The sequence below is a fragment of the Simochromis diagramma genome, unplaced genomic scaffold, assembly GCF_900408965.1.
Source record: "Simochromis diagramma unplaced genomic scaffold, fSimDia1.1 OVJJ01000483.1, whole genome shotgun sequence".
Lineage (NCBI taxonomy): Eukaryota > Metazoa > Chordata > Actinopteri > Cichliformes > Cichlidae > Simochromis > Simochromis diagramma.
In genome coordinates this window covers 4,387,538-4,640,400 of record NW_024386835.1, presented here as the reverse complement: position 1 = coordinate 4,640,400, position 252,863 = coordinate 4,387,538, and the positions used below count along the sequence as shown (strand labels likewise).

Sequence of the window (252,863 nt, the reverse complement as noted above, 5' to 3'; positions counted from 1 at the left end):
GGTCGCCCCACGGAACAAGTGTGCAATCTAGGTGTTGAGAGAGTGCACTAAAAAATCTGTGGAAGAATGAGGGGTCATCAACATTTGAACCATATACACTTACAATACATAGCTTTTGATTAAATATAGATAGTTTAAGGATTAGGAATCTGCCCTCGGGATCTATAACTGTATCAAATGTTGTGAAATTAATATTTTTCTGTATTAAAATGGCTACTCCTTTTTGTCTAGAATTATAACAGGCTGAAAACACATTAGGAAACTCAGGTGTTTTAAGTTCATTCAAACCTGTGACAGGCCAGTGAGTCTCTTGTAATAAAACAATGTCTGCCTGTAGGTTTTTAAGTTGGTTAAATATTTTTAACCTTTTTTCTTGGAAACATTCAAATTAAGGCATTGACGGAGAGTGACGGTGATGTTATACTGAAGTAGCAAACTGATATTACATAGTTAAGCAAAAGTTAATACATGAGAGTGTGAGCGAAGAGAATAGTGTATCGGATTCTTATCTGGTGTGCGGTCAATACAGCCATGGAGTGATGCCGGGGTCGCGGTAGAGCTGTCCCTCCACGTAGAGCTACGGCGGATTGGGAACAGGACCTTGCGTCGTTCCAGGATCTCTCTGGGGAACTGGTCATTCACGCTGAAATCCGTTCCTTTCAGCTCTCTGCCGCGACGCTTCACCTTCTCCTTCTGCTTGAAGTGGCCGAATTTGGCCACAATAGGCCGTGGTCTCCCACTTCCTGTCTTCGGAGCCCCGATGCGATGCACCCTTTCAAACCCTATGTTTTTCACCGTGTCCTCCGGCAGCTTCAGGTGGGTTTTAATGAAGCTTCTCACGGTGGTTTCCGGGTCCTCTCTGGCAGACTCTGGAATACCAGAAAACACAAGATCATCTCTCATGCTACAGGCTTGTAGATTGATAACGGTCTCTTTTATTATTTTTTTTATTTTCTATGTTTTTTAAACTGGAAGGAAATACAGGGTCTTTGCCTGGTGGTGTTTTCCACAGCAAGTGTTTCCACCTGCTGCTGGCTGAACTCCAGGGATTCTTTCAGATATTTAAATTCCCGGTGTAAGATCTCCACCAGGGACAGCCTCGCATCAAAACTGGACAATCGCTAATCGATTGACTCCAGAATGTCCACACTGTCTTTGCCGGCAGGTGATGTTGTGCCAGGGCAGTCTGCCAGGTGACATCTTTTAGATGACGGCATCTCAACTTGGGCCGGGGAAGACTGGCTCTGGGCCTTCTTCATTACTACACTCAGAAAAATAAAGGTGCCAACTGGAACCAAAAGTGGTTCTTTAGACTGATGCCATAGAAGAACCTTTTTTGGTGCCACAAAGAACCTTTCAAACAATGGTTCTTTAAAGAACTATTTCTTTCAGTGGTTCATTGAAGAACCATTAAAGGTGCCCCATAGAACCATCAAGAAATGGGTCCTTCAAATGGCTCTTTAAAAAACCATTTTAAAGAACCTTTTTTTTAAATGGTTCTTTAAAAGAAAAAGAGTCAATTATAAAGAAGAGAGAAAAGTGAAACCCTCCTCAGAAGGTCTGACTCGCATACCTGCAGTCGACCTGTGATGGACGTCATCCCAGCGGCGGCCGCACTCCTTCGCTGTTGCCAGCAGCTGAGTCTGCAGGGTGCCCTGGAAGAGCAGAGTTAATGTTCGACTCCTCCTGGTCAGGTTCTCCAGCTGGATGAGCCGAGGTTTCCCCTCTCGCCGCCGCCTCTGAACACACAAACACAAATTGCATGTGAAGCAGGAGGTGCAGATTTTTTTGCTATTCTTTTCTAAATCCAGGCTTGATCACGTGGAGGTATTTGGAAAACTTATTTGGTCAGCGGACGACTGTTGTCTCGCAGAAAGTCAAATCAAACATATGCAATACACAATCATTTCACAAGAACACATTATAAAAAACAAGTCCAGTTCTTGCCTGATTTCAACTGAATTCTGTATCAAAACAGGGTAAAACGAGTGTTTGCAGCAAATGTGAGCACAAAGCCTCACTTTGTACAAGCCTGCTATTACAGTTTTCCTCTATGCAGACGACTTTCCTGTTTTCAAGGCACAACTTGGATCTGCTGTACAAATCTTACGGATACACGCTAAATGAAACAGTAGTGTGCACGACTCCAGATTCTGATCCCTCATCCTAATATGGTCCCAAAAGGCTCACAAAACATAGCAATAGCAATAAAGCAAATGTTGAGGCTTCAAAATACAAAGTCCATAAACCAATGGCTGATATGGGTTTTATCATAAGGGTGATAAATATACAACACATGTTCTTAAGAATAAAAGTATAATACAGATTTTAGTCTGAGATTTGATGTTCATTTACCTGCAGATGCCCTATACGTGCCGTGTGGAAAATGTTGTGGTTTTCCACAACATTTTGCACATCACTATTTAATACAGGAAGTAGGTGAACTAAAACAAGTCATCTTTCTTTGTGAGAGGACCATATTAATGAAACAAACCTCAATGACATCACAGAGATCTCTAAAGATGCTCCTGCTGTTTTTCTTCCTCCTCATCCTAAGCTTCCTTCTCCTTGTCCTCGACTTCCACCCAATTGTAATTCAATCTAATTGTTTTTCTCCCTCCTCTTCCTCATTTTGTTGGAGCTGTGAAATGAATTAATGTGAATCTGAATTAATTTGTGCAAACAAGAAAAATCTACAGCTTTTCGGTCAGAGGTGGTCTTGTGATTTAAGCCGGGTAGATTTATGTGTTGATGCTACCTGCTTCAGCCCTACGACTGGCTGCTGAGTGATATTTACACCCTGGCTGGATTACAAACTTTAACCACGTGCCCAGCGTTGACACGACTTGTTAATATAATGACCTCTTCTTGGCTTAATGTATGATGGTGGATAAATGTAATGTATAAAGAAAATTTACTATATTACAAAGAACATCTATCTTGGTAACATCAAATGACCGGAGCATAATTTGTCAACTAGTGTGAAAATAAGTTATACAGGAACAGTCAAAGACACGCTTTCTCATGTGTCACATTTCTATTCATTCAAAACACCATGAAGACATCATCATTTTTCTGAGAGTAGGTCGTGGAAGCACCGGTCGATGAAATCTTGGAGAGCGTCTAAACTCTCCTCGTTGTCCTCCAGGGTGTTGGAGATAGTTGGACAAATGTGGTTAGTTAAATGACAATAGATTAGTGTATTTGGATTACTTGAAGTTTTAAAGCATTTTTTAAATTCTATGCTACCATTTACTTTTTTCCGCCAAATCTCCGGCGTCTGACGTCACCTACAGCATAATTCGCTTACCTTCTCCCGTCACTTACCTGTCACTTACCTGTCACTCGCCTTCTCTTCCGTCACTCGCCTTCTTTTTAAAATATTAAGAGTACTTAATTATTGCTAGAATTAGGTTGGGATCAGGGAGATTTATATGCCACCTGTGCGTACAACACATTGAATATAAAATGTTATCTGCTTGGGATCAAGAACAGGATCCAGCAGCACATTTCTCCCAAAAAATAAAAACTAAACAAAAAAAACCCTCACAGCAGCAGCTCAGGATCACTTCCTCAACAGTCTCTACTGTGTGTGGGATTCATTCACAATTTCTTTTTATAACTTTACTCACTGAAAACACTTTTATGGAGCCACACGTGTGTGAGGTCAAGGCAACAGAACAAGACAGGACACTGTTTTCAATAGTGTCTACAACAGTGTACAAAATAGCATGTTTCCCCTCCTCTTCCCCCTGTTTTTATCTTAGCTCATCTCTGTCCTGACATCATCCCTCCTCCAACAGACTGATCAGAAACTGTCTGACTGAAACTTATCCATCCAACCAACCAACCAAATAAATAAACTGGGTGGTTAGGAGCTGTCCCTGTATAGATGGATGTTAAGCAGCATCGCACACAGTTCAACTTCATACATACTTAAATGATTGTATTCCCTTTTGCCTTTCTCTGTCTGATGCTTGGGTATAAATAAAGTTGCTATCACCATGTTTTGGGGTGTTTGTATGTCATGATGTTAATTTACATAATCATTTAAATGATTTAATTAACATTACATTACAATTTTTTATTTCTTACACACATTCTTGTCAAAAAAGCCATATTATACTCACAGTAACTCCATTCATAAAAATGATAAAAGAGCAAAACAAATTTACCATGAAATCAGGTTATAAATAAAGTAGATGTAAGATATCAAATAAGTCTATTTAATTACAATAGTTTATAAATTACTGCAACTAAAAACAAACAAATCAATCAGCTAACCAAGTGTGTTCATATTATTGTACAAACACCGCGTGTTACCCATGATCACTGCTGGAACATCTCCAGCTCCTAAACTCTGTTTCCTTCATAGCTCCTCTGGGATCACAGGCCTCGCTCCAGGCAGTAGATCTGTCAGAGTGAAAGTGTAAAGTATGGAAGGTGCAAGTAAATTACAGTATTACATTATAAACTGCTTTTCCCATAAATATTAAATAAATACATAATAGATAAATACATAAATAATATGTATTTTATTTTTAAATGCACATTCATTTATGTGTTAATGTTTCACAGCAAGACTGTGACTGAAGGGGACTCCAATAAAAAATGAAACAAATAAATAAATAAAAACTCTAGAAAGAATCAGCTGTGCTGCACATTAGCTGCAAGGCAGAGTCTGCTGTTGTTATCAGACACAAATATAAATGTGCCAAACTCTAAATGTTGCACACAGGAAATATTTCTAAACCCACAGGACATTAGGAAAGAAAATGGGGGCACTCAACATGTTGGCTGGACTAAATAAGTAAAGTTGAAGTCTTTAGAAGTCCAAGGAGCTTGGAAAGAAAAGCAACTGGAATTTTCTTAGGACATCTCACGTCTCATCCGAGAAACTTCTTCAGTTCTAGACCAAATTGTCATGATCTGAGTGAGTGGTGGGTGTGCCTTCAAGGCTGGCTGTGTTTTCCCAGGATGCACCTGGAGGCAGATCCCAGGAGAATCTGTTTCACCTGTGTCTCATCAGCTGCAATCAGTAGGCTGCATTTAAACCCAGGTGTTGTCTTCTCTCCTTTGACAGTCTGTCAGCTACTAATGGTGGTATCAGGCCACATGCCTCAGGTGTTTTCTTTGGGTTCATGTGCATTTGTCTTAACTCATCTCCTTGTGTTCACAGTCCTGGTTTTACCACTCGCCCCGACAGTAGTCTGCTGCCTCCAGCACAACACCACATCAACCGTCTAACCTCGCTGTCTGAATTTAGGATTCTCTTCACCTCAGCTGCCTGCCCTCCTGCTCTCCAGTCAGCTCTGGAAGTTCTCAGCCTCAGGACAGACAAACTCACTGCACAGCCAGCTACTCACTCTGTTTGCGATTCCCTCCTCTAGCCGGAGAACATCCTCCACTGCAAATAAGCAACCTCTTACTCTCAAACATTTCCCAGACTCTGGGACTCCACCACTAATCCTGTTTTCCCTGCTTTCTAGTCATTCTGTGCTCCAGCTCCGTGACAAGTCAGTTACTTCTCTTCAGTCCCAGTGTTCAGTCTACCTCACCCCATTCATTTCCCACACATTCTTAGTGTTGTAAATAGTGTGTTCAGTAAAGATTTGTGAATCTGATCGCTGTTCCTGCATTGGTGTTGGTGTCTGCACTTCTCAAGGTGGCCTTCGGGCCGTAGTGACACAAATGGTGGAGAGTCCCAGATTTTAAGATGTGAAAAAGGCTGTGGTTCATTATCAGCAGAGAGGTTTTGGGTGAAACCATTATGAGACCTTGCCTCACCCTATCATGTGACTTGCTGAGGTCAACTGAGACAAGATGTGAGTGGGTGTTAAGGTGCCTGGGTAAGGATCTCAAAACTGGATTATAAGTGGCAGACAGCTGGTGTTTTAGGCCACCCCCTCTGTTCAAAGATGGTCATTCACAGTGGACAAAAATGGCTTGTTTCACTCCTTTTTTCAAACCATCTGCCTTCTCTGTCCAAAATGTGAACACTGGCACCCTTGAAAGAGTGACCTTCCTTCCGACACATCCTCACTCTAACATGGGCACACATTCAGTCGATTAGAAAAACTTTTTTTTTCCCCTCAGGAAACATGCACACCACCAAAAATTCTTGAAATACTCCTAAAATTGATGGATTTTGTGATATTGAAATATTGTGTTGCTGAAACTTTCCTGAAACATAGATGAGTTTAGACCTTTTGTGATATACAAAAACAAGATTTATGGTGTGCACATAGCTAATAATTATACCAGCTGCTTCTGTAAATGTGTCACATGGTGAGAGGAGGACGACCCAAATGCAGACACTGAGGTGTGAGTGAGTTCAATCAGAAGGTGAGCCGTTTTTTTGGGCTGATAAAGAGTGATAAAGGTGTGGATACGAGGAAACCTGGAGACATGGCGTGAACATAAGAGATGACCTGACAATCACTGAATGATAGCTACACACAATACACATGAGGGTGATGAGGAAGGAAGGAAACACAGCTGGGATAAATGAGCGTAATGGGAAGGAGGAGGAAGCAAACTGGACACACTGAATATGGGACACAAGACTGTCAAAATAAAACAGTAGACAATGGAACGCAAGACCGACACACGAGCTTGACACAGGAGTGGAGGAGAGGCAGACGAGAGAGGGAGCGAGGGGACACGAGAGAGAGAGAGGATGAAAGAGACAGGACGAGCTGGAGAAACATGGATGAAACCCACTGAGGGGAACATGGGAACAGAAGATGGAAAGCAAGACACAAGGAAATCCACAAGAACACACATAAAGACGAACACACAGAGAGGGACGTAGAGGACAGAGACACAAGCAAACCCAATAAACAGGGAACTAAACAGAGAATAGAAACTCAGAAAGCTGAGTGAAAATGACCCAGAACCATGGCAAAATGTGTGTTCTTACATTGTTTGGATAAATAAAGAAATTAGCAAGTAAATGAAAAAATAAACATTCATAATAAACAATCAGTTTACAGAAACAACAAGTGTGATATGTCCTGTTTAATGATCAACCAGGCACATTAGCCATTATATTGGGTTTGCAACCTCTGGCTTAGTGCGTCTTTTCTTTTAATTAAAAGTAACAGTGGAACAAACGAGTTCTGTACGAGAGCTCTGCTGCTGACAAACACCATGTGCACTAGCTGCATGTAGCTGCATGTAGCTGCATGCTGTGTGCTTTTGGTGCCCAATAACAACAACTGTGGTTTTCTTGTTGTCCCTGCTAGCATATGTTGGAGCTTAAACTAATAACGCTCAATCAGTCATTTCGTTTTATGTTGACACACAGCTGGACTTCAAATGGAACAGTCTCTGAAAAACGTTGCTGCCTCACATTGGTGAACCGTCGTCCTCTCAAAGTTCTCATAGTTGGTTTCATGGGAGGCTAAGTCAGCCTCTGATTGTTGCTGTTTGGTTTTACTGAAAACAAGAGGCTGCGGAATAGCAAAAGATTGGGAACACGTTCCTACAGCTCACCGTCATTTTAACAAACTCCTTAACAAATTTCCTGATGTATTTATTCTCCTCTGGATATCTTCAGACATCAGCTCCTCTTTACTCTGTTCTGACATTCTTTTAGTGGTAAACTAGACATCTGTCCATTTTATGTAAATGACCTCTGAATAACTGCAGAATATTTCCTCTTTCTAAAAACGTCTTCTTATTTCTGTGTAATGTGTCTGTACTTTAGTTCTTGGTATTCTTCCTCCCCTGATATCACCTTCTTCAATCTGCAAGTCAAACAGCACATGTTCTCAAGCTCGCTGTAAACAAAATGGCCCAGGGCAGATTCAATACCAAGCTTCTGCGATAGCAATAGCTTTACAGCATACGGATCACATGCTGAACCAGGTGATCTATACTAGTGTCCACTCTGGTTTAGTTATAACATGGCAGTGGAAGTTATCAATACAATTGGTGAACTTACTGACAACCTTTTATTGCATTTCTCATTATTTGTTGGCATGTGTAAATATTTGAGTACATTGGGTGATGACTCAGCAAAACCTTCTGCAATGAGAACAAACATCTGCTCAATGCCAACTTCTTCTGTGAGAGTGACTCTTTGTTCTTCTTTTTCTTCATGTGAAATCTGTTTGTTCGATCTGCAAGTCAGGATGAAGAGTCAAAACAGCACATTCTCTGTAAATCATCTTCATTGAAATAAAACAAAGGTTATTGTGATTCACTGTGACACACAAATACCTTGTTACTCATTAGGAGCAGCGGCAAAAAACAGAGTGAACGACCATTTAGCTAACAGTAACAGTGCTTGCTAACTAGCTAGTGATTCACTGTAGAAAACTATAGATTTATTTTTCATTTTTTGGAAGAAATTTTCTATATAACTTCAAGATGACTGCAGGTACATGAAAAATGAAACTGGATCTTTAAGTTAAAGGATGCTCTTAATGAGATGATGACGTTAGCAGTAAATCCTGCTGTTTTGAGAAACTCTTGGTTTCAGTAATTCAGTGTGGATTCTCATCATTCAGTAAATCTGTTTATTGATTAAAGCTGTTACTATTTTGTTGTGCCTTCCTGTATTTAATAAGCACAACAATGAGTCATTGAAGGTTAAAGGGTGGTTTTGTCTGCTGCTACCTTCCTGTTACAGTCCTGCCCGTCTAGTCTTTTAGGTGAGGGATTTCAACAGAGCTGAAAAAATCAAAATGTCTGCTGTGTGAAATGTTTACGACTCTGAGTGATTTGGTGAAGATGCCAAGCTAATACAGGTGTTGCTATTCTTATCACGGTTAATGAATCACTTGTATCAGCCTGACATCATTGCCTCTTAACCTCTGCCATATGAGGTGATGTTTTTGGTTAGCCTAGCATCTGTGTCATTCTGCCTATAAACACGAAGCTTGGTCGACCAGTTTTGATTAATTATGCAAAACCCTTTCTAGCGGAGTCGAGTGGGCTGTAATGTTTACAAGCATCCAAAAAATTTGCTGTCCACGGTTGGGCTTGCAGACCGTGGAGTTGCTAGAGAAAGTAGGGCCCAAACGCGAGACTCAGTGAACGGACAGTGGATGTATTTATGGCGCGTGGACCGAAACGACAACTATTACAATTCTAGCCATGTGACTCCTGTGGCGCTTTCCTCTAAGAATCCCACACAGTGCACGGCAATATGCCATGTGAAAAGGGGATGACAATCCAAAAACCTCGATTCCACTCCGTGATTTCCCTCGTGACGACGTTCCTGACTCCCGACTTACCTTGTGACACCAAAAAACACACACCGCTCCAGCAGTGATGCCTTTTAGTAGCGAAGCCCCGATCACAACCACAACTATATCTACGGAGGTACTTAACAGGTTCGACTTAGTATAATCAGCGCCGACGTTGGGCCCGTCCCCTTCTTTAACTTAATGCGTCCCCTCATGAAGCCATCAGCTGCCAGCTGGTTGAGGGCTAAGTGCGGCAGGTCGGCAGTCCCCAGTCGCGGGAACACCTTCCGGGTGCCGTCCTCCGCGACCCCAAAACATCCGGGAGACCCAGGAGAAAGGACAAAAAGGAGAGAAACCCACCAAACATATGGAAAAACATCTACAAGAAATACATGAGCTCTGGGTCATCAGACCCAGACCATGCATTTGCTTTGCTTCCACTGACGATTGTCAAGAATCTACATGATGATTTATTGGTCACACCTGCGACAAAAAGCATCAGTAACTAAAAAAAACATGATCTTAAACAGGTTGGTGCGTATTGTCAACATGTCACAAAGGTCATACAAGTTTACCATGTCATGTCATCCTAAACAAACTCCACTTGGCATTTTTTATGAGTGATTTCTTTCTGCTCTGGATCTCTTCTAGACATCAGCCTCCTCTTACCTCTGTTCTGACATTCTTTTAGTGGGTAAACTACACATTCTGTTCATTTCTGTAAATTGACGCGATAACTGCAACTGCAGAATATTTCCTCTTTCTAAAAAACACGTCTTCTTACCTCTGCATACTGTGTCTTTATTTAGTTATTGCGTATTCTTCCTCCCCTTATATCACCTTTCTTCAATCTGCAAGTCAAACAGCACCTGTTCTCAAGCTCGCTGTAAACAAAATGCGCCCCACTCTTTTTCCTGCTGGCCCATCTTTGACACCTGAGAGTCAGCAGGAAACTACTGAGGACTGTTTACATCATACTAAGACCACCATGGTACCGGAACAGCTTCTTTCCCCCACAGCTGTCAGACTCCTGAACTCTGCCTCCTGACATCTGACCCACGTTAACACATGGCCTTGACACACTACACACACCTCACAATGGACAACCGTTACCCGCCAAACACATCAATAATAAACATGGACTGCACCACCACTCACAACCACCAGCACTTTATATAGCCTCTGTAGGAATTATATCTCACTTATCTTAACTGCACTACTGTATAGCTCATGTGAAATACTCATTCTGTACATCGATTTTTACTCTTTAATCCTACACCTCCCCTCAACACTGCAGTCATTTCTGTTAGGTATATATCAGATTTATGTGGAAGTTATTTAATATGGGTTACGTGTAATCTGTGTTTATGCACATGCATGTGTGTCTGACTAAAAGAGGGGTCTGTAGGAGTTATTTTACCCTGTTGATTTATTTATTTGGCATTTTTCTTCTTTCTCTTATGATTCTTTCCTATGCCCTCCAGAGAAAAACAAATTGGGGCAGATTTATTTACAGTGAGGGCTCAAGATTGCCTAACACCCATGTACATCAAGAAACAGATTGCAAAAAATGTATATTATGTTTGTTTTGAGTAGGTGGTGGACATTATGCGTGTTAATGTGGACAAAGTGCTGGAACGTGATCAGAAGCTGTCTGAACTGGATGACCGAGCCGATGCACTCCAGGCTGGAGCCTCCCAGTTTGAGACCAGTGCAGCTAAGCTGAAAAGGAAGTACTGGTGGAAGAACTGCAAGGTGCTTAAACAAAGTTTGGTTCAAAAGTCACACACTTTCCACCACTTTAAATAACAATTACTCTAACTGATATGATGCACTCTATTTTTAAAGTCTTCAAAGACTGAGGTTTACTAAATTAATTGTTTTTAACTACACAACTTACAGTATATATTTGCATGACTTATGGTGAAGACTTCCTGTTTTTATTCAACAAAATGAGGAGGTATTACAGATATAGTTCTTGTGTAATAGTGTAGAAATTATCTTTAATTGTTTCAGATGTGGGCGATCCTGATAGCTGTCATTGTGATCATCATCGTCATCATTATTAGTGAGTATTAAGGATGTGCTCATCAACAGTGTTGTTACAGTTTGTGTTATTTCAAACATAAAACCAAGCATTAAGAACTCTCTACAGTGTTGTAGTTTCGCAAACTGTGTTAGGTGTACTGCTACATTGGTGCTCTTTTAAGAGGCAAACACACATCAACTGTTCAAGATCATGTGATGTGTCATTTGATGACTTATCTGATAGAAAAGAGTTATAAAGTTTACGGACTTTGCCCCCAAACATTCAAAAAGCTTTACTTAAAGTTTTACATCTACTATCCATACTATTCCCCCATCATTATTCATGTTAGTTCATGTTATGGATGCAGTAAGCCAAGAAGAAGTACACCCAATTACATAATGCAGCCTGCCTTTTGCCTTTATGGAATTCCCCCACAGTTCCTTTAGTGTCATATCTCTCTTTTATAATGTCTTATATAAAACATTTGTTTTAAACAAACTTGTTAATTCATTCACAGTCTGGAATTACTCGTAAGTAAGCAACAGGAGGAGGAGGGGTAGAAGACACGATAAAGAAGAGAAGTGGAGCTATGTGACTCGTGTCTCAGAGTAGCTCCACATTTTCCACCTCTACAGGGGTCTTCATTCTTTGTTCTGGATTGCCCTGTGTGTGCGTGTGTGATTGCTTATGTGCATAGTCACAGTTTTAACCTATAACATTACAAAATTTCAGACATTACTAGGATATACACATACCAAAGAAAACAAACATATGTACAGAAATGTGTTTATAACTTGACTAAAGCCCAGTTATAAATATGAGTCTAAACAGACTTTGGCAGAACACACACACACACATACTCAAACCTTAAGACTAGAATTGAAGAACATTGTAAACTCTCCTCAACTTGTATTTTTATATTTTATTAACAATTGTTTGATTCCGTGTGCCAGGCTAAGAGAAGTGCCTTTAAGGATTAGCTGTTCAGTGGTATAGTTTAGATTGTAACAGTAATCCTGCATATGGTGGAAGAGATGCCCCTTCCCAGATTTAAAATATTTCTGCTCTTGATAGTGTAACACCAGTATTTTTTTCCTCTCTCATGCTTTTTCTTACTTAATTGGTCAGCTTTGCAAATATTAGTGAAATCTAATTACTCATTTTATTTCTGCACATGGTTAAGTGCTGATCAGGTCCAATGTTGCAGGTGTTAATGTTAGATCTGAATGAAGAGGAAAGTCATTCTGACAACACAAAGCTTACTGGTAATGGGTAACGTACTGTTGAACCACCTCACTGTGTCCATTCCTGTTCATGTCATTTTCAGGCAGTAATTGGGATGCAGTAAAAGTTTGCATGAGCTTGTGTTTAGATTAAGTGCTGGTCATGTTTACTATAAGTAGCATCCACATTGCCTGACAGATTTGCCATAAAATGTAAAAGGAAAAAAAAATACACAGAAGTGCCATCATGAGGTATCAAGAGATTAATTATCTCAATTAGTTGCTCTTAAGTGTGGCAGAAAAATGGCCTTTATGTAATAATAATGATCAACAATTAAGAGGAAAGAAAATCTGTGGTTTAGCTTTAGACTTTGATAGGTGTCTCCAATGGAGAACAGCCAAAAATGCAGCCATACCTTCTGAACACATGTACCAGCCAGCCAGAGAACGAGTAGTGCCTTGTGAGCTCCCTGTCCAGCAGATACTGTGCAGCTAGCCTGTGCTATCAGTTGAATTTAACCTTTAATAAAGACCTTTGGATCAACGCCAGTGTGAAGAAACATTCTTGTTGATGCACAATGCTTCTAACACAAAACAATTAAAAATTCTAACATGCCATATTTGTCATACAGTTATTTGCATTCTGTTAAATGTAGAGTTGATCATAGTTAGGCTATAGTATGTTTTTTGTGATGTTTAGGTCAGTACTGCTGAGCATCATGGGTGATATAGAGTGGAAATATTTTGTTGGTCCATGGCATTGTGATACATGTGACACTAACACTGGATTTGGGATTGCTTTGTATATTATTTTCACTCTGTTTGGTATTTAAAGCTCCTGTTTTAGGTTACAGTTTCAGGATTTTTTTTTTCTTGACTTCTAGCAATCATTAGCTCCCCCCCTCATACTTCTTGCGTGTTTCTGATAGAGAAATAAACACTAACACAAATATGTACTCACCCGCACCCCCTTTTTTTTTTTTTTTTTTTTTTTTGTTAAGCATGTAGATTTAATCAGACTGCAGCCACAACTAAAATTTGTAGGCATGGAAATGCTGTTATGGGCCAACTTTTTATTAACCATACATGGAATTGTCAACCTCATCCTTTTTTCTTTTTCTTTTTTTTTTTTTTCCACAGAATTTAAGATCTTATAACTTCCAAGCCTTGCTTCACTTTTGGGAATGTACGTGGAAATATGTGCAATTCTGCTCTGTGGGCCCTAAATTTATTTTTGCTTGAATAAAACTGATGTTAAATCAAAGTGTCCTCTGATTTTTCTCATCTGTGACGTAACAAACGCCAGCTATTGCTTTTTCCAAAAGGAGCCATGATGGCAAAATCATTTTTATTGGAGTCATTTAAAGATAAATTCCTTCAGTGTGACATACAATGGTGTACAGTCCAGCAGATTTTACACAAGTACTGTTGAGGGGGGTTTTTTTTGTTTTTGTTTTTGTTTTTTTTCCCCATGTTTCCTTCCTCTTTTTTTCCATCTCAGTTCCACTCACTTGTAGGTCTTTAGGATAACCCCATCAGTTCTAACGATTATATATTTTATTATTATTTTGTTTTGGTTTTACAGAATTGGGAAATTTTCAGTTCAGGTTTAATTTAAATGCAGATTTAACTGAAAAAGTCAAATTGCAATAAAGATGTGGTAAAAGAATATATAACAGCTGCTCAAGTGTTGTTTGTGCTTTCAAACAAATGTCATTGTATCATAAAGAAAATCAACATGACAACTGAGGATAATTAGATTGCATATTATTGTTGCAAAATTTTAAAATATAATGTAAAATAATATTATTTAAAATTAATGAATAAAGATATACAAGTATGTGGCATTCTTTGCCTTTCTTTTCATTTGCTTAATGACAAAATCTATTAAAATTACTGATAGCTCCCATTTTCTTGTAATTTTTATGTTTTATTTTTTTACTTAAGAGACTTGACTAAGATGATGTTCAATAACTGACAACAATTTAACCAAACAAAAAGAAGTCAAATGTCCAAACTCCCTGCTACGTGCACTGCAGCAGCTGGACCATGCAACGACTCTGTTCATTCATTTAGCGGTAGGGGCGGGGACGCAGCGGGCTGGTAGTGTCAGTGCTCGCGCAGTGTGCTTCAGGCTTGTTGTTTCTCGGTTGTGTAACATGGGAATCCACGTGAATCGCCAGCAAGCCACCCAACAGACATGCCGCGGCAGACACGCCTACATCTGGTTTGCTATCCAATCTAATAATACATGTAAAACCCACCTGTCCAATCATCACTTAATGGGCGTGGTTATGCTATGCCGGGCTCACGTTGCACAAATGTGTCCACCGCTCTGGGATGGATGACGACGTAGCTACGTGACTGAGATATAACTGAAACAAAATACTTTCTGATGCGGTCCGGTGATCAATTAAGGAGACTCGTAACTTTTTAATCTTGAGCCAAGACACGCGTGGAGCGGGAAAGGTAAATATTCCACCAAAAGACGAAAAATTGGGGGCGTAATTGGTGAGTTAGCTTTCTCGATAAACTAGCTAACCACCTGACGCACGGCTTCAAACTAGAGACAACAGTGGATGTAAACATGTGAAATTGAATCATTGCCTTTTTTGTGTGCTATGAAGTCGTTGCGAATGTGTATTATTGTGGTTTGGGCTTTTTGCTTCTCCAAGGAGTGAATGCTGACTTGACTGTAAGCAGTGTGTGTTGCTCATGTTAGCTGTATAACGTCTGCCGTAAGTCAGGGGGCTGGAGCTCACGGGTTGCGCTGTGTTGGCTGGCAAGTTGGTAACAAACTAAAGCTTTTGTTGCTCAGATTTGCATACGGTGCATTACTTAAAAAGCAACCTATTATACTTGCTAATACAGTAGCTAACAGGCTATCAGTTTATTGCGTTATTGCGACCTTCGTATCCAGTTACTGTAGGGGGCGCTGTTTTCACCAAGCAACCCGAACTCTCACGGCGGTTAAAAGGTCTTAACACTAAACTACATTAAGTTTTAGCTTTTTCGCTTTGTCCAGATGTGCTTACACAGCAGGCATGATGAGGCATGGGTGCATATGATTATTGAGATTGGCATGATTACATGAGTGGGAGTTAATTGCCCTCACTAAATGCTGTGTTTGTATTTTACTGTCTGAACCTTTCTGATACTTCCATAGACAGTGCAGGTTTTATACACACTGCGGATATTGCCCCTGATAAATACCCAGTATATTACAGCAACCCAGCTAAACCTGGCACACAAAAAACCCAAACAAACTGAAAATAAACTAATGGGAATTAATTGAAAAAGAACTAAATAAAAATAAAATAGAAATTTTAAAAATGTATATGAGAGGTCTTGATAGATAAAGCGCTATGTAATAACTCTGGGTAGGGGACTTCACTGAAACTAGAAGCTGCCCAGTGGCAAGTCAGGTGTGGTGCTATAGCTTCCACCGGAGTGGAGTTGCTGTCACTCCTTCAAGCATTGTGAGGTGGCCTCTGGACTTACTTGGGTCACTGGGTTCATATGGTGAGGGGGAGTAAGTTGTAGGCTTCTGCTGAACGTTAACAATAAATTAAAAAAAAAAAAAAAGCCTGTAAAACGGGTAATAATGTTGACTTTCAGTTTTGCTTGTGCAATAGCTTATCTTAGCTTTTTAGGTGACTTCTGGAAGCAGTCTGTGATGGTGTTGAGCTGTGTTGCAGTGTGCATGCAGGTTCAAGTACAGAGCAACAGCCTAGGTCAAGTGTGTTGTTGTGCTGCATAAGTGAGGACCACAGCATCCTATGTATGCAACAACAATCACGCGTTGTGTGTTGTGCACGTCAGTACATGTATAATATCTCAATAGCATAATGTTTTATGCATTCTGAATTGAGCAAATCAGTTATGTAATCCTCCTATGAAGACCTGATGAATGATGCAGGGTATTTTCACTCCCTCCTGCTTTTGCTTCTCAGTTTCTGTCCCTCTGTCTTTATTCTCAGTGTCTGGTCTCAGTGCCATATGGATGTGGTGGCAGTTGGAGTTTGTTTAATTATACCAATACCATAGAGATTGCAGGGATTGCAAAAAATGTAAATCCATAATTAGTAACAGCTGTTATGTAACCCAGTATCACATTATTATATCTGGCAGAGCCTTACCTGGTCTTGGCAGTATTGATGGATGAGATGTGCATAAATCGCGGATGCTGGGAGAGAGTCAGAAAGCAGTGAGTCAGTTTTATGGCCAGACAGCTGAGTAGTATTAAATAACATGGCAGATTGTGTTTGTTCACATTTGCACAGAACATTTTTTACTTGTTTATGTTTGGCAATAACATGCTCGTACTTTCAAAAGAAGACAAGTGTTTGCTTCCAATTTTAAAGCCTTTGGCACATCACCCATGCCCCAAGTTTAAAGTGGACATGTGAATATATTTCTAGCTCTATATTTTTATTCGGCTTATTAGGCTTGTAGTAGCTTTCTAAAATTTGTAATTCACCATAATCCTCAGGCCCTCAGTTTATTCTCCTTGACTCATGCTGTTTTACCTCTCATTGGAGGAAACCCTCCCTTTAAAGCAACTTGCTTATGATTGGATGATCCTACAAGCAGAGGAATTGAATGTGAGGTGGATGGGGATTCCAACTGGGGATGATTCTCTGCATATACTGTTAATATCTTTGGAAATACATTTTGCCACTTATTTGAGAAAAAGTTCACTGGCAAGATTCCCAACTTTCATGATTGCCAACCGTGAATTTTGCCATGCTGAAGATTATCTGTTTCCAGGTCGCATTGGCCTTTAAGGTGTCATGCATGATCTGTCTGTAGGAGTATGAGCAGTTGCTTATTAGGTAGGTTGACTTAATGATGACCTACAGAAGTGTTAAAGTTTTTCCAAAAAGTCACACTTTAACAAGAAGTGCTGTTGAAAAATGTAAGAGAAAAGATCTGTCACTGCACAACACTTTATTAAAAAATATGTTTTCAATGGCTAAATCTGAAATGTGTTTGTGGGAGTAATGCAAGAACAGGATCCTCAGTGTCATTGGTGGTCAGAGACCAAGCCAGCTGAGATCTGCAACAATAACGCTTTAGTTTCGCTATTTAAACATGAATGTTTTCAATTTGTAAGGTGTAAAATACAGTTTTAGAGTTGGCTCCTCATAAATGAGATTAAGTAAACTGTAGTAAACTTAAACTAAGCTACAAACTGAAACTAGATGTGGAAAAAAACATGTACCAAAAAGAAAATAACAACAAGACTTTTGAAAATAAAAAACTAAGTGAACTTGGAATATATATATATATATATATATATATATGGCGTTTATTTTAGTTTGGTAAAAATGTTATCACGTCTTGCCTGATGAGACATCGATGGATGTGTTTATTGAGAGTCTACACGACTGAGAGTAGAGCTTTAAGTGCATTAAAGTTATATAAAAAATTAACAGTGCAAATGCAAATTCCTTGCTGACAGTTTAACCAAAAGGCATTTCCAGGGGAAATTGGCTGACATATCCTGAGCATAACCATGTATAATATCCACAAAACTTAAAAAGAGGTTATACACACACAGTACGGTAATATTATGTTGAAGCACAGTACGTATCACTCCGCGAGGCGTCTGCCTACGATAGCCGTAATGCTCCGACAATCCATCAAGCAGTGCGGGTTCGTAGCTTAGCAAAGTCATACTGAAACATTTGACAGATTTTCGAGCGCCGTGTACCACATAAAATCAATTAGAGGTCAGTAAACACAACCAGAATTCATACATAAGGCACACGGGATTATAAAGGGCACTGTCGATTTCCAGAAAAATCAAAGGATTGGTTTTAAGTGTGCCGTGTTTTCCAAAAAACACGGTAATAACGACGGCCCGCTAGCATGCGCTACCAAAAATAGTGCTTTGTTGTGTATCTGACGGATGAAAGCCAAACCAGTTCCACACCACTGAAGTTCCAGCATTTTTACAAACCAATTCTGGTTCATCCGTTTCAGTTAACGATCCGCTTTCACTCTTCTCATTCTGCGTCACCGCCATGTGCGTATGTAAACGAAGGCACTGCGCATGCGCGTTTTACCCATATTCTATCACGATATTTCATTTTCTTATCGTTGCTCAACATTACACTGGTATTACCGTGAACGGTATGATATAGCCCAGTCCTAACTGAGAGACAGCTGCTTTCATAAATTTCAGTGTTTCTGTTGTACTACCTGTTAGGGCTGTTCGATATAACAATATATATCGGATGACAATATAAAAAGTCTAGTTTCATTTTACGCTATCGTTTGTTTCGTGGTGTCGCAAAATAAACTGTTTACGGCAATATTTTTTTTTCATCGTTTTGATGGTCACTGTAGTGGCTATATTAATTTCGTAAAGTTCTCTCTTTCTCTTATATTTTATATAACCACACTACGGACGGACAAGAGCCTGTTTTTATGCGTTGTGGTTAACAACAATGACGGTAACAGCAGATTATTTACTGATGAGAAGTAAAAAAAGAGTATAATTTCATGCATCGGTTAAAACACTCGACTCCAGCTACATGACGCGCAGCTGGAAACACTTCCCGCAAGTCGAGCTGCCCGAGATTCACAGAATTTACAGAAAATGTTACATTTTTGTGATTTATATCATTATCGGAACAATAGAATTCTTATATCGGGATATGAGATTTTGGTCATATCGCAGAGCCCTACTACCTGTACTGATTTTCCTAAATCTTGCCTCTGGCATAACATAAAACTTGATTAGTCCCACACGTGGGAAATTTGTTCCATATGCCTTCTATGCAATAATAACTAAACTCAGGCTTTTTGCTTATTTTCTTCTGTTTGCAGTGGAAAAAACAGACCACTTCATCCAACATTCAGCACTGACTGAATGAAAGTCAATTCATTGTTACCACATGGAACCCATTCCCTTTGGTTGAACATATGAAGACCCTTACCGACTATTGTAACTGGAAAGAAAAATAATTGATGTGTGACCAAAGTGTGGTGATGCCAGGAGGTGACAGCGGACTACATGGGGAGGAGCCTGCATTGCCGTCAGCCACAGCGAACGGTGGAGAGGTGGAGCAGGAGTTGTCCGGGAAGCAGAACGGCAGGGAAACGTCCAAGCACCTCGGGGGTGAAGAAAGTGGAGTTTCAGGTGGAGAGGTGGGACAGGAAGATGAAGAAATGGCGAGTGGTTCACACGACCTGTGTTCATCAACCAATCGCAGCTTTGGGAGTGCTTCGGGATCCACCTCAGTTTCAGCTAAGAGGTATTTAACTCCATGTGCTCTCACCATTTAGCCTTTTTTGGGGACTTTCTATGGTGCCTTTCTGACCCTAATTTCTGCAAAGATCCACAACACCACGTGAGAGCTTTTTATCTATTACTATTCTGTTAGCATGTGGCTCTGACAAGTGGAGTACAGCACACTGTGACAACAGCCAGGGTTTTAACTTTCTTGCAGCATTGCAAGAATTTTGGCATAGTAGAAAACAAGCCAGTTTCCCAAAATAAACTGGAAAGATGCTTTTTACCAGCTGATCCTGAAGTTCTGCGTCTGTGCTATGATCTATTCATGGTATAATGGTGACAAAAATGCTAACTATATCCGACAGAGTGAATCTTAACTACTTAAGTAACTGTGAGAAATACTTAGCTTTTTATGCTGTTTCTGTGCATATGTAGCAGCGAGCATGCAGAGGCTGGCAAAGGGCAGGACCACAGAGAGGTGATGAATGCAGTGGCTGAGATGAAAAAGAGGCTTCCATCAGACAAACGCAGCCGCAGCAAAGCCAGCACTGTGGAGGCCTTACATTACGCGCTCAACTGTGTCAAACAAGTGCAAGGTAACCTGACTAAATACAGAAGAGTCCATGTAGAATCTTAAGAAAACACTATTTATTTTTCTCCAAATACTGATACTGTTTGTGTGCCTTGGTTTGTCACCTGTAGCTAATAGTGAATACTATAAACTGCTCATGCAAAATGGGCAGGACGAGCGGAGAAATGCCACTGTTTGCACCCTGGAAGAGCTGGAGAGAGTCACCTCAGAACACACCCTTAAAAATACGGTATGCGCATCAAACTTAGATGCACAGGTTCTGATGTTATTGTCCCTTTTTTAATGCATCACTGAAGATGTCATAGGACCCACTAAGCATTTGTTTAGAGCTGTTCTGAAATCCTGTTTTGAGGCAGTCTTAAAGATGCAAATACACATGCATATGTACATTTATTTTGCCTCACTCCTGAGCGGGTGTGTGAGTGTATGTGTGTTTATTGCTTTTGTGTGTGTCTGTGACTTTGCTTGCTTGTGCATGTGTTTCTGGGTGCGTACATCTCTTTACCTGTTTGTAGGATTCCTTCGTGGTGGTTTTCTCCCTGGCCAGCGGCCGCGTCCTCTACGCGTCTGAGCAGGCTCCCAGCATCCTGTGCTGCAAGAGGAAGTTTCTGGAGTCCGCCAAATTTGTGGAGCTGCTCTTCCACCAAGATGTCAACGTCTTCTATTCACACACTGCGCAACCCCATTTGCCACCTTGGAGCAACTCGCACACAGGTGCTGTATTTTATTTATTTATTTAGATTAAATAAATAAAATACGGCACAGGGACAGCACAGTTTTGTTTTTGTTTTTTAAGTTAGTTTGCACATGCTAGTGTCTCAGTGGGTATCTAACAGAAATAATGAAAGAGAATATGGCTAACTGACTTCTCTCGCTTCTTTTTCTCTGTAGCTGGCGTTTTGTTTGATTGTGCCCAGGTCAAGTCCTTCTTCTGCCGAATCAGGTCAGTACTTTTTTTTTTCTTCATATCCCTTAATTCTTTAAACAATAATTATTTTTTTTAAATGCACATTTAATAAAATATATGAGCTAAATTCCATTAAACCCTACATCTGATGTTGCCCTTGTGTATCCAGACTATAAACTGCAGTAATTTCAGGGTTTTTAAATTATGATTGTTGTTTTTTTATTATTAGAATTGTGTAACTTCTACAAGCTTATGCAACTGTTACAAAATTTCCTGTAGGGTGTAATGAAGTTTCGTTCTGATTGTCAACTCTTCCTCTATAAGGAATTCCATCAATACATGCTTTTTAATGAATGTGTCTGTAGAAACTGTGCTCGGTCCATGGTGTAGTGGTTAACACATTCATTTTATGTGCAAAAGATTCCCAGTCTGAGACCAGGAGGAGACACGCCTGGATAAATATGAGGGTTGTGTTAGGAGGGGCTTCTGGTGTAAAATGTGTGCCAAATCAAACATGATTATCCATCAGCTCTTGTGACTGAAAGTACCTCCATAGCCATAGAAAATATTCATTTCACACATTCTTACAAGAATTAAATTAGCTGTCATCAACTTGTACCAATAGATATCATTGAAGTTTGAAGTAATTGTTTTCATTTTTCATTAGATCTTTATTTTAGGGTTTGAAACTGGTGCAGGTAACGTTTCCTGTTTTCATCTTTGATCACAATAAATTCAGATATGATTTGTGTGTTTTAGGGGTGGGAAGGATCGTGAGGGTGAGATGCGTTACAACCCATTTCGGATAACACCCTACCAGCTGAAGGTGCAGGGATCTGGGAGCAGTGGGGAGGAGGAGGAGCCGTGCTGCCTGGCACTGGCTGAACGCATCATCTCTGGATATGAAGGTATGATACCGTGTTTGTCTTTTAACATGCAGCTTTGATGCTCTGATAGGTCAATGCAATTTTATCTATAATAACCCCAAACACTTTCTGAGAAACTCTTCTGGTATTTCTGATGAACTTATAACCACTGTTTATTCATGTTTTGCACTGGTGTTTATATGATTTGTGTATGCAGCACCTCGGATTCCCATGGACAAGCGCATCTTTACCACGACACACTCCCCTGGTTGTGTGTTTCTGGAAGTTGATGACAGGTCAATACACACAAATTTCCAGTCCCAAGTTTTGAAAATTGATGGCAGTGTATGAAAAGAGCTGATTTTTATGGTGACTGTTCACAGGGCCGTGCCTTTGCTTGGATACCTTCCTCAGGATCTGATAGGCACGTCGTTGCTGACTTGCATTCACCCAGAGGACCGCCCCCTCATGCTAGCCATGCACCGGAAAGGTGAGTTTGTGGGGAGGATGAGTGCAAAAGTTTAGTCTGCTGATAAGAAAACTCTGCATTTCAATGAGCTGACTCAAATTGTATATTTAAATAGATAGATATTCTCTTTTTCATTATACTGTACAAAATGCCAGACAAATAATAAAATGGCTAGTAGTAGTAGTAGTAGTAAATTAATCAACCAAAGCAAGGTGTTTATCCTAAGCATTTACACACGCTTTGAAATGATAAGATTTTACCTTTCATCACATAATAAAAATTAATTAATTAATTAGACAAAGATCAACCTGAGGTGATCAACAGCAAGTTAAATAATACACTATGTCATAATTAACAAAAATTAGGGAAAAATGCAAAAGCAGTGTTTGAAAAACTAAGTGCTCTTACTTCTTCCATAGTACTGTAGGTGAGAGAATAAGTAGAAACCAGGGTGCTGCTCTTGATCAAGTGATCATCAGCAAATGTGAGCACCTCTATGAAAGCAGACATTTGGGCAGTTTGGTGATCTGGAGTGTTAACATATCTGTTAACATGATGCAGAGGAGAAATGACATCAGCAGTGATCTTAAAGAAGGATAATTAGCCTTTTTCCAAGCAATTGGAATTCCATCATTCGGCAGTGTGAAATACTATTCACATTCAAGTGGAAAACATTCCAAACATTTGCCAGTCTTTCCAGGAGTGAACTTTCCAGACTCCACAGGCCTCAGTTAGCATCTTAAATGTTAAAGTTCATGACAGGACAATTGGAAAAAGACTGAACAAGTATGGCTTGTTTAGTTGGGTTGCCAGGAGAATGCTTCTTCCCTCTAAAAAGAACAACGTAGCACAGTTTAGGTTTGAAGAATAGAACAAACCACAGGACTTCTTGGGACAAATGAGACCAAAAATTGAGGTGTTTGGCCATAATGCACAACGCCATGTTTGGATGGCATGAACAGAGCATATCAGCACAAATGCCTCATACAAACTGTAAAGCACGGTAATGGGGCCGGGTGGGGGTGATCACTTAAGCTTGTGTTGCAGCCACAGGACCTGGACACTTCGGTATGCAGAGGAGTTAATGGACTGCAATGTATTCTACAGTCATTTGTGAGGGCACGTGTAAGCAGAATAACTACAACAGCCTGTCTGAAAAAGAAAAGAATCAGTGTGTTGCAATTGTCCAGACCTCAACCTGACTGAAATGCTTTCCCTTGGTTAAGAGTTATACATAAACAAATACCACAAACCTCAATGAAGTGAAGCAACACTGGAAAGAGGAGTGGGTCAGAATTCCTCCACAATGATTTGAGAGACTGATAAAGTTTCTCACATCATACAGAAAATTATTACTTCAAGTTATTGCTGCTAAAGGTGGCTCTAAAAGCTATTGAATCATGGGATATATTTAGTTTTTAACACACTGCTTCAGCGTTTTGGCTTATTTTAGTACTAAATAAATAGTGAAACAGTTTAAATATCATAATGTTTTTATTATTATGTCCTAATACAAATCTTTAGAATTGACAGTAATTTATTTTTACCGTGACTGTATTTTTGTCATACATTTTATTTATTTATTTATTTATTTATTTATTCTTTCTTCGTGCCTTGCTTAGTCTTGAAGCATGCGGGCCAGCCTCCATTTGAACATTCTCCCGTGCGTCTGCACTGTCAGAATGGAGACTACATCACCTTGGACACCAGCTGGTCCAGCTTCATCAACCCATGGAGCCGGAAGGTGGCCTTCATCATCGGGCGCCACAAAGTCAGGACGTAAGTTCCATAAGCATAAAATCTAAACCCCAAGACAACAAAAATGTGTGCTGAGGTGTAGAGTTTGGTGTCTGTTGTGTAATCCCCCTGGGTTTCTGTGAAAACGGTGTGCGATTACATGAATGACGCAGTAACAAAGATAACATCACTCTGTTTACTGCCTTTACCTACAGGAGTCCTCTGAATGAGGATGTGTTTGCTGCTAAAGCAAAGGAGTTTGTTCCAGTAACTCACGAGGAAATAAAAGATCTTCAGGCAAAGATCTATAAGCTTTTCCTACAGGTGAATATGTCATTGCTGAATAAATGAATTCCAGAAAGCACTCACTTTAAATCCTTTGTTGCTGTAATGCAACAAAGGTGCTGGTATCATGCTGGTATCAGCGTAATAACATATAAAGCTGATCATGTTTCAGTCCTATCAGAAAAAGGAAAAATAAAAAATGATTCATACTAAATGGGTTGGAGTTGTAGTATGTGTGGTTTTTGCTTTTTGGTTGCTGTACACAGGCTGAAAAAAGAAGCATTAATATCTGTTAAACAGCAGCATTAATCTGTTCTTCCTTGTGTTTCTTCTTTACAGCCCGTTCACAACAATGGCTCCAGTGGTTACGGTAGTTTAGGCAGCAACGGCTCTCACGAGCACTACATCAGCATTGCATCTTCAAGTGACAGCAATGGCAACGTATGGGAGGACTCACACCGGGAACCGGTAAGACATCACAGTGAGGTCATCATCCAGGAATTCACATGTCACCTAGTTGCCTAACTATCTATTGCCATGGTTACTCATGCACTTTTTTGGGGGGTGCTGTGTTCGTCTGTTTGTGTTTTCCAGATGACTTTACAGCAGATCTGTGCTGATGTAAACAGAGTGAAGAGTTGGGGCCAGCAGGCTTATCTGGATTCCAACCACAAAATTGCTTTCCTTGGAAAACGTGTCACAGGTATCGCAGTTTCACATCCACTGAGTACAAAACAGTTAAAATGTGTTTTTTAAAATTGGCAGATATTTTAAATGTTGGCTGTTTATTTTGCCAGCTCCTCTACCCCCTGCAGCCTCCAATGCTGAGGTCAGAGAGCACAAAGCGAGCAGGAAGCAAACACACATTCCCTCCTATCAGCAAATCAACTGTGTGGATAACATCATCAGGTGTGTGGCAACAAACATGACTTTTTTTTTTTTTTTTTTCTGCAGCACTCAGTCCTTATCATAATATTGACTCCTGCTTTCCCTGTTGGTTTGCGCACGTTTCTTGTGTGTAACCAGATATTTAGAGAGCTGTACAGGTCCAGCCCTCAAGCGGAAGAGTGAATCTCGTTCCTTGCTTACCTCTTCTTCCTCATCCTCTACCTCAGAAGATGACAAGCCTGCAGGAGCCACTGACACAGCTCAGGAGAGTTCAGATGGTATAAACCCACACACAGCACATGGCTTAGCATTCTGTTACTTTTAGGGTGAAAGTCTGCAATGTTTCTGTCATATAAACTCGTTTTGCTCCTGGCGTTTGTTTTTTCTCACTTTTCAGCAGTCGTGGTGGAGACTGAGGTGTCAGTGAGCCCTCCAACTCCAGCTGTAGTCGGGGCACCTCTTACAGACATCACCATGTCTACTAAAGCCATGAGTGTTGTCTCGGTCACCAGCCAGTGTTCATACAGCAGTACCATAGTGCACGTGCCACAGCCTGAGTCAGGTATATAAACATAGTCTTATATCATGAGTGAGACCTGCTCAGATGCTTCCTTTTTTTTTTTCCTTTTTTTTTTTTTTCCTTCCTCTCCCTTAATGGTAAAAGTTCAAAATTCTCTCAGGAGTTTTGCACACAGAGAAACATTTAGTGCTTTCTTTTGACACTGCCCCCCCCCCCCCCCCCCCCATGTTTTTCTGTTAGAAGCCACAGCACTGGAGGATGCCCCGATGGGCAGTGAGCCTGCTGATCCTGCCCCAACCCCTGTCCGTCCAGCTCCAAGCCCTGCCGCAGAGGAAAGAAGGTTTGTTGGTCTCACCAAGGAGGTGCTGTCAGCTCACACCCAGAAGGAGGAGCAAGAATATGTGGATCGATTCCGCCATCGCATCCTTCAGAGCCCTTACAGCTCATATCTGCAGCTGGACAACAGCTCTTTGGCTCACTCCCACCACCCAGGTTTGTTGAATATTTCTTTAGCAACGCAGCTGATGTTTTGAAATCTAAGTGTTGGTGCAAATTTTTGTGCAACTTTAATTAGATTCTATGATCTCTATACATTCACTGCAGGAGACTACCTGCGTCCACTGAGTGCCGGAGGTTGGAATCGTTCTCGAAAAGGGAAGCCAAGACACAAGCGTCCCAAACCCCAGGGTTCGTCAGACAGCTATTCCTCCCCTCCTGAACCCGCTCGCCATGTCCCTGACTCCTCATGGCCCTCCTCAGAGTCCTCCCAGCCCCAGGTGGGAGCACACTACAGCCAAACATCTCCAGTCCAGGTGCCATTCTTTCCTGTAATGGGGAAGCCCGGCCCGGAGCAATCACCCAGGACACAACAGCTGCCTGGAGCAGCTCCTACGGGGCTCCAGCCTCCTGACCAGCTCAGCTACAACTTCAACATAATGCAACCTACTCAGAGCCTGCCAGGCATGCAGCAAATCCAAATGGAGACCATTCAGAATGTTCAGAATACCCAAAACTTTCACAACCTGCAACCCATAGCTCCAACACAGACCTTCAACCCTTCTTTCATGGCTCCAGTCATGGCTGTCATCCTGCCCAACTACCCCACTTTTACCCCAGGTTACCCATCCATTTATCCACAGTCAGCTCAGTCTATACTTCCCCAAATACCCATCACTATGACAGGGTATGCCCCTGTCAGTGCACCTTTCCCTCAGCCTCAGTTCCAGGCCCAGCCTGGTCCCCATTCTCAAACATCCCCAGGCCTTTTACTTTGCTCACCCAGAGCAAGTTCATCTGTCGGCGAAGAAGAGGAAGCGGCTGGGCCTACAGCTTTGTTCTCTAGTTCTCGCTCAAGTTCTCCACTGCAGCTCAATCTGCTGCAGGAAGAACTGCCCAAACCGAGTGAAGGGCAGAGCAGCACCGGGCACAACCACGCCGAGAGCCTCCATGAACAACATGCCAATGAGGTGAGTCAATCTACCACCTTTTATAACAGGTATGGGTTGAGTATAGGTCTGATAGTTTTCTCACTCTAAAATGCCGACTGATTTCTGACCATCTTTTTTATGATTAGCGTGATGTCGCAGGAGAGTCTGGCAACCATGATGCCCAGTCAACATCCAGCGAGCTTCTTGACTTACTGCTTCAGGAGGACGCCAGGTCAGGAACTGGCTCCAATGCCTCAGGGTCTGGATCAGGGGAGTCTGGAGGCTCACTGGGGTCTGGATCTGGCTCCAATGGAACCTCTACTTCACACACTGGTAAGAAAGGCAATATGCATGCATGCAATTCATGCAAAAACTGCCTTTTTTGCACCATATTTGTAAAGCATAAGTCTAGTTGTTATAGTTTTGACTTTCAGTTTCCAATGTCCGTGTACACCAAGTTTCTAAATGTTGCTGCATGATGCAAACAAGTAAAAGAATGCCATGCAAATGCAAAACAGAGGAACAACATTTTCAGTTAAGAGTAGGAAGGAAGGATGTGAATGAATTTTTCCCTGGGTTACAGGCAGCAGCAACAGCAGTAAATACTTTGCCAGCAACGATTCATCGGACACGTCACGCAAAGCTCGTAAGAGTCAGGAGACCCTGGCAGAGCACAAACACACCTTTGAGAATCAGTCGGAAAACTCCCTGTGGAGCATGATCCAGCACACCCCCGAGCGTGTCATGATGACATACCAGATCCACACCAGGTACACCAATACACTTAATTAATAATGGATAAAAGGGAAACGCATTTTTGAGAAAAGCTATTTTGGCATTACAGATTTGTGTGTGGAATTACTTTTGTGTCTTTCTTGTCATTTTCAGAGCGAACTCTGAACACCGCGCTCAGTTTTTTTGTTTTTTTTGTTGTTGTTTTTTAAACAATTTTTAATGCAAGATGACTTTCTGATGAAAATGTAAATCCAGTTCCAGTTAAAGATTAACAGAAACGTGTATTTGTTTAACCCATCACCCATCTCGTTTATAAACTGTAGATATTTCCAAGCTGTCCCTCCAATCGAGTCTGGCCAACAGAGAGAGAGTACATCTTTCAGCGTGGGTCCCGCCTACTTTTCAAACAAGTTTCTAAGCTTTAGGATTCACAAATCACATTTTAGAGCCACATTTGAAGTCAGTGTAATCCATTTGCGATCGAGCTCTCAAGTTTGATTTACAATTGCAAATGCGTTCTGTTTTATAGTAACAGAGGCACAAAAGTAACTAATGCAAGCATGAACAGAAATAATGTCAGCCTGTTCAGTGTATATCAGCATTGCTTTCCCCCTCCCCCTGTGACACTTTCACAGTGGCCTTTGAAACCTGGTGCTTTGTACTAGAAATCATTTATCTTCAATATAAAGTGAGGATTATACTCACTAGTTGACTGAGTAAGCGCAGTAAGGTTAAAGGTGAGGCTTTTATGAGGCTCATAAAGTCAAAACATGTGCAAGTGTTGTTTCTTTTGTTCTGTCATCTTATCTAAATGTCTCACCTTGTTTAATGTGGCAAGGTATTTAGTCTTTTTGTCTGATGGCTTCGCTTATTCAAAGCCAAATGGTACAGCAAAAGGGCTACCTGCTGATTTGATTATGTAATGATATTATCTAATCGGGGAGTACAATAAACACCAAAGCCGTCTTCACAGTACTGTGCTTATTTATATTTATACCAGTTAGATGGACTTCTTATGCCTTATACATGTTTTCTTTTTTATTATTTAACTTTTTTACAAAAGCACAAACAAGAAGACAAGCAATGGGTGAAAAGATGTAAACCAAAAGCATACCACAGAGCAGCATGAATCAGCCTCAGAGACTATGAACCGCCTTTTCTACACTGAATCCCTTCAGTTTAGCAGGAAGTGGTATCTCTTTAATCCACCTTTAAAAGCAGAAAGATCATGTTGGTTTCCATTCTGATAAACTTAGGTCACTTCTTTGCATTCCCTCAAAGCCCATTTTGATTGGACAGGAGCGGCCAAATTATGTCCAGGGGTCCGTTCTTCGTACCTCGCTAAGTAAGTTAGCTGGATTTGATTGTTGACGATTTCGCGTGATCTTGGATCGTTCGGTTCTCTGAAGCTCATCCGGGACTTGCTGTCATAGCAACAGATCCGTAAGCGTAAACCTGCTCCCGAGCAGGTTTACTTTATGTAAACTGGATTAGATCGCGGCCACTCAGGTATGTCCGCTTCATTTATACGAAAGCAACAGCGATATTTTCCCACTGTTTTTCCATAAATAAATATTATCAACGTAACTAAAGATAATGCAGTACGTGATCCTTTCATTGATTTCATACAGATACATACAGGTCATTTCCTAAAAAAAGGGAAATGTACTATTAATCATTCTATTTCATGTATTTGATTATTTCAGATGTAATTCATATGTTAGAGTTGTAATAGTAAATTACTTTGTGTAATCAAGATGAGAGACCACGGCTATAAAAGCGAAGGTGGATTTGGGAAGTCTGTCGCAGCCATGTCCTGTCCGTATACGCGAGCAGCCCATTGCGGAAGGTGCAAGATTGATAAGGAGAGTCCTCAGAATTCAGCGTATATTGCAGGATAGACAGGATCCTTTAGCTCAGCGCGACAGTGTGCTCATAGAGAGATATCGATTTTCCCGTGAGGGTATTATTTATTTAACCAACTTGTTGACGAGGGGGTGCAGGACCACCACCTGTCTTTTTTTGCTCTGCCCTTTTCTTGGTTGCTGTTATAAACAAACAGATTATTTCAGGGTCTCTTTTCAAGAGACTAAAAGCAATATAAGTGATAAATATTACCATTCTGTAGAATATTCTTATATTTCACTTTTACTTGTTCCCATGTTCTAGTGGGTCCTGTTGTGGCTCTAATGTGAAAGAGGATATAATGTAATATAATAAATTTACCCTACTGCCTACTGGTGTTGGCCAGAGGGGCCGATGGCGCGATATGGCAGCCTCGCTTCTGTCAGTCTGCCCCAGGGCAGCTGTGGCTGCAACCGTAGCTGCCTCCACCAATGTGTGAATGTGAGAGTGAATGAATAGTGGCATTGTAAAGCGCTTTGGGTGCCTTGAAAAGCGCTATATAAATCCATTATTATTATTATTATTATTATTATTATTATTATTATTATTATTATTATTATTATTAAATTACTTACGAGTTTAATTTGTCAGCAACTTTCTGCCAGCCCTCTCTCCTTGCTTTTGCAGCCTTTGCAGTGTTCCCTTGCGTTTTAATTAAACTCTGAAACTCCTGAAATCCCTCAATCAAGAGTTCTTGCTCTGCTACCGAAAAATACTGAGCGCGCTCCTTCGACATTTTCACCAACCAATCAAAGGGTTGCCGATCAATGTTTCTACTATCGATGCGTAGCCCCTGTTAAGCCACCCAGTGATCTCACATTACTTCATCTAGCTATACTAATGGTCAACAACAGGTGTGTTCGGAGAACCGGAATAGCGAGCTCAAAGTTAGCGCGATGATTTGATCTTGGATGTAGTAAGCAAGGTACGAAGAACGGACCCCTGGTTACATTTCAGGTGTGTCGACGTGCCATACTGTTTAGAAACCCAAACAAATATGCCCCTCACAGGTGTGAGAATCACCCCTGTGCAATACCACTTTTGTCACACATGGGGGAGACAGTTCATCTTCATGCCCTTTACCTTTTCTTCATCATCCTTTATCATCTCATGCTTTCTCTCCCCGCAGGGACCAGAACAAGGTTTTGGCGGAGGACAGGGAGAAGCTTCGAGTGCTTCAGCCCCTCCAGCCCTGGTTCAGCCAAGAGCAGAGAGAGGAGCTGGCTGAAGTCCATCCATGGATCAAACAGCATGCCATCCCACAGGAAATAGACACACAGGTATCGCCACGAATCACTCACTGTGAACATTTTTGTTTTCGTTTCCTGTGACCGTGTGTTTAATGCGTTGCTGTCTCTCTCAGGGTTGTGTGAGCTGCAGCTCAGGTGCAGGCATGTCCCACCCCACTCACCCGGCTGCACCTGACAGTTCCTCACCTCTGGAGAGCCCTCAGCACGACCCGATCGGACTCGTGGTTGACACTTGAGAACTCTGACCAGAAATCACCCACCATCAGGTTTACAGTGTGCCAGCCCTGTCAGGAACCTCAACAACTCTCACCGTGCATCTCTTTTGACCAGTCTGAAGGAGTGGATCCCTGTGCTTTAGTGTAAAATCTAATATGTTTAATAAAGGTAGCAGAGGCTGGACCAGGCCCTAAGGAACAGAGGAGGCGAGAGATGGGCATTTTCTTTCACTCTGCTTAATGTGGCTGTTCTTATTGGACCATGAATATTACATTTTTCCTTTTATGTGTTAATATTGGGTTCTCAGCGTTAGCCCTACATTGCCATCAAGCAATCAAGCATGTATGATGTCCTGGGAATAAGAATGGGCCGTTTTCCGCATTTTGATCATTTCAAATTGAACTTGGTGCTAGAAGACTCATCTAGCCCGTTACTCAAAACTTCCTGTAGCAAGTCCTTTCTCCACCGACCTATCCTGCCCGGTCATCGCCCTGTAATACCTGTAGCTTACCTCTTAATTGTAAACAAACACAGTGTGGCCCCAAATTTCCGCTCATCTTGTGTTTACTAAGTAAATGAATTTCCTTCTATACCCTGCAGCTGTCTGCCTGATTGGATGTATGTTTGTATGAAAGGGAGACCGGGAAGAACTAACTAGCCTGTTGTAGTTCTGTGAATGTTTCTTTTCTTCTTCCTGTACTGAATTTAAATCACAGGTGAGCTTGTGGATGTGTAAAAGTGTGCGTGCCGGCCGACTGCGAGCTGCTTCTTTCGATACACTTGTCCAACAGTGCAAGACAGAACGTGGTTTTCTACCGTTTTTAGATTGAAAGTATATAACAGTATCATGTATTTTATAGGAAATGTACACAAAATGAACTTCACAAAGTGTATAAAAAGCCATTTGTCTTGAATTCAGGGACTGTTTGTGACACAAAGGAATGAATAAATGAGATAAAACCTAAATTGCAGTTCGACATGAGTGTCAGTCAAGTTTTTACGTAACATTAAACTCATGCTTCTGGATTTTATTTTATTTTATTTTTTGACTAAAGAAGACCTTCCTCCTAAATTTCATGTTTGAATTTTTAAAGTTGAATTTGATATTTTGTCATTTGAGGAGACTCCTGGGCAGAGCAGGAAATGCTGGAGAGATCATATCTGCTGGCTTAGAAATGCCGCCTTACACCCCCCCCCCCCCCCCCCCCACTGGACCTGGAAATTATGTTATAGGTAAAACAAACTAATGAAACTACACAGCAACACACAGTCTGTCTTTTGTTTTTCATTTTTACTGGATTAGCAGTACAGTACAACACAACAATAGGTAGTTAAATTAGTATCAAGCATGGCAAACTGAGTAACTGAGAAAAGCAAAAGCCACAGCAGATGTAACAGCAATCTTTTTTTTCTTTAAGAGTGGAGTGTTATTCACACAGAGTACTGCAAGTAGGATCGTGTCCTCCTTTATGTCTTAGACACTGTAATGCTGGGATTTTGCTTTGTAGTAGTTAATGCAGACTAAGCTAGGGGGCGCACAACACACGAGAGAAATCAAGTTGATGCCGTCAAATACAAATACAGCAAGCAACATCAGAATATTACAATAATAATAATAAAACCGGGGTACAAGATCTGCTCAGACGAGTGAAAGCAGAAACCCAGGAGTTTTTAAATGGCTAAGAACTTCTGCTCTCTAACTTCCTTTTCCATAATGGGCACTACTTGTGGGATGAACGAAGATGAAGCCCAAAAATAGAAAGTGAGGTAAACATCTATTCTCACACAGAGTGGAAACAATAAAATTTCACCTTCCAGATTTTTTTGTGGTTTTAACTGTAATAAAAACGCCTGCCTGTAAGTACCAGGAGCCACTTGGCTGAATGCAATATTTTGATTTCACACAGTAACAGCAGCAGTGACAGCATAGAATTTACAACAGCGTTGTTTAACCAGCTGGTTTGTATTTTGATTTAACTGCGTTGTTTGAAGTTGTGTGAGACGGTTGCTATACTGGTTATAACATGACTAAATCTTCATTAACTAGTCCAACAAAGGGTAAGAGAAACTGCTGTGAAACACGCCTCCTACATTCACAGAGGAAAAAAGAAGCAGGGTGATGTCCACTAAGCAAGTGTACAATAAAAAATATCTGCATCAGAGCGTGGATACAAAACAGAACGTTTCACATATTCTGCTTGGTGGTGAGTGAGCATACAGTTAGTCAGCAGCTACTGGACGCAGTGCAGAGTTATGGTAACACTTCAGTGGCGCTTTTGGGAGGAAAAGAAAAAGAGCAAAATCAGCATAAAAACTTTCTAACTAAAGGAATAATGATTCAGGCTGGAACTTTATCTTCACCAACTCAGAAGTGAGTCAGTTCTGTGCGATCCGTGCACACATTTCTCCTTCCTTTCGCAGTCAGGTCAATCTTAGTGCAGTGAAAAAGAATTTGCCCTCTTCCTCATTTCTTAGGGTTTTTTTGCATATTTGTCACAGCTATATGTTTCAGATCATCAAACAAAGATAACCTGAATTTTTAAATGATGATTTTATTTATTAAGGGGAAAAAAGTGATCCAAACCAAGCCGGCCCTGTGTGAAAAAGTATTCACCCTCATTTTGGCACAACCAGTTATTAGGCAATCAAGTTTCACAATCAAGTGTTTGTGATCATTGTCGATGAGTCTTTGACACCAGTGTGGAGGAATTTTGGCCCACGCATCTCAATCCGATTCAATAATTTTTAGGTAGAGAGCAGAATTAATGGTTCCATCGATTAGCCAACACTGCCACCACCATGTTCTCTTTATGAAATGCTGTTTTAGATTTACACAACATGTAACAGGACTGAAACCTTCCAAAAAGTTCAGCCTTTGTCCACAGAATATTTTCCAAATGTGAGATGAGACTTTGTGTTGTGTTCAGTCAGCTGTGGTTTTCTCCTTGGAGCTCTCCCATGGATGCCATTTTTGCTCAGTCTTATTATTTTTTTCCCAACTGTTGAATCATGAACTCTGACCTTAAGTAAGAAAAGTGAGGTCTACAGCTCTTTAAATGTTGTTCTGGGTTCTTTTGTGAACTCCTGGAGTTGCCCTGAGTTGTCGATGCGCTCTTGGAGCAATTTTAGTGGGCCAGCCACTCCTAGTAAGGTTCAGCACTGGTCCAAGTTTTCTCCGTTTGTGGATAATGGCTCTCACTCTGGCTCACTGGAATCCCAGAGCATTTTTGGATATTTCTTTTTTAAACCAATTAATAAATGAAATCACCATGTGAAAACTGGATTTTGTATTTACTCTGATTATCTTTGTCTAATAGTAAAATTTGTTTGATGATCTAAAACATGTAAATGTGACAAATACACAAACAAACTAAGAAATGAGGAAAGGGGCATATACTTTTTCACAGTCCTGTTTGTATCTAATATCTACAATTTGGCAACACAAAACCTCAGTGTTCTTTTTCTGAATGTCACAACACAGATTTTTGCAACACTGCGTTTCTCTCTGCGGCATCTCTCCTGACAGGACAGAAGACGGTATGGAGGTGTTTAGCTTGGAGCGCAGCCTCTGGACCAGCCAGTGACTCCAGTTCCACTTCTGTTATTTCACTTAGAGAACTTCTGCATCTCTGCAAGAAAGAAAGATGGATTGAGTTTGAGGAAGAGAGTGTCAAGTGATTCATGATAGATGTTCGCATGTGTCTGCGTACCTTTGTCGAGATCAATGAATTTTGGCTGAGTTTTCACGTGGGCTTTTTCTTTCAGCAGGTTGTTCTTGTAGTCTAAACACAGAAAGACCATATATAATCCCATCTGAGAGATGAACCAATATTTTTTTACACTCCACTCTTTTCTTTCTCTTAACTCACCGAATCGTCTTTCCTCCGGGCTGCACACATTCACCTCAGTAACGTCCATCTCAAACTCATCTGAGCAGCTCTGACTTCTGCTGGACCTATCACAGTGAGGAGGACACACGTGGGTGAAGAAAGCGGTTATATGTGTGTGTGTCTGTGTGTATTGTCAGTACTCACCCCATATACGACTGAGGATACATTTCTGCAAACACAAGAACATTTAATGAGATTCAAAAGAAGGGGGAAAAAAATTCTGAGTGATTTATCTGAAATCAGCCGTCAGCTTCACACCTTTGGTCGTGCGTCGTCGTACGATGACGATGATGATGAGGACAACAAATGCCAGGAGCAGGAAGGAGGTGAGGACGTAGCCCAGAGGCAGGAGAAAGTGGTGCCTTTGCTCAGGCAGGATGACGGTGATGACTCGCGGTGATTCAGCCTTAGCTGTCTCTGAGCAATAGAAGAGTGACAGCAGTCAGCATTTCTTTTTCATCTGTTCTTCATCTTTTCCCTCACAAACAAACCGGTGTGTCATTACGTGGTTTACAGATGTAGTAAACAAGACCGGAGCTTCCATTTGAACAGACATTACTCCTGTCGTGAGTGTCACATTGTTTTTTGTTTTGGACAGTGTACCGGCTAAAGACTTGGTGGGAAAAGAAAAAAACCCCCACAGATTTCTCTTGTTGTTAGTATTTTGTGTTTACACCATAAAGACACGCTCTCCTTGCTGGTACATCTGGTGGCATGGCTCACATGAGACGACCTTCTTTTTTTTTTTTCTTCCTACACATGTTGTACTAGATTTCCTGCTGTACGACATGCAAAACACGTTATGGAAGTGAGAAATAATTAGTCGTCTTTTTTCTATCTCAGCACGGTTCTGCTGAGTATTCACAAAGAGAGGATCAAGGCGAGTCTGGTTTCATTTAGCTTCATAAGGAAAAAAAAAAAAAAAAAGAGTTAAAAAAGTGCAAGGCAGGAGGCAGCTGCGGACCTCAGACTCAACATATTAAAGCCAAAATGAGATCCAGACTGTCATGCTCTGATTTACTTTTCCTGGCAGTAAAACACAGAAAAGCGACAAGCGCGAGAGAAGTGAAGGAAGCAGTGAGAGCCGAGGGAGAGGAAGGAGACGATGAGATGTTTCTCCAGAGGTATGCCTCACAGAATAAAGCTAGAAAAGATTTCTAGCAGACATCCCAAACACAGCACATGGCCACAAAAAAGAAAACATAAAAACAAAACACATCGACGTTATAAATCCTCTGATTGTTTTATAAAGACTTTTTTCCTCCCCTGACATGAGAACATGTGTGTTTTTATTCTAACTGGCCGCAATGACGGTGCTAAAACTCCACGGATAAATAACTCTAATGGGAGGGAGGGAGGGAAAGGGTGACCTACATCTCATCGACCCCATTTCATCAACAAATTCCTCGCTCCCTTCTTGTTCTTCTTTCCTCTCTTTCTCCCTCTGTCTACCTTTCAGTTTGACTTTCTTCTTGTGTGACCAGCTGTTTTGCAGATGAGGCACGCTTCCTGTTCTTGTCCAAAAGCTGCAGAAAATGGCTCCTTTCTTTATATGTGAAGGGAAAAAGTCAGGCGAGCTCATCAAAGCAGAAAAATAAGAAGGACCCGGCAGAAGGCAAACAAAATTGGGGTAATGAATGAGACAAATTCTTGCTGAATGCGTGGAGAGAGCCAAAGTCAACACGGCAGCAGACAGCCAGAGGGGGCGAAACGAGAGAGATAAGAAGACATAATACTGCAGTAGACTACTGTAATGTCTGAGAGTGCAGAGGAGCAGGCAACAAAACAGATAAACCAGCACCATTCCCGTGGATAAAATCCTACTTTATTATTACAGCTCTGGGAGCGAAGGATTAATCGAGTGGGCAGATCTGGACTTCAGTCCTGTGACTGTATGCAAGAGATTCCACTGAAATGAGATCGGTCTTCTTGGCATGAACTTTAGGCACACACACATATTTACACACACAGATGGACTCAGCCACAGGCATTTCTAAAGCCGTCTCAATGATTTTCCCACATTGATACATGTGCCATTAGCAACTTTGCTTCAGTTACCTTCTGGAAAAACAAACCCATGCACCAGAAACTCTCTCATTATCGAAGAATTTGAGGTAGGCTGCTGGCAAGCCATCATGCCAAACACCCCTCCTCCTCCTCTCCACTGTGTCTTTTCTCTTTTACTGATGTCCACCCAACGAAAGAACTTTTCAGACCAGGCAAAGAGTTGAGAAATTTGTGTGGACAAAGCAATCCCTACAAACCTTAAATGTGCAACTACACACATACGTGAAATTTAGACAAAGGTGAAAAGTGGCGAGGGTGAGGCTTAGAGGGTTTTGGCGGAGGTTAAAAGGCCTGGCATCAAAGAAGCTGACAGTGCAAGAAAGAAGAGGGTCTCTTCACCCACACCCTTTCTTTTTTTCTTCCTCTGCTGCTACTTCTTTTGTAGAGTGTGAGTCAGTGAATGAGGACAAAACAAGACGGGATGAGTGAAGGAAAGAGCAGATGTGTATGTTTCCCCTTCTCCTAATCGTACACATGATAGTTCAAATCCACCAGGTCATAAAACATTCTCTCTGCTAAGATACTCATGCTTACAAGAGCAGGAAGAAAGAGACTATGTGTTTGTGCGTTACCCTTGTCTTCGCTGGGCAGTGATTTAGCCGGCATTGTTGGCTTAACCAGCGAAGGCTCCACTGTGACCTGAAATACTCTTCTCTCGTGGAGACCGCAGTAATGATGGTGGAGGTGGCAGGAATACAGCCCCTGATCTGCTGGCTGTCAGAACACAAATACACATTAAACTATATGTATATAAAGTCAAAACCCTAAAATGGATTGTTGTTAGCAGACAGACAAATGGAAGAAAATATCAAAGAAGAGTGAAAAATAGGACCGAGATTGTACAAAGGGCAGCAGTACAAACTGCATTAATATTAACAATATGAACTATACAAATATAATGAATTTAATAGAAATTAAATCCAAGTTTATTAAAAGATTGAATTCTCTTTAAAGATTTTTTTCACATCAATATTTTATTTTCACTGTGTAATGAATCGTGGCTAGAAAATAAGCCCGTAATCAAATGTTGCTAGATTGTTTTATATCAGCCACCCCACCTAAGCCCATCCCAGTGGCTGATCTGATCTAAAAAAAAAGATTTTGGTCTTAGATTGTGAGATTAAATGTGTTTTATCTATCCTCTGTACTCAACAAGGGATCGATACAGGCTCAAAAATGCTGGAAAAAAATATTACATGACTTACAAGCTGCAAATCCTCAATCTGGCAGTAAAATTTTGCGTCGCATCATTAACACTAGTAAAATTACAGTAGAAAAGAAATCAGCTCGTTCTGAGAAGATTAGATAGGAGGTCCTCACTCATTTTTCATGGAATGACCCTTTAGATTTTTTTTACAACAAGACTTTCTTGAATAAGAGTAAAGCTCTGTGATTATACAGTACTGTGCAAAAGTCTTAAGCAATTCCTCATTTCTTCATATTTTGCTAGGAAAATGTGAAATAGGTCCATAGGTTATTATAAATGGAGATAGAGTATATTAGGGGCGATCGTGGCTCAAGAGTTGGGAGTTCGCCTTGTTGCCGGTTCGAGCCCCGGCTTGGACAGTCTTGGTCGTTGTGTCCTTGGGCAAGACACTTCACCCGTTGCCTACTGGTGGTGGCCAGAGGGCCCAGTGGCCTTTGTCAGTGCGCCCCAGGGAGGCTGTGGCTACAATGTAGCTTGCCATCACTAGTGTGTGAATGTGTGGGTGGATGACTGGTTGTGTAAAGTGCTTTGGGGTCCTTAGGGACTAGTAAAGCGCTATACAAATACAGGCCATTTACCATAAGACAAAAACAGTTTGTACATAATAATAAGCTTGAAAGTTAATATTTAGTATGACCACCATTATTCTTCAACACAGCCTGAACTCTCTAAAGAAAGCTTTTTTTTGGGTCATTTTTTAAAGTAGTTCTCAGGAATAGCTCTCCAGAATTTTGTTCTATTCTCGGCCACAATGATCCAACACTGCTTCAATAATGTTGAGGTCTGGGCCATGACTGATAGTGTTGCATTGGGCGTTTTTCTATCCAGGTATGTTTTTACTGCATCGTCAGTGTGTTTAGAATAATTGTCATGCTTTCCAGATGTATTGCATCATGGATCCGTCCAATAACATCTGTGGGTCTTTGACAAGATTCCCAACACCACTGGCTGAAATGCAGCAGGAAACCATGACAGAGGCTGTACCATGTTTTACAGATGGCTGTAGATACTCACTGTTGTGCCCCTCTCCTAACCCTGTTCTTTTATAATTTGGCATACCTTAGCCTTTTCTCCCTGCGCCACCTCCTTAAAAATTGTTTCCTGACACAAATTTGGCCATGAATTAAAAGCGTTACTTGACAATGATCATGATGGTCATTACATCAGATCCAAAGTGCAATCGAAACACTGGGGTAGTCAGCTAAGGATCTTTGGGCTTTATAATGGTGAGAATAACAGCTGAACAATGCTACTAACTACAAATCACCAGAAAGGGAAAAAAATGTATGACATAATCATAACTTATTATCAATTCCTTGGGTCCTACATGTGCAAGACTAAAAAAACCAATATTGCTCAATAAACTAACAGGCAAACCTGTTTACTTTCACCACAGAGTTGAACAGCAGAATTTAGCAACATCTGGGATTTGTCAAAAATACATTTGTGCAAGAGTCAGCAGTGAATTGTTGATACTAATTTTTTCAAACACCCCCTCAGTTCATGCTCTGTATGAAACAAGCTGTTTTAGCTCCTTTAAGGGCACTCTGTGAATTCAAGAAAATCCGAAATAAATTTAAACTGTGCATCAAAATCTTATTTTTTTAAAAGTTATTGAAGATTTTACATGTTGTACAGTCATTAAGCGCTGGAAACACAGGACAGTTTAAAGAAAGCATTAAAAGCATTCATGAGTGCATGTAAACGCCTGACCACAGCTGTATGTAAGACAGAGAAAAGAAAGAAATTAGGCCCATGTTAAACACATCTGTTTTCATGCATCAGAGAAGTTGTGCCGTTACACACAACTGATATCTGAGAAAAAAAATTGTGTTAATTTTGAAAATATCTGAATTGTTTTTTGTAGCTGACCAGAAAACGGCTCCCTAAAGTTTCCCGAGCCTGTATATAAATGAAATGTTATGATTTATGAGATCTGCTTGCTATTATAACAAATGGCAATAACTGTTGCTGTTAGGTTTTTTTAAAACTGCATTGGTTGCCCAACATATTGTGGTTTAAAACCTCATTTTCCCCAATGGAGCAATAAAGTTTGACTTGAAAAGAGATGCATTACTAATGAAAGTTTCATCTGTTCTGGAAACACTGTTTACATGTATACACACAAATACACGCTTTTGCAGACGCTTTTATGCCAAGAGCATTGGACCACAGATTTGTTAAAGCACAGATGAACCTCATGAGAAGTGAGCCTATACCACTTTTGTTTAAGTAGCTCTCTTTTAAAAAGCTCACACATACGCACCTGCAGGTCAGATATGGTGAGTGAGAAGTCTCCTTCGGAGAAGGCGTGATTGCTGATATTCATCTTCCTCTGAAGGAACAGAGGTCCATAGCTCCGCTGCTCCCCAGAGGCGTACAGGTCCACAAGCCGGTCAGCTCGGTCATGGGAAATTCCTGGAGCCTGACGGTCCCAGTGAACCACCTAAAGAGCCAGATATATCAGTTAATGTACAGTTGTAGTCAAACATTTACACATATTAATTATGAGCATGAATGCAATCATAATTTTGGACTTTTAATGATTTCTTTTCCAGGGTGGAATGATTGTACAGCATACATCTTTAATGATTAAAACAAAAAACAAAAAACAAAACAACAAGAACAGGGTGCACAAGTTCTGAATTTATTTAGGATTTTCTCAAATCCTCGAGTCAACACACACTTAATTCAATCTTTTAATAAGTAGTGCTGAAAGTTCTACAATGTCTTTTAACAATGCCAAGGCCTATTAACCCCTTGTTTAACTTTTTGTTTGTGATCATGATTGATGACAACTGATAGTTTATCTTTGGCAACATAAAAAGGATTTGTTTGGCAGCATCCATTGGACTGACCAATACTCAGAACAACAGGAAACTCCAAGGAACTCAGTGAAAATCTAACAAGGAGAACTGTAGATTCACACAAGTAAGGTCTCTTGAAGCCATTTCTAAAACAACTGCTTAATACAAAATCATCACTTAAAACAACTTTATGTATGTACAAGTTATTTGGATGCATTATTAATTTGCCAAGATGTGGGCAAAGACCCAAACTGTCTTGGCAAAGGCAATTTGGGTCAGTTTGGGCAAAGACAGTTTCCCTCTGATCAGAGGAAATTGGTGAGGATGTTCTGGAACAACACAGGAATCACCAAGCATCAAGCCTGACATTAACTGGAAACTGCTGGAAGACCAGCATCACTGTCCATGGTGAAGTGAGTTTTAAATCACCATGTACAGAGAGGGTGCCGACCAAGAAGGAAGCTCCTGCTCCAAAATAAACTCTTTTTTGCAGCTGTCCATATGGACCAGTCAAATGCCTTCTGGAGAAAAATAAGATGGTCAGATGAGACAAACATTAAACTCTTTGGATATAATGAGAAGCGGGATGGTTGAAGAGTTAAAGGTAAGGCTTTCAAACCTAAGAACATTGTACCAACTGTCAAGCACGGTGGTGGCCATCATGCTCTGGGGCTGTGTTGCTGCTAGTGGTACTGGTACATTGTACAAAGTAGATGGAATAAGAAAGAAGGAGGATTGCCTCCAAATTCTTCAAATTCACCTCAAATCATCAGCTAAATGGTTGAAACTTGGACACAGTTCGGTGTTTCAACAGGAAAATGATCCCAAACACGTCAAAACTGGTTTTGGAATAAATAAAGTAGATTAACATTAAGCAACTGGAATGGCCTTCCCAAATTCCCGAACTCACCTCATTGAAATTTGAGGACTATGCTTAAAAGATGTCTCAATCAACCAATTAAATAACCTCTACCATTTCTGCCAAAAAGAGTGATTTGCACTCAGTTCTTGTTTTGTTTTTTGTTTTTTAAAAAGTCATTAAACATGTATGCTGTACAATTGTTACACCCTGGAAAAACAGTTCAAAGAAATAATCCAAAGCAGATTAACCAGGACATGTACACGCCAATTGTAATGTTAAAAACAAATGTTAGCTCTTGATCTGTCTCGGGAAACAAGTAGAAACACCTGCTGATCCTCCTCCTCGTCGCTCCAGTCTGTCCACACACTACGTCGGATGATGCACGGCAGCACCGCAGTGCTCCCAAGCAGCACCACGTACACGGCCTTATGCCCATCCCAGTATCGCTGTTCTTTACGGCCTTTGTGGCAAAAACAAGTCAAAGGGGTTTGTGGATTAATACTAATGTACTTCAGCTCACATGCTGATAGCTGATAGAGTGTGATACATACGTGATTTAGTGACATTGAGCTGGACTCTGACTGTCTCGTAGAGGTTGCAGTAGAGATGGTGGAGGTTGCAGGAGTACAGACCTCGGTCATTCATCGTCACATCTGTCATCACATGTAGAAGTACAGCAAATCAAGCATGGCCACTTAGGAAACAGAAGTGCAAACTTCATATTAAAGCAAACCTTTTTCCAAAACCTTTTAGATTTAATGGCATTTTTTTTCATTATCAAGTAATGTAGTTTATAGAGGCTTCATATTTATTCCTTTGTGTGGCATTTAGGTATCTGTGAAACCCTTGTTGACTCTGTGTTTGAGATTTGGTGTTGGATGGTAATCTATGTAAACTGGGCATTTTAGTTTTTGGTAATGGGGTGGCAATGGGGACCAGTTGCGCACTGACGGGAAATCAGAGACAAATACCGAACTAAATCACTTGAAAAAATTCCACACAGAGCTTTAATGATTTTAATCATAGCCAGACCGACGCCTCTATTAGAAGACATGGTTGCCCTGTAACAGTATAGTGGTCACACTGATGCAATTTAGCCATACCTCTGCATGGAAGAGAGGTGATAAGGGGATGATATCTGATTGTGAGGGGAGTGTGTCAGGATGCATTTGGCTTTCTACCCTAACAAATATCTAGATGGTCTTTGATTTTAACTGCATTTCAGTGGCAATGATTCACCTTTCTTTTAAAATATTTGTCTACATACTTAATAAGTCATCTGAAATATTTGTTATAAGAACATAACAAGCAAAGCCACAGTGAGACACACCAACAAAGTAATGTTGGCCAGTTACAGTTACACATGAAAGACAAAAACAGAATGTGTCTGTATGTGTGTGTGACCTTTGATAACCAGGGAGAAGTTTCCATCTTTGAAGGCTGTCGGGTTGAGACCAACCCTGCCCAGATTGTAGGAGTTGTACATCCTTTGTTCTCCTGCCGAGAACATGTCCACTACCCTTTCCATGGCGTAGTCCGGATAAGCCCGGTACATATCCCAGTGGATCACCCTCTGCCTGTCTCTCACCCTGTCCCTGGTCCACACCATCCGGCTGCTCACACACTGCAGCACCAGCTTTGAACCAGCGCGGGAGCTCACATTATAACCTGCCACAACCACGCTGCTGCTCTCAGCCTGACATGACACTGACAAAGGACAGACAGGGTGTAACATTTTTAGTACTCATGGACACATAGATCACATGTGCACACACAAAAGGAGAAACCTACCTGCAGTGAAGAAGCAGGCCACAGGGACTGAAAAAACAAAACAAACAAACAAACAAACAAACAAAAAACAGTAGAAATAAGCAAATGTGTTAATCACTTAAACAGGTATTCAGACCAAATCTGTAGGTCCCTGCATCTGAAAATGCATGTATGTGTGTGCGTGTGTGTGTAGGCAATTTACTGCCGGTGTAAACTAATATATATTGCTATCTGGAAACCCTTTTGGGCTTTGTTTTTGTACTGTGCAGTTAGGCCTGATTGAAATTAACCCTCCCTCAGTGTTTCTCATCTCCGAAGAATGTATCTGCGTTGTAAGTGTGGACCGAAGTCTGGTTTTAAAATCAGACCAGAAAGGTCAAATACATCAATCTACCTTAACGACACTAGAAACAAACAAACAAATCTTTAACAAATCTTTCAAACGTTCTTTCACCTCAGGAAAAAAAGGAAAAACGAGGAAAAGTTACTTAGTAAAATATATTTTTAATTTCTTTAGAGGGTTCTCCACTGCTGAGTCCAACTTCTAAAATACTTTAACTCACGAATGCAAAGTCTATCTACGCTTGCAACAAAAGCAAAACAGTGCTTCACTCCAGCCTACTTACTGTGGATCAAGAGGAGAGTCTGAAAAACGATGTCGTCCCTCTTGGTTTTCATCTTTTCAGTTTTAAGCCGATAAGTCAGTGTTCTGCACCTGGCAGTCCGCCCTGAGCATGAGAAAATATGTCCAGCCTGTCTGTTCGCAACAACAACCCGTCAAGGTTAGTCACATTTCAGAGTTTGGAGAGACCTTCGCTGCCACAGCATTAAGTTAGAGCTTCACCACAGAACCAAAACAGAACCGAGCGGAACTGAAATCAGCCGGGAAATGAAACCCGACACCGCCAAGTAAACCTCCTCTCACAAACCCCCCGACTAATTAGCCTACAATAAAAAATCTCAAGAGAGACATTTGTTTTTACACTTAAAGATTTCATTCTCTTACTTTTCCACTAAGTTGTGTTAATAGCTGTACATCAATACTTTTGCAGTTGTGGCATATTGGTATTAGAGCACATTTCAAAAGCCACACTATTTTTCCAGTAGCACTCAGCATAGTAAGCCAAACAATCATTTCCAAGAGCATAGCAGATAACTTAACGACGACTAATCTCGATAGGCGCAAAATATTTTATATTTTGGGGTATTTAACCTGATGAAGAAATCAGAATCATCAACAGGTCATCGTCTCTTCTAATTCAGCTCAATGACGACACCCAGCGGTTGGTTCCGCTCTCAAGTGACCACAATAATTTGGTAAATTATACCGTGCTTTGGAGCCCATTGTGCCTTTTTGTCACTACGAAGGCCAAGTTCGACATTCACGTGAAAGACATTAAAATCCCATCGTCACAAAAGAGCCGTTCCCATACCGGGAGTCGAACCCGGGCCGCCTGGGTGAAAACCAGGAATCCTAACCGCTAGACCATATGGGACACTGTACACACCAGCCGTGTAATGTTGCATAATACATGTACGTAAACGCATGGCACCCAACGATCGTTACCTTTGTCTGTTTTTGTTAAGTTGTATTCTTGTTATTCTGATTTGCACGAATTGGATCAATTATTTGTCTTCAGTAAATTTCATTAACAATTTGTCTTCACACAAAAAGAAAAATTATGATTGTAGGAAACAACATCGTGTTTTCAGGCAATATTACCCAGCTTTATTTTTCCTAATTTTTCACAAATACCAGTATTATAATGTGCTTTCTTGTTTTTGAATTTTACAAGTAAAAACACATAATAACAACCACAAAATCAAAAGCTTTTAAATTCAGAGTACATAAATAAAGTTAATTTAATGAAGTATATTTTGACTGGGAGACGCGGAACGTTAGTTAGGGAATTGCTAACAACCGGCGCGTTTGGATGTAACACACCAAACGCTTCCTCTGAAACAAGCGAACTCATTGAAGGGTTTTTGGCTGAAGGTAAACGAGCCGAGCAAGTGAAGTTATTTTGAATAATACTGGGAAATTGTACACATATATTTCCCCGGACATTGTTAAACTGATGGAATTTTGATGTTTGATGTATATTTGTGTCTAATATGCAGTTAATTGTGTAATTGGTTGCGCTGTTAGCTAGCACGCCTGCTCGGTATCACCGCTAACTGCAGCTAGCAGATAACCCGGTGTCACAGCAAACTTGAAACCAAAAACTAGAATCAGCTCTCAATATTTGCTTTAACTTGTTGGTACTGTACAGAAATCTTACACAAATAACGCATCTATCTTTTTCTAGATCCTGCGTTTAACGTTAAAAGATGTTTTTGACCAGATCGGAATATGACAGGTAGGTGCAGCACAAACTGCTTTGTCATTTATTGAGCGCTTAACAGAGGGAAATGAACAAACGAACGAGAGCACACAGGTGTTTTATTGTCTACCCGAGAAAGAAAGCCCGGTTAAACGCCGAAAGAAAATACAGAAAATACTGATTTCGTTAAACCCTTATTGCAACAGTGTCTCTACAGCTTGTATCAGCTAGCAGCTAATAATCAATGTTAGGAAAAAGTTGGTTTGCTTTCACTTTCGGTATGCCATCTTTTTCAAGCTGAGCGTTTATTTACTTTACTGTTATGAGGGAATAGACGTGCAAATAATAATAGTGAAAAATAACGTTTACAGCTATCTTTAATATATTAATCGTTGTTAAAATTTCTAAACATTAATTTCTGTTTTCCAGAGGTGTGAACACATTTTCTCCTGAGGGAAGATTGTTCCAGGTTGAATATGCCATAGAGGCAATAAAAGTGAGTACTTCACAGGAATCTTTAACCATTTCTGCACGGTTATTAAACCAAGTGATTATATTCAAGCTCATCTATTTTCTTTGGCCTGGCTTTGCTCTTCTAGTTGGGCTCCACAGCCATCGGTATCCAGACATCAGAAGGGGTATGTCTGGCTGTGGAGAAGAGGATCACCTCTCCCCTGATGGAGCCCAACAGCATTGAGAAGATCGTGGAGATTGATAGTCACATTGGTAAGTGGAAATGGACCATGACAAAGGATTAAGGCTTTTGTTGACATAATATTACTGGCTGTTTTTTGTAATGAGAAAAGATATCCAGTCAGCTAAACCAGTTAATTGATTCTTTGATTAAAATTGGACTTGAAATGCATGTTATTGTTTTTGATTTTTACACAGAAATCCAGTGCAATATTTTTAAAGAAAAAGAAAAGCAAAAATATTTATTATTTTCTTTTTAGCCCAGAAAATATTATTATTAATTGAACGTACACTTCAATTTTCAAAAAACTTTTATTCCCTTACAAAAAGAGAAATGTGGACAAAAGCAACTGAAACCGTCTAGATCAATAGATTGAAACAACCTAAAGAGTCATTCCATGTGAATTCATTAAATCTTAAAAAAGATTCCAGCCAGACCCTCTCTGATTTACTTCAGAGCACTGATTTTAAATATTTTTGCAATTAAATCAGAGCCATTTAAACCAAGCATTGCTTAAACCAAATATTATTAGATTTAGTTTTTTGGCTGATATAGTTTGTGTGACAATATAGACCAAATTAAAGCTGTTAATGAAATTATTTTTGAAAGCATCATCTCATTATTATTTGGTCCCTTTGCAAGACTGTAAAGCAGAAAACAGATAAATAAACATTTTAAGTAAACAAAGTGCCATTAATAGTACTTTAAACCAGAGAATATCACTGGGCTACTCCATGTAAAGATTGGTGAAAATATCTTAGTTCTCTTTTCTTTTTTCCCCCCAAATATTTTGTGATTGTCAGTGTGTTGTTTTTTTTGTTTTGTTTTGGGTTTTTTTTTTTTTTTTGCAGCCCTCTGTTTAAGGGAGAGTATTCATCTAAAAAAAAAAAAACACCTTGAGAAATGATTCTTTTTCCTTTGCTTCAGCAAAAACTCTTTGGTATAAGTGGCTTAAATTAGTCAGAACATTGTTTCGCAAAGCTAAGCAAATCAAGTCCTCAACTTTAATTTTCACACTGTTGTTGTAGCTGTTTCAGACAAATTTTAATCAGTGCATTGGTCACATCCACATTCTTGCACAGTAAAGCTTTCCTTCAGATTACATGAAATTTCATCTCGTTTGTCTCACTTTGATGGTGAAGAGTCTTGCTTTAGGCCACAGCTTGTGAAAGATAAATGCAGGCTTTTAGTTTTCTTTCTTTTCACGTCTTAGGCTGTGCCATGAGCGGCTTGATAGCTGATGCCAAGACTCTTATCGACAAAGCAAGAGTGGAAACACAGGTATGATTTCAGAGCACAGCGCTGTATAAGGCATATTTAGAGTGCTGTGTTTATCTGCGGTTAACCTGTATGTGCTCTGTTTCAGAACCACTGGTTCACTTACAATGAGACGATGACAGTGGAGAGTGTGACTCAGGCTGTGTCCAACCTGGCGCTGCAGTTTGGTGAGGAAGATGCAGACCCTGGTGCCATGGTGAGTCACTCAGCCAGTGTTTGTGTTTTTTATTTTGAGATGCAGACCTAAAAAGTTTGATGTTTAACTTCTATTTGTGTCTTTGCTTTGTTTTAAACAGAGTCGACCTTTCGGTGTAGCGCTTCTGTTTGGGGGAGTTGATGAAAAAGGACCTCAGCTGTATGTCAAGATAATTGTTTATTATTTTAAAATTTAAGGGATATTTGCTTGCTTTGCTTAAACACATGTATCGTTTTTTGTGTGTGTGTGTAATACAGGTATCACATGGACCCATCAGGAACTTTTGTGCAGTGTGATGCTCGGGCAATCGGTTCTGCATCTGAGGGAGCACAGAGCTCTCTGCAAGAGGTCTACCACAAGGTAATAACAGCCATGATACCATAGCATTGTACCAACTGCATTACACGCTGTGTAATTCACTCATGTTATCCAGTTAAGTACGGTACTCCTGTGCTTTCCTCACACTCCCATGTCATGCTGGAACACAGCCTGCTTCAGCGGTCAGATTGAGTCTACTTAGCTGGTACAAGACAAGTTACAGCTGATGAGGATATTTCAATATCAGTGTCTCAACTTCCATCACTCTGTTGCTACAAACATACAAATAGTTTTCTTGGACATTTGTCCAAGATGGGAAACCAGAAGTTCTTAAAAAAAAAAAAAAGAAAAGGTAAAAAAAGCACACTCTTAAGCTACTTTGGCCACAGCACCCAACAAATGTAGAAAAAAACCCTGTCTCAGCTTCCCAAAGCTTCAGCTGAAATATTTAAAACAAAGTTTCTGGAGATGCCACATCTGTCTGTCTGCGCTCGTCCACTAAACAGTGATGCAGTTCCTGGTTTGTGGAATAACCATAAACTTGTGGCTGGGATGAATGATCGCTGTGCTGACTAATTTAGGTTTTGGTTAAGCGACGTTTAAGGAACATGAAATAAATCAGTCAGCACAGAGAAATATTGAAAAACGTTGACAGACATATTTTAGACATTTATGTCTGGTATTAAATGGTCATAAATGGCGAGAACATACATTTTGTGTGTTCTACTTTTGTATACTACACTCACAGGCATTTATAATTTAATATATGGCTTAGCTGGCAAGGGACAATTTAAAATATGTCCCACGCCTTAAAGAGTTACAGGGAAGGTTTGACTCAGATCATTTAACATTTTGAATATAGTAGGGCTGCCACGATTAGTCGACTAGTCACGATTACGTCGACTATCAAAATTGTCGACGACTGATTTAATAGTCGACGCGTCGTTTGAAGCTTTGTAAGATCACAAAAGACGCAGGAATAAGTAGTAGGATTTAAGCGTGTAATAACTGAAACAGAAGATGGCAGCACTGCATGTACAAGGATGCCAGCTGCCGTTAAACCCCGAAGAAGGAGAAGTAGCTCTGTCCCAGAATTCATAGCGCAGTTTCCAACAGTTTCCAACAATAGACCCTGTGCACAAGAAAATGCTAACTTCCTGGTTTGAGACCGGATGTGGGGTTGTACATTTCCGGTAGCTTTACTTTGCGGTCAATCGCTACTGCGCAGATATACTCCAAAATCATGTCCAAAACTCGAAAACGGAAAGATCGCGTTAAGTTACAAAGAGCAGAAGGTGGGAACACTCACCATTACTGTGTCATAAAAAATCGAATGATCAATTTTGACGTTTAAAGAGTTTAGATCGATCAATTGTTTACATCACTCAACACAAGCAGAACTGCATTACTGCATGCAGAAGACACATCGTCCACATTCAGAAGCACATCTCTGTATAGTGACAGTTCTTATGATTTAAACAGGCAAATGTTCAGCATTCAAACTACAGGTGAAGAATAGTCAAGCCAGATGTTTCCCGTTATGTCAATATCAGCTAGTCAAGTACACACCTACAAAGCATTTTAACAAACTGTGAAAAAAAGCAAAAAATGAAAAATTGCTGAACGATTGCTGGTAACGGTTTCTATACATTAGTATTTACGAAGGGTATGTTGTGACTTACCTTCAAAATTACAGCGGTCCCTCGCTATAACGTGGTTCACCTTTCACCTCGCTGTTTCGTGGATTTTTTAGTGCAAGTTTGCATGCTTATTGTTTTTTTAACATCACATTGTGTCCTGCGTCCTGATCGCTGCAGACGATCTCCTCCATGACGTCTCTCCTGTACAGTACAGAATCGCTGCATCGATCGCTAGCAGTGTGACTCTGAGGTGCAGTACTATATGTCCACGATGTCCACGAAACGTTTTGCACCGTCAAAAAATAAAATTGGCTACTTGATTTCACCTATTGCTGGTTATTTTTAGAACATAACACCCGCGATAAACGAGGGACAGCTGAGAAATATAACATTTGAATCCATTTTCTCTTTTGCCCTGAGGTGTGGGGAAAAAATATTGACAAGTCGATGAACATCATTTACAGATATATTGGGTAAATGCCCAAGACATCTATAGAAATGTAAATCGCCGCTTGATTCATTCATTTGCTTAACTTGTTTTGGACCGTAAACAAGGCGCGAATAGGACACCGGAAACAAAACTCCCCACAGGAGTTTCCGCACTGGAAGTAGCATATGCTAATGTGCACGTAGTCTATGGCGGCAGCTAGTTAGTTTTAATACTACTCTTATTATTCTTTCTGGGTCACAAAATTAAACGTTTACACAGTTACATTCTCGCCTGAAAATATGTTAAACCTCAAATATCTGCTCAGTTTATCAAGACACCACATATTTTCAAAAGCGCTCCGACGTTTTCGGAGACGTCTGTTACCCACTAGCTCGATAGCTAGCCGGGGCAAGGCTCACTAGAGCCCGTGAGAGCACCGGACTCCCGGCAAATCGTTTTCAAACCCACCGCCGTCTTTCACTACTCAGGTTAAATATGATATGTAAGTCACTTAGATAACTTAAAAATGTTATTGTTTGGCTTTTTTCAGTATTTTATTTGTTCCTGAGTAAATCGGTTTGGCTGAGATTAAAGTTATAGTTTTTACACAGCTGAATAAACGTCAAGCAGACAGCTGATTATCAGAAGTGTGAGATGCTCGAGAATATACTCCAGTATCCCGTTATATTTTAGATAGCAAGGAGCAGTTTATTAAACTTCACCGAAACAATCTGCAAATTTCATTAAAATTTAATAAACTATCATCTTGTCTTTATTTTTAGTTAGCACATACCTTAAACACTTAAAGCTGTAAGCTAATGATAGTTATATAAGAGCACATGCATGCTGGTGCAATAAGCTGGACGTTTTACGTCCAATGGATGCATGATCTGATTAGTCGACTAATCGCAAAAATAATCGGTGACTAGTCGACTATCAAAATAATCGTTTGTGGCAGCCCTAGAATATAGTCAGAATTTCTCCATGATGGACGGGTGTATGTTGTCAAAACTATGGACACGCAAATTTGCAGATTTGAATAGTTTTGTCTTTTTGTCTTTCCCTGTCTCTGGAAATCTGACAGTCCATGACATTAAAAGAAGCCATCAAGTCATCTCTCACCATTCTGAAGCAGGTGATGGAGGAGAAGCTCAACGCCACCAACATTGAGGTTTGTCCCACTCTGATACTTGATGCCAGAAGGTTGTATCTGTCCATTTCCAACCAAATCAGCTGTGTTATTTGGACTTAAGTTGCAAAGACCTTCTGGTGTCTAAATGGTTGTTTTTCACACATACTTTCTTAATCTGTCTCCTCTACAGCTGGCAACAGTAGAGCCTGGTAAGACCTTCCACATGTATTCCAAAGAGGAGCTGGAGGAGGTAATCAAGGACATCTAGAGCAGGAAAGACTTGGTCTCGGTTTCAGTTCTGGGCACGAGGGAGGAGGGTGTGAAAGCGCACCTGGGCCGAATGTCACAAAGCAGCCACAACTTTCTATCCGTACATTCTCATTATTTGCTGCATTCAAAATTGCAGTGCAGAAGCAGTTTCTATATACGATCCAATAATTTTTCTTTACGTCTCTCAGTATCTGTACGTGTCTGTACAGGAGTCTGACCGGGATTTATAACTGAGTGGCAAGGGGGAAAAATGTGGGGGAGGAGTGGGAGGGGTATTTTTGTTACGAATCAGTACAATTAAACTGTTGTATTCAGGAAGTTGCCGACTCTTTGCAGTTTTTGTTTTTCTTGTCTTTCAACTATGGTATTTCAATAATATCTAATTAGTATTAGTAAACCGTATTGCAAACGCAGCGTAACTGGTTTAGTTTTGTGCTCATGATACCATACACATGTTAGCAAAAACTAAATTGAAGGCGTCATCCTTTGTCAAAAAGGCCTGTTTATATACACAGTCTCCCATTTTCAGAGGCTCAGAATTAACTAAACAATTGACAAGTGCTTTCATGACCAGGTTAGGCCTGCTCCCTTATTTGATGAGAAGTAATGCAGATGTAATGTCTTAAATTTATTCAAAGTATTGAATTTGTGTTTCATAACTTTTTACTAATATAAGTGAGGGATTCCATGACTAGGCTGAAAATCTAAAATAAACTGATCAGAGAGAGCAAAAACCCTTCGGAGCAGCCAAATTGGCAATCTGTTTCATTATTTAGAAGAAGGAATCCACTGATCAGTTCAGCAGGAACAGAAGGATTGAAAGACCACAGGAGACGGCTAAAGTGGATAATTATAGAATTATTTCCATTGTTTAAGAAAAATAACTTTACCAGTCAAGGACAGGCGCATCACTGTCAAGATCTGCAATCATGTCTTTATGATTGGAGAAGGAGTTTACAACAAGATGCAAAATGCTGATTATAAAAACAGGAAGGCTGGAGAAGACTTTTCTAGAAAGAGCCTGCACAGTTCTGGAAGAAAGTCTTTGGACAGGTGACTTTACCAGAATAATGGAAAGAGAAAAGTATGGAGGACAGAAACGGGTCATTATTTGAAGCATACTACATTATCTGCCAAACATGGTGGAGGCAGTATTATGGCTTGGGTATGTGTGGCTGCTGATGGAAGCAGCAGGATGAATTCTCAAGTATACAGGCCTATACACTCTGCTTATACTCCACCAAATGTTGAAAAACTGGACGGTGCTTCACAACTGAATCGAAGAATAATGCGAAAGAAAGGTGGCTGATGTAAAAGCCTGCAGAGCATCTCGACCAGGAAGATACATGATGTCCATGGTTTCAAGACTTTACACCACGGGTGTCGAACTCCAGGCCTTGAGGGCCGGTGTCCTGCAGGTTTTAGATCTCACCCTGGGTCAACACACCTGAATCAAATGATTAGTTCATTACCAGGCCTGTGAAGAACTTCAAGACATGTTGAGGAGGTCATTTAGACATTTAAATCAGCTGTGTTGGTTCAAGGACACATCTAAAACCTGCCGGACACTAGCCCTTGAGGCCTGGAGTTCGACACCTGTGCTTTACACAGTCACTGACTGCAAAAGATTTCATTCAAAACATTGAAAACAATCCTTGTATATTGTAATTATCTTAGTTTGGCTAATTAATTTTAAACCTCAGAAACAGGGTCTAAGTATAAAATGGCTGTAATTCCTCAACTGTTGATGCATTTTTTTTTGTCAACTAATACAAAAAAGAAACAAAACAAATTTAAAGTATATTTTTTGTATTAAAAAACATACGTTTTATTTTCAGGGATCTGTATGTAAGAACCTTGACTAGCTGTTTCACAATAAAAAGTGAAACTACCGCTGCTGTGCAAAAAAAAAAAAGAGAGGGAGAGAGAAGGAAGCCGTGCTGTAGATTATTTGTTCTACTTTTCTATTTGCTTCTTGGAATCCCAAACAAATTCAGAGAAAATAATTCAACAACACTCAAAAGCGCTAGTAAGTTTTGCGCGGTCCTTCCACCAGAGGGCAGTTCAACCCCAGAAAAGATGTGACATTCAGTCGAGAAAGATCGACGCCGTCCAATTATATCACAGGTTATTCTGGTCCCGACCAATCCGGTGCCGCGGTGGATGGGCCGCTGTGGAAGATGCTTTGGGTGATGAGGGGGGCATGTGCGGCCAACTGGTGGTGGGACAGTGAAGTTTCTCGCAGGAGTCTCGAGTTGGACACCGCTGGTTTCATAATGATCTCCGCATCTTGCATTTTGGCGCTCGGGCTGTTTTCGTCTGCGCTGGGCAAACATCAGTACGAAGGGGGAAAGTTTTCACATTGGAGGAGGCTGCAGGGGGAGTTGGGTGGTGATGAGGAGCGACTTATTCCAGAGAGGAAGGAGCTGCCGAAGCGCAGCGCAGGACTGAATGAACAGACATGTACAGCTTTGCCCGGAGTAGAGTCAGCCCTGCTGAACGACACCAGCACTGTAAGTGACTTCACACCCACAGTGACAGAATTACACGTGAGCTTATTCCTCACATGATGGAGTTGCTCGTAACATTTCCAAACATTTTCCTAACGGATGCACACAAGGAAAGATGTGAATCCTGCATATTAAACTGCCTCTAATTACTGAAGGGGTTTGAAGATTAGTCGATCAACCGATGGAAAGAAATTTTGATAGTCATTCAATCAAATAAAATTAACTCAATACGTTTAACTAACTTAAATGCTCATTAATTAATGTTGAGTATGTGAGTTCAGGACAGTTTGGGATAAAAAGAAAAAAAAGACTAATACGATTATGTCAAAGATTTATTTAATAGAAAAACAAATAAAAATAGAGGACTATTAAAATTTTCTGTTATTAGTAAATCTGATATTGTTTAATCAATTATTATTTGATTTATAAATGTTTTTACAGGGATCTCCAGTTTGTTTGCTTTGAGCACCTGTATAAAACTTTAAGATGTACTTTTTACTGGCACACGGGACAATCAGTCCTTAAAAAGATTTCAAAGACTTACTGAATATCAAAATATTTGATATTTTGTATAATATTTATTTGTAACTAGTCAATAAACAAACAAAGAAAACGTGGAGAAGGTGAAAGTGGTTTAGTTAAGTAATCTGCCAGTTTCAGCCAGTTCTCCTATTTTTCTAGTTCTTTCTGTTGCAACCTTTTTTAATTGATCTGGATTAATGTAGGTCAGCGCTCCACATGTGTGGTGCTTGCTGACTCTGTGTCTTCATGCTCTGATGGACTAATGGTGCTGGGTGAATGGAGAATGTAACAGCACACAGTCATACGCATTTGACTGTGTTCCTCGTGTCTGGAGGGATCTTGGAAGAGCCGGCTGATAACATACCTTTACTACCTCTTTGGGATCGCCATGAGATAGTGGAATGGTGGTAGGCATGAAGTACAGGTTTTTTCTTTTTTTTTATTCTCAGACAAACAACAACTGAGCATCCAACCAGAAGCACAATAACAACAAACTCATAAGAAGTTACAACAAAGCTCCACAGGATCATTTTCATGTTGTGTGTGTGTGTGTCTTAGTTGTGCATGTATTACTAATGCTGTGGGGTCTTGAATCTCTTTATACATTGCGGGGACTTATCTTCCTTATGGGGACAAAAACACATCCATAATGTCAGCCACATGTTTTAAAGTTAGGGGTAGATTGTAAACCAGTGTATTGTCCTCTGAAATCATGGATACACCACTTTGGTGTGTGTGAAGGTAATAGGTGGTGTTACATCATTTCACTGAATGAAACACCTGGTCTTCTATCGACCGTGAAAATAATTCAGTGTGTTTTCAGAGAGCAGACTCCTCCCTTCTCCTCCGGGCCTTTCTCCCTGACAAACATTCCCCACGTTCTTCTGCTAAACTTCATCTGATCTCCACTGTGGGCTGATGTCTGAGTTATCAGACCTGCATGCTAGATCAGGAGGGGGAAAAGGATTTAGATCCGTATTATGCGCTCCTTATTTTCCAGATGGCTGTGTAAATTATCAGATCAGACACAGCTGACCTCCTTCTCTCTGTGCTCCTTTTTGTGGTTTTTGTAGACCTGGTAGACTACACAGGATGTGTTCTGTCAGCCAGCCCAAGCCTTAACGTATTTTCCCCGTCTGTGCGAGGTTCATTTAGCTGACTCAGGTTAACAAACTAGCTTGTTTTGTTTTTCTTTTCTTTTTTCCCCCCCTTCTTCAGACTCTGTCCTGTCTCCCGTTCCCTCAGGCCAAAAAGAACAAAACAAACAGGAAAAAAGTGCTCTGTCCTCAGGGTAGCTGGGGTGCAGCCAGCTGCTGGAGCACCAAGGAAAGCAGCAGAGCTGGTGTACCACATGGTGTGTGTCAGAAAGAAATCTGGCCTTGTTGATACACAGGGAGCATACAAGAACGACAAAGTATAAATGAAGGAGGCACTGGTAGAACCCATGATCAACTTGCACTACTTCAGTTCAATTAGCCTGCTGCATCTAATAGCATCAATCAGACATGCTGAATATGTATTTAACATAGCAGATATGTAGCATTACATATGAAAACTTTCCTTACAGAGGGTGGTGCAGGCAAAGATGCTTGATTCCCGTGTTTACCATCCTCTCTGCACAGCCTGCAGCACATGTGGCAGAGTCCAGCTGTGTCTTCCCATTAATCCGTTATTCAGTGAACTACGTTGTTAATGTAACAATGAAATTGATGCTACTTTATGTATATACTATATACGGTAAGCCCTTATTTAAAGACAGATATGTCAGTATCTTATAGTTTTTACTTCCTTTGTTTCTACCAGCAAAAATGTGAAGGTTTAGCTGGATTTGGGCAGTTGATTAGTTTTTCATTATTCAGTTTATTATGGATACATAAATTATCAGAAGATCTAACAGTCTAGTCCACTGCTATCTATTTCATAGATCAGGCTGCCGTATACATTTAAAGCCCAAATGATGAAATAATTGCCAGAAAATTGTAATTTCTTTTGAAAAAACAAAAGACTCTTTGAAGCTTTTGACAGAAAAAAAAAAAACATTAATTTGACTATATGAACTTCAGTTTGCATTTTATTTGCCACATCCAGCATTTTTTATTTTATTTTTATTTTGTTTTAATTCTGCAGTTTAGGTTTTTTGGTGAGGAAAACAAAGACTGGTGATGCAGAAGTCTCAAAAACTCAAGTATCAAATATGATATGATAGGTCTTCCATTTTTTTTTAGCATGCTAACATTTAGTGTTGGAGCCAACAGATGACAGATTGGCATTGCCATCTGATGAGCCATGCTGCTAGCCTGGAAAGAAAAACATGAAAAAGACCAAACAAAAAGATTTTGCTGTGCTGCCCAAGCAGCTAATTTTTTGAGAGATTAAAATTTCGCTCATAGACTTAAAATGGGCAATAATCATGATTTTTTTTAATCACTTTGTAAATGTATTAGTTAAAATTAATTAGCATTAATTTTTTCTTCTTTTCTGGTATTCCTGGAGAATAAGAATCTAGCAAACAGCTTAGAACTCAAATCGTAGTCAACCAACAGAGGCTTGCATTGCTGCTTCATGTGTGAGATCAGAGCCTCAGCATTTGACCTCCTTCTGAAGTTTTATGCGTGTAAACATTGCTGAAGCAGAGAGAATAAGGAGCTCATTGTGTTGCCTTTTCTGTGAGAGGACTTTACTGTGCTCCCACCCACAGACTGTGTGTTATTGAGTCTGCTTGTATAGATGTTTGTATGTGTCTATTTGTGATGCACACTCCAGAAGTTTTGTTGTTTATGACTGAACTAAATGCCAGATTCGGGAGGTTAGAGAAGCCTTTACAGAGCAGCTCTGGACCCTTAAATCCAACATGAGACACAGCATGAGGTCATGTCTGGTATGTGAGGCCATGTCCAACTGGTTCAGGCATATCTTCATTTTTACATACATGATGTTAATTTACATTCCTACATTTAGATGTCTATCTTGGCCCGTGATAATCTTATAGAGAAGATTATAAATCTGAGGAGTTTTCACTTCCTGGTTAAATACTAGGTAAAAAACAAAAAAAGACAACCTATGATATAAATGCAATGTTTGATCGTTTAGGTGTGTGTCCTGCAGCTGGGCAAGTCAGCTTTAGTCCATATAGAGTTTCAGAGAAACCGATGTGGAAAGTGTCCCACTGGTTTAAATTTAACACAGGTGTGATAGCAACTGGCAGAAACATTTGCAAAGACTTAGTATTAGGACAAGACATGACTTAAATTTCATATTGTTTAGTTTGAAATTATCATAATATTTTACATTTTATGATATGACTACTCTGCTTACCTTGTATTCTCATGCTCTGCTGTGATTGTACTTGTACAGTCATTTATGTCCTCAGGATGAATTATATTAACTTTGTTGATTTTAGCATTGGTAGTCATCCCGCATTTCAGTTTCTACGATTATGTTGATTTTGAGCAAGATACCAGCACAGCTAATGACATTCCCATCAGCCTCAGCTCTACTTGTATTTGCATGGTTTGAAAACTCTGCTTGTTATTAGTGGCATTGCTGGCATTTTTAGCATGTTCACACAAGCATTTATCTCAAAGCATTACTTTGCTATAAGCTCCTGTAGCCTCTTCAGTAGTTTTTACATGCACTGATGCACAGCTCTCTTAAGGACTTTGACTGGACCATTGCAACACCTTGATTCTTTTCTTTTTCAGCCATTTGGTTGTACATTGTACATTGTACGTGCAGTGATAAGTCCAACCTTACTGCTTCCACAGGAATTAAGAGGGTAAGTAGCAGTAGCCAGCTGCTGCTAATCCAATGCCCTTGATTAGATGATCATCAGCAAGTGTGAACACTTCGATAAAAACACAAGTTTTTGCAGCTTATTGGTTTGGAGCATGCAAGGGTGTATTAAAGCAACCCCACAGTCTTCACAGGAGTGGACTTCCAAGTAAATTTAGACTCTCCATGTTATGATCCATGAACTACTCTTTATACCAGAGTATTCTAGAGTGAAACGTGAGGCCATCTGTCCAACAGCTTGGCCGAAACTGGGTCATGCAACAGGACAATTATCCAAGGCACAGGGGCGAATGTACAACCAAATGGCTGAAAAAGAAAAGAATCAAGGTGTTGCAATGGTCCAGTCAAAGTCCTTAAGAGAGCTGTGCATCAGTTCAAACCTCAATAAACTGAAGCAACACTATAACGAAGACTGGGAAGTGGGAGGAGTACTTTTCATAGAGTCCTCTGAAAAGTTTGCCTTGGTTGTCTGGGAAAATTTAAGTATGTGTGTGTACTCTATATGTACATATTTATATTCATATCTGCTTATTTAATCCTTATTCACATTATCTAATAGTATCATAAATTGTGTTAAGGTGATTAAAAAAACTAAAGATATACTTAGACAGACAGACACTATCTCTACTTTTAAGATTAGGCTTAAAACTTTCCTTTTTGCTAAAGCATATAGTTAGGGCTGGACCAGGTGACCCTGAATCCTCCCTTAGTTATGCTGCAATAGACGTAGGCTGCCGGGGGATTCCCATGATGCATTGAGTTTTTCCTTTCCAGTCACCTTTCTCACTCACTATGTGTTAATAGACCTCTCTGCATTGAATCATATCTGTTATTAACTTCTGTCTCTCTTCCACAGCATGTCTTTATCCTGTCTTCCTTCTCTCACCCCAACCGGTCGCAGCAGATGGCCGCCCCTCCCTGAGCCTGGTTCTGCCGGAGGTTTCTTCCTGTTAAAAGGGAGTTTTTCCTTCCCACTGTCGCCAAAGTGCTTGCTCATAGGGGGTCATATGATTGTTGGGTTTTTCTCTGTATCTATGAAGCGCCTTGAGGCGACTTTTGTTGTGATTTGGCGCTATATAAATAAAATGGAATTGAATTGAATTGAACTTAGAATGCTAATACTTGTAGCTGTGTAGTCTCATTAAAACATGTCTAGTGGAGCATATGCTAATAGTTTTGCTTTCTTATATCTTGTAAAAATCGTTAAAGTCTTGACATTTAACCTGTATGTTCAAGCTAGAGAGTGAGTTTTGGGGAGGACAGCACATATGACTTTTTAAAAAAACTGACCAATAGGATGAAAAGAGGATTGCAAACGGGGTTGAAGTTGTAAAATAGTTATACGATCAAAATAGGAACAGATGGATGCAGGAGGCATACGGCAGACGTGACCATCTTCTGTGGCTTTATGGACACAGACGCTTTTGGGCTGTACTCACCTTGAAAACATCTTTGTCCCTCCAGCTAAAGAGAGGAGGGGAGTAACCTGCTCCCTCAGACTCCAAACATTGTGGGCTGTGGCTAGAGACCAAACACTTGAGCTTCAGTCGGGATGAATGAAGAGGAATGTTGTTTTTCTGTCAGAGTTGGGAAATAGTAGTTCTGCTCCCTCCGTGCCTCTAATATTATGTCACACCTGTTCCTTTTATTTTGAACTTTGAGTCTTTCGGGGCTTGAGGAATGTATTAGTAAGTGTCTGTTAAGGTAAACACCGGAAAAATTGGCTACATTCAGCCTTAATGTCTGTCATGTGTTTGAGAGAGTGTTCTTGCTGCGTTCGAGACATTAGCAAAGTGTGTTGTTCTCTGGCTTCGTCTTTGTGATTTACACAGGAATGTAGGTCACACAGGCAGAGTGCATCCAAATGACCGAGCTGCTTTGGACAGTATGGAAAATTCAAGCTGTCCTCTCCGTTCATGTGTCTAGTTTTTAGTAAACAGCAGTGTTTTCTGTATTTTCACTAAAATGTCTTCTTTTTTTCCCTCCCTTTCAGTTCACGTTCAAGGTGCAGACATTGGGTTCACTGTCTTTAGCCTGGGTGGGCGATGGATCAGGGGTGAGTTCATGTGTATGACAATATATAACTCCAAGATGATGCTTGATTTCTGTGTAACTCCATTCATCTCTCACCCCAGGTGCTGCTGGTGTTGACAACCTTTCAGGTGCCTTTGTTCATGATCCGCTTCGGCCAGTCTAACCTCTACAGGAGGTGAGAAGTGCCTCGCTGCTGGTTTGGTTTAGTGGCTTTATTAAACTTTTACTAATTACAGTGGTCTGAGGGTCTAAATGCAACCTTGTCTGTGTGTCAGTGAAGACTATGGGAAGACGTTCAAAGACGTGACTCATCTGATTAACCACACCTTCATCCAGACAGAGTTCGGCATCGCTATCAGTCCAGACCACTCAGGGAAGGTGAGTGATTCAGTACATGCAGTGCAATACGATGAAATATCCTCAAAGGTTTTTGCAGTTGTGGATCATTTCTCATCTACTTGTGTTTTCAGTAAAACAGCACAATTTCCTCAGTTCTTCTGTTGTTTACATCTAAAGAAAACAGTAAATAAATGTCAGTTGTAATCCTCTGATTCACAGGTGGCATCTCCAAAATGTTTATTTGATCTGATAATCCACTGACATAAAACTAAGAAAAGCAACGAATCCCCACCTGAATAATGTTCAGTGTTTTGGTTTGATTTAAATGTGTTTTCTCTCTCATCAGCTACGTGACCGATTGATTTAACTCTGGCTCTTTTGTTTGGCTTCAGGTGATCCTGAGCGGTGATGTGTCCGACGTCGGGGGTTTTCGGCTGTTTCGCTCGCAGGACTTTGGACTGACCTTTGTTTCCACCGACCTGCCATTTGAGCCCCTCATTCAGATCCTGTACAACCCCGGGGACGGCAACAAACTTCTGACACTCAGTATCATGGTATATAGTCAGGGATTTAGAGTTTCAATAAAAGAAAACCTCTCTTCTCCTGAAGTGAACCATTTCCTAATTTCTCAATTAGGAATGGGTAAATACTAAAAATAAACATGTACTCCCTTTTTACTGACAAAGCTTTTTTCTTTTAAGATGGACCTGTGGTTGTCTGAGGACTTTGGTGCCACCTGGAGGAAGATCCACGACAGTGTGTGTTTGGTCAGATGGTAAGAACTGACCTCCCCATCAGATTGATGTTAAAGTATAATTAAGGACAGGGGAGACAATCAGGACAGGTGAGGGGTGTGAACCTTACCTTTGGCCTTTTTTTTTTCTTAGAGACTTTCCCTCAACTTTAATGAAAGTGACATATAAACATAAAGCAGTGCGCGCTTCCTTTAGACAGGATTCCTGCTCTCTGTTTCTGAGCCAAGAGTGAATTTCGGGCCCAGGTTAAAGGCCACTGGTGCTTACACATAAAATAAATGTTTCTCATGAAACACAAGTTTCCATCACTGACAGGCACATTTGTCCGTGTGGGTTTACAAACAGTCAACATGTACGTCTTTGCTTTTGGTAAAAATAGGAGTGTGTGTGTTCTTTGTCCATTGTTGTTTTTCCAGCTGCTTTCCTCACCACAGTCTGTATCCCCCATCCTGACTCTGGTTTTATTTGAACACCAGAGTTCACATGAGGTTGCGGTGTCAGCCTGCGGTTGTTAGCGCTGCATTGTGGGAACATTGTGATAGCTCTGTGCGACCACAGCTGTCATTTAGGCCTCAACCCAAATTGACTGCAGAGCCAGGGAGCTGAGGTTGCTGTCAGACTGAATCATGAGTCAGCAGTGGCATTCTTATTCAGCCCGCAGTCCTTGAACCAGAATCTATGCAGTGTGAAAACCTTCATCTTGTTTGGCAGCGAACAAAACCCGACAGAACTTGTGGGGGGTGTCTGTGTGTCTGTGTAGGGGGGGTAACCAAGGTAACCAGGGTTGATGTCTGCCTTGCTCACACCAGCACTTTAAAACCATAACCATAATCTGCAATTTATATAAATTCCAAAAGTGGATCTACATTTGATTTACAGATGTTAAACAATGTTAGCGCAATTAGATCTTTCCCTCCGCCGTCTGATTCTACCCGATTATGGTTTGTTTTTCTCACACACAGGGGTCCAAAGAATAGCATCTACTTTACCACAAACAACAACGGATCATGCAGTAAGTGAAGATAACACCATCCCTCCACAGAAGCCCTTTCAGACATGCACTCCTTTTATGAATCCACACCACCTGAATGTGTCGTATCCGAACGCGGACCCAGGTTTATCGTTCCTTAAAAGTTGTGCCTTGTTGTTGACAGTCATGAGTTACTTTCAACTTGGCAGTCTAAACCAAATGGATTCTTACACACGAATAGATCCACACAGTATTAAAAGTTTCTCGTATTTCAGTATTTATTTCATGATTTATTTCCAATCAAGAAATTCCATCTATGTGCAACTCAATCCATTCCTTTAACAGACTTATTAAAGCAGCAGAGATATGTATCCCCACTTTATGTGGGTAAAGCGCTATATTAACACGTTCAATGATACTTCCACTAACTTCACCTTTTTTTTTCTGTCAGATGACAAAGGCATGTTACATCTACGAAAGACATTCGACTACGGTAAAAGTTTCCACACCATTGCAATGAGAGTTTACTCATTTGTACTTGGAGGAAGATTTGTTTTCGCCTCCATCATGACTGGCACGGTACGTCTGTGTGTGTGTGCGCGCGCCTTTGTACCTTTATTCTTTAAGAGCAGAGTGTGTTTGTTTTGTGAACAGACATTGCATTTTTGCAGTCTGTGTATTTAGTGGCATTGGGTGTAGTTGTTTATTTGTACACCCATTTTCTTCTTCTTCTTCTTCTTTCTATGCTTTCTTTACTCAGTTTGCAAAACAAAAATACATCTTCTCACTTAAAGCGTTCAAATAGTTTGTGACATCTGGCATTAATGTTCAGTCTGTATCTGGATATCCTATCTGGGTAACTAAACACAGATACAGGAAATCTTTCATACCTCATGCAATAACTATTTGTTATACAATACATCTGTCTGGCAAAGAGTCATCTGCTCTTTAATTTTATAGCATAGCATAGCATCTTTATTTATAATGCACTTTACATTATGACTTTATTGTCTTTTAAAACTATCTTTTTCCTGCATGGATATTAAAATATTTGATTTTACTTGCTATATATTATTATTAGTTGTCTTATAAATATTATTTATAGCTTGTCTCTACTCAAAATCGCATGCTTGTAGTGTAAATGCTTGGATTGTGACTGGAATGCAGTTTGTTTAGTGTGACTGTATCTGGAGTTGGCCTGGCCCACATTCATAAGATGATGATCTGCTCACACAAAGTTGAAAGGCCATCTACATCTTCCTCTTGGCTTAGCTTTCAAGATAAAAGCACAGTTTTATAAACGTATTACCAGCGATGCTTTGCTTGACTAGGAATACAGTATAAGCCATGCATGCAGAGGAATTTACTCACACTCCTTGAACTCACATATTTCATGTAGAATTTAATGTTTTAATGTCTGGTGTAAAGGCAAATAAAAGAGACAGACTGGGTGTCTTTAATAATACGGGGTGTAGGCGATGAGCATATACTGTATAACCAACAGTGTCATACAGGTGCCTGGATTTTGGTGTAATGATTCCCACTAAAAGTAGCATAAATACACCTTCTGTGCAGTAATTGTGTCTGTGAATGGGTTTGTGACAGAGTACAGAGCGTATGATCCACGTCTCAGTAGATGGCGGCGAGACGTGGAACATGGCTCAGCTTCCTACAGTCACCCACGAGCAGTTTTATTCCATCCTGGCAGCCAATCAGGACGTGATCTTCATGCACGTGGATGACCCCGGTGGTAAGAACTGGTGCTGATGATGATTTCTCTTCTGCTATCAGTTAACATATCCAAGTGTATAATCCAGACGTGTGTTCTGTGCGGGGCAGACTCTGGTGTTGGAACCATCTATGTGTCAGATGACAGAGGAACTGTGTTCTCCAAGTCTCTGGAGCGCCACCTCTACACAACCACAGGAAGTGACACTGACTTCACTGTCATCCATTCACTCAGGGGCGTCTACATGACCAGTGTGCTCGCAGACGGTCCGTTAACACACTAGTTAAATGTAGAAAATGTGAAAATTATCTTCTGCTAGGAATTTAAGTGAATTTTGAATCCGTCATGTTTGTTTTGCAGATGGCACAGTGGAGACTGTAACCACCTATAACCAAGGAGCAAAGTGGCAGAGGCTGCGCAGACCAGAGAACAGCCACTGTAACACTGACACCTCTACCAACAGACCTAACAGAGTGAGACACACAGACACAAGTATTGGAGTATATTTGTATTAGGATGTGGTCGCATGTGACCTCTTGTAACGCCCCAAAATGAACTCTTTCAAACGGATTTAATTTCTCAGTACGAGCCAGTGTGTAAACATTGTTTTCATCACTGTGTCTTTACAGTGCAGGCTACACATCCACGCCTCCTACAGCACCACCATGAAGATGAACGTCCCCATGCTTCCTCTCTCACAGCCCAGTGCAGTGGGCCTCATTCTGGCCCACGGTAAGACACACCAAGCCACCAAATTCTTTCAGTGCAATCAGTTTTACTGAATGTTTCTTGATAGTCTCCCTCCCTTTTCTCCAGGCAGTGTTGAAGATGCAGAGTCAGTTCTTTTCCCTGATGTGTATGTGTCTGATGATGGGGGCTACTCATGGATGTTGGCCCTCAAGGGACCCCATCATTACGCTATACTGGACTCAGGAGGCCTGCTGGTGGCTGTGGAGCACACTAACTTACCTGTCAGCCAGATAAAGTGTGAACAACTGTTAAACACTGTCTAGCATTTTGTGACATATATGTAAGTGTTTGTGTGTGTCACTTTTGCAGCTAATGTTTTTTTTAACCACCCGTCAGGTTTTCCACAGATGAAGGACAGTGCTGGCATACATATAACTTCACCAATGACCCACTTCACTTCAGTGGCATGGACAGTGAGCCTGGCTCTCGCTCCATGAACGTCAGCCTGTGGGGCTACAGGAAGGACTTCAGTAAATGGGTGGTGATCACTATAGACTTCAGGAAGCTCCTCATCAGAGACTGTGAGTAAGGCACAGAGGATGGCGATGTTTGTGCAGCATTACAGCAAGTGTGTTTTCACTATGATAATGTGCGTGTTTGCTTTTGCAGGCACAGAAGGAGACTACGTGCAGTGGCTGGCTCACTCTTCAGACACCACTGGTTCTAATGATGGCTGTTTGCTGGGCTATAAAGAGACCTTCTTACGCCTGAGGAAAGGCTCTGTTTGCTGGAACGGGAGGGACTATGCAGTCACCAAGAGGCTGTCCCCCTGTCCATGTAGACTGGATGATTATCACTGGTATCTCCTTGTTCACTTCATCTCCTTTTGTGCAAGTGATTGGTGTAATAGATGAACTTGTGACTTTATTATGGTATTCTTGAAACTGGATTTTGATTTTTACATAAGAAGATTGTGGGGTATACATTATATTTGTAGAAATGCTCTTTATGCATGACTTTTTCTTTCAACATATTATTTATTCTGCTATTCCGTCTCTCTACTAGTTCAAAATACACTATGTGGACAGAAGTATTGGAACACGTACACATCAAACCCACAGGAACCTTTATGACATCCATTTCTAATTCCAAAGGCATTAATATGAAGTTGGACTATAGCTATAACAGCTTCCACTCTTCTGGGAAGGCTTTCTACAGCATTTTTGGAATGTGTGTGGGAATTTTTGCCCATTCATCCAGAATGGCATTTATAAGCTCAGATGTTGGTAAAGAGGACCTGGCTTTTAATCTCTTTTCTAGTTCAACCCAAAGGTAGTGTTCAATGGGTTTGAGGTCAGGGCTCTGTCTGGACCAGTCAAATTCTTCCACACCAAACTCATCCAGCCATGTCTTTATGGACCTTGCTTTGTGCACAGGCGCGCAGTCATCCTGGAAAGAAGGGGGTTTTCCATAACTGTTCCCACAAAGCTGTAAGGAGAGAATATTCAAAAATATCTTGGTAAGCTGAAGCATTTAGATTTATCTTCACTGAACATGTTTCTACTGATCCAGAGTCCAGTGACAACGTGCTCCATCCAATGCTTTGGATTGCTCCTGGGGATGTAAAGCTTGCATGTAGCTGCTGATCAGCTGCCATGAAGCTCCCAGTGCACAGCTTTTGTGCTGATGTTAATGACAGAAGAGGTTTGGACCTGTGCAGTTATTTAGTCAGTAGAACACTGGTGACTTTTACACCTCAACATCCAGTCTGTAACTGTACCTGTCGCTTACTGTGGTTCCTAATTGCTTCCACTTTGCAATAATATCACTTACATGTGATCGTGGAATGTCTAGAAGGGAAGAAATTTTATGAACTGACTATTACAGTACCACTCTCAAATACAGTGAGATCACTCTTCCACAAATGTGTAAATGTAGACTGCATGGCTAGGTGTTTGATTTTCTACACCAGTGGGACTGAATAAAATACTGGAATACAGTGATAAACAAGTGTGACCCAATATTTTTGTCCATATAGTCTAAATTTGATCTATCTTATCTTATTTGCATATTTGACAGTTCAATGAATCTTCAGCTTTTTGCATTCAACAGTGCATTAGTGTAGAAATGACACAGCTTTGTGTTGCAGTGATTTTGGGTATTACCGACCAGAGAACAGCTCAGAGTGTGTGGAGCAGGAAGAGTTGAAGGACCGTCCTTTGGAGTTCTGTTTAAATGGGACCACTGAACAGCTGCAGACCAGTGGGTGAGGACATTTTTACCAAACCCCCCCAAAAAAACAAAACCTCTTACTAACCAAGATACATTATGCATTATAATTATAATACACATTTTGCATATTACACATACTATCCCTGTGCCTGAGATGCACAAACCATTTTTACACATCCACAACACCCCTGAACTCTTCTTGGACTCACCTGGCATGTGTGAAATGCAATGTCCAAGGCAATCAGATCATTTTTGGGGGGGTTAGGCTATGTACTGATATTTTTGTTTTTGTGGTACAGCTTGTGATCTTTGCTCAATCCAGCATGAAAGTTAAAAGAAAATAGCATTTTCTTCATTTCTGTGATTATGAATTTAACGTTAAAAAGTATTGTGTTTTATTTTAGCAATGGGGAGGAATATAATTATATACCGTATTTACTAATCAGAAACACACACTCTCTATTATATACCCCCTTGGTTCTGCTTGTTTGTCTGTCTGTGAGCAGTCTAGCATCCACTTTTCAAGATATCATGTTTTTTGTGATCCTAGATAGAAATAAGAGCTTGAGCTTATTTAATTTAAATAATTTAACATTTAAAATTAAAATAAAAGTCAAAGCTTAACTGGTGAGAAAAATGTCAGGAAACCATATCAAGTGATATATCAGATGAAAGGGCATGGAGAGAGCTGTACAACACACTTGTTGTAATAAAAACATCATAAAACATCAGTTTTTAGAATAGCCAACTGTCTCTGATTTCAGTCTGCTAGAAAGATGGCATGAAAGTGGGTCAATGGGCCTGCAAATCTTAGATGGAGAAGCAGAAAATATTCTAAAAATTTGATGATTTGAGTTGTTGAAAACACATATTTAACTAAATTATTTTCTGAGTTATTAGTTGTGTTTTTTTAGACAGGACAATCTATCTATCTAATATCTTAAAGCAGCATGAAAACTGAATGAAAACGCAATTTTCTTCATTTCTGTGTTCAGATATCGTCACTAGGTGTCATTTGCACCTTGAAGTTTTTTTATTAATGTGTCAGAAAGGACAACTAAGAAAAAAATCCAGACCTCGTTCTTCCAGAATTGTAACAAAGTTCTTGTGCAAAAGCAGGTCCATTTACAAACAGACACTTCAGGAACTGTTGGAGTCCATGCTTCAAGACAGGATTTTCTAAATGGCCATTCTTTTTCCCACTTTTTTTCTGTTTGTTAATCTCCCTCCACTGTTGTCAGGAATAATATTTTGAGTTGTTCTGCTGTAACTGATGTCCTTTTCTTTGAATTTTGTCTCGCCTTACATATATCTCTCCCTCCTTTTCAAGCTACCGGAAGATTCCCAGCAGCCAGTGCGAGGGAGGTTTCCAACCAGTTAGGAAGGAGACGGACTTGAGGAGGATGTGCACCAGCAACGCTCTTCTTCCTTATTCCCTAGTGAGTTCTGCTTATTCTGAAATACAGGCTGTGCAGGTTAGTATATAGGCTTATTGGGACAAAATGAAAGTTAAGGAAGGGTCTGATCTTCAGCATGGTCAGCACTGGAGGTGTGAAATGGCTAATCACGTAGCAGCTTGAGTCGAGCTTTTGATCAAATGTAGTAAAACTGTGAAAATTTTAACATCCGTTAACAGAAAGTGTAAATCGATGTTTCTCTTCACTATTGAAACACACATATTTAGAGTTTAGAGGTAAATGGAGATACAGACTGATGAAGAGCAGAACATTTTTTGATGAGACGTAACAGCCATAAACTTTACCACTTCCCCCAAAAGTCTGTTTAATCTTTTATTAGTACATGTAAGCATTCTAAAGTGATTCCTCTGCCAGTTTGACCTACAAGAGTCACTTTTTCATGCTTTCTTTTGGTGACTCTTATCGAATGAATGGCATTAAACTGCAGGCTTGTTAACTAACTGAAAAGGAAAGAAGGGGAAAAACAGCACAGGGGAAAAAAGTTAAGTCTTGTGGTGTCACAGAATCATTTTTTGCAAACAGTGCAGCATGATGGCATTGTAAAATGACTTACTCAGTGATTTCAGACTCCAGTGTTGGTGTCATTTCCAAAGCAAGATGTCATCAAGCCAGTGTAACAGAAAATGAGGCGGTGCAGTGGGCAAAATCATTTGTGTTTGCTTTTTGAATGAGTTTAAGGAGCATTATTGCTCATCATTGTTCTACACAGATCTAATTGAGTTTCATGCTTTGTGAATGTTTTGAATCTATAAAACGGATGTGTGTATTTTCCTTTTTTGTTTTGATCCTTTACCTTTTCCTTACTAAAAAGTTTGTTTTTGTTTACTTTTTAAAAGACACTTCGGAAGCCCAAATAACATATAAACTGTAGGCCGAGGAACCTAGTGCACTGCGTTGCATATTTAAACTTTTCCCGTCTCTTGAACAGATTGAAAACAGTTCAACGAATACTGCTCTCATAGTCATGGTCGTCATAGCGATCCTCCTGACAAGCGCTGTCGCAGGTGTTTGGCTGGTTAAGAAATATGTCTGTGGAGGACGGTGGGTTACTTTCTTTTCTTTTTTCACCCTTTGCAGCCGCAGTAATAAATGATGCACTCATATCTCTTCGGTTTCTTCCTAATATGGACTTTTGTCCTCATCAGGTTCCTCGTGCACCGTTACTCTGTTATGAGGGAACATGCTGAAGCTAACAAAATAGAAGGAGTGGATGACGTGGACCCCCACTACATGGAGACAGGAAAAGCACAGTACAATGAGGACTCGGATCAGGTAGATGTTGTGTAAAGGGCCCCTTATATTTATTAGTTTTACCTAAAACGCTGTGATTATCTATAAACACTGTTATACTGTTTGTGTCTCCCCATAGGACCTTTTAGAATAAGATTTCTTCCCACTCAAAGGCTCTTCAGACTAAATCTAAAGCAGTCTTTCATGATGCCTGGGCATTCCTGTTGCTCCCACATGCTGATTAACATCTGCTTCTCACTTCTCGCTATCCCCTGGAGGCCGGAGGACTCAGCAGCAGCGGGGCGACTTCCTATATTGCTTCCTTGTACCGGCTGAGACTCCCAGCAAATAGGCGCACTGGTGATTTTGGGAGGGGACAGAAGAAAGCCTCTGGGATCCCCGGAGAGCTTTTGTTCTCTCTGTCACAGAAAATTCTGTAAAGACCTTTGAGTGTGAAAATGTGCTCCATTGTGCTCTGTATGTTTCCTTTCATGATGACCTGAGAAAAGACCGTGTTGCACTGCACAAGCACCATGCAGCTGCTACAGCTTGGACATGTGGGTGCACAGAATGTTTTATTAAGAGCTGGGAAACATGGGAGAAACAGGACACAGAAAATAATCAGTATTTTAGCTCAGAGTTTTCATCTGCTGTCAGTTAAGTAGTTTTTGTACTCTGTACATTTAAAACTTTAGGATCCAGTCCTTGTGTTCATGGTGGCCACTTTATATGTTTCGCTAATCGCTAAAATGAAGCAATAACATAATTTTTTGTTCCTCATTTTGTCACAGGTTTTGGGAAATTGGGGTTATGTATTTGATACTAACTCCTGTGAACAGTGGTACCTATTTTTAATAGTCTTTTTCTTTCAACCATACTGTCTGGATCTTTGAAGGTAAAAACTGGCCAGAATCGCTTAATGCACTAGAAATTGTAAGACTCAAATTGGTGATTGGAATTGGCTTTTTTTAAGGAGAACCTTTCATCTTTTGTTAGGTACCAGATAATGTGTCGAAGTTAATGTAGTTCTTGCTTTCAAAACATGTTCTCCTAGTTCAGTGTGCAAATAATGGATATTAAAAATCAGAAGCTGCTGTGCTACTGGGATTTTCCTGCACAACCATCCCTTCACAGAGAATGGTCTGAAAAAGAGAAAATATGTAGTTAGTAAGTTTTCTGGGTGGAGATTTCTTGTTGATGTCAGAGGAGCTTTGAGCTGACAGGATTCCAACAGTAACTCAAATAACCATTCGTTACAACCAAGGTATGCGGAAGAGCATCTCTGAATGTACCACCCACCACACAGCAGATGAGCTACAGCAGCGGAAGACTAGACTGCTGTCAGCTAAGAACAGGAAGTGGAGGGTATATCTGCATAGGATCACAGGTATTAGACAACAGCAGATTGTTGCAGACCAGGCATTAACAATCTGCTGTTGCCTGGACTGATGAGTCTCAGTTTCTGTTGTGACAATCAGATAGGGTCAGAAACAACAGGAAACCATGGATCCATCCTGCCTTTTATCATCAGTTTGGGATGGTGGTGGTGTAATGGTGTGGTGGATATTTTTCTTGGCACACTTGTAGACCACACCACAGTGCATTCTTCCCATGGCTGCTTCCAGCTCGATAACATCATGTTACAAAGCTCAAATCTTCCCAAACTGGTTTCTTGAACAAGAGAAAGAGTCCACTGTACTCAAATGGCCTCCACAGACACTAGATTACAATACAGCACCTCTTACACAATTTAAACAATCTATTACGTATATAAACTGTAGTAAACAAGAGTAAACGATTTTAGTCCTTCATTTTTAGTGCCTAGTGAAACCCAGCCCAACACAGTCATTATTTTTCACTCTCCTGCGAGTGTGGTGAAAATGAAAGACTTGAATTATTGCCAAAGCACTTTTAATGGATATTTTTCAAACGTTAGCCCAGCATTATAAAAACTTATGCTCATCCAAACCCTTTACTTGAACTTCTATGATATTTTTGTTTAACAGGATGCGCCAGTACATTGCTGTTTGTTTGTTTTTCACTGACATTTCAGCCAGGCATAATCAGCAAATAAATAACGATAGTGGTTTTAAAAAGAAGTGCAAACATTTCTATAATCATCTGATATCAGCGCAACACAAAACATAACCTCACTTTTTGTTCACAATAACAGTGTATTAAGATTAATGGTGCCTGGTGACCATAAAGAGCGCTTGCTTTATAAAATTAACTACACCTGTGTCCCAGTACGCATGTCTGTGTAATATCAAGTGTTTTAGCTGGTATGTTGGCTGGCTGCCATTTTTATTATCTGCGGTGTAAGAAGTATAACGTTTGACACACATGTAGGGCTTATGGCTAATGCTTGTATTCTCCAGCAGATGCAATACCACCCCAGCAAATAAGCTGGCCTAATACTGAGGCATAACTCAAGGATCGTTAGGCGGACTTTGTCAGATATGAAAGCAGGTTTTTAATGCTTGATCCTTCTTGATTTACTTAACTGTCAGTAAGAACAAGCCCAGCTGTCTCCTGTATTTAATGATTTATTATTGCACTACGTCTACAGATGTGTGATGTTGCGTGTGTTCTAGTCCTTGTGTGTTTTGTAAAATATCAGGGGCCAAGATGGGTGACATTCTTTCCATCTCGTTTTCTCCGCTGTCTGTTTGCTGGGATGAGTAACTCTGGATTCAATATTCTGTCGAGCAGATGTTTTTATAACAATGTTTGCATTTATAGACTGAAATAATACTCTCTTTTACATCTGTGCTCTAGTGCTGGAGTTTTCTTCAACACAACACAAAGTACATAGAAAAAATTACAGTACTTTAGCAGCAATTATTTTAATAGTATTTTTGTGTCAAAATACACCCTAAAAGGAACATAAAGTCAGTTTTTTTCCTTTTTGAGGAGATTAGTTTTTACTGTTATCTATATCAGTTTACTTTACTGCTCAGTACACAACAAAATATATTGTAATATTGAAGGGGACATATCAACGACCTCTATCAACTGTTCTTGTAAGTTACTGAAAGCACTTAAAATAAGGTGCTGTTTTATAAGTGGTTCATTCATAAAGTTAATATTTTATGAATAGGTAACGCCATATAGAAACAAACCAGTTAAAGTGGTGTTTTTAATGCAAAGTGGTCTAAACTGAGTTTCATGATATGACATGTAGCATTACTCACGCAGACAGATATTTAAAATAAAAACTATAGGAGAAAAGGTAATATCTCCACTGGAGTTTATTAAGAAGAAATGCTGGATTTTGTAATGTGTAGGTAAATGAAAGCTACACTTACTTAGCTGTGCTTTTTGTTGAGTGCCAGCTGCCTGCTACCTGTGAAAGAAGGACAGCGCTCAAAAAGAATTAAGGGGTTGCTCAGTCATCACAGCATAACACAAAGTCCTTTTAACTTCAGAGCTATGAGCCTGTGCAGTTAGGAAGCAGAAAACACTCTGTGTCCAATTCATCTGTGTTGGTGCAAATGAAAGTAACAACAGACGCACTAGAGAGGCAACAACAAGACAATTCTCATGAAGTGAATGGCTTTGCAGGTGCTGACTCCTTGTTAGTCACTGCTTGTAGCACGGGATGATTCCTGTAGTCCAGGATTGTCCAGCTCCAGGCCTCAAGGGCCGGTGTCCTGCAGGTTTTAGCTATCACCCTGGGTCAGCACACCTGAATCAAATGAATAGTTCATTACCAGAAGACCACAAATGTATGTGCCATCACCATGGAGCTGGACTACCTGTGCAGGCTGAATGGGCTACAGCAAGGGTGTCCAACTTCAGGCCTCAAGGGCTGGTGTCCTAGATCCAACACAGCTGATTTAAGTAGCTAAATGGCTCGATATACCTTGAAGTTCTCCAGAGGCCTGGTATTGAACTAATTGTTTGATTCACCACTCCTGCACTACAGCCTCCTACCTGAGGGGAGTGCAATAAATGTGTGCAGGGTGAGTAGCGTCTTTCAAGCATCTGCTGGTGTAGTGCAGTGATGATGCTTCCAACAGTCGTCTTTGCAGATTTCAATACACTCAACAGAGCCTTCTTCTTCTACGGCAGGGGTGAGGGGGAACTCCAGGCCTCAAGGGCCAGTGTCATGCAGGTTTTTTTTGTCCTTTATCTAACACAGCTGATTTAAATGGCTAAATGACCTCCTCAATAGTTAGCTATATGGCTCCATATGTCTTGAAGTTCTCCAGAGGTCTAATAATGAATTAATCATTTGATTCAGGTGTGTTGACCTAGGGTGATATTTAAAACCTGCGGCCTGGAGAGGTCTGTGGCCACAACCAGCAAAACCATTCCTTTCTTGGATGTCGTGTTGTCACCGTTCGAAGTGGACTCCGTGATTTATGCTTCATAAACGCTTCCTAAACTGAACAGGGTATTTTCGCTGAAGGTTTTTTTTAAATCATTGTATTTTATAACATGCTTTTAATCTGAAAAGACTGTTTTAAAAAGGGCAAAATGCCTCTGTAAGTAATATTTTTAAAAAGTAGGGGGAGCCATATTCTGGCTTCTCATGCGGAAGTTGAGTAGCCACAGTCATCATTTTGAATCTGTAGTTCAGCTAACTGTCTCCTGGTTGCTAGCGTTAGCTAGTGTTAAAAAGCCAGCATTTCAGTTTTCCATACGTCTTTACGATGCGGACCAGCTGTTAAGCCAATACTGCGCCCGGAGCAATGTACTGGCTGTGAAGTAATGTCAGCTCCTCACGGTGAGTTAATATTAGGAGCGAATTGTTGAGTAACTGGCTAGCTTCCAAAGTTAGCCATCGTTGGCGCTGCTGCTATGTTAGCTAACACGTTTGCCTGTAGCGATAGCAGCCTTGCCACCTGCTAGATGTCTAGAGAGGCTGCAGCTCACATGTGTGTGTGCAGAGCAATACCTATACTTTTACATTTTTGTGCCATATGTTCGGCGTTGGCTCGCCTGGTTTAGTTTTGCTGTGTGAGGGCGCCAAAGGGAAAGTAATAGTGTGAGAAGTGACAGGCCATGACGGTTTCAGATTGGGAAGTTAACTCGGCCTAGTTGGCACTGACTATAAACGTTGTCAGAATTTTTCAGTCTGTCAATAACTTGACATTGTTAAGCTGCGTTTGGCGCCGTAGGCGCTGGTGTTGCGTGGGATGTGCAAAGTCAGTGACTATAGCAAGCTGTGGAATGCTGCTGAATGGGTGAGTGTTGAGTCGTTTATAATGCGTGTTGTAATTCTTGCTTTGCAGCTTTCGTTCGTTTACTATGAGCTCCCTACCAGCCCAGACTCCGGCATCAAGCTCGTCATGCAGGACGCTACCGGGAGAAGGGAATCAGGTGCAGTTAAGACGCAACTACAAGCATTCAGTTACCTCATATATAACATGTGATGCTAAGCGGCGGTGCTGTTGTCCATTTAGGTGCAACCAAAAGCCCCTCTCCTGCAAATACTGCGTGTGGCTGGAGCCCAGGAGGATATCTTCACGCTCAAAGAGGTGAGCTGTCTAGTGTGACTTTGAAAAAGAGCTATCGGTCACGTGGTCATTCCAAAGGTACAAATGTAGCCTGTACTTATGAAATCTTCTGCTTTGTGTAGGTGATGCACTACTTGGGCCAATACATCATGGGGAAGCAACTGTATGACAAACAGAGGCAGCACATAGTCCACTGCCAGGATGATCCTTTGGGAGAGCTGCTGGAAGTGGAGAGCTTCTCTGTTAAAAACCCGAGGTAATTACCTTAACCAAAACCTGTGCTCACTGTTGGTTCTGCTTTGTGTATCTGGACTTTATACATTTTTAAAAAAGAAGAAAAATCTTAATTTTAAATGCTTGTATTCCCATTTTACAGCCCAGTGTATGAAATGCTGAAGAAGTATTTGGTTGTTATTGACTGTGCTGGTAAGTGATTCTTTCATTTATTGATTTAAGTCCTTTGCACATTTTTTTTTTTTCTGGTGAAATTATATTTTTGTTAGGTGGAATCAACAAAAAACAAAACAATCCGTGGATTCATTTGTGGGTGTCTGAAGTCAAAGTATGTCTCTTCCTGTGCTCCTTATTGAATTCACTGTTATTTGCATCATATTGTGGCTTTTTTAAATTACATGAGAAGATCTGTGGGTATACCAACATTACATGTATATTCAAAGACCATCTTGTTGACTATATTATGAGTGATTGTGAAAGGCTGTCCATCGCTTGGAGGATGTGGGGATCCTGCACAGTCCCAGATGGACCCCTTTCCCCTGCTTAAACTTCATATCTGAAGGGCCTTAGTGAGAGTGTGCAATGCTATAATTAAAGGGGGGGGATGTCCTTTTTCTGTTACTGTGTCTCATTTGAAATGCAGACGCTGCAGAGAATCTTTCTGTGGGCCGTGAATGTGTAGATGGCGGAGTGGAGGATCGTGGTCAGGTAAAGCTGAAGCATGGTGCTCAGAAGAAACAGAGACCCTTACCTGCTTTCACTTCACTACACACAACTTTTTGTAACAGTGTCACAATAAGTGCACAGCCACTCAGATAATGCCTTTAAATGGAGCCCGACTGATATCAGACAATTTTAGCTACTTATACGTATATTGATATTGGCATTTATAACTGCAGATGAATTAAAAAGTAAAGAGGAGACGGAGAAGTGTGCTTCAACCATGTCATGAGTGTTGATGTTCCATAGTTTGTCCACCAGAGGGCACTCTGCAACTTCCCTGCTGGCAGCAAACATACCTAGATGGTCAGAGCAGTTATGCAGAGCATGAACTGCTACTTCATGACTTATTGTCATAATAAAACAAGATCATTTTTCAACAGTTTGCTTTTTCACAAATAACTACACATAACAAGTTGTCTTTTTTTCCTGACAATAACTTATTTAGAGGTTAAATCCCCAAGTATCAGTCTTAAAAATCTTATTTTGGCTGGGCTCTGTTTTAAAGTGCTTTGCCTAAAGTATAAGTTTAGTTTCTACTGGGTTGTGTGTTCTGGGGAAGGTGGTGTAAGGGCTGCTGTCTTCGTTGGTGTGCAGTTGTACAGAGTGGCACCGTCTCTGTACAACCCCATTCTTGGTTTGGTCTGGTGGCTTTTCATCACTGTTTTATGACCCACCAGTTCCACCCATTGGATGGGGGGCAGAGTCACTGTCTCTGTCTGTATCAGAGTTCTCTTCTCTGCTCCGAACTGGAGGATCACAGCTCCTGATCACCCACAGGTCTGACTGCCCTAAACCTTTTCACCTAATCCCACGTTCCTGCACCCTTCTTTCCAATCCCTCCCCAAATCCTCTTTGATCTTACTTCGTGGCTTGTATATAATTTGGTTTGCCGCAACATTGAGCTATAGTAAGATATTTGTCCTTTTTATGAAATTAAAGGTTGCTGCATGTGCCACAACCATCTCAGAATGCTATTGAATCAAATTTCAGATGATAATTTAAGTGTTGAATTTGCATATTTCCTAGTTACATTTTAGTGATTAAAATAGTAGCTCTGTCTGGTAGGGGTGCAACGATACATAAAATTCACGGTTCGGTTCGATACTTTTTCGATACAAAAAATGTTCATGCCTTTTTTAATTTGTCATTTTTTTATTAAAATTATAAATATATATTTTAACTCAAAAGTACAGTTTTTAAATTTAATGTTGCTGAAACAAAGTAATAAAAAAAATAAATCTATCTGATCGAGAAATGGCTCATCTTTGGAAAAGAGTTTATTACAGAGAAATGGCTCTTTCCAAAATAAAAGCTATACTATAAGCTTCTTCTGGGCTATATTCTCAGCAGCATATTAAACATATCAGGTCCCCATAAGGAGAATCATGTGCTAACGGCTGTCTAAATGACTCCGGTAAAGTTTGTAGCATGCGTGCTTGTTGTTTTTGTCTGCTTCCACTTGTCTTTGCACTAGGATGATGTCAGCGTAAATGTGCAGTCATATTTATTGTTCCCACTAGTGCTGACAGCACTAATCTCGTTGAAATGATGTTGACGCCACAACACGGCAAATCTCCGTAACGAGCTACCGCGGATCGCCCCGTGCGTCGGGCTGGACGGCCAACACGTTAACGAGCTAACTGCGCTAACGCAGTAGTTCCCACCAATTGAGCATTGCGTGGCACATCCGGCATACTGTTTTACTTTTGTCCATGACGCGCTTACCTTCAGGGTCATACGTCACATGAAAACCAAAATAGTTCCAAAGGCCAGATCTGAGGGTGGGGGAGGTTCAATTTGCCATGTTGCAAGGAGAGCTTAACTTCTGTCTCGCTTGCTTGCCCTGCGGTCAGTGAATCTGCGTTCGACTACTCCGCCTAGGCTGCACTGAGCGCTCAACACAGACAGCATCGTCAGAAGGAAAGTTGATAAAATAAATTAAAACATTTGTATTGTTCGATACATATGCGTACCGAACCAAAAGCACTGTATCGAATGGTTCAATATCGATAAGAGTATTGTTGCACCCCTACTGTCTGGTAGATGTTACTTTAGACTTCTGTGTGCGTCTGTTTCTTTGCTTTGACAAATGTGCCAAATTGTTCATTTAAGAAAAAAAATGAGACAACAGTACATACCTTGGAATAAATGTATTAAATCCAACGAATTTAGAGTTGCGGTGGATTGTGTGATCATGCTCTTGTTTATTCACCTGTCTGTTAGTATACTGGCTTTCCTTGCCTTTGCTTTCTGCTTTGTTTACCCAGCACTCAACATTTCAGTTTGCATTTATATCCTAAATTATTTTGAACTCCCTCCCTACTGGTCCTTACCCAAATTGCCCAGCCCTTTGTCCCTTGTGCCATCCCACCCCACCTGTAAACAGAGGCCATGTTGAAAAGGAGCTGCGAGTCCTCCAAGTGCCCAGTCACGGCTCTGTGTTCTAATTTCTTGCATTTGCATTTTCTTCTTTTACAGATGTGTGGAGGTGTGGTCAAAGCAGGTTTGGAGGCTGGTAGTGATGGGCCTCTCCTGCAGACCCCCTCCCAGAGACGACCTCGGGAACCAGATGATGGTAATCAAATAGTCCATTGCACACTTAACAGCCTCGTTACAAGACACTGTTTAAATGTTCAAAACCTCCTTAGACTCTCTTGAAGGTTTGCAACGCTCAGCCTGCAAGCGACCCAAGCTGGATGTTACTCTGGATGAGTGGGACCTCTCTGGCTTGCCCTGGTGGTTTCTGGGTAATCTCCGTAATAACTACAGCCGCAGGAGCAATGGCTCCACTGACATCCACACAAACCAAGTAAGACACCTCACGTGCTGCTAGAAAGTCCACCCAGTATCATTAAAAATGGTTAAAATGGGCAATAAGGTTCATTTTAGAGGTTTCAAGCTTAGGAAAACTAACAGACATTACTTGTTGACAAATGGCAAAAATCAGATCATAACAGTGGTGGTCTGACTGATGTGTCAGCTGTCTCTTGCACAGGAAGAGGATACGGCCATTGTGTCGGACACCACTGACGACCTCTGGTTCCTCACCGAGGGCGAGAGTGAACAGGTGAGTGTGGAGATGAAAGAGGCTGCTCTGGAAGAAGGCAGCAGAGAAGGAGAGCCTCCACTGGAGGATGATGATGGGGGAATGAAGGAGGACAAAGCAGACAGAGAAGTATGTCTTTTTCTTTCTTTTTTTAATTTTGTAATATATTTCTTTCCTGCCAATAAAATGTTTTTCACTAAGAAATGTGGAGAGGTGATGTGATCTGATGTGTATTTATTAGATGCAGGAGGAGCCAGATGAAGACTCTCAGTGTCTGAGTGATGATACTGATACAGAGATCTCCACACAGGTCAGTATCTCTGAGCCTCCGTTTATTTATTTACAGCCATTGTTTAAAACTATATCAGCCTTGTGAATGCTGTGTTTATATCTTAGGATGCATGGCAGTGCACAGAGTGCCGAAAATACAACATACCTCTCCAGAGGTACTGTGTTCGGTGCTGGGCTCTAAGGAAGAACTGGTATAAAGATGTCCCTCGGCTTGCGCATTCCCTTTCTGTTCCTGACATCCCAGCATGCAGCTCACTCATTACCCACGATGAGGAAGATGACAGCGACACGGGCATTGATGTCCCAGATTGCAGCAGGACGGTTTCTGATCCTGTCATTCTCCCTTCACATTCCACCGCCGATCGACCGTTGCCAACAATGGTAATGGGAAAAGGCAAAGGTCCGAGGCCCTCTGTCTTCCACAAAGATGAGCAGCTCTCTGAAGGAGACAGTCAAGAGAATCTGGGCATGGAGGTTGAGGACGTTAGGCCTGAGGCGCTGCTAGAGCCTTGCAAGCTCTGTCGAGTGCGGCCACGTAATGGAAATATTATACACGGACGCACTGCTCACCTGCTTACCTGTTTTCCATGTGCAAGGAGGCTACATAAGTTCCAGGCTCCTTGTCCAGGATGTGGGAAGATAATCCAGAAGGTTATTAAAATATTCATCCTGTGAAGGGCACACAACCCATCTGTAAAGTCCTGGGGACCTGACCAAAAAAATCACAATACAAACTTTTCAACAACATTCAACCATACAGCTGCATAGCTCCTAGTACCAGTCTTTGCTTGTGGACTCATAAAATCTCTGCACCTTAATGTCAAATTTATAAAGAGACAAAATATAGCACTTGGTGAATCTTGCTCTGTTGCATGGTTTATTTGAGTCACACTGCCTCTGAAGTATTGTTAGACGAAACCTCAGTCTTAACAGTTCACTATACGAAATGCTTGTTTTGGTGCCACATTTAAATAAGGGACATACAAATCCAGAAGTATTTATTTATTTATTAAAACTATCACATAGGCACACACAGTTTGAGTTATTTTATGTTATGAAGGGTTTGTTTGTTTTTTGTTTGTTTTTCCTCTAAAAGTTTATGGCTTTTTTTCTTTTCTTATAATTCATAGTGCAGTTTTTGGGTGCTGATTTTTATTTCTGGAAATTTTAGGATGTGCTTCCTTAAGTTTTTCATTAATTTACTTTGTCCATCTGGACAGAAACCAAACAGAATAATAAATGCAGGTATGCAAGTACAGGTCTCTTTGAGCTGTCCCTTTATTTGTGGGTTTTGTTTTTTGTCTTAAGCCCTCCTGCATCTCTTTACATAACACAGCTCTAAAATGTAAGTTTTAAAGCAGCTGAACGAAGAAACAAAGTCTAAATCTGTTTTTAGATGTTTCAGGCTTGAAAGTTTCCTCCCAAAATCAATGTACTCTCAGCACATGTGAATGTATTGTGAAATACAATGGTGACTTAAGTCTAGTTTCTTGCAGCCAGAAATGTAAACGTAGACCATAATGCACAGCTGAAGTATTAACCGTAATTGTTGAACCTTGGTAATTTGTTAATGTGTTCAGTATGTACAATTGTCAAACCTCTGACAGCTATGCCTGCAGTAAGTTATGTCATAATGTTGTTGGTTCGTGTTTAAATATTATAATTCGGAGTACTTTAGATTATTTCTGGAACCTGTTGAAAATGTAGGTATTTATTTATTGTTTTACTTGTGGTCAGCTCCTAGCAAACAGAAAATGGTGCACTTGTTTAAAAAAAAAAAAAAAAAAAAAAATCTAATTTGCATTTGTAATTTAAGAATAGAGAAGAAACCGGCTGAGTTACCAGGTGTACCCTCAGTGGAAATGGCTGCACAGGGGTTATTTTAAGCGTTACACTGCCATGTAATGACTTTATACAGAAATGTGTATTATAGATTTTATTTGGATTGTTCAGCTTTATTTGAAGATTGTGGACCACATAGATGCTACTTTTTGAGTGTGTGTGAACGGTCTTGAATAAATACATTGTTCCTTATTATTCAGTGACTTTTAGGCATTTAACTTTGGCTCTGCGTAACACAGTGTGTATATTAAGTGTTTGAGCTGATGTTTACTTGTGCTTAGTCTTTCCGCCAGGTGGAGAGAGGTTTCAGTCTTGTAACCGTTGCCTACAGAAACTGTACAGTCCCTGTAATAACACGTAATGGATATATAGAGCATGCCTCTTAATCAGATCCAGCGCCAAGCTGGTGTCAGAGCTATATTAGTAATGTAAATGCAATAAAAGATGAATTATAGATTGTAACTAGTATTAGCATTGTACATCAAGGGGAAAAAGGTTCCCATTAAATACAGACCTCATGTAAATGAAACACTTAATACCAGTGATACTGGTTGATTAACACATCCCAATTTGTCACATTAAGACCATAATGTTCTAAAACATGGTGCAGTTATAGGGGTTTTTTGTTATGGAATAAACATGTTTTGTTAAGCGAGAAAGAGTTGGGAATTGTCTGCTTTGTTCACTACTTCACCAGAGAGACAGTTGGTGTACGGTACCCACTGGTGAACTCTGTGTTTTAGTTGAATAAGTCATTGTGTGTGACAGGCCAGCTGTCATGAATCCTCTCCTCCTTGACTGGGCTCCAGCACCTGCGACTCTCCTCTGCTTACTCACTGTTCATCTCCTGCTTACTCGTGCTTGCCTTATTTTTGTCCTGTTCTTGAGAATTGGGGCATACGCCCTGCCTTCGACTGTGCATGCCTCTGTAACGCCACTGCTATCCAACTTCTGTATAAACACTGCAGCTACTTTACACCTGGGTTATTTACCAATTACTCATTGGGGTGTATTTCCTGTTCATGGAAAGTCCCCTGTTAAACTGTTCTCCAGTCCCAAATATGCAGTCATAACGCAACAGCTTGTTATTCAAATTATAAGTTATTTGCTAACTTTCAGATTCTTCATTATTACATTGTTTTTCTATATATGTAAGCAACCTTTAATTCTTATATTGAACAAACTGTTGGTAATAATTATCAAAGTATTTCCACTTGGAATGGCTATGTTTTTTTTTTTTTTAATCCACATTTTTTTTTATCCACATAATTGTTGTAAAAAAAAAATTAACTAAAAGGTGGCTTACGTCTATCTTCTGGTGCCTTATCCTCGGAATATTTCTGAATCTCGGTAGCAGCAGTTTACATGGATGTGCAGTACTTGGGAAAAGTCTTTATATAAGACTATAAGTTATTAGGAAAATGGAAAATAGGTGCAGCAATATATTGAAACATACATAAAGCAAAAACAATTTGTAGAATTGCAATGAGCTTGAAAATCAGTATTTGGTATCACCACCTTTATTCTGCAACAACTCTGAACTCTCTTAGGGAAAATTTCTTGTCATTTTTAAAGCAGTCTTCAGGAATAGTTCTCCGGGCTTTTTGGAGAGCATTCAAAGCTCCCACACTGCCTCAATAATGTTGAGGTCCAGGCTCTGGGGAGGCCAATCCATGACTGTCCAGGTCTTGTGTAATTTGGTATTCCTCAGTCTTTTCTCCCTGTTTCCCTTCATTAAGAATGTCTTCTTGGCTTGGCAGCCATCCACAGTAGATGGATCAACTGAAGAGCCAAATATGTTTCTCAGATCTTTGCTGTAATTTTTTCTGTTTCTTACGAATATTGAGATACTGCTGTAGATAGTTTTTAGGAATGTCACTTCTTCTTTGGTCCCCCACTTGTCCAGTTTCCTAAAATGTTTTAAGGACACACTGCACACCATACTGAGATGTCACCTCATTGGTGCAAAAATGCTATTTGATGCCTGTTAAACTATTTTCTTTGGCATTTTTGTAAATTCAGCTAACAAAAACTGTCTAAAGATACAATTAAAATGTTCTTCCTTGCTTGTTTGTCTCTTATATATAGATCCAACACTGATTCATCCCTTTAGTTACTCATAAATGGCTTCTTGGATAGCAAAGGTTACCAACCTCTGGTCAAAACTGTAGTGGGGTAAAACAAAAAAGAAAGACAACAATACTCACGGACATTTTTTTTCTCCAATTTCCACTCATGTGCTTTATTTAAAGAATTTATTTTCCAGTGGTTTACCACTGAAGAGCTCACATGCGAGCTGGTAGGTAGGTGTTGATGTTTTGTGAAATGCTTCCCTTTACTCTGTAGCTAATTCAAGAACAGTCTAGGCCTGCTGCTTTGTATGTGGCATCTGGTGCGTCACCGAGAGTAGAGACGAAGAATGGCATAACACCCCTGGTGACATGGCACCCGGAGCTTGGCAGCTCTAGAATGACAAGACCCAGGGAGTGGTGAAGGATCTGCATGTTTCCATGGCGACAGTGCTCCCATCTCAACATCCCAGAATAACTTAACACATTCTTTCTTTATCCTCGGTGGCGTATGCAATTATTCCTGAAGGGAAAATAGTTATTACTTCCATTCTTATGCCTATTTTTATTGTTTTATTGCAGCCACTGCCATTAATCGGTTTATTTGTTGATGTCATAAATGCAAAACTCATTTTAAGATATAGATTTTTGTGATACATTCCTCTGGTGTCCTTTGTCTCATACCCCGAGGATAGTACATGTCTGGATATCTATAACTGTATCTGTGGGGCTAGGGCCTTTCTTTCCTTTCTAATTTCCATGCAGATATACAAACACACACACAAATACACACATTCCCTCTGTTGTGTCCAACTATTTGGTCGCTCCAGAAACTAGGCCGCTAAATTTGTCCCTCTGCTGACATGGGAGAAGGTCACTGGAGCCAGAGAAAAACAAAGACAGGAATACGGAAGAAGGCCTGAAGATAGTGTAGATTAAAAATAAGGATATTGATGGGTAGCGAGGGGCATGATTGAAATGTAGCAGAGTAAGATAACAGAGCTGGACTGAAAAACTGGAAATAGTTTAAAACATAGCCATCCAACAGTATATACTATATACATACCTGGCTTCAGAGGGATTCAGAATTTCCCAGAGGAACTATGCTAATGGTGCTTTAAACTTGGAAAGTGTCAGGGTGTAAATGTCACTTTGTTTTCCTGCCTGTGATACCTGCTTTGATTATCATAAGTCCTCTGAATATATGTCATTGAAATAATCTGGTTGTTTGTAGCAATGGGGCACAAGTTATTTACAGGGAATAACTTTTGGGCTGCCATGTGCTGCAAAGTATGTTAGTGGGAAGTGGGTTATGCACATAGGCATGAGTATGTATGTGTATTTGTCTCTGTGTGCTGGAGCCTTTCAGTGAGTGGGATGCCAGCGAAGGGAAGGGCAGCGGATGGTGCAGGGGCTCAGTCCATTCCTGTGATTTAACATGACACCACTTGCACTAAGACTGCGACAGCTGCGTATGCACATGCCGGCCATTCTGTTTGTTGTAGGGGATTACTCTGCAATAAAAGCCCCAGTGACCAGCAGCACGGCTGGGCTACAGAACTACTGTTCCCCCTACCCTGACTTAGAAGGCTTTCTCCAGGCCTCCAGAGCCCTGTGCAAACACAGGTGGGGCACTTCATTCTGAGTATAAATGAATGGGAGTATTCTCCTGATGATTAGCCAGGGCATAGTAGTGTCACATCACCTTTGGGGGGGTCGTCAAACTGTATCACTTATGTAAGGGTCATTACTCAACAGAAATAGTGGGACACAGCAGGGCAGTAATCAGATCTGACCGTGAATATTTTAATTTGCTCTCATTGTGTTTTATGCACTGATGATTGTCGAGGAGGAATCGGCTGCTTTGTCACATCTCCATATAATGATCGTATACAACATTAATGTTCTATAGTAAGTATAACCTCATCGTAATCGGGAAGAGAAGCTCTGATATCAAAGAGTTTAGGAATGGATGTGCAGTTTTCATGGCGACAGTCTCTGAGACGACAGACTTGGACATGTGTTGCTGTCACTATGGTGACAATGCTCTCTCCCAAAGGCATGAAACTAGTACATAATAATGCTGCATGAGTCTGGATTTCAGACTGAATATTGCTTTCCAGGAGTACAGAAAGGCCAGGAATGAGACTTTATTTTTTGCATGTGGAAAACAATAATTAATAATTTCCTGTGTCTTTTTCCTTTAAAATGTTAAACTTTCTGACTCGTTCTGAATGATCTAAATAAATATTTAGACATCCGAGCAGGTCACCAGATTTTTTACACAAATTCTAAAAGTGTAAAACACAGAACTCAGTGATTCAAGCAGAACATAACTGTTATTTATAGAGTGAAAAAAATACACCTGCAAGTCTATGAACATATTGAGGATTAGACGTTAATTTAAAAAAAAAAAAAGTCATCTGTCTTCAGTCCTTTTTATTTAAAGAAAAAAAAAAAATCCATTGTCATGTCTGAGGGACTGTATCTTACCATGCACAAATGAGATTTCTAAGGTCCTTTAGAAAAAAGGCTTATTGAAGCCCACCAGGCTGGAAAAGGTTACAGAACTATTGCTACACTTTCTACTCCAACAATAGAAAGTCAGACAGATAGCGTAAATTGAGAAAAATTGAAGATCATTGTTACACTGCCCAGGAGTGCTTGATCAAAAAAAAAAAAAAGATCTCTCCAGTAGCAAGAGGGGTCATAGCCTGGCAGGTAACAAAGAAGCCAAAAAAAGGTCGTTTCTAAAGTGTTCACAAAATTTCAAGCAAAAGTCAAAATTGAGTGATTCTGCTTCCTTCCGATTCTCAGTATCTACTAGTCAAAATAATAGGTTAGCGCTCATGCTGGACACTAAAGCACATAAAGCTGTTAGAATACAAATAAACACATGGGAATTATTATGAGTTTTATGAGTTTAACATCGAAATGAAGTAGAAACAAAAGCATGTATTTCATTTGTTTGAACAACTTGTGTATCCTGTTTTGCGTCTTATATCGTAATGTATCTAACTGGATGGAAGACCTGGTTTAGCCACCTCTAATAAACAGTTCCTTGCTGTTGTTATGTTATTCTCCTCTTACATATCTGAGATTTCCTGACTGCACTCAGATGACAGCTCTCCAGGTCACTGGAAAACTTGAGGCTAACCTGGGGTGAGGAGGACTGATCCCTCCCTCCTCCCCCAGAGCTCAGCTGTCCCACAATGTGCTGTTGCTTGTCACTGAGGAGAAGTGGAACAGTGTTGCCAGTGACAGGGCAACCCCCACCCCCCGCGCTGCACACAAGGGGACCCTTACACACTATGGACAAGAAATACATTATTATATTATATTATATTATTCATATTTATTTAGTAATTTAATCAATTACGCCAGTGGCGGATTCCCTCAGACATCGGTGCGTTGGTGGTTCTTTGTGTCTGGGGGTGGGCGTCCAGGTACACACCAGCTCACTCCTTGGCGGCCGCTTATCGGGGCCTGGAGCCTGGGGCTCGCTCGGGCCACTTCAGAGGTGGGGTGCCCCCGGCCTCTCGGCCTGGGGCTCGGTCACTCAGGCACGGCTGGCTGCCGGCGGAGCTCACGGGCGCGTCACTGCAACCCCCCCTGGCTTCTGCTCCGCGGCTGCTGAGTGAGCCCTCATCTGGGACTCTCCTCAGCTCTTTCTGGGACAGTGGCGCGGCTGCCCCTCTGTTGGTCTTCCTTGGTCTCTTGTGTTCTGAGGGCCTCCGGATGTCTGGAGTTTTGATCTCCTCCATACCTGCTTCATGCCCTGGAGGACGGGGCTGTGGCCCCCCCACACCCTCTAGCAGATCATTACATGAAGGAACCTTTTAAAAAAAACAAGCGCGTCCATGCTCACAGGTGTACACACGGGTGATCACACCCACAAACTACACCCTTTTTGGCTCCTACCTCAAAGCACACTGTGTTCTGTTGATCTTATGTGCTGCACAATAATGTTTAATATTTAGTATTTACTGTCATATTCCCATATATCATTGTGATGTTGTTTAGTCTATTACTCTTGTTCTCTTCTGCATGTTTTCTTTTTTCTTTCTCAACAGGTGATCCAGGTGATCGATATATGCATTTTTTTTTCTGCCCATTCTGTTGGTTTTTGTTTTTTGCCCTTCTCCCCCGTCCCTCTTCTCAGCTGTTTCTCTTTCCCTCTTTCTTTCTCCCCTTCTTTCCCCCAGTCAAGTCTGTCCCGTATTCAGCAAGTGAAAATAAAATAAACAATAAAAGGTGAATCAAATGGACCATTATGGCAAGGCTGGGATGGTCAATTTGGTAAAGTAAATCCGTTGGGCATCTTTCTTCGCCTTTAGACAATAATTCTGATGGCAAAAGAGCCAAACGGGACAGGCAAAAAAAAAAAAATAATAAAAAAAAATAAACTGCATTATATCAGCAAGATTGATAAGCATTAGTGAGACCTTAGAGTTGTGAATAAACAAATGTCTGCAAATTTCAGTGAATTTAAACAACATTGTAAAGAATAGAGGGCCAGAATTCCTCTACAACGATGTGGCAGAGTGATGAGGTCATACAGAAAAAGATCGCTTCAGCTTATTGCCACTAAAGATTGTTCTACAAGCTACTGAACCATGGGTTGAGTTAGTTTTTCACAGAACAGCACAGAGCCCTAAAAAATGTTCACAACTTGCCCAATTAAGCAGTGCTGTGGAAGTTTTCCTTTTAATAGATATTATATCAAATCCAAAACAGTACGTTATGTTACACTGCCCACCAAACGGAGCCACACACTTTTTCAAGTTTAAGCCTTTCTAAGAGGGTCTTTGATATGAGCAAAGGAATACACTGCTTTCCAGGAGAAACTGAATTTTACACTATGTACAAGACTGATATTTGATGCCTCTCTAATGCCTTTGATAAGCAATGTTTTTCTGTTTTTCAAATGATCTCATCATATAAAGGGGTCACTGATATCTCTAATTGTGTTCTTCATCTTTTCCAGAATTGGCCCATCAGACTATTATTAGGACTAACTGAGTGTGATCAGCATTCATTTAAGCTTTATCCACAAATATAAAGAGTAATTTAAGATTTCAGCCACAATTTTGAGTGGAGGTACTAAAAGAAAATTCTGCATCCCCTCTGCTTAGTCAGTTGTAGGTCATATCCTGGTATCACGTGTGGGACCTTGTGTGTATCTGTGTGTCAGTGAGTATGTGCATCTATTTTCCATAAACCTGTGTAAATCCTATGTAAACAATGGATCTGGAATATACTGATAGCTATTTGAATTGCTCTGTTTACACAGTTTTCTTATTCAAAGTTTGAAACTGCTGACGGCAGTGGCAACTTTTTCCCTGCATCTTCAAGAAGCGATTTTACAGAACAAACACTAATCTAACAAATGGATCTCATTTACTTCATGCATGTCGAGATCAATCTCACAATTATCCTTAAAAAAAAAAAATAATAATAATTTAATCAATAGCTCTGATACTTAGAATAGATCCAAATGTCACAATAGGTATTAATTTGTATATTTTTTGCATTATTTCTTACATGGGGCCAATCAATCATAATTAAATTAGAGCCAGCCTATTTTTCACTGGTTTGGCCTATTTTAAGATGGAAAATAAAGTACAGCATTAGCAAACCACAGGTAAACAAACTGTTCTGTATCTTAAGTGTTCACTTCAAATACTGAGGGACACGGACACACACACACACACACACACACACATACAGTTCTGCTGACAATGGGTTAAGATGACAGAGGGTTATGAGTGATTCTGACACACTGCAAACCCCCTCCTTGCTGTACCCCTGAGTCCAACACAGGCTTCTTTGTACTCACTCCACCATCAGTGACGATCCATCACAGACTAACCTGACAGCCGACCCAGCCCCGTGCCAAGCTAAGACTGTGCACTCTGCCTCAAACCCAAGCCCAAACCCCAGGAGGATACCACAAGCCACCAGACGGGCCTGCCAAACCTCTGCCTGGCACCTAATCCCAGGACTAAAATCTTCCTGTAGATAATTCACTGACTTGTAAGATTTTTTTGTTTTGATTGTGTCTAACTGAAACTTTGTGTTTGTTACCTTCAAAAGGATATAAAACACAGGTAAAGAATAAACAGTAAGAAATAAGAGGCTCTGTTCCATTGTGTGTCATTAACCCTTTGAACCAGCACAACCCTGGAATGCTTAAATGGAAATCATTGGTTGCACCTGTGCTTTCTCTTACACGAAATATCAAAATATCTGCCACAAACCAGGCCTATAAATATGTTCTTTTAAACAAGCTGCTGTTTACGCAACGCTGATCCACAATAAAAATAAATACATAGAGGCTTTAAGGGGCAGTTATAATGAGGAAATTGCAACATCCTGAGTTCTCTCATCCAAAATCCGGTCTGTGTGAGATTGTCACTGATGTGGAAAAAAGTCAGAAATAAAAAATTAATCTGAGCAATAAAAATATGTATTTTTTAATGTAGATTTTCATCTGGGTGAAAAGGCCTTGTTGACACCAGACATTAGAGGAGAATAGACAGACTGGTTTGAGCTGATAGGAACACAACAGAAACTTAAATAACTACTTGTTGCAACCAAGGTATACATGAGAGCATCTCATCAAACCTTATAATATGCAAGGGCTCACCAACATTGGACAATAGAAAACTGGATGGTAGAGGTCTAGAGAGAGAACTAAATTCCATAATAGTGTTAACTTGCAAGCTAACATGTAAGAAGGTTTTAAAATGCTGTAGTTTAAATATTAAAAGCAGCTTTAGGGAGCTAGCTGGAAAGGCTCCCTGGTATGTCGAACTTTCAAAATTTTCACATAAAACCGGAATTAATAATGCGTTCTTTAATTTTATAAGCAAGGACTCCAGCAACACTTAAAAGTAAAGAGGAACAACTTTATTAAATGACCAACGCGTTTTGGCTTGTGGCCTTCATCAGGGTCATACTCTTAACACCTGGAGGCGTCTTAAAAATGCATCCACCTTTGTGCTTAACGACAATAAATGTCCATTCCCCAAAAAGTGCTATAAAAACTTTATATATTCATATTTTTTTTCACTTTAAATTGGTCAGTCTTTTAAAACTACTTCTCCCTGAAATATTCATATAAAGTTTTAATTATATTTTCGTTGTTTTAACCCTTTAAATCCCAGTTTCATTACACGAGCGCCCTGTTTTTTTAGCCCCAAAAAACAAAAAAACTAAATATTTTCAAAAAAAAACATTTGAAGTAATATTTGATTGTTATTATAATTAGGCCTTCAGATGGACAAAAGATTGGCACCAAAATGAATTTTGACCTGCCATTATTTTTTTTGCAGGAGCACATTAAAAAATGCATGAAAAATGCAAATTCCCCAAAAGTGCAATAAAAATATTAAATATTAATTTTTTTTTTCACTTTAAATTGGTCAGTCTTTTAAAACTACTTCTCCCTGAAATATTCATATAAAGTTTTAATTATATTTTCGTTGTTTTAACCCTTTAAATCCCAGTTGTATTACAAAAAAACTAAAAAAAAAACTAAAAAACTAAATATTTTCCAAAAAAAACATTTGAAGTAATATTTGATTGTTATTATAATTAGGCCTTTAGATGGTCCAAAGATCGGCACCAAAATTAATTTCGATCTACTTTAAGTGTTCCTCGAGTCCCTGCGTTGTGAGTTTCTCATCCTCTCCATGCACCTTGGAAGTAGGTGAAGTTGTGCCAGAATTTTTGCTGTTCTTTGATTTTATAAGCAGGAAAAGTATAAAACCTAGCTTTTCACGTCTTATCGTGACACTATAAAGTCCTTAGTTCTTCTTTATTTTCTCTATTTTAAATATTGAACTCATGGTGTCCACTGATATAGTATTGTTTACTTTTGTTTCAAAAAACTTGTATTTACTCTTTCATTGGTTGGAGAATACCATTGGCAGTGGTATTCACCAGACCTTGCAACCCTCTAAGTTTAATGAACTGTGGTTATTAGGAAACTGCTAGCAATTTGTCTCTTCCAAAACATCTCCTGGGAGGTAGTGTATTACTGTGATAAACTTATTGTAAAGAAATAGAGTATAGACTCATGTAACACTCCTCATGATTTGCCTGTCACTCCAGGCCACTTCTCTGCTGACAGAAGTGTGTGTTTTGGCTGTGCTGCAATGTTAGCGGAAGCTAGTCAGAATTAGCTGATGAGCTACGAGGTGAGACATGTCCTGGAAGGATTAACACCCAGTGGCTAGGCTAATGCTATGACTTGCTGGAAGAGGTCAGGACAACCAAGGCCATTCCCTCTGTGTGGCTGACTCATTACTGTCCCTTAAATTCTGGGGGTAATGTGAGCCAGTGTCAGCCTAGCAGCTCACTCTGCTGATGGTTCCTGCACAGACCTGCCTGGTTCTGAGGCTAGTATAACTCAGAAGGTCACTTGCATCACATAGTGCAATCATCTCAGGATGAAAGTCAGCGGATATGAATGCAGTTACATAAACCACAGGAACAATGTCACCTAAGCTTTTTTTGGTATTGACCAAGTTGATCACATTATGAGTCTGACAGTGCTTCACAGCAGTCCAGAGTAAGCAACAGTCTCTTGCCTCATTGACTTCCCATCAAAAACCTGAAGTCAAACAATGTATTGTCACTGTGTGCCACTGGCTCCCAGCAGAAGTGACAGCTGTTTCCAGAATTTCCCTTCTGCCTCCCCACTTAATGATGGAACTCTTCATGTTCGGAAGGGGACGCAAGTCTGGGATTAACTTACTAAGATGGACACCTTTGATCTGAGGCTGTCTCTCCCATTTCAACCTGATCATGTCCTGGCCTCTTAAGAAATACATGAGCACACAAACCCACAGAAAAACACGCACGCGTACAACTGGGCCTTAAAGCCCTAGAGAGCAGGGCCAAACAGAGATGTGATGTGTAGATGTGCAGCAACAGCTAAACGTCGTGTCAGGTTTCTGGGGGCTCGTGCTAAATTTAACCCTGTGATCCAGCAGAAGGCAGAGGGGTTTAAATGCCAGTCTACAGTTGCTCCACACCAGTTGCTCTCCACACGTCTTCCACTCATCACAAACTCAGGCCGGGAAGAAGATAGGTGCACACACGTACACTCCAACGCAAACTCCAGACACAGGACAGAAGAGCGCATACTGAAGACTAGTTCCTAGGAAAGCTGGGATCTTTGTTCCCTTGTATCCAGACCACAACTGTCCAGTATGGAGCTTTTTGAGACCAACCCTTATTTTTTCCCTGACCAGCGCTTCTATGAAGGAGGGGACAGCTACTTCCCCTCTCGCCTGCCCGGGGCGTATGACCAAGCTGGCTACCAGGACAGGAACTCCATGATGGGCTTGTGTGGGAACCTGTCTGGGGGTGTCGGAGTTGGAGTGACAGGTACCGAGGACAAAGCCTCTCCATCCAGCATGTCGCCTCACTCCGAGCCCCACTGCCCAGGTCAGTGTCTTCCCTGGGCCTGTAAGCTGTGTAAAAGGAAGACAGTGACCATGGACCGCCGGCGAGCAGCCACACTGAGGGAGAAGAGACGCCTAAAGAAGGTGAACGAGGCCTTCGATGCTTTGAAGAGGAGCACGCTGATGAACCCCAACCAGAGGCTGCCCAAGGTTGAGATCTTGCGGAGCGCCATCCAGTATATTGAAAGGCTCCAAGCCCTGGTGTCCTCCCTCAACCAGCAGGACACTGAGACAGGACAGCAGGGTTTGCTCTACCGGCCCAGTCCAACTCAACCCAGAGTAAGTAGAACAGAGACAGGACGAGGGAAGGGAGAAATTCAAAATAACAGAGAAATCAGCCAAGAGGGAAACAGAGTTGGGAACAGCACTAGTTGGAAAGTGGCAGAAGATATGGGAGAAAAATGAGCGGTACAGTAAAGAGAAAGATAAATACTACATTAAAAAATGACTAGGGTAAAATGTCAAATCAAAAATGTGTAAATTTGATTATCTGTTCATGTTCCTTTTGATTTATTCATTCTGGATAAGGTTTGAGGTTATTGTGAGGGAAATATGTCAGCATATGTATTCAGCCATACAATGAGCAAAAATGTTGTGTTTTAAAAGGTTTTTAAAAACATGATCCAGTGTAGCTCATTAGTGTTTTTAAAGACACTGACAAGAACTCCTGTGACAGGCGTCATAGTAATGGAAAGTCTTTTTCATCGTGTACATTTGCCTCTGAGTGAGGTCACAGGATGCATTAACTATATGTGCGTTCGTGGTAGTACACTGCACTTTAGTGTGTGTTGTTTTTCTGTGTGGGGTGGTATGGTGTGCTGTATCATAACAGAGTGACTGACAGCAACTTGTGTGTGTGCATCGCCATGGCAACAGGTGTCGTCGTCAAGCGAGCCCAGTTCAGGCAGCACCTGCTGCAGCAGCCCGGAGTGGAGCAGCACTCCAGAGCAGTGCACGCAGAGCTACAGCAGCGAGGGTAAGCACAGTTCACTTAGTCCCATTAAACTAGGTAGACTAGGTAGCACCTTCACTCAGTGTGTAACTGGGTCTTTTTGCAGATCTCCTGAGCGTTGCAGACTCTCCAGAGCAGGGGAACATGCGGGCCTTGACCTCCATTGTGGACAGCATCTCTGCAGCAGATGGACCTGTGGCCTTTCCTGTGGACATTCCCAAATAGACCCTTAGACCAGCCGGCCAGTAGGTGCACAGCGAGCAAACAAAAAGCAGTGACCTTTAATCCTAAATTATGTCTATTTTGTGCTTCTGCTGATTAAATTATTTTGTCTTATGCCAAATTAAAAAATGTTTCCATTTGACAAGTATTGCAGCTCTGTTGATCCACGGGCCAGCTAGCCAAACTGACTTTTCCTGTTCACATTGAGGCTTTGTTCCCTTTTTTTCCTGCCTTATGCGATGTTCCAGACCTGTTTGTCAAAGCTACAGGAGATTCAAAGACTTTGCTGCATGAACCCAACACATATTTACTACACGTGATCCCTGTTAGGCTTGCCTCCAGATTTATAGAGCCACAGAGGAATGACAGATCCAGTTTTCTTTCCTTACTTAATTTAAGATTTCCTCTTCAAAAGCTTTCCCTAATCTTTCATTCATTTTTTTTGTGTGTGTGAGTTTTAATGCTTAAAAAACAAGAGTTTATTCATGGGGCCAATATGTACCATGGCAGTTTTGACCAAGATCTGCTTAATTTAAACTGATTATGAATGCTAGTGTTGTAAATACGTTCCCTTTTTCTACAGAGTGGATTTGCCATTTTTATTTTTTTTTGCTAACTTATTTTGGACTTTTATAACTAAGATTGTTGTGTATTTGTAGATGTTCTGAAAAGTGATATTTTCTGTTTAATTCTTACAATAAAGACCATTTTCAATACACTGTCCAGTGTTGTTTTTAGCCTATAATACAATACGCTGGCACATATAACTTAACAAGGAACACAGGATACCAAATCTTTAAAAAACAGCTTTACTTATGTCTATATAGTGTCATAAATACATTACACTTCTTTTTAAATAGCCAAATAATAAAATCTTGATTTGTCAGCATTGTTTCACACCTGGAATAAAGACACAGTACTCATAGCTGCCACATAGCACGTTACACCTTTTAGACACCTTGGAAAAACTTTAAAAAAAAAAAAGAAAAAGAAAAAGATTGTACACCCATCCAGCACTTCACTGGTTCATTTGCTGTGTTCTTATTGGATGAGGAGTTGGTGAGCCAAGAATACTGACTGCTCAATCAGAGCAACATTAGACAAGTCTGTCATGTGGAGCAGTTTCATGTGGATTTCATTGGCTGATGTTGAGCAGCAGTTTACAGTTTGATTTTGAGAGAATGTAAGGAATCAACAGAGAAGAGCTACAGTGGTCACACTACCATCCACAGAGAAAGTCATGGTCGCATGGCTGGGGCCGGCCTTTTCACACAAAATCTACTAGTCTCAAGCACAGAGACTCATTTAGTCATACACTCTCACACACTCTCTCTCACACACACTTCATATTAAAGGATTCTCTCTATTCTAGGCTACATAGTGTCATACAGAAGGCGAGAGAGGCAGAGAAAGGAGAGGCAACAGCTACATTGTGTTAAAAGAGAAGGAAGAGAAGGAAAAAAGAAGGAATGGGAGAAGAGGCAAAGAGAGAAGTCTGATATTGGACCCATGAACCTGTGAAGAGTCCTTGTGGAAACACACACCACCCTTAGTGAGTCCCTCCCACCAACGATTCACACACGCACAGCATACAGCAAAAGACACACGAAGGTCCGACACAGAGAGAAAGAGAAAGAAAGAGAAAGAGAGAGAGAACAGTCACTATTGAATACAGGGCATTGGGTTTCATACAGCAATATTATATTGTTTTCCATATATATTCCCAATATATATATATTTATATATATATATTTATATATAATATTTCTATAAAAAACATAAGTCATCCATTTTATGTACAGAGATAAATGAGTAATACCTTGCATAACCGGTAGAGGGGTAACGTGTGGTGGGATCTGCCATTTATACAAGTATTCATCATTCTCAAATCCAAACCAACACCTGCTCACCATCTCTTTTAATCTTTTTGACGCCGTTTTCTTGTAAAGGACATGATGACGCAGGAAGATTGGTTTGGGCTTGGCCATGTTGAGACTATTACAACCAGGAAAAAAATCCACAGCTGAGATCAGGGGAGCAGGAGCACAACAACCACAACAACAAGGCTACTGGGAGCACGGGGGTAAACTGGGAGAGACCAGGATGAGCCTCCATTACAGCAGCGAGCGCAGCCAATGTGCACTCTCAAGAGTTCAAAGGTCAGAGTTGGCCTCTGTATTGCACGTGTCCGAAGAAGAGGTGAGAGGTGAAAGTTGGAAGGTGAGGCTGGGCAACAAAGGGACGAAGCCTTCCCTGTGAGGTACCCAGGTCTCCCTCTCCAGATTTGGCATATCACTCTCAAAAGGCCGCAAGCATATGTCCATATAGGTAATGAGAATGCACTAGAAGAGAGAAAAGAAGATGAGGAAAGTGGAATAGAAAAAAAAAAGAAAAATTAAGTTGCACCTGCTTCTTGATTCATCAAAGTTATTAAAAATAAGTTATTAAAAATACTGGCGGTTGCCAGAGCTACCCCTCAGTCTCCTAGCAGATCCAACTATGGCATCAATTTCAAAATACCAGATGACATCTTACTTGATTTATTGTGTTCAAAGATTTTCAGAAAACTTGACTTCTGACCTTGACCTTGAGTTCAAGGTCACCAAGATTCAAACTCATCCAAGATTTTTGGTAACTGCAACTATGGTATGAATTAGAAAATCCTACTTTCTCGAGCCGTCGTATTTCTCTACTTGGGTGTTAACGCCATCCACCAGCTCAGGTAGGTGATGACAACATGCTGCCAGTCTTTAGCTCTCTTCCACAGTGTCTCTTTTGTCCTGTCTCCCTGAGCCTGGTTCTGCAGGAGGGTTCTTCCTGTTAAAAGGGAGTTTTTCCTTCCCACTATCGCCAAGTGCTTGCTCATAGAAGGCATCTTTACCTTAGAATATACAGCGCCTTCAGGCAACTCTTATTGTGATTGAGCTCTCTCTCTATATAAAAAAGAACTGAATTGACTGATGATGATTAAAATTTTGGATACAGCTTCTGCTTTGATTGATCTATTGTATATGCAGTAGTAAACTCTCAGACTTAGCCTGCACACCTTTTGTTAATTGCCTCTTGAAAGTTAGAGTCCTACAATGCTAGCTGTGACCACAGTATCCTGTCCAGCTTCTGTTCGCTTACCTGTCAGCATTAACGCTCCTGTTAGTAAGTAGAGAGTAGTTAACATGAATAGGTCCGCACAGCCGAGGGATCAAGTCTCGGGGTTGCTGGGGGAGGAGCTTGAGAGCATTGCACGCAATTGATTTTGAGCACAGCAAGACAGAGAGGACACGACATGCAGTTAGTCAAGGCAACCACAGTGAGGCTCATAGCTACATACAGAAAATGAACTAGGTATTGCTTAGTATTGTAACATACCTTCAGGTTGAAGCTGTTTCTTGGATGCCAAATTCATAGAAGGCGGCATGGACATGGACGGCATGCGGAAGCCAGCTGGCAGCGTTTCCATGGAGCCTGCCATCATCCCCAGCCCAGTCCCTCCTTCACGTGCCCGAAACCTCTTGCGCCATGATGGAGAGCGTCGAAAGGACTTGTCATCTCCACTCTTCAAAGACAGAAAAGCAAGGTGAGGAAATTTGCCTTCTTCAAACAACACTGTATTTGATTTATATAGCAGCTTGAGAGGTACCTCCTCGAGTCTGCGGTCAGTCCCTAAAGCTAACAGGTTGTTGAATTCCCTCTCCAGAACCTGTCGCGCCTGAAAAACAAAAACCCGTTGAATACAGTAAAACAACCTCTAAATAAAGAAACACTTTTTGGTTGAACATCCATCAATCAGTACATCCCTTTTCTTCTGCATATCCAATTCAGCGTCGCAGGCAGGCTGGAGCCTATGACTTTTAAATATAGACAACTGGGCCAGATTGCTAATGTGTACTGAAACCTGGCCAGAAAATAGTTGAATTCTGGGTAAAGATACCTGTTCACTATACAAAAATCGAATGGGTAAAATGTGTGAGATATTGCAATTTGAAATTAAACACAACTTACTGGTTTATTTTAGGTTTAAGTCAATATTCTGCACAGAGACTTTGTACTTTTTTCATAATTCCTTATAAAATGGACAAAACTATACTTTCAATTTTGTTATAGAAAAATCCAACTTTTCTTCCCCTAAAAATCAGTTCAGTCATTCCATGTCGAGTGTAAGGAGTCAATCTATTTTCTTTTATATCCACCTGTGTGTTCTGCATAGGAATCTGCAGGATGAGTGCTAGGCTGCTGTAGTCGAAAGTTTCATCCAGAGCGACGAGCGCTCCATGAACGCCACTCTCCAGCAAGTTGCCGCTATACTCCCTCAGACCAATGGACTGGACCCAGTGGATCACCTGCTCATTGGTCCACACCAAAACATCTACAATAAAGGAAGAATAAATCCGATACATGGTACATACCAATGCTGACAGACTGTCAACATTAATCTGTCCCAAAAAAGCTGTGACACTGTGTAAAATTTTATGTATTATTAACATTATTATATATACCAGAAAATTGCACAAAAATTGTTAAATGTTGAGACTGACAAATGTTATTACTTTTTAATATACTGTATATGATTACTGTGAATGATTAATATATCCAAACATTTTTTTAAACAGACCACCCTGAAGTAAAATAAATGTCATTTGTAGAAAAGTTCAGAGAAAGCAATAGAGAGATAATGTGCAGGTCCACATAGTGTCAACTCACGGGCACACTCCCTTTGTTCATTTAAAGCACAGCTGTCAGCCAGCTTTCAAAGTTGGAACAGGCGGGGTGTGTGCATGTGTGTGTGTGTTTATGCGTGTGTAAACACGGCAGGATTCTGATCTGACACGACAGCTGAGTCAAGTTCATGTGCTGAACTCAAGGTCAGAAGAGCGAGAGGTCTGGCTAGGTCTAAGTGTGTGCATGTGTCTGTGTGTGTGGAGAACTTTTGGCAAGTGAGGTTTTAGATCATAAGATTGGCTTTTTGACAGTTGAAGGAGCAGCTGTTTGAATGCTCAGTCCAACCTGACGCTATCAGATAAAACCACTAGGTGGTACTCTGGCCTGACGAGACTCTCGATGTGTCGATGCGTGCTTGCTTATGAATCTGTGTTATGTTTTTTTTATCACTATGTGTGTATCAGGGTGTGTGTAAACTCTACCTTTCATGTCATGTTGGCTATCCTCTCTCCGCCGCTCTAGGTCTTTCCTGTCATAATTGAGTCTTTTCAAGCACATAATCCCATACTGCAGACTAGCCCTAATACACAGACCGACACAAACACAGAGCAGCACATATACACCATTAGCCTCCTCATCTCCATTGCTAATGCACCCAGTTAGCAGATGAAAGAGAAAGCGGATCAAACAGAAGCTAAGCTAATGGCCACAGCTACAGACCTGTGGAAGCTGTCCACCATTTTGAGGTGGCTCCTTAGGTCCTTCTTGGTCAGATGGTCCAGCATTCTTGCGTCCACCAGACACTCCATGAAGTAGGAGCGGTACTGAGGCAGACCAAGGCTGGGCAGCCATTCATTTCCTATCCACTCATGATTCATGTCTCCATATGCCAAAGTCTGTAAGGGAGAACAGCATCCAATGATGAGTGTAACAGAAAGATGAAAGACTACAAAAACTGTCTGTGATATTTTTCACAGGGAATAATTTGGACTGAACAATGTTTATGGCTCCATTTTACATATCTATTACTTCTATATATCACGTGTATATATTATCGCTTCCACTGCATTTTATGTACATATATTAAAAAAAATCTGTCTTCTAGTGTATTTTACTTTACACGGTACCACTTTTACATAGTACAAAATATCTATCTTTCTCTATCTATCTGTCCCTGAGGCAATCTGGGTTATGCTAATATCTTAGTGGTACACTGAGACAAATAAGTAGCACTCATGTTTTTCTTAGCCAGAAATGTTTTCAGTGCTTTTTATACCCCTGTTAACAGACGCAAGAATGCTAACAACAGACTTAATATTTTGTTTACATTCAACAACAGCTGCTGGTTAAGCTATATAACCCACCTATTAATAGGTAGAAAATAATTATCACTTCATATCATTGTTATATATTTATGTCATACGCTATTGTTATTTATATATAATCTGAAAACAAAGTTGACTTAAAGGTACAGTCATTCATTTTTGAGTGTTTATTTTATTTATATATACACACTGATAATTACATCTTCCAACAAACTGATGGATCCTCATAAACTTAGAATTACTCCATTAACAAATACATAGAAATAACTGCTGGTTTGTGTTACCCCTCCATCTTGTATACAGTGGTGGACATGGAGATCGCCATTTTTCCTAATCGAGTTTTATGCATGTGGCCAGAGACCGGCCACAGACGTAGAACGCCAGTTTTATATCCTCCATCAGAATGAATAGATATGGACACCTGGCATATCGACAGCTACAGATCGCCCACAGATGATCGGCAGCCAGAGTTTTTTGTCCTATAGCAGCCACCGTAACTGAAGCGGAAGGGTGAGTGCAATTTTCTATCTACTGATATCTATTGGTTTTATCTATTTTACACACTGTAACTTGAATTGTAACTTTATTTAAGTGTGTACCTGTCCAGCTATCTACATGGGGACCACTTTGAGTTTTTGATCATCAAAGTGAGGACATATCAAACAGTGAGGACCCGAATGCTAGTCCTTAGAGTCCTCACACCCTTTCACACCAAAGCCTGTTTGAGGTTTATAACCTTTTTAGGTTTAATATCAGATAACAGATAACAATAGCACTGAGAAAGTTATAAGGAAGGGGCAAAAGAATGCGTTATGTTGTCGCATGTCCTCACAAGAGTAGCCACACAATTGTGGCAATATCTGTGTGTGAGCCTCTGTACACTTTCACTCTGTATGTAGACAGATTTTTGCAGATCAGCAGCCTCACCTGTGCCCAGCTGCCTTCCTCATTCTCCTGAGTAGCAGCATGGTAAAGATAATGTTTGAGTTAGAGAGACAGGAGCTAATCAAGCACACACATACTAAACATTCAGAAACATACGCACGCAAGATCTTTGCAGTAATTACATATCAGCACTCATAGTATTAATTGACCTTTGCATGAAGACGCAGATCACATGACCACAGTTTACATCAGTTAGCATCCAATCCACATACAAATACCAGCAGAAGCATTAATGCATATTAGTGTATGGTTTAGTCGACATTTGAAAGGGGTCTTCCAGGAGAGGACATATGTGTGTCACGGTGGGGACAGTGTGAGCGTGAGAGGGTGTCAGGTGGGGGTAATGGGGAAGGGAGCACCCAGATGGTACTAACCGCTTTAGTGGAGGAAGCCAGGTTCTCCATCTCTTCATGAGTCACCCACACATTTCCGGAGGACTGCTCAGAGGACGAGAATACACCCAAACACACACACACAGACATGAAAAAAAAAAATCATGCATACACGCAGGCGCATACAAACACACCCAAGAATGCACTCATGTATATTTTCACACATTTCAACCCCCACGCACCCACACACACAGACAAAAAGACACACACACACAGAGACAAACATTGTGTTGAGTGATGCCAAGGGAGGGAGTGTATTTCAGGCAGGTAGCTTGTAGCTTTATCTGGCACTAGTTGTGTGTTGTTTCCCCACGGTAACCCATGCAATTTATGGCAGCTGAAAAGGACAAGTCAGCCTAGTTGAAGGCATGAATCAAGCCTCTACTGCAGTCTGAACAGAAGCACAAAAAAAGTGTGAGGAGGCATCACTTGAGAGTGCAGAGTGAAGCTTAAGACGAAAAGTGGATCAGCTTTTGAAAAACTGTTCATGTCACATTCCTGGATTTTTTTTTCTTTGCTCGAGGAGCTTATTTACTCATGTATTAAGTATTTATGTTTGCATAATTACGTGCCTGTAAGAAACATTTAGTTGTGTTATCTGAGGTGCAGTGGGTGTGTTTGTTTACCGTTCTGGAAGTGAGCGGCGCAGAGGGGCTGGTGAGAGAGACCATCTCCTGGATGGCCAAGCGGAGTTTGAGCCGGTGCAGAGGGTTGCTGATGCCAATCTCCCGCTGGATCTCTGTGTCTGACAGAGCTGACATGATGGCTCCGCTCTTCACGTTGGCACGACAAGCTGCCACATACCAGGCTGGCATACCCACCCACAGCTGGTGAGAGTCATCAAGACATTCAACGTCATTACCACTCTCCCCATAAATGGTCATAATTATAGAAGAAGTTAGTGCAGATCAGGCCACGTGTCAGCTCGGTAATTGATAATACTGCATTCCCCTCCTACAGATGGCAGCCTGGCATAAATAGAGGTCACTTTTATGGAAACTGGGGAGGGTTTACAGATTAGTGGAATACCTCTAGCCATGAGACAACAGTAGGCCCATCCCACTGAGCAAATGGCAGGCCTTTTTTTCTTGCATCTTCCAGAAGTTCATGCCTAAGAAAGGTATTAAAAGTAAAGGCAGACGTGTAAGTAAGTAATAAAAAAAGATGGCTTTCTAAATCATTTTAGCAACAACTGAAAAACAAATTGATCATTACTTTTTCTTCAGTCTTCGGTCCCTCTCAGCCTGCGTGCCCAGTTTTCCCAGAGTCATAGTGTCACCGATCCCCATCTCAAAGTCTGAAATATGACACCCTCAAAATATTGATTCTTCATACTTGATAAACATAAAGCACAGATTTTGAGTAAAATGCAACTGAAACATATAAAATCAAAGATTTATTTATCAGTCAAATAATTAATCATTCATGTAACATTTTATATGGTACTTGTGTAACAAAATGACATGGAAGATTTACATGTAATTAAATTAGTTTAAATAAGTATATGTGTCTCTTTCTCTGTAAATGTACAATCACTCATACAGTGTGGATGAACGTGGGCAGTTATGTGGTTTGTAGTCTGCAATGTACCTGATAAAGCTGGTAGAGGCTGTCCTTCCCTGCTAACAGTTTGGTCCATTCGTCCCTTCTCTTTTTTTCCAAACAATCGCCCAATGGATGATTTGATTCCTTTCTTCTGTTTGCTGCAGCAAAGAGTAGCCAAAATAGTCAACAATAATTTGGTGCCCACAGAGGACATAGTAGTATGTTTTTGTTAAATCTGGTACTTAGACCTTTGCCTTGGTCCTCTCCAGTGTGACACAGTTTGTCTTCATTTACTCGCTGCGTGTTACTGTTAGTGTGAGCGTGTGAATGTGTGTATTTACCCTCGTCCATCCTCCAAACTGCCAGTGAACTGGGCAAAATTGGTTTCCAGCCGTAAACTGCGGGGGGAAGAAGGAGGTGATGTCTCACACTTGATAGTTGCTTTGTCCACTTCCACTGGGGACTGAAAAAAACAAAGGTAACTCAGCTTAGATGGAAAAGTAGACAGTGAGACAAACAGTCAAAAAAACCCAGACTGTTGGATATAAGATACATTTGCAAACTTACTGCTACTTTCCTTCTGTGTTTTCTCAAGTCGCTTGGCTAAAAGAAAGAAAACAGCACATGGTAAGATCACTTTTGTTTAACTTCCACATACTGCTGTCTGTGTGTATATGACAGGCTTAGCGCGTGTGTGCTTTCTGACCAGAGTCATTATGCCTAGATGGTGGCTGGTATTGCGCCCGTGATGTTTGGGTGTAGAGTGGCCGCTGGTGGGTGGGGAGGAGGATGATGCCAGGGACTGAGCAGTGGCGGAAGTGGGCAGGGCCCGTGGTCGTAGCGTCACATTGAGTCCGTCCATGCTGCCGCTGTTCACGCGAGACTCAATCTCGTCAGAGCGCAGGTCTGCAGACTCCCTCTCTACCTGAATCATCCTGGTCACACGCACACGCACAGATACCCGGTAAAGTCGAGCACTTGGCCTGCTGTCTCTTAACTAACTCGTACGTTACAGATAATATATTTGCAGTGATCGATAAAGTAATTTAAAATCCATAATAATTACTTTCCTATTTACTTTGAATTTTTTTTTCATCTTTAGTTCTTGTTCTGCACGCAGTGATAAAATGTTTCTTGTTTTCAGTAAATCTAGGAAACGGTAATATATGATATTAAATAAACTGGTTAAAGTGTGATGAAAAAGAGCAATAATCCCAAAATAATGGATATAAAACACCATTAGTGTAACTACGATTTTATTGCTTTGAGGGAGTGTGGCTCCTTTGCAGCATAATCAGCAGCTACTTTGCAATTTCTTTCCTGCAGCATATTGTGAGGTGTCAAAAAGAGGACCTTGTTTAGTATAAACTGTTAAAAAAAAGAAAAAGAAAATAGCATCCTGTTTCAGCAGGAAAAATGTTCTATCAACTATCAGGTTCTATCAACCTGAAATCATCTCTGTGTCTATTTTTTGTATACAGTAATTGCATTTTGTTTTTGCCTTCCCCTTGATGATTTACTCACAACTATACTTCTCACTTTTTTCTTTTTTGCATTTATCCGTTGACTCTTTAAAAGCTCTTTTAATCAGGAAGTTGAATTCACAAAGTCCTGAATGATCAGGTTTCATCGCATCTTAAAAGCCTCACAGTACCATATTATTACAATAGAGCAGCCTTACTTGTGGTTCATAGAGGTTCCAAAAGTAGAGGCCGAGCCTTCAGCTATCCTCTTGCATGGAACCAGTGTCCAGACCTTTTTTTTTTCAGAGCTAAACCTTCCCCAATGCTTTTAATATTAAGATTAAAAGACGTCTTTTTGATCAAACTTTCCATTATGTGTGTATTAGATGACCTTGAAACACCAGTCAGTTATGCTGCTATAGAGTCAGCCTTCTGGAGACCTCCCATGATACACTGAGCACCTCCTCCCCTCTGCTTTCCTCTCTTCCACTGTCAATGCATTTATTATATGCCAGTAGCTTTGTGCCTTCTCTCTGGTGTAGTTTGTGCTTTGTCCTTTATGCTTTTTTGTTATCTTTTTGTGCCCTCCTTTCTCTCTTTGGTTACTCGTCTACACAACTGGTCACAGCAGACGGCCTCTATTCCTGAGCCTGGAGGTGTCTTTTTGTTATAATGAAGTTTTTTTGTTTCCACTACTGCTTGCCCATAGGGGATCAGTGGATCATTAGTTTTCTATCTGTATTATTATAGGGTCTTTACGTTACAGTATGGGGACCTTGAGATGACTCTAAATAAAATGTCTCTATCGGTCATGGTGCATTCTGTCTGACTCCGGGCCTTTTTTTTCAGCACCTTTATTTAGTTGCACAGTCGTCATCATGTTCCTTTTCATGTAGCTGGTTTGGTATTGTATTTGGTATTGTGAACTTTTCCTATCTGTATCTTTTTTCTTGGTGTTGCACCTATCCCAACTTCCCCACGGGGACTGAAGCTGCAATGTAATGTGCCTGTAAACGCCACCTTATCTCTTCATTGATAGCATCAAGCTGCTCCTGCAGCATGAGGGCCAGAGTCTGAGCATCTGATTGACCACTGGGGGAAAGCAGGGCTGAGCTAACATCATCATCCAGGTCTGACTCTGCTTCGATGTCGCTGCCAAGGAGGTGGCTGACGCTCCCACGCAGAGATGGGTAGTCCTGTTCAAACACCGCACACACCTAAAGAGAGCATATACACATTGGCATACGCACACCAACAATGGTTATTTTTTAATACAACACAAATACAACACATCCTTGAAAAAAACACATATAAATATACATAAAGAACGTGTTGCATGGATGAGTCCTGATTAAATGCAATACACTTAAAAATCACTATATGACACTTGTGGCCAGCTATGAGAATAAATGGATGAACAGGAAACTTACATCACACAGCATGTCCATGGCAGCAAGTGAGAGAGACAGGAAGACACAGAGGTTAGTAGAAAATGGGAAGTTAGGCATGAGGATCATCACACATCAGCCAAGCACTGACACTTACTAGCAAAGCAGATATGAACCTGGATTAAGCACCCGTAAGCAGCTGCATGTGGTTAGAAGAGCAGTTGAAATGAGATCTCGATCTCTGCAATCATGTTTGTGTGTGCATGCAAGGAGCTGTGGGGTTTCTTTGGGGATATGAAAAAAAAAACAAAGAAACAAAAAACACAATAACCACCTTGTTTGGGTCGTCTCGCAGCGCTGAAAGTCTGCCCTTTTGTGCCCGCCTGATCACAGTTGTGCTGTAGTGGCCATCCTGGCCCTCAACCACGGAGAAGCGAAGATCGCTGGAGCTACCCAAGTGAGATCTGCAATTTTATACGTGGAACAGATCAGAAAAAATGACAGATAGTACGGTAAAGTACAAATGGTGGTATGAGGGAGGACAGAGGAACGAGGAGGAACGCAGAGGAACAGCTATATGTACCGAGGGTGAGTTCCATCTCCAAAAGCCCCACTGCGGCGTTTCAAATGGTCAATCTCATTTCTTAGCTTGTCAATCTCTCCAATCAGACGTTCCTAAAGGAAAAATGGAGGCATTATGGACAATAGATTTTTTTTCTTAAGCAAAAAATAGCAAGACTAAGGCTAAGTAAAAGTCCAAGTAAAAAGTCTAGCTTACAAAAATATTTTATCAAGGATGAATATTCTATTAAGTATTAAAGAAAAATGTGTGCTCAGCCTTAGAACAACTAAAGTACTACATGGATATTGGTTGTTTCTGCACTAAATATAAGAAAAATAGAGACATATTGACCTGACTCTGTGTGAAAGTAACAAAATCTTCCAGATCACTGTGCCATGCCAAAATTAGCCTTGCTTATAGCAAATATTCCCAATAGGTTTAACTAACTCTTGAAGGTGGTTAGCTAGTTTTTAAAGTGGAGGTCATTTCAGCTACTTTTTGTATGGTTGTGGGAAATTTAATCCATAACATGACTTGATTCATATCACCTCCTAAAATTTGTATGAAATTAAAAGAGTCAAGACACATGGACATGAAAACTGTATTTTTGTAAAAAGTCACCGGTTATTATGAGGCAGGAATGTTGAAAGCAAGAAGACAATTGTGTTTTTTTAATGGTTTTTAGGTGATTCACCAAAGCCATACTAACCCTGGTGTGGTGAAATTCTTCAAGTTGTTTCTGGCAGTTCTCGAGGTCCTGAATGAGAGCGTTCTGAGAAAAAACAAAACAAAACAAAAGAAACCAGACATGACCCTGCATCTGAACAGATCTGTCCTCTAAGAAGAACATGTCTTGTACTGCGCATTAATTTGGTTTGTGAACCATAAACAACAACAATATGAGATGATGCTGTTGCTTTGATGAGCGCGTGTGCACAGGCCTTGCCTTGTCCTCCAGGGCAGCCATGCGTTCTTTCAAATGTAGCTGCAGCCTTTCATTGGACTCGGTGAGCAGACGATCCACAGTGTCAGATAAACGCTTGTTGTGCTCCTCGTTCATTTTCTCCCTCTGACGAGCCTGATGAGCAGAGACGGAGAAACCAGACGAGGGGAATGACATCATCAAATTTTCTCTTTGATACAGACTCAACATGGGTGTATTTATGCAGCTAATCAGGCATCTCTACACGGATTAAAGGATGAAGTGTGTATTTAGCCCTAGATCACCAGCTGCCAGATATAGGTCTTCTTGGCCAACAATGGATCTAACAGTCTGAATGATTTAATTACAGTCATTTACATCATGATAAAAAAGGGGGGTTAAATGGCTTCTCTTAAACGTGAAGCGCTCTGCTTAATATGTACTCTGCAGTAATTTAATTCACCTAAATTGACATGGGGAAACACAAACACCCATCTGCATCCTCAGAAAGCTCTTTTTACTAAATATAGTCATGAGATCGCATGGAGAGAGAGAGAAATTAGCCTTGCGTGAATTATTCAGAGTCTAAAGATAGCAGCCAATCAGTCTTATAGGGGAGAGGGGTGTGTGTGCATGTGTTGCAGCAAGATATGTGAATTTGGTTTGAATTCATGCAACAGTGCACCGGGAAAATAAAGAACTCTTCTTGAATGTGTGTTTCCAGTGTGTTTGCGTATGTACACGTATGCATGAGGGAGCACACAGCCAAGAGTCAAGGCATCCAGCTAATGTGGGGCATCAGCCCGCACGTGCACACATTATCGTGAGAGGTCAGAGAGAACCTGCAGGGCTGCTGCACACATACACACAGGCACACACACCCTTCCTAGCTCCTGGTTCTTCTCCTCCAGTTGTGACTCCAGCTGTCTGAGCCGCTCCTCCACGTTGCCATGGCGTTCCTCGGCCTGCAGGGGGAGACACGCACATGTCTGTACAACTGCCTCAAGAGGAACACTGCTCTCCTGCAATCTTATCTGTTTTTTATTTGTAAGCCATGTGAATCTTGTTATATCAGTAACATTTGCAAAAGCTTCTACAGCTTTGTGTGTGTGTGTGTTACCTTGGAGAGCGCTGCCACTCTCTGTGCCAGTTCAGCCTCTACCTCTGGCAGTGTCTCAGCCTTCCTCATGGTCTGTGCCAGCCTCTGCTCTGCCATCTCCAGCATCTCCTGCAGCTGGCGCACCTTCTCCTCACTCTGACAGACAGACAGACACACACACGCGCACACACACACACACACACGCACGCACACACACGAGTGATATTATTGCAATCATAAGAGAGGTGTAATCAGTCTACTGCAGCGAGTAGCAAGGACATAACATATGGTCATTCACAGAGGATGTTGCTGGTGTTTCCCATGTGGAGCTGAACTTAGATTCACCCTGAACTACACATGAACCTCGGAGCAGCGTGTTTCGATTGCTCACTCACTGACGATAATACTCTCCCAAACTTTAAATGTATTTTTGCAGATGGCCGAGGCATGAAATATTAAAAAGAAATAAAAACAGCACACTTAATACACACTGGATGCACAAGTAATACACTTATGTCACAGTGTATCAAAATAAATGTGATATTTCTGGTATCCCTTAACAACACATTAACATTATAAAACAGTCAAGGATGCCTGAATACAGCAGAGGAATGAAAACATTCTTAAAAACGGACTGAATGGCTGTTTATGACAGAAATGCCTACCTTGTTGTTTGTTTAGGAAGGTGACATTAAGCAGGTCAACCATCATCTATTTCCACTTAACTTTTGTTTTAAAAACAATTATCTACAAATGCATGTTTCTGAATGACAATTATGCACTCAGCCTGTAATAAAGCTCATTATGCAGACTGTTGGGTTTTTAACTGTGTGTGGCTAATGCTGCCGAGTGTTACCTGTCGGTGCAGGGAGTCCTTGGTGGCCAGTTCGTTTTCCAACTTGTCGTTGAGGTCGTGGATGTGTGTCGTCTCTCGCTGAGCAGCCAGATAGCGTTTCTCCAATGTCGTTATCCTCTCCTCCATATCTTCTCTCTGCAGGTGGAGAAACACAACATTAACAATCAAGTCATATAGTAACAGTCAATCATGTCTACTACACTTGCAGGGAGCAAATGTTTTTAGCTAAGCTTTAGTTTTTATCCATCTCCAGGTTTTCATCAGTGCGTTTTTAAACATTCAAGCAAATTGAAACTGTACACTGATCAAAATGCCTACGCTGCTACACTGGACCAAGATGGAAGTGACTGCTAAGTGATCCTTGTTTACTGCTTATACTGTACTTCTCCCCTGTGTATAACCAGATAGATAGTATACCGATTTATTTTTCAGTATTCAGTTAATGTTTGCCACGGTTCCTAAATTAAAGGAACACACTTTATCCAGGAGATGTATGGGAACTCTGTCAGTCATTTTAAAGAAAAAAGACTCCATCGCTGGATTCATCATCTCTGGGAATGAGGAAAACTCATTCATGTATGTCCAACACTTAGTTGGAATATCGGCTGACAACAAACGCTACCTTTTCTCCTGAATCACAGACGGGAAGTAAGCAACTGCTCCATCCTCCTGTCACAGCCCTGCCCTGAGCAAAGCTTGTGGCAAACTGTGTGCTAAAACTGCCTGTTGTGTCTGATTAGCTTTAAGTTGTTTCCAGTCGTTTCTGGTCCCTGTACAGCTGCAGCGAGAGCTTGGGTCGCATTGCCAGCGGTAAGTCACACTGAGCAGGCAGGCCTGCACTTTGTCACCGATTCTGTTCATAATATTTATGGACAGAATTTCTAGGGGCAGCCGGAGGTGGAGGGTAGAGGGTTTGGTGGTCTTTGAATATTGTCTCTGCTTTTTGCAGATGATGTGGTTCTGGTAGCTTCATCAGACAGTGACCTCCGGCTTGCACTGTGGCTGTTTGCAGCTGAGTGTGAAACATTGGATGAGAAGTAACACTTTTGACTATTAGGTCATGACTCTCAGATGGATAAGGGCGGTGTGCACACTCCAGGTCTAGCATGAGTTGCTACACCATATGGAAGAATTTAAGCATCTTAGGGTCCTGCTCACGTGATGGTGGAGTGGAAGACCAACAGGCAGGTTGGTGCTGATGTCAATTTATAGGTCAATTGTGTTTACATTCCACCTTCACCTATGGTCATGGGTGACTATAATAATAAGACCAGGGATACAAGTGGGAGAAATGAAGGCTGAGGAGGTTGGTTATTTCAGCGGGACTCAGACTAAAGCCACTACTCCACACTAATAGGAGACAATTTAGTTGGTTTGGGCATCTGATCAGGATGCCCCCGGGATGTGTCTCGGTGAGTGGTTGTGGTACAGGACATGCTGAAGAGGACTGACTGGTTTTTGGTTTCAATATGACCCAGACCCAGAGTTTTTTCATATATACAAATACAACAAAAACAATGTTTACTCGAAATTACTGAAAATGAACGGATACTAGAGTCAAAGGAAGCTTTAAAATAATAGTATGGATTACACTTGGAATAAAAGTTTTATTAGAGAAAAGCAAAGTTTTTTGTTTTGCATAATATGCTAACTAATAGTAACTTTGCAATAATTATAATATTTCTTTCTTGATATTAATATTAATTGCATAACTAATGTTGCTTTGAAAATAAATCTATTAAATATTAAAGAAGTATATTAAATATATTGGTGGAATAAGGGTCACTAATATTATATATATTATATATACATATTTTATATATATTTTCCCAAAATGTAATGAACTTTAAAAAGTTCCTTCTAATTAATTACTTGAAATAGCTACACCCACGGTACACAAACCTATCTGCCTTTGTGCAATGTAGTCGTTTTGAAGGACTGAGACCTCAATGGCATAAGAAAAATCTTGTTACTTTGTGAAATAACAAGATAGGGAGTAATAGAGGTCCACGACATTTCCTTATGAGGAAAATGTTTAAATTTTTCTTCCTTGCAAAGTTGAACATTTTTGCTGCCCACTGCTTGCTCCCAGAACCAAAGCACATTTTTTGACTCCATCCTTTACTGTCACCTCTCTCTGTTCCCTCTGTTGTTTGATTGACAGCTCCTCGCTGCGGCTCAGTTCTCTGCGTGCATTCGCAAGCTCTGCCTCGAGCTCAGTGACGCGGTGGTTAAGAGTGGCACAGTGCTCGCGGCTTTGAGCCAGCTCTTTATTGGTCCGATCCAGCAGCTCCTGAAGCTCAGACGCCCTGCTGCCGTCATCGTGGGCATCTATAGAGCCATTGGGAAGTCTCTGTAAGGCAGACACATACAATTAGCAGATCCATCATTATATACACTTTTCACATAAAATGCATCTCATGTGTTACACAGATGCAAATCTACATGCTGTGTTTGGAGGGTATCTGATAAAGTTCTTGTTTTAGAGTTTTAGAGCTGATAAAGTTCTTGAGTGACCTAGATCAGAGTGGTGGGTTTTATGCATACAGAGTTGGGTTATGTGAGGGTAGGCTGCTATGTTGTTGTTTTGATGTTGTTTCTCTTCTTTCCAAAGCTCAGAGTGCAGTTAATTCCAGGCTCTTAATTAAACAAATCTTCAGGGACACATTCAGACAGCAACGCAGTGGGCAGCCAAAGTTAGCAGGACCCCCTCTGCTCCGTTGTGTTTCCATTTTGCCTGTGCACGACTTCCTTACAGAAATGTAAAGATTCACACAAATGCCCGGGGAAATAGGGCTAAATAGTGTGAAACTGTGTAATATGGCACACCTGGGGATCCATGAGTGGCTCCCTGTGACTGTAAAACAGCGTGGTAGGAGCTCACGAACTGAGAGTGTGTCACTATCACTGTGTAGGACCCTGTAATGTTCTTGGATAGAGTAAATGCTGAAAACAGCATTTTCATTTTGCGCTTTCTTGAATAAAAATATTCCTCACTGAGGGCTGGTTGCAACATCAGTCCATTCTCACTCTCAACTTGTCAGGACTCGTCGGCTTTAGCGGCGTTTTTCACAGTGCAGGGTGGGCTAGCAGAGGTCACACAGAAGTCCCAGATGTGATAAGGCCAAAGGGATGTGGTGATGTTGTCATTGTCGGGGGACATGCAGTGATGACACTAGGAGCAGGTAACTGCTGTAGCCAAGAAAATGTCAGAGGTGCTTGACAGAAAAAGAGATTTTTGCCTTATATTGAATCTTTTATGTTGTGAAATGGGGTACACACCCCCATCACCATCAACGGCGCTGCTGTGGAGAGAGTGAGCAGCTTCCGCTTCCTTGGTCTACATCTGGCTGAGGATCTTATGTGGTCAGTACACATAAACAAAACAGTGAAGAAGGTGCAACAGCGCCTCTTCTTTCTCAGGAGACTGAAAAGATTCGGCATGAGCCCCCGCATCCTCAGGACCTTCTATCGCTGTGCCACTGAGAGCATCCTCACTGGATGCATCACCACCTGGTACGGCAACAGCACCACTTACAACCGCAAAGCTCTCCAGAGAGTAGTGCGGTGCTCTGAACGGATAATTGGAGGTGAGCTTCCCTCCCTCCAAGGCATCTACAGGAAGCGGTGCCGGAGGAAAGCGGGGAGGATCATCAAGGACTCCAGTCACCCCAGTCATAAACTGTTCAGACTACTTCCATCAGGAAGGAGGTTCTGCAGCATCCGGTCCTGTACCAGCAGACTGAGAGACAGCTTCTTCCATCAGGCCATCAGACTGCTGAACACTTCATAGACACCTCACCTTCACTACTGGTACTTCAGCATTATGCACTCCATACTGTACATTAATGCCACTGTTTTGCACATGTCTCAACCAACTCTGTATATTTTTTATATATTTTATTTTATTGTTTACTCTATTTAATTTGTAAAATATGTATACACACACACTTACACACACTTACACACACACGCACACACACACGTAGAAAAACATATTCAGTATACACATCCAGTAATGCATATACTATTATATATTGTACATATATTTATTAGTCTCAGATTTAGCCATTCTTATATTTTGCTTGTTTTACGTTATTGTATTTTTGCACAACTCTGTTGCCTGTGAAGCTCGCACACAAGAATTTCACTCACATGTACTGTACCAGTGTACCTGCACATGCGATGTGACAATAAAAGTGATTTGATTTGATTTGGCATATTTTAAAGCTAAAATAAACCTAGCCGCGCAGTCTAATGCCTAAACCTAACCAAAAAAGGCATAGAAATGAAAAAAAAAAACTGTACCAGGCAGACAAACTTTTTTGGTTTGGCTTTTGTTCTTCCTTATGTGGAAAATTGACACTATAGGTTAGAGATGGCACGATACCACTTTTTTATGTCCGATACCGATACCGATATCATAAATTTGGATATCTGCCGATACCGATATGAATCCGATATAGTGTTTTTTAATCAACAAAACTGTTTTTTAAATATCTTGCTGCATTTTGTATAAGTTCATACTCAAGTTTAAAACAACAACTACACTAAAGCTATTCTGTTATACCTGTATGCAAAAAAAAATATTTCATAGTTCAGCAATACTGATCAATCTGATAAACTTAAACCTACACCATCCTCCCTATTCTGGTATTTTAAAGAGTACTTAGCATAAATATTAAGCAACCTAACTAATAGGGTTCCAACTCCCAGCAACAACAAAAATAAATAAATAAAAAATAGGGAACCACCCCTCACGCTCCACCTCATGATGCTTAATCGACGTAATCAACCTTAATTTGATGCAGTGTGAAAAAAAATGCACAGAAATCAATTCTTTTTCAAGAAATATTAAATAGATTCAACATCTTTCTTCAACAAAACTGCAGACTGCACAGATGGTACCTTCCCAAAGGAAAAAGTACTATAGCTTACTAGGGTATATTAGACTTAACAGTTACTATATGCAGTAATGGACTTCTATACATTTTACATCAGATTAAAACTTTGGGTGTAAGATTCAGATAAATATTAAATAATTAAAAGCTAGACATTTTAAATGAGAATAAGAAAGAAAAGTATGTCTTTGTGCCCCCTTTTCCCTGTTCATGCCCTATCGGCCCCCCTGGCTAAATTTTGCTAGATCCGCCCCTGCACAGTTACAGCCGTCAGCTGCGTAGAAAAAGATCCTCGAGTAGAAAGTAATATTAAATAAATTCTAACAACAGCTGATCAAGCTTAAACGTGCTGCTGTTGTTTAGCCGCTGGTTTCCTCTTTCTGGTGCAAAGTGGGCCAAAAGCAAACTAGAGACACAGACTCGCGACAGAAAAGCCGATCAGCTGATCGTTAAGCAGTTTCATGATTGAAGTAGCAGCCGGAGAGCGAGAGGCAGTCGCTCGTTAAGCTTAAGCAGGAATGCTTTACAAACATTCAGAGATGGACTTACACACTTGCTTTACTTCTCTCGGGATAACTTTGTCGGAGATGAAATGCCGGGTTGCTAGTGAAGCTCCAAATGCTATCCAGACCACCGACAGGTCCCGCATGCCACAGCCGCTCTATCACGTGATGCATACTGCTCCGACGTGCTAACGTTCTGAGGTGAGTTACGGGGTGTTGCAAGTTTTGTGAGGTGCTTTCGTGATATTTAATGGATCGGATTACATTTTTTATTTTTCTCCGATATCCGATCCAGTAATTTAGGTCAGTATCGGACCGATACCGATACGTAATATCGGATCGGTCCATCTCTACTATAGGTGGTCCTGTGCAATGGAAAACGCTCTCATGGGGGTACCCCTTGTGTAGCAAGAAATGGTTCCTGACAAAGCATCTGCATGTAATGAGTTGGGAGTGGGAACTTGTGGCAAAACACTGCAGGGCAGTGGCTGTCAGCAGTGCAGCGGGTGTCATCGATAAATGTCCTAACAGAGTGTGTGTTTGCACACTTCACACTCTGTGACATCTAAACGGCACTCACCCTACTAATGGCCACACTCTAGCCAGTTCTCTCTTCTTTTCTCCCCCACTGCCTATCCTCCATGCTTTTGTTTTTTCTTAATAAAAAGTTGATACATTTCTTTTTAGATATAAATCTTTGGTTTTTCTATCTGATCCACTCAGTCACACGTGTTTGTTTCAGCCCCAGCCTCAAACCAGGCTTGAATGAAGGGCAAAGGTTAGCAACCCTTTTTCGCGATCAGAAAGGTAAAGGAAGATTTATGCTACCTTAGGCTCCTTTGTGTATAGATATGTGTGGGTCACTGTGTAGGAGGAAGACAGAAAGGAGATACAAAAGCAGACGGGCAGACAAATACTATCAGCAGGCACAAAATAAAACACATAGCACAAAAACAATCACACAGCCAGGAAGACCTTCCATGTAGGTTTGGATCCATCTGTTCGCTCCACTGAGTCACCATCCTTCCTCTGTCTCACCATGTTCAACTGCAATGTAGATTAAAAAGACCAAAAAAAGAACACTGAATAAACATACTTACTTTTCTTGTCACTTAGTCGATCCAAGAACAGAACCCAGCCTCCCAAAGGGAAGCATGGCTGCCAGACAACAAGATCTCTCATGTTTTACATATCTGCAAATATGAATAATGCTCAAAAAAAAAAAGAAAAGAGGTGCGAAGGAGGATTCGCTTTAGTCAAATAAGACTCTTTGATCAGTGCAATTTACAGTAACAAGGTTTGATTTTGAATCAAATTAAGAATTTGTTCTTTGTTTACCTTTTAATGTATAAATCAGGAATGTCAAACCCATTTTACATCGGTGTAAAGACATTTAGCTACACATTTAATCCCCGATAAGAATTAATGAGGAAAATAAGTCCAATTTCAACGACATGTCTCAGTTTGTCTACATGATAAATGTGTAAAATTACATTAAAAGATCTGTTTGCTGAGGACAAATTTTTCAGTAGATATTTGTATAGTAGGTAGTGAAAAACAACGGGGGAGGTCTTTATCGATAGAAAAGGCTGGAAACGTATTAAAATAGAGTTAAAAGTTCTAAATCTATGCGCTCCTTCACCTTTCCCAAAGCCTAATTGGGCCGAATTGGAGTCTTTGCGAGGACGATTTTTGCCCCTGAGCCCTATGTTTCACACATCTATACATAGATGTTTTATGTATATGAACAGAGGATTGAGAAGACTCTCACACAGTGTGATACGCAAATTGTATATCCGATCACACTCGAGGCATTACCAGATGTCAACTAGGGATTGAGCAGATATTTTACTTACCATCAACGACACACATAGACACACACCTACACACACACACACACACATAAAAACTCTGCACATAGATACGCATTGCTCACCTCTTGCGTGGTAGTTGCTAGCTGCCCCTCCAGGGTGGCAACCCTCTCCAGAGCCACCCGAAGCCTCTCTCGCACCTGCCAAACACACCGTCCACACGTTTAATCAGTTATTTTAAGCTTTCAAGGCAAAGCAATCTAAACTACATGATTTTTAGTTTTCACTTTTATATTAACCTCCTAGGACCTGGCATCCACATATGTGGATGTGTGCATTTTAGGTTGTCTAGACCAACATACTAAATTTTGCTCTACAAGGGCCTGATATCCACTTACAAGGACATTATACTGCCTCTGTTTTATCAAAATTTAAAATGAATGTCTTCATATGTGGCTCTCATTTTTCTTAGAAACAAAAATTGGGGAAAAAAAAAAATCCGGTGATTCTTTGTTTTTACATTCATCGGGTCCCAATCAGCCCAAATATCAAAGAGAAATTAAAAATGCATGCTGTGGAAGAGTTCAGGTTTTAGGAGATTAATATAGAGTCAGATTATTTTTTCATCTGCATCCATTTGCTGTCCAATTCTGTTGCCAATGCTGTTTTCTCTTAATAAAGTCTCATGACTTCAGCCACTGTCTGTTTTTGTCCTAAACAGAGGTTCGTCAATAACTAAGAAACAGTGAAAAAAAAGCAAAAATTCTGTTAAAAGACACATTTGAAGCAAGAATCTGTTAAGATATTGTGTCCTCAAGTTTCTAGATTTGTCATTTACATGTCAGAACTAACCTCTGTCATGCAATATGTGTGTGTGTGTGTGTGTGAGAACGAGCGAGAGAGTCCACCTTTTCATCCAGAGCCTTGTGGTGTTCAAAGAGCGACTTCAGAGCTTTGAGGACCTCCACCTCGCTGGAGACTCCAGATGGTGGGGGTGCCTGTCTTTTTACCACTGTCATTCTCAGACTACGTTCGTGACGAGACACCAGACACTCCAGGTGCTCCAACAGCAGCTACAGCACGAACACACACACACCAATGTATGCATGACCAAAGAGAATACTAATTCCAGAAACATTGTTTGTTTTCATCAGCGTCAAACACACGCACGCCCTCAAAGACACACACGCACACACATAGACACACATACCCTGGTGTTGTTCCTTTCTGCTTTCAGCTCAGATATTTCCTCCTCTTTCTCCAGCAGCTGCTCGCGGCATATGTTCAGCTCCTTTGTGAGGGTGGCAAACTCCTACACAACAAATACACACACAACACCCATACAGAGGTTAATACTGTATCACTGATCGAGGTAATGGCTGAGTGCGTTTGTTTAACTGAGCACGAATCCAGCTGCAGTCTTGTAGTTAAAGAGTGCATGTGGCCGAGCTGTTTGGTGGCCAGACACAAGCACAAACAAGAGGAACACATTATCAGCAGGGGATGTCAGGGCACACTTAAATAATGGGCAGTCTAGGGTGGCTTCTCCAAAAAGAAAAGTGTTCTTGTGTGAGAGATGATGTCTGGGAAAATTTTTTCTGTGCATCTGCGATAAGAGGTTGTCTAAGAGGCTGGAAATTCCATGACTCACTAGGTACAAAAACAGCACTATCTGAGCTGAATAAACAAAATGTGAGCTGTGCCACTCTGCCTACCTCAGTGTCTGGGTAATTTTCTGGCCCTTACATTGCTGTATTGTTGGTGGGGTCACGTCAGTGCTACTACAGATAAGATTACGAACTTCTCATGAAACAACAAGTTTGTTCCACGGTGAAAAAGTCTCTCAGTTCTTGCAAGTGTCATTTCTATAAATGATAGAACTGACAATGATGAGAACACCTCCAGCTGTCATTTATAACACACCAACCTCAGTTACTGACAGAAGGCTATACACTTCACTGAAGCTTTTACGCACTTGCAAGTAGGGCTGGGCTATATCATACCGTTCACGGTAATACCAGTGTAATGTTGGGCTGATAAGAAAATGAAATATCGCGATAGATATGGGTAAAACATGCGCAGTGCCTTTGTTTACATACGCACATGGCAGCGACGCAGAATGAGAAGAGTGAAAGCGGGTCATTGAATGAAATGGATGAACCAGAATTGGTTTGTAAAAATGCTGCAACTTCAGTGGTGTGGAACTGGTTTGGCTTTCATCCGTCAGATGCACAACAAAGCACTATTTTTGGTAGCGGGCCGTCGTTATTACGCACACTTAAAATCAATCCTTTGATTTTTCTGAAAATCAACAGTGCCCCTTATAATCCCGTGTGCCTTATGTATGAATTCTGGTTGTGTTTACTGACCACGAAACAATTTTATGTCGTACACGGTGCTCGAAAATCTGTCAAATGTTTCAGTACGGAGTGATACGTACTGTGCTTCAACATAATATTAGCGTATTGTGTGCGTATAACCTCTTTTTAAGTTTTGTGGATATTATACATGGTTATACTGAGGATTTCCACTGGAAATGCCTTTTGGTTAAACTGTTAGCAAGGATTTGCATTTGCACTGTTAATTTTTTATATAACTTTAATGCACATAAAAAAGCTGCTTGTTTAAGTGAAAATACATTGATGTTTGGTTTTTTTTTTTTTTGCACTAATAAAGTTGTGGAGTTGTAAAGTATTTTGTCTAGTGTCAATTATATCGTCAGTTATATCGTTATCGCAAATTTTCAAATGTATATCGTGATAAATATTTTTGGTCATATCGCCCTGCTCTACTTGCAAGCACTGAATGTCCTTTAATGCTGCATTTGAAAACCTTGAACAATGAGTGCCTTGATGCTTGGTTTCTGGGCGATGCACTCAGTTTCTTTAAGACTTCTTATATTCAGCCATTTTGTACATTTAGGCCGCTTGTACTTTGTGTAACATAGCACAGACAATAACACAGTTGCTATGAGGAGTGATGCATAAAATAGGCTTAAACATAGTTTCGAACAATCATTAGGAATTTTGGTAAACATGCTTTTCATTTCTTGTCAAGCAAAGCCTGATATGATAGCTTTATTTATTTATTTTTTATTTTTTTTTTTTTTTATTATGATATGATAGCTTTAAAAAGTTACAGCTAACAGTCATAGAGGAAGAAGGCCGTAGCGATAGATGTAGCTTCTTCCTGTATCAGGAAGAAGGAACACAAGAAGCTCAAGAATGACCAAGGGCTGGGAGTGGCTCCAGCAGATCCCAGGACTGACATCTGAAATCTCCAGAAGAGCGGAGTCCAAGGAACAGCAAAGATACTATACAGGACCCTCAAGTTAGCAGGCCACTGGTAGAGGACCTGAGCTTAAAGGATAACGATTTTAATTTTTAAAAAATGTTTTATTGCTCTTAATTTTGGATAGAGCATGGCTTTTTAAAACAATTTTCAGTCTTTATTGTTCAGCTAAGCTAACTGGCTAAGCTTACTGGCTTGTTAACATGTTAGTGTGTGTATGCACATTTGAAAGTTAAAATTTTAATACAAAAAGTGTTCTTCTCTGTTCCTACTGCCACAGAAGTCTCCAAATCTACTAGAGATATCAGCGCTCCCTTTCTAAGCAACCGCAAATGTCCCACACTTTATAAATTTGATGGACATTTTATGCTCTTTTGGCGCCGTAAATAGATAGCTCCATTACCTTTAATAGTTTGGGAGATGGCTGTCATAGAACTGCGGTTTTCTGCCGTAAGTTTGATTTTTTTTATAGTACATGAACTTTAATGGAGTTTCACCTGACCATACAATGCTTCATTTTGGGGGCAAACAAGTGCTTTAAATGACAGCAGTAAAAAGGTTTGTGTAGACGTTACACAAAAGTAGTTGTTGGCCTATCTGTACCTCACAATGTACTTTACGAGCATATGAATCTGAATATGAGTTAACACAATGCAGCTCATCCTACCTCCTTACAACCATAATACATAATAATAACATATACATAATACATAAAACATCCATGCTAATTCTGATACTGTCACGTCTTCACATGCACTGGTTTGAGAGATAATGGTCCACATCCTGTTAAACTCAGATAAATCAAGAAAGGCTTCTCACTGTAATCTTTTGATCAGTGGAAGGAAAGGTGATGTGTCACCACATGGCTTTTTATGCACTAGTGGTGAATGGTAATGGACTGGTTCTTATATAATGCTTTTCTACTCTAACTGGGCACTCAAAGCACTTTACACAACTTGCCTCATTCACACAAGCATTTATTTCTATGCTCTATGTAAATGCTTCTATCTACCATTCACAGACATTTCATTCACACAGACCAATCTTCCGATTAGTAGCTGACCTGCTCTACCACTTGAGCTATAGCCACTCACCCCACTAGTGTTATTAATGGTTAATGTAACCTATGTGAAGTCAATCCTTATGTCAGAGGGTGCTTCCTGGTCTCACAGCCCCACATCTAATCCACTTTCCTATGTGATTTTCTGTTATTCTGTCTGCAATCGATCAGATGTACTCGATTAGATGAGGTACTAAGAGTGCTGCTGCTACACTCTACATCAGAGAACCAGTCGGTGGCACACACATCTCCTGCTGGAAGTTGATTTTTAATATTTTTCCCCGATCGATCACACTGGAACAAAAATTGGATAGCTGTTTGTTCACCGAAGTCTGTGCATCTGTGTGTGCACGAGTGTGTGTGCGTTTGTTTTGTCCATGTTGTCTGAATGTCACTTGGTGCTTTGTTGGCATTTCCTGTGAGCTCGGCTGTAGTCCAAACCAATACCCAGCGGCTTACGGTCTCTCTGCTTGTCCAACACACACACACATCCACTTACAAACATATGCTTTTTCCTGAAGCTTGCTGCAGCTACGACACCGCACTCCTGGTCTCACGTTTTGCACAGATGACCTAAACACCAGCCCTGACTAGGAGATGTGTTTTTTAAAGTTAGAATGGAAATGTTCCACAACTGCAGCCCTACATGAAACTGGCACCACAGTGGCAATACACTGACAGGTGTGAAAATATGTTCCAAGACATGCCCCATTTGCACTGGCCTTCACCAGCAAAGCAGATGTGCTGATAAATTATCACTACTGAAGAATCTCTAGAGACCCTCTGCAATATTATACTAGCATTATAAGATAAAAACATTTATATGAGAGAGGATGAACTACTAAATATAAATAAAGATATCATGCATTGTATTTTCAACAATGTTTGATATCTTGTAAAAATCATAAAATCTCGGTGTGAACAGCTTACACGTTCATGCAGCCTTTTCACAGAGAAATATAATAGGGATAACAAATTACGTTATGCCCACTAATGTGCATGATGGATGGACTGTTTCTCCTGTAAGTTTGATTTCAATTTTAATCAAGAGGTTAATGCATCTTAGTGGGGAAGTGAAATTTTATCTGAGTTCTGTTACTGTAAACTTTGAAGAGGCTAATGATGTCAGTAGCTGATGTAGGGGGATGACCCACACTGCTCTCAGTACTTTTAATTAGCCCCACATTTCAGTCTTACCTTTAGCTTTACACTAATGATGCTGCTCTTTCTGCCAGTGTCTACCACTGTGCCACACGTTTGTGATATTTAACACATGTCTGCATGGATTAGTAATTTGAATGTCATGAGAAAAAAAAAGATATGCGTCTCTTAATTTTGCTTGGTGCTTTTAATATTTATTCTGTCATCTGACTCCAGCATACAGATGAGATATAAAAACTTTTTAAATAAAAAAACAACATTACATCCAGCAGGAAAGGCAGATTCTCTTCTATAATGACCCAGCTGAGTTGCAAATGATTATCTAAATAATACATTAAAACAAACCCACACACCATATATAAATAAACACATTGATCTCTGCATTTCCATTTATCCTGTCTGGTGTGCTGCAAGCAGAAAAATATATTAAATTTTTTTTTAATAATAATAAAAAAACGACTTTGGAGCAGAGGGGAGCGAATGAATAAGATCGAGAGAGGAAACGAGTGACAAGAGGAAAGGGGAAAATGGGTCAGCTTGTTCATTTTACTTTCCCTTATTCCACAGGGTCCACAGGGGTGCATCAATAGACATGTGCTCGGCCCAAATCCGCCAACAGATGTTAGAGCTCGCTCTCTCTTTCAATCATGACAAAAAAGGCTCAACAGGCAACCTCTTGCGTTTTCTAGTTCATCTCTTCATCCCTTCATCTCTCTCCCAATCTCAACATGTAAAAAAGACAACAGCAAACACACACATAGAAAATGCAAATGAGAGAAACACGCACCGTCATGAAGGAAAGATACGGATGCATGATTTGGAGTATTTATAAAGTATATAAAAAACACCTGTTACATGTAACATATAACACATTATCTGCTGAATGACTTCCTTTTAACTGCCGTTACTGCCTTTGACTTTGTGCTCTTTTTCAAAACCAAACGCACTATATAACCTTCACCACTCAAAACCCAAAGAAAAAAGAAAAGGTTAACGTTTCCGAAACAACGGCACAATACATGCTGACGAAAACTTTGACATCTGTCAGGGTGCATATTGTACAGAGCCGAGAGAGAAGACTCCGGGTGTCTGGAGGAACACGGCTGCCTCCAACCACAATGTGAGATAGCAAGTGGTTACCAAACACTGCTGAGCCCAGACATTGTAAAGGGATTTCTCCCTTTCCCTTCCTTAAGCAGTTTGGGATTAAAGGATGAAAAAAATGCTGTGTGTATATGTGTGTGTGTGTGCAGAGAAGGAGAAGGCAAAAGATTGGAGTGGAGTCAGATAAAAAAAAAGGGCTAAAAGAGCCCCCACCACACACACACACACACACACACACACACACACACACACACACACACACACACACACACATGCAATTCAAAAAAGCTGTATAAGACTTATTGTGGCTGCGGTTATCCTTTTCTACTTGTGTGTGAGTGTATTTTTGTGTTTTCGTTGTACGTGTGCAGCGTGCATAGAGGTCGGTACTATGGGGACTCGACCTACACCACACACCTGAACCATATCTGAGGCCGCCCCCTCAGCTGCTCATTCACATCTCTCGCATCCATGATAACAGATATGGAGGATACAGTCAATGTCAAAATAACAGTAGAGCTCACTTTGCTGGTTGGTCATTGTCTCAGCATTAAAGGTAAAGCGTTGTGAGATTGTGGAATTTATTGGTGAATAATGTGTGTGTGTGTGTGTGTGGGAGGGGGGTTAGGAGGTGGTCATCAGAACTGACGTGGTTATATTTCACCTTGCCAGTTATTTTCTGTTGTGTGAGAAAACTGACTGAGTTCAGAGGACCTGATCATGACAGATACTGGCCCTTCGCACCTTAACACCTTGTCAACACTGCATCACACTACTCTTCATTCCAGATGCAGCAGTAGAAAGAGCCCTTCCTTCTTCTTTTGTTATTTAATTCCTCTAAATGTATCCCAGTGAACTATGCAGTATTTCATGTCTGCTCTTAAAGTTAAAAGTACTGCTCATCAGACCAAATCCCAGCACTGACTATAACTCTTTATACACTCAACACCATGGGAATACTGCTTTCTAGTATTCTGCACCACATAAAGGGAATCCAAGACTTTCTCCACTGGCTGATCTTTGGCTTTTAAATTTCCCAGTTACTTGTATAAGAGATTGGAAAGTAATGAAATAGACCTTTTAATTTCCATTCTTATTGATGTAATCACTGTGAAAATACCCAGCGTGGCACCTTCTCTGACTGTGATCCTTAATAAATTAATACATCAATCATATTCAATCCATCCATCTGTCCATTTTCTTATGCTTATCCAGTTAAGGGTCGCAGAGGGCCTGGAGCAAATCCCAGCTGTCAAAGGGAAAGAGGCAGGGTACAGCCTGTCACAGGGCTAACACAGAAAACCACTCACACCTACGGCCAATTCAGAATCAGCAATTAAGTTAACATGCATGTCTTTGGACTTTGGGAGGAAGCCAGAGTGTCTAAAGGGAACCCAAGAAGAGACAGGGAAAACATGCAAACACCACACAGAGAGGCTCCAGTCAGACAGTGGATTCAGACCTCGGACCTTTTTGCTGGAGGAGGCAGTGCACCATCATGTACCATACTATCATACTGCCACAGTCAATCATAGTCAAAGAAAACACAGAATTTCCTCTTAATCTGCTTTGACAGTGTTATGTCCTTATATAACTTCATCCAAGATTTAAGAGATTTAAATTGAATTTATACATCTTAGAATCTACTGAAACAGTATCAACATGTCCTGGACTACAGTAGGAGTAATTCATTTATCTTCTGGTAATATCACTTAACAGTATGCTTGTTGATATAGGAGCCCACAAACATAAATGAACCACGGTGATGCTAACAGTGAAAATCTGGCAATTTGGCACTAACCCACTACACTGTGACTTTTCCAACTCTTTTTTTTACGTGCAGAAATTCTCATCAGTGTCTCCACAGCTCGTTGGCAAACTGGGATTTGTTAACGAGAGTCAAAAATTCACAGAAATGTAAACTATCTCACTTGATACTCCTGGACGTTGTGTCCTTAGAATGGATTTATAAACTGATCAGTTGTACTTCTAAAATGTGTGACAGGATTTACAAGACAGGAGAGTGAAGCCAAAGCAAACATGAATGGACACTTGCCAGAGCTTGAACGCGCTGAGGTCAAGCAGTTCCTCTCTAAGCATCAGCAGGTGGAAGGAAAGGAAACAAGGGACACTTGTGACTAAGCAAGACAGGAAAGCGAGTGAAGCTGTAAACATTCGCACATCACATCATATTCACATGATTCACAGGACAGGGTTGTGTTACATGATATCATTTATGCTAATTTATGATCTTGCACATCAGCAGCTTGAATATATTTTACATCTCTACAAAACAGATACACATTCTAAACATCAACTTGGACACTGTTTATCATTATGTCATTAGGTTTATTCTATGGTGATGTTTATTGTACTCATCACGGCATCTTATATGAAAAAGATGCATGGTCTCTGTGGCCAAGGGATTTGACAGACATAAGGCCCTCATTGGAGAACTGCCAATGTACATCACTTCTATGCTACACTAGTGCTATGGGTAATATTAAACTTGGTCCAGTGCGTTTTACTGCACGTTCATACTGCACTTAGATGACTGGTGGTTAGTTTTTCTTTTTCTCCAACCACCCCAATTTCTACACAGTGCACTCTAACAATGAATTCCTCGATAAATTTGTTTTTGCAAATTATTTAGCTTCTGTTTTCAGTTGCTTTAATTAATTTGCTTCTTGTATCTTCTTTAATCTTGAATCCTAAATTAATTGTATTTTTATGTTGTTTTTCATATTTTATTTTATTTTATTGTTTGCAACCTTTTAAATGGTATGATGTAAGCTGATCAGCTATATCAAGAAGAGTTGTTAAAGCTAGGGTAAAGACAAAAGCGACAATAAGTGAAGCAGCAGTATTCAGCTCTCTGTCACCATTATGACTATAAATAGTTTTGGTTTACCCACTTTTCTGTCTGTGGATGAGCAATAGCAGTGAAAAAGTTCAGTTCTGCCTATAGAGTTCACTAAAGTCTAGCTGAACAGCTGTTGCAAATACACCAAGATATCAAGTGTTTTTTCTGCATAAAGTTATACAATGCACACTCATGATAATGCACTGGTGAGGCTAAATCTTTTTAGATTTAAACCACAGAACTGTTCATTTGCTGTGGAGAGGCAAAGAAAAGCAAGCTACAATACAATATCAGAGATTATGTCTACTGACTAAATTCCTTTCACATGCACACATCGAAAGACAACTGTCTACACCAACTGTGATGTAAATCTTGGTAATTCACCAAGGGATGCCACAGCAAAGATGAATGCAGGGTCAGAGACTGGAGAATGAGTGAGTCCCTGGAGAGATTCAGATATCACAGCTCTGTAACTCTTCACCACTGCAGAGAGAGGAAGAGCGAGGTGGCAAACAGCCGAAAGGTGGACTCGACCTTCCTCTGGCAAATCTTAATCAGCACGCACACACACAGACACACACACAGACATACATATAGACACAAAAGCGCGAACCTACACAAGAGCCATGACGAAACAACACCTAGCTGGGGTGTTGGCCCTAAAGTAGCCAGTGAGTAATCTGTTGCCATGACGCCACCTCTCACACTGCTGCCAACGCCATGGCAACAGCTCATTAGGAAAGTGTTTGAGCAGCAGACAAACTTTGCATAAAACATTTCATCAAATGAATGCAGATACATTCTGTTGCACACACTACAACACAAACATGCACAAAGCCGCTGAGAGGTTTTCCTTCTGTATGATGCCGTGACAGCACTTGAGACTGGGGAAGGATGCAGCAGCAGCAGCTGACTGCAGCACTTGACAGATCCCAGCTCAGACTGATGCTCTGGAGGCACGAGTATAACCAAAAACTTTTCCGAAAGTTTTCCTACAGAAGGCACAGTGTGGAAACTAAACAACAATACGAACCCTGATGGCTGGGACAGATGTGTTTTAATACATCTGTCCCAGCCATGTATTAAAATACATCTGTCCCACTGCACCAGCGTAGGCTGAATTGCTCATAATTCATCCTACGCTGTTTTCCCTGTTAAAGTACTGGCGGATAAGTTTGACAAAGTTAAATTGTTGTTTTACAGTTTGTAACTCTAAGAAATGAATGAATTAATGTCTGGCTCTCTTCCATATTGTGTCTTTGGTCCTGTCTTCCTCTGAACACCCCCAACCAGTCACGGCAGATGGCTGCTCCTCCCTGAGCCTGGTTCTGAGCCGGAGGTTTCTTCCTGTTAAAAGGGAGTTTTTTCTCTCATTATCGGCAAGTGCTTGGTCAAAGGGGGTCTTTTAACTGTTGGGGTTTTCTCTCTGTTATTGTAGAATACAAGCTTTGAAGCTTAATACTGTTAACTGTTTGGCTGCCATCACACTATTTTAATGCTCTGATGGTGATCTAGATAATGAGCTTATTAGTTTATGCTCCTGTCCATGTATTTGTAGTTAAATTGTACAATTACAGAAATGTTGTAGTTTTTTCCCCCACCATATTAAATCTAGCCAGAGGTCTACAGGAGTCTTGGTCCTTTTCGTTGACCAGTATTAAACCTTAGTATAAGTTGCCAGATTCCATATTACACGTCCACTCCAATCAAAGTTGAATGAACTAAAATAACTAAAACTTCTAAATTAACATTTTGATCTTAAACATTTACATTCCCATAAGTCCTTGCACCTACCTAGCTTTCTGTTGATTTTATTGTCTTCAAAGGCATCACCATTTACACCATTTATAGTATTCAGGACTACTCTTAAAGAATTCATGTACAAGCTTACCTGGATTTTTACAGAAATATGTTAAAGTGTAGGCGAAGCACCTTAGAAATAAAAGGACAAAACTTCCCCAGATATGTAGTTTTCTAAAACACTGATAAAAATCAAAGTGAAAATAGTTTAAATAATTTTTTGAGGGTTTTAAATAAAACCTAGGAGAAAGTCTGCTGTAAAAATATGCATATCAAAAGTTTTAAAACAGCAAGACTTCAGAGCACAAAAATGGCACGGTGTATTGTATTGCACAAGATGGCATAGCTGGCACATCGGGCATGTCTCCGTGTTTCAGAATATCACATTCAGCGTGCAAATAGGTGTCAAATCCCTCCAAGTTTCCCAACTTTCTCTCCTCCTCCTCCTCCGTGCCATTGAAGGCCTAAACCCAGAATAGCATCCATTCATGTATCAGTTTTCTTCATCAAAGCAAAACAAAACCTGTGCCAGAAAAGGGGACAAAAGAAAGAGAGGAAGGATAAGAGGGGAATACTTCCTCTGCTCGGTTGAAAGGAGAAGCACAAAGAGTTTTTGTTGCGCATCAGTAGAGTCTGTCTCTTGCACGCGTGCCGTAACAAGCATAAGGCAAGTCAAGCATGCACAGCAGTCACAGAAAAAGAGAGAGTTCATAATCAGTGTATGACAGATATCTATCTCTATTATATTCACAAACAATGGAAGTTTAAAACGTGCTACTAACCACGTGAACCAATGAAAAGCTCTGTTGGTGACGGTGTACCCACATTTCTAAACGAATATGCAATTTGCTTTACTGCGAGGCATTAATCATTCTTTGCAGAGTGATTGAGGCATAGTGGTGAAAAGGAAGGAGGAGGAGGGAGGAAGAGGAGGTGGAGAGAAGGCCATATCTCAGACCTAGAAAAGAGCCATCAGCACTGAAATCAATACTCAGGCAAGGACATGTGGAGACCGCAGAGTGAGCTATTTGAGCTGAAGGCAATCCTTCACTGGAAATATCCAAACACTGCATGAATGCCGAGTCCCTACCTGGTACATGTAGGTGTTAAAGTGGGTCCCATTCTGAAGGTGGATCTTGACTGTAGGGTTCATGGTGAATGCTAAACATATCAGAGCCTTCAAATGGACACCCCTTAAAATGAGAGACAGGAAGAGGATGAGGAGTAGTAGGTAAAGGGGGTGAGGATGGTGGAACGGAGGGGTAATTCCTCAGAATCCTGGTCCACAAAGAGTGCAGCAGGGCTAGATAAAACTCCTGTACTGCTCCCTCTGCCAGTCGCTCGGACAACAGCACTCCACTAGTCAGTCTGATATTATTACAGCCTGGGATGAGACACGGCAGGAAAGAAGAATACAAAAACAGGGAGCGGGAGAGCAATAGAAAAAGTGAGGGTAGAGAGATGGATAAACAGGGGCAGGCTGAGGAAAAGAAAGTATGATATTTGGTCAGCGATAAAGACAGAATGAGACAAGAAAGATGAGGATGAAGGAGGGAGGAGAGAGAGCAGCTCGTAGCACATCAGCTGACAGAGGAAGGAAGGGGCAGGGTTTAGACGAGGACTTGGGGCTCTGGCCACCTGTTCTGTGTTGCTTACTCACACACATATACACATGCACGCAGACATGAAAGTTCTGGCACTTAGTGCAGAGGGAGTTTTTAAATCACATTTGGCTGTAATGCTGAGAATTAGCATGAAATTAAACGCTCTATTTCCTCCTAATAAAAAAAACTCCAGTCACTGCTTACTCAACACAAATTCAACAGACCCATTTTCCTCCAGCGTGACATTGCGTGTGCCGAATCTTTCTATTTATAAATGATAGCCTGCTTTGTCCCTTCTCTCCCGGTATAATAGCACAGTGCATGCACTTGGCTGGTCTGAAAGCCCCTCTGGTGATTTATACAGATTGTTAAATCTGCTTTATGATCACAAAGCTAGTTTGTTTTTATTTTTCTGTGGATAAACTGAGTCGTGATAATAATTTTACAATTCCAATAATCACTAAAACTTACCAAATTAAACAGATCACGTGACCCCTAATTAGTGGAGCCACATGATTCTTGGCAGTTGAACACAGCTAACAGCTTGGGACGCTATGGTTACGACTATACCACTATTACTGGAAATGTTCACAGTGCCAATATGAAGATGTCACGTCAAAACACAATTCACTGTCTAGAAAACATAGACATAACCAGCATCAATTGGTTTGTAAAGACCAGTTTTGAAGCATAGCTGCAGCAAGGTTAGGAAATACTATTATGTAATTTATTTATACGTAATTCCTGAACTCATTTCCCTCCTTTATTACTGCTTGAGGGTCTCTCTGCCTTCAGCTTTGTATTTAATAGATGAAACGCACGCTGTAATGGCTTGAGATCAGGGGACTGACCTTGACACTGAGGATTTAAAAGCTACAATACAACTGATCTCCAGTCAGTTTTGCAGCATTTTGAGGGATCTGTCATTCACACTTTCTGCCATGTTATCAATAACAGTGCCACTGCCATGTTTGACAGATGATGTGAGTGTAACCAGTGGTTTGTGACTTTTTTTTTAAAGTCCTCTGTATTTCCATTCATGAACACATGACGATAGCATACAATAGTATGGCTACCTCCTCAAGAGTATTCTTGACTTGGTCTGATATTGTGAAGTTTTTCTTATGCATGGAAATAATTCATGCACTCTTCTGTGGTCTTTCAGGGCTTTTGTTGTGAATTTCTTCTTCTTAAGAATGAACCAGTCTGTTGATTGGGCAATGTTGGTGGTTTTAAGTGTAATGGTCTTACTCATTTGCACTGACATCTAACCCTGAAATGTTATAAAAAAAAAACAAACATATTCAAGGCTTTGAATCAACTTATTACATCTGCTTCATTTGTCATTAAATACCAAGGAAACAGGCCTCACCTGGCCATGAAACTGCTTGTTAGTCAACTCTCCGATTATTTTTTGAGCCTCTGGAAATGGTGGATTGTGTATGAAAGTAGATGTAATTCTTACAAAACTTATTCAAAACTTGTGTAAAACTCACTGAATTAAAGCTAAAGACAAATCAAGTATTGATTTGAAATCCCTGTGGAGGTGTACTGGAGAAGAAGAGAAATCCCTCTGTTGCATCAGGAGGGGCATCCAGTGTAAAACTCTGACAAAGCAAACATACAGAGCAACACACTGTGGTAAGTCCTAGTGACAAGGGAGCAGGCAAAAGCAGCTTCTTTTTTACCTAAATGTTGGATATTTAAGACTTTATGTGTTAGGAAAAGTTGTGTCACAGACTGTACAACCAAAGAAATACAAACTTGTATTTTACAGTTTACACTGTGTAAAATTGTACAGTGTAAACTGACAAGAGAGTGCCAAACAATGATTGCTGACACAGCTGATAGCTGCTAGCTGTCTGCTAACTGCCACCTGAGCTAGTTTGAGTCATTCTATAAACTTTTTACCATTTTTGTGCCTTTTGAAGATTTTTTTTATGATATTTTTTAGACAAAAATTATGGCTTACTATACTAAGACTGTCCCCATTTAGGGGTGAGTGAAATCTTAGTATTGTTTCAGTGCTAGCAGTGTGTTTGTAATGCAGACCTTGGTCCTTGGCTTCACCTCACTAACCAAGGTAGTTCAGGTTAGCTGATAGCACTCCACACTCTTCTGACCGTCACTTCTGACTCCACAAAACCAACCTAGAGCCATAACTCCAAACTTAGGCCTTCAGTACAGATGTCCATAAGTCAACAGGTGACATCACAGCAGCTACCTCCAAATTCTTTCTTTATCTCTTGTAAGTTATACAACTTTGCTAAAGTTGTTTAGCATTAACCGACTAGCATAAAACCTAGCAGGCAAGGTTTTATAAAACTCAGTCTTACATTTTATCTACAGTGTTCTCAGATAACACATAACGTGTCAGTTCTCCCCAAATGCATGATTGCAGTTCTCGCTACAAAGTGCAGCCCAACCAGTTATTAGGTTTAGGGGGTAAATACTTTTTCACATAGAGCTAGCTAGAGTTTTCAGGATAGTTTTTTTTTCCATTGATAAATGAAATTATCATTTAAAAACTGCATTTCTGTATTTACTTGGGTTGTCTGATGATTTAAAAAAAGAAGAAATCAGGAACTGGGTAAATACTTTTTTCACAGAACTGTATGTACATTAAGCATCTGTGAATAATGTTTTTAATTTTTTTTTCTTCTTTAGCTTTTATTATGACAGTTAATTCTGGAGAGGAAAGGTGGGAGAGTGAGCAAGAGGAAGGCATGCAGCAAATGGCCCTGAGCTGTAATAACCCTGCAGCGCATGGGTTGCCTGCTCAACCCAGTGAGCTATAACAGCGCCCCAGAGTAACATGTTTAAGCTTATCGAACCATTAAATTCATATCTTAACCTTTATGTATGCATCTGTATTGCTTTGTAAACAGGTAAGCTACAAGCATATTCACTGCTACTGTGGACTGGAGTCAGTTTCTTTGTATATAGAAAAATAAACTGCCCACTTAAGGTAATTCTGTTTCAAATTATACAGTCATTCACAATTGCTAAAACTGGTTCACACAAGCATTGCAGCTGAGTGGTACTATGGTTACGTTGTATGTAATGACTATTTAGTTACAACTCCTATTGCTATTTTCATTTAAATTTCATTACACTTTGTGTGCTCATTAATTCTCATCTTCTCCTCTTGTTCTTCATCTCTCACATTAATGTTTAGTCACTAAAAATGTATAATAAAACTCATTTAAAATCCCAATCCCTGGGAGTGGCATCGCATAAATGTAGAAGAAGATGTGAAAATGGTTCCTGTCTACAGGTCTACTTGCTTGCACCTGGTTGTCAAGGAAACAGGGGTTTGCAGAAGAGAAAGAGAGAACAGAAGATGACTCAGTGAGACAGACAAGTCTCCACACATCAAAACATCCTTTAATGATTTTTGGTGACTTCCGACGGTAACTGACAAGAGCTTACTGCAGGCTTGTGCCTCAGCCTCTTTGAGTAGCCAAACGCAGCGGACACCACTGGTGGCCGGGTGAGTGACGTGGAGAGGCAGAGACCCCTACTGGCATCACAAGGTATTCAGACAAACTAGTAGCAAACCAAACACACACAAACTTTCACACAGAAACAGGTCAAATGGGTATTTCAGGATTCCATAAACAGCTTTGGAGCAGCCAAAAGTTTTCAAAGAGGGAAAAAAAAGTTACCATGTGCACATGTAGTTCTTTTGCAGAGGTGAGAAGAAGGAGATACAGGAAAACAAGAGTTCCAACAACCAGTAAAATCTGCTGCATGTTGATAACTACTCCTTGACATCAGTGGGAGCCAGTATTGGCAGAACCTGGGATTTATTGTCAGAGACAAAAACACAGAAACAACTCGACACACAAACATCAGCAAGCAGCACAGTCAAAAACACTCGAAACCCAACACATTTGAAAGCATATTTTCTGCAGCAGAATCCACAGAAGTGCTAGACCTCTGACTTTTTTTTTTATCTGACAGCCTCTCACAGCTTTTTCTCTCCTTCGTTTCTTCTCCTTCACCCTTTCTCGTTTTGCGGCTGTCTAACTGCACCTGATTGCTTCTTTCACACTCAATCCACTCTAGCTTCTCTCTGCACAGGATCTCATCCTCTTTTTTTTCTTCTGCACTTCTTCTCTCTTTCTCTCCTCTTTCCAGTCTTCCCTGTTTTTTCCCCCCTCAACCGTAGCTAATCTCAGCTGAAACTTCCCTCGATGGAGAGCGGCCATTTTACACCCTAACATTCAGTAACATGGAGCAGAAGGCACCACCTCTATGCACAATCATGAATAACAAATGAACACATGTATTATCTATACAAAGGTTATGGGTTTGGTGTGTAGGGTGGATTTAAGCCTTCCCAGTGTATACAGACACCAAACAAAGAACATTACAATGATAGTTGTCGTTTCGTCCACAAGTCTAACAAAACAATGGTAAATTCAGACTTAGCCTTTATTTTGTTACTGCAATCAATTCCAATTAAAATTTCAATTTATACCACTAATAAAGCACATGATAACAAAGCATTAACAAACACATGGAAAGACTTGTGCAAACCAAGCAAAGCATTAAACATAATATAATACAACTGCGTTCTGGTGCCTAGCAAAATATACTTGTTTGTTGACAGTTAAATGACATGATCAGTACCACTCTCATACTGGTTTATGCCAGCAACTGGCACATTTAGCTTGCCCTAAAAACAGGAAAACAACAAAGCTTCCTGGGCAATGCTCAAAACAATTAAAGGAACACTTTTTAATCAGAGTATTGCATCAAGTCAGTTCAACTTCTGCAATATTGCTCTGGTTAGTTAAGTAGCAGATGGGGTTGTTTATCAGTTTTAGCTGCTTTGGTGTTAATTAAATTAACTAGAGGGGCAACAATGAGAAAACCACCAAAACAGAAATGGTTTTACAAGTGGAGGCCACTGACATCCCCCCCCCCCCCCCCATCATCTTTTCTGACTGTTTATTTTCTCTAGTTTTGCATTTGGTTATGCAAAGTGTCACTACTGATAGCAAAAGTGTCATGATCCTGGGCCATGTTGGCCCAACATTCTTAGTTTTCGTGTGTTTCGTATTTTGTTCTTTATTTATGCCGTGGTTCCTAGGTTGTTCTGTTAAGATGTTCCTTATTTGATTACCCCCTGTGTGCCCCTCTGTGTATCTCTGAGCCCTCGTTTCCCCTCCTTGTGTTTCATTCAATGTTTTCCCCAGCCCGTTATGTCTGTTCTCTCTCTCTCCTCCTGTCTGCACCTCTGTGTACTTCCTGTTTTACTTTGACAGTCTCCCGCCAGTGTTGTGTTTACTCCTGCCGTGTCTCGTTATGATTATCTGTATCAGCTGTGTTCCCCGTGTGCTCCCACTTCCCTCGTTAACCCTCCGTGTATTTATGTGCATGTCTCCTCCCCGAACCTGTGTGCCTTTCTGTGTTCCCTCGGTCCTCAGTTAGCGGTCCCAGTTTAGTTCTGTTTCTTTGTGAAACCTGCAATAAAGCAGTGATTTTGAGTTCAGCTTTTTGTCTCCGTGAGTTTTGCGTTTGGGTCCTCATCTGCCTCCACACAGCCCGTTTATGACAAAAAGGCAATACCTGGACCCTACAGAGGTTGCACAGGTAGTCCAAGTCCTCCAGGATGGCACATCAGTACATGCCATTGCCAGAAGATTTGCTGATTCTCCCAGCACAATCTCAAGCACATGGAGGAGATTCCAGCAAACAGGCAGTTACTCTAGCAGAGCTGGACAGGGCCGTGGAAGTTCCTTAATCCATCAGTAGGACCTTTGTGCAAGGACAAACAGGATGAGCTTTGCCAGAGCACTGCAAAATGACCTCCAGTAGGTCACTGACATGAATGTCTCTAACAAAACAATCAAAAACAGGGCTCCTGGGCACTGTGGAGCCCAACTGGAATTTGCCATAGAATACCAAAGTTGTCATGTCCAACACTAGCTCTCTGTGATTTTCACAGATGAGAGCAGGTTCACCCTGAGCACATGTGAAAAGAGTCTGGAGAAGCCGTGGACAACATTCAGTTGCCTATTACATTATGCAGCCCGATCAGTTTGGTGATGGGTCAGTGGGTGGTGGGTCATCTCTTCAACAGGCTATGCAACGGCACCCTGACTGCCATGAAATTTCCCCTTGTGGGACTAATAAAGGTATATCAATTCAGTTCAATTCAATTAGTTATTAGTATGAAATCCTTGGACTCATTGTCAGACCCTATGCTGGTCCTGTGAGAGCATGCATGCATTTCCTGGAGGATGAAGGAATTGATACCATTGATTGGCCCCCACAATCATCTGACCTAAATCTGCAACATTATATTTTGGTCCATTTGACGCCACCAAGTTGGACCTCAGACTGTTCAGGAGCTGGTCCCGCAGAACACCATCCATCATCTGTTTGGTACAATCTACACAGTATCATTTTGTGTTGCTGCAATGAAATCTTGGCAAAATGAACTAGGCTGCTGCATCATTGGTTTTTGAGTTGTTTTTGAATTCAGCCTTCTGCAGGGTGATTGTTTTAATTTCCACCAAATGAGGCATTGCCCTTTTGTTCCTAACACATTACCCGGTCCACATCAGTACAGATATCCAGCATGATGTTTTTTTCCCATTGAGAGCTGATGTGTTTTCTAAGTGTTCCTTTAAATTTTTGAGCAATATGTAAAAATGTGAGCTTTCTGTTTTTAACCACAAAAGCACCAATCCAATATGATCAGTTGGATATCTGTCCAACAAACTGAAACAATCAGATGGAGTAACCCTGTCTGTCTCCTACAGAAAATACATTTGTACACAGTAAACTTGAAACAGCAAACATTTTTCTGGGTTATAACAGCTTAACGCAGGATGCTGTTATATCATTTCACGCAGAAATTAAGCACTTGTATTCACACTGCTCTTCCCCATTTGTTATACAGATATCAGGCACAAAGTCACTCTGGGAAGATTCATCCATCCTTTTTCATCACCACCTTCCTCATCACCTCATTCGCTTCCTCCTCCTCCTCCTATCCTCATTTTTTCTGCCACCTCCTCTCTTCTGCCTCTGTTTAAAGCACTTGTGTCAGCTCTGTCTCGCTCTCCTGCTGTCCTCATCATTCAGTCATAGTGCGTGGCTTGAGTCTTTCCATCTTCACCTTCACCCTGCCCCCCCTTAAGCTCTTGGCTTGCCCAGAAGGAAGCCTCTTACTTACACAATGCACAATATCACTGCAAACAACAGACACGGGTTGTAAATACATCTACACAGATTCTGCATAGAGTACATTACTTACCAGTCTGTCCCGCAAAGGGAAAGGACAATTTACATCACAATTTTATCACATTTATAAAACAAAAATTAACATTAACCCTATTTTTTAAATTCAAATTCTAAAGAAAGTAATTCCTAACCAGCCAGTGCGTTACACTAAGACTGACTGATTATTTTTATTTATGCACTCCTACTATACACTGAGTCTTTTCCTGAAAAACACACAAACTAGCACACTGATACTCCAGAGACCACACACACACACACACACACACACACACACACACACACACACACACACACAATCTGTCCCAGCTGCTCTGTTTTTGCAGATGAAAGTGTATAACAGTTCTAGAGGAAAGCATCAAACACAGCTGTATTAATATTAATCTTCATACTCAGAGTAAATAAACTGCTCCAGAGGAGTGTCCGGCATAATTTTAAATAATCTGTGCTCTTCCCAGTGGTTCATGTAGTTAAAAATCTCAAGGAGTAATGAGTAGTGTGTGTGTTTGTGCATGTTTGTGGAGTTCACGAAGGCTGCTCTTGCCCTTCACAGAGTGCAAACTGCAGTGGCAGGATGTAACTCTACACCGGTGAGAGAATGTGTGTGTGTGCGCGCGCGTGTGTGTGTAAGTTTACGATAACTGTAACTATAATGACAGAGCCACAACAAGCACCTCTCATGGTGCCTGAAAGTGAGGCATCACACTGCTGTCCCGTCCTTCTCACACAGCCTCCGTCCTTGAAAGCACATGGATGGGAGCATAGACTGTGGGGCTCGTGTTGGCAACGAGCCGGCATTATGGCTGTAAAATCACACTGCAACATTTTTCATGTTCTTTCGAATTTTAGTGACATTTATGCAAACTAGCTTGTTGCTTTGTTTGCATATTTAAAATGTAACAATTTCAAGCAGCTCGTAATCCACACAATAATTGCTTTAATGTCAAGCGGAATTTCATGGTGACAGCTTTATCCCGAAAATTGTGTTTTACATTGAGAGAGTTTGCAGTTTTACAATACAGTATATTCAAGGGCAGTTTGGCTTACAGCAGTTTGTCTGCTATAAGGCTTCAACCAGCATTTCCACATTATAATATGTATCTATATTATCTGTATTTATACTTTATTCAAAGTATATTTTTACTGTGAGTTTTGTTCATTCATCAGAGCCTATTAATTCAAACATTTTATTCCAAAAGACATGGTGAAAAGAAAATCTCTTTCTGGGTGTCGTCAGAATTTCATGATTTATGGTTTGATGACAAGATCATGTTAAGTGAGGGCTTAAAATGAAGAAGTATTGTCCAACAATGGCTCTAGTGTAATCCACTAATGACATGTAAGAATAAAGAGACACATAGCTGCAAGATAGGTGGAACTATACTATATCTGGCCATTTATTTCTTCATTTTGTGCATTTTGCCTGACTGATAAATCGATCTGTCAGACCAATACCGATATTTAGTGATTTAAGAATTGGACATTCTGATATCTTGGTACTTTCTCTTTCACACACGTGAAACATAAATAATTTTTGCTAACATTTGTTATAGTTGTTGTCTTTGTTCCAAACACCTTAAGGGAAGCTGTGGTGTGCCCTCTGGAGGATAAACTATGCAACATCAACACGCATAACATTGTTTCATCGTTTTTAACTGTCATTGTCTTCTGTTATGAATGCTGATAAATCAGAAAATAGCTCATATCCAAGGATAATATTAGCCTGCTAACAAATTGGTAGGGCTTGAGTTTGCAAATATCTGAGTGGGTATCTTATAAGCATCCAGTATAACACTGTTTGATATTAAAGTGTGCTCCGGCTAAATTGTATGTTAGAGACTGAATTCCTCAGAGGATGTTATTCCTGGTTCATAGAGCTCTGGACTGCAGGACATGAAAGGCTCTGCCACCAGCTTAGGAATGTGAACACACACACACACACACACACACACACACACACACACACACACACACAGACAGCTCTTTAAAAAATGATTCGTCTCTAATCTGGTCTGTATTATGATGGCCATGGTATGAAGCATTACAGAATTGTGCGTATGTGTGTGTTTGTGCGCACATCTATCACAAGGCTCTGGATGATTTATTTATGAAATGTGATTTTTCTTTCTGGAGCTCTTCAGCCTTGTAACGCAAGCTCACGCGCTCATTCACTCAGTCACTTACTCAAACACACACGCATGCATGGACACACACACTGGTCACTCTCAATCATACTTTACTGTTACATTGATCTACAGTATTTGCGCTACCAAAAAATGATTGTTTATTTTGGGATATGTGGATTTAAATCCTGTGTGTGTGTGTGTGTGTGTGTGTGTGTAATTTTTAGTGTGTTTCTTCCTGCATTTGTGCCTATATTGTGTTTATGTCTGAAGTTACTATAACTTTCTTTCTTTTTCGCCCGCTGGTTTAATCCCACACAAAGTACCGTTCCCTTTCCTTATGACTCACACTGTGACAGCTCATTCCCACTGAACAGCCGGATGCTTTTTATGTCACAGTGTGTGTGTGTGTGTGTGTGTGTGTGCATTCAGATATTTTAAATTAACAGTTATACTGAATTGCATCAGAGTCCTTAAAACTTTAGTTGAATAATCTTTTTAATTATGTATTGCGATGCCTTTTTGGTTGTAGCTCTATGAAACAGAGTCTTCAAAAGTGGTGGGTGGAAAAATGGAGGAGAAAGAAGAAAATATTCATGGGAGTGGGTGTGGCACAGATTGCGTGAGTAACTTCTCTGCCACTTCTTTGCTCTCTGTGTGTGTATGTGTGTGAAGTGAAGCCAGTCACACTGAGTGACTGAGTGAGCTCATCTGTTCTGGGGGCCTATAAATATTGTAGATGCCATGCGCCTGCAGTAGACCTTCTCGGCAAGCTACTGTATGATGTCATCCTGGCACACCTCTAACTAATACACACACACACACACACACACACACACACACACACACACACACACACACACACACACACACACACACACACACACAGCTGTGCTGCCAAGTCCTAACATCCATAGCAAAGCTAGGGTGTGGTACGTAGGTAGACAGGGATGCAGAGCCCATGGATGTTGAATAAATCAAAGAAAGCTTAAACTATAGCCTTTCTTTGCTCGTTTTTCATCTTTCATCTTCAGTTAAAGTTAATATTAGTTTTATTTATACAGCACCATTTCAGAACCACTCATCTGCAGAGACTCTACAGTATTATAGAGAAAGAGTCCCAGTGACCACGTGACGCTCCAATGAGCAATCACTTGGCAATGGTGAGAGGGATGAATTCTCTTTAAAAAAAAGAAGACACCTCCAGCAGTACCAGGCTAATCAGTTAACTTGTGTACCCACCATCACTTTCTGATCTGTACTAACTAATCCAGCCAGTGTTGATTTCTTTTTTCAAATTACCCCATGCACAGAAGGCAATAATTGTTTGTGTATGCTGTGCATGAGTGTGATGTCACTAGACACCTAAAGTACTGGCAAGTGCAGACTCTGTGAGGGCAGTTCATCACTAACACCATCTTCTTATACAAGCTTCCAATATTTGTAGTTGTATACACTCACTTAACATCTGACTGAGTACTTCTACACAAAGAACTGGCCACATTTTAAAGGTACAGTGTTTAAAATCTCACCACTAGATATCAGCAGATTGTAGACTGCAGTCAACTGAGCTCTTTTTTTTTATTAATCCAAATAAGTGGGTGTAAAACTTTGTGAAAGGAGTCCAATACGAGTCGATGAGTCAGTGAAGCTCACTTCTGTTTGACAACAGCGATACAGAGGTGAGTTCATGAGGATATCCTGAACTTCTCTGTCAGTAAGTGCTGCCGTTGGCTAGTGTTAGCTGCTGTTAGCTGCTGTTAGCTGCTGTTAATGAAGTGTTTGAAATGGACCTAGCATTGCTGGACTCAGACACTTAGCAAACAAACTCATACAATGTGAGAATGTCCAAACATAAGCTGTCATAATGTTAGCTTATAACCAACTGTTCTTGTTGTTAGCCTTCTCATTGTCAGCTGTCTGGCAACGGGAAGATGGCATGTCTAATCTGCTGACTATAAGTAATTGTGACAATAAATAAGTATGTTTATGCACATTTGCATGTGTTAGAGCCCTGACTTCAGTTCTGGAGATGAAGCTTGAGGTGAGGAAGAGGATGACATTTTATCCAGATGCCGGTCATGTTGTCTCCTTAGCGTTTTTGCTTCTTTGTGAAGAGAAATCCTTCTATACAGGTATGATCCTTTATATCTTGAGTCTGAAGGTGCAGACATTAATTAAAATTTGCCTTGAGCACAGTCTGAGTGAATACCCATTAGGTGATTACTGTGTGCAAGTTTGAGTCTGACCAATCCTGTGTCAAGTTTTGCGATTCTTAGAGCTTCATTGCATCTCTTTCCATACTATATATGAGATAAAGTATCTACAATCGGTTCTTCCCGGTTGTTCTTCCCTGGCCAAGCATTTACCTTCCTTTCACAGTGAACAGAGGATTCCCCCACACAGTCCTTCAGCCAAACCCACTAACACACTGAGCTACTCTGCTTTGGCAGTCGATCATCGGCAGCAATCAAGGTTTAGGCTACACACGCCAGAGAATAAACATGCACACACACACATACACACAAAAAACCTTCACACATTAAAGACACAGACACAACAGATTGTTGATCTTGTGCAGGAGGAATTCTGTTTGTACATCATGCCAATCAGATGAGAAAATATGCACGCATACACATACAGTGCAGCTGATAGCTCATGCCCTATGGGATAGAGGGTGTGAGGAAGTAAACACCATAGCCCCTCCTCCGTATTTCCCCGGAGATTGAATTTGCAGGGCTTTGAAAGAAGAGGAGGAAAAAGAAAAACCCTGAGCCTGCACGTGAACATAAGCACCCAAAGTACTGCATGTAGAGTCCAACTGACCTGACGACTGACAGATAGAGATGTTCATGGGGCACAAGGACAGAAAGCAAGACTGAAGCCTCTATATCAGGAATGCTATATTGTACGTGTAGCAGTATGTGGGTGACTGTGGGACTCTTTGGCGCTGTGTCGTTAGGGTGAGGGGAAAACTGGAGGGACGGACGTATATTCCGTTGGGTCAGCATTAAACAAATGCCAGCTAGATGTGGTGTATTCCCACTGGGTAGTTGTGCAGAGTCTATATGTTTGCGTATGTGTGTAAATGTGCATACGTGAACATATGTGTGTGATAACAGTGATGCACTGCAGGGGTGATCAGGAAGGGGAGGAGAAGGGATTTTTTTCACTGCCAAAAATGACAGGAATAAAAATAACTTGAACAATATGACTAGGATAAAATAAACATGCTGACCTGGAGCACACACACTCACACACATTTAGCTGATCCTGCAGTTTTAACAAATGCCCGGCTACAGTATCAGTCAACTCAAAAGGTTTTTCCACTTGTATTATTTGCAAATTCCTGGCTACAAGTAGTAATGATTAGCTATAAATAAAGAATAATGCCACAGCCTTAAAAAGAATTCCCTAGAGTGTGCTGGGTCAAATTCTCTAAATCTAACAGCCTGGAAGGATTAACAAATTAATAAATAAATAAAAGTGGGAATATTACATAAATTGAACAGATGAATTAAAATGGTAAAATCCTTGAACTCTTATAGAGTAACTTTAAGAGTAGGAACTATAGAAGCTATGGAAATGATATAAAGAGATAGAAGAAAAGCAGCCAACACGAAAAAATGTTTCTGAAGACATATAGCAGGGAAAAAAAGTACTGCAAAAAAGAATGTTTTCTTTTTCTTTTTCCTTACGCTGTGTGGGAATGCTACGATGCACCCACTGCCCTGGCAGAAAGTCTACAGTCAATCTGGACCAATTAGAGCACAGATATGTGGGTGCGAGAGTGTGTGTTTGTGTGTGTGTTTGAGTGTGTTCGCCCTCCAGGGTGCTCCAACCCCCCATAACACAGCTCACGCAAGATAACAGGGAGAAGAGAAGAGAAGAGAAGAGAAGAGAAGAGAAGAGAAGATTTTGTCATTCGGGACACAAGATGCTGGCTGAGAGCGAGCTGAGAGAATAAGATACAGAGAGAGGAAACACAGGATCAGATGGAGAAGGGAAAAAATGAACCGGTCACAATGACAAAAGGATGTGACTGAAACTGGAGAAGTAGAAGGGTGGAGAGGAATATCCAAGGATAGCAGCAGAAGTGGTGGGGGGGGGGGTGCATTGCCTAATGCAGACTACAGAGCTTTACATGATCTTTATGTAACTCAGCTACAGGCACTTCCTCTCTGTCTCAGTGTTTCTCCACCTCTCATTCACACTTGCCCTCATTGCCATGCTCTCTGTCTCATTTACAAGAGGACTGCTTCAAAATTTAAACGCCTTTCCGTGGAGTGATTTTAGTCACCTTCACTAAACTTGAGCTGAGCAGATGAGTGTGTACGCCTACTGCACTCACTACAGCACCATTTTACACAGGGCTTGCAATTAAAATGGGAAATTATATTCTTACGGTACCCCTGCGATGATGTAAGGGGTATTAGCTCACCCTTTACACCTGGAAATTGCAAGATTATAAAGTCATAATGTTTTTCTAAGGTAATGCAATCAGTGTTTGTTATGCTGCACTTGTCCACCTAATTCCAGAAATAACATGCTGTTCTGGTGTCATGTTACGGATGGAAACTGTCCCCATTACATACTGTAGACTGCAAGCTAACAGTGAACATATGAATCATTCTAAACTGCTAAAAGTGTAGGGGGTTAACGATTAATGGTAGGTGACTGTTTTAGGAGTGACTTATAGATTTGTGAAGTAGGAGGATTTACCACTGACGTTAACTAAGGACAGCACAGTTCTAGTCAAATAAGGGTTCAGTTTTGCATACATTTGGAAAAATGTGACGGATTTTTTGTTTTTAAAACAACAAAGCATTCTGAATCTGCTAAAGCTCTGACTGACTTCTTATCCTCGAGAAACAGCAGCTAGGGCTTAGAGGTATCAGAAGCATCCAACTGCACCAAAGTGACAGGAAGAAAAACAAAGAAAGTTGAAATAAACAAACTAAACAGACCACTTGACACGTTGAATTAATCAGGAACTTCTGGGTTTCTCTGTTAAGGAACGGTGATGACAACACGCATACCAGAATAATCAAGGAAAGCTCCTCCTACCTTAAAAACCTTTTGGAAAATTGGACAGTAGCAACTTGTAGTGGACACTTTCTCTTCTAATACTGTTACTGTGTGTTGAGCCTATCCTTGATCAATTTAAGTCTGATTGTGTTAGGGACAGACTGAGAGTCAGTGTGAGTGAATGAAAAGTGCTACTGACGTGTGGAATTTAGGGCAAGAAGAGACGTTGTGAGGCATATGGCGGAGAAAAGAGAGGAAGGCAGCTAAGTGTGAATGATGCTTTTCTTGCACTGGGGCAGACCACGTCACAGGCCTCATTATTATAATGGCCACCACAATGCTTACTGACCTTCATCATCAACAGATAAAGTTGGCCACGGAGAAAAAGTGTGTGTGTGTTCTTCTGTCAGTTATTCAGGCAATTACAATATGAGGGGGAAGATGGTCTAGGCTGTTAGCATTGTAATTAAATGTACCACAGGGGCTTTACAATGCAGTTAGCAAACAAAAGATACCATACAGGCAATCTTAATAAATGGACACACACATACACCCATAATGTAATGATTTCAGGCTACTACAAAGGCTCACTGGACTTCCTGGTTTGGGTCAAGTAAGTGCACACATGCACTTCAACTTGCATGTTAATAAAACCCTCATAAAAAAAGCAAAATTGTGACTTTTATCTAGTTTTGCTTTATCACGGTAACACGAGATGGTAAAATCAATCGCACGCTCGGTCCAGAAACACTGTGCGAGGAGAGTGTGGAGGTTTGTGCCGAAGTACAACATCCTAGCAGCAGTGCTCCCATCTAGTGCTCTCAGAGCAAAGCTGTAAGTACAGTGAGCTGGCTGAGAGATATGAAGAATTATGTGGCAGAACGATAGCTAACTAATAGACCTCTCAGCGCACACACTTAAAGCCATCACAACTGATAAGACAGAAGAGTGAGGGAGCGAAGGAGAACCATTCCTTGAAGAGAGAACAGATCAGTCTTTTACTAATGTGTTAATACGGGTATTGAATCTTCACTGACTCATAAGTATTCATAGATTTCTGGTTTCATACAATGTGTGCATTATGGAAAACAAGCAGACACCAAAAACAATTTAACCGAAGATGATGACGAGAGGTGCTGGAACAAGTTCGGCTCAAAGAAACAGCAACAGAACTTGTATTTGTGCGTGCACGTGCGCGTGTTTGTGTGTGTGTGCACATAAAACTCTGCACAGTGTCTGAGTTGAGTGTCTACACCAACCCACGTGTCTGTGAATGGAGCTGGAAGTAAATGAATAACAGACTGCAGCTGAGAACTGAGGCATGTTGTAGGTGGTGCTGAATAACTGGCTCTTGATTTAATACAGAGACTAGATGATCTAAAGAGCTATCTGTGAATGTACATGCACCAAAAATATCTTATTAGTTCCTCCAGTATGTACTCCGTGAACTCCTGCTGTTTAAATCAGCCTTGCGCTGTGTCTGTTCTGCACGGAAAAGTCAATGTACTGTGGGTGTCATCATGTGTACTTTGATGTCTGGCCAGACATGATGGTGCTCTGAGCTGTTTAAAATCTCACATCAGTACATACATCTTTGTGTGAAACACTGTAACTGTTTATACATTGATGTGTGTGTAGCTGTGCATGAGTGTGATGTATCAGCCCAGTTGGACACTTACGTACTAGGAACTGCTGACTGTGTACAGGCAATTCATCACTGGAACTGTTTTCTTATGCAAGATTTCAGTACGTAGTTATATGTTCGTGGCCACTTTATAGAATAGAATAGAATAGAACAGCCCTTTACTGTCACTGTGCATGTACAACAAAATTGTAGAAGGATCATGCCAATTAAATACACCATTCAACTGCTTGTTAATGCAAATGTCATATAAGTCAATCGCATGCATTAGCTATTTAGATCTGGTCATGATGCCCTGCTGAACTTAACAGCGATCTTAAAAATGTGGAAGAAAGACAATTTAAGGGACTTTGAATGTGGCATGGTTGTTGGTGCCAGATGGGCTAGCATTTCATAAACTGCTGATCTGCTGGGATTCTCCCACACAAACATCTCTAGAGTTTACAGAGAATGTTTTGAATAAGAGAAAAAAGAGAAATCCAGTGAGCTGCAGTTCTCTGATAGAAAATGAGTCTTCAATGCCAGAAGTCAGAGAAGAGTGGTTAGACTGCTTCGAGCTGATGGGAAAGAAACAGTAACTGAAATAATCGGTTATTATAAACAAGGTATGAGGAAGAGCATATCTGAACACACAACACATCAAACCTTAAAGCAGATGGTTATGAAGCAGCAGAAACCCACGCTGAGTGCCACTCCTGTCAACTAAGAACAGGAAAATCGAGACTACAATTCCTACTGGCTTAACAAAATTGGCTAACAGAGGATTTGAAAAACATTGCATTTTTGGATCAGTCTTGGTTTCTGCTGCAAAATTCGAATGGTAGGGTCAGAATTTGGTCTAAACAACATGAAAGCACAGATTTGTTCTGCCTTGTAGCAGTAATTCAAGTTGTGATGGTGGTGTGATGATGTGGGAGATATTTTCTTGGAACATTATGAGTCTCTTAGTGCCAAATTGTTTCTGACCATGTTTACAGTGTACCCATCTTCTGATGGCTGTTTCCAGCAGGATAATGTGCTCACAAAGCTCAAATCATCACATCAAGTGGGTTTTTTGAAAATAACAATACATTGACTGTACTCAAATAACCTTCAAAGTCAGGAGATTTCAATCTAATAGAGCACGTTTGTGATCTAGTAGAACCAGAGAGTTACATCATGGACGTGCAGCCAACAAGTCTGCAGCAACTGTGTGATGCTATCACATCAATATGGACTAAAACCTCTGAGAAATGCTTCCAGCACCTTGTTGGATCTGTGCACAAAGGAGTGTCCAGCCCAGTACTAGGAAGATCTATCCTGTTAGGTTGACTCATTTTGTAAAATACAAATAAAAACTCATATTTTATTTTTCACAACTCTTGCCCCTTTTTAGACATGAAGTAAATAAATGGAAGCAAAAAACAAAGCAGAGAAGTTTTTGTGTACATTTAAAAACTTCCAGTATTACTTAAACAAGCTTATGGTTTTATGTTTGTTAAGCATTTTACTCCCTTACAAATATTTTTTTAAAACTGTTAACGAGCTAGTTCATTAGTGCTGGGACATTGGGTAGCAAGTGCAGCGCCCATTCCATTTCAAGCAATCAAGATAAAAGATGGAGACACAAGATCTAAAATTTACAGACTGATGGATCTCACTCTCGACAAAATCATGTTTAGCTAAATCTGAAGAAGATAGAACAGAGTAATTTAACTTCAAGCGCAATAAAGCCATGTTTTCAAAAATAATTTTCTAGATTCAGCATTTACACATTTATATATTAACAACTGGTCAATTAAATAATGAGTAATTCTAGAAAATTTAGCTAGTTGTTTTAGCTTTATGCTAAGCAACAGTCAAATCAGTTGATTATCTATTCACTTGACTATGCCTTTTGCACTGTCTATAATGTTTGACCAATATGATTACAAGTAGAAAACAAAGTCTAGTATCCAGTATTTGTCTTGGCCTGTTTATACTATATCATTGTTTTCCACAGAAAGGCCTATTTAGAGTGAAGTTTGTCCTAGCAGTGTCAGAGAGTGGGCGTCTAATGCCAGAAGCATTAGAGCCGGCAATCGCTCGTACCTGTCCAGGAACAGGACGGAAATACGATCAATTAATGCTAATGCTGATCTGATAAATGTGCAAAGAGGCAAAGGTTTGCAGAGATGTTAGCCACAGCAACTTTGATGTTATCACGAGTGTCCCTAAGCTAAACTTCGCTCTGTTACTCAGCAGCTTCCATGTCACTCAAATTACTTAATAACTCCAGTTCATGAAGTCCAATGATATTTTCATTTTTCAGGGGTAAATATCACTAATACATGCTCATTTATGATCCTGAAATTGATGCAACATAAATAATTAAACAAGTACAAATAAACACATGTTAATGTATGCCTGTGGCCAGTTCATTTCATACAAATGCATGAAATACTTCAAATAAGCCATTAGCTATTTACAGCAACATTTGCCTTACTGTGTCCTCATCCCAAATCCTGCTTTTCACTTGCACTGCTATGCTCTTGCAGATCAATGTGTGTGTGTGTGTGTGTTGGTGAGTGTGCGTGGTATTGACAGCCAACAGTGGGGGGTGGGTGCTATGTTGTGAGACACTGACAAGCTCTATTTCATGGAGGCAAAGATGCATTTTGAAGTTCTTTAAATCCTTTTAAGGGTCCAGCAGGAGACTTAGCTTCTCAAGCTGCTGCTGCCTTTGCTGCTGTTTATGTCTCTTGCTGGGGAAAAGAAGACGTCCCGAACCCAATATGTGTGTATGTGCCCATACAAACACATTTTCAGAAAAGTTTTTATGTACATTTGGGAAATGTACATAAAAACTAACCACAATATTGAAACCATTTTAACCCTATATCTTACCTACATTATGTATTATTTGGAGACGCAAGAACAATGCATCTGTTTTTGGAAATTAAAACATGCCAGTAACCAAGTAGGTTTTAGTGTCTTAATGTATCCAGCAGGTAAAAAGTGAGAGTAAACTGCAACAACTTATCAAAAAAGTACAAAATAAAAATGTTCCAATCGGATGTAAACTGAACCAATGCCACCAGCACCAATCCAACCTCCTCATGAAGCCTTTGTAGGACTCTAAAATAGGACTTTTGATAAAAATGCATTATATATTGCCCTGGGATAACAAATCCACAGAGTCTTCCTGATACGATGGAGGTGTCCACCACTCTATGTGGTCTAGACCATAGGTGTCAAACTCTGGCCTGCGGGCCAAATTTGCAGCCTAATCACATTTGGCCCGCAAAGCCATACAAAATTACTATTAGAGCTGGCCTGCCAGTATTATACAGTGCATGTACTGCTAATACTACAATTCCCAGAATGCTCTGTTGGTGTTTTGGCGTCAGTCATGACAGGACCCATTAGCACCATAGTCATAGCAACCATGCAAATACTGCCACGCTACCTATCCCAAAATGGCAAAAAGAAAGGCAGAAAACAGGAGTTTTCTGGACAGGTGGGAGAATATGATGAAAATTTGATAAATGATAAAATGATAAAATTTAATTCAGAAGGCTGCAAATACATTTTTTATTTAAGAAATGAATTCCACTGATGTGTTATTTAACTGGAATTTTGATTTTGCATGTGTGTAATATTAAGTTATATATATGGTTATATAAGTTATATATATTGTTTAGTATTAAGCTTTGCTTGTTCCATATTCAGTTTTTCAGCAAAACTTGTTTGAGTCCATAAGAAAAGATTCCTTGTTATATTTGGAGGAAGACTTTTTTTTCCCAATGAATATTAATGTTAGCCCGCGACTTTGATCCAGTTTTGAATTTTGGCCCACTGTGTATTTGAGTTTGACACCCCTGGTCTAGACTAAGCTTCTTTCAGCGATTCCCTTACTCACAATGGGTCGCCACAGCAGATGAATATATATATTTGATACTGCACAGACTTTCACACCGGATGCACTTTCTGACACAACCCTCCCCCAACATTTGTGTCACCTCCTGGTCTCATTCACGTGTTAGCCAAATGTGTTAACCACCACACTATGGAGCCACTACTACTCTGTTCAAGACTGTGGAGAGGACTGGTTAATAATCAAAGGATGATGTTTTTCAAAATAAACTATAGCCAAAATAAACTGTAGCCAAAAAAGGATTTTGGCTACAGTAGATATTATCAAAATATATTGTAGGTAACAATAGACAGTCCTATATGTACAAAAGTATGGGTCTACTTACTTATACAGGAGCTTCTGGTTCTGAAAGGTGGTGCAAGTGCAAGTGTCATAAACCTGCATTCTTTATAGAAGCCACCAGATTTGGTATCCGGTCGTTAAGTGATGACGTGACGAATCCTACTTCCGGGCCTAAAGTAGTCTGCGTTTAATATGGCTTTTGTGTTGTTAACATGTTTAATGTTATGTATTTTCTTCTATTTAATCTCAAAAAGCTCCTAAAACAGTCAGTGATCACTGTTGACCTCCCTCGGCTTTTATTACCGCTAATAATTTATTTAAGCTCAGTTTTTAAAACCTTAGGATGTAACTACAGCCCAGCCCATGCAGCAGTATATGAATGACTAACCTTGTATTGTGGATGGATTATCTCAGTTGTTCTCCTGGCTGAAGTTTGGTCCTTTTACAGCATCCTGCCATGCGATTACATTTGTTCCTGACCACTGAGAACACTCACGGTAACTTTTATTGAGTGGAAAAAAAGTTAGCTTGTTTATATTATGGTAACATAGCTGTGTCGCTAGCGGTCACATAGCACATCATTATATACCAGCTAGCCAAACTTCAGTAACCCTACAAACGTCACTGCTGTTTAGTTTTCTGTCTTCATTTATGTTGGAAGTGATAACAAAGCTGTACGTTTTAATTTGTTTCCAAAACCCCGCAGTCAGGACATGCTATATTGTATTTAGATAGAAGCTAGCGAGCTAACTTCCTGCTAACTTCTAACTCCGTTAAATGTCATAAATTTCGTTTTCATGGATGCCTGGATGTTAAACTCAATTGTTACACCTGGTAGAGCAGAACGCTGATCATTTTATTAAAGATGAAAGACTTTAGACAGTTTTTCAACTCTCAGTAATGCCATAGTGATCGTTTGATATATGGACCTGCAGCGGAGTTTAGGCCCAGACACGGCTAGTGACGTCAGACTGAACAACCGGATAGGTTGCAAAAACACTTCCGGTTCTATAGAACTCCATGGGAAAATGGCCCTCCACAGCAACCTCTCTCCTGTCTCCTTTGCTGATTTTGGCTCATACTGTATAAAACATTGAGTCACTTTCATACGTTTTACCAATTCTAGCTGTTGGAGAAGAAGATAACTCACATTGGCTACTGACAGGTGATTGTCCAGTTGGTAGCCAATGAGAAGGACCATCTGATTAGCTTTGTTGTCCTTATACATTTTTCAGTTATAGACTTATAGATTAAAGATTATTTGCAAAATTGCATGCTGTTTTCATACAGTGTCCCAGGATTTTTTGGAAGCGGGATTGTTAGTGCAGTTGGGTGTTTTTTAAAAATGTCTTTGGGAGCAGAGTTGATGCATGTGTTTTTCTCTCCCATATCTCTGAACATGTGGGTGCATACAGATGTAGAGGATACATGATAACCTTGAAGTGTATAACCTTGGGTTACTCCAACATTTCTTTTAAATATACTTACTTTCCGACTTCCACATCCCAATAGTACAATATTAACACCCCTTCCCACCCACTGATGCCTTATCTTCTATTCTGAGGGAGTAGCTGTAGAGAAAGTGAACTGACAGAGTTCCAATAGTGTAGCTGTTAGACATGGCAGGGCCACTGTGGGCTTAACTGCTGGCTGGAAAACTTCATCTCACATCCCCCTGCCCTTCCTCCCTTTCTCTCATTCTGTCCTTTCCTGCCTCCCTCCTTCATTACTCTCGCCTTCCCCCTCTGGTGGTCCTGCAACTCCAATCACTCTGCTCTTATTACCAGAGAGAAGGAACTTACACACACTCATAGACATATAGTGGCTTTCCGTTCTTCCTATTACCAGAGCATGTCCCTTGCTGCTGGGACCTGTCAGGTATGCTTGATTCAGCTTTTTTCCTGACTTTCTGCCTCTCGTTGCTAAATCTTACACTGTCTTTGTAATTGCGACTCTCTTTACCACCTTTCTTCCTCCTTACCTCACCTTCCTTTGCTAACCCAGGCAACCAGGGGAACAAATTGGCGCCCGGCTGAGCTAAATGTGCCTGGTGCTGAGAGCCAGATGGTACTGGCACGGAGAAGGAGGGAGCAAAGGATGGCTCCTTCTGAGAGATGGAGCGTCTAAGCCATGGCACAGCAGAGCAGCATGGGGGAGCTAGCTTTGCACACTAATAATCTATTAGTGTTCAGGGTCCCCAAAAGCTGTGCAAAGGCCCTTGCCAGGGTCCACTGTGACCTGCTCACAGCTTTGGTGAATAGGAGGCTTAAATGAAGACTGGACAACATACAGGAGGGAGGATTATGGAATAACATGCTGAGGAGTGGAAGGAGAGAAGAAGAGAGGATAAGAAAGAGGCTCAGAATGAGAGGTGTGATGTCAGCTGCTAGAAGATGAATATGTTGTTAGTCTCACTTCTGATTTCTCGTTTGTGTCTCTTTGTCTGTCTCAAAATTAAAAATGCAACCACAGTAATGAACACAGCAGTAGTCAGATGATAGCCATGTCTTAAAAAGGGCCAAAGACAATCAAAAGAAACAGACTTTTTTAGATTTCAGTGAATAGTTATAATGTAGATGGGATATCCATCTCAGTTGAGTCTGTAAGAACTTTGCCCTCTCTGTCTTTCAGTGTCATACCTTCTCTCTCAAAATCTCCCTCACTCTCTTATTTGTTCCTCTTTCAGGGTTTCTTGGCAAATTTCAGCTGCTCACTTCATGCTCCACTTTCCCCTACATCAACCCAAATTCCTCTATTTGGCGCTTACATAACACATAGCATAGGATTTGGGCTTCGATAGCAGACCAATCAGATGCAATAATTTTTCATCTGACTTTGGCCTATCCTCCTCAATATTCTCCTATCGTGGCACACAAAGCCGCCTAGGCCATCCATGCATAAGCAACACTATCCGCAGGCATATTCGTTCACACGTACCGATGCACAGACTCAAGTCGACATGCAGACTGTGCATGCTGACATTTAAGGAAATACAGACGGTGTGTGCATCATTGTTCGTCTGTGGGTGGTGCAAATCAGAATGGCTAAAATAAATGATTATTCTTGTCACTGATTCATCTTTGGGTCGTTTTCTCAATTAATAAGCAGATTGGTTAGTGTGTAAAACACCTAAGATGTCACTCTCAATAGAACTCGGGGTACTGTCTTCAGATGTATTGTTTAATTTTTCCAACACTCCATGGATGAAACACAACCATCACATTTTTTTCCTGCAAAATTACTTATTAAACCAATAAATGATCAAAACACTTGACCTTTTTTATTCAGATTAACTCATCGATCAATTGGTCTATAAATGTGAAGTTGTGTGTTTATGCCTTGCTGAAAGGTTGCTTGTCTTGTGATAAGGTCAGGCCATCTCCAAATACTGTGCAAGAGCACCTCAGAGCACTCCTTGTTTCTTATGCGATCTAATGTATATTAACTCTGACACCCCTTCCCACTCACACCTACAAGTAAAATACTAGTACAGTAAAAGTGGCTGAGTACCAAGCCTGTGAGGCTTAGCTCTGTTGGCCTTGGTTCAAGTAGTGTGGAATAACTCTATCTGTGTTAGCCAGCACAACACTTACCCCAGCACTAAGGATATATGTTTATTCACCGCAACACAGACATTAATTAAAGCTGATTAGCTTCTTTCTCCTTTCCTTTGCCCACATTGATACATAAATAGTGGAAAAATCATTTTCCAGGCTATCGTTTTCAAAAAGTTAGTAAACTGTATTTCTAGGCAATATTAGAATTAAGCTATCTTAAAGATTATAGTGATTTATATGCTGGTGATTTATATGCAGCACCAGCGAGCTATAATAGAAACAAATAAAATGCAGGGACTGTTTTTCCCTTTTGTGTCTCTACTCTTTGTTGTGCTCATTTTTTAAGTCATTATTATTTTAAGGAGCTAAATATATTTTTTTAAATATATATTTCTACGTTTTTCTGCTTCTTTGTACATTCCCTCACATACCAGGAATTTGCTACCATCCGTGAGTCCTTATACTGAGGTGATGATTGTTATTCTCTCACTGATCCATTTAGAAACAGTCACATAAAAGTGTTCAGAAATGCACAGGAGTAACTGATGGTACTGAGCAGGCCAATCACAGTGCTCAGAAATGAATGAACACTCTGTGGGGTCACTGCTTAAACATTATAAATTAAACTTTTGTACGACAACAAAAGCAATATGTTAGCTGATGTTATGTTTTTGACGTATCTTCATACAAAAATATTCAGAGTCATGTTCTCCATAGAACATATTATTTGACACACATAAGGTCTAAATTTATGTGAATGCAGAAAGATTTAAGAAGAGTACAAATTTAAGAAAGAGGCTGCTTCGAGTACTTGGCAGTTTTCAGGGCACTGCAGGTCACCTGGTTAATACCATTGCCACAATCAAGCATGGGAGTGGCAGGATTATTCTGTTGGGATGTTTTTAGCTGCAGGGACAAGGAGGCCAGTCAGAGCTGGCTGGAGTATAAATACAGCCAAATACAGAGAGGACCTTGAGACTTAGAGGAAATATACTTGGAGTGCATGAGACCGGGGTAAAGGTTCATCTTTCAGCATAACAATGACAGGAAGCATATTGTGAATGAGTATCCTAGAAAAGCCGAGGTTGTCTCTACAGAACATCTGCAGAGACATCTAAAGACCCTTCATGTGTAGGTTTCCACACACACACAAAATGCATGAGAAATTAATAGTTTCAATACTATTAGAATGGGAGCTTTACATTTTGAGTTTGATAAATTAAAAAAGAAATCTAAAAGCATGCATTCTCTTTGTCGAGGGTTATTGGAGGTAGATATGGAATGTGTCCTTTTCACACAAAAACTTCATTTTCAAAATTAAAACATGTAAAAAGTAAAAGTGCCTGAACACTTTGTGAGTTGCCATACAGAAGCAGCGTGGTTTGAAAAGCACACCTCTGCCTCATCTCGCCTCTGATAATAGACTGCGTTGAGCTATGGACAAAGGTCATTTGCAAGAGTAGGAGGAGACAAAACCTGTCTGAGGGAGCAGTTAATGGACTAGTGGGTTATTGAGGAGTCAGATCAACAGAGAAAATGTGAAAGAGAGGGAAACGGGACAAGAGAAAGAACCAAAAACTAAAGCCAGATAGGTGCAGTAAAAAAAAAAGATGCACCAAAGTCAGCTGTTTTCAAATCTAGCCTTCGGAGAAGACACACCAACCCCGAAACAGTAATACCTGAAGCAAGGCAAGGTTGGAGACATATGCAAAACAGTCAGATTGCATATGGTTTTTCGTGGAGACACAAAGCTATGTGTGTTTATGAGTCTGAACAACAGTAAGGCAGCAATCATTGCTGTGAGAAGTCAAAGGAAAGGTCATTAATGTGTGCGAGGTCAAGTAAACAACAAAAATACTTGTGTATATGCGTGCACGGAGGAGCATATCAGTGGGGACGGGGAGGGTGGAAATAGAGACAGTTGTTTTGGAAGGGCAATGAGATCCGTGTCTGTGTCCGTGTCTGTCTGTGTGTGTGAGTTTGTGTCCCTTCATCTCTGTGTACTTGTATGCTGGCAAAAATAGACAGTGTTGTGTCTGACTGAAACAGGTGTCCAAACATCACAACACACACTCTCACAAACACACAGACTATGAAACTCACGTGCCTGAATAAAGAGACATCCCGCTCTTTATTCATCAAAAAGTTTTCAAAATGATGTCGACCAGTTACATTTTAGAAACAATGATTAATCATGAAATAATCATTTCATTCTTTGAACTTCATAAACTTGTGGAGCTCTCCAAAAAGCTGGATTGTGCTTCTCAAGCACCTAATGCTTTGAGCTCTGCAGGGTTGACATTTGGTGACTGAACACCAGTTTCTTTACTCTGTAAATAGTTCTTGCATGTTTGGACCTGCATGTTGGGTCAGTGTCCTGTTATATAAGGAAAATGGTTCTAATGGAGCCCCTATACACAGGGTATGGCATGGACCGATAGTGTTCCTTGTTGTAGATCACTTTCATTCTGAACCAGTTTTCCACCTTCTAAACTAAACTGTCAAATTTCTTCACCATGCTTGGAAGATTGGTATCAATCAATACTCCAAGCATCTTTTAATTTTTATGCCTTGTTTCACAAATCTTTCTGAAACAGCCCGGATAGTTCTCAAGACTTCCCCCCCCCCCAATCTTCTACTGAAAAAAAAAGTCTTTTCTCTTAGCTTCTCCTTTCACTGGCCAGGCTAGGTTTTGTCTTTGTCTTTGCAACTCTGCTCAGACAGAACAACACAAACAGTTGTTCTCTGTACTGCTGATAATGAGAGTGGCATTTTGTGGTTACCATTTAGATATGAAGCACCTGTCTCCCAGATTTGAGACTTTTGACATGATAAAACTTGTACAAGGTAAGAGAGATGGCTACTGAAATTGGGTCTCTGATCACCTCTATTGGTATTCTATTAGAAATCCATTAATCTTTTTTTTTTAATAAAATGTGCTTTTCCATCACAAAGAAGGAGATTTCCAAGGGACCTGCAACTTTTGAGTAACAGAGGATTCACTGGATAAATATATAAAATCTTACAAATTTAACAAATCTATCGCTCATTATCTATCCTCTACGTTACACACACATGTATACATATGTGGCATATGGAGAAAGCAGGCATATGATATGCCTGCTTTCTCCTCTAAAGGTCGGAACTGTTTTCTTCACTCAGTAAAGTAACTGTGTGTGTGTGTGTGTGTGTGTGTGTGTGTGTGTGTGTGTGTGTGTGTGTATAACATGAGCTTTTGTGTGCATGCTTGTGTGTTTAAAACCTAATTTGTCTATGGGCAAACCCATCTCTGAGGGCTGTATTAGAGGCATTATGCACTGTAATGGGCTGACATGTTAATCTGAAACTCTATTCTCTGTAGCTAATGAACATATCCATCCTAGTCTGTGTGTGTGTCTGTGTGACTGTGCATGTGTGGCAAAATGGCAATGTCCCACTTTTATGATGTTAGCAAAGCAAACACAACTGCCAAGGTGATGGAGGTTTGTGTCTTTTGAACAATGACAATGTTGAAGAGCGCTGAATTTTGAATTGCTCCAACAGTGCATTTTTACATGTGTGCATGTTTGAGTGTGCATCTTTGGAGGAGAGACATAGATCTGACAGATTTGGGTCAAACCAGTCCCGTAGAGTCAGGAAACCTACAGAAGACATAACAAAACATTACACACAAATGCACATGCCTAGTAGGTTAAGATAACAAATGTTTTTTAGGCAAAAGGACAAAAAGAGTGCTCAGATTTGGGGAAAAAGACTGTATTGCCATGCCAATGCATATACATCAGAGGAGTAAACGCACACATACAGAGAAAACCTGACATACCACACACGTAGGCAGAGGCGGCAAGCGCAAATGCAAAACTGTCACATTGTAATGTACTTGAGGGCATAAACACACCAGCTTTGGTCATTTTGAGAGCAGCAGCAAATCACCCTAATTACCACCAACACATATAGGAAAGTGGGGTCAGGATCATTGCCAACTGCTACAACGTTGCTCTTACACACACAGTATTCATCCCACCCAAACCTGAGATTTCAGAAGCCATATGCTATTCTTTTTCCTCACACTTCCCCCTCATCATTGCAAAATGCACACTGCAATTTCTAATAATGCATAGAGGCCAGACAATCCTCATTCCTCAGCTGTGCAGAACAAAACTGAGTCAAAATCAATTGCAACTGAGACTTTTTTTTTTTTGGTTTCTCCGTCTCACTGCCTGCACTGTCCGTTGCATCATCTCTCCATTCTGTGGATGCTGTGGAAATGACCACAGGTGTGTTTGGATGTGTGCATGCACAAGTTGAGCGTGGTGCTTTGAGAGAGAAAGCGAGAGACAGCTTATGCATGTGCTCGCCAGCCATAATGTCTGCATAATGTCCCTGAGGTCTCTGACTGTATAACTAATACTTGTATTATTGCTAGAATAAAACATTACGCTGAACCCAGCAGGATTAGAAAACAAGCATGACAGCCTCTACCCACTCTCTCCCTCACTGACACACACACACAAACACACATATATGCATGCATGTGTAGAAGCAAGCAGCCCAGGGCCATGTACACTAGCAAGCAGCCATGTTTCTTTCACAAGAGGCTGCAGCGAGCTTGTCATCGTCAGCATGATTCTCTCTCTCGCTCTCTCTGTCTGATACACACACATGCACACCGTACTGTGACATCATGCCGCGCATTTAGACGGGGGGGTCAGAGGCTAACATAGCTTTATGTGCTGAGGCTTCATTGTCGTCATGTTCTGTGACTTTAACAGCCCTTATTCAGCTCTCCTTTCTCTTAAAGACACACATAAGGGTGACAGATGTCAAAGATGGCCTACAATACAATCAAGTCCTTTTGCTCCAATTGCCACTGACAGGCCGGTCACCACGTGCAGAGGTGTTTCCACTCAGTTAATTACTGTTAGGCTCTGCCCTCCCTTCTCACAGGGAGGGCTCTCAACGCCAGGCTCAGATCTCTACACGCAGAGTCAAGCAACTCTTAGTGAGCCAAAATCTTCCATTTATTTTTGACCCACCTTTCAACCCACTACATTACCTTTCTGCCTACTAGACATTTAGATCTTCCTTTCTGGCATGCTGCCACTTATGAGCTTTTGATGTGATATGGGCCTGCATATCCCCATCATCTTCACAGATATCCCAGGACATGAAGGAGTGTTAGATGGGATCCCCAGAAGATATAGTCTATAAATATTAAATTACATTTTAACAGGGGTGCTATCCCAGGGTCTCAAATTCTGGCAAAAGAGCAAGATCTACCTTGCTCACTGAGCTATTACCACCAGACCTATGCCATTCATTCATTCACATTTTTATTTAAATCAGCACAACTCTCTTGATCGTAAGCCTCTATGATTATGGTGCCAAAGACTTTTGGGGCCCAGGATAGCTGACTCTGATTGGCTAGTGATCCCCATGACCAACCTATAACCTCTCATCACATAACTCGGCAAATCATAGCAACAAACCGAACAGGAAGGATGCTTCTCCCTCTTGGAAAATAAAAAAAACAAAAAACCCCAAGGCCATCTAATCCCACACCCAAACCTGACTCTCCCCCTCCTTCAAAGGCCGGCTGCTCCTCACCTGAGGCAGCGCGGCGTTGATCTGCCGCTGGAGCACGTCCCTCTCGTGCAGCGCCCCCTGCAGCTTGGTTTGAGACTGAATGAGAGTCTCCTGAGTCTCCCTGAGGGACTCCAGCAGCTTGTCCCTCTCGTCCAGCATGTTGACCATGAGTTGTTCGAAGTTGGCCTCCTGGTCCGAGCCGTTCGGGACGCCGCCGGTGCCTCTCGGAGGACCAGCCGAGTCTCCTTCGCTGATGGTCGGCATCACCTCACACATCATCTTTCCTGCTCTGTGGTCTGGGCAATGCTATAGGACAGTGTCGCTGTCGGGATTAAGAAGGAATATGTGTATGCGTGGGGGTTATAACCCTGATAAACAGACTTACAGTAACTGATAAATAGGGCCCATTAACGCCCCGTAGCAACACACATTCAAGGCAATCGCAGTTACGCACCTTACTCCCAGCACGCTGGAGCTCTATTTTTCATGCATCAAACGTGCGATCTTACGCTTTATATCGCCATACCTAATCAGAGTGACTGAAACGATGAGACGACCGCTGACGTTTCATCCATATTAACCGGCGTTTTTTCACCCAGTGAGCCGATCCGCCCTGCCCGGCGCGCCATGCACTCACATGTACAAATCCCGGCGTGATGTGATTGACAGCTCAGCTCAGAGATAGACGGGTACGTTTAGAGGGGTGGTGCCCGCGACGGAGATCATAGTAGGTACACTGACAGGGAAATTAAAAAAAGCAGCAGAAAATATCGGGGAGGCGATCGGCGTCCTTATTCCCGTGGATAGTGAGAGCAACTCTTATCCGCATCCGCCTTCTCCGCTTCCATCTCTTCACACCGCTGCCGAACCGACGTTCACTCCTCCTCCCAGTCCCTCTGTCACAGAAACACACACTCGCTGGCGCGCGCCCCCACAAACCCACGCGCACACATACACACACTGCAGTTGTCGCCACCAGGCTATAGAGCTTTGGGAATACTGGGACCTAGTCCCCAGGATTACCCTATAAACGACTGCGCCATGTGTGCATAATACAGGAGTGAAGTGATCATTTGTGTCCCCTCGAATCAGCATTCTACATTTAGACTATACTGCAAGTTATGGCTCAGAATTCAACCTTAATTGCTGAAGTGTAATTAACTTCTCACATCAGCACCACTAAGCACGTTGCTGACCTGACAGCTCCTGGGACTCGATGCCCATTCTAGTGGCATCAATTCAACCAAGCTGAACACAGTGTATCTAGTGTGGAGCACACCCTGGAGGACTTGAAATGAACCCGAAGATTGCAAGCGTTAGGAAAATTGGAGATGTAAACTTGAAACAGAAATCACCGTGGGTATAGCATTTTGGCCAGTTTGTCATTTTTGATGTGCAATGTGCAACCATTGACCTATGTCAACTGCACACTGTGTCAGAGATCAAGAGACTTTTAATGTTTATTTCTCGCGACTTTTTATGAGTCATTGTGGGTTTGATGTATTGCTTTGAGATTTCTTTTATAAATATATCATTCCAGACACATAAACAAGCACCAATTTAAAAAAATATAAAAAAAACAAAACACTCATCTTGATCTGTGTTCAAGTAGCAGTGGCAATGCTATTATAAATATCTTTAAAAACCAGAACTATATACAGTATTTCCAGGTTCTCCAGTGCAGCTCTCCATAACAGTCCCAGTTTCTCAGGTTCTGAGATGCAACCCTCCACAGCAATCCCAATTTCAGTTGTGCAGCCCTCCACAATAGTCCCAGTTTCTGCAGTGCAGCTCTTCACAACAGTCCCAGTTTCTCAGGTGGCCCTTTAGGAAAATGAATTGTTGATTTAGATTGTTGTTTGAAGGCATTCTGTGTGTTGCAGTTTTGTGATTCTTAGTTTTAGTGGTTCGCTGTGGTTCTCTCAAAACTTGCAAATGCATTAAAAGAATATGTAGCAACATTTTCTCATGTAACACACTAGAGCTCGCCAACAAAACTAAGCCACTGCATTTCCGAAAATCAACTGTAATCGCTGTTATCATTTGAAAAAACAAACAAACTGTGAAACATGGTGAAAAAGCGATTTATATAAAAGTGATGAGCAAAGAGAAGACAGTTATGACTGATTATACCATGATCAGATCTGTAACGATATGTGCAGATGGGCCTTTGCCGCCAGTAAAAGCAAAACTGGATGTCACTGAGATATCGCATGTGAGAATGTATAAATTCTTCCTGAAAGACAGAGAAAAATTAATTGAAGCTGGAGATTTTTGAATGAGATGTGTGACAACGTCTGAATGATATGTCACAGCTCATGCCAACCAGATGTTGTAAGTTTAATAACCCCACAACCACATACTTCATGTTTAGCTTTCATAGCCCTGAAAAGGGTGCTAATGTAATGTCAGGTACGCTCTATATGTATTAATGTTGGGTTGCTAAATAATAATTTTCAGTCTAAATAATATCACAACTGCAACTGTCCAAGCTTTTGAGTTTTTAGAAGCAGTGTTGGTTATTTAACACCACCACCTAGTGGTAGAACAGATTATCTGCAGCAGTGCTTCAAACCAACATTTATGATGCTGACCTTGATGCGTTCTTTTCAACAGAAGCATGTTTAGTTTAAGTGAATGAAACTTTTTTTGAATTCGGTCTTTATTCCTCTCTCACAGAAAATTCAGCATGCTGCCTTGAGTGGCTGGCAATTTAAACTCCATGGTCAGAAGTTACTTTTGATTATGTATTTTAATAGTATTTTAAAGGTAATGTTTTTTTCTGTATTTATACAGTCTTTGTTTTAGTTCTAAATTGTTTTTTGAATGGTAGGTTATAATTATAATTATTATTGTGGTTATTATCAATATTACTGTTAATAATAATAATAATAATAATAATAATAATAATAATAATAATAATAAGAAGAAGAAGAAGAAGAAGAATCTATTAATCAATTAGTTTATTTTTTTCATTACATTTCTCACTATCTACAAACATGTTATTTGGGGTGGGCATTTCAAATACTATTGTGTATTTACTAGGAACTATTTAACTCATGCTCAAAGATCACACATCCCACTCAACTCCCAAATGACAAGGAGTACTTGTGGTACACATTGTATCATGCTAGCTTTACTTCATTATTATTAATTTATTAATTTATTTAAGTTTAGTCCAAGTTTTGAGCAATATTACTGTACGGATAAATGAGATTTCCCCAATTTTAATCATGAAGCAAGTGGTTGGCACTGTTGCTTTAAAGAAAGAGGGTTCTCAATGTGACATTCTTGGTTGTCTAGGCTTTTCTGTGTGAGATTTGCAGTTCTTTGTGTGCAGATGACAATCTGGTAATCAGGGTGCACTTTAGAATTGATTTTATTATTGCTGTTGTTATCCCAGTTGCTTTCTTGTTAAATAAAGATGCTGTGTTGCAAAAAAGAAATCTCTTTTGAAATGAAGAAAGGTCGTAATGTGTTTGACAGCACTGCAGCTATGGATCTGAGACCTCTAAGGGGTTGATAACAGCTCTGACTGCAGCGAAGAAGTATATTATTTTATTCTTATCTCCTCTGACTCTGAGTCTAACGTCTGAGGAGATGAGAGAGATGCTTTGATGTTACTTAGTTGTTAAAGGGTAATTTGCAATGGCCAGATATTTGAGGACAACCTCTGCTTTTTGATCTCTAAAATGCAGCAGGACTTTCTGTGGAAAAAAAATTTGTCACAGTTTAACAACAGTGCTGCCTGGGAAAGTTTTGGTATGCTCAGGTTCTTTGTGACACTATTACAAAATCACTGAATACAGTACAGAATTCATAATGAACTCTTTCCCCTCTCCTACTAATGGTAAGTCTGCGTGGCTCAGTGACGTCTTGGCAGCTTTAATGGTACATTAGCGGCAGAGTGACACAGTACCTCTTCTTTTATGTCATCAGTGTGATAACACTTCAGCCAGGCAGCACTCGCTGGAGAATAAAGCAATCAAAAACGTGTATAATCTGTCTGGTATCCATATTTACATGCAGTCATCCTCAAAAAGTAAAAACATATATAATTCACCTTAAAGCTATTTTATAATAAAAAAAAACAATTAACAGGTTTTAAATGGCATACAAGCTGTAGTCCCGATAGACTGAAATCTTAACAAACGCCTACAGATGGCAGTAGTGCACGGCAAGGAAAAGAGTGAAAACGGTACTCTCGCGTTATTTGCAACGTCACGTCAGTCCATGATGGCTGAAGATCCTGGTGGAACATTTTTCAATTTCTCTGTGATTTTTCTTTCTTTCTCTTTACCCCAACTTGCCATAGAGACATGGCAGGACTCACAGCCACGTTAAGCGTCCACAGATCTTTGGTATCGTCATGCCCAAGAAAGGGAACCGAAAACGGCTGAAATTTAAGGCCGGGGACGTTTGTTCGGAATCAGGTAGGATATGATTAGCCAGAAAGCTAGCCCGCCTTCTGCTGCCTTCTCGCATTCTGCTGACGTTTCTGTCATGTTCTCCCAACTTCATAAAGCCAAAAGGCATTCTGCGGTTTTACAGGTGACCAATGCGATTTGCAGTGTTTGTGTTATTCTTTTAAGACGGCAAGTTCATTTGAAATCACGTGACAGGTCAGCAGGGTGCGCCGGTGTTCCAGATTAACTGGCTTTGGTCGACTTGCGTTTCAGGAGCTGCTACCGACAAACTAGCAAAAAAAAAAAAGCGCCAAATGTGTCATCTGTGACACTTGTGAGGTTATCTCAAACACACTCTGTCAGTCTTGATGCTGTTGAACAACAAAATGTTTAAAAATGTCGCGAGTTTACCTGGTGATATTCTCATGTGCGACGCGATCGCGAAAACGGCAAACAATTAACACCACGCCCATGTTGTTCACATGCATTTCAAAGGTTTATTTGCATGACGCACAAACAGACACAATTGAAAGGAACAAATGCATTGTGCATGAAACGAATTCAAACGTGATGCAGATGTGTCACAAGTTGATCTGGCTGTAGGCTGGGGCACTTGGCCAGAGGTGGCGCTGGTTGATTGGAGTCCATGTTAGTGCACACAAAGTAAACTGCACGCTTTAGTTGTGAAGCAAAAACGCTGAAATCGGAGAAATAAAACGTACGAGGGGGACGATAACGACGACTAGATTCTCCCGATCGTTTACTCTTGCTGTCCGGTGAACAACATCGGCGTGGTGTTAATTGTTTGCTGTTTTCGCGATGAGATGGTGACATGAGAATATCACCAGGTAAACTCGCGACATTTTTAAACATTTTGTTGTTCAACAGCAACAAGACTGACGGTGTGTTTGAAATAACCTCACAAGTGTCACAGATGACACATTTGGCTTTTTTTGGGTTTTTTTTGCTGGTTTGTCGGTAGCAGCTCCTGAAACGCAAGTCTGCCACACATCTGTTCGACCAAATCCAGTTAATCTAAGCGCCAGTTAATCTGGAACACCGGTAAACTTCACAACTGTGACACTGTGAAAAGTTTAGCTAATGATCTGCTGTTCTTTTCCTTAGTGACTGTAGCTGATTATGCTGATGCCGACCCAGCCGTTGTGAAGTCGGGGAGGGTTAAAAAGGCCGTTGTAAATGCGATTGAAAAAGAAGGTAACCTTTGATGACTGAAGTTATACTGTGGTTGATTCCTGTCCTGGTGCTTTACTTATAATCTTCTGTTTCAGTGAAATTACTCTGCGGCCTGGAAGCATCGCAGGGTGCTGTAGAGGAAGTCCTCTCCTCCGCAGTAAGCGTCAAAGCAGACGCTTTGGGCAGTAGCGACGAGCAGGACCCTGAAGAAGATGGAGAGAACGAAACTAAAGTGTCCCGCAAAAAGAAGAACAAGAGGAGAAAGGGTATCTTTCACTTTAGCATTAATGTTACACCATGACAGTTTACTAGCATTAAGAAAAAGTGAATTTTCCATTCAATAAAGATAAAAAAAATAAGTCTCACAACAGTCAACTCATTTTGGGGTAAGCTGTTGCTCATTCATCTAGCAACTAGAAGGTCAGTGGTTTGATCCCTCCCACCTCCAAAGCTTATAGACGGATTCTTAGCAAGATGCTGAATCCTGACTTACTCTGGTGGATCCAATGGAGTTTGATGGGGTGTGAACATTAGGATAAGGATGCACAGACAAAAGCACTTGTACACATGAACGTGTGTAAATGAGGTTTGTAGTGTGAAGCGCTTTAAGTGCTTAGATTGAGTAGAAAAGGACTATATACCAGTCCATTTACCATTACTGTTAATACAAGACCCAGTCTCAACAGCAGGTCGGGAACAGTTTTGCTCCACTTCAGAAAACACTGCAGTCAATCAAAAGCACACCAATTGAACAAACACCCTCTGAATTCCATACCCGATTAGTTTCATTGCAGCCCATGACAAACATACGCATTCATACAAAAGCCTGTGCAGTCTGGCTGACTGGGGAGTGACCTGAGTGAAGTCAACTTGTATTGTAATGGGGAGGCAAGCAAATGCAGCCAAACAGACATGAAAAAAAGAAACTAGTCCTGCAGCAATGGATCACTTGTACTCTGCCTAGAAACAAATTCTTACTTACTTACAAATTCTCAATATTAAAGCTTTATTAGAGAGACATTTCAAAGCATAGCACTACAGTATTAGTATTAAAATACCTGGTACATCAATCTATCCTCACTGACCAGCAGCTGCTTCCACTCTCAAAGGGGCCCAGGTTTAAAATATAAAAAACTAGATATGAAAAAAATTGCAAAAAAATATACTTAAAACACTATAAAGCAATACAGTTATTCTTGCACTCTAATATTCTGTGACACCAACAGGGAGAGAGGTGTGCACTTTCCTCACTCCACTGGTCTGATAGCAACTCACAAAACATCTGTTCCACCTATAATTGATTTTATGTACACAACACATCTAAGTAAGACGTGTACCTTTTTTACTTCAATGCTAACGGCCACATTAAGTATATAAATATAATCACAAAAATTTGTGGACCATTGTGCAAAATACATTTCGAAACTAGTATGTTTAACTTGGTACTGATTGTGTTTTCTTTGTTTTCTTCACAGAAAACAGTGAGAGCAGTGATGGTGTAGATTATCCGGTGGACATTTGGTTGGTGCTCTCCTCCTACATTCGGCCTGAGGATGTGTGCAGATTTGCTCTAATCTGTAGGAATGCCTGGACGGTCACTTGCACTGCAGCTTTTTGGACTAGGCTCTACAGGAGGTGAGGTGGTTTTGTGATTACTTGCGTACTGGCACTGATAAAAATATTGACACAGAGTAGTCGAGTGTTTGTGATTTCCACTGTTGAAGGCACAGTATACGTTTATGATCTGCTGCTTACTGGATTCATGCATTTGAATGGTGCTATGTGATTCACTTACAGCAGTAGTTCATGTGGAATACAAGGAAAGTGTACAGTTTTCATGCTCCCACCTCTGAGATTTGTATATATTGCCAGCATAGGGGGAAATTATTAAATGTGTCATCCTACAGATAATGGTCCTTGTTAAAACATAGTAGCACATCGTTAATGTTGTGATAGAAGCGGTGAATGCAGTGAAAACGGTGTAATTAGTCCTAGTTAACATCACCTCACATCATTCCTCCTTCTCTGCTCTCTCTTTTTAAAGACACTACCGGATTGATGTTGAGCTGCCACTTCGCCTCCAGCCTGTCTCTATTGAGAAGATGCGTTTCTTACGGGCTTGTGTGATTCGCTCCCTTTTCCATTTATATGAGCCGTTCACCTTGCGCGTGTCAAAGATTCCTCCACTGCCAGAATCCACACCCACTACCTTACTCAACTCCAAGGTAAAGCTCCTCAAAGACCTTTTTATTATAGTTGAGGTGGAGCTGTTTGATTTACCTGCAGACATATGCAAGCAGATGGATCTATTTGCGTATGGCTGATATTTGTGTGTGACCTCTGCTTTGTAGTTTGATAGAAAATAAATTCAGTGTTTATCACGACTATTATCAACACTGATATGATTTTAGACTTGAGGATGCAAGTTAGTACTAGACCAAACTTTCTATCACGTGAAGGAATTTCAGTGTGGCTTTACTGAAAACTCTGATCTCAGTTTTTCCACATGCAAAATGCATATTTCTCAGTTTGCTTAACGTCCTTTCCAAGAAATAATTATGAAGATCTGCAAAGAGGAGGACTCCCAGCTAGAATTTCATTGTGTAAATGTCTGCCTTTTTCCTTTTACAGTGTTTACTTTTCTGGGTCAAAAAGGTGTCGGGGACTCGGTCTGAAACGTTGTGGGAGTTCAACTTTAAATTTTTAAAGCAGGTAACATCATTTGCCATCATTTTATTTGGGGTGGGCATTTCTAATACTATAATGTATTCTCTGGGAACTGTTTGACTCATCTTTAAAAGATCACCCACCCACCTCTACTCACAAATGACAAGGCGTACTTGTGGTGCACCAGTGTCATGGCAGAGTTTGCACTGGAGCTCATTTTGGTTTATTTTTCCGAACCTTTTCTCAGCTGTAGTAGTCATCAGCTTCACTTCTTTCTCCTGTTTGTGCATTGCTCCACACAATTGTCTTCTCCAAGCTGGAAACCCGTAGTTCTATTTTTGTTGTTTAATGCTGGTTGGCAAACAACTTCTAGGTGCATTATTGCCACCATCTGGCTGTAGAGGTGCATTACATTCTGTGAAGCACTGGAAGAAGTAATTTTAAGAGACATAGACAATACAGAAACTTTTTTGTATAATTAAACTAATATTTTAATAATTGAAAATAAATCATAACCATCCTTTTATATCCCCACATATATGTAGAGACTAAGATACAGTGGTTGAGTTTGATGATGTATCTTATTAGCCTCAGATAAAAGGAAACTGCTTGAAAAAGCTGTTTCTCCATCCATTTAAGTTCACTGCTTAATGTAGACTGACTCATTCATCACTAGCAACATTTCTGACAAACACTCTGACTCTGGCTTATTGTGAGTTCTGCTTTCATGTTTTCTGTTTTAAATGTGTCTCTCTGGTGTCTTTGTCTCAGCAGGGAAACGGTAGGAATGGTTGTGCCAAGTCCTTGCATATGCCTAGACAGTACGAAGATGTTCACATGAATCCAGACTCTGACTGCTATGTGCTTCAGGTCACCACCCTCAACTTCATCTTCACCCCAGTAGTCATGGGCATGACGCTGAGCCTGGCAAGTAACTCACCTTGTTTTTTTGCCTGCCTTAATGTTCCTTTGAGTACTGGTGTGTGTTATTCTGCAGCTGATCTTTACAAGGTAGCAGTGTCAAGTGCTGCCTATAAAGTTTTTAAATGTGTATATAAAAAGAGTTTCAATCAGTGAAAGCAACTGTCTCGTGGCATACACAACCAATCAGTAGGTTGTTGTGGTAACTCTTGTTTGAATTGATTGATGCTTAAAATAAATGTAATACTCCTCACTAGTATATTATTTTATTAGACAATTGACATTAAATAGCATTAAGATTAAAGAACAAAAATCTGGATGAAGATTGCAACTACTAATTCAGCTGATGTGACCCATTAGTATGCTTTACCAGTTAATTATTTTTACTGTGTTAAATGGCTTGAAATAAGTTAAAGTTAAAAAAGGAAATGTGATCAAAATGCAGTTCGGTGTCAGTGATCAATCACACAGGAAGGCTTCAGAGAGCTCTTATGTACTGTTCTGTTGAGTTTTACTAAACACCAGCTTTAGTCTTAACGTCATTCATTGACATACTTGGAAATACAAAATTTTAACCCTGTGTGTTGTTGATAATATAAGACATTTTTACTTTTTTTCCAAAAATCTTCTGTTAAATAAAGTGACTGTATATGTTTCCTCACATGACAAAGAGTTGATTCTTCTTCTGAGCTACAGACTAGAAACTCATGGACTTTTCCTCTTGTTTTGCCTCTTAGTTCACAATAAACGTAAGCACAGACATGCGCCACCACCGCGTTCGGCTTGTGTTCCAAGACTCGCCACTTCAACGGGGGAAGAAAAGAGTGGATCAAGGTGGGACCCAGGTGGTGTTGGATCCTGTACACAGTGTGAAGCTCATGGACTGGTGGCATCCACAGTACCCCTCCTTAATCTACTCATGAGTCTCTCTTCTCAGCCCCTACTACAGCAGGCATTGCATCAGGAACCTCATTATTATCTCGCTACACTCATAAAAGACGATACTTGATTATCTGTATATCATGTTCAGTGAAGGTTTTTTGCAAATACACATTTTGATTGTTAGATGTTTAGTAAAAACCAACACTGAATTGAAGTGCGACGGTCTGGTCATAGACACATGGGAGAGGGGACCCTGTAGTATAATTGTTGCGATTTTTCACAGACTACATTGCTGCATGTTGAATGTACATGTATAACACATTTTCTACTCTGGATAAAAAAAAAAAAAAAAAAAACTCAAAGCTCATAAAGGGATTAAAAGGGTAGGAAGATTGTACTTTGTTAGATATTTGATTTTATAGTCTCTTGACAATTCTTAAAATACTTTGGCATGTTACTGCAACAATCTTTCGATTGATTTTAGTTTGAAGCGTCCTCACTTAGTATTATGTGAAAAAGATTGAATCAGCTCTGCACTGAAGGGGCCAAAGAGATGATTTACCTCAGACATCATCTGCTGATGCAGGCAGTGTTTTGTTTTCGCTTTTTCTTGGTTAATAAGGTCTTGATTGCCTTGCTGACTCTGTGAGCTGTGTTCTGTACTGCCACCCTTGCAGTGTTTCTTCACCCTCAACTTTGAACGTGTTCAGTGTCTTCATGTGTGTTGAATGTGTGTACAGTTTTACCAGTCACATGATGATCGTGGGGGGGGGAGCTACCACTCATACCGATTTATCCATCCATGTGTTTGACAGAGTTACAGTAGACTTTTTTTGTCCCCCCACAACAGACAGTTTGACTTTGGGAACAGTTTGTGAAAACACAGGTGGAGTTATTGATGATGTAATTTTGCTATGTTTCCCAGTAAGCTATTACAGCATGCAAAAGAGTAAGACCTCCCCCAGGTGGAACATAACAATCATTCATCAACCTGTGCTTTCCTTGCTGTGACAAATTAAAAAGTCTGTTTAACCTGAACTTATTTGCACATCTGTTGTGGGGTAAGAAGTCATTAGATTTAACCATATGCAGTTGCCATAATGACTTTTTGGTGGCATTACCCAGTAGCAGAGGACGGCTGGTTTTACTGGTTGGCAGCTGCTGATTGCTTTCGAGTCGGGGACTAGTTTTAACAAATGAGTTTCATTGATAAATCACTGTAGTGAAATAAAAACTGAAACTACCCTATCAGAGTTCTCTGGGTTGCCTTTGAAATGTTGAACAATGTATTTTTTTTTTTTTTTTTTTTATTTCCCTCTTACAGTCATAGTAGGTATTAACAAAGACTTTATAAGGTACTATTTTACCAGTATAAAACCAGTCACAGATGATCCACATAACTGAGATGAGAATTTTCGGCTCCAACGTGCACCGGATAATCCTCCTTTGCATCTCATATGCGTGAAGGTTTTCTCATGCTGCTTCTAGAATTAAAGTAAAAGAGATTGTTCTGTATTGAGAAGTATGACACTGGGATCCATTCAAAATAAATATACTGCTCAAAAAAACAAAACAAACATCAGATCTCAGTGGGGGGAAAATGCAGATCTTCTTACTGATATTTGTGATATCTGGAAATGTGTCGGGAACAAAAAGATGCCACATCGAGATTAAAATGATCAACCTACAGAGGGCTGAGGTCTCCCTTAAAATCAAAGTGATTAAATGATGCAGCATGCAGTCCACTTTGCTGAAATGTAATTGCAGCCACTCAAAACAGTACTCGATCGTTTGTATAGTCTCCATGACCTTCTATGCATGCCTGATGATGTTGGGGCATTCCTCTAACGAGATGACAGTGTCATGGGGGATTTCCCAGCTCTGGACATCAGTGAGCTCCTGGACAGTTTTAGGTGCAACCTTGCAGCATTACAGAGGTGTTTTATTGGATTTAGATCAGGTGAGTGTGGGGGACAGTTGATGGTATTATTTCATTACTCCTCCAGGAACGTCCTGCATCCTGATACTTAATGGCAGTCAGGATAATGTTGCCTAGCCTGTAGAGGTATGTGGGTCCTTCCATTGATACGCCTCCTCAGACCATCACTAACCCAAAAGTATTTACGGGGCTTCACTTATTCCACATTTTGTCATGTTACAGCCTTATTCCAAAATGGATTAAATTTGTTTCACCTCAAAATTCTACACACATTACCCCCATGATGACAAAGTGAAGAAAAAAAAACTTCTTGCAAATGTATTAAAAATAAATAACATCCACATAGGTACAAGTGAGCTCAGCTGCGTCCTGTTTCAACTAATTGTCTGTCACACCTTTATACAACTTGATTGGAGTCCACCTGCGGTAAATTCAGTTGATTGGACATGATTTGGAAAGGCACGCACCTGTTTATATAAGGTCCCATAGCTGACCGATTATGTCACAGTACAAACCAAGCCATGAAGTCCAGGGAGATGGAACGAGGCACAGATCTGGGCCGCAATACAGTGGTGTTTTTACAGCATTGAAGGTTCCAGTTAGCACAGTGGCCTTCATCATCTGTAAATGGATGAAATTTGGAACCAGTAGGACTTCCTGGAGTTGGCAGCCTGGCCAATTTAAGTGATCTGGGTACAAGAACCTTAGTCAGGAAGGTTCACTGTCAGTGCTCTGGCATTGCTTTGAGGAGAGAGGAGACCCTTTTAGAAGGACAACCATTTCTGCAGCATTCCACTAATCAGGCCTGTATAATAGAGCGGCCAGATGGAAGACAACCCTCAGTAAAAGGCGTATGACAGTACACCTGGAGTTTACCAAAAGAACTGATGAAACAAAGGCTTTCAAATATTGAAGACTTTTTTTTAAATCAAGATTGAAGTCTCTGGTTTAAAGGCCAAGTGTCATGTCTGGAGGAAACCAGGTACTGCTCATCACTTGGCCAATACCATCCCTACAGAGAATCATGGTGGTGGCAACATCATGCTGAGGATCTTTTTGGCAGCAGGAAATGGGAGGCTATTCAGGGTCAAGGGAAAGATGAATGCAGCAACGTAAAGAGACATCACTGATGATATCCTGCTCCAGAGTGCTCAGGACCTTTGGCCTGGGGTGACTATTCATCTTGCAGCAGGACAAAACTCCTAAGCACACAGCCAAGATGACAAAGGACTGACTTCAAGACAACTCTGTAAATGTCTTTGAGCGGCCCAGCCAGAACCCAGACTTGAACCTGATTGCACTTCTCTGGAGAGAAGTGAAAATTGCTGTACAGCAAAAAAAAAAATAAAAATGCATCCAATCTGATTGAGCTTAAGAAGTTCAAAGTGCAAAGAAGAATAAGAGCCCCAAAACAGGTGTGCCAAGCTTGTAGTATCATGCTCAAAAAGACCTGAGGCATTAATTGCACTTTGAATAAAGAATTGAGCAAAGGCTGTAAATACTTGCCTACTTTTCCCCCCTTATGGGTTATTGTGTGGAGAATTTTGAGGTGAAAAATGAATTTGAATGTGTTTTGAATAAGGCTGTAACATGACAAAATGTGGAACAAGTGAAGCGGTGAAGAAGATGGAATACTTTCTAGATACACTGCATCGCCTCATGCTACCTGTAGTGACACTGACCCCAGCCACATGCAAAACTAGTTTAAATGAAAGGGCAAAATATGGGGGAGGGGTGGTGACCTCCACCTGGAAAAACCATTACTGTTGTGGGCAGTTCTCATAGTTGCCTTTTTAGTGCACTGGTGAATTTCATTAACACTAAAGCAGCTGAACTTGATTAACAACCCCCTCTCCTACCTGACTAACCAGATCAGCATCCCAGAAGTTTAACTGAAGCTATGCTGTCTTTCAAAAGTGTTTAATTTTGAGTAGTGTGCCACAAAGACTGACATTTGTTAACGGAAGATCATCAACAGGCTGCACAATGAAACAGTCATAACAGATTTTCCTTTCGTTTAGTTCTTTGAGTGCTTTTGTTGAACGACTCGGAACTAACTTTGCAGTCAACAGGCATCACGTCACTAGCTCAAAATAGCGCATCTTCTGGTTTACGCGATGTAAAAACTACATTTCCCACAAGGCCGTTTTGCGCTTTGCCATTGGCGGTGGCACAGGTGACCGCGGACGCTCTGAGTTGTGACAACTTGACCGTCAAAACGAAAACAAATTGGCTAAGTGTCATCGGTTACACACGCGCTGTCGGTGTGTGGAAATACGGGGAAAGTCAAACCTTTTAAACCTTGGTTTAAAACTCAGCTTGTGATAGTTTCTGACGGACTTGGTGCCAGAATATATAGAAGTGGCCACGCACTTTTTTTTTCTCCTGAGCTTGACTCTTATTTTGTACTGTCTGACCTTCAGAGCGGGTAAGTTAGATTTCACCAACGCTACTGAAACTGTTAGCCTCTGCTGAACCGCTGCTGCCTCTGGAAACCCCGTGAAAAGAAAAGACAAGTGCGCGTTTCTCTCTTTCAACGCAAACTTGGGCGATTTATCGACTTAAAATGGATTAGATTGAACTAATTGATTATGTAGCCCTTTTGGCGAAATAAAAGGCATAATTTCATCAAATTAATACAAAAATGAATTGTGCATACAGGCTACAAACAGAAATTATACAGGACATTTGTTCTACTTATGTATTTTTGCCGCCTTGAATATATTTGTAGAAAGATTTGAGGTGTTCATGACACATTTCAGAATTTATTGCGTTAAATATTTTTGTACGTGTAGTTTTAACCATAATTTAAATATAAAGACACATTTGCCATTGTGATGAAGACCCTGGAACCACTAGTTTGCAGTGCGCTGCACCACTTTTTCCCTTTTACTGTCCTCTGCGAGTCTGCTGGGAGTTGCCCCTCTTGCCATTTATAAGCTGCAGCCAGACCGGTATCAGTAACAACACCTCAGCCTTGGGGTATGCTGCTATGTATAAGTCTGTGACTGTACAGACTGTATTACTGCTCTGCTTGTTAAAGTACTTACCTTTAAAGTTATGTAAGGTGCCAACGTGATGAAGGTACCCCTGATTTATGCAGCCTTTCCTCTCAGCACAGAGCGCTATTCCTATTTCCATGTGTGTGCGCGCATGTGCTGTATGTATGTATGTTAAGTGGAAAGTAGAGTTTAGCATGACAGTTGCTGTCTGGTAATGCAGCGATAATAGTTGACTCTAAAGGCGCATGCGTGGTTGGGTTTAACAGTCGTTTCACCGTGAAGTTTTAGCTTGCTTTTTCTGGACTGTGGTTAAACTGTTTGACCAACAATTTACTTAGATAGATATGACGTTCCCCAACTAAAGGTGAAATACATTTAGATGAAGCAACTTATTTAAAAAAGCAGATTCACATCAGCAGAATAATGTTTAGCATCAGCAACCCCTTATTTATTTACCCAACACCTTGGCTTCACATACTCCCCCTCCCCCCCATCCAGACCATGGGTGCAGTGGCTCAATGCCCCCCTCCTGCCTGAGAACATGTGTGCGACTCTATATTACACCATCAACGTTTGGCATAAGACTCTCTTCTCTGACCCTTGGTCTCTGCAATCATACATACTGTTCCCCAGAGAGCAAAGTCGCAGTGGAAATATCAGCATTCTGTTTGTATCATCTTTTGGGTTACTGCTTAAATTCATTTGTCTTTCCAGCTTCCATCCTTTCTGCACGTCTAACAGATCTGTGAAGCTTGGGTTTTGGGGAACTGCAGTGGGTTCCTTTTATTTGCGCTTGCCTTGAATCACTTCCAGTAAAATGAGTTTTGCACAAAGGCATCAATGAGGTCAGGGTTCATCGTGATACGTGAATATATGCACATGGGTTTTGATATAGAAGACAGGGAGAGCTGTGAGGCAAGAGGATGTCTGTCTACATGTTACTGAAACACAAAAACACCCACAGATAAGTATGCATGTGACTGGATTTAGATCAGACTAGGGGAATAATGTATAATTTGAAATATGCATGATTAGAAACTTTCTTTTTTCCTTCTGCCTCTGTCTAGTTTACCTCTGACTCTCTTTGTTTCTCTCTCATGACTGTGACCATGACTCTGTAACCAGTCAGAAATGATGAAAAAACTGGGCATCAGCATGGGCAGATAGCATAGCTGTAACTAATCCAGTCTGCATGCCAATGAACCATTTTAATTGAATTATTGCCTTGTAATTTTATCATGTGCCTTTCGGCATGTTTACATAACGGAGATTTTTTTTTTTTTCAAGTCAAGTCAACTTTATTTGTCAATTCTGCCACATGTACAGGACATACAGAGAATAGAAATTTCGTTACTCTCAAACCCTAGTGATTAAAAAATGCAAATAAAATAATTAAAAAGTAAAAATTTAAATAAATACAATACAATTTTACGTATAAAAAAAAAAAAAAAAAAAAAAAGCTATGCAATATACAATATACAATATTCAAGTAAGGAGGCATAGTAGTGCAAATAGGCAAATAGTGCAAATGGAGATTTAGTAGTATGCGGTAAGAGATAGTGTAACAACAAAGTCTTATGAGGTAATGGCAGTCCAATGCTCCACAAAGTGACTGGTAACTGGCAGGCCAGTGAGTGAGTCAGAGAGTGTGTGTGTGTGTGTGTGTGTGTGTGTGTGTGTGTGACAGAGTATACTGCTTATTAGCTAAACTTTCAAATAAATGATGGATTGCTGGAGATATATCTACATAGAGTCAATTGATATTGAAACTAAATTTATAAGATTAAATGTATTCATGTGCAAGGTGTCTATGTAGCTGTTTAGACTCCTTTTGAACAAGTGTAGGCACACAGATAAGAATGGGACTGAAGGTCATCGTGAAACCAGCAGGGTTATGTAGTGCACACAATACGAGAGGGGCCAGGGTTATTAAACGCACAGAGCTGTGAGGTCACTGTCAGCAAGGTCAGAGGTCACTGGTCACAGTATGCAGAGCAGCAGTGACGCCTGATAGACTGACTGCACTCTAATTCTCTCCAATAGCACAGCTGCCACCTGTTCAGACAGAGCAGCAGAAGAACCCAAAGTTGAGTTAAAGAAGGAAACATCACAGGAAATGTGACCACATCAAGTATTCTAATTAAGATTTCATTTTAGTATTTCTGTTCCCTGATTTGTGTTCAACTTAGCACAGAAAGGCACAAATTAGTACAAGCATTGCATCCTGTGGGTGTGTGTGTGAGAGGGAGAGAGAGAGAGATGTTTTCAGCCTCATTGGGTATGTGTCTGCAGTCCGTTGGTGATGGGATTAATTTTCTTCAGGTAAACATAGGCAGGCAAGGTGTATACACACACACACACACACACACACACACACACACACACACACACACACACACACACACACACACACACACACACACACACCCTTGCACTCACACACTGAGACACACAAGCACAGTGGCTCGGTTCAATGGATGTACTCTAGTGTGAAAGAGCATCAGGTGTGTGTAAACACAGCTTCATGCGTTTGCCATATGGACAGTTCTCCCATGACCTACACAGCTTTCTCAGCTCTTGTCCTTAGACCAGGACCTATCCTGGTGGTTTGTTGGGTTTTCCTTAGAGATAATAATTTAAAAAAGGCAGACAGAAATATAACACAAACTACTGCATAAGCTTTTCACTGAAGCTCGGAGTTTTTCTAGAAAACCACGGGAATGACAGCGTTTCATGTGCTATATGACAACATGACCCATGATCTCCCAGAGGTAAGTGTGGGTGGGGCGTTTTAGGGCATGTGCAAAATGTGTGACTCCACTTCCTCATCTTATCTTCATTCCACAGTTTCACATCCTCTTTTTTTTAACTGAGAGACAGTAGTGACAGGCTTGCTCAGTCTCATTTCTCTCTGTAAGAATCGCTGCTCATCTGCATCTGTGAGTTATACACAACTGGGCAGCTGCAGTGTGTGTTTCTACAGTTTTCTTATCATTGTGAACTGCAGTGATCAGTTGTAGTTGGTAGATGTGTCTCTCTTAAACCTCATCTCTTACAGTGGCCCACAGAAAATGTTACAGTTACCTTTTGTCTCCTTATTAAGATGTTTTTCAGAAATATTAAACATAATGTTGCTGCACACTTAACACACAATGTGTGTGACATTTGAAAGTTGTTGACACAAATGGGAATGAATCAGTTATTGTGTTAAAAGCTTTTCTTAATAAAGTAAGGTATGTGTAGTAAGTGTGTATAATGAATATGAAAGAGTGTCCTTGGTAGTTTCACTTCTTTCAGGAAGCTAACAGTTGAAGTGCATTGTGAAATTAACACAAAAAATATAGATTACAAGGTTCAGTGAAGCACTGATGATAAAAGATAGGTGTTGTATCTGCTACTATTTAAGTTGTGCACAAACTCTTTCCATTTATAATCGTCTTCAGTGCTGTGAAAAGTAGTTCCAGCTGAACAGTTCAGTTCTTTACTAGGAACTTTCACATGTACTCCACAGACTGCTTCCTTAATGTTATGCCCTGTGGGCTCCTCAAACAGGTTTTCATAATGTGATTCCAAGTGTTGTTGCTATTGACTGTACTTTGAAACCACTGGTGATTTGAAAACACAAATCTGCTTTCTCAAGATTATCTCACCAGCATTTTTTAGCTTAGATTTCAGGCTAGTTTTAAGGCATAAAAAAAGATCCAGGGAGAGTATTTATTGACTCACTGATGACTCATGATGACATATTTATCCATATTGGGTGCATAATGGATGGATGCATCTTCTGCCTTTGACTAATTGTCGTTCGGAAATGGCTGATATCCCAAATTCCTGGAACTTATTATCATCTTGTGTTGACCTTACTTTTTCATCTAGGCTCAGAAATGTTCAATCCTCCTCAGCTTGTACCTTTTTGGGGTCGGGGTGGTCATACTGAGCTCCACAGTGGCGTCACATTGCTTTTCATGTTTGTACTTGAAGATTTAAAACAACAATATTTTACTCCCTCAACAGCATATCTGATTTAAATTTGCCCACTATCCCCTTCAAGGTCAGCTCATTGTGAAGTGCTGTAAGTGTTCCAGCACTCCTGCTAAGCTTGGATCGCTCCTTGGAAGTCCCATTTTGACCATTTCTAGGCATGCATTTGCAGTGCCCGATAACAACTGTTCAACTTGAATGTCATTTTAAGGAAGAATATGGAGTCAAACAGAGTAGTTCTGATTGTAAACAGCTCAAAATGAGCTGAGCCTGCTCTCTAAGTTCAGGTAATTTGAGCCAAATTTTCACTCACAGACATTTGACCTTCAGGGACAAATTTACAGTGACAACTTGTGAATTAAATAAAATGACATGGACCTGGTGGCGCTACTCACCTCATGATCTCCCTTCCGCTCTCCCATTTAAGACCACTGTTCGGTCTTTGTGTCAAAAAAGAGAGGCCAGTGTCCCAGTTACCCATGATGATTAGCAAAATGATAGCTGGGTCCGTCTGACTCAGAGGTTGATGTTTGCTGTTCACGAAAGTTTGAGGTTCATGATGAAACTGCAGACAAGCATGGTACTTCCAGGAAGTGATTTAAAAATAGCAGGACTGCTGGAAATGGTGCAGGTCTTCACAAGGAGCCAAAATTAAATCTGGTATATTTTATATGCCTTATGGATTGAGTTCAAGAACTTTCTTTGAATTGTACCTTGTGCAGCTTTCAGTTATGAATTGAATACAAAAAGATACTCAAATTCCAAGTGATTATAACTTGATTCCTTAGATATTTTCTTTCCCCTTGCATAATGCATTATGTTATATAACCTGAAGGTGGTTGGCTTCTCGCTGTCATTCCCAAAACACTGGCATATTCAGTGTTTTGGGAATGACCAGGGAAAAATCCTGAGTGAAACAAGCATGTATAAATTAATCCTAGTAATTTAATAGCTGCGTTTTTGTTGTTGTTGTTGTTGTTGTTGTTTTTGTCTTTCTTTCTTCGGGCTGGTAATAGTCTATGGAAAAATCTTTAGATTATTCTTTGATAAAGTTATATACAGCATCAAGCTGTGTGTGGGTGTCTTTGTATAGATAACATTCCTTTGTCTATACTGTTTAAATAAAACCTGTCTCATATTTGATCAGAGGACAAGAAATGCATTCTGATCGGAAACGCACTCTTGTGCACATGTACAGGCACGTTCGGTTACTTTCCATCACTAATACTAACTAAGTTTTTCAAGAGTTTTTTAGATTGCATTACAGCGATTTGATTTTTTTTGTACTCAAGGTGGTCATTAAGTTTGTGTGTGATAGCCAAAGTCAAATTAAGTTCACTCACTCACGTGTGTGTGTGTGTGTGTGTGTGTGAGTGTGTGTGTGTGTGTGTGTGCCTTATCTCTCATCTCATCTCTAGATTGTCTTCCATTCCATTTTCCCCGCATATGATGATGTTCACCCATGCAAAAAGAAATGTAGTGTAGCTGGTTGCTGGTTGGTTAGTTACTGTACTACCCACTCTTAAATTCACAAACAGAGACCACTACTTTTGTTTTGTCTATATTATTAGTGTATATTTTAAATTCTCCAACAAGAAATGGGATTGATTTAAAATAAACAGCTATTTGCTTCATACACGGTGACTGGAATATCATGACGTCGTTGCCTGTAAACTGTAAACGTGTATATTTCTTCAAATTAGAGTTGTAATATCCCACATAATTTATAGCATGTGACAAGTATCATTAAACCAGAACAACACTCCTATTAGTCATACACACAGCATGGGGTCACCTCGGGCCAAATGATGTTATGTGCATAGTCGGGAAGTGCTGTGGGTTCTGTTTTTTCTTTTGTTTTCTTTTTCAAAGAGTTTCAGTTATTTAGTCTTTTTAACGTAAAGCAACTCTTACATAAGTGAATATTGGTTTCGTCAGATGCTGTGGTCTGCAGAATCTTGCAAACATCACTTTGGTTACCAAAAATATCATGTGTCATGCTGGTATAGTGGTGTGGCGCCACCTTCTCCCTTCCAAAAGAGATTTTAATCACAGCAGACTTCCTGGTTAAATAAAGCTTAAATGGATTTAAAAAAAGAAAAAAAAACCCCAAAAGAATGCATTTTAAAGTTCTAAAATAGTTATATTTTATTATTTCTTGATACATCATACACAAAAGCACACACTGGTGCAGTTACAGGCTACATCCAGCTTCTCTGACTTCCCTGGCATATTTACGGCCCTGTTTTATCCTACATCAATAGCACACAGTATAGGTATAAGTGAGCATAGCCAGGTCAGACTTGATTCAAACATATCAAAACACATGTTTTAGACTTTCAGCAGAGCCGCAGTACTGGTCTTTATAGAGTAGACAGTATCTGGCCCCAACTGTAGTGACTGAGGCACTAAAAAATGGGAAACGTGCGTATCGACAATGGAGAGGGCCTTGATTGGCGTATGTATGTTTGCATCAATGTATGTGAATCCTTGAAAGGCCGTTGTAAAAGGGTACAAGGCTGTCATGGACAGAGATTTTTTTCCCCCCCTACTCCTACTGAAATTAGTTACCATTGGTAGCCTATACAGGAACGCAGTTTCTCTGGCCAATAAGCTGAGGACCCTCATGGGTCCTGCCCCTGGACGAAAATAACCCAGTAAATACACTGTGGGCACTATGAGAACTGGAGCTGGCCTACTGTTTAAAGCTTTGTGTACAAACAAGGGATTCTTGTCAGCTGGGTGCTGCTGAACCATGCTGGCCTGTGTCCTCCTCTGTTGTGTTAGGAACAACTAGCATAGTGGCCTGTTTTTCCTTATTGAGGCATACAGGGTGTGGAGAGGTTGGAAGTGTTTGCATGGAGGGATGTAAATAACTGGGTTAGATACAGTGTTATTAATTGCAATAGTCCTTAACATAAGAGATTTTCAAATGAGTACTGCCTCTTTACAATAGTTTTATGGGAACATCTATGTGAATATCAATGGGGAATATCTTTAAAAACATGATACTGTTAGCCAGATCTGTACACGATACTGTTGTTTAGTATGCTATGCCATGAATTTATTCTAATATTAGTTCAGGCGATGATGCTTGAACTCATCACTCAGAGTCTGTTAAAAATCCTATCCATAAGTCTTGATGCATGCTCAAGCATCCAGGTAGGGAAATCCCAGAAAGTTGATTCTGTTCATCTGGATGTAGCGTTTTCAGTAAGAGGAACGTTTCGTCACTCATTCACAGGACTTCTTCAGTCAGCTGACTGCAAGAAACTGATAGCACGGCCCATTGGTAATCAGTGATGCTAGTTTTGGTCATTATGCAAATGTACTGTTTTTAAGATTGGTGAAACCTGCAGTCAGCTGACTGAAGAAGTCCCTCGGATGAGTGACAAAACGTTTCTCCCACTAAAAAAGCTACGTCCAAATAAACAGAATAAACTTTCTGGCATATCCATAAGTATTCTGTTTCCTTATTTTTTTTATCTGTCTGGTTGTTGATGGATACAACGTACTTGTGTATATGCATTTTATTGAACGTGAGATTTTGATGTTCTTTACTGTCTTATAGAGAGCCGCCTTCAGGAGCCATTCATCCATAATATCTCATTAATGACAGAAATACATGGATATTCCATATAGGTTTAAGTTTGCAATACTCTGCTGCGCTACTTCAGAAAACGTAAACCCTCATTGGAGGCAGTTTTTTGCTGGTCAGATCTTATGCCTGTAAAGCTACCACTAGTGTTTCAGATGTTTATTTGGATCACATTTTAGCTATGTGTGATGTAGCCAGTGTGGGTTTTTTTTTTCTAAACATAAATTAAATCATACCTGAATAATGCAGAGATCACAGCTTTAGAAATCCATGGCTGTGTTTCATTTATTAGAAAAAGTCAGAAAGCTGTGGAAACAAAACAAAAATGCAGATCATCAATGTTAATGTTTTTGTGTGCTTTTTTGTTTGTGTGGTGTGGTTTTAGTGTGTGGGTGTTCAATTAAAGAAGTAAATGTGCTGATTCATTGCCCCATAGGTCATAAAAACACAGTGACCTGGTAGATAAAATGAGGAATTGCATTCAAATTGCGCACGCATATGTGTAGGTGTTGCTGTATGCAAATATTGTGCACTGAATTAAGAAGAGAGGCTGGACTGAGGAGGAGCTGCCCAATGGAGACAGAGAGAGAGAGAGAGAAAGAAGAAACTAAAAGAGTTAGCTAGACACAGGGATCTCCTTGTTGTTGGCCCAGACGATTGCATTCAGGGTAATTTAGGGGAAGAGGAGGGAAACAGCAGGAGGAGGAGGACGTCTAGGAAGCTGAGCTGGTGGTTAGAAAGGGGGCAGAAGGTGACTAATAGTGACTGACACAGTACTTTAAGCAGTCCTGTTGAGGAAGGGGTGGAATCACAATCAGTGGAGCAGCACATGTAAGCTCTGGTTGGCTGAGCAAGCAAACGGCTCATGGTCTCTGTCAGTGTGTTTACTAACACGTGGAGGAGCTCATTTCACCTGGATACACTATGCTGTCTTTGGAGTAGTTGGAGAGTTTCTGGTAAGAACCTGAAGTTTAACTATACTGAACTATATCCATTGTTGTGTGTGTTTCGTGGTGCCTGGCTGTGGACAGCTGTCAGCCTGAGCTCTGTTCGTGCTTACTATGAAACATGTCTGAACATATTATGTGCATAGTATTTTAGTAAGAGGCAGAGGAACAGAAACACTTACAGCAACAGAAACCACTTTAGATCTGGTCTATTATGACCCAATTTTAACGTACTGTCTGTGACTTTTAAAAAAGAAAAACTAAAAATATGATTGAGCAGCTTTGAAGCGTTGTTTAGCATTGTGATCGATTATGGCAGAGGGCAGTTAATCTTAGCTGAACTGCAAGCATAAAAAGAAAAAATGATCAGTGGAGGCCAGACTTTCAGAAGGTTTTCTGTGTTTGGGTTATCCTCTAGTTTATAAGTTAGACTGCACTACACCTGCTCTTAGAGATGCTGGATAAAAGTATTATAATTTGCCCTATAGTGCCCTACAGTCTGTGTTTCACTTACATAATCTCTATATGGCTTGTGTATAATTCAGGTCTCGTGTCTGTTTAACCAGTTTGGTTAGATGAAATAGCTTAACTGATTTTAGATTAGACAGCGTTTGTTTTATTGTAGTTTTTTTCTCCCCTTCCATCTAGGAGTTCAAGTGCTGTATGAGAGCGGCTGTCAGTGTCAAACAATTGCAAAGTTTTTGGTGTAAACTCTTCCTTACTCCTAATTAAAAAAAAAACAAACAAAAAAAACCAACTCATGGCTTAAAAAGTTTTCGTTTTTTCCATGGCTTGCCTGGCAAGGAAGTTGCTTCACCGCCGACAGAACTAGGAGTTGTGAAAACTCATGGAAGGAAAGGGGAAGTAATGCGTTGTGGTTTTTATTGATGATGCTGGCTCATTGTCCTTCCTATATCTCTGTGTTGTACAACAGATACTGCGGAGAGCCTGCTGTTGTTCTTTCCGTGCTTTTTTTCCACAGTACTCTCTGCTCTGTGATCACTGCAGCTGAGATTCGCTGTGCTCAGGGTCTCTCTTGAGCGACTATAAATAGGCTGTTGAATGTGACAGGCATTGTGATTCAGGCACAGTGTTGATGAGTTATGGTGATTCATTTAGATGACCTTCTGAAAGTTAGCCACTGAGTAGAATCACTCAACCTTAGCACTTCATCTTGGTGAGGAGATGGTAATAAATTACACAGATGTTTCTATCCACGTTACATTTACAGTCTTAAGACTACTGACTATGTTTGAGTGGTTATTTTGCATCATATATACTCTTTGTGTGTGTGTACCATGTTTAGATATCTTTGTGATGACCAAAATTTGGAACGCTACTATACTTGTGGGGACCACCAGTCCCTTATGGCAACAAAATGCCCGTCCCCACGAGTTTGAAGACGTTTTTGAGACTCAGAATGTGGTTTTGGTGTCAGGGTTACTATTAGGTTTAGGCTAAGGGTTCATGGATTCATTTTTGATGGTTAGCGTTAGGGTAAGCGGCTAGGGAAAGCAGTATGTCACTTAGATGTCCTCACTAAGATATTAAAAGTGTGCGTTGTGTATATGTGTGTATATTAGATCCCTTTTAACTCTAACCATGATATTGTGCAATGTTTTGATATTTCCCTGGGTGTGCATCCCTTTTCATAAAAACCTTTACATCCTTGACGCTCTTACTTTGATGATTAAGGTGTTAAAATGACTGGAAACCAGGTATAGGAAATGCAGTGCCTGAAGAATGAGCTGAGGGGAAAAAACAACAACTTTCAAATCAGTTATTGAGAATATCTTCCTGTCGCATGTGTTTATACTTAAGCCTCACCATGGTCTGTTGCTTCACTTGCTTCCGCTATGGAAATTCTGCTTTAAGTGTGTGTTGCACACCTGCAGCTCCCCCTTCTTAAATACTTCACTGCTTCCTCAGCTGCTTTTTCACAACTGCCAAATTTATATGCTTTATTTATAGCTGTTCATTTTATCTGTCAGTTCTCTGTTCAGTTTTACATTTTATAACCAATCATTTCTTCTTTTTCTTTTTGATTGTTGTTGTCTCTTTGTTCTTTCATCCCTTCATCCCATTGGCCATCGACTCTCTCCATCATCCAGACATGTAGTCAGCAGCATAAGCAGAGCACACACTACTTTGTGAACTCTTATTTACTCTCAAACAGGTAATTGTATTTTGTGTGTGTGTCTGTCTGCGTGCTGTTAAGATATCTTTTCATATTCTACCGTCAAAATCATCATGCCAAGTGTTTGTAGCACTGTGCTTCATTCAGAATTAGAAATAAAATCAGTGTGCCTATATAACCCCTGTATACTCTAACCATATATATTTATGTCACAGATATGTTGTGGTAACAGATGAAAATGATCTGCCTGTTTGCCAGTGTGTATGTCTCAGTGGGACTACCTGTAACAAAGCCATGATCCATGACCTACATGTCCTGTAAATATATATATATATATATATATGTGTATATGTGTATATGTGTTATAATTTATATTATATATAATTATATATATATATATATATATATATATGTGTATTGTGTAATATATATGTGTATATGTATATATATATATGTGTATATGTATATATATATGTATATATTATATGATATGTGTATTGTATATGTATCTATATATCTGTATATGTGTAGATTATCTATATATATAATAGTAAATATATCTATACACTCATATATATTAGTTGTATATATATACACATCTATATAATATATATATATATTATACTACATACATACATACATACTACATACCTACATACATACCTACATACATATACATACATACATATATATATGTATGTGTGTGTGTATATTTTATATATATATTATATTATATATATATGTGTTATATTACAAATATTTATGTGTGTATATATATATATATATCTATATATATATATATATATATATACACATATATATATATATATATATATATATATATGTGTATATATATACATACATATATATATGTATGTGTGTATATATATATATATATATATATATATATACATGCTGAATCCCATACTTCCAGTGCGAGTTGTATCCCGTAATCATGGTATCCTTAAGCTGATGGTGGTGGTGGAAATTGTGATTTTGACATATTCAAAACAGAGGTCTGTTTACATGTTTTCAAGGGGTCTGCATGAAAACTGGCAAACACCGTAGAGCACTAATACACATGCAGGTTTACCCTTCATGTGCATGCCCTCCTCTCACCTGTACCCGCACCTACACACAAACACATGCACAAATGCATGAGGCTACGCACACAAACACAAACACATGAACAAAACAACAAAAAAACACACCGTAGTTCAGGGGAACATGGTGTTCCTGAAAAGGAGAACAGAGAGCAGGGGTTATTTTAGCCATTAGCACAGGAAGACAGATAACTTAATGAGAAAGCCAGCGTTTGTGTTTTGACTTGAAATTATATTCTTTGGTTTTCCAAGTTTGGTTTGTGAAAACTTTAATATCTTGTCTTGTCATGAGGAAGGTTAAGCAGCTTTTGCACTACATTGTTGACGTGTTGGTGTTCAGAGCAGGGCTAGCCATGTTGCACTTCTTGTCTCTATGCTCACTAACTGTGCAGAACTGATTTGCACAGGTCCTACACTTGCTTTAAATAAAGTTTTACATGCTGTTATGTATATGCAGGTTTGACAAAATACATGTGCACCATGCATGCATAGAGGTAGGTGTGTGTGTATGTACACACCCCACATATAATTGCTGGTTGCCAAAAAGGCCCTTCTTGGCTTTGCACAGCCACTTCTAAAAATAAACACTCCACAAATTAACACGCTGTCTCCGAGCACAGGTGCTATAGCCCCACACTGCCCCCACATTAGTGTGTACTTCTGTGTGTACCTGCTATGCTTCTGCCTGGAAGAAAAGCTGTCATCACTCTCTAAGTTGAATATATTACACACGTCTTGGATATCTTGGTTAGCTGTCATTACCTAGCCATGTTGCCTCCTCACAGATGTATCTGATCAGCCTTTACTTTGACCTGATCTGAAAATGTTTTCATTCACACAAAGTACTGCAGTAACACATGCTTACGGTAGTTTAGACATGGAAGCTGGACTTTGGTTGAGATATATTTGTGTGACTAACGTGGCAGTGTTGGCCTCTGACCCGGGCTTCCTCCGCTCTGCATCCTACTACTGGCTGTCAGTGTTTGAAGTGAAGGGGTTGTGACATTACAGCGTCGGACACACAATAGCTGCTCTGTGCTTCTACTGCGTCACAAATGCCCCCAGTTGATGTCAGGCAATGGGAAGGCCCGTGTGGGGGATCACACTGCCTGGTAGCAGTGTGTCACCATATGATATCAGGAAGTGACATCCTATATGATGAAAATAAGTGTGCAACATTTACAGGACATGTAGGTCATGGATCATGGCTTTGTTACACTCGGTGGATGTATGATACATACTTTGCATGATGAAATGGAGGAAGTGAAATGTAAACATTGCAGCAAACGCATCTGCCACTTTTAGCAGCTTTACAAACAAGGTAGATTTGGAATCCTTTCACTCGTGCATCGGGGATTCAAATGTGTGTCTTTGGGCCATTATTTGTGCCACGTAGCCTGGTTTCTCTACAAAGTAGACCATTAGGTTAAAGTCAAATCTAATATGTTTTTATAAGTAAAGCTTGTGTCTGCAAAGAGCTTTTATGGTCAACGACAACATACCCCTGTGCAACTAGCCCTTGTTGTGCACAAGTACACACCTTGAAGACATTTACTACTGTCGCTGCAGGAAGGCTCCTTCTGTTGCAGCACTGCATCAACAGCTGTAAATCTTGCAGATTAAAGCAAGCTGGCCTTTAAGATCTGCCGGTTGGCCTGCCCTAAAGTCCAAGTTCTGGCACAAGTGTGTTTTGGAAACTGTATGTGTTTGAATGTGTATCTCTGCATGGGTGTGTGTTTTTCATGTGGGCCATCTAATGGGCACAAAGCAGGCAGTGTGTGCCCCCTCGGTTGCTGAAATGTACACTGTGGACAACAGGCGGCTTCAGTCCTTCTCAATAGGAGCTGCCCTTCTTATTGTACCTCGTGCACAATGAGCTTTTCTCTCTCTCTCGCTCTGTCTTTCTCTCTTTATGAGCATATACAGAGAATGGAGCAATCACATTCTGACTGATGCTGTGCTATTCCATCCCACATCACCGCAAGCACAAGATATTTGACTAGACACTGAGATCTAGCACTGATTTCATCACACCTTTATAAGGGCCAGAGAAGCTTAGTCACGCAGGGGCTAAACGCAAGTCACTGCAGAAGGGGAACTATCAGCCCAGGAACTCCCCAATCTATGTTAACTTTGTGTATGAGAGAGAAAAAAAGCAGATGTTGAAAGGGGTGACGGGTGTTCCCCTCATCTTTTTGCTCACATGATCACTTAAGAACAACAAGACCACATGACTTTGACATGACTGGAAATCATCCTCTATGTGGGGGAGAAAAAAAAAATATTTCCTGTCTTTTTTTTCATCATAAAAAAAACTAAAAGGGTCAAGTCAGGGTGACACCAGGAGTGTGCAAGTGATCCTTGTTTTTGCATTAGCTGCTAATGTTATGTGATTGATGCACATTAGGTGTGAAAGTCAAAAGGTCATTGTAGTTGAGGAATTTTGATTCAAAAGATACAGCATGAAAGGTGGATTTTTAAGTGACATTTCAATTTGGGAACAGTCATGAGATGTATGTTTTTGGGGGGTTGTTTATTTTTTATTTCTTTGAAAACGTTGCACAACAGGCAGACAATGAATGGATGGTTAGATGAATAGATTTGAGAGGCTTGGCTGATTCTGGTGATGTGTCAGATTGTTCACTGATCCAGCTTTGCTTACTTGAGGCCTGATCAGAGACTGTGAATCAGCGAATGCTGTGTCAACTTGGTAAACAGTTTTTATGAGTATTCACCCTGCTTTTAAACATCTTTTAGAAATTGGATTTAGTACAGTTGATTCAGTGGGAACACAGAAATCTTGATTATTTATTTTTTTGAATGTTATAAATGAGATATTGCGTTGGTGTGACTACTACCTTGATTTAACTTAACTGAACAGAGGATTTAATCATCTTGGTTCTGGACTGAAGTTTAAATAGCTGTTTGTCCAAACCTTTACTAACTATTGATAATCTTGTTATTGTCAAACAATTGCATACATATACTAGCATAAATAAGACAAACTAAGGTAAGACTTTTGTTTGTTATTTGAAACAAGAAATGAATGCTTAAACTAAAGTTGAGAATCTGCTTCACTGTTAAATAAACAAAGCCAAAAAAATTGTAACATCACAAAGCCACAGGTCTGTACACATGAAAGTATTGCACACAACTCCTCTTGTCTCACACCTCCCTTCCTACCACTGATGTTGCCATTAAACATAAAAGAATTAGTTTAATCAGGCTTTTCTTCAGAGGTTAGATGTGTTTCCATAGTCTAGTTCTTTGCAAATGATCTGTAATAGATCACATTTTATGTTAATCAGATCATTTCTAGCTTCTTTCTATGTTACTACAATTTTTTCATTTCCCCCCCTCGTTGTCTCTTTTACAGCTTCCACTACCTCTCGGGCTGGACTGTGGTGCATTAACGTCAGCTCGCCCTCCCCTGCCCCCCCGCCCCTCAGCCATGGCCTCACGCATTGGCTTGCGGATGCAGGTACAACATAACCTTCCACCGTTCAGTAAACAACATGCGGGAGTTTTGCTGGCTATTTATATCACTTTATATTTGTAATGTTGTGCAATGAATTTGAAACGTTTTTTTCCTTTTAAATGTCCTATAGCATTTTGATTGATAGATGGGCGTGTCTACCTATCTAGGTTTCATTAGGGCCTGATTTTCACTGCCATGTATAAGGTATAACACAGTTAAAAGAAAAAACAAGAATTTGTTTTCTTCCTTTTATTTTTTTGGCTCTGTGTCATCGTTTTTACATAGATGGATATAAATAGACGCTATTAATCCCACAGTGGTGTAAATGCCTTGTCGCAGCAGCACAAGGGTCAGAAAGAAAAACAATGAATTAGAGGTACATTAGAAAACAAGAGAAATAGAAAAAATAAAATAAGTAAAAATACATTTAAAAAATATGTGAAAAAGCTACTAAAAATGCAGAATCAATAAAATATTATACAAGAATTATTGGTGCTATTGGTACAAGTGGTGCTATATACACTAAAATATACTAAAAGGCAGGTCAGAGCTGTTGTTGTTGCTTTTTAATGGACATTGAAGCTTTTAAAATAAAGTACATTTTAAAATACACGGCTGATTATAAACTTTTACATACAAATCTTACAGTTTTCACAAGTCCTCACCGTGTCCCTTTCGGACACTTTGCACATGTACATTTGATAGTCAAACAATAGTCACGAGCATAGTTGGAGTCACTGCAGCCACTGTTGTTGTTACGATACCTACCGGTAGCAGCATGAAACTCACAAATCCCCTCTTTCTAACATTGCGTGCTTCGATTGTTACCAGTGAACGGCTGTGGAATTAAAGCACTTTGAAATCAGATGATGATTGGAAAATATTTATTTTATGTGCATATTTTAAAGTCTGATTGCTGACTACTATTTTTGGGAAAATTCCACCTGGAAAAATGCCCTCCCCTCAAATTCAATTATAGCTCGGAAAAACTTTATGAAGTGAGTCAGTAAAAAATAAAGATGCCCTTGAACTATAAGCAAAAAAAAGAAAATCAAATTTGTTGTAACTATTGAAGCATGACATATGCTCCATTTGTTTCTATCATAGGCGATTCTGGTCAGCAACCTTCCAAAAATGTTGCCGGTTTCATTTTAATAACAGATGCAAGCTGGTGTTGGTTACACTGTCCTTCTGCGTGGAGGATAAACGCTAATGTGTGTGCATGTTTGTTTCCAGCTGATGCGAGACCAGCTGCAGCAGGAGGAGCAGCGTGAGCGGCAGCAGCTACAGCAGCAGCAGAATGCAGCCCTGCAGTACATGCAGAACCACATGGCTGGGCCACCTGCACCCACCCCAGCCATTAGCACTCCACAACATTACCAAAGCATGCAGGTCCCCATGGAGGTTCTGAAGGTCAGATATTCTTAAGATGGAAATGGCTTATTGTGATAGATATGTTTTGCTGGATTTACTCCCCACACAGCTTCTTTTTGACAGGACCGCTGCACATTATGCTCAAACAGAGTGTAGTAAAATGTCTGCGGCTCCCAGTCCACATGCAAACATGCCAAGAGAAAGCACTAAACGGATTTATGGGACTGTAAAATAAAGAAAACATGTTGGTCGAGTGTTTGAAAAATATGCCTCTATTTATCTAATTACATGTTATAGCAATAAAGCAATGGCAGGAGCATGCAGCTGGAGGTGGTCAGGTCTTCACTGAGCATTGTGGCCTCCCAAACAAGCAGCACTGACACACAGGCAAAAGTCAGGTTTAAAAAGAAAAAAAAACTAAAAGAGAACAATGCATAGGCGCACCAAGCAGGTAGGAAGACACAAAGGGGAGATAAGAGTGGTTTGACACGTTGTGCAATAGGGCAGACAGGAGCGATAGATAGAGTCAGTCAGAGAGAGATAAAGCCGAAGTGACATTTTGCCCGATTCCGGAGATACTTGTTGTGTGCGTTGTTATCTTACATAATGTGTGTTTGCGAGTTTATGAGTTTGTGGAATACTCCATTATATGACATTGTGCATTTTGCAGTGAGAATTCATACATTGTGTAACTCGTATTGAATGCTCCAACTTGCTGCATTGACAGTTTACTCCGTGCGCATGCGTGCATATGTGGGAGAGGGGAATGGTGTTTATGAAATCACCACAGAGTTTAAAGTTGTCATTGTTCTTTCTGTAGATAAGGTAAGCTTCTCTATCACTCCCTCTGAACCATACATGTAAGTGCATACATGTAAAGAACTGTTGTTGGACCAGGTATTTACAAGGTAAACACAGTACAAATATCTATTGACTGAAAAGTTCACAGTTCATTTAATATAACCCTACCATGGTTATATAACAGAGAGCTGAGGGGGGCTGAGGAGTCAAGTCTTTCTTTGTAGTAATGGCGAGCAAGCTTGCTCTCTCCTTTATTCTTTGATCTGAAGGAATGAGGCCAGTCCAATGCTCTGTGTAGCCACATCAGAGGATTCAGTGAGGCTTTACTCCTGTAGGCTTTACCACTGACTTAAACATACTATGTCCTAGTGCCATAACTGAGATAATGAGGTCTGAATCGCATATTCTGTGTTATCTTTTTAAATATTATTGGAAGGTAATAAGCTTATATTGTACATTAAATGTATGTTTTTATAATATCCCTGTGTGGTAACAGAAATAAGCGAACTTGCTGTTAGTCTTGGTTTTTGTTGCCACATATGTTGTGACAAAATAGAAAGAAGTACCGTATTTCCCGGACTACAAAGCGCACCTGAATATTAGCCGCACAAGCTAAAATCAGGGGAAAATCCTGTTTTGTACATACATTAGCCGCACCTGACCAAAAGCCGCGGGTGTTTCAATGCTGACTTATCATATGTGAGAGAATATGCACAAAGGGAATTGTCAGGAAAGAGATGGCTGTTTGGAGACACATCACTTTTATTAATATTTTGAAAAACAAGTTATGGGTACATATTTGCACATGTAGTACATAACAGTAACCTACAGCACACCAGAAAAATAGATTCGGACTACCTTTTAGGCTCAGGTGCAGTAACACGGCTTTAACAAGAAGAAAAGTCAGTCATTCACCACCATCTTTCTCTTCTTCCTGCGCACTAAAACCACCAAAGTCCTCTCCTCCAGTGTCGGAAACGAACAGGTTCAGGGTGGCTTCGTCATCCACTCTCCGCTTCTCTCCTTCGTTGTCACTTTCAAAACCAAAGAAATCCTCATTGTCAGTGTCAGAGTCGAACACCCTCAGAAGGGCCGTGGCGGTGTCCTCCTCTCCATCATGCAGCAGTCCAGCCCTTCAAAATCCGTTGGTGATCGTGGATGTTTTCACACTTTTCCACGCTGTCAGAATCCACCGGTGGAGTTGGGCATAACTTGCTTTTCGCAAGTTTATCGCCGCTCATCATCCACGCCTCCCACTGAACGCGTAGCGCTACTTTGAAGTTTGTTTTTCGCGCTACTTCGTACGGCACTACGTTGCCTGGCGGACGGACATGTGACTAACATACCACTCTTGAACCCCGATCCTTCCGCCAGGCAACGTAGTGCCGTACAACAGCGGAACAAACAAAACAAATCGTCTTACGATATCACAAAAATCATGGACAATCCATAGAAAAGCCACACCTGACTAAAAGCCGCAGGGTTCAAAGCTTGTGCAAAAAGTAGCGGCTTATAGCCCGACAATTACGGTACCCAAAAATGATACTTTGAGTATCCAGCTGAATTAATAATAGAAAAAGAGTTGATTGCATTTTGTTTGTCCCTACTATAGGTACAGACTCACCTTGAAAATCCTACAGACTACCACATCCGTCAGTCTCGAAGACAGCAAGTGAAAGAATACCTGTCAACCACCTACGCTACCAAACAGGTATACATTTTTCATTTTCTTCAGTCCGTCCATGTAGTATTGAAATACATCTGCCTATAGTATGTCAGATCTCTGTTCACTAATGCTGTAACACTCTCTTTCTCTGTGTGTTCCTAGGCGGTCAATGCAGTAGCGGGGCTAATACCACCCTCGCCTCCCACAAACATGGGACCTGCAGGGGGTTCAGCATCTGCACCCCCACCTCTCCAGTCCCCACACATGCGCACCGAGCAGCTTATGTCTGGCAACAGTGCCCCCAACAGCCCGATGGCCATGCTCAACATTGGTTCCAGCCACGAGAAAGAGGTAGATGTGTGGGCCGACAGTAGCATAAGCATAAACCCATAAACATTCATTCCTGGGCAGGTCATAAAGTACCATTTACAGGATCCAGACTGAACAAATATCCCTAAAATATGACTTAATTGCACTCGTATATAAAATTATGAGGGTTGACTATTACCCCCAAAGTAACATCATCTCCACATTTTATGAAAGCACCATAATGATTTAATTGGTCTTTTGAAGGGTTAGAGGAGCATTTTGTCACTGTGCTGATGTTAATGTGTTGTGCACACAGTAGGGACATGGATGAATGTGTTGACTAACTGGCAATAACTGAGAATGGTAATCAGTGGGATTTAAATGCTCCATAATGGCCTTGCACCAGTAATTACAGCTTAAAAAGTGACAGGGAAGCAGCAGAATGGATGGCCCTTTGAACCTGTAAGACTTTGACCTGCTGTGTGCTTTTAGCATAACCACCTCTCTTCTGTCTCTCTCTAATCCTTTTAGATAGATAAGTAGTGTAACATGCATGTCCGGGGAGGTTACAATCAAGTTTCTGAGGCTTTAATCAATTTAGGAGGAGGGACAGCATTTTGTTTTTAGTTTAGTGTTTTCTAAGCATTCAAATGGTGGTTTTGGTTTGCTTCCCTCTCTTAACAGTAGATAAAAACAGGTCACAAAAACATAATTAACACTTCTTTTTTTCCCCCCCAGATGGATGAGGTCATTGATAACATCATCAGTATGCAGTCCAATGATGAGTATTTTCAAAGTTTCACTGATGCTGTCCAAATGTCAAACACAGTAAGTAGGAACAATACATATAACTAAGCTACATTGCATCCAAACGTATGATTTTATTTACACATTGTGTAAGCGCATGCAGTTTGTTTTAAGGGACTCTTTGCATATTTAAATGGGTCATTGACTATAAAGGCCACAAAACCTTTACGGGCAAATTTGTCTCTGCTGATTTTATGCTGTGACACTACAGTGGTATTGTGGTAACAAAAACAAACAAGTGACGTATCTATGAAATGGTGCAGCAAAAGAGGTTTGGCCGCTCTGCAACAGTCAGAATTACTTTTAAAATAGATTTTTGCACTGAAAACATTACTGCGTCGTGTTATTCTGAAAATTGAAACCAAGCGTTACATATATTTGTTCTCTGTATTACCACATGATTCTATAGCTTGAATGCATAACCTTAAAATAGAATATAGGGAATTCCCAAGTGTTTTAATTAAGTATGATGTTCTCTGAAACCTGCGACCACTTCAATCCCGGCTCTGTCTGTACTACATGAGTCACAGAGCTGGATATGCCAGGTCATCAGTGACTTTTAAGTGCTTCCTATAATCATGTGTGTGTGAAAAATGGCTCTCTTTATGGCAGTTGTTAATGTTCTTAGTTATTCTTAATGTTATCGGGTATTGCTTTGTGGTCACTGTAACATTAGTGTTTCGAAGTAGAGTTTTCTCTAGATTTGATTCTGTATATTCTCATACACTAACAATGTTTAATTGACTTAGTCGCAAAACATTCTGGCCCTGAATGATGTTGGGCATAATTAGAAACTGTAGGGCGGACATACCAGTTGGAAGACTGTACAGCACTTTGTGTTTGAGGGAGCAAACTCAGAAAATTAACAATTAAACTGGCAGCAGTTAGAGTTCAACTTGTTTACAAGACATTTGGAAGGGGGGGGGATAGAAAGGAGGAGGGAAAGGGGGGCGAGGGGCAATTTGTGTAAGGGGAAAACAGGCTGAAAGTCCAGTTAGGGGAAAGTTCACTCCTGTTTGGTTGGGAGCAGAGGTAGAAGAGAGAAAGGAGCGGAGCTGCCGTGGTCATTCTGGCAGCACAGGAGCGGCAGTGCCATTCAGAGCTGCATGTGCTGCTTGTGCCTTTAGAGGGAAGAAGGGAGCGCCTTGGCACTGTAGGAGAAGGAGTTAGAGGATGAAGGAGATGAGTAAGACGTATGCAATTGTGGAAGTTATTGAAGGAGAACAGATTCAACTGGTAAGACAATGAAGCACTCTTGTTTATAATTCTTTGAGTTTTGGTTGGGAGTTGTTGGATTCTTTTCTTTGTCTGAATGAGTTATTTGAACCACAGTGACTCTTAAGTCCCAGCCTTGAGTGCCTGATTATCAAAAAGAGGAATAGCAGGGGTGGTGGCGTGGTTTGTGTGTGTGTGTGTGTGTGTGTGTGTGTGTGTGTGTGTGTGTGTGTGTGTGTGTGTGTGTGTGTGTGTGTGTGTGTGTGTTAGCATGTGATGGCTGTTTTCTGCTGGACATGAATCAAAACTGCTGCACATTTAAGCTAATTTAAGATTACTCCTGCAGGGTGCACTCAAACATAAAGGTTGGCGGGACTTAGCTTCTGCATTCTCAGACATATTGTGTAGTTGTCCAACTTTTTCCCTGCTCCTGCAGCAGGTAGACAGGGAAACCTACAAAGTCTCCTGTTGCTTTATCTGATACTCATGTCAAACACTGATACAAGCAGCCAATACTGTCTTTTTCCTTCTCTTCTGTGAAACAGTTAAGCTTTTAGTAATTAATTCTGTACACATACATCTGACCATCTGCGTGCAGTGTCTGAGTTAACTGTGAGAATCCTGCATGATGTGTTTAATTGCTTAACTCACTCTAAATGTGTTTACATATCACACTGATAAGGTGAACCGTGCTGATCAGGTTTAGATTGATTAAGTGAGAAGCCAGCACAATAAACTACCACAGGCAGAAACTCAGTGAAAATCAAAATGTTAAAAAAAAAAAAAAAAATCCAGCTTTACGCCCAGCTGTCAGAACAGTGTGCGTGGAAGTCACCTGCTAATCCTGATGGGGATTAAAGCAGCAAACTCCATGGAATTCTTGGAATCTCAAAGTTTAGCAAAAGTCTGGAACACCCCTGAATGCCAGGCTCAAGTGAACAGTTTGACTTGTGCATTGCTCCACTGAGCCATACTGAGTTCAAGTAGAATTTAGTCTTCAAATTGAATTAAATGGGCCTTTACTGGAGTGGAGAATGAAGGTGGTGTTTCCAGTCAGAATGTGGTCGCTGCAGAGGGACGAGGCAGGGAATTTAGGCTTATTAGAGTTGTCTGTTTTTGATTCAATAACTCAATCAGCCCAGATTTGTAATTGTGACAAGCTTTCAAATGGGCTTCTGTCTTCTTCTTAATATGATGTAGAAATTTTTAAAAAAATGTTACCTCTAGAAAATGGTTAATGTTTGAGATCCTACAAATTAAAAGTCTTTGGTATTTAACAGTGTGGGTAAACTTCAGTTCGGTCTCATGATAATGTTATCATTTAAGTTAAAGTTTTACATTTCATATATTCTTTAGATCTTTTGTAAGAATTGTAACAAAAAAAATCTAACTTAAATACATAGGTTTGCGTTTATATTAGTGAGTGAATATGTTTGATCTCACAGCTCAGACAGTAGCCAGCAGATTAAGCTATCTCATCCTTTGAGTTCTTTATCTTTCAGGCCTCATTAGCAGCGTCATATTTGCCCTTGCTTCAGGGAGTACGACACGGTTGCTTACAAGGCATAAAAAGTTCATCACGCTAACTAGATTGTACAATTAAAAGGAAATCACGTCTTTTTAGAAGTCCATAGCAAACTAAATCACCATTGTTATACAATGTCTAAAGTGCAATAGTGTGGAGACCACTGCATGAGTGTGAGTTCAGGAGCTGGTGAAAGCAGAGGAGAGAAATGAGCCATAAAGACAGATAAGATAGATGAGGTGATAGTCAATCATTTCTGTACTTGGCAGGCTGTTCTCAGGTGTGATATTACTGCATTATCTTCTGCTATCTGCTCTTTACATCACAATAAACATGAACAGTAACTTTATAAAGGTACTTACTGAGATGTTAGAAAGTCAGGTTTACTTAGTTTTCATTTTGATTAGTTTTTTTTTAATTCAGAAAATTGAAACCTTTGCTCATCTCCTATTTTTACTTTGCGAAGTATTTGTAAGATACTATGCATTTTCTAAATGCATGTGTGTGTGTGTCGTGTGTTTCCTTTGCAGCTCCCTCTTTCAAGCAGTCACCTAGATGTGTATGCAGGTCCTGGCATGAAGGGTCCAGCCATTGCTATGACCAGCAACTCCTGTCCTGCCAATCTGACCATCAAGCGAGAACTCTCAGGTGCGAAAGATGTTACTAAGTGATGCAGATTCTGTTGATCAGTGAAAATGTAGCGTGCGTTTACTGGCACTCTTGATAAGCTGTCTTTTCTGAGATGTGGCGCTTTCTCAGCCATTAGTTAATCACTTTTTGTTATTGCAAAGACGCAGAAGCCCGTGCGCTGGCCAAGGAGAGACAGAAAAAAGACAACCACAATCTGAGTAAGTCTTTCCCTCAGAATGCTATTTCCCTTTTTATTTTCTCACAATGATAATGTGCAGGCCTTCCGAAGAATTTGCACGTACCACATACATGCACACAAAGCATAATCTTTCCGATGCAGAAACAGTGTTATACGGCCCATGTGCTGATTTAGCTGACATAGTCCAACTACTGGGTGGATGGTTAACCTGGTAATTTCTGCTGTCCTTGCACTTAGGTGTAATTGCCTGTGACTGTGTGTGTGTGTGTGTGTGTGTGTGTGTGTGTGTGTGTGTGTGTGTGTGTGCTTAAATGTTTGCTTCTCTTTACACTTTTTGTATATTTCCAGTATCTGATCTATGCTATACATACTTAAAAAGTAGCATCTGTACAATTTCCTGTTCCTTATTTTAATGCCTTTGATTCACCTGCACAGTGATATTATCTTCAGTGTGTTTTTTCCTTTGTGCTAATTTCCATTGGTCTTATCATTCTTCTGCAATAGTTGAAAGGAGGAGGAGATTCAACATTAATGATCGCATTAAAGAGCTGGGCACCATGATCCCCAAAACCAATGACCTGTGAGTTTCTCTTAGTGCACCATGTTTTTAAAGTAAATACAGATGTTGAGTAGTTACTGACATGAACTTACATGTGAAAATTTCCTGTCTGCTCCCCTGTTTGCTTAGTGATGTGCGCTGGAACAAAGGCACTATATTGCGGGCATCTGTAGAGTACATCAAACGTATGCAAAAGGATGCACAGAGGACAAGAGAAGTAGAGAACAACTTCAAAAGGATGGAGATGGCCAACAAGCAGCTGTTGCTGCGCATCCAGGTAACATATTTGTACAGCACATGTCCAGAACCATAGAAAATGAATAATAATATTATTGTAATAAAATTGCTGTTGTTCTTTCCCAACTGTCTAAAGGAGTTGGAGATGCAGGCTCGTCTGCATGGCCTGCCCAGCAACTCTCCCTCTGGCCTGAACACGGGTGACATTATGGGTTCTTATATAAAACAAGAGACCAGCCTAGAGGAGAACCATTCTCACCCCCAGGCACAAGCACACCACCAGCCCCAGCATCTACCCCATAACCAGGCTCATCCCCAGGCCCAGCAGCACCAGTTCCTCTCCCACACACACTTCCACCCTCAGGGCCAGGCCCAGCCCGAACCCAGGCAGCTGCCACCACTCCCACAGCATCTCCAGCCTCAGCCTCCCATTCAGTACCCAGCTGTGGGCAGCTCCCAGCACTTTGACTTTGCCCAGTCGCTGGACTTGTGCGATGGGATATCAGGGTTTTCAGATGGCATGTCTGGGCTGGGTGACCTGGGTGGACTTGACGTCCAGGCGAGGAGAGGCGACCTAGGTTTCCTTATGATGGACGAGCCTTTGTCCCCTATGGGTGGAGACCCGCTGCTCTCAGCGATGTCCCCTGAAGCGTCTGTCGACTCCAGCCGCAGGTCTAGCTTCAGCATAGAGGATGGAGACATAATGTAGACAAGCATGCATTCGCTCAGTCAAACACACGAGGTTTCACATAGATTGTAGTAAACATAAATATCACGTTTGCAAAACACAAAATGCGTACATTACATACACAGAAATGAATCAGCCCCCAGACATGACATCATTTATATCACACAGTTTCAGGAAACACCAGTGACACTCCTTTGTGGTACATTTAACTTCCCCTCTGTGTCATTAGAGACAGTACACATTCATCACAAACAGTCACGCACACATACACCTACACACATAAGTGCATGTGAGTTTAACTGAGCAGCTTAAAACTTTGCCCAACACACTGAGCATTTACAAGGTGTGAACCAGCACTGCCAGGTCAGGAGTTATATGGCACAATTGGCCTTGTTTCCATAAAGGTGGCCCTGAATCATAATTGCACAAGGGACAAAACACCCAGTTAATTAGACTGCCATTATCAGATACAAGAACAAACCAAGTGCATCATCACACACGAAGAGGACAAGTTATTTGCCCCTAACATCAGCTCCTTTTAGTAATCATAAACGATTGAATGAACGATAGAGAACAAAATGGAAATGGCTTTATGGCCCTGCATGCATAATTTATCTTGAGGGGATGCAGTGCAGTCACATTGTTCCCTTCCTCAGGCTGTTAGTTGGCCTCAGGTTTTAGCCGTTTGGTGTTGGACAAAACTTTGTGTTAGCCTGGTCAAGTGTCTATATGTATCCGTATCTTGGGGAATATTGCCAAAAAAAACCCTGAAGTTTGCTGCAAAAGGTGGATAATTCAGCTTTTAGTAAAGGCCTTTATATTTACTTGTTGAGCTGAAATTGTCGTCTTCTGAAAAAATGCATGCACAGGCAGTCACGTAGCGTTTCCCACCTTTATTTTTTAGCACCTCCAGCACTGTCGCAATCTTTACTCAACACTGTAAAGTCTGTTGACTTTGGAGTGGGGGTAGAGAAAACGCACTGGATGGCCATCAAAAATCTGAGGGCCATCCATTTCTGTGAGGTGTCAAAACACTCAGGTACTGTAACAGAATACACAAGCAGGCTTTTAAATAGAAGTGGATGTTAACCTGAAATATGTCAGGGCTGTAACCCCTGTCTGTTTGTGCCTTTTTACTTTTGCTGCTCCTCTTCAAAGGCACGTGTTTATGGGTCGGAGGTCTTCAGCTTTGACTCTGTATCACATTCATCTATACCTGTAAATGCTTTAGAAGTTGCTTCTGCATCAGTGTGACCTTGTAAGCACAGGAGATACAGTGATTTCCTCCCACTAAGTGACCTTTTAAGGTTTATATATAGGGCGAGGTGAAAGAAAGAATTGACATGTTTAAATAGTTTAATAGTTTCAGACACAGGATATGCAAAATTGCTGGCTTCGTCTGTCTGTTGGTGTCGCCATTCCGGTCATTCAGGCATTGGTAATTTATTCATGTTCCACGCTGTTTCATCCAAGCGTCACCCAAAGCAAACCTGTGTATTCATTCAGACATGAAGCCAAAATGTTAAGGACCTGTCAAATTAATGGAACAGAGTGCATGTCTGAAGGAACTAGAAGTGTTAGTTCTGTCTGTCAGCAGCCGTAGGCTTGTCTTTATGACATTAGAACACACTTGCATGTATTTGTGGTCACACTCACTTCACAGACATGCACACTTTCACCACAAACGATCACTTAGGTATTACAGTACTCACAGGCAGGTGTGTCCATTTTTTTTGTTTCATTTTGTTTTTTTGGACACTGATGTGATTTTTTATTATTTTTAGCTGTGTACCAAAACATATTCAAGTTACAGTTACAAGGGGTTAAGGTGCAGATTGTCAACTTTATTTTGAGGGGTTGAACAAAAATATTGCATTTACCTTCAAGAAATTACTGCCTTTTTTTATACACTGACCCCTATTTTCAGGGAGGCAAATTGATGTAACTGTAAATTCAGTTCTTTAATATCTTGTTGAGGTTCCTTTGCAGGCAATGACTGCCTTAAGTCTTGAACTCGTGGACTAAAGCAGGGATTCTTCCTGTACTTTCTTTCAAAACTGTTCATCATCTGCTTTTTTTTTTGCCAAACTTCTCCGGTACATTCTTCTCTTTTTTTTTAATCAGAATGTACCGAGCTTCCACTGCCTCTCTCAAGGTTTGTTTTGTTTTTGTAGCCTAAGGCCGATCCGTTTGACTTTTTGAGCAACAAATTCCAAATGCAAATGCCACAGTTGAAATCATCTCCAAGACTTTTTATCTGCTTATACAATGAAGAAATGACTGTGTGAAATGGCTGTAATTCCTCACCGGCTGATGCAATATTTCTGTTTAGAGTCTGCACTGTGATAGCGTCTTTTCTTCGAATCATTTGTTGTGACTCGCAGAGGCAAGATTGTGAAAAATGTGCCACTGTCCACATATGCCTGGAGGTAACTGTAAATGAACACAAAGTGGAGTGAGGCTGTTTTTCAGAAGAGCCCACTGCTTCACTCTCTTGCCTCGAGATTCACATGAAGCTGCCAGCTGCAGAGGTAAAGCTCAGGTCTGCTGTTCAAACTGTCACCCAATGGTGATTCATTGCTCCAGCTGTCAAAGTGACGACTGGAGCAGGTTGTGCTCAACCTGTGTCGTATCTCTGCTGTGGTAGACCTGGGGCTTACCTTTGATTGATATAGTTTATGATCAGAACAGAAATCTATTTAGTGAACATACTTTCAAGGGGATTTGTTTTTGATTAAAAGAAGTGTCTGTTTTCTTTATTATTTAGTTTGTTTATTGTATTTCCCAAAGCACTGAAAAAAATGACATTATTGTTTTTACTTTGTACATGGAAGAAATATGGAATAAGATTTACTTCAGATGTTTTATGCCATTTAAATGTATTTTATTTGTATTTGATATTTTAGTTCTATTTCAATTTTATTCCGAAACAACCCTTTCTTCTCAGAGCCATATTCAGGAGGTGTACTGTACAGGCATTTAAACAATGTTTTAACTGGAGTTGGGGAACCATTCATAAACTTCAAGATTTCAGCTGATTTTAAAAGAGATTGTGTATATTTCTGATGCCATTTTTGTATGATTGGGATTTTATTTATCTCTCTTTTCACTTTGAAATTTGGATCCAGACATAGATGAAGGGTGATTTTTTTTTATTTTTATCATTGGACTGAAATCAAGTTGCTCATTTGATGAATGTAAAGGCTTACCAGTAGTTCTTGTCAGACTGAAGAACATTGTTTTTATAGTTTATTTTTTTGCCTTACCTGCCACCTGATTTTCTGTCTTTGGTTTCCATGGAGACTGGAAGCTGATTGACTTCAGTTAAACTAGGCCAGGGATTTGTGACTTTCCTGACTTTGTACCACTTTTTGTCATTATCCGGGGTCGAGCCTTTTCCCGTCAGCTACAGTTTGACTGTTGTTGTTCAGTCATCCAACTAGAACTCCAAAGAGCTTCTCAGGCTCCCTTTATTTTTCCACTAGAGGGCGCTCTGCAGAACAAAGGGGGAAGGTGGTTGTGAATTTAATGACGTTATAAAAAAATATTTTAGAACCCATACACTGGCTGAAAGTTTTATTTTCCTTTTGTTTTTTCTGACATGAGAAATGTGTGTGAGTGTTACTCACAAAAAAATATTTCTACGCAGCCCTTATTTTAGATAAAAAATAAAATACCCCTTCATTCCAAAACAGACACCACAGGTTTTGCCTTCACTGTGACGAATGAAAGTGTCTCTAAATTTGATGCTTGCGTGTGCCATTAGAAATATTCTATGTGCAACTTTTGAGTAAGGTGGAAACTTGAAGCATGCAATGCAAATCCACTGATAATGGACTTCAGCCTTTAGCAAAGTCAGTAGCATATTGTATTTAGCAGTTATTTTGAAATGAATATATGGCGTATTCACACATTGTGGATTTGTCAGTGGGCAGGAGGAGAGATTTTGTTTGTATACTCTGTCACTGGGTTATTTATTAAAAAATAATCATTCAAAGCAGTATTTTTATATCATCTTACAAAAAATATTTTAAATTGACATGGTAAATGGGGGAAGAAATATATGTACACTTTGTATCCCTGCTGAATTCTGGCCAAAAAACAAAGACACAGCTGACTGAGAAAAAATGGATATTTGTTGGTACAGTGTCATTGAAGCATGGTTATGTAACCTACTGACCAATACCAATGTAAGACAATGACTACAAGTGAATTATAGTTTTATGTGCATAAATTCAACTGTCTGTGCCTCGTTTTTATTTGTGTGTGACTATCGGAGGCTGATTAGAGAAGCAAATTTCATCATGTGTCCACCAGGGAGCACCAGAGATCTACAGTACCACCCCCCACCCCCACCCCCCCCCCTAAACCACAATCCAGGAGTCTCCTTCAACTCTGCTCTCCTGTAACACTGTCACAGCGGTCACAGAAAGGACTGGGCTGCCGTGCAATTAACCTTTTTAAATGCTACTTGAATAACTAATCAAAAATGTTGCTTCTTCACAAATACCAAGCAGCATTATTTTTCTCTTTTCAAAAGAACAGCAGCAACTGTTAAGGATACTGATTGGATATTTTGGCCCCTTTAAAGGGAAATCCAAAATGTTTATTAAATGAAAGAACTGCATTGCAACTATCCCAGCAAACATCTTTAGTAAGAAAGTATAAAGGGTCTGATAATTACATTTATTGTTGTCTCTTACCTGCCTCCTTTTTAAAAAATAATTCTCCTCTTCTGCTGCTCATTCCGTCATCTCCTGATGTATTAGTTCAGAGCTGCTTCAGGATGATCCATAAACCGTTTAACAGCCTTTTCTTAAGTTAATTCAGAGTAATCTTATCCCTTATCCACACACACACACATATATACACACACGCACGCACACACACCCGCTTATGCCGCAGAGCATGTTAAAGTGTGGCGATAGTGTCTGCAGCCCATCCACAGGCCCATTCTCCTGGGTCTTTATGATGCTAATGTACTTCCCAGTCTAATAAATCCCTGTAGAGCTGCAAAGAGTAGATCTTATGGCTCACTCAGATCACCACCTTTTCGCCCGTCTCCCCCACAACACACATACACGCACTGCTATTACTGCTGCAGAAACGCCTGCCTTGCACTTCCACTGATACTTGGGTGGCTGTTTAGCGAGTGGGAGCGAGGGAAAGGGTCGAGACAAATCAAACACGAAGGTGCAATTTAAGAGATGCTGGCACGGAAATGCAGAGTCTGGCCCTGGCATAGTGTGCTCGTGGGTGGGCGAACGAAAGGAGGCACTTTGAGAAAATACTCATGACTTCTTTTACTGATGGATCGACCATCTCATATGGGTTAAGGCATTGCACGTAAGGGATCACCTTATCCTCCTTGAAGAAGAAGAAAAAGCAGCATGTTCAACAAGCAGGGGACAAAGAGCTCCACCCAGAGCTCAGGGTAGAAACCTCTGTTGGACTGGGACAGAATGAAGCATCATTCTCTCCTCCAACCAATCCTCTCATTTATCCTCCCTCGTCCTCACCCCAACTTCTGCCCCTACATGCAGCCCCCTCCCTCCATAGTCTTCTTCATCTTCTAGCTGCTGACTTGGTGTGTGTGTGTGTGTGTGTTAGTCCCACCTACATCCCTGGGGAGCAGTGTGTCACTCAGCTTGAAGCCCGCGGAAGAGGGGTGAAAGGGGGCTGATTGAGCTAATTTAGCCCCTGGATGGGAGAGCAGAAAAGGCCTCACCCTCTGCTAATAGACAGACATCAAAATGGAGATGAGGGGGAGGGGTGGTGGGAAAAGGGAGTGGGGGGAGAGTGGAGGGAGGGGGGACGATAAAACTGAGGCGACTTTTTGATGGATTTATCTCTTTTTGTCCGAGGCGATGTGGAGGGGAAAAAAAACTTTTATGAACACCGAGTGACATTGCGAAGTTGGTAAAGGTTTATGTGTGTTGCCTGGAATTAAAACCTGCTGATATTACTTATTGATCCATCCTCCTCCATTAAGATACCCTCAATCACAGCCTTCTTTATGATCTCTCCTGCCCGGGCCACTCACCGCACATTCTCCTTTTGACAGGCAGGCTGCAACTCACCCCAAAACTACTGGCTTTTACTGCTATGGATGGAAATTGGAGACACTTTTTATAGCCTTTGTAGGCATGAATAGTCCTGTAGGCTCTGATGGCCCACTATCAAAAAGCCTCTAATGAAGATGGCACAATGACACAACATTGATTCCCCCCCCTTTTCCTTTAGATTCATAATTCATCAGCACCGAAGTTTGCCCTAAAGTTTTGGGGCATCTCTGAAGTGCTGATGTCCACGTATTTCTCCCCACCCACCCCTGAAAAAAGTTCTTCCCCTCTGTAAGGAAAGACCCAAGCTCCTTCAAACCATTAAACAGGCTAAAACCAACGCTCCTTCCTCGCACACTATCTCTAACTAACTAGGTCTCAACACTATCGTCGCGCACCTCCCTGTCCTTCTTCATTCCCTCTCCTCCTGCCCCTCTTTATTCTGCCGCTCCTTTGTCCATCTTCCTCTACATATTTAATACTCTCCACTGACTCCTCTCAACCCCTCGTGCCTCTATTCCTGAAAGAAAAAGGGGCTCAAATTGGCTGGAGAGATGAATAATGTCCCCGCCATTAACAGTGGCGCGGACGGATCAGTCTTTTCATGTGTGCAGAGGTGACGAGATCAGCTGCGGGAGAGTTGAGGGCCGGTTGCAGCGGTACTCTTTTCATTCTCGAACTTTTGCTCAGACTGCAGCAGAGGCAGAGAAGAAATGAGTAAGATGAAGCTTTGCAAAGACGCAAAGAGTAAGGGTTCGTGAGCTGAGATTGTAGCAATTTCAAATTCCTGCTTAAATTTAAAAAAAAAAGAGTTTGAAAGGACTGTCAGCGGAGGCTTAGACTTTTAGATATTTTGAAACAGGTGTATAAGAAAAAACCCCGCACATTTTGTGAAAGCTGTTATTCAGTTTTTGTGTTTGCCTAACATCATAAGTAGCATTGCGCTTTCTTATTTATTCTATTATCACAATCAAGTCTTAAAGTAGCCTAATTTCTCCTCATATGCTGCAAATGGTTACTTTTTCTTCTGCATGGCCAGTAGGGGGAGTTAGTGGTCCACACCTCGGTTGAGCCCAGTGAAAATGGAAGTCAAACACGGCCTGACAGTTCTCAGCGCTGAGAATTAATATGTTGTTTTGAATCGCTTGAATGTCATTCGCTGACAGAAAGAACATCTGGTGCAACCTTTGTCAAATTAAGACATGGTGTCCCTCTCTAAATTCCTCCAGAAGGCTTCTCGGGAACATAATAGGCAAACTGTTGTTCGGCTCCTAGTGAGAGATCAGAGCTGGAACACAAATATTTTAACATCTTTTTTTCCCCTCTTTTTTTTTGTTTGATTGAAGAGGCGCTAAAGTAAGCTTATCATTATTAAGACAAATAATGTGCCTGACACCGATTTGACACATTTTGAAGGTTAACTGCTCCGTCCCTTTCTCCTGCGGTTGATGGTGTGCCCGTGAAAGTGGTGACTCTGTCATATCTATTGGAAGTTTTGTCAGACTCTATCATGCACAGTATCCGTGACCTTGACCACCAAATCATCACTCTAAGAAAAATATTTTTTTAAAAAACCCAAATTGAAAAACATGAAGATTACAAAATAGCTAATGGTCTGTCACACAGGTGCTATTCTTTGCTAAGCTCCTGAGATCTATTTGTTCTTTTGCTGTGTTTGTTTTTCTATCTGCCAACCCGTCCAGCCATCCACTCATCCATTCATCCGTCCATCTTGCAAATCCTCGTCTGTTTCGTTCTGTGTTGTTGTTGAGCGAGAGGCTGTTTCCATGAACTTACAATCTGAAGGTTGCAAAGATTTGACTCCTTTTTTTTCATACCTCCCTAAAAAGCAGCGTAGATTATACAGCCTACAGCTTTTATCACATGTATGCCCTTCTTCAAGCTTCTTTTTTATTCTCGTCCTCTCGTCTCCCGCCTTTCAGAGACCTGAAGATAACGGCGCGGCACATGACGCCATTGTCCTCCCTCTCTCGTTCGTAGGTGGAGATTTAAAGTTCTGCTTTAAAACTGCCACTTCTCCAATCCTACTTAACCCCCCCTCGTCTTCCTCCTCTTGTCTCCCCCCTTCCTCCTGAGTATACTACCTAACCCTTCTGAACTTCAGTCGGAGTTACTGAAGACCCGGAGTACACTGGGGAGTCAGCTACACCACTGAGAGAGAGACAGAGATAGACAGAGACTTAGCTGCCTGCTATTCTACCACTCTCTCCGGTAATAAGAAAAGTTTCTGTTCTTTTCTGTGTTACAGCAGGGAGATAAAACTAGGGATCACTCACACTCACATGCACTTTTTTTTTTTGCAGAGACACGCACATAAAACACAAATCTGTGAAGATACGCGCACACTCGCACACAAAAAGAGGCACGTTATGGACAAAGGTGCTCTCTCACGCACACCCTGTAGTATGAGGCTTTTTGCTCAAACTCCTGCAGACAGAGAGAATCCCCCCTCCAAAAAAAAAAAAAAAAAAAAAAAATAGATGGGAGTAGAGGAAAAAGAAACAAGTTTAGTCTGTAAACGACTCAAAAAAACTCTGATTCAAATTAGAGGGCGATTTCCACAAAGGTCAATGTATTCAGCTGATATCCTGAGAGGGAGGAAATTTAATACCCCTTTTTGGTTGAATTAATTAATTATAATATTAGGCTAGCTCTGGGGGCCCTTTTCTTCAGTGATTAAGTGAGCACATATCTTTAAAAGACTGCGTCGGTCTCTGGGGCCCTGGGCTTCTGAACCTTGGGGTGAAACAGAGAGAGATGTATTATACATGAGAGGACCGAGAAACACAGACCAGTCCACTCGCCTCCGCAGCAAGACACACCTTGTTCCTTCTTTAGACCTTCAGGAGCACTTGGCTTTCTTTGCAGAGTCGCTTTCTGCCGCCCCTCTGCCCTCCTCTAGTCATCTGAACGTTCAGCTCAGCGTGGCTTAAGCTTCACAGATTAGCACTCCTCTTTACTTGCCGTGCATTGTGACGTGCGTTCCTATTTTAAAAAAGCAAAGAGAGCAACAAATCCTAGGATCAAAATCAGCAACAAAATATATTCAACCATCAGAAGTTGAATACGAGCAGAACGAGGGACCACTCATTATGCAGAGTGGTCCCCTTTAGAGAGCTAAATTATTGATATATGAAACCTGCAAGAAGCATTTTGAGGTTACAGGTCACCAAGGTGGTGCTGAGATAAAACTACAGACTATATACAGTGTGTCGTTTCCAAATTCCTGAATTTTTGGTGTATATTAGTGCATCATTGTTCCAGTTTCACCTCAGTACTACTTTAAAATGCTAAAATGTTACAATATTTATATATTCTGCACAGAAAATTATCAATTAATTGCACATCTGACATAAACCAAATGAAGTAAAAAGCATAAAGAATGGACAAAATTTAAATGATTTATAAATGAAGTGTAAGGATTTTACAGTAGGGGATTTGATTAACTCACAGTTGGTAGATCTCCAGTTCCGTATAGTACGTATATACGTCTCTGTGGATATGCTAACCCCACTGCTGACTCAGTTGAGGAGCCTCCCAGTAGTTAATCATGTCAGGCGTGTGTGTGTCAGCGTGAGTGACAGGTTTGACATAAAGTCTAAATCATGGTTACTTAATTGTTGCTCCCTTCCTAGGAGAGGTCGACAATGGAGACAAAGAGGAAGGGCAGCGACGACACGAAGGTGATGACAAGGTGGGAGAAGAGAGAAAATGATAGGGTGTGTGTCATAACAGAACAAATACATGTGGAATAAAGTTGCCGTCTGCAGACTGCATTGACCTTCGTGCAACGGTGTCATGGTCCAGAGCCAATGAGCGCTAAGAGTGCTTCTGACTAACACCCTCCATCCTCCATCTCACTACACACATGTGTACACACACACACACACACACACACACAACTGTAGGCATCCTGCCCCCACTGCCTGACCCCGCTAAACATTCAGGTACAATTAATTATTCCTTCCTGATCTAACGAACGCGGTGCACTGATTGGACACCCTGAGGGTGTAAGGGCACTATTTTAAAAACACTTTCTGTTCATGAATTTTAATCACTTCAAATGTATTGATAAATTATTAATTAAGTGACTTTAAGTGATGCCAGGTGGGCATAATTTCAGAAGGAGCAATAAAATGCTTTTTTTTGGGGTGGGGTGGGGGGAATTGAAAATCCTGTGATGTGAAAGCAGAGCCAGGGAGCTTGTTATTTTTCTCTTAAAGCAGCTGTTTTATTTAAAAGGGGATTTCTCTCAAAGTGTTCAACAGTCTACAGGGCTTATTTGGTCAGGCGGAAAACAGCCACCATTTTGCAAAAATTAAGGCCATTTTTCATTCTTTACTTTACTCCAGCTGGAGGGCTCTAACAGCACGAGCAGTCATCCAGACCGAATAGGATGTCTTCCTCTTTCTTTTTCATTTATTTGCTATGTGGTTAGTTTGCCATTGATCCTTAAGAGGTCATACCAAACATATTTTCTGGCAATATTTTTGCTCATGTGTTTAAAGTTTCAGAAAGAGCAAATACACATTTGGTTGAGAGACACAAGTGTCACACACCCCAGGTCTTGCTCTCTGAGGTGCCAATATTGCCAATATTAGGTTAATGTTTAAAAACTGGGACTGAATATCTCCGTGACTCCTCGTGGCAGGTTGGGAGTAAAAATACAACGTGTTTAAGTGTGGGTTCGGGTGCGTGTGCGCTGCTGGTGTCTGTTCTCAGCGTTCTATAGGTTAACCTGCCGAACAAGACCCGAGCGGGAACAGCGCAAATTACAAATTACCTCCCTTATTAGGCCTGACCCCAAATTTCCTTTCATGAATATTCATTATAGTAGCCGCTCTGCATGCCAAGAAATGAATTTGCCCTCTTCACAGAGTGGACTGTGAATAAGGAATGATTAATGAAATTCAGCATGGTATGAATCCATCATTTCTGGGATGGAGGCTGGCCTGGTAATAAGGATCCAATTAGAGCCACAGTGGGTGGGACACAGCAGGAACCATGGTAAGACAGAGCTTGTAACACCTACACACACACTGGTATGTACCCACTAACACACTCAGTGTTTTGCTTTTTTTTTAATATCCAAAATTCATTAGAAGAAATCTAAAAGCATCAATTTGTTGCAGGCAGAGCAAACTTTACTAGCATCTTCCTGCCTTCGTACTCCCTCTTCTCACCTGGCTTGCAGCTGAGGTTTGGGTGGCACAGGCCAGCTTCCCACTCCACCTCGTTTTAGCTCTGCTGGCACCTCCACCTCTCCTGGTTAATTTCATGTTCCGGTGCGTCCTGAGACAGCTCATCCTGCTCCCAAATATTTGTGCTGGGAAGACCAGTTTAATCTGGAGCTGGCTGCCCGTTCCCATCCGTGTGTTCACCCCACACAAACACGGGCACCATCACACACTTATCGGCGCACAGGTAGGTTTTGTGTGCCCACAGATGCAATTTGTGTATAGGAACTGATGTGGAGCTTCTGATAGCAGCATGTAGCTTCTGCCTCTGCGAGCTTGTCAACCATTTGGCCAAGTTACAGAAGGTTAATGGTGCGTCAGTGTTTACCGCTCAAGTGCGACTGCCGTGTTTACAGGTGGACGCATCAGTGAAAATCTTCTCGCTTTTTACCTAGCTGTGGAAAAAGGAAATGGCTGAGATCTCCCTCACTTCCTCTGGGTTTGTGTAGAGGCTCAGTGCAAAGGGAAATATATTGTTCTACTAAGTCCATGTTAATTGAAAATAACCCATGTTTCACCTGTGGCCAATGTAAATTCCACTTCCCAGAACATCTTTATTGTCCATTCATCTATTTCCCCGTGTCCTCTCTCCTCTCCCTGGCTTTAACGAGGTGTTCGGTTCGTCTTCCTCATAAACTAAAACCTTTTAGATGAATTACATCTCCTTAAGATTCATCTCCAGCGCCGTGGCTTCTTTTCCCCCTTTTATGATTGTATTTAATCCACATCACATCTTTATTCAGAACAAATACCCCCCCACACACACAACCCTCCGCATGACACCTTGCGGAGCGCGGGCAGAGGAAGAAGGAATGTTTCAGCGAAAGTAGAAAGAGAGGGGGGGAGACGTGAAGATGTGCCAGCACAGCCGGCTCAGCCTGTTCTCTGATGATATCCTCGATAAGACTTTTAGCTAATTACTGACTGCTGCCTGTGAATGCAGCCTCACTGAAGAGAAAGGCAATGAACCTGCCTGCTAGCTCAATAGAGAGGCAGCAGGAAAAAAGAAAGGGGACGCGGCTGTTGAAAGAGAGACAGATTAACATTTGTTCTTTTACATGCCTCCCTCTGCCACACACACAATAATTTTGCTTATACTAATTAACAATTAGCAAAGACTGGTTGGCTAATTGTGTTATTGCTCCTAATCAAGAGGCTAATTACCAGAATGTCAATTCAGATTTAATTACTAAGTGCTTTGTTAATTCCCACCGAGCATAAGTTACCCTTTCTTTCTCTCCCGCTCTCTCTCCCCCTTTTTCTTTCGCCACCTTCTCCGCCTCTCTTTCCCTCTTTCCCCCTTCCTTTTCTCCCTTGTTCCAAGTTGAACCTTGAGTGTGTTCTGAGGTCCTGTGTTGGGACTGGGAGGAGCGGGTAAATACAGAGATAAATGAGGCAAGGTGTTTGAGCGGGGGGACCTGGAGGCAGAGGCATTAATGAACAAGTTTTTACCACCGGGCCTCCAATTAGCTAACTCTCTCCCACCAACATCACAGAGAGGACAGATCCACAAAGATCCACTCAGCCCCAGCCTCCCTCCTCCTCTTCCTCGCCACCTCCTCTCACAGCTGTCCCTGACACTCCAGCTGCACCGAGCTCCTCCGCGACCTGATTGTGAATCAGCAGGTGCACTTAAGCAGTTTTGATAATTGTATATTTTAGCAGATTCTAAGCTCATTTCTTTCATAAATGAAAGATATTTTATTTTGATTTCTTGCAGTCCTGCTTTTCCCCCCTTCTTCTTCTTCTCTGACTTTTTTTTAATATCTTAGCCATACGCATGCTGAACCTTCACATAAAGGTGCTGATAGGGTATTTTTCAATGGCAGACTCTTTAGTATTTTTTTTAAATGATTACAGTTATAATAATAGCAATAATCTTTATTTTTATTTTTCACACTAGCGTTTCCACTCTTGGTTCAGTGGCTTAACTGTTTTTTTTTTACCTGCCTAATTCTCTCTGCTGATCTATGAGGCTCCGCATCACGGTTTGAGGGATTTGAACATGGAATTAAATGGTCATTACTTGTCTCCCCGCCTCACAGGAGGCACGCAAAGCACAATATATCATACACACGTGCATACTTAATCACACGTGTGCTACATTTGTTCAGTCGGAGAAAGCCATTTGTCTCTCTCTCCCTGTGTTTTTCTACTTTACTCGGTTAAAACACTAAATGATCAGTGTCTGTGGAACAGAACGTTTAAACACAGAGCTTGCTGTAAACGTTGCTTATCTGTTACCTGCCTCTGTATGCAGGCATTTTCTCCAACCACAGTTTGGTGCTGTTGTCTTACTATTATTCATCCCCTGGACCACTGCTGAAGATGGGGGGTGGTGGGGGATGAATGCCTGCATGCGTGTGTGCACACACACAAACACACGCGCGCACATCTCTGTCTCAAAAAGAGCAAGCGCCTTCACTCTCCTCTCTAACTGCCTGGCTCCTCATACTCCTGCCAAAATACCATAAGACAGGGTATAATATATATAATTATCCCCACTTACATTAGCCATTATGCCAGTGGAGCATTGCCTGCAGAATGACACACGACCTGTCAAGACTTCATTCACGCCATTAATAAGCGTCATTAGTGTCTGCTTTGAATACCCCTCTTGCACACTGCAGTCATTTCAACATGTCATAGATTTTAATTTGAGGGTAAAAATAGCTGTGAGGATATTATGCACTCTCCCAGCCAGTCTTTGTGGTCTTCTGATGGGGAGGAAGTTCACAGTGTGACCTTGGATTTTCTCTTTATTGGAATTAGAACCATTACTGTTCTTTAGTGCTGGAGGCCAGCTACTAGCACCAAAGCTGCTATGCTTAGTGTGCGCCTTCTTTTGTGATGTCCATCAACAGCATTTGAAATCAGAATTTCAAACCATTAGTTTGTCACAAAGGATGTTGAGGAAAGTGACCATCTTGCGCAGGGTTATACAAAGTGGGTTTACTGTGCTAAATTATTTTAAAAACAGAATGTACTAAAGGACATAATGTCATGGTGACCTGCTGAGAAATGTTAGCTGCTCATCAGCTGTTTCAACCACCATGTAATGAGCGCCGTAGAAAAGAAGGGGGTTGTGATCTAATGGTAAGTCTTTACCAATAATTATAAACTTTTAAAATGTATACATCTCTATGAAATAACAAATGCTATATATTTCTGAGCAATCACTCATTTTTTAAGTACTTAAATGTTGCTGTCAAGATCAACCCCCACAGGTTCAATAATTTTATGGCTGATGGTGTTCCGCTCTCTGTTTTTCTATTCATGCTTTCACTCATGGTATTCAGTTAATGCCATTCACAATTCCATCAAGATCCCCAACACCAATGGCTGAAAGGCAGCCTCACACCATGACAGAGCCTCTGTTTTGCAGATGGCTACAAATAATCACTTTAGTGACGACAATTTCAACCAAAAATGTCAAATTTGGATTCATCACTCCATCAGACTAGTTGCCCCTGATTTTCAATTTGGCGTACCTCAGGCTTTTCTCCCCATGTCCTTCCTTAAGAACAGCTAGTTTAAAGCCACCTTTCCTCTGAAACCATTTCCGATGAGGCTTTAGTGATGATTTAGTAGATGGACCAGTTGTAAGGCCAGATCCATCTCTCAGGTCTTGTGTCAGCTCTTTGCTGGATTTTTTCCTGTTTCCTAAAGACATGGCAATCAGATGCTTTTCATCTGCGGTAGATTTTTTTAGGCCTGTCACGGCTTCTTTTATCCCCCACTTATACACTTTCCTCATATCCGTTAAGGGCAAACTATGCAGTGTGCTGAGATATGCCAGGTTTTCAGGGAAAAGCAGAAATATATATTTTTGCTACAGGTTGCTGCTAACAACATCCCTAAAGATACAATTTAAAGTGGCTTTTTTGCTAAGTTGTACATTATGTGTAGAAACAATCCTCATCCATTCCATGAGTTAGGTGTCATTTTTTAATGTTAAATAAAGTTAGGGTTAAGTAGCTTTAAAAAAAACATTTGAAAATGGTCAGGTACAAGGACTGGACAAAAAAGGAGTGAAAGTCACCAGTGTCCAAAGGAAAACCTTGAAAGACCTTCGGAAAGCCCGAAGAATTATTGGTGCTATTCTTACTTAATTTATAATAATTTTGTGACCGCAATAATTAGCAATATAGTAATATCCTTATTTAATATAGGCTAGTGTTTTGTAAAACAGTGTGCAAAATATGATTCAGCAGAATGTTTGTGGCATGGTTTGATCCACCCTCACTTGTGATGCTTGGTTTCACCAGCAGGAAGTAGTTGGACAAAAAAAGCAAACTTCACCAGCTTCTAAGCAGGAGTTCACAAAAGTTGAGTGACTTCATATTGACTATGTTAACTAATCAGACAGTGAGTGGTTTGAGCATGGCTCCATTTTTATGTTAAGTGTATTGGATCAGACACTGAACCTCAAATTGCATTATAGCCATCAGTTTTGTGTTTGAATGGGTAAATGTGGTAAAAAACAACAACAAAAAAACAAAACAAAAAAAACCTAACTATACATATGCCAGTCCGTTTATATTTTATATAAGATTGCAAGACACTAACCCCCTGCCATCTAGAAACACATACACCATGCAGGCTAAATATATTATCCAGTTTAACTAACATATAGAAATGTAGTTATACCCCAAACAGGAAAATATAAATGGTAAGTTTAAGGTTTACCTTGATAAAAGGCTTTGAGGATTTTCCTTAGCAGGCCTTTAAATCTACAAGGTGTTGGTTAGCCATAAGCTAGCTGTCTTGTCTGCTTTTAGTTCCAATGCTAAGCTAAATACCAGCTAGCTAGATGTAATTTCAAGCAACATTTCTTTAAATAACAAACGCTTATCAATATATTTTGTACAAATAGCTAATCTGAGATGCAAAACTCACAATCTAAACAAATTTTATATATATATATATATATTTTTTTTTTTTTTTAATTGAATTAAATTGAAAAAAAAAAAAGAGAAGCCTACAGCTAAATTTATCATACAAATCAACAATTAATACAATTTGTTTTTAAGTATCTTTCCAGCCCAGCTAAATTTACAATAGAAATGCCTATATAGTATTTTTTTCAACTCAAAAGTGGAATTGCTCAGACATTGGGTGCTGATGGTAATTTTAAATAGTATTAAGGCTACAAATTATCACAGCTTTATCATTATAATCTTATTTTACTTGTTTGCTCTCATCCATGATGCTTCAGTTGATGCAGGCCAGCAACTTTTTCTCATATCAAGACCTAAATCTGCCATCGCAACTCAAGATAAGTCACCCACAACAGTGTAACATATCTTTAGAAAATCTGCATTATCTCGAGGAGACACTGTAGGATAACAGAATGCTTACTCTGTTACTCTTACCCTCATTTCAGTGCTGATTAAGTGTTTAGCCAAAGTGTGTCTGTGTGTGCACTCATCTGTGCCAGTATCTCAGAGTATCTCAGAGTATTTCAGAGTGCGCTCTTATAAAAATGGGTCTCTCTTTCCCTCTGTGTGTATGTGTGGCACATCACCTCAGGAATTAGAGACACCGGGGAATCTCCCACAGGTACAAGACTTGATGAGCGCACACGCCTGTGTGTGCGTGAGACAGAGAGAGAAAGACTGTCCCACAGGTATGATCGTGTGTGCGTGCCTCTGTGTGACTGTCCCACAGGTACACAGAGTGTTTGAGCCTCCTGACAGGCTGTGTCTTTGATCGTTTGGTGAGTCAGTCCTTGCTTGCCTCGCCTGTGTGCAACTGCTGTAGGGGCTAATTAACCAATGAAAGGACTTAATCACTAGAGCCTGCTGTCAACTGTACACCTTGGCTTGCTTTCAGAAAAAAAGGGAGGTTGGAGCGTGGGGGTGCCGGTGCAAAGGAGGGAATTTAAAAAAAGAGGTGTTTATTTCATTTTTCATTTGAAAAGTGGCTGTGTGTTCAAATCAAGTTATTATACTGATCAGCTCTGCAATTAACCACATGGTATCTTCAATTTCCTTCTACAGTGAGAATTATCTGAGGGATTTTTTTTATATAAAATACTGGGAGAAAAACTAAAAAAAAAAGAGAGAGATGACCATTAATCCTGATCAGTGACCCATCACAGCTTTCTTCCGAAAAAGACAGAAGGGGGAAAAGAAGAGGAGAGGAGAGGAGAGAATGGGTATAGACGACTGACTCACCATGAACCTCTCCTCCATGTAAAGAGCCAATTAAAGCCAGGAGAAGCCTCTCTTGTTGTCACAGTCACCTGGAACACGGTGACCTCTTCTCCTCTGACACTCCCCTTCTCTTTACTCCCATCAGCAAACTGCCAGTCTGGCATTCACGCTGTCATGGCTGTTTTACCTTTGCCACCCCCACCCCGACACCAGTAAACATACATTACATAACACAAACTCGCATGTGTGTGTTTGTATATGTGTGTAGTGCTGAAGATGATGACCTGCAAGTGGCCACTAAATTTACTTTGTATTCACAAGCTCCTGTAATTAGAGAAACAACGTCAAGCACAGAGCTGAGTATTTTCACTCTGGGTTGAACCCTGCTGTTCAGCTGTGAGAGGATGTGTGTGTGTGTGTGTGTCTGTGTGTGTTAGAGGGTGTTGTGCTCGTGTGTTTTAATTGATTTTTGTTGTCACAGGCAGTACGATGTTGTCAGCGTCTCTTCATGCAGATATCTCTGCCCTTTGCAGGCTTCTCTGACTTATTATACTGAAAGTGTCATATGTTATTTATGTGCTATGAGTCACAACCCAGTAAATTAGTTTACAAGTAGTTTGCAAACTTAAAAAGAGTTTATATAAAATGTTTTATAATTAAAAAAACAGGCACTTTAATAACATAGTGAATGTGTAAGGAAACTAATAGAATATCATGTAATAATTAATCCACACACAGGTGCAGAAATAATAGTTATGGTTTGGTAATTACCTTCTTAAAAAGACCACAAATCCAGAGAAACATAAAAAAAAAATCTTCAAATAAAACCAGCTTTACTGAACAAGCAATTACACACATTTGGGAATTAAAGTAATCTCATTACACATGAAAAAATGCTTTTAGGAAGCAGCAAAAATGGATCTTTTTATTAAAATATTCCTAACATATTTAAATGACATGGATAGTTTTTTTTCTTTCCAGAAGAGCAGGAACACAGAGACATTTCAGTCAACTTCCTGTAACTCGGAGACTCAACACCGCCAACTTCTATTAAAGATACCAAGGACCATCAGGACAATGCAAGGTCCAACCAAATTATATGCAGCATAAATTTCTTTACAAAAACACACACAGACAGACCTATTTGAAAGAAACGACTGTAATACTTTAATTTGAATAGTTATTAAGCCAGCAAAATACAGTTACACAATAGCTCAAGTGGACAAAAAAGCTTACAAAAACCTTGACAATATATGGGCTGAATATAGTCAGGCCATTGAAACGGGCAGACAAAGGCAAACCTGGCAACCAACAGAAAAGAAGCTCAGGATTTAATCTGCATTTGGGTGACACAGACTTCATGTCCTTGCAGAATACCCCGGTTATAAAGAACTACAAGAACAACATCATAGAGTGGTAGCATTATACAAAAAAACAACAAAAATACCACTTATTGTTTTGTTTTTTTAGTGTGGTTGCTTTTAGGATTCCAGTATGACACATCTGTTTCTACACATCATTCATTTTAAAAATAATAAGTTTTAGTATTTTAAGTATCAAAAATAAAGGAAATTTCTATTTAATACATATATTAAATACATTCATATCGAAGATATCTAAAACGATTTGAATGTGAAAATAATTTTGCATGAATGTAACGTGGCCATTATTTCTGTCCTTTGGTATTAGCCTTGTGGGTGATACTTCTCTAAAGAGAAAATCTTGTTTTTTCTACACTAAAAAATTATGAATCTTCATAAGATGGAGAGAAAATGGGACATTTTTATGAAATTTGTCACATGAGGAAGATCACAGATGCTGCAAGAAGCATCAGTGAGAGCCCTGTTCCGCTTTCATAAGCATACTAGTGAAATGAGTCAGCAGACAAAACATAAAGACCTTGGATTTTTTATTAGTTACTGGTGCCACAAATGCAGAAAAAAACAGATTGCCTTTACGTATGAACAGGGAGCAACTCCACAAGCCTCAGTCCCCTGGCTGATACACTCGTGATTTTTGAAGAGTAAACTTTTCTTTGCCAACAGAACTAGTTCATCCTGAAACTTGGAAATAAAGAAGAGATGGAAGGGGGTGATGGGATTTGAGAAGAGAAGCAGGGAAGCCATTTAAGAAGGCAGACAGATAAGAACAGATGGTACAGGAGAGAGGACTAAGTGGAGAACTAATAGACGGTGTGGGAAAGTGATGAGAAATGAGTTGCAGGCTAAATACCCCCCGCCCCATTTCCCTTCTCTCATTCTCTCCTTCAGCTCTCCTCTGAATATGAGTGACTGACAGGGATGTTAAGTGCCGTTTGACACCAAAGATGGAGGTGACTGTGTGAAGGTAGCTATCTGACTGAGAGGTCTTCACTGTGTTGGTGTGTGTGAGTGCGCGCGCACGTGTCAGAGTGGGGTTGTGTAATGAATTAGAGACATGGGTCCGATTAAAATGACTGGTAATTTCTCTGGGGAGATGAGAGCCTGGAGCAGCATGAATCAAACGACTGCTTGGATGACTCACCAACACCATCTCCTGTAGCCTCAGGCAGAGAGACGAGGTTTGGACAGAGAGGGCTGCAGAAAAGTGGACAGCGGACTGAGAGGAGAGTTGGTGAGGCAAAAAATAATGGGGAGGCGGGGGTGCATAGATGGACAGCATGCAGGGGGGATGATTTCAGTCTGTTCTTCCCAGTCCCCCTTGTATCCCTGGCCTCATTGCATGTGACAGCAGCATGGCTAAATTACCTCTTGCTAACACTCAAATTAAACAGGGCATATAGTGAGAGTGAGAGACAGTGAGAAAGAAAGGAGCAGAAAGAGAGCGAGCGACAGTGTGAGCATGTGTGCGGTGAGTGGAGATGCCTCTGAAAAGAGTGTCCATGGTCACATTAATGCAATTTCTCTCTCAATCCCTCCATTCCCTGAGCCCAGCCCTGGATAATGAGCTAGCGAATGCTCTCCCGTCACCTCCCCCCCACTGGGCCTACCTGCTGTGCACAAAAGGCTCCGAACGCTATTTTTGGAGCCCCTCTTCTCATTTATTTCCTTGATTTGGTGATGATAATAATCATTGTGGCTTCAGGTGCCATATTCAAATTAACTGCCATTCCTCCAGTGCTATCGGCCCAGCATCACCCTGCCTTGCAAAAAGTGTCCCTGCGCCTCCCTCCGTCTGCTTCTCCCTCCCCTCCCTCACCTCTCCTGGAAGCAATACAAAAAGCATTGAAGCAGCGCGGCTTGATATGTTTCCTTGTTGAGCTTATTCAAATCAGGTGTTTGAAAACTAACCTTGTTTGCATTGTACCGTCGTGTGGCAGAGCATCTACAATTGACAATTTACTGATACAGGCCTGTAAGAGGGCTGGGTGCAGCAGTGCTGTGAATATGAAATGAATTAGATTCCCGCCTGTAGTTATTCAGATCAGAGTGTAACATGATAGCTTACATGAGTGGGTTTGAATGGAGGTCTAACTAAATAAATTTGATTTGGAAAAGGGTGTGTTTGGCAGATTGTGCCACTCACCAGGTGCTGCCATGGATAAAGCAAGCAGTTTATTGTACATAATAGGATGCAAGAGTCTTTACATATACATGAATTCTATTAAGCATCGCCGGCACTGGGGGGAGGCACAAAAGGCAGCAGCGCTCGCCGAGAGGAGGTGAGGGAGCTGCTCACATCCATCAGTCTGATAAAGAGATCTGTATGCGTAATTCTCTCTCACACAGACACACGCGCTCTGTGTTTGCGTGCGTGTGTGTTCTATTAAAAAAAAAAAAGGCCATTGTGCTGTCACTGTCACTTTGCACTTTGTTTTAGGAACAAAGAAAATAAAGTGTTTCTGTGAAACAAAACACCTGGGGGATAGCTGTCACTGCAGAGCTTCTTCACAGTATATGTGTGTGTCTGTACATGCATGGTGTCACGTCGATGTGTGTAGGTTTAACCTAGGGCTGGTTGAAATCTTGGCTGATGTGAAAACTTTTTTTTTTTGTCAAAATATTTGTGCAGGCTGCTACAGTACCAGTGGAGTCTTACTTTTCTTTTTTTTTCAAACAGGTGAAGTTTTCAAGAAGTAGAACAGGAGTGATTTCTCCACTCTGTGACACTTCCATATGTGGGTATGTTGTGTGTTTTATCTGCTTTAGCTTAGCAGCTGCTGTGGGTGATCTGGGCTGGTCGGGGCTAATGGCTGACTTGTTTTCTGGTCCAGCTGAGCTCTTAATTACACGACTGAGCTTGTTATAGCCTAATTAAAATGGTAAAACACAGGGCAGAGGGAGAGGGAGAGGCTGAGTGAGTGAGTGAAAGAGCAGTGAGAGAGAGGGGAGCGAGTTAGACTAGCAGCACTCACTCCCTCTCTCTCTCTCTCTTTGCCTCCCCCTTTATTAAACTGTTAACTCACAAGGCCCCAATCCCCCCCTTACCCCCCTGCCTGCCCCTGGCTATTTGGAACAGGCCGCGAACTGCAGCCGTAATCAGCAGGCCTACATTTCAATAACACATTTTATCATTTAACCTCTAGTTATACACATTAAGGTGGCAGAGCATGTGCCATTTGGGGAATTGAAGTAGGGAATTTGTGTCGATAAGAAAGTTAAACACAAAAACAAAATTACCAGCCAGTTATTACAGGAGCCTGAGGACAGAAAAAAAGAAGTTCACCGAGTTTGTATCAGAAACTAAGACACGAGAGGGAGGGGACGGCAGGAGAATAAGGACGAACAGTGTTTTTGTTGTTCAGTTTTCAAGAGTATACTTTTGGGTCAATTAACAATAAAGATCAATTGATATCGCTTTATCCTTTCTTCTGTGAGTTTTAGCCCGCAGTAACGAGATAAATATTTATGAAGGCAGAAAGTCCCCTGCCTCTCCTCCTTGTGTCAAATGCTGAGCATGATCAAAGGCTCAGCCCCCCCCAAAACACACGACACACTAAAAGCATCAAGGCTCTGTTGGCATTGTTTTTCTGCTGTCCCACAGCTCAAACACAGAAAACTATTCTTAACCCCCCCCCCACCCCCCCCCCACCCCCCACCCCCGTACCGTCCATGAGAGAGAGAGAGAGAAAAAGCTGCAGATGGGTTTGGGACCAGAACGCTGTCGCTTTAAGATAAAATATTCTATCTTCTACATCATAATTATCTCCTTAAGGTAGAAATATTAGCATATCCACCAATCTTATTATCTGAGAAATTGGCTCATTAAGTCAGCTCGCTCCCCTTGCGCCCACCTTGTTCTCCATTGTCCGTACTTCATCAGCGAGGGAGGGTGCCGAGTGGCATTCTGACTGACAGGAGGCGCACGGCACTCTGAGGAGGCCTCTGTGGGGACTGGCCGGGGCCGGCGCGGGGATGATGGCACAGAGATCCAATGTTCGAGGGAAAAAAGAGGAAGGAAGCATCCTCACTGGTGCTGAAGTCAGATCCCAGAGCGAGCTCTCCCTTGAGACGGGAGGAGAGTGCTTTGACCGACACAGCTTCACAATCCTTTTGTGATTAGTGAATCTCTAAGGTTGTAATTTTAGGTAGTGATTTAGGCAAAAACTGATCAGCGTTGCTTTCTGCAAAATAAAAGTTGCAGAACGTGATTTAACTCTCCTGAGTCGTGCTTGAGTCAGGCTGCCTGTGAGGGAGACCATCAGCGCAACCCCGCCTGGGGATGAGGGCTAAACCCTGGACGGAGACAGTGTTCAAAGCCCAATTTATGGTCTTAAAGAGCAGAGCATACATTTGCTTAGTAATCAGAAAGACAGGCTTTCCAAATTACATTTCCCGTGCTATTAGATATTAATGACGTGCTGGAGAATAGCCCCGGCCTCTAATCTGCAGGATTTAATCCCTCGAATGAAACCTGACACCCATGGAGGCTAATGAAATCATTCTTTTAATCCAGGGAAATGTCGCCCATAAGCCTGCAGCTTTAGGAAACCACAGGAAGCATAGCAGACTGCGCAGTCTGGACAACACAGTGCTGGATGAGGTCAGGTAGAGGCAGCTGATTGGAAGGTAAGGTAAACATAGAAGAGGTTAGAATATAATAGAAAAGACAGAAATAGAGAAAGGATGCAAAATTACAATGTGTGATTAAAGATGAGCCAATCTTTGTGATGTTTCTCCAGACCACAGAGATGCTTCCACGCACTGTAGGAGCTCCCTCCCTGCCAGCCTCTCCCTGGCTCTCTCTCCATGGCTGTGTGGGATTGAGTTGTTAATTAGAATCGTGGCCAGGCCAAATGAATTCAGACCTTCTTCCCGTCTTCTTCTGTAATGGTGCTGCAGACCCCAAGCTGTGGGCTTTAATTCTCCTCTCATCAGTAAGATGGAAAAATCACCTCGCTGCCATTCAGCTTTGCCACTCATTAACCAAGCCAAGAAAAGGTGATTGGCACAATGGAGAAATTTTTATTATGGTTTTTTTCCCCGCTGTCATTTTTTTTGATGGCCCGCATATGCATAGAAATCATTCTTTAACAAAAACGTGTGAATATGTGCAAGACTAAGAAAAAAAAAATCCCATATGTATAAATCCTGCAGGCAATCCCTCTTTTTTTTTTTTTTTTTTACATCGAGAGAGTTTGAATAAACCATTATCTGACTAATTTTACACTAAACGATCCACGGTACGAAATCGCATCCACCGTCTCAAGAAAAACAAGCGTGCGCGCGTCTCTGCTGTGCAAGTGTGACTCCAAGTGCCTAAATACTTATGAGGGTGCAGCCGCTCAGCTTGTGTGTATTAACAGGCCATGTGTGAGGCATGAGGGTCGAGTTGTGATATGCTTAACAGCCAATTTACAAAGGTCAGGTGAGTGGGATCAAACGGGTGGGAAGATCACACCTCACACTCCTAAATGAGAAACAATCATCCCTCCAAAGGTCACTCAGACACAACTAAGGATTAGAATAATAGAGCAGGCCTTCTGCTCCTCTTTCTCCCTCTCTTTCAGCTCCTCATCTTCCTCCTCCTCCTCCTCCTCCTCTCCACGGGGAGTATGAAGAAAAAAGAATGAGAAACCTCTCTTCATTTATATCTGCTATTCTTCTTCTTCTTTTCCAATCATATATTGCTCTGTGTTTGAAGATGACCACCATCAAGCAGGAAAATACATTTTCTCTCTGGGGTCTTCACGTGTGCATATATAGAACGTATTTATTTATTTTAATAAAGCAAGCTTATATGGGTTTTGCAATTATCTTTTTTGGGGAAAAAAACAACAATTATCATTTTGAACAACCAAGCAACTAAGCTCTTTAAAATTAATCTGCAGTGTAAGACCGAATTCCATTTTCCAGACCAGCCCTGGCTGTGCAGATGTGTTTATTCATTTTTTTTATAAATTCACGATTATCACTAGAGGTCAGGGAAAATAAAAAAAAGTCCCTGTCAGTGTCCACACTGCAAAATAAAGATTATTTATTTTTGTATAAATGAAAATGAGAAGCAGGAGCAATATTGTCCAGCCTACAGAGACCAACAGCCACAAAGTGAAGTAACAACAGGGGGCAGTGTTGGGTCATACTAGACAACGCCCAACTGTCTGTCCACCACACTTTCTTTCTCTCTCTCTCTCTGGCCACAGTCCAGTCTCACCACCTTTCAGGATTAATTACACTTTTTCAATTAATGTTCTAATGAGAGCTGCTGGTGCAGAAGTCTGATAAGGTAGTTAGGGAGTGAATGAGAAACACACACACGCGCGCACACACACTGAGCAGAAATAGACACAGCCTACAATGACAGACTGGACATAACAGAGGCTAACGGAGCTGACACAGTGCAGTGTGTGTCAGAGGTCAGGTTTGCTAGAAAAAACAGACCGATGTGAGGAAACAAACATGCACGTTTGTTAGACACGTGCTGGGATATTAGATTAGAAAAAAATGAAAAACAAACAATCAGCAAGTTGCGATGACACAGTCCCGCACCCCAATCTGGGTTTCCATGGTAATGAGCTCAACTGGTTCAAGCTGAGCTTCGCACACTCGCGTGAACTTTGCCGGCACGCACCAGGGGACCTGTCAAGTATAAATTAGTGCCGTTGATTTGTCACAAGATGCCCCCGAAGGTCATTAATTGGTCAGTGATTGGAGGTTGGCATGTCATTTATATGAAGATAATTTGCATAAGGCAGTAGACTGCACTCCCTCCTCCCAAAAGCATTCTATAGGGTGAAACCTACTAACTGTCTTCAACCAGGAAGAGTAGTGTGCAGCTTCCACACATCACCGCAGAGCATCCTATAAGAAACCATAGCTCTCTTTACCTTTTATCTGCATACAAAGCTTCAAGGCTGCATATCCAGTAGTCCAATAAACAGGAATAATTAAAGTTAAAAAAAAAATAGTTTCATCTCAGTAACAATATCTGCCGGTTCAAAAGGGCTTGCGTTATGAGCACTATGCCTTTAAATACGAATAAGAATATGCTATCTTGCCAAATACAGAACATTCATATCATTTTAAAATACAGTAACTCACAGAAAGAATAAATACATTTTCAAAGGGCGATAATGAAAATCAACGCAGATATGATGAATCTTAAAGAGGCCCCATTGTTCAAGAACCAGACCCAGATTGAAGGTCAAAGAGAGAGAGAAGGGGAAAAAAAGGGAAAATCCCTCACTTTTTCCTGTGACATCCTTTTGAAAGTGTGGAGGCCGACTGGACTGGGAGGACAAAGGAGGTGTGTGTGTGTGTGTGAGGGAGAGAGAGAGCACTGAGAGAGATGAGCGCAGAAATATAGTTTTTTAATTTTAAATAAAGCACTGGATGTGATTCGTACTCTGACTAATCAGAGCAAACCATTACATTACATTTTGCTCTTTTAAAGATAATACGAATTAATAGTGTCTTGTCTGTATATGCATTAGTCCGTATATGCATTAGTTAAGAGTTTGTTAAATTAGAATTCCATTTTCTCTCATGTACTTACACAGTCTTCACCAAAGGAGAATATGAAAGTACGAGTGTGAGATTACTTTTCCCTCCGATGCTGCTGCTGCTGCTGCTCTCGCTGCCCCAACCACACAGACACCAAAACACACACTTATTCACTCACTTTCGTTCCCCCGTTTCATTTTCTTTCTCTCGTTTTTCCTCTCTCCCTCTCTCTCTTCGTCTCATTGCACCATAACCACAGAGAGATGAGTTCAAGCCACCATTAAAGCGTTAAAAATTTAAATATCAAAAAAAAAAAAAAAATCTTAACGCTCTTTTTAATTAAAAAGGATCCTAATAATCCACATCATATTATACGTCGCAGATTCATCGGTCAATTTAATAACAGTGAGGCTTTTGGATCTTAATATCTCTGCTACCAGGTTTCCTTCATAACTGAGAGCCCGTGTTAATTACAGCAGAGCCTAATGGTGGGGAATATTCAGGGCCTCTCCATGTTTTGATAAATGGCTTTCCACTAAGATTTATTCCTAATTATCTCATTTGTCTTTCTCCATTACTTTTTATAGCTTAAATTTATGAAGTCATTAAGACGTTAGTGGGCCTGATAATGATTAGGAGAAGGAATTGTATGAAAGTGAATTATATGAAAATGATTATGGCTAAAGGAGTGTTTAAAATGAGAGCTGCGGAAGCCCGGACGTGTGTGTTAGTGCGAACGTGAGTGTGTGCATGAGGTACACGGGGCTTTGTTTGAAGGTGGCACCCCCCCCCCCCCATCCCAGTTAATGCTACCACCTTGCACCAGTGGAAATAACCATGATGAAACATCTTTGTCACTTCCCTCATTCCTCTGTGTCTCTCCTCCCTGCTGGCCTGCTTCAGCTCATATCTGTGCTCCATCTATCTGTCTGGTCCGACTGTGTTAACGTGGGGCAATGTTCTCTCCGAGTAATGAGAGATAATCTCTTTCTCTAACACACTTCTACAGATACAAAGAGGGTTTTTTTTTCTCTTTTGCACACTGCAACTGACTGGTTTTTAATTTCATTTGCCTCAGAACATAATGAAACGTATAAAATACAGAGGCCCAAGTCTACGTTTGGGCTGCCTAACTGCCTAACACCGTCACTGCACACGGGGAATGGGAGTCCTCTCCTTTAGTGCGAGACACCACAGTTTGCCTAAAATTGTACGTGAGTGTCAGAGTTTTAAAACACACTTTTCTCAAACATACCGTATCTCAGCTTTTCTGCCTCCACCCTCTTGTACCGCTTCTTCTTCTTCTTCTTCTTTTTTTTACCAGGCTTTGTGCCAGAGATCATAGCAGGCAGTGCAAGCCCCTAATAAATTAATTATTTGATTATTTAATCATCCTGATGAAGAGCATCTTTAACACTGGTGTTAATTAGCCAACATCTGGGCCAGTCAGCGGGCCAGCCACACAGAAACAGGGAGGAATACCAAAACGCTCTCTGACGCTCCCTCTCGTGCATGTCACGATCTGCATACTTTTGGGATTTTGTGGCAGAAAAGAGGGCATCCAACTGTCTTCGTGCAAGCAGTGTAGAATAATAACCACACATGAAATACGTCTTTCTTTCTCTTTCATGCTAATATCATTTAGAGACAAACTAAAATATCTATGCCGTCTCCATTGCCGTGTGTCTCTGTATTAATTTTGCCTCTCACCTTTACTTGCCTCAGTCTCATGCAATTCTGTCTCCCGCCAGTCGGAGGAGCAATGCCATTCCTTTTGACCCGATAAGACGCAGACCTTCATTTCAATTCTCAATGTCCACAATATGATCGTGATAACACATGCCGGTGTTGTGCAATCTTGCACTTTCAAGCGATAACATGTGGCATGTAACCAGCAAAAACAGAAACTTGCTACATAATATTGTATTTTTTAATGGGGAAAAAGTATCCTATTCCTGATCACTGGAATCTATATGTAAAGCATCTCTCTGTCTCTACTTTTCAGTCATCTATATTTAGAAAGTGAGGCTCGGTCTATTGAAAGCAGCAGTCAGTGGATGGATGGAGAAAGTATATTTGTGACTCTCCAGTCTGATTAAGCCTACTTGAGTCTGGCTGGTGCTACTTCACACCACCGTCAGTGGATGAGGGAGGACTAGAAAGGTGTGTGTTCATGTGTAGAGTGAAGTGGTGGAGGGGGGATGGAAGAGGGATTCCCTTTAATTGCAATCATTCTGGCAGCACTGCAGGGATCTACATGCCATGCATACAATTAAAGAGGTGAGGGGAGGAGAGGAGATTTCCTTCCAAACTTAAACACAAACTGAAAAGCACATCAAACTCCTCTGAATGCAGTGTTTGTTTGGCCTCATCTCTAGCGATCCTTAAAAAGCTGACAGAGCAGTGTTAGCAGCAGCATCTTGATTTCTGTGTGTCCATGTTTATATGTATGCTTTCTCTGTGTTGCTGAGGTTAATTGAGACACACAACTCATCTCTACCCTGATGAGGGTCAGAGCACAGAGGCAGATCTGCATCCCATTAATCTAACCCCAATTTATGCTGCCACACACTGTCAGTCGCAGCACTGCCTCATCCGCCCCTCCCACCCCGCACTCGCACACATACACACAATGCTCCCCCCATTAATTTAACCCCAATTTGTGTTGTCCTCCGCCGCTGTGATGCATAGCATACATTTGGACTCGCAATCACAAGTGCTTAATAGTAAGAAATCACACGCTAAGCACTTCTGCTTTCTAAAACACCCTCAGCAAGACAACAGTAGCTCATGAAGAGTTTGTATAATTTACTTCTGACTCCAGGACCATGTTAAAATTGACCCACAGTAGAATCTGAAAACGGCTAAGCGCACCAACACACGCTTTCCTCAGCAGCACACACATGCAATATCTGACATCTGTGTTGCCTCTATTATTCCTGCACAAGTTCCTCACACAACAATGGCCTGACAGAAAGCTAAACCCTGCAGCACCCAGAAAAAGGAAAGGCAAATTAACCAGCTTCACTCTAACACTGAGGGACCATTAAAGTCGAAACGCCTGATCTCCCTGGCTGGTTTTTCCTCTGCGTCCTCTCCCTCGTTCCTCTCTCGTTTTCTCACTCTCCAGCAGGAAAGGTTAACCGTGAGAGGCTCTCAGAGACACTCCAGCAGACACACAAGTGATCTTTCCTTTAATTGGCTTTTCCACTCCCCTTCTCCTCCTCTCTTCTGCCTAGCAGGTCAGCACCGTCCACTGCCGGGCCTGACAGAGGAAACACGAGCACACACACGCTCAGCACCACAATAAGGCAACTGGGCTTAACTGAGGATTTGATGCACAGGGTGAGGTGTGTGCGTGTGTGTGTGTGTCTGTGCACCTTTAAATATCTCCATCCGACCAGTCAATCTGTCGTTAGTAATACAGAATAGCAGTACTGTGTAATTGAGCTATCTGGCTCTTGGGCCTCCATGATGTCCTCATCCATGAAGCAGCTGACACTGTGGCTCTGCTCCTCACTGTCACAGGGAGAGGGCATACAGGAAATTTATAAGGAGAGCACTGACAGACGTGAGGCTATTACCAGTCATTGGGCAGTCTAGGTTTTTTTTTTTTTATCAGCAGTGAATCATACAACCTTATTCTTCCTCCCCAAGGAGAATTTCACAAAATAAAATGTTTTTGAGTAGGAGCATGCACCTTGCAAATGCTGCTTTCAGGCAGCCTTTAGACTCTGTCAGAAGGATGAAACAGATGCATATATTCTGGCTGAAAAGTTGCTATTATTACACGGTTGGAAAAGAGGCCAAGCTGAGCTCCTGCAATTGAAAACATCATTGAGAAAAGTTATCCAATTCTATAACTTTTTTTCACATCTGGAAGAAAAATGCTTAATTGTGTTCTTCTTAACTGAATCTGGCAGGCAGCAGATCTAGATAGGAGAAAGAGAATCACAGTGTGAAATGAGCTATACGCTAGACTGACTTACCCACGGTAGCCTAGAATCGGAGCAAGACGACTAGACAAGGCAGTTCACTCAATTGCACCCTGGACTCGGTTATGCCGGCTATTCTGCTTCATCTCGCTCTGTGCGCCAGGCCTCGACACAGCCATTATCCACAGGGTGCAGTGTGTGAGAGGACATCATTACCAGCTGTCTGTGGAGCTGCCTCTTTCCCCCTATCTCTGCAGACGCCATCCTATCTAACGACTCAGCCCAAGGAGAACCAGGGCAAGGCAGGCAACTGAGAATAGCCTCATTCCCACCTTCCCCAGAAACAGATAGGACACCAAGATAGCTGTAGCCTGCTGGTCACTTTCTAGCTCCGTTAGGCTGATAATGGAGTGAGGCTTATGACTCATCGAGACAGAAGTTCAGATGTTCAGTCCTTAGGTGCAAGACTTACTGAACAATAGAACAAAAGAAGGAAAATGAAATTTTGTTTGGGATCATTACAGCGCCACAAAATTTCATTTAGAATAAGACACGAAGAAATTAGTTGACTGGTTGTTTATGTGTGTGCAAGTAGCTGCAGTTCCCAGCATGTAAAACAGACTAAGCAGCAGATTAAAACCAAGCATAAAAAAATTTACACGTTTTCTGAATAATACATGTGCATTGTGATACACACTTTGCATGCTTTCACCGGTTTTGGTAAGGTATGGCTTAAAATGTACACATATAAAACATAAACCCCAGCAGAGACTATGTTGTACTTAAAACATGCTCAGAATACAAGAAAATAAGTGAATTTAGTGCTTTTTAAACCATTTTAAACCAAAACTGCTGGCCAGGTAATGTGTTCGACGACATCAGTAATCACAGTGACTTAGCCAGGTAAAGAAAGACACTATCATGACATATGGAACTCTGACTTAATAATTAAGTGTAATTATCGGACAAACACGGTTTGATGTGCAGTTAATTTCCCTAACAACAGTATACAGACTTCTTGGATGGCAGGTGAAACTCTATTTTATTAGTATGTTAGAAATAATTAGCACCCACACTAATTAGTACACCAACCTCTTATTCAGATCTCCTCTGGTTCCAGAAAACAAGATGGCAAGAGACAAAAGGACAACTAGAAGCTTTAAAAATTAGTCCAGAAACTATTTCATAACATCACGATGGCTACGCTGAACAATCACTATTCCATATATGCTCCGAGCTAGGTGCTAATGTCAACATGCTAACATGCTTACAATAACATCAGTTAGCAATGTCCTGTATGAATAAATACAAAGCTGAGGAGAAAAAACACATTTAATTTATATTCTGTCTTGAAACACAAATGATCACAACAGTGCCAGAGGAACAAGGACCAACACAATCATGTAGTCATGTGTATATCACTTCATTGCGCTGCTAACAGTAATTTACCACATGTTACGGTAAGCATGGTTTAAATTGCTGCAGTAAATGAAGTGACAGCTAGATTTCAAGTCTTTCCTTTCACATGTGAATAAAAAAATAACACGCTTTGAGATCCTGCCTTGCTTGTAATTGTGCGTTTTTGGTGGGGCTCTCTGATGTGCTGCAGTTTGACTGAGTCTGGAAGCTGTCTTTTCCCCAAGCCGGACAGCAGGTGGGTAACTAAACCAAAGCAACAACCAGTGAAGGGAAATGGGCTTTGAGGTTGTCATGGTAATAAGAGCGTTATGACCCAAACAGTCTCTGGGATATTACCCTAACCCATGCTGCTGCCCGTCGGTTGACCCCCCCAACTGCCTTCACACTTGCTGAGGGCTAGGTCTGGTGTTTAAGTCAACTGGACCATTTCTGTTTGAATTTCTGCCATCACACACACACCCACTCTGCTGTTACTGTGTCCAGCCTCTTTTCTTTTAGTCAGTAATGCACATATACACAGACAATAGTCCAATAGCGGCTCTTGCTGACGAAGGACAGGAAATAAGTGTTTATGCAGACAAGGCGCCCCTTCCTGTGTGTTTCCACAAGGTGGTATGAGTCTATATGTGTTTCTGGATGTCACCTCCCCTTTAAAATGTTAAATTTGGATATAATTCTTTCTGAAAGCTATTTTTCTCATATTTGATTTTCCTATTTCTGTCTTTTTAATCCACACTGTGTCACCCCCTCCTTATTTCTCACTGCTTTTACTGGCTATGGACAACAATGGAGTTTTGTTCATGGATCTACCTTCACGAGAGTTTTTTTTCCCCCCAGATGAGTAAATGTCTTCATATTGGGTTTTTCAACCATGAGCCCAGTGCTCCAGTTGTGCAGTATAGGTCACTGGTGAAGTGCTGTAGACGGTAATGTGGTGAAGCCAAACAGAGACATAGCAGAAAGCAGAGAGGTTGTTTAGACCTGTAAGATGTTGACGTGTTACCATTGCATTCTGTGTGTGTGAGAGTGTGTGTGCATGCATGCGTGTCTGTGCATAAGGACAAGGCTCTGGTCTGTGCTCTCTGTTTGCTTAAGGTGGCATGACTCAGCTTGACTCAAAAACAGAAGCCTGTTTTCGCTTGGCCAGCCAACGGCCTGTCTGACATTTAGTTAGATTTCTCTCTCACACACACTTTCACACTTGAACACATACTCACTTGGCAGCAAGTCAGCATCACCGCCCGGAGCCAAACTGCCCCTCTTGACTCTCTCCGTCTGCCCAGTCTTCACCTTTCATCTCCTTTTCTGAGCTCAAATGTCCACCAGAAGTTATAAGAAGTCAAGCAATTTTTTTTCTAAAATTTTTCATATAGAATGAAAAGAAATTGTAAAGAAAAGAAACTGAAGAGATAGGATAAGTTGGATGCTGAGAAACAGTCATGATGGTTCTGGGCACATCTAATGCCTCAGGCAGGATGGGAGAGAGCTGGGACCTTGGGTTGGTGTTAGGGGGTGAGAGGATATAGATATCTTATGGTGAGTCTCAATGTCTCTTGAAGTAATGCTCCTTTGAAGTAATGCTTCTGCGATTATGAAGCTCTATGTAAAAGGGTTTGGATGAGAAGTTCTGTAATCGTGCCCTTGAACCAATGGGGTGCCATTCCTCTTCACCCCTCACTGTCTTTCTCTTCTTTTTAGTTTTGTCACTTTGCTTTTTATATTTTCATTCTTGATATGTTTTCCAGTGACTTTTAATCTGTTTATATTTTTATATATGACAGTCATTCCTCTGTCAGATGAAGAGTCCCTGTTCAGTCATCAGTTATTATTTTGAACTGTTTCATTATGACATTATGTCATTACACAAGAAAAGTAATGTATTACATCTTACTCATTACCAGAGATGGGCAGTAACTTGTAACGTGTTACTGTAATCCGATTACCTTTTTCAAGTAACGAATAAATAAATTTTTGCTTGATGCATAAATTTAAAAGATTAAAACTAATAAAACAAGTTTTAAAAAGAGACTTTTCCATTTGATTACATTTTGTATGATGGATTATGTAGAAAAAGTAGAATTGGGCTGAAAGATCTATCGCTTTATCACCTATTCAGGTTGTAAATCGTGTTTTTAAAAAGTAACTAAGTAACTAAGTAATTAATTACCTTTGAAAATAAGTAATCAGTAAAGTAACGGGATTACTTTTTGGGGGAAGTAATCAGTAATTAGTTACTGATTACTTTTTTCAAGTAACTTGACCAACACTGCTCATTACATATAGAGTATGGGAATTCCCAGGTCCCTCAGGGAATCAGCAGTACTGAGAATAGTGGGTGCATTAGTGGGAGGTGTTGAGGTAACAAAAGGGTGTGCACCAGGTGTGGCAGGCCTTTGTCTTGCTCAGTGAACAGGGTTGATTCAGCACAGTCCTCCAAGCTATGTGCAGTCAATGTACTATTGGTAAGGGATATTTTGATGTTTGGTCAGTTCTCAATGCTTTTAGCCTTGCTGTACTAGGAGCTGGTGTGTTATAGGAACACTATGCAAAATTATCTCCTCCAGGTTAAATGAGTCACTACAGCGAGTGCAGAATTATTAGGCAAATGAGTATTTTGTCCACATCATCCTCTTCATGCATGTTGTCTTTCTCCAAGCTGTATAGGCTCGAAAGCCTACTACCAATTAAGCATATTAGGTGATGTGCATCTCTGTAATGAGAAGGGGTGTGGTCTAATGACATCAACACCCTATATCAGGTGTGCATAATTATTAGGCAACTTCCTTTCCTTTGGCAAAATGGGTCAAAAGAAGGACTTGACAGGCTCAGAAAAGTCAAAAATAGTGAGATATCTTGCAGAGGGATGCAGCAGTCTCAAAATTGCAAAGCTTCTGAAGCGTGATCATCGAACAACAAGCGTTTCATTCAAAATAGTCAACAGCGTCGCAAGAAGCATGTGGAAAAACCAAGGCGCAAAATAACTGCCCATGAACTGAGAAAAGTCAAGCGTGCAGCTGCCAAGATGCCACTTGCCACCAGTTTGGCCATATTTCAGAGCTGCAACATCATTTGTAATTTACCACATGTTACGGTAAGCATGGTTTAAATTGCTGCAGTAAATGAAGTGACAGCTAGATTTCAAGTCTTTCCTTTCACATGTGAATAAAAAAATAACACGCTTTGAGATCCTGCCTTGCTTGTAATTGTGCGTTTTTGGTGGGGCTCTCTGATGTGCTGCAGTTTGACTGAGTCTGGAAGCTGTCTTTTCCCCAAGCCGGACAGCAGGTGGGTAACTAAACCAAAGCAACAACCAGTGAAGGGAAATGGGCTTTGAGGTTGTCATGGTAATAAGAGCGTTATGACCCAAACAGTCTCTGGGATATTACCCTAACCCATGCTGCTGCCCGTCGGTTGACCCCCCCAACTGCCTTCACACTTGCTGAGGGCTAGGTCTGGTGTTTAAGTCAACTGGACCATTTCTGTTTGAATTTCTGCCATCACACACACACCCACTCTGCTGTTACTGTGTCCAGCCTCTTTTCTTTTAGTCAGTAATGCACATATACACAGACAATAGTCCAATAGCGGCTCTTGCTGACGAAGGACAGGAAATAAGTGTTTATGCAGACAAGGCGCCCCTTCCTGTGTGTTTCCACAAGGTGGTATGAGTCTATATGTGTTTCTGGATGTCACCTCCCCTTTAAAATGTTAAATTTGGATATAATTCTTTCTGAAAGCTATTTTTCTCATATTTGATTTTCCTATTTCTGTCTTTTTTAATCCACACTGTGTCACCCCCTCCTTATTTCTCACTGCTTTTACTGGCTATGGACAACAATGGAGTTTTGTTCATGGATCTACCTTCACGAGAGTTTTTTTTCCCCCCAGATGAGTAAATGTCTTCATATTGGGTTTTTCAACCATGAGCCCAGTGCTCCAGTTGTGCAGTATAGGTCACTGGTGAAGTGCTGTAGACGGTAATGTGGTGAAGCCAAACAGAGACATAGCAGAAAGCAGAGAGGTTGTTTAGACCTGTAAGATGTTGACGTGTTACCATTGCATTCTGTGTGTGTGAGAGTGTGTGTGCATGCATGCGTGTCTGTGCATAAGGACAAGGCTCTGGTCTGTGCTCTCTGTTTGCTTAAGGTGGCATGACTCAGCTTGACTCAAAAACAGAAGCCTGTTTTCGCTTGGCCAGCCAACGGCCTGTCTGACATTTAGTTAGATTTCTCTCTCACACACACTTTCACACTTGAACACATACTCACTTGGCAGCAAGTCAGCATCACCGCCCGGAGCCAAACTGCCCCTCTTGACTCTCTCCGTCTGCCCAGTCTTCACCTTTCATCTCCTTTTCTGAGCTCAAATGTCCACCAGAAGTTATAAGAAGTCAAGCAATTTTTTTTCTAAAATTTTTCATATAGAATGAAAAGAAATTGTAAAGAAAAGAAACTGAAGAGATAGGATAAGTTGGATGCTGAGAAACAGTCATGATGGTTCTGGGCACATCTAATGCCTCAGGCAGGATGGGAGAGAGCTGGGACCTTGGGTTGGTGTTAGGGGGTGAGAGGATATAGATATCTTATGGTGAGTCTCAATGTCTCTTGAAGTAATGCTCCTTTGAAGTAATGCTTCTGCGATTATGAAGCTCTATGTAAAAGGGTTTGGATGAGAAGTTCTGTAATCGTGCCCTTGAACCAATGGGGTGCCATTCCTCTTCACCCCTCACTGTCTTTCTCTTCTTTTTAGTTTTGTCACTTTGCTTTTTATATTTTCATTCTTGATATGTTTTCCAGTGACTTTTAATCTGTTTATATTTTTATATATGACAGTCATTCCTCTGTCAGATGAAGAGTCCCTGTTCAGTCATCAGTTATTATTTTGAACTGTTTCATTATGACATTATGTCATTACACAAGAAAAGTAATGTATTACATCTTACTCATTACCAGAGATGGGCAGTAACTTGTAACGTGTTACTGTAATCCGATTACCTTTTTCAAGTAACGAATAAATAAATTTTTGCTTGATGCATAAATTTAAAAGATTAAAACTAATAAAACAAGTTTTAAAAAGAGACTTTTCCATTTGATTACATTTTGTATGATGGATTATGTAGAAAAAGTAGAATTGGGCTGAAAGATCTATCGCTTTATCACCTATTCAGGTTGTAAATCGTGTTTTTAAAAAGTAACTAAGTAACTAAGTAATTAATTACCTTTGAAAATAAGTAATCAGTAAAGTAACGGGATTACTTTTTGGGGGAAGTAATCAGTAATTAGTTACTGATTACTTTTTTCAAGTAACTTGACCAACACTGCTCATTACATATAGAGTATGGGAATTCCCAGGTCCCTCAGGGAATCAGCAGTACTGAGAATAGTGGGTGCATTAGTGGGAGGTGTTGAGGTAACAAAAGGGTGTGCACCAGGTGTGGCAGGCCTTTGTCTTGCTCAGTGAACAGGGTTGATTCAGCACAGTCCTCCAAGCTATGTGCAGTCAATGTACTATTGGTAAGGGATATTTTGATGTTTGGTCAGTTCTCAATGCTTTTAGCCTTGCTGTACTAGGAGCTGGTGTGTTATAGGAACACTATGCAAAATTATCTCCTCCAGGTTAAATGAGTCACTACAGCGAGTGCAGAATTATTAGGCAAATGAGTATTTTGTCCACATCATCCTCTTCATGCATGTTGTCTTTCTCCAAGCTGTATAGGCTCGAAAGCCTACTACCAATTAAGCATATTAGGTGATGTGCATCTCTGTAATGAGAAGGGGTGTGGTCTAATGACATCAACACCCTATATCAGGTGTGCATAATTATTAGGCAACTTCCTTTCCTTTGGCAAAATGGGTCAAAAGAAGGACTTGACAGGCTCAGAAAAGTCAAAAATAGTGAGATATCTTGCAGAGGGATGCAGCAGTCTCAAAATTGCAAAGCTTCTGAAGCGTGATCATCGAACAACAAGCGTTTCATTCAAAATAGTCAACAGCGTCGCAAGAAGCATGTGGAAAAACCAAGGCGCAAAATAACTGCCCATGAACTGAGAAAAGTCAAGCGTGCAGCTGCCAAGATGCCACTTGCCACCAGTTTGGCCATATTTCAGAGCTGCAACATCACTGGAGTGCCCAAAAGCACAAGGTGTGCAATACTCAGAGACATGGCCAAGGTAAGAAAGGCTGAAAGACGACCACCACTGAACAAGACACACAAGCTGAAACGTCAAGACTGGGCCAAGAAATATCTCAAGACTGATTTTTCTAAGGTTTTATGGACTGATGAAATGAGAGTGAGTCTTGATGGGCCAGATGGATGGGCCCGTGGCTGGATTGGTAAAGGGCAGAGAGCTCCAGTCCGACTCAGACGCCAGCAAGGTGGAGGTGGAGTACTGGTTTGGGCTGGTATCATCATAGATGAGCTTGTGGGGCCTTTTCGAGTTGAGGATGGAGTCAAGCTCAACTCCCAGTCCTACTGCCAGTTTCTGGAAGACACCTTCTTCAAGCAGTGGTACAGGACGAAGTCTGCATCCTTCAAGAAAAACATGATTTTCATGCAGGACAATGCTCCATCACACGCGTCCAAGTACTCCACAGCGTGACTGGCAAGAAAGGGTATAAAAGAAGAAAAACTAATGACATGGCCTCCTTGTTCACCTGATCTGAACCCCATTGAGAACCTGTGGTCCATCATCAAATGTGAGATTTACAAGGAGGGAAAACAGTACACCTCTCTGAACAACAAACAGCAACAAACTGTTCCAACTTCTGCAATCTGGTAGAACGTTCCGCATCTTCCGGGCAAGGACAGAGAGACTCAAGAGGAGCTTCTATCCCCAAGCCATCTGTGCCCTAAACACACACACCCGCCCTCTCACATCATCTATAATTGACTGAGACAGGACTCTTCCAGACACTAAACCAAGGCACAATGTACATTTCAATTCCTTTAATTTTAAATATGTTTATATTGTCTATCCTGTAAAATAGTCAGATGTCTATTCATATTAAACTTTACAGAATTCACCTGCTTGCTGCTACTACTGCACATTCACCCAATGTATATACTATATATATATATAATGTTCTTCCTCTATACCCCCCCCCAATTTTTTTGCACATGTCGAGGAGCGTGTCAGGCTACATTTCACTGTGTGTTATACTTGTATAACTATGCATGTGACAAATAAAGAACCTTGAACCTTGAACCTTGAACAGTGTGTGGGAGGCTGTGGTTGCTGCTGCACGCAATGTTGATGGTGAACAGATCAAAACACTGACAGAATCCATGGATGGCAGGCTTTTGAGTGTCCTTGCAAAGAAAGGTGGCTATATTGGTCGCTGATTTGTTTTTGTTTTGTTTTTGAATGTCAGAAATGTATATTTGTGAATGTGGAGATGTTATATTGGTGTCACTGGTAAAAAAAAAATTGAAATGGGTATATATTTGTTTTTTGTTAAGTTGCCTAATAATTATGCACAGTAATAGTCACCTGCACACACAGATATCCCCCTAAAATAGCTAAAACTAAAAACAAACTAAAAACTACTTCCAAAAACATTCAGCTTTGATATTAATGAGTTTTTTGGGTGCATTGAGAACATGGTTGTTGTTCAATAATAAAATTATTCCTCAGAAATACAACTTGCCTAATAATTCTGCACTCTCTGTATAGGTGATTAACTGAAACCTTGGGGGCTGGATGTTTTCTTTAGGGGTATGACATAAACTTAGTTTAAAAAATAAAATAAAATACAAACTGGTGTTAGTGAAGTACCTTTTGACTGTGCTGCAACCTCCGTCTGTTACCTTGTTTCTTAACTGAATTCCTAGCAGAACCAGTGGATGTGTTTCTTTGTTAATTGATTTACATTTTTCTTGTGCTGGACATTTCGACTGCAGTTTAAAAAGTAAAAAATAAATAGTGGGCAACAAGGTTATTATCGTTAACGAAAACTAACGAAATAACGAAAACTAGAAGTGAAAAAACATTTTGGTTAACGGAAATAAAAATAAAAACAAAAAAAGGAAAACTAACTAAAACTGTAATGAGTGTTCACAAAACTAACTAAAATTAACTGAATTTATAGCGAAAATGTGTTTAGTTTTCGTAGATGTGTGTGTGTCATACAATAGTCAAGGGTGAAAATGAAGTTTAGTTTCCAGATTTTTTTCTTGCTGTGTCTCATTATGCCAGCAGGTGGCAGTACATTAGTCGAGTCGTCTGTGTTGCTGCTCCGTCCACGCGCAGAATCATGTCAGGAAAAGTCGGGAGAAAGCGCCAGAGTCCAATTTGGGATTACTTTGAATATGACTGTGTTTTGGATAAAGCAAGTGTCTTGTAGTGGAAAGAGACAAATTATGAGGGACATTTCTAAAGGGAAAAAAATCCCACAAACCTTAAAGTGCACTTGAAAAGCTCACACAAGAAGGCTAAGATAGCTTACCTTGAGAAAGTAAGGGAGCATGCCTAACCCTCATCCCCAGAAACAGAAGCTAACCCCAGGCAAGGCAGCGTGATGCATCCCGAGACAACAGGACTGGGTTATCTACATAACTGTGTGAGTCAATTGCCTTCAAAAAGTTTATCAATTCACTTGAACCAAAATTACGAACACCCGGTGCTGCAAGAGTTAATAGTCTCATTGGGGCCAAGATATACATTTTATAGTTGCCTGGTATCAGTGGTTGTTCATCTGCTCTAATTTATTTATTTATTTAAAGAACCCATAGGTGGGAATGTGAGTTGTCTGTCTCTGCGTGTTAGCCCTGCGACAGACAGGCGACCTGTCCAGGGTGCAGGGTATGGTAGCTGGAATAGCAACATACCCAAGGATAAGCAGAAGAGCATGACTGATATGATGAAACTGGGATTTTGTTACATTTAATTATTGCAAATACAACTAAAACTATAACTGAAACTAATCAAAACTAAACTGAAACTAAGGATTTTCAAAAAAATAAAAACTAAACTAAACTAGCAAACAATTGGTAAAAACGAATTAAAACTGATATAAAATTGAAAATCTGAAGTCAAAACTAAATAAAAATAAAAACTAATGAAAATTGCAAAACTATTAAAACCCTGGTGGGCAACTGTCTACATGACCAGAATTACTTTTTTATTAGTCTGTAAAATGATCTGAAACAATATTAACCTACAGGTCTTAGCTCCACACAACAAGACAACTTCGACGTATAATTGTTCTTCTAGTGTTTGCATATGAACACAAAGCCAAAAACACAAAAGCTCAAAGGGACTTCAAAGTGGTCACCAGAGTACTTAGCCACTACTTTAGAAAGTAGAAACAAGTAGGAAAAGAGGCTACATGCCTGACTGCTCATCGCTGTCTTTGTTACCTGTTTAAGTTAAGGGTTTGGCTGCTGGGCTGTGGTTGGCATTCACTCAGCTTTAAAAAAAAATCACTCTGAGTTTTTGGCTAGGTTTGTGTTAGCACACCGGCTCTGCTGATGCTTGTAAGGAATAAATCTTGGATTAGCAGAATAATCTGGTTGTTTCTGTCTTGGATGTAGTTTCCCCTTTACCATTATGCTCATGTCCTTTTGTGCAATAAAAATTACATTTATGTCCATATATCAACTCCTTCCACCATTTTTCTCGTCCGGCACACAAATTAAAGTCAAGACAAAAAAAAGCATGTCTTCATGCATGGTCAGTCATCCAGGTAAATAAATCACAAGAGGTTGATTCTGTTCATCTGGACGTAGAGTTTTCAGTGGGAGAAATGTTTCGTCACTCATCCAAGTGACTTCTTCAGTCTCAGCTGACTGCAGGTTTCCCCAATCTTATAAACAGTACATTGCACAATGACTGAGACTAGCACCATAGAAGGAGCAATGGGCTGGGAAGTTCCTTGATCCTGTTGTTGACCAACCTGAGCAACAGAACCGACCAAGTGTGTTTGCTTTTGGAACTGTGTTTTCATTCCACCTACTTCAGATACAAGGGTCGGTTCTACAGGCCCTTATTTTTGGGGGACATCTAAAAGCTGATGTGTATTGTAAACCTACACATACAGATCAGTATTTAAGGTTTGACTCTCATCATCCACTGGAGCATGAACTGGGTGTCATCAGGACGCTACAACACAGAGCGAACACCATCCCCACTGACACAGCGGCCAGGGAAGCAGAAGAACATCACATCAAGAAGGCCCTGAGTAAATGTGGTTATCCCAGCTGGACTTTTGTCAAAGCTGGGAAGGCGCCAAAAGAAAGCTCCAGCTGATCCAGGAGAGAAGGACAACCGCTGCCTAAACTAAAACCTGTAGTGATCCCGTACGTGTCAGGAGTATCGGAACAGTTGAGACGCATTTTTTCAAAACACCGGGTCTCTGTGGCTTTTAAACCCCAAAACACGCTGCGCCAAATATTGGTCCACCCCAAGGATCGGGTCCCCCGACACAAACAGAGTAACATACTGTACGCTGTGAAGTGCCAGGAGGATTGCCAGGATTTATACATCGGGAAAACCAAACAACTCGTCAGGCCAGGACTCTGCAGTCTATTTGCACCCACAGGCCAGTGGACACTCTTTCATTGATGAGGATGTACACATCCTGGACAGGGAGGAACGCTGGTTTGAGCGCGGAGTAAAGGAGGCCGTTAACGTGAAAAGGAAGAGACCATCTCCGAATCGAGGAGGGGACCTAAGGGTACATCTTTCACCATCTTACAATGCTGTGATTGCAGCCATTCCCCAACTCTCTGTGAATGGCACTCATGGCCATTAATCAGTGGTCTTTGATCAATAGAGTTTGATCAGTAGTTGTTGATCAATGGTCATGAGAATTTGCATTTTAATGATCAAGGAACTGACCTCCCAGCCCATTGTACCTTCAGTGGTGCTAGTTTCAGTCATTGTTCAATGTACTTTTTATAAATCAACAAAAGTTGATTCTGTTCATCTGGACGTAGCATTTTCAGTGGGAGAAACATTTCGTCACTTGATTGGCATAAAATTATTTTTTTGCAGTAGTAATAATATTGCCCATTGAGAATGCATCAAGATGATTCTGTTTATAAGGCTGGGGAAACCTGCAGTCAGCTGAGACTGAAGAAGTCACTTGGATGAGTGAAAGAACAGAATCAACTTTTTGGGATGAAAAATGTTTGTTTCCTTCTATCCGCCCAGCATTCAGATATTTGAAGATCCTTTGTAGTGCAAGTAATAGCACAATTGAAACTGTAATGTAATTAAACTGAATTTAGTACAGAAATGCAATACATTACTTTGATCTATGAAACATTCAAGGATGAAAAGGCACCTTAATCAAGGGATGAACCAGTGTTGTGTCTACACATAAAAAACAACTTAGTAAAGAACCAATATTAAATTACATCTTTACACACTTAATTATTAGTAGCCTATTTCAAAACTGCATCATTTCTTTCTCATTTCTTTAATTGAAGCCACAATATTTCAAAGATAATATAACTTGATTGGCATAAAAACATTTTTGCAGTAGTAATAATATTGCCCCAGAATTGGACAATGGCTAGCTGGATAATGCCCACAGTGCTATTAGCTGAAAACTTGGCATACCTATGTGTGGTGTGCAATGTGTTCTACAAAAACTGTGAGGAAACTAGAAATGTAAAGAACAAAAGTGTCAGGCCTAAAAATTCATATCTGCAGCAGATTAACAGTGTCTAAAAGTCACGTTCTTAGGAAAAAGAAAAAAAATCCACTCACTAGAAATGCTCTCGATGGAAGGGTGGCTGTCAAGAAGTCATTCTTAAGGAAAGGTAACATGGGAAAAAGGCTGACATGTGCCAAATAACTCAAGATTTAGACTTAAAATCAATAACAACAGGTCTGATGGAGCCATCTGTAAAACATGGTGGAGGCACTGTCGTGGTTGCATGTTAGTGGTGTTGGGAATCTTGTCAAACTGAACGAATTTGAACACAGAAAACTACAGTCAGATATTGATCTACCATGCAGTACCACCTGAAAAGCATTAATTGGGAATATCTTCATTTTTCATTCGCAGAAACAAAAATGCATATGATCACAGCACAATGGTTGAGCATGTTCACCAAAGAATAAATTAATATGAATAAACAAATGAATAAGTGCCACAGGTGAAACCAGCAGGAGTTGACTGGAATTGCTTTCCAGTCAAGGCAGATGGATACAACATGACAACCAAACTGCAACTCGTTAAAAATAAACATACAGAAAAAAAATATTTGAGCAAATACATCAAGTGAAAACAGTGACACATTTGAAGTGGCTTATTTGAAGAGTTTCAGTCAGGTTTCAGAGCTCATCGCAGTATAGAAACAGCTTCAGTGAAGGTTACAAATGATCTTTTTATGATTTCTGACAGTGGACTCTGTGCTTCTGCTGATGACCATAATATCCTATTAGATTGATTAGAGCATGCTGTAGCTATTACAGGTACTGCAGTGGTTTGTATCAAATCTATCTAATAGACTCCAATTTGTTCATGTAAATGTCGAGTCCTCTTCTCACACCAAGGCTAACTATGGAGTTCCACAGGGTTCAGTGCTAGGACCAATTCTGTTTACATTATACATGCTTCCCTTAGGCAGTATCATTAGAAGACACTGTTATGGAGATGACACCCAGCTCTATCTGTCCATGAAGCCAGATAACACACACCAATTAGTTAAACTGCAGGAATGTCTTAAAGACATAAAGACCTAAATTACCTCTAATTTTCTGCTTCTAAATTCAGAAAAACTGAAGTTATTGTACTGTATTGTAACTGGAAATATTCTGTCTCAAAGTGATGCTGAAAAGCTAGTTCACGCATTTATTATTTCTAGGATGGACTACTGTAATTAATTACTGTATTTAAAAGTAGAATGGGAGGCAAAGCCTTCAGTTTTCAGGCACCTCCTCTGAACCAGCTTCCAGTTTCGATTCGGGAGACAGACACTATCTCTGCTTTTAAGATTAGGCTTGAAACTTTCCTTTTCGGTAAAGCATATAGTTAGGGCTGGATCAGGTGAACCTGAACCCTTATTAAGTTTGCAAGAGGTGTAAGCTGCTGGGGGATTCCCATAATGCATTGAATATTTCTTCTTCAGTCACCTTTCTCACTCACTATGTGTTAATACAGCGGTCCCCAACCCCCGGGCCTCGGACCGGTACCGGTCCGTGAGTCGTTTGGTACCGGGCAGCGAGAGTTGAGGCTTTGTATGGTTTTCAGGGTTTTAATCGGTTTTCAGCGTTATTTTGTTATCGTTTTTATCGTTAACTCTGTTTTCCTGGGTCTTTTCACGTGTGTTATGAATAAATCTTCTTTTTTTCGGTACCGGTACTAGTTTTATTTTGTTGTATTTATCCGCGACACCTTAAAGGCCGGTCCGTGAAAATATTGTCGGGCATAAACCAGTCCGTGGCACAAAAAAGGTTGGAGACCGCTGTGTTAATAGACCTCTCTGCATTAATTCATACTAAGCCTGGCTCTGTCAGAGGTTTTTTCCTGTTAAAAGGAAGTTTTTCCTTCCCACTGTCACCCAAGTGCTTGCTCATAGGGGGTCATATGATTGTTGGGTTTTTCTTTTTATGCATCATTGTAGGGTCTGCCTTACAATATAAAGCGCCTTGAGGAGACTGTTGCTGTGATTTGATGCTGTATAAATACCATTTTTATGTGATCACACTAGTAGAACAGTACAGAAAAAAATAATACAGAATATTTCATTACTCACTGTAAGCACATGACTCCCTCTTGCAACAGTATGTCACTGAAGCCATGTGGCTTGGGCAATCTAGGCTATTTGGCTGAATATGAAAACAAGCTGAGAAGATTTGCACTGATGAGAATAAATATTAATATCAGCTACATGAGTTTTACTGTTTTTTAAGACTATAAGTGTGCCATCAGTCCAACTGCACAGGACTAAGAAGCAGCCAAACAGGAGGAGCACTCCTTGCTAACCGAGAGCCAACATGTAAGCAGTCTCTTACTGTATAGTACTGCCAGCGCTAGGTATCTGGCATCTCCCACCCACACAGATGAAAGCCAATTCCTAAGTGGCAATGTCTGCTCTGAATGCACCTCCCATGTCTGACATAGGAGCCCTGCTCTCAGGGAAAAAGAGAGGGAGAGAGGAGAGTGCCAAAACTGTGAGGGAGCTAATATGTGTGCAGATATGTGTTTGATAACATGGCATTCATTATGTATTCAGTTAGGAGTTATGTCTCCCCCTACTCTCAATTTCACCCTATTTATAGTTCGCTTTTCTCTCCTTTTATGCTGAATTCACAAGCAGCTGGGGTGGATAAAGCATTTTAATCATCCCCAACTGATTTCAGCATTCGCTCCTAAACCCAACTTCAAGTTGAGACAAGAGTAAAGTTACAGTTGTGGTTGAAATGTCCACGAGCAGTTGGTGGAGTGGGGATAGGTTTCTACTTCAAATCCTGGAGATTAGTTTTTGTCCATGCCCTACACTGTGGATTATACCCAGTACAACTTTATGCTGATTATATTTATAAACCAATGGATATAGATAACCATTTATTTAATAAAAATGGTTTGATGAAGCAAATAGTTTGGGCTCAGGTGACACTGAAACCTACCTTAGTTATGCTGCAATAGGCTTAGTGAGTATTTCTTCCTCACTCACCTCTTTTCACTGGCTGTGTGTTTATACACCGCTTTGCATTTAATAATTAGTTATTATTAAACTCGGTGTGTCTTTTGTCTTGTCACCCTCTACTGTCTTTTTGCACCTGGTTCGGCCAGAGGGTTTCTTCCTGTTAAAAAGGGAGTTTTTCTTTCCCACTCTCACCAAGTGTTTTCTCATAGGGGGGTTGTCTGATTGTTGGGATTCTCTCTCTCTACAGTATAAAGCACCTTTAGGCAACCGTTGTGATTTGGTGCTATATAAATTAATAAATAATTTTTCATAAGTCTTGCAAGAAAATGACCAAACTGACCACAGAGCAGCATATCAGATTGATCAGAGACTTCCTGCTGCACTATAAAGGCATACATAACCATTAAACCAAATGACTTTACCCTGTCTTAGTGCAAAATCTTTCAGGTGATTCATCAGTGATTCATTATCTAAAGGATGTTCTCACGGCAGAGGGATCTAGCTCACTAGATTAATCTATCTGTCACCTTCTTATAAGAATGATAGATGGTCATTGTTCATCAGAGTAGGGATGAAGTAAGGAGGAGGGTTTGTATCAGAAGCAGACAGACATTTTGTAACGAGAACATCACTCCAAGCTCATACTGGAAGTCAGGGGCTCTTCTACCTGTGGACTGTAATAAAATGTTTCTTTTGAATATTTAGTTTTTTTCTAAAGGGATGCTGTTGCTTTCTTTTTGGTCTTGCCTTCTTCACACCAAATGACGTCAAAACACATATCAGATATCCTGGGATAGCTTTTAAAGCACACATGTGAATGGTCATCACGGCTGCCCAGGCTGTGTTCCACCCACTCTAACTGCACAAGCCTGCTGCTCTGCTGCTGCTGCTGCTGCTTCCGTGACACTGAAGTAGAAACAAATGTCTCAATCCTGCCAGCTCTGTGTGAACGTGCATTTGTATGAGTGTGCATATGTGTGAGTGTGTATTCCATGAAAGCCCACTGAGCTGAGGCTCGCTCAGCCGTCCTGCAGCGGCAGTAACTCGATACAGTACACACACATTTTTGTTGCTGATCCAAGCTTGTCTGCCTGCCACGATTTTGGTTTAGTTCAACTTGTTGTAAAAGCCTGCTGAGCGCTGTTAAAGAGGAGAACGTGTAATCAGCATCTAATGAACACAGTATGCTATGTTTTGGAAGATGATTATATGCCCTTTAATGAAATTGATTTGTTACTGTGGACTTGTATTTAATTTAGCATTTTAATGGCCTTAAATCATATTTTATTGCAGTGTTTTTTCCCACAGTTTCAGAAGAGCTGAACTGAAAATCTCTATAACCCTGTTCTAAATTTTGCATTATATAGAGTCCTCTCTTTAATACCCTCTGTCTTTCTGTGCGTCTGCCGCCCACCCCCTGTCTCCCATGTAAGAAGAAAAGATTTTGTTTTGAAGGAACTTACTGGCAAAAGCTTAACTGACTCACACAGCTGCCTCCAAAGAGCCCCCTCTCCTCCTGATTTACAACCAGTTGTGGTATTACAGATTTCTGCTTGATATTTACTTTTAGTTGATCTGTATTTCTACAGAGTGTTCAGAGGTGCTCTTTAAAAGTACAATGTGATGACCTATTTTGTTCAATTACTAAGGTAATCAACCAGTGGTCATGTTGTTTGATGAGAAGTAGCAATGATCTGAAGGTAGTTTATTTTTGGAGTGTCAGACATTTGAAATGCAGCTGAACTGCACCCCATGACCATGTATCATATTTGCTGCTTTTGCAAGCATTTTTAAAGCAATCTCAAATTAATCTTACATAAAAAATGTTTTAAGGCCATGGAATGAAATCTGAGAACCCAGAGGAAACCCATATCTGCACAGGTAGAACATGAAAGAACCAAAGGCCTCAGTCATTAAGGAGGTGATCAGCTAAGGCCGTCCGTGTCATTTATCTGACAAATAATGTTGCTTGCTGTGCAGTTCATTGCACACCTGCACGTGAAGTTTATGTTCAACTTTTGGTGACTAAAACTCTGTTTTATCTGCATATTCTTAGCTGAAAAATCTAGAGTTTGTCAATTCTGGCATAAAACCCCTCAGTATTTTGGGGGTTTTATTTTTTTGCACGCCTCAAAAAAAAAAAATTGGAACACTCAGTCATCATAGTACAACACAAAGTCAGTTAAAACTTCAGGGATATCAATCTGTCCATTTAGAAAGCGAAAACAACTGTAAATCAGTTTCATCTGCTTTGGTGCAAATAAAAGTGACAACAGGTGCACTCGAGAGGCAACAACAAGACAGCTCCCCAAAAAGAGTTTTGCAGCTGGTGACTGCAGAGCTTTGCTCTCTTTTCATCTCTCTTGACTAATTTTCCTCCCAGGTTTGGTCCTCCAGGATGGCACATCCATACTTGCCTTCTGAAGAAGGTTTGCTGTCTCGAGGAGATACCAGGAGGTTTGGTATTTAACATGAGGATCTAGACAGGGCCATAGAAGGGTACCAAACCAGCACGAGGACCACTATCTGCTCCTCTGTGCAAGAGTGAACAGGATGAGCGCTGCCAGAGCGCCACGAAATGACCTCCAGTGGGCTGCTAATGTGCATACCACTAGTATGCCCACTAGTTAAAAACAGATTCCATGAGGGTGTGAAGTCCTTTAGCTAGTGCCGTGAAGTTCGATTAGCATTAACCCAGAGAACACTGGAACTGTTTTTTCCATCACTGGTGCCACATTTTCTTCACAGATTAGAACAGAGAATGTGTTAAATAATCTGGAGATGCCGGTGCTGTGATGCCCACGACATCAGTTTGGCAGTGGATCGCAGATTCTCCCAGGTGCATCCTTGAACGATCACACCAGCTGTACCTGCTGTTCCCTAGTCACACCTAACAGGGAGGCACTTTACCCAGGGCCCCTCCTCATTTGTGGCCTCATGTGACTAGATTGTGTAGGCATTTTTTCCATGACAAAAGCATTGATGCCACTGACTGGCCCTCACATTCCTTATAATGCAAGATTAACTTTGATTTTGAATCCAGCCCACAAAGGGCTGATGATTTTGGTTTCTGTCATTGCTGCTTCATTTTTGTTCTCAAAAAATTCTTTCATCAGTCTGTCCTTTTTTTGAGTCTATGGTTAAACTTCACATAATAAAATTTCACCAACATTCACCAAAATATTGTGAGACTGTCTTATGAGCTCACACACATTGATGCACAAAGAAACAGTCTTTCAGAGGGAAAGGATTTTGTCAAGTGATCTTGTTTATGCTTCTTTGCTCTTTGTGAAGACTACAGAAAGAAAAATGTCAGAAAAACAGAAAAACATCTCTCTCCCCGCTAATTTTTTTCTGGTTGGACGATTATAAAAGATCTAAACTGTATTCACAATGACTTTAAATGCATTGGGAGACATTTAGAGCAAAAGTATTTGGTCCAAAACATAGTCTCTCTGGTACAATGAATAAAGTCTGTTGTTTCATAGCTTTAGTTGTATACATGCTCACTCCTTCATGTGTTGTGACCCCTGTGGGCTGAGCACTTATTTGCATGACAAACAAGAAAGAACAAAGTACTCATACTCAGGTTTGCAACACGATGTAGCATTTTTGTAGCTGTGTCCATCAATTTTAAACTCGCCATCCATGCCAGAAGGTGCATTTGAACCAGAATTGTAGTTTTGAACCATTGTAAGATATGTTGCCAAAGCACCCATGAAAGGTACAAAATTGAATAAGCTACAAAGGATGCATAATAGCTGACAGTGTAATAGAGGTCCTGTTCGAACAATAACCCTTACAAACGTAGCCACACATGAAGGTTACATAGTTGCCGTTTCATACAATAATCACATCAGAAAAGGATCAGGCATATTGTATGAGTTCTGTCTCTGTTGTGGCTTTCCTTTGACCCACTATTAATAATAAATCGAGTATTTCCTTCTCTAGGTGTCTTTCTGACTTTAGTGGAGGAAGGGAGAGCTGTGTTTGCTGGGAGCCAAGGGCGAGTGCCTTGTCATGTCAGGGGTATTAATTTATGATTTCCATCCCAGCTTCTGACCTCATCACCTCCATTAGAATGCAGCCTTTGTAATTTCATGGTTAATATTCAATAGCCACTTGTCCCCGGTGCCTGCTTTGTGCATGTGAAATTTCTGGTTTGGGGTGGGGCGTGTTGGTGGGGGGGGGGGAAATAATTTTCGATCTGTTCAGTTTGTGTATGTGTTTGTGCATGTGTGTGTTCATGCAAAAAGGAAGCAAGGGTTGACTGCAGAATGGCTTTCTGCAAAACAGTTGCAGATGTCCAGAGATGTCCTCTGTGTCTCTACTCCCACCGAGGAGCTTGAATTGCGTCTCTGTCTGACCCGAGACATTTGAAACGCCTCCCTCATACACTCACACGCATACGCACACACACTAATGTGCACATAACTTACAGTAGCTGACCACTTGCATTAGAAGCCAAATTTGGAGGCTCTTGCCATGGCACTCTGCACAAGAAACAGAGGTTGGCCAGCATCTCACACCCAGTGGACAGCACACACTTAAGTATGCAAAGACGCGTAAGTGCTGAAGACAGAAGTTGCTTTCATGAGAAAACACTACTGATCACAAAAGACAAAACAAGGGGAGACATGAAAGAGGAGGAAGGGCAGAAAAAGAATACAATTTCAAACAGTAAACATCTGCATTTCTCCGCACATTGGCTTAAATACACATTCCTACTGAACAACTTTGGCAAACTATTAAAAAAGAACAGATTAAGGAGCTCTGTTATGCATGAGTCCCAGTGTTGCTCTGTTTTCTTCCTCCTCTTAACAGAGAACTCAGAATCTGTTAGGGTTACATGTATAATGCTGCAAAATCTGACAATGTTAAGTGATGATTGTAACAGTATCAAAATTCCACAAACAAAACGAAACAGTATTAAAATGGACAAAATTGCCATAACCCAACCCTTCTACCATGCAATCAGTTTATTAACCACAGTATGTGTTCGATCTTTGGTAGTAAAAAAAAAGATTTCATGACTCTTTGCAGTCAATACATCCCATGAAACAAGTACAGGTGGTACAGTTAGCTTTATCAGCAATAACATGAAGTGATTGTTTCCTCTATGTCCTCATCAGTTTGTTCTATTGTTGTGCAGGAATTCTGGTCAACTCTTCTACACACCGTCGCTTCAGTTCATTGAGGTTAGCATGAACTGTTTATGCACAGCCTTACAGTCTTACAGCAGCAGTTGGGTTGAGCTCTAGCCTTTGACTGGACCATTGCAACACCTTGATTCTTTTCTTTTTCAGCCATTCTGTTGTAAATGTGTCCCATTTCCCAGGCTTTAGCTGTCTTACAAATATCCTCACCATTCACTCTAGAGTATTTTTATATACAAGACAAGACGGACTGACTGCAAGGTGCCAGGTCCCTTGGCTGCAAAACAAACCCAAGTCATCACACCTCCACCACCATGCTTGACAGTTGGTATGCAGTGTTTGTGCTGATAATGGCAGCCCGTCCAAAGAAGCCATATTTAGAAAGTCTTAGAAAACGACTAAATAAGTGGCTTATTTGGAAGAGGACTGTAGAGTCTGAGATGTTACTCTTGGGTTTCTTGCAATTTCTCTGAACTTTGCATGGTTTAAACATTAGGATGTCTAGTCCTGGGAACATTGTGGCATTATGTTATCAGACACCTGAATGCCCCAGACAAGCAAAATGCCAGCAATCTTCTGGTATTAGAGAGGTGCCCACATTTGCTGATGATTAGTTAATCAAGTGCTTCTGATTCACCCTCTTCATTTTTATGGAAGCAGTAAGGGTGTACTGAGATTTTCATGGGACTGCACAAAGTCCTGTGAAAATGTTCTTTTTCACAGGACTGTAAGCTGAATGGAATCTGAACACAAATGAACAGCTGGACACCGTCAAGTATAATGTAGGCTGATGAGGGAAACTAGTGTGCCTTGCAGTGCGAATGGGAAGAATACAGCTTGACTGGATATTGAATTTTAGTTTTTCAAAACTACTCAGATTATGAACCAGCATTTTTTTTAATGTTAACATAACAAACACACCCAGGCTGCAAGCAGGTTTGAAACCAGAACCTTCTTGCTGTGAGGCAACAGTGCAAATCATCACCCTCATAATCCCACAGTGTGTTCACATGAAGAATGAATAGCAGTGTGGAGTTCACATTGTTTATTCAGTATTAAACAAAAAGTTAAGGCAACGTTCAGAATAGCAACTCAAATAGACATTACATGGGAAAAATGTAAACAAAACAACATTATAGTGGACTACAGTCTACTAACATTTAAGCTGGGATATGGATAACTTTCATACTATTAACAGAGATGGCCAGCCCTTAAATTCAATTTGGAAATTCAATTCTATTCCATTCCCATAATAAGATAAAAAAGCCATAAAAGCCAACAGACATTTCTTTGGTCAATGTGAGTAAAAAAAAAAACCCAAAACAATAATACTGAGTATGAAAATCACTAAAAGCAAACTTGTTTTCTTCCAGTATTACCATAATAGCTTCTCTGAATACAAGGGAAATATTTGAAACGAGATGATGAACTGTTTGATATAAACACATCAGATCCACATCTCAAAACCATCTCTATGTTCTGGAGATTGATCTAAGTGCAAAACTGGCGCTCATCTAGGAACTTT

At 40.7% G+C, this 252,863-nt stretch overlaps 11 protein-coding genes, 1 long non-coding RNA gene and 1 other non-coding gene across 30 annotated transcripts in view; 8 read left to right on the top strand and 5 right to left on the bottom strand.

Moving 5' to 3' along the window:
- Window positions 1-9,398: 9,398 nt before the first annotated feature.
- Window positions 9,399-13,713, top strand: LOC120731514 (vesicle-associated membrane protein 3-like). The gene is made up of 4 exons (XM_040028549.1): window positions 9,399-9,488; window positions 10,794-10,952; window positions 11,214-11,265; window positions 11,744-13,713. Exons 1-4 carry the CDS (start codon window positions 9,399-9,401, stop codon window positions 11,758-11,760), a joined length of 318 nt encoding a protein of 105 aa, XP_039884483.1. The 3' UTR covers window positions 11,761-13,713.
- Window positions 13,714-14,747: 1,034 nt separating this feature from the next.
- per3 (period circadian clock 3) lies at window positions 14,748-32,469 on the top strand. Of its 3 annotated transcripts, XR_005695441.1 has the most exons (23): window positions 14,748-14,918; window positions 19,287-19,714; window positions 20,131-20,291; window positions 20,398-20,516; window positions 20,803-21,001; window positions 21,179-21,230; window positions 21,954-22,102; window positions 22,278-22,356; window positions 22,444-22,550; window positions 24,152-24,308; window positions 24,482-24,590; window positions 24,891-25,019; window positions 25,146-25,254; window positions 25,349-25,460; window positions 25,578-25,717; window positions 25,837-26,001; window positions 26,200-26,451; window positions 26,563-27,425; window positions 27,533-27,719; window positions 27,970-28,156; window positions 28,445-28,505; window positions 31,156-31,306; window positions 31,390-31,506. XR_005695441.1 is itself a non-coding variant. In XM_040029221.1 (22 exons), exons 2-22 carry the CDS (start codon window positions 19,428-19,430, stop codon window positions 31,510-31,512), a joined length of 3,834 nt encoding a protein of 1,277 aa, XP_039885155.1. In that variant the 5' UTR covers window positions 14,749-14,918; window positions 19,287-19,427; the 3' UTR covers window positions 31,513-32,469. The 3 variants fall into 3 exon arrangements, 2 of the variants coding, with proteins under 2 accessions (XP_039885155.1, XP_039885154.1); XM_040029221.1 differs by lacking the exon at window positions 28,445-28,505 and having other exon boundaries at window positions 14,749-14,918; window positions 25,840-26,001; window positions 31,390-32,469; XM_040029220.1 differs by lacking the exon at window positions 28,445-28,505 and having other exon boundaries at window positions 14,749-14,918; window positions 31,390-32,469.
- Window positions 32,470-34,631: 2,162 nt separating this feature from the next.
- LOC120731920 (matrix remodeling-associated protein 8-like) lies at window positions 34,632-44,990 on the bottom strand. Its single transcript, XM_040029317.1, has 12 exons — window positions 44,722-44,990; window positions 44,117-44,143; window positions 43,730-44,032; window positions 42,877-42,978; window positions 42,652-42,785; window positions 40,923-41,102; window positions 38,022-38,163; window positions 35,641-35,799; window positions 35,527-35,551; window positions 35,362-35,447; window positions 35,203-35,274; window positions 34,632-35,121 (listed from the first exon to the last, which is right to left on the bottom strand). The coding sequence occupies exons 1-12, from the start codon at window positions 44,771-44,773 to the stop codon at window positions 35,099-35,101; spliced, it is 1,305 nt and encodes a 434-aa protein (XP_039885251.1). The 5' UTR covers window positions 44,774-44,990; the 3' UTR covers window positions 34,632-35,098.
- A 529-nt stretch (window positions 44,991-45,519) lies between these two features.
- On the bottom strand, window positions 45,520-45,591 carry trnae-uuc. Its single transcript has one exon. It is a non-coding gene; the product is annotated as a tRNA-Glu (tRNA).
- A 414-nt stretch (window positions 45,592-46,005) lies between these two features.
- Window positions 46,006-52,695, top strand: psma5 (proteasome 20S subunit alpha 5). The gene is made up of 10 exons (XM_040029355.1): window positions 46,006-46,091; window positions 46,405-46,455; window positions 46,849-46,915; window positions 47,019-47,145; window positions 48,327-48,394; window positions 48,480-48,587; window positions 48,688-48,746; window positions 48,845-48,947; window positions 52,060-52,146; window positions 52,298-52,695. The coding sequence occupies exons 2-10, from the start codon at window positions 46,427-46,429 to the stop codon at window positions 52,373-52,375; spliced, it is 726 nt and encodes a 241-aa protein (XP_039885289.1). The 5' UTR covers window positions 46,006-46,091; window positions 46,405-46,426; the 3' UTR covers window positions 52,376-52,695.
- Window positions 52,696-54,429: 1,734 nt separating this feature from the next.
- LOC120731902 (sortilin-like) lies at window positions 54,430-73,429 on the top strand. The gene is made up of 20 exons (XM_040029258.1): window positions 54,430-54,890; window positions 61,195-61,257; window positions 61,337-61,410; window positions 61,511-61,613; window positions 61,967-62,128; window positions 62,276-62,349; window positions 63,292-63,341; window positions 63,751-63,878; window positions 64,905-65,049; window positions 65,139-65,294; window positions 65,389-65,501; window positions 65,658-65,760; window positions 65,845-66,013; window positions 66,115-66,299; window positions 66,388-66,577; window positions 67,868-67,984; window positions 69,281-69,389; window positions 70,357-70,469; window positions 70,574-70,700; window positions 70,798-73,429. Exons 1-20 carry the CDS (start codon window positions 54,558-54,560, stop codon window positions 70,810-70,812), a joined length of 2,529 nt encoding a protein of 842 aa, XP_039885192.1. The 5' UTR covers window positions 54,430-54,557; the 3' UTR covers window positions 70,813-73,429.
- A 1,034-nt stretch (window positions 73,430-74,463) lies between these two features.
- On the top strand, window positions 74,464-82,918 carry mdm4 (MDM4 regulator of p53). Of its 4 annotated transcripts, none has more exons than XM_040029298.1 (11): window positions 74,464-74,623; window positions 75,899-75,986; window positions 76,070-76,144; window positions 76,246-76,379; window positions 76,500-76,549; window positions 77,001-77,065; window positions 79,559-79,655; window positions 79,729-79,889; window positions 80,076-80,255; window positions 80,368-80,436; window positions 80,523-82,918. In XM_040029298.1, the coding sequence occupies exons 1-11, from the start codon at window positions 74,613-74,615 to the stop codon at window positions 81,090-81,092; spliced, it is 1,500 nt and encodes a 499-aa protein (XP_039885232.1). In that variant the 5' UTR covers window positions 74,464-74,612; the 3' UTR covers window positions 81,093-82,918. The 4 variants fall into 4 exon arrangements, with proteins under 4 accessions (XP_039885232.1, XP_039885231.1, XP_039885235.1 ...); XM_040029297.1 differs by having other exon boundaries at window positions 80,061-80,255; XM_040029301.1 differs by lacking the exon at window positions 74,464-74,623 and adding an exon at window positions 74,918-75,057 and having other exon boundaries at window positions 80,061-80,255.
- A 9,924-nt stretch (window positions 82,919-92,842) lies between these two features.
- Window positions 92,843-95,694, top strand: myog (myogenin). The gene is made up of 3 exons (XM_040029353.1): window positions 92,843-94,083; window positions 94,681-94,780; window positions 94,863-95,694. The coding sequence occupies exons 1-3, from the start codon at window positions 93,550-93,552 to the stop codon at window positions 94,979-94,981; spliced, it is 753 nt and encodes a 250-aa protein (XP_039885287.1). The 5' UTR covers window positions 92,843-93,549; the 3' UTR covers window positions 94,982-95,694.
- Window positions 95,577-160,515, bottom strand: ppfia4 (PTPRF interacting protein alpha 4). Of its 8 annotated transcripts, none has more exons than XM_040029222.1 (31): window positions 160,057-160,514; window positions 159,624-159,924; window positions 118,557-118,658; window positions 118,255-118,419; window positions 117,472-117,546; window positions 116,511-116,582; window positions 112,263-112,484; window positions 110,132-110,266; window positions 109,297-109,431; window positions 109,058-109,141; window positions 108,201-108,332; window positions 107,964-108,026; window positions 107,276-107,367; window positions 107,027-107,156; window positions 106,325-106,521; window positions 104,548-104,776; window positions 104,409-104,444; window positions 104,183-104,304; window positions 103,887-103,999; window positions 103,512-103,593; window positions 103,326-103,407; window positions 102,923-103,123; window positions 102,279-102,341; window positions 101,887-101,913; window positions 100,355-100,530; window positions 100,117-100,214; window positions 99,166-99,341; window positions 98,616-98,684; window positions 98,345-98,531; window positions 98,108-98,205; window positions 95,577-97,320 (listed from the first exon to the last, which is right to left on the bottom strand). In XM_040029222.1, the coding sequence occupies exons 2-30, from the start codon at window positions 159,879-159,881 to the stop codon at window positions 98,147-98,149; spliced, it is 3,582 nt and encodes a 1,193-aa protein (XP_039885156.1). In that variant the 5' UTR covers window positions 159,882-159,924; window positions 160,057-160,514; the 3' UTR covers window positions 95,577-97,320; window positions 98,108-98,146. The 8 variants fall into 8 exon arrangements, with proteins under 8 accessions (XP_039885156.1, XP_039885159.1, XP_039885157.1 ...); XM_040029225.1 differs by having other exon boundaries at window positions 106,325-106,500; XM_040029223.1 differs by having other exon boundaries at window positions 160,129-160,514.
- Window positions 133,286-149,585, bottom strand: LOC120731958. The gene is made up of 3 exons (XR_005695451.1): window positions 149,487-149,585; window positions 142,045-142,053; window positions 133,286-133,296 (listed from the first exon to the last, which is right to left on the bottom strand). It is a non-coding gene; the product is annotated as an uncharacterized LOC120731958 (long non-coding RNA).
- A 3,299-nt stretch (window positions 160,516-163,814) lies between the features above and the next one.
- Window positions 163,815-170,920, top strand: tmem183a (transmembrane protein 183A). 2 transcript variants are annotated; one of them, XM_040029342.1, is made up of 8 exons: window positions 163,815-164,035; window positions 165,134-165,223; window positions 165,298-165,468; window positions 166,678-166,837; window positions 167,247-167,427; window positions 167,834-167,914; window positions 168,644-168,796; window positions 169,528-170,920. In XM_040029342.1, exons 1-8 carry the CDS (start codon window positions 163,972-163,974, stop codon window positions 169,711-169,713), a joined length of 1,086 nt encoding a protein of 361 aa, XP_039885276.1. In that variant the 5' UTR covers window positions 163,815-163,971; the 3' UTR covers window positions 169,714-170,920. The 2 variants fall into 2 exon arrangements, with proteins under 2 accessions (XP_039885276.1, XP_039885275.1); XM_040029341.1 differs by having other exon boundaries at window positions 168,641-168,796.
- Window positions 170,921-173,138: 2,218 nt separating this feature from the next.
- tfeb (transcription factor EB) lies at window positions 173,139-204,101 on the top strand. 5 transcript variants are annotated; one of them, XM_040029295.1, is made up of 12 exons: window positions 173,139-174,039; window positions 185,251-185,315; window positions 189,756-189,860; window positions 191,094-191,270; window positions 193,645-193,743; window positions 193,861-194,049; window positions 194,746-194,835; window positions 198,085-198,202; window positions 198,346-198,402; window positions 198,888-198,963; window positions 199,072-199,219; window positions 199,316-204,101. In XM_040029295.1, the coding sequence occupies exons 3-12, from the start codon at window positions 189,831-189,833 to the stop codon at window positions 199,886-199,888; spliced, it is 1,557 nt and encodes a 518-aa protein (XP_039885229.1). In that variant the 5' UTR covers window positions 173,139-174,039; window positions 185,251-185,315; window positions 189,756-189,830; the 3' UTR covers window positions 199,889-204,101. The 5 variants fall into 5 exon arrangements, with proteins under 5 accessions (XP_039885229.1, XP_039885227.1, XP_039885228.1 ...); XM_040029294.1 differs by lacking the exon at window positions 173,139-174,039 and adding an exon at window positions 176,329-183,148; XM_040029293.1 differs by lacking the exon at window positions 185,251-185,315.
- Window positions 204,102-252,368: 48,267 nt separating this feature from the next.
- The window catches only part of mdfi (MyoD family inhibitor), a gene marked incomplete at its 5' end in the record, with an annotated part of 15,946 nt that continues 15,451 nt past the window's right edge, over window positions 252,369-252,863 (bottom strand). The window contains one exon of the mRNA XM_040028548.1: window positions 252,369-252,863. This exon is cut by the window's right edge and continues 3,980 nt beyond it.

Bases quoted from the DNA above. Each gene is read 5' to 3' on its own strand.
- LOC120731514 (XM_040028549.1), top strand. From the start codon at position 9,399: ATGCGTCCCCTCATGAAGCCATCAGCTGCCAGCTGGTTGAGGGCTAAG. The intron at 9,489-10,793 runs GTGCCGTCCTCC...TGTTTTGAGTAG, and splicing joins GTCGCGGGAACACCTTCCGG to GTGGTGGACATTATGCGTGT. The intron at 10,953-11,213 runs GTGCTTAAACAA...TAATTGTTTCAG, and splicing joins ACTGGTGGAAGAACTGCAAG to ATGTGGGCGATCCTGATAGC.
- per3 (XM_040029220.1), top strand. From the start codon at position 19,428: ATGTGTGACCAAAGTGTGGTGATGCCAGGAGGTGACAGCGGACTACAT. The intron at 25,461-25,577 runs GTGTGTGGCAAC...GTGTGTAACCAG, and splicing joins TGTGTGGATAACATCATCAG to ATATTTAGAGAGCTGTACAG. The intron at 27,720-27,969 runs GTAAGAAAGGCA...CCTGGGTTACAG, and splicing joins AACCTCTACTTCACACACTG to GCAGCAGCAACAGCAGTAAA.
- LOC120731920 (XM_040029317.1), bottom strand. From the start codon at position 44,773: ATGAAAACCAAGAGGGACGACATCGTTTTTCAGACTCTCCTCTTGATC. The intron at 44,033-44,116 runs GTAGGTTTCTCC...GTCCTTTGTCAG, and splicing joins GGCCTGCTTCTTCACTGCAG to TGTCATGTCAGGCTGAGAGC. The intron at 42,786-42,876 runs GTATGTATCACA...TTTGCCACAAAG, and splicing joins GCTCAATGTCACTAAATCAC to GCCGTAAAGAACAGCGATAC.
- psma5 (XM_040029355.1), top strand. From the start codon at position 46,427: ATGTTTTTGACCAGATCGGAATATGACAG. The intron at 46,456-46,848 runs GTAGGTGCAGCA...TCTGTTTTCCAG, and splicing joins ACCAGATCGGAATATGACAG to AGGTGTGAACACATTTTCTC. The intron at 47,146-48,326 runs GTAAGTGGAAAT...TTCACGTCTTAG, and splicing joins GGAGATTGATAGTCACATTG to GCTGTGCCATGAGCGGCTTG.
- LOC120731902 (XM_040029258.1), top strand. From the start codon at position 54,558: ATGCTTTGGGTGATGAGGGGGGCATGTGCGGCCAACTGGTGGTGGGAC. The intron at 61,411-61,510 runs GTGAGAAGTGCC...TCTGTGTGTCAG, and splicing joins CAGTCTAACCTCTACAGGAG to TGAAGACTATGGGAAGACGT. The intron at 65,502-65,657 runs GTGAGACACACA...GTGTCTTTACAG, and splicing joins CTACCAACAGACCTAACAGA to TGCAGGCTACACATCCACGC.
- mdm4 (XM_040029297.1), top strand. The intron at 76,550-77,000 runs GTAAGTGATTCT...TTTGAAATGCAG, and splicing joins GGTTGTTATTGACTGTGCTG to ACGCTGCAGAGAATCTTTCT. The intron at 80,256-80,367 runs GTATGTCTTTTT...TGTATTTATTAG, and splicing joins AGGACAAAGCAGACAGAGAA to ATGCAGGAGGAGCCAGATGA.
- myog (XM_040029353.1), top strand. From the start codon at position 93,550: ATGGAGCTTTTTGAGACCAACCCTTATTTTTTCCCTGACCAGCGCTTC. The intron at 94,084-94,680 runs GTAAGTAGAACA...CCATGGCAACAG, and splicing joins CCAGTCCAACTCAACCCAGA to GTGTCGTCGTCAAGCGAGCC. The intron at 94,781-94,862 runs GTAAGCACAGTT...GTCTTTTTGCAG, and splicing joins GCAGAGCTACAGCAGCGAGG to ATCTCCTGAGCGTTGCAGAC.
- ppfia4 (XM_040029222.1), bottom strand. From the start codon at position 159,881: ATGATGTGTGAGGTGATGCCGACCATCAGCGAAGGAGACTCGGCTGGT. The intron at 109,432-110,131 runs GTAACACTCGGC...TCTGTCTGTCAG, and splicing joins AGGACTCCCTGCACCGACAG to AGTGAGGAGAAGGTGCGCCA. The intron at 103,408-103,511 runs GTAATGATCAAT...TACCTTTCTTAG, and splicing joins GACCGAAGACTGAAGAAAAA to GCATGAACTTCTGGAAGATG.
- tmem183a (XM_040029341.1), top strand. From the start codon at position 163,972: ATGCCCAAGAAAGGGAACCGAAAACGGCTGAAATTTAAGGCCGGGGAC. The intron at 166,838-167,246 runs GTGAGGTGGTTT...CTCTTTTTAAAG, and splicing joins TGGACTAGGCTCTACAGGAG to ACACTACCGGATTGATGTTG. The intron at 167,428-167,833 runs GTAAAGCTCCTC...TTCCTTTTACAG, and splicing joins CTACCTTACTCAACTCCAAG to TGTTTACTTTTCTGGGTCAA.
- tfeb (XM_040029293.1), top strand. From the start codon at position 189,831: ATGGCCTCACGCATTGGCTTGCGGATGCAG. The intron at 193,744-193,860 runs GTATACATTTTT...GTGTGTTCCTAG, and splicing joins CCACCTACGCTACCAAACAG to GCGGTCAATGCAGTAGCGGG. The intron at 198,203-198,345 runs GTGCGAAAGATG...GTTATTGCAAAG, and splicing joins CATCAAGCGAGAACTCTCAG to ACGCAGAAGCCCGTGCGCTG.